Source organism: Gigantopelta aegis, chromosome 6 (assembly GCF_016097555.1).
Source record: "Gigantopelta aegis isolate Gae_Host chromosome 6, Gae_host_genome, whole genome shotgun sequence".
Lineage (NCBI taxonomy): Eukaryota > Metazoa > Mollusca > Gastropoda > Neomphalida > Peltospiridae > Gigantopelta > Gigantopelta aegis.
In genome coordinates this window covers 34,817,725-35,106,082 of record NC_054704.1, presented here as the reverse complement: position 1 = coordinate 35,106,082, position 288,358 = coordinate 34,817,725, and the positions used below count along the sequence as shown (strand labels likewise).

Sequence of the window (288,358 nt, the reverse complement as noted above, 5' to 3'; positions counted from 1 at the left end):
TGTAATTCCTTTATTAATTAAGTTCCCCTGGCAGCGTTTCTCAATTATCACACGTTACTGAACGAGTAGTAAGGGTTAATTAAAAATTAACCAGTTAGGAATGGAGTTGTAATTCCTTTATTAATTAAGTTCTCCTGGAAGCGTTTCTCCATTATCACACGTGTGTGTGTTAGCGTTTCTCAATTATCACACGTGTGGGTGTTGTGTCACGGTGAAGTGATTAGCATATTGTGTAAACTAGACACCTAGAGATTAACTAATTAAGTGATCAGTTCTGGGTTGTTATTATTGTTGTTATTAATTAACTACTGCGGCAGTACATTTGTCAGCGTAGGTTAATACAGATTCCAAAGTGTATTGTGTTTTTGTTGTGTTTTCTAGAGAACTAAACGTGCTATAATAATATATACTTTATATAAGATCTTATCTCTGATCATACCTAGACGAGCCACATTAGGGTATAACCGCCCGTTACAGAGAGATCTAATAGATATACAGTTAGGAGAGATATTTGGACAATCCTGTTTCATTCAGTTACGGGTATTATAGAATCCCCGTGACAGGAGTGGAAAATTGGGGCGCTCGTCCCGGATCTGAAACGGGACATGCATATTTAAAAAAGTATTGTTTGTAAATGGGGGCTTTATAAATTATTTTTACAAATTTACTAGAAGTAGCAACGTTGTTCACTAGAAAATTAATTAATAATAAGTGCGTCATATCTAAACATGGATAAGAATTTGCTGGATAGGCCTACGCTCAGTGTAGTGGAGATTAAACGAGCACGTAAGGCCGAGTTAGTTGAAATCGCGGGTGAGCGAGAAATTGATTTAACATCAGCTAAAACCTTAGGAGATATAAGGACAATTATTATCCAGGAAGTTTTTGGTGATAGTCCTGTTATGGAAGACAGTGAGATGGTTCCAGAGATAGAGATAAATGAGTTAAGTGTGGAACAACAATTAGCTTTTAAAAAGCTTGAGTACGAAAGAGAAGAACGTGCATTAGATAGAGAGAGAGAAGAGAGAGATAGAGAGGGGGATAGAGAGAGAGAGATAGAGAAAAAAAAGAAGAAGACAGAGATAGAGAGAGAGAGAAAGAGAAGAAAGAGATAGGGAAGATGTCGGAGGCTTATAGATTAGTGCCTGTATTTGATGACCAGGAGGTAGATATGTTCTTCCAACTTTTTGAACGGGCCGCTAAGCAGCTAAATTGGCAGCAGTCTAAGTGGACATTGTTAGCCGTGTCTAAGTTTAAGGGGAAGGCTAGTGTAGCTTATAATTCAATGAGTGATGAGCGAGCAAGTCAGTACGACCTAGTTAAGGCGGCAGTGTTGAGGGCGTATGAATTACGACCTGAGGATTATCGTTTACGGTATAGCGAGTTGAGGGTCAGTCTTATAGTGAGTTTGTGGCTAAGAAGGCAGTGATGTTTGATAAATGGGTGGTGTCTCATCAGGTAGAGTCATATACCGAGTTACGGGAGTTGTTGATCTTACAGGACATTAAAAATGGATTACCAGTTAGGTTACGTATTCATTTAGAGGATCGTGATGTCAAAAAGATAGAGGAGGCAGGCATAGTGTCAGATGATTACGTGTTAATACACAAAGCTCAGGGAGTACAGGGTAGCTCTATACAACAGGGTGATAAGAAGAAATTTCAGCCAGGTTTTTCCCGGGAAGGTAACTATCGGGGAGAGTCATCTAGTTGGTCAGCTAGTCAGACAAGGAATGCACCTGGTGGGCAAAGTAAGGATAGGCCTGCATTATCAGCCAATGCACGAACTTTTCGTCCACATTGCAGTTACTGTAAAAAGGATAACCATCTTGTCGGGGACTGTTTTAAAAGGAAACGCGATAATGCGCAAGTGGTCGGTTTAGTGAGGTCAGCTCCACTAGCGACAGAGTTAATGGTTAGTCCCATGGCAGAGAAGGTAAAGCCGTATGTGTCCACTGGTATGGTTTGTGATGTGAAACAAGAATTGAGTCCTAAGGCAATATCAATCTATCGAGATACCGGCTGTAGTCAGTCGCTGATAACGTCAGAGTGTTTAGCTGGTATAGAGAATTCAGATACAGGACGTAGTTTGGCTTTAACCTCAGTTACTGAAGAAAAAAATGGTTGTCCGGTTACATAACGTTTTCTTGTGTTCGAAGTTTGTGACGGGACCAGTCATTATGGGTGTTGTAAAGGACTTGCCTGTTGAAAACATAGGAGTTTTGTTGGGAAATGATTTGACTAGTCAGTGTTGTCAGCCGAAATGTGACCAATTGTTAATTAAAGACAACCCTTTACCAATAGAAGAGAGTGAGGTTGATGAGAATAGATATCCTGCGTGTGTAAGGACTAGGGCTACGGCCAGAAGGGTGACACGAGACTCAGAGGATATTTGTGTTTTGTCTGATACGTGTGTGAGCCATGAAATTGGAGTGGATGAGGTTATCAATAAAATAGTAGATAAGTCAAATGAGGAATTAAATGTGGTGGTACCTGTTGATCTCCCGCAGAGGGGAATTGAACCAGTTGTGTTTGATAGAGGGTATTTACCTTGTAACAGACAAGAGTTAATTCTAGAGCAGGGGGCTGATCCAAAATTGTTGGCAGCTCGCACTACATTGTTAACAGAGGGTGAGATGGAGGATCAGATGTCAGGTTATGATATGGACAAGGGAGTATTAATGAATAAGAGAGTTAGAGATAGGAAGGCTAGGAAGCAACTGAGCCATGCTCAGAGCAAAATAAAATCAGTGTTTGATAGGAAGACTTGGAGTCGGGAATTTAAACCAGGGGATAAGGTGCTGCTGTACCTTCCCATTAAACGGGGTTCATTGCAGAACAGGTATTTCGTGCTCTATGTTGTGCACAAACGGGTTAATGAGACCGGGTATGTGATAAACACTCCTGATAGGGTTAGGAAAAGTAGGTATTGTGACATCAATTTGCTAAAAGGTTATTTTGACAGACTGCCGATAGTTCCAGAGTTACCAGTCCAAATTGAGAGTCACTCAATTTCCTGTGATGACGTCAAGACTGCAGAGATCAAATTAACCAACAGCCAGATTCTAGCAGACTTGAACCCCCAGCGAGAAAAGTTGACTACGCTGATACAAGACAATGTTTCCATTTGTCAGGACCTTCCAACGGTTACCAATACCTTAAGCCAGGATGTGCGCTTGGAACCCAAAGCTACACCGATTCGACAGCATGCCTATCAGAGAAAACCTGGAAAACGTGCGACACTGAAAAAGAAAGAAACGAAGTTCCAGTGGTCAGGTGAATGCGAGAAGTCATTCAACCGTCTCAAGCTGATGCGCTACTCGTCTCCCGTGATGGCAGCATGAGAGTACCGAAGGCTTTTCAAGCTAGCTGTCGATGCCAGTGACGGGGGAGCTGGAGCTGTGCTGTTCCAGGAAGACGAAAATGGACTGGACCATCCTGTAAGTTTCTTCTCCAAAAAGTTTGACAAACACCAGGTGAACTATTCCACTATAGAGAACGAAGCTTTGGCCATGGTACAAGCCTGAAGCATTTTCAGATCTACGTGAAATCGGCAGTGCATCAAGTGGTGGTCTTTACTGACCATAATCCGCTCACCTTCATTCACAGAATGAAAGCCACCAACCAGAGAGTTTTGAGATGGAGCCTTCTTCTGCAGGAATTCCTAATTACCATTGAACATATCATGGGGACATCCAATGTAATCGCTGATGCCCTGTCCCGAAGTTGAACGTTATGATAATGTGTTGACATTCTTGAATCTGTTTTGTTTTTATATATTTTATTTGTATACTCAGAGACTCAGTGTGATTACTGGTAGTCACCTTATTATTACATGTGTTATAAATGCCCGTATGCGTCGGTTAACGCACCTTTTGTTTTAATGTAGTATATTTCCCTATTCCTAGAGTAGAGGAAATATCCTTTTTGAGGTGGGGGTGTGTGACGGTACATGCTCTTAATTTCTTTTCGCCTGTGGCGATATTAATTGTTTTAGAAGGCCGTGTGCAGTTCCAAATGCACTTAGTCCAGATGGGCACTTTGTTACGTAATACATTCGCGCGACCGTGCATCCTAATACACACCTAGCGCAGGTATGGAGGCCATATGGCCAGTAGTTACGTAATAACTCCGCTAGTGCTGTTTATGACCAGGGGATTGCTCGCGGAATGGCGACAGCCAGTCTGACGATCAGAGAAAAATATACCGACTCTGGGAGAGGTGGAAATATCCGATGATACGTGAGGTACCGCGTTGGGCCCCCAGGCGATATTCGCTGTCTCTGAGAGTTTTGAATAAATAGCTAGGATTTAGATATATCGAGGAGAAACATTTGGAAGTATCCAGGGGAACGGTCGTCGTCCACTGAACGATCTATATTAGTTCAGACGGGACTTTGGTAAATATATATTTCTGCTCTGTGTATAACCTTGATGTGATTGATGTGACTTTAAATATTTTAATACTGTATTATACCAATATTATTTAGACGGTGCTGCCGGTCATCTGACGCAGTAATCTGTAGGCTCACTGTCCTAAATAATTATAAAAAGCTTAACCAGTCATCCTAGAGGACCTAGGTAAACTGTAGGTTATTGTCTTTATTGTGATAGGTATCAGTATTAAGTCTGTATTACAAGGTTATTGAATGAGTAGTTAACCAGTTAGGAATAGAGTTGTAATTCCTTTATTAATTAAGTTCCCCTGGCAGCGTTTCTCAATTATCACACGTTACTGAACGAGTAGTAAGGGTTAATTAAAAATTAACCAGTTAGGAATGGAGTTGTAATTCCTTTATTAATTAAGTTCTCCAGGAAGCGTTTCTCCATTATCACACGTGTGTGTTAGCGTTTCTCAATTATCACACGTGTGGGTGTTGTGTCACGGTGAAGTGATTAGCATATTGTGTAAACTAGACACCTAGAGATTAACTAATTAAGTGATCAGTTCTGGGTTGTTATTATTGTTGTTATTAATTAACTACTGCGGCAGTACATTTGTCAGCGTAGGTTAATACAGATTCCAAAGTGTATTGTGTTTTTGTTGTGTTTTCTAGTGAACTAAACGTGCTATAATAATATATACTTTATATAAGATTTTATCTCTGATCATACCTAGACGAGCCACATTAGGGTATAACCGCCCGTTATGTAGAGATCTAATAGATATACAGTTAGGAGAGATATTTGGACAATCCTGTTTCATTCAGTTACGGGTATTATAGAATCCCCGTGACAATAAGTTTGACCAGTATATCATTAGCGCTTTGCTTTTTTTCTTTCTTTCTATGCAGCCCCGATTGCTCCCGATTTTTCCACAAAATTTGCATGATTCGGCTTCTTTCCCGAACTGCGTACGTATATATTTCTTTTCCTTGATACGTTTTGACGTCATAATCAGTGCTTCACTATATGCTTTGACGTCACAACTGTTAAGCAACTTCAAACAATCGTAACTAGTATCCATTCAATCGGCTAACCATGGTGGCAGTCATGTCGACAACTAACTTACGTCATCAGCGATAACTACGTCACAGCTATGATGTAACGTTGCCTCTTCTTCTCAAATTGCAAACTTGTTTTCAATAACAGTATCGTTTGAAAATCTTCCATAAAATAATAAAGATTGATAATGGGTAATACATAGAATACCCAACTCGCTACTCGGCAATACCGTTTAACTTTCACTTGTGAACTGATGTCCAGCAATCTAATTAAAATGAGCTCCACTGATTAATAACTACTGGCAGACCAGCAGAGCTGATTTCAATCAGACTGGGATACCAGCTGCCGCTACCCCAAGGGCTCATCGTTTTGACTAGTAGTAGTCAGGCGCGGTTGCAGGGGGGAGAGGGTTTGGGGGTCTGCTCTACTCAAGCTAATTTTAGTTTTTTCACATTTATTTTCCGAACTAGCATGTCTGGCAACGGATATTTGATATGCACTATACCACAGACAGGAGAGCACATACCATGGCTTTTGTTACATCAGTTGTGGAACACTGACTTTCAGAACGATAAATAACCCAGTGGGTCCACCGACGAGAATCGATCCCAGGCCGGTGACGCATCAAGCGAGCGCTTTATTTACGTCTCGTCCGTACCGAGTATGAAGTGTTTGCATAATATATGATGATATAACAACATTATGATATGCTGTACCGAGTTCCTTTAAAACCAGCTGGTACATAAATTAACTTGGCACCTTCATAGAATCATATCTGCATTAGATCAACATTTAAAATTAGGGAAATATCTGTCTTTATTAATAGAGGTAACAAATAAGTAATCGTCTTATTGCATGGCTTTTTAAGGAAATAAGAAATCTTCTTATTGCATGGGGTTTTTTTAAAGAAAGATCTGTTTTGATTAATAGGACTGCCAAATCCTGAACCAACAATAATAAAAAGCCTCATAATCGTGTTGCAATCACAGAATCGATGACCTACCAAGGTCATATGTTATCATTTATACTTTACCACACGACAAACGGCGCAAACATTTTGCTCGTATAATAATAATAATAATAATAATAATAATAATAATAATAATAATCATCATCATCATCATCATCATCATAATAATAATAATAATTAATTATTATTATTAATCAATTAACCGTAATACGTTGCAAACGACTCGCATTATACACGTAAACCGGGGCAGTAAGTCTAATTTCCGCCTGGACTCGTACACAAATTTGTAATTAAAAAAAAAAAAATGTTCATGTACTGATACGAAAATATTTGTGTGAATACTTTTCAGTACAACTGGCGTCAGTAGAAAACAACACGTACTTTTATAGCTACAAGAATAACATCTTTTTCTAGATGTGTATCGGAAGACAGGGATAGAGGATTAGAGGGGGGCATTAATCCTATATATTCTATAGAGAATGTTGAATGTTGTTCTGTCAGAGCAATATTCAATATTGAATGCTGAACGTTGAATATCGAACCAACTTCCGGTTCCCTGTAATTTGATAGTTTAGATGTCTGTTTTTAAAATTAATCTGGTTGTTATAGTGAAAAATTATTTATGTGGATCAAAATTAGGTCAAATTTTAAAAACATTTTTTTATTTCAAATGATCAAATATCGCTTTAACCTGCCATCGTTCTAAAGGCACACTGGTTTACGTTTAGGTGAAAAAAACAGAAAAAAAAAAGTCTAATTTATTTAACAACAGCACTTATATATATTTTCTGCAGCATATTAATGTGTTCATCAAAGCCTACTGGATGTCAAATATGTTGTTATTCTCACATATAATCTTAGAGAAAACACGCCACATTTTCCCATTATTTCATTCATTCATTGATACTTACTGTAGTGCTTATATCCAATTAAGGTTCAAGCACGCTGTCCTGGGCACACGCCTCAGCTATCTGGTTAGTTATTAGTGGCTAGTGAGAAAAAGGTCGGTTTAGTGACCGTACGCCTACTCATTTAGTCATTAAATTCGCTCATGAGCCAGACCCTGACATGTAACTAATTGGTATCACCTGGGCGGGCAAATTATCATGGATGGTAGCCAGTACTGGGATGCGATCCTAGTATCTGCCAGCCTTAAATCCAACGACGCCCGGCTCTACAAATGACCCGTCTGCCCTCACCATTTCAACATTGTCTGAGAGATAAAAATTAAAACAACACACAGATGCATGTATCCTGTTTGTGCACTTGACACTCGTATAACATTTAGGAGTATCACATGTTGATTTCATTTAGATAAACAATGCGAGTACACCGTAAACCATAATCTGCATAACGCCGACTGTTAATAGAAACTGGCACTTCTGAGCAACAACAACATACGTTTAGAAAGCGACAAAGTGTTTATTCTGACGTAACAGCTGGCTGACAAACCTTACTCTGCATTACCCGTCTCGGTGTCCTCGGACTTGTGTCAAGGGCACGTGTTAAAGGGACAGACCCTAATTTGCAAACACCACAGCATATTTTTCACTTATTAGAGCCGTTTATGATCACTGAAATCAAACATTACTTACATTTTAATGTTTAGGTTATCCATTTCCGTACAACCGAAGTTTTTCTGGTCATCCTGGTGCTTCTAATACCAATTTGTTGTTTGCATTTTTCATATTTTTAAAAACTCACGTGCGTCTGAGAAGTAGCGGTTTATTGATTCGAGTTATATAGTATTTTTAAGAATATTTCCCGGTCACAGACTCTTCTTTCACTCTATTGTAACTTTATCCAAATAAGTTACAAGTTTGTAAATTAACTAAACTTAGTGTCCATTTTGTACGAGTTAAAACTAGGATCTGCGCCTTTAAATAGACTTTATTATGACTTCCGTGACTTTTAGAAAGCAGTTTCCATGTCTTTTAAAATATGTTCTTTTTTCATTCAGTTGTTTTACTATCACCAACATAACCTAACGATATTAAAACGCATTCATGCAAATCTGTTATTTCTTTATTTTGCATGCATGGGAATAAATTACTTATCAGACAGTTGTCATTTTTCATAACTTTCCATGACCAAACTCTCAAGTTCCATAACGTTTCAGAATTGCCATCATCTGGGGCGTAGCCAGAGAGGAAAAAACGCCGATGCAAACCCAGACCTGTAAAATAAATATCAGTGTCATGGGGAAAATAAACTAAATCTGGGGGAATTCCTCATCTGCCTCATGCTGGCTACGCCATTGATCACACGTAATATGAATCCTGGGCTACAGAACATCGGTACAAACTGAAAACTGTCACAATAATACGTCTTTCTGTCTGATATAAATTTGCATTCTCGCGCTGATTACTTATTTGTTACATATATTAATGATAATAAAAAAAAAATTGTTTGACGACACCACTAGAGCACATTGATTAATTAATCATCGGCTATTGGATGTCAAACATTTGGTAATTTTGACATATAGTCTTAAAGAGGAAACCCGCTAAATTTTTCCATTAGTATCAAGGTATCTTTTACATGCACCATCCCAGACAGGATAGCACATACCACAGCCTTTGATATACCAGTCGTGGTGCGCCGGCTGGAACGAGAAATAGCCCAATGGGCCCACTGACGGGGATCAATCCCAACCCGACCGCGCATCAGGCGAGCACTTTACCACTGGGCTCCGTCCATCACCCTTATATTAATCAAGACAGATCTTTCGTTAAAAAAGATTTCTTATTTCCTTAAAAAGCCATGCAATAAGACGATTACTTATTTGTTACCTCTATTAATAAAGACAGATATTTCCCTAAAATTCCATGCAATAAGATAGAAAAGAAAAAGAACGACCATAAAATAAACTTTTTCATCTATTCTGCATGGGTATGTAGTACATGTACATAATTGATTTTTGGGATATTCCACGACTAAGCAAACCCCCACAACAACAAGCAGCAACAGTAGCAATAGCAGACAAATATCATTTATATTCATTTACCATAAACAAGACATTACTTACCACGGCCTTTTGTGTACCAATCGCGGCGCACTAGTTTGGATGGCGGAAATCCCGACGAATCTTCCGAGGACAATCTCTCCTACGACATAACGCATTTCAGGCGAGCGCTCTACCACTGAGCTACATTCTGACGTTACTTAGTCTGTGTATTCGAAATTGGGTTCGCGATCGGCTGAGAACCCGTTCTCGTAACACTACTGTTCGAGGTAACAAGTGCAGATCCAGGATTTTGTAAAGGGGTTCTAAAACGAGCAATTTGACTTTCTCAAAAGCAAATGAGCCTAGCTCCCAAGGGAGGAAGTTTTGTAAAGGGTTTTGGGAGGCGGGGAGGAGGGGGGGGGGGGGGATATTTCCCCAAAACATTTGATATAAAGATGCTTAGAGACGCGTTTTCAGGTCAATTTAGCTTTGTATATTGTGGATGATAAATAAAACAAAACAAAATAGTAATTAAAGGGGACACATCAAATGGGTGGGGGTGGGGTGAGGTTATCACGGGATCCATGTGACCCCGCCACCTCTGGATGCATCTGACCCCCTCTGGATCCACCAATAGGTAATGTGGAATTTGAGAATGCCTTTTCGAAACGTTTAGGAACATGTTCCCTGCGCCAGAACAGAGTTTCGAATACACGGAGTATTTTTAAAAAAATCGATGAATGGCATGTCATGTGGTAAAAAAGACTTGATGAACTATTCTAAATATTCAAAAATAAAGTATATATTTTACAATACTAAAATATTAACCATATATAAGATAGCAGTTTTAACCGTTGTAAATTATCTTAACCTTACTACATTCATGACCAGTGTTTAGGTGTGCACCATCATCTCGTGAACTCCCATATAAAACATTAATCAGGGGCGTGTGCAGGAATTTGTGTAGGGTTGTAAATTGTGGCGATCAGAATTTATGTATATAGGGATTAAAAATAGGAAATAGCTTTAAAATATAGACTAGATATCGTCTCCATAACCGTTATTTCTCGGAGGTGTGTGCGTTTTTAAAAATAAGAAAAATGGAATGCGTGGTATTAGAGACACCAGGATGACCAAAAACATTTGGGATATACAAAAATGGATATTCTAAAGAATAAAATTATAAGTAATGTCTTGTTTCAATGATAAAAAAAGAGTATCTAATAGTGAAAAATACACGGTAGTTTAAAAACTAGAGTGTGTCACTTTAAGGCTGGTCGGTGCTGGGTTCATATCACAGTAGTGACTCCAAGAAGAAGAATACGAAGTTTGTTTTGTTTGACGACACCACTAGAGCACATTGATTTATTAATCATCGGCAATTGGATGTCAAACATTTGATAATTGTGACATATAGTCATAAAGAGAAAACCCGCTACATTTTTCCATTAGTAGCAAAGGATCTTTTATATGCACCATCAATTAGGCAGGATAACACATACTACGGCCTTTGATATACCAGTCGCTATGCGCTAGGTGGAACGAGAAATAGCCCAATGGGTCACCGACGGGGATCGATCTCAGACCGACCGCGCATCAAGCGAGCAGTTTAGCACTGGACTACGTCCCGCCCTGACTCTTAGTAAAATACAGAGTTCATATCTCCGTGATAGGACGCAGTTAACACTTCCATAAAACCAGCTGCTACATTAATTAACGCGGCACCCTCACTTGCGATAGTTCAACACTTGAAAGTACCAGTGTGCAAATTTCAATTAACTGCCGTGAACTTCGCGCAAATCGAGATCGCTAAATCCGGAAACGATAACAATAAAAAGTCCCATACTTGTCTAGCAGTCACAGAATCGTCCAGTTTTGTTGACACAACAAGGTAAGAATATTTTTGTTTTATATTTGCATAGTTACATGGTTTGTCGTTCTTTTGTTTGTTTCTTTTCTGTTCTCCCTTCTTTTAAGACTACAAATAAAATAATGTTCTAGAACACGTGTACAAATTAAAACATACCTGCACTGCTGAACCATTGAAAATCTGTGCATTATCTTTCAATAAATTATTCCAGTTTGGGAGTTAAAATCCACTTTGGACTATAGAGGAACCGCTTTAAAATTAACTACATGAAATATAGATTAAAGAGTCTATCCTGAGTTTGCAACCATTGCAAGATGTTTTTGACTAGCTGAGTCTTTTTGGCGATTAAAAGTACACCACTAGAGCACATTGATTTATTAATCATCGGCTATTGGATGTCAAACATTTGGTCATTTGACGTATAGAGATGACACCCGCTACATTTTTCCATTAGTAGCAATGGATCATCCCACAGACAGGATAGCACATACCACGGACTATGATATCCAAATCGTGGTGCACCAGCTGAAACGAGAAATAGCCTGATGGGCCCACCGACGGAGATCGATCCCAGACCGACCGCGCATCAAGCTACCACCCGCCCCAAAATTACATATTAAATATATTTTCTTGTCTAGACAACAAGTTGTATATATCCAGTGCGTTTACAGTTCTGTGCTAATTTTTTTATGGCAGTTATTTTTCATTTTTTTAAACTTTAAAACATATATATACTCAGCGTCACTACTGAAGGGGACCGGCCTCGGTGGCGTCGTGGCAGGTCATCGGTCTACAGGCTGATAGGTACTGGGTTTGGATCCCAGTCGAGGCATGGGATTTTTAATCCAGATACCGACTCCAAACCCTGAGTGAGTGCTCCGCAAGGCTCAATGGGTAGGTGTAAACCACTTGCACCGACCAGTGATCCATAACTGGTTCAACAAAGGCCATGGTTTGTGCTATCCTGTCTGTGGGAAGCGCAAATAAAAGATCCCTTGCTGGTAATCGGAAGGGTAGCCCATGTAGTGGCGACAGCGGGTTTCCTCTCAAAATCTGTGTGGTCCTTAACCATATGTCTGACGCCATATAACCGTAAATAAAATGTGTTGAGTGCGTCGTTAAATAAAACATTTCTTTCTTTCTATTGAAGGGTCACTCATATTGTTAGTACTACACATGTTAACGATACCCGTCCAACACACTAATTATGAAAAAAAGGAATGTATGGTCTTCGTGGATTAGGCTCAGAGTGAGGTTTCCTAAGTAGCATTTGGATTTCAGTATGAGTAATGGTACTTCCAGTTAGAGGCCACAATACAATGGTAAAAGTTATGCAAACACATGTATCACCCCAACAAATGGGTTGTCTCGACGCACCCATGTCTGAAATTCTGTATGTTGTGCCCGTGCAATGCGTTCTCACCATGGGTATAAAAGTGTGCATGATTGCCATCCACATTTACACGCACACGTTTTGTACATTGCTGGTAAAGATTATAGACAACATATTTCACATTTTTGCAAAGATTTCTTCATAAACGTTCGAACATGTCCTGGGCCCCGCTTTGCAAAACGGTCTTAGCGCTAAGATCACCTTAAGTGCGTAATGTATAAAGGTAATCTTAGCGCTAAGAACACCTTAAGTGTGTAATGTGAAAAGGTCATCTTAGCGCTAAGATTGCTTCGTAAAACGGGGGCCTGCAATATTATTATGAACTGCCACATGTGTTACACCTCAGAGTTTTATATGCGACACACGCACTGTCACGGGGATTCTATAATACCCGTAACTGAATAAAACACGATTGTCCAAATATCTCTCCTAACTGTATATCTATTAGATCTCTCTGTAACGGGCGGTTATACCCTAATGTGGCTCGTCTAGGTATGATCAGAGATAAGATCTTATATAAAGTATATATTATTATAGCACGTTTAGTTCACTAGAAAACACAACAAAAACACAATACACTTTGGAATCTGTATTAACCTACGCTGACAAATGTACTGCCGCAGTAGTTAATTAATAACAACAATAATAACAACCCAGAACTGATCACTTAATTAGTTAATCTCTAGGTGTCTAGTTTACACAATATGCTAATCACTTCACGGTGACACAACACCCACACGTGTGATAATTGAGAAACGCTAACACACACACGTGCGATAATGGAGAAACGCTTCCAGGGTAACTTAATTAATAAAGGAATTACAATTCTATTCCTATCTGGTTAATTTTTAATTAACCCTAACTACTCATTCAATAACCTTGTAATACAGAATTAATACTGGTACCTATCACAATAAAGACAATAACCTACAGTTTACCTAGGTCCTCTAGGATGACTGGCTAAGCTTTATATAATTATTTAGGACACATCAAGGTTATACAACAGAGCAGAAAAATATATTTACTACGTCCGGACTGAACTTATATAGATCGTTCAGTGGACGACGTCCGTTTCCCCTGGATACTTCCAATCGTTTCTCCTCGATATATCTAAATCCTAGCTATTTATTCAAAACTCTCAGAGACAGCGAATATCGCCTGGGGGTACATCGCGGCACCGAATCCCTACAAGTGCTATTTCCACCGCGACCAAGCAGTATTTTTTTTCTCAGATCGTCAGACTTAATGTCGCCAGTTCCCTAAAGATTCCATGGTCGCGCGGAGGTATTACGTAACTACTGGCCACATGGCCTCCACATCTGGCTGGGTGTGTATTAGAAACTGCACACGGCCGTCGCGCAGGTATCACGTAACAAGTTGCCCACCTGGGCTAAGTGCATTTGGAACTGCACACGGTCTTCTAAAACAATTAATATCGCCACAGGCGAAAAGAAATTAAGAGCATGTACCGTCACACACACACACACACACACACACACACACACACACACGCACACACACACTTAACTGTTATGTGTATTTTCACATAATACTGTGTTTCAGATGAGGATTGCTCTAGTTCTAGCGCTCGTTCTTCTGATATCAGTAAGCAGCAGCGACGCCTGGGGACGTCGTGCATGGCGCAGATTCAAACGCATCGCTGTTCGAGCAGTCAAAAGTTACGTCATCAAAAAAGTCGTCGGAGCTGCTATAGTTGCAGTCGGCAAAAGAAGTAATAAATAAGCGTGAATGTTTAACGATGAAACCTAAATGTAAAGAATTAATATAAGATTAGCTATTAAAACCTGCCCCAGCACTGGCCACTTTGGGTGGGGCGAGTAGGGGCGGACCTTAGAAAATATTTCAGGATGAGGGATAATGGAAAAAAAGCACATGGACCAACCCAATGAAAATTTGCAGAAAAAGACAAAGAAAGAAGGCACTTGGATATATTAAGGGAGTACGGGTCCCGTGAAATCCCTCATTGGGTCCACCTCTGGGAAGGGCAGGGAAAGGGCCGCAATTATTATATTATTTTCGGTGAGACTGGAGCAGTATTTAACTCTGACATAGTTTTAGAGAAAAATTCCCCTTCATATTTCCATCAATAGCAAGGGATATTTTATATGCACCATTCCACAGACAGGATAGCATATACCACGGCCTTTGATATACCAGTCGTGGTGCACTGGCCGGGCTGTGTTCCAAGAGGAACATTGACCTATAATGCGTCAATACAAAAACAAATATTGATTATGATTGTTTTTCTTTTAGTGTTATGTATTTATTTACAGTTAAGAAAATGCAAAAGGTTTAACAACAGTATTAATAAACAAAAATATTTTATTTGATCAGTTGTCCAAATTCAATATTCCTGTCTCCAACACATCCACTGAGGAATCTCGGAGGATATGCCCAAGACAATACTAGTCGTGCTTGAACCTTCAGTGGATGGAAGCACGAATCAAATGGCTGATTGATTGATTCAATGTTTTTAAGGTGCGAGCGACTTGGATACAAATATGGATGGTGTGTTGGACAAAGCGGAGATCGAGTCGATACTTAACACCAGAGATGCCCAGGAATTTATCCGTGTCGCTGATGAAGATGGTAAAAAAAAAAGTTTAATGATAAAACCTCGGGTTCAGGAATATAAGATTAGTCACTAAAGCTGATGAAGTCAAGACGTTAATTATCTCACACTCCGACTCTTACAAACCCAAATCCAACAAACCACACCCACACCCACACTCACACCCACGCCCACGCCAACGCCCACACCCATACTCACACCCACACCCACACCCATACTCACACCCACACCCACACCCACACCCACACCCATACCCATACTCACACCCACACTCAACGAGTGAAGACCAAGAAGAAAAAGAAAGGGGAAAAAAGAAAGAAAACGAAACGAGAAGATTCTTTTTTTTTTTTTACAAAAAATGACATTAGTCATGTCTAATAGACACTATAGATATATATATAGGAAATCCAAAATGGTAGCCATTTTTGTTTAAATATTACGTCTTCATATATAGGGGAACTCTAATAAGAATTTACAATTGCCAAGATGGTAAGGTATATTAGCTGGGGGGAATGGCTATATGATAATAGGGAATTAACAGGCCAAACATTGCAACCGGTAGTTCAGTATTACAGTAGGTTTTATGACCACCAAAGATCTTGAAGGACGATTGGGGTCAGAAGTGAAATTTGAAAGTTGACGGGTGTTTTTTATCAGTAAATCGTAAACAGTAAAAATGACTAAAAACAAAACAATAACAACTGTATGTATGATCAACAGAATGAAAGAGACTGACAGAAATAATGTTCCACAGTGATTAATCGACCTTCCTGGAAATTGTCAAAATCGAGAATGACGCACGGGGCAACTGTGTGATGCACGTGCAAATTATGGAATGTGTTTCGGTGTACTGAATGTTCTTTACTAGGATGTCTGTGGTCAAAACTTATGTTCGGTCTATTAGTTGATATTAACATTAATATTTTAGGTTCCCATACTTTGCTTGTCGAAATAAATGTTTAATTACCATTGAGACAATTTGTGTATATATGTTCTGGGGTGTCGTTAAACTTTCTTCATTTATGAACATTTTGTTATTCTATTTTTATTGCTAGGCGACGATGAGATCAGCATTGACGAATTTGAAAAGGCAGTGAAGCAAATAGAAAACCTTTAAAAAAAAGTAGGTATTATAAGTACAGTAAGTACTGTAAATTGCGACAGTCCGTTTATTTAAAATAACTAAAATAACATCATAGGATTTTATACTTTTGGGGGGGGGGGGGGGGGGGGGGGGGGGGGGGCACCACACTAGATGGAGGAAGAAGCACTTCCTACGAGTCTTGTTGTAGGGCGACAGGTATATATCAACTGTGAAGATAAAATATTCCCCTCCTCAGATGAAAATCAGATATATAGCTGCCCGTTTCCTCCCTCCAGTACTAGTAATAGTATAATAATAATAATAATAATAATAATAATAATAATAATAATAATAATAATAATAATAATAATAATAATAATAATAATAAGTAAGTAGTAGTAGTAGTAGTAAAAGTAATAGTAGTATCATAGTAATGGTAGTAATTAGTAGTAATAGTAGTATTATAGTAGTAGTTATTATTATTAATAGTAGTATTATAGTAGTAGTAGTAGTAGTAAAAGTAGTAGTAGTATCATAATAATAGTAGTAATTAGTAGTAGTAGTTGTAAAAGTAGTAGTAGTATCATTTTAATTGTAGTAAGTAGTAGTAATAGTAGTAGTAGTAAATAGTGGTGGTGGTAGTAGTAGTAGTAGTAGTAGTAGTAGTAGTAGTACTAGTAAAAAGTAGTAGTATTAGTAGTAGTAATAGTAGGAGTTGCAGCAGCAGCAGCAGTAAACCTATAGTACTGTCGGAAATAGAATAAAAATGATTTTCGTCGATTATTTCTTACATACTAAACTGACAAGTAAATATTGTGTAAATACCCATTCAATGATACTTTACCTAATTTAGCATTTACTTGTTTGGGCTCTCACTGATGTACAAGGTGGTGTTTACTCTTGAAATTAAACAGTAAACAGGTGATTTGTGACCTTTATTGGAACAGACTATAACACATTTTGATCGATATGTGTCAATTTCATTTACCGGGTACCCTTAAACAAACTTTTAATTTAAAACTGCAAGTTAACTGATTATTTTGAATTGCAGCATATATTATTAATTATGACTAGCATATTTACTGAATATAAATTCAATATAAGTACATTAGACATTTACACAATCTTGCAACAATTTAAAGGTGCTATATAATGCGAGCTGTGATAAAGATTCTCCAATAAAAGCAGTATTTTCAACCAGTAGATAAAATTATTTCCTATAATCATTTATGGGCATATTGTTAAAGGCGTCTTCTTTAAATGTTAAATCAAACGTTTATTCAAAAAAAGAAAAAAAGATTTGCAATAGCTGTCATTGGGTAACATTGAGATAGCACCTTTAATGCCGGTATAATGGATCGTTATAATGGCTCTTGACAGTTTTGCTCAAAAGTTACTTAAATAGGACTACAAATATTTTGTTTTGGAGAGGGACAGGGGCAAACCATCATTAGAAACAGTCCCTTACATATTGTAACAGCAATGAAATTGACACATGTTGACCAAATTTTTTTATAGTCTGTTCCAATTAAGTGCACAAATGACCTGTTCACCGACATTTTTCTTTTAATTTCAAGAGTAAACACCACCTTGAACATCAACGAGCGCCCAGACAAGTAAATGCTAAATTAGGTAGACTATCATTAAATAGATATTTACAAAATATTTACTTGTCACTTTAATATGTAAGAAATAATCGACGAAAATCATTTTTATTCTATTTCCGACAGTACTTTAGTCGTGATAATTATTTTATGATTACTTTCAGGTCTGGTGAACCGCAAACGAGTCATCATCATCCAGTAACTCATGCTTAAATTATACTTGTGCTGGGGTGAATATAAATACACTCCATTTTTGTTTTGAATTATTGTAATAAAGTGCAGTTCAACAAATTACTAGTTTTAGTCTTTAATGAAGCATAAACGGATTGACGATTAAGCGGCGTTCTCATTATTACAGGTGGGGGGGGGGGGGGGGGGGGACGTAGCCCAGTAGTAAAGTGCACGCCTGATGCGCGGTCGGTCTAGGATCTATCTCCGTCAGTGGACCCATTGAGCTATTTCTTGTGCCAGCCAGTGCACCACGACTGGTATATCAAAAGCCGTGGTATCTGCTATCCTGCCTGTGGGATGGTGCATATAAAAGATCCTTTGCTACCAATGGAAAAATGTAGCGGGTTTCCTCTCTATGACTGTGTCAAAATGACCAGCCGATGATTAATAAATCAATGTGCTCTAGTGGTGTCGTTAAACAAAACAAACATTATTACAGGAAAAAAATTGAAACAAGATTTATTAATCATCGGCTATTGAATGCCGAACATTTCATAAGTTTTAGTCTTAGAGAGAAAACCCGCTACATTTTTCCATTAGTACCAAGCAATCTTTTATATGTACTATCCAACAGACAGGACAGCGCATACCATAACCTTTGATATACGAGTGCATGTTACGAGAAATGGCCCAATGGGCCCACTGACGGGGACCAGACCAACGTCTTTACCGCTGGGCTACGTCCTGCTTCTCCATAAGGACGATGTTCTACATTAAAACACGGTGACCCTCTATGAACTATACTTATTGTTTGTTATGGAAAGTTCTTTGCACAAATCTGTAAAACCACCAACTGTAATCGCCAGTTCTTTGCTGTACATAATAAAATGTTCTCATGTAAGGTCGCTTAATGAGGTCTGGGCTGAAGCGACATACCCTTGCCCAGATGTACATGCATATTAATCAGGCCCGTACGAACCGGGGAAGGGGGCACGTGTCACCCCCCCCTCCCCCCTCCCCACCCACTCCACTTGTGAGCCTTTTTTTTTTTTTTAGCATATTAATGTTTGCCATTGTAACCAAAACCCGATCCGTCAGTGCCCCCCCCTCCCCCCCCAAAGTCGTCCCTACGGGCCTGTTAATGACACTCAACCTTTTTTTCAAAACATACCTTTTCATGATTAAACATAATACAGCATTACCCCTCGTGTGGCATTATTTCTTAAAACATCAAATAGCCCATGATTAATAAATCAATGTGCTCTAGTGGTGTCATTAAACAAAACAAACTTATTTCTTAAACAACTAAGACAGAAAAAAACGTGCCAAAAGATTCAGACCCCATTTTCAAATTTTACTTTCATTTTTGTTGTTCTTTCCTGAGATTGATACCAAACTGACTTAAAATACAGTAGGGGCGGGACATAGCCCAGGGGTAAAGTGCTAACTGGTGTGTGGTCGATCCCTTGGGCTATTTCTGGTTCCAGCCAGTGCACAATGGTATATCAAAGGCCATGGTATGTACTATCCTGTCTGGGATGGTGCATTTAAAAGATCCCTTGCTACTATTAAACAAATCTAGGAGTTTCCTAAGACTGTCAGACATAGCAAACGTTTGACGTCAAATAGCCAATGATTAATAAATCAATGTGCTCTAGTGGTGTCGTAAAACAAAACAAAATACTTTTTTCATACAGTGTGATTTAGCAGTTCGTAGAGGGCTCTAGTGGTGTTAAACCCAACACACTTTAGAATACAGAAAACCTGCGTAAAGACAATACTTTATACATTACTACAAAACGAGTTTCTGATTTTCATTACTTTATTAAGGTGCAATGAATAATGATATTTACAAGAGCAATGCAATTCAACAACTATTTCTGTAACCTCTTGATGTGCGCATTGACCTATGCAACTTGTGAGGGTACACAGTCAACCAGTCTGCATACCTGTGCTTTAACGAATGTAAATCTATAACGAATACTACATAGTGGCATTGGCGGATCCAGGGTTAAGTACCCTTCTTAATGACTTTTTATTTTATTTTTTTTCGGGGGTGAGAGAAAAAATTCATCATCCACAATACATATACACAACACTAAATTGCTCTGGAACTGCCTCTGAGCATCTTTATTGCAATTTGTTATAGGAAGCATGTCATCAAACCCCCTACAGATCTTGCTTCCTTTGCACTTTTTAAAATTTTGGGACCCCATTTTACAAAATCCTGGATCTGCCCCTGAGTGGTCATTAGATGCCATTTATCGTACGAGTTGTTTCAAAATCTAGTTGGAAATATATCAAAATGAGTTACAAGACAAATGACATCCAACAGACACTATGTAGTATTCTATTTTTACGTAACCTCAAAAAATCATGTTTAAAATAAATTTAAACATCTTTTCTGGGTAAAATTAATTATGGCGCTTGCACTTACAGTTCACTTATGGGTCACAGAGCAATTAGTTTCAGCTTAAGTTACATCTCACAGAGCAATTAATTTTATTTCATTGGATGGTGTGGCTGTTGCAATGGAGTCCTCTCCTAGGAGCAGCCAGTTATAAGTCTTTAAATTGATCGACACATGAGTTATTGCCATGTGATGTAAATAGCGAATGATATTCTCACCAACACTGTAAGTAATGTATTTTCAAAACACACTCTGATAATCAATGCTGATAATGGTATATACAAAACTGCTAAACCGTAACAGGATTTTCCACCCAGCTTTCACAAATGACAAAAGGTTATTGGTGTAACAAGATGATTCCGAAAGATGGAAAAATCAAAGGAAAGATTCTAATGTAAAATATTTACATAATAACAAAAATAGGAAGGAATAAATGTACAATGAGAAACAGTCTACTTCGCTAAATACAAAATTCAGAAGCTATATAATATTCATTTGATGATGTAGACAGATTGAATAAAGTAGTTGATCATTTCACAAACTGAGAAAGAAAACATTTACAAATCTCATTAGAAAAGAATAACATGGCAAATATTATTCCCCAGCTAGTTAAGAACTGAAAATAGCTGTGTTAACAGATGATGTACAAACCGGGAGCTTTATTCATAAAACCTCTTGCAGTTTTGCCATCTCACAGTGCAGTGCAAAAACGATTTGCAAAGATGTGATGTTGCTTTAGAAAGTTTTATGATTTAGACCGCTGCTCATAGCTTTATTAAGATGTTATTACTGTATTCTCTTAAATCATCTCATATAGCACTAACCAATGTTTCAATTGGCATGGTCTGTATTCAAATTGGCCTGGCCCATGTTCAAATTGACCTGTTATAAGTAGACAGCAGAGACATTTTAACGTTGCCTTTCATGGCTACTTAATACTGGCTTAACCGTGCAATGAAAATATACAAGTAAGATGCTGTTTTAACTGATGTTACCAGCGAGAAAAACCCACACATACCCAGTTTACATATCATCAAAAGTAAATAATAATTCCGATATTTAACATGCTAGATTTGATGTAAAAGTTTGAACCAAAAATATACGATGTCCCCATTTGTTACCTCTAATGGAAAAAGGACCAGATCATCTGTTAACAAGCATTTTGAGAATACTGCTAAATTAACACGTCCTCTACTAGACCCAAAATATTTTCACATCTCATAAGATCAATGCCATAACTGTGAAAAATAGGTAAATCATCATGAAAGTCACAACATTTCAGCTCAATATCTGTAAAACAAATTTTCATATCTCCCAAGCTCAAAGGCCATAACTCTGTAAAAATAATAATAGGTAAATCACCATAAAGGAAGGAAATGTTATTTAACGACGCACTCAACACATTTTATTTACGGTTATATGACGTCAGACATATGGTTAAGGACCACACAGATATTGAGAGAGGAAACCCGCTGTCGCCACTTCATGGGCTACTCTTTTCGATTAGCAGCAAGGGATCTTTTATATGCACCATCCCACAGACAGGGTAGTACATACCACATCCTTTGATATGCCAGTCGTGGTGCACTGGATGGAATGAGAAATAGCCCAATGGGTCCACTGACAGGGATCGATCCCAGACCGACGGCGCATCAAGCAAATGCTTTAATAACTTGGCTAAAATCACCATAAAAGTTGAACACGATTTGTAACAGTACAAGTTGTACAACAAAATACACAAAAAAAGGTCCAGAAAAGTATATATGTGGGACAGACAGACAGAGGGAAGGATGGAGACAAAACTTAGTTTCCTCCAGTTGGACCAGTAGGGGACTAATAAATACCATCCCCGTATCTCTCAGTAATAAAACATCATGATTAGCTCGGCTTATTCCGTTAGTTTCAAAGTCTGAAGATAGCCACAGAATTAAAGTACCAAATAAAAGTTTCATGTATATTGTTCCTTTGTAAAAGTTTGTTTTTGTTTAACACCACCACTAGAGCACATTGATTTTTTAATCATCGGCTACTGGATGTCAAACATTTGATAATCTGAAAAATAATCTTAAAAGAGGAAATGCATCATCCAACAGACAGGATAGCACATACCACGGCCTTTGATATACCAGTCATGGTGCATGGCTGGAACAAGAAATAGGCCGATGGGCCCACCGACGGGGATCGATCTTAGATTTGAATGTGCATCATGTGAGCAATTTACCACTGAGCTATGCCCAGGCCTACACATTCTCGTGTAATTACCCCCAACATGTATTAAGCATAACACAGACATACAACCTGATTTATAGTTCATACTCGTGTAATTACCCCAACATGTATTAAGCATAACACAGACATACAACCTGCTTTATAGTTCATACTCGTGTAATTACCCCAACATGTATTAAGCATAACACAGACATACAACCTGATTTATAGTTCATACAAATGTACATAGCTATATTCTGAATAAAACATAATAATGTTTCTTCTTTTTTTCACTCCAAAATATGCAAACAACAAAGTCAGTGTTTATAAAACAGACTTTCAAAAAAGAAGGAAAGATAGAAAAACATTAATATGCTTGAATGTCAAGTTCAGTTTTACAAGCATAGGCAACACATGTATTGTAATTCCAAACATGAAACAATTCCTAATATAACATACAGTAAATTAGTAATGAAAGATTTTTTTTTTAAACGAGTCGTGAATGACACTCTATATTTCAAATGTAGACCATTTCATTACTAAATGTACTTCTGTAGAATATGACCACATTTCATAACGTATTACACAATAATTATTGAAATCTTTATTGGCATGAAATCAAGACATATAATGATACCTATAAATATTATGCAGCCACATGCATGTTGAATAAGATGCATGTGTTTGTAACTATTATAACTGTATAGCCAATCTAGGTTTATGGTATACAAAATGATAATGTATAACAAAAATTTATATAAAAAAAAACCCCAGAAAACCTCAGTTTTGTTTCTCAATGAGTGAATGAAAAAAAAATTTGTCTTAACAATACATGCAGACACCAATGTCAATAAAATCCATTCTGCTTGAATCATTCATATACGTTTAATCACACACACTCAAAGTTCTCCAACTTATCTGAAACCATGTTCATACAACAGCTTAACAGAACATGCAGGTCAATAACTTTTAAATTGCATATGTATACACGTAGATCCAATTTTGTTGCATTTTGTGCGAGACAATCTGGGCGTAATGTATGTGAGAGAAGTTTTAGATTTAAAAGGAAGCAGCAGATTTCGCAAGCATGGGACACAATCACTTTTGAAATTCATGAGGATGACACCATGTCACAGCAGCATGTTTATGGAGATGGAAAACACTGCACAGTGACAAACATATCATTAATCCAGATTCAGTCCAAAAATATATGATCACTCTGTCTCGACCACTTCATAACGTTGCACCACCAAACCCCAGCTCTTTGATGACTCTACAGTTACAAGTATTGTCTAGTTTATGATCTAGACTATTTGATGACTTAACTACTTGAAAATTTCATCACACAAAGCAGTTTCAGTTTGATGATTTTGCAGCTCTCAATCATTTTGTCTTGCAGCCTCCTAAACAAGTTGTTAACTTCATAACAAAAAGTATTATTACCTCACAACATTCAGTCTTTAGTTAATGGCATTACAGTTCCAAGTCTTAACCTCGTAACTTTGTGCTTTACATCTTAACTACTTGATGACATCACAGCTCAAAGTCATAACTACCTGATGACATCACAGCTCAGTGTCTCAACTACCTGATGACATCACAAGTCTTAACTCCTATATGCCACTAAGATGATAAGTCCTAACTTGATGGCCTCACAGCTACAAGTCTTAACTTGACGACCTCACAACTCCAAGTCTAAACAACTTGCATCTGGGTGTTTACAGCTTTCTTCTGAACTATTTAATTGTGGCCTTTTAGCATGTTTTAAATACTGAATGATATTGCTCCTTGCAGCTTAAAATCTGTTCAAATATAAAAATAATAGAATAGAAATTTGTAAAACTTTACATTGTCTTCAAACGTAGATCTTTATATCAAAGAACATTGTTTAGATGGAACTGTGAAAATATTCTATCTGATGACCTCACAATTCTATTCTACGTGATAAACTTCCTGGTCAACCATTTTACATAAGACTCATTAATATAAAACAAAATTATGTGGTTTTGGATTGCATATTTTCTAGTCCTATAATATCAACATGAGAAACAGCAGGCTTAAAACAACTAATTTAACTCTCTTTAATAAGATCATGGTTTAATGATAAACCAAATATTTGATTCAAGTCAGTTAATTGGCAATCATGACAATTACACATAGTACCTACATTATAAGAACCTAATGCCTCTGCAAAACATTATCTTCATATGACAGTAACTTGTACTCTTCCGAATCCATAACATAACTCACATAATAAGAAACGTTAATTTAATAGCCAATCTGTCTGCACTGAAAGGATAACAATGTACAATTGCCTTCACATTTTACAAAATAACAGGATGAATACCCACTGCATTTACCCCCAAGATCTTCACTCCAAAAAAAAAAAAAGGCCCAAAGAAACCAAATCAAGACAAAGATGGTACTTGCACTCTGTTACTAAAGGTGGAGCACTTGGATATAACAAGTCTGAGAGGGTTTAGTACATTAAACAATTTGCAAGGGCAGATGTATGCAAATACCCTCTCTAGCTTTGGTGCTCCATCCACCCAAAGACTCCAGAATTTATATTATGGAGGGAAACAATAATTTGACAAACATAAACGCAAAACATTACTTCCAATGTTTCTCAAGATGTAATTTAACATTCATGCCATTCTGTCTTGCAAAAAAACAAAACAAAAAAAACCCCAATTCTAACCAAAATGATGCATCTGTTTCAGAACATTTATGCATAAAGGTTCACAAGTCCCAACACCAACATTTTCAAATTTTCCTGATTCGACTAGTACACTGGTTTAAAGTTTGGTTCAATTTCAAAATGTTGGTACTCTCAGTAACTGCCTTTGTTTGCATAAATAAACACTAATCAGTGTTAAACAGCGTCATCCATGCAGCTGGTTGAAGAGTCCGATTCAAGTTTGGTCCGTTTTTCAGCTACTCCCTCCTCGGTACTACTGCAAGAGTCCATTTCTGCGGCACAGCGTTTATTGGGCTCTGCTGTGCTCGGTTTCAGTACAATAATAATGCAAGTCATATTATCACAGCCAGTTCCATCACCAAACGTGTTAGGAGCTAAGCAGTGGTTAAACATCTGAAAGAAAAAGATAAAAAATTGATTACATTATTTGGCTTAAACAGGAAATCCACTGCCACCAGAAGAAAACAGGTGTCCTTTGGTTTACTTGCTCTACAAAATTCAGAATTAATTTTTTTCTAATTATAAAAAAGAAAAACAATAATAATTAAAACAAAAACGTACAAACAGATGGAACATCCACATGTGCATTTAAAATGTGTTGCATTTAGGCCCTCCCCAAAAAAATAGGTGTGTTTCCGGTCGACCGACCATCCCTAGTTTTACCCCCCCCCCCCGACCCTAATTTTTTTTCTCTCTTAAACTGAAAAAAAAAAAAATAGTAAAAAAAATAAAATAATAATAATAAAAAAAAGAAGTAAAAATAAAAGAGGACAACATCACCAAACAAGAGTATTTCCTTCCTTGCACATTGTTTACGTACTATTATACGATACATTTTGCACATGTAATTCCCTTCCGAAAAACATCGAGAAATTATGGAAAAGCTTTTGTAATAGAGTTCCTTCCCCTGATTAGCTACCACCGAACAGCTTGGTCGGTCACGGAAGTAACCGAATGTACGAACATAGCCTTGGTACAGGTTATTTCGATTAAATATAATCGCATCAATTCAGCTTAATTCTCGTCTTCACTTAAATCAACAGGTCTTATTATTAATGCATCTCAAATGTTTGCATAAAGTATTTAAATTAAGAACAACGAAATTAATACAAATGTCGCATTAATTTAAGGAAAGAAAGAAAGAAAGAAATGTTTTATTTAACGACGCACTCAAAAATTTTTATTTTACGGTTATATGGCGTCAGACACATGGTTAAGGATCACACAGATTTTGAGAGGAAACCCGCTGTCGCCACTACATGGGCTACTCTTCCGATTAGCAGCAAGGGATCTTTTATTTGCGCTTCCCACAGGCAGGATAGCACAAACCATGGCCTTTGTTGAACCAGTTAATGATCACTGGTCGGTGCAAGTGGTTTACACCTACCCATTGAGCCTTGCGGAGCACTCACTCAGGGTTTGGAGTCGGTATCTCGATTAAAAATCCCATGCCTCGACTGGGATCCGAACCCAGTACCTACCAGCCTGTAGACCGATGGCATGCCACGACGCCACCGAGGCCGGTTAATTTAAGGAAATACCAATACTACTACTACAACAATAACAATAATGATAATGATGATAAATAATAATATTATTATTATTATTATTATTATAGTATTCAATTTTTAAAATACCCCCCCCCAAAAAAAAACCCTTACCTACCTACCCTAAGATGCAATTGGAAACACACCTATTTTTTTTTTTGGCCTTATCAAAGCCTTGTATTTTCGAAGAAAGTGAGCTGAACACACACAAACAAATATATGAAAATCAAAAGAAAAACCAAATGTGGTCACTGTTGTCAAAAAAATAATACCTCGATCTTGCCTTCCAACAATTTAGACAAAAATAATGGACTCAATACCTTTTCACATATTAAAGATGGCTTTTTTAGTTTTTCAGGATCTTTCAGTTCTTGTCTAACCATGGAAATAACATCATCACTTGACATGTAATTCCTGAAAAATGAAATATAAATAACCGGTTAACATTCTGGCACCACCATGCAATCTTTGTGGACACCACCATGAAAAAACAATCCTTGCAACACAAACTCCTAAAAATGTAATCACAAATGCAGGAGTCCAAAATACCCCCAAAACAAAAAGCCTATTTTGGTTTGCATGCATTTAAAAAAAAAATTAAACGATATAAAAAGGCATTGTCCGAAGAAAGTGAGCTGAACACAAACAACAAACAATTATTATAAAATGCAAAATCAAACAAGATGGTCGTTTATGCAATTTTATAACCAAATGTGGTCACCATGTTGTCAAAATGAATAATATGTTCCTCGATCACTAAGTGTTACATGTTCTATCCAACAAGTGTTATTGACAAACTCGTCCTCAATAATGGACATGTTCTAATAAGCAACCAGTGTTATTGCAACTCACCATATCACAGGCAATGACGAGAAACTCGTTCATTAGTGTTACATGTTCTATGCCATAAGCAACCAGTTATTGTCTCAATGTCCCATCACAGGCAAATAAAACTCGTCCTCATCACTAAGTGTTACATGTTCTATGCCATAAGCAACCAGTGTTATTGTAACTCAATGTCCCATCACAAATGAACCTCGTCCTCATCACTAAGTGTTACATGTTCTATGCCATAAGCAACCAGTGTTATTGTAACTCACCAACCCATCAAGGCTTGACGACAAACTCGTCCTCATCACTAAGTGTTACATGTTCTATGCCATAAGCAACCATGTTATTGTAACTCACCATGTCCAATCTTTGGCAAACGACAAACGTCCTCATCACTAAGTGTTACATCTATGCCATAAGCAACCAGTGTTATTGTAACTCACCATGTCCCATCCAGGCAATGACAAACTCGCCTCATCACTAGTTTTGTTCTATGCCATAAGCAACCAGTGTTATTGTAACTCACCATGTCCCATCACAAATGACGACAAACGTCCTCATCACTAAGTGATACATGTTCTATGGGAAAGCAATCAGTGTTAGTAAAATGTCCCATCAACAATGACGACAAACTCGTCCTCATCACTAAGTGTCACATGTTCTATGCCATAAGCAAAAGTGTTATAACTCACCATGTCCCATCACAGGATGACGACAAACTCGTCCTCATCACAAGTGTTACATATTATGCCATAAGCAACCAGTGTAACTCACCATGTCCCATCACAGGCAATGACGACAAACTCGTCCTCATCACTAAGTGTTACATGTTCTATGCCATAAGCAACCAGTGTTATTGTAACTCACCATGTCCCATCACAACTGACGACAAACGTCCTCATCACCATCACAGTTCTATGCCATAAGCAACCAGTGACAAACTCCATGTCCCATCACAGGCAATGACGACAAACTCATCACTAAGTGTTACATGTTCTATGCCATAAGCAACCAGTGTTATTGTAACTCACCATGTCCCATCACAGGCAATGACGACAAACTCGTCCTCATCACTAAGTGTTACATGTTCTATGCCATAAGCAACCAGTGTTATTGTAACTCACCATGTCCCATCACAGGCAATGACGACAAACTCGTCCTCATCACTAAGTGTTACATGTTCTATGCCATAAGCAACCAGTGTTATTGTAACTCACCATGTCCCATCACAGGCAATGACGACAAACTCGTCCTCATCACTAAGTGTTACATGTTCTATGCCATAAGCAACCAGTGTTATTGTAACTCACCATGTCCCATCACAGGCAATGACGACAAACTCGTCCTCATCACTAAGTGTTACATGTTCTATGCCATAAGCAACCAGTGTTATTGTAACTCACCATGTCCCATCACAGGCAATGACGACAAACTCGTCCTCATCACTAAGTGTTACATGTGTTACATGTTCTATGCCATAAGCAACCATGCCATCCCAAGGCAATGACCAAACTCGTCCTCATCACTAAGTGTTACATGTTCTATGCCATAAGCAACCAGTGTTATTGTAACTCACCATGTCCCATCACAGGCAATGACGACAAACTCGTCCTCATCACTAAGTGTTACATGTTCTATGCCATAAGCAACCAGTGTTATTGTAACTCACCATGTCCCATCACAGGCAATGACGACAAACTCGTCCTCATCACTAAGTGTTACATGTTCTATGCCATAAGCAACCAGTGTTATTGTAACTCACCATGTCCCATCACAGGCAATGACGACAAACTCGTCCTCATCACTAAGTGTTACATGTTCTATGCCATAAGCAACCAGTGTTATTGTAACTCACCATGTCCCATCACAGGCAATGACGACAAACTCGTCCTCATCACTAAGTGTTACATGTTCTATGCCATAAGCAACCAGTGTTATTGTAACTCACCATGTCCCATCACAGGCAATGACGACAAACTCGTCCTCATCACTAAGTGTTACATGTTCTATGCCATAAGCAACCAGTGTTATTGTAACTCACCATGTCCCATCACAGGCAATGACGACAAACTCGTCCTCATCACTAAGTGTTACATGTTCTATGCCATAAGCAACCAGTGTTATTGTAACTCACCATGTCCCATCACAGGCAATGACGACAAACTCGTCCTCATCACTAAGTGTTACATGTTCTATGCCATAAGCAACCAGTGTTATTGTAACTCACCATGTCCCATCACAGGCAATGACGACAAACTCGTCCTCATCACTAAGTGTTACATGTTCTATGCCATAAGCAACCAGTGTTATTGTAACTCACCATGTCCCATCACAGGCAATGACGACAAACTCGTCCTCATCACTAAGTGTTACATGTTCTATGCCATAAGCAACCAGTGTTATTGTAACTCACCATGTCCCATCACAGGCAATGACGACAAACTCGTCCTCATCACTAAGTGTTACATGTTCTATGCCATAAGCAACCAGTGTTATTGTAACTCACCATGTCCCATCACAGGCAATGACGACAAACTCGTCCTCATCACTAAGTGTTACATGTTCTATGCCATAAGCAACCAGTGTTATTGTAACTCACCATGTCCCATCACAGGCAATGACGACAAACTCGTCCTCATCACTAAGTGTTACATGTTCTATGCCATAAGCAACCAGTGTTATTGTAACTCACCATGTCCCATCACAGGCAATGACGACAAACTCGTCCTCATCACTAAGTGTTACATGTTCTATGCCATAAGCAACCAGTGTTATTGTAACTCACCATGTCCCATCACAGGCAATGACGACAAACTCGTCCTCATCACTAAGTGTTACATGTTCTATATCATAAGCAACCAGTGTTATTGTAACTCACCATGTCCCATCACAGGCAATGACGACAAACTCGTCCTCATCACTAAGTGTTACATGTTCTATGCCATAAGCAACCAGTGTTATTGTAACTCACCATGTCCCATCACAGGCAATGACGACAAACTCGTCCTCATCACTAAGTGTTACATGTTCTATGCCATAAGCAACCAGTGTTATTGTAACTCACCATGTCCCATCACAGGCAATGACGACAAACTCGTCCTCATCACTAAGTGTTACATGTTCTATATCATAAGCAACCAGTGTTATTGTAACTCACCATGTCCCATCACAGGCAATGACAACAAACTCGTCCTCATCACTAAGTGTTACATGTTCTATATCATAAGCAACCAGTGTTATTGTAACTCACCATATCCCATCACAGGCAATGACAACAAACTCATCCTCATCACTAAGTGTTACATGTTCTATATCATAAGCAACCAGTGTTATTGTAACTCACCATATCCCATCACAGGCAATGACAACAAACTCATCCTCATCACTAAGTGTTACATGTTCTATATCTGGCAATGCTGTTATCATCTGCTCCTCAGCTGGCAGCTCTTCATTGCGTTTGTAATAATGGTCTCCTGAAAGTTAAAGTTAAAATTAGGGGTTTTTTTTTAGAGACACCACTAGAACAGATTGATTTATTAATCATCGGCTATTGGATGTCAAACATTTGATAATTTTAAATTAGTCTTAAAGAGGAAACCCAATACATATTTCCTTTAGTAGCATGGGATCTTTTATATACACCATCCCACAGACAGGATAGCACATACCACAGCCTTTGGTATACCAGTCATGGTGCACTGGCTGGAACGAGAAATTACCCAATGGGTCCAACGATAGGGATCGATTGTTGATCGACCGTGCATCAAGAAAGCACTTTACCACAGGACTACATTGCTCACCGCTAATGGTCTCCTGAAAGTACTGTAGTATTAAACAAATTATATTCTTATAAACATACAATACAAAGATATCTGAGGAACAAATCACACATATCTACCAACAGATACAGAAGTGAGAGAGAGGAATAATAATATCCCCACCCAGTAATGTTCCCCTAAGCCTACCATCCGTCCTGATTTAAACATGAACATCTACAAGGGTCATTACGGAATTTTGTTTTAGTTTTAGCCAAGTTTCACATATGTTGAGTATTTCCTTAAAATGTGTTTTATTCAAATGTGGCTTATTTAAAGAACACTTTATTAGCCAAATACTAAATGTTGTAGCCCTGAAGTGGTCAGACTACGCCCACAGCTAAAAGCTCATGGGGAATGGCAGGTGTGTGGCACAGATGGCCACAAGAGACAAGCACCTGTCGCGATTGGAGAGACAATGATTGGGATGTGGAGGTAGGCAGTCTTGAAATGAGATGGAATTCAAAGGAGAGAAAGGAAAGGGGGCAGTGGGATATAAAAGAATAATAATAAATAAAATGTTGTAGTCCAGGGTGTGCACTTTAAGGTCGCCCGATCGCCCATGGTGAGTCAGAATAGCGTTGGGCAAGTCAAACAGCGTATGACAAATATTTTGAAAAGTCACTAGCCAAAGGGCTAGTGGGTTTGTGAAAACCACTAGCCCACCAAGATAAAGCACTAGCCCAAATTCCAGATCAATTATAACTTAATTTTTATATAATTTTTGTAACATTACACATTTACGAGTATAACAGTAAAATAAAACATTCCGCATATTGTATTATGTATCAAAATGCAAATAACTAATGTTTGTAAAAGATCAGAAAGTTTATTTCTCTAGTGGATGTGATTATTGTTTGTATAGATTGCTGTCAGCTTAGTAAAAAAAAAAAAAAATTCTCGTCATACAGCCATAAAAGCAATTCAAGTAAGTTAAAAAAAAAAAAACGAAATTCTGTTGCGGGCCATTCAAAAGTTGTAAGGGCGAGTCAAAATGTTGCTGTGAGTGGCCCGATTAGCCAGTCAAAAAAAAATCCCAAGTACATACCCTGGAAGTCACTTTATTTTTAAAACAAATTAGCAAATGGCTTATTTGGCAATGAATAGGGTGAGCCCTGCATATAGTAAGATGACTAGATTGCCTCCAATATTATATCTATTGTTGTTACTCCTCATGAAGAGAACTTTACATCTAGTGCCACGTACCTAATGCTCTAGAAAGATTCAATCCACCATTGACTCTTCCATCTGAGGTGATTTTTCCACCAGCCTTTTCAATGCGTGTACGTTCAATATCGTCTTCTGGTTTATGGTCGAAAGACATTTCGACAGCTTTTCCAGCTCGGGACAAGACACAACGGGAGTCTCCTGCATTCGCCACCCAGAGATCTTTACCCAACAACAGCGCCAGACAGGCCGTACAGCCACTATCAGACCCTGGCTGGGAAAAAACACAAATAAAAGCAAAGTTAGTAACAACATAAATGACAGAAAGAAATGTTTTATTTAAAACAACAGGGTCAATTCATAAATAGTCTTACCAGATGAAGTAACAAAATATTGCCTGAAAATACACTTAGAACATACAGTCCAAAGCAAAAAGGAAAGGATAATTCAACCACACCTCAGCACATTTAAAACCAAGTCTAAGACAGGTCTTCAGATTTCACAGAAATGATTGTTTCCGGTACCGTGTCACTAAAATCACAGAACCGAAATTTTGTCTCCAATGATTATTATATCAAGTACGACTCCTCAATGGAACCTAAAAACAGTTTCCGATCAGTTCCCATGATCACAAGGCATGGAACCAAAAAGGTGTTTCCCATAAAATTTGAAATCCTATGGCCTGTAGGAGTATTTCATTGGGTAACAATTGGTTATTTCAACACTTGGTCACCAGAAAAAACCTGCTGCAACCACATAATCAGGGGTCACCCTGGAAAGAAATTTGTTGTAGCCAATTTTTAGATAAGTACATTTAAGATATTTATTTACAAATTATTAAAAAGTTACTTAAACAACTTTTTATTGACTAAATACAAAAATGTTGTAGCCACTTTGTATAAAAATTAGCAGTTAGCTAATATTGCAATGGGCAGGGCAAGTCCTGCATAAGCTACTCCTGAAAAGCAGCAAGCTATCTTTCATATGCTCTCTTTCATAGATAAAACACTGCATACCACAGCCGTTGATATCTAAACTATTCAAAGAAGCAACAGGAAAAATAATTTCTAGCTCCTGACATAACAATATGAGTTGTCACTCACTGGCCAGACTGATAAATAAAGCAGGATGTTTTGAATGTGAATACCTCTTCATTTGTCATGTCGACACACGGGTGGAATCCCGAACCTTCCAGTTCCCCATCCTCTTCCTCTTCTTCCTCCTCGTCCTCATCTTCGTAATCGTCCTCACTAGGAATGGACAACACATGTTACAACCAGCAATATTATAACAGGGAACATTTTGTTTTCAAAATCTTGATATTTCTAGTCAGTGGAAAGCTGATTAGAAACTACTGTTTAATGTTTTAAAATTGTGTAGTGATGTTTGTAACTTGCGTAGCAAATTGTGATGCGATACTAAACAAAATGTTCCTTATATTATGTCATAAAAAAGTGTAAATATGAGTTTTAGAATAATTAAGATTCTTTGGCATATTTCCGATCCCCACACAAATTTGTATATATCAATATACATTTAAAGACAACGGCAACATACTAGATTGGATATCACAAGCTACAAAACAGACACCGATGACATCATTACAAGAAGAAATAATTGTATCAAATATAATGGATATAGATTGATTTAACTAAATATTTAACGACACCTCTTTGTGAAAAACACATTGGCCATTGGGTATCAAACAATCAAACCAAAGATTCTCAAATTAAGAGATATGACTAAGTTAAATTTATGAAAGACACAATGATACATGTACATGTCAGAAACTATATCTTTAAAAAGACTATAACGATTTTATGGAGCTGTGGTAAATATAAAACCAATAATGCACTGATCAATCACTACAAAAACAAAATACATTATCAAAGATGCTCACTTCAAAAAGACAAAAAACATACACTAAGTTAGACCATGGTTTGTTTTGTTTAACGACACCACTGGAGTACATTGATTAATTAATCATCGGCTATTGGATCTCAAACATTTAGTAATTCTGACGGAGTCATCAGAGGAAACCCGCTACATTTTTCTCAATGCAGCAAGGGATCTTTTATATGTACTTTCCCAGAGATAGGAACACACATACCACAGTCTTTGTCCAGTTGTGGTGCACTGGTTGGAATGAGAAAAACCCAATCAGCTGAATGGATCCACCAAGGTGGTTCGATTCTGCAACGCAAGCACTCAACCAACTGAGCTAAATCCTGCTCCCAAGTCAGATCATGGAAAAGGTGTATGGAGATGTGGTAAACAAACTAATATTGCACCAAACACAGAATTCTCTGTATTTTTAACACACAGAAGATTGTGCTGTATTCACTACTCTCAGGGAAACTTTGTAGAATGCTGCCTTGCCTGCACCACAACGAGGAACAGGACACGCAGTGGCAGACAGATTGAATGCATTCCATTTCAAAACACCTCCAGAGACACATACCACTTACATACAGTTACTGTCTGAACTTCAAAAATATTATAAAAAATTAATTTTGTTTCAACTAACCTGTCTTCTTGATACTCATCATCATCTTCATCATCATTATCATCACTGTCATCACTATCATCCCCGGTCATCAGATCTGGCCGGTCAGTAAGGGTCTTAACACTTCCTCCAGCTCCACTCCCTGATCCTCCAGGTTCCTCATCCTCAATGCTGCTGCTTCCAGGCCCATCCATGCTGCACCCGCTACCTCCTGGCTGGTCTGCTGAACTACCTCCACTGCCGCCTGGCTGATCACCACTTCCACCTAGTGCTTCTGGCTTAGCTGTACCACTGCCTTGTCCACTGCAATCCGGTTGATCACCACTTCCTCCTGCTAGTTCTTGTTGAGCTTCACTACTACTAGGTCCACTTCCTCCTCCACTACCAGTAGCTGGTTCATCTCCCCTACCTCTACTACCAGACGGTTCATCTGCCTTCTCTGTGCTGCTCTCGGCATCCATTTCTCTTCCGGCCTTGCTTTTATTTCCCGAAGAGTCTGCTTTCACATGACTGTTCTTGGGAATGTCACTACTGCTGCTGGGGCAGTCACTGCTGCCTGGGGGTTCACCGCTCTCCTCCATTCTGTCGGTTCCAGCAGCTCCAGATTTCGCTTTACTGCTGCCACTCTGAGAACAACTGTTGTTCTGGACACTGTTATTTGCACTGGGAACATCACCTGAAGACTGACAGTGTGCTTCACGCGAGGACGAAGATCCCTGTTCTATGGTGCTGCTGACGAAGTCTTTGACCGAGGATGAAGAACTGGAGGAGGAACTGGATACTGATGGTCCCTTTGAGCTGTGTTTCTGTGTAAGACAGAAAGACAATGTTAATTACATTATATACTGGCAAGACTCATCAAAGATGGGATTTAGCAACTTATACATGGAAAGGATATTCACTTGCTTGAACAATTCTTGGAAAACAGAAGCACATTATGTAGAGAAAAAATGGATTGCCACTGTAGACATCTAGCAACTCTTGGTGATTGGTTTGAATGAACCTTTTTTAAACAAATAAATATTGTAAAAAAAAACATATTACATTTTTAAATTTTTTATATTGTAACAATTTAGTCAATATTGCTTGAAAAAGAACATTCAAACATATTTTTGTTTCCTAAAGCAAAATACAATGCAATCATGGCTTATTAAATATCTATAAACATTTCGGCATATGGCTTATTATTCAAGTTACATTAATTATTAATAATTATGTATTTGGAAAAAAAACCCCAGCTTAAACCCAACTGACTATAACCTGTTACAGAGTCCCAATCTATGTCAGATTTATAGATTTACGCTCAATACGCCTACCCAATGAAAACATACTCATATCAGAATTATATTTAAAATCATGTATCATTTTGTTAAACAAATTCACATTCTGTATTATTATTTTCATGTATCTTTCATCTATTTTTATGTATCTTTCATCTATTAAACTGAACTGCCATATAACAAATATACCTGGTCCATCTGTGAAGTGGAACTATCTGCTACATTAGAATCAGGTAATTCACCCTCCAGTCTACTCTCATCCTTCACACTTGAGCTCTCAGCAATATTCGAACTGCTGGTTTCTGCCTTCTCCGCGTCCCAGTTTGGATTTTGATTGTTCTGCATTTCTTTTTCAGTGTTCAAATTGTTCTCATTTTCTGCATGTCCGTTGCTGAGCTTGCCTAGCAAACTGGTGACTATAGAACCAGAAAAATTCACAACATTGCTGTTGTTGCGGTTGCCACCCGACGAATCGGGAGTGCAGTCGTCTCCTTTGAAGAAGGTACCAGTATGCTTATTGGGGACTACAGGGGAGAGGACATTTTCCTTCTTGCGAACGTCTCGTACGGAAAATGGTACACCCGGCGATGGCTCATACTTGGCCAGAAGTTCATCAAGTGGCATATTAGCCTCAGCACACAACATGTCTGCTTCCCGTCTCCCAACAGCTTCCGGAGCACCTGTTAAATATGTACAAGTATGTTTTATTTTCTGTCATGCTAAAAGTAAATCATTTCATTCAATGGTATTTACTAATATTAAATGACAGTCCTCTACATTGCGACCGTTTTGGTTGCATATGCGACTATCGTTTATTCAAACGGTGACTAAAACATTTTGAACTATCTATCTAAAAAAACAGAGTAGACCCATCTGGTTCCTATATGGAAACGTTAACATAGAGGGCTAAATAATATTGATTAATCTTTCATGTAAAAATTGTAGCAATTACTTTTTAGGGACTAGCTTTGGATGTGCAGAAAATTTCACTAAATTATTTATTAAACTTCAAACAAATTGCAGAAACCCACTATTATTTTCTAACAAAATATCAATCATGTATGTGAAATTATTCTGCTACATTGAAATAAAATGTGCTAGATGTACAATCGGTGAATTTGATAAGTGGCAAAGCTAGCCCTGCTTTTCCAGCACCAAAACACTGAAGCATGTCCCTCGAATTTAAAAATTGTTAGTTACCTGAGGAAAATTACACAAAACAAACCCTTATTTTTTTACTTAGAGGTTAAGTTAATTTACTTGAATTATATTTGCATAAAGTAATTAAATATATCAAAATTGTTTTGAAAATCAGGGGTTCAAAAATCCCATCGCCCGACGCCCGTGCCAAGTGGAATTTTCATGCCGGGCAAGTAATTATGTTAACTGCATATGCCCGATGACAAGTGACTATATAATTAACACCTAAAACTTTTTTTTTTTTTTTTTTTTTTTTGTTACAAATCTCGGTAAAACCTTTGGAAAGAGTTCCGATCGTTCGAGCATTTACATAGCTCTAAGGAGAACTAACTCTAAATGCTGGAACGATCGGAACTCTTGCCAACGCGTTAACATCAAAACGGAAAACAATGTGTTGAAAAGTTCAATAACAACTTTAGACTTTACTATTAACTAAGATCGGTAATTTCCGCCACTGAACGTTTGACTGAATTCGTACAAGTAATCAGTTCGATGATCTTCAAACTTGGAAATAACGTCCAATACGCTTTACAGCTTATGTATAGCGGAATGTCCGAGTAACTCTCCATTCCTAAAAAATAATGGAGACGAGTCCCATTATTTTTCAGGAATGGAGAGTTACGAGGATATTCCCCTACTTAAAACTGAGTAATAATTTTATGTGAATATATGTTAGTATGGAAATTAACACTAATGATTTTAGTGGGTTAATCAAGTAGGGTTTCATCTCTCCATTACTGAAAAATAATGGAGCGTTGAGACAATACTGTGACTTTTAAAATATACATGCCTTGTGAATGCAATCAAAATGTTTAATTCTTACAAAAATTGTCATATTCAATTTCAAATTATATTAGACGTTAACGCGGTGGACTCTGGAATCTACTCTTTGCAAATGAACGGGGGTGTAAAGCATGTTTATAATTTCTGAGTTCACTTGAACAAAGCATAAATATTATGAACTGTGTTCTTATAAACGTTGCAAGATATTTTAATTTAGATATCATAAACCTTGTAGCAAAAACATACTTAAAGTTTTTCAGTACTCAATGTAAATCTACGTCCATGTAAAATGAACGGGTACGGTGAAGTTAGATTTCATTAGTCCTACGCCATAATCACGATGGTACGATTCTCTCTAAGCATACATGAATATATTAATGTTTTCTGCTTTATTAAAGGGACACGTCCTAGTTGTTAACCATTACGCCGTTGTTTTTCGCTATTAAACCCATTTTTTCACAAATAAATTTGCACTTTACTTACCGTTTATTATTTAGAATATACATTTCCATTCACCTGAAGTGTTTTTTGGTAATCCTGGTAATCTTGGTTTTGTAATACCACAAAATGCATTTTTCGTATTTCATAAAATGCCACGGGCCTCTGAGAAAAAAACGTTGAGCAGACAAGGTTTAATCTATTTTTAGAGGGGATATTCCCATTTCAATGTCACAGACGTTGGTATACCACATCACCGTTATAATTTTTGTTCGGTTTGTTTTCTCATGCACGGTTCGCGCAATCAACATCCGATTTGTTGTCGTTTGCTTGTTGTTCATTTGTGAGATTTTTCTTCATAGTTCGTGAACATTTTCAGTAACAATAAAGTTCAGACAAGTAAGTATCTCAATACAAAACGTTACAAACCCTTAAAACCAATAATTTTGCTAAGTCATACGATATCTGGAGAGGGAATACAACCAGGACAGAACAGTTGGAACATGTCCAGGAGAGGTGAAACGAACACACCCCAAGTCTGAGAAATTTGTCGTGACGTAGGCATTGTTGTGCTTCAAGCGACATCTACCGGTGACATCAGAATACTAACTTTCAAAATTATTTCAAGCAATTGGGACATGGGGATTCCCATGGTATTTATCGATATAAAACCTGCTTTTTCACTCCATTTGATAAAAACATGATCTAAGGTTTGTAGATTAACCAAATTATAATTTATTTTCGCTGGATGGAACTAGGGCGTGCGGCTTTAAAAGTTTTTAACAAATAAATTATGCTCAATAAATTAAAAATACAAGGCTGCAATCGATGTACACCCCGTCCCCTTCTGTTGTTTACCAAACATGCAGTTTTTAAAAACATAAACAGAGCTCATGTTTACTTTGAGCCCAGCCACGGCTGTTTGCGAGACTTTTCTCAGCTATAAACAGGGTAAAAACATCCCAGAGAAGTGTTTTGGGGCAGAGAATGTTAAATAATATACTCACAATAATGACACATGGGCCAAAATCCATAAACATTTTTCAACCAATGCCAGCCATAAAAGAATGGCTCACAAATGGAAAGGGTTCTTGCCACATCCACGGCCACTAATACATACATCGACAATAATTATGTTGAGATGAACAAGTGGACACTACCAAACAAATAAAGTTTAAATCAACAAATGGACACTATTTAAAAAATAAAGTTTAAATCAACAAATAGAGAAGACAGTGAGTACTACTGGACAGACATATACATTTAGTACTTCCTGGGTAAGTGTTGTAACCTATTGGCAAAATTCTTTATTTGTGCAATCAAACCAATTACTTTCAATATTATTACATTATTAAGCACTGTATTAAATTAAATAAGAGTAACACAATTGGTTACCGTAAGAAATATGGGCAAGTGGAAAAAATATGGGGCAAGTGAATATCTGATTGACACTTGCCCTGTGGCAAGTAATTTTTTTGAAAATTTTTGAACCCCTGAAAATACAGAGTAAGTACATGGATCCTAAAACGTTTGCAGCTATTAATTTCAGATTGTGTATTGGTTCCGCACGTAAATGGTCATCAGTTCACATTAAATATTGTGCTCTGTAAAATGTGATTATCTATCAACTTGCCCTCATCTTCTTCCCCGGGGTCCTCTCCAGCTAATGCCTTGAGCTCCTCGATCACTTTGTCCTCCACGAGAGTTGCATCAAAGCGGAGGAAGGCCTCCTCCAGTGCCTGTCTGTAGTCACCATCCTGGTACGACTTCAGGCTTTTAATGAAGTTGGGAAGATGCAGGGCGGCATACAGGGCTACCTCGGCACCTGGTACAATTTAAAACAAAGAACTCAACATGAACCATAGTTATGTCACGACATTGAGAAAGCATATATACATATTAGTGATTTCCCTAGAAATTAGGCAAGGCATAGTAGACCACACACTTTTGGGGCATTTTCACCATTTTCGGGGCACTTGTTTTTCATTAAAAATGCACAAAAATTTATTGAAATAAACATTAATGTAATTTATGTACCGTACTTGCTTTAATAAATGAATGGCAAAAGATATAAACTGCATATTTTATTCATTAATAATACCTTTTTGGGTGTTTTTTAAAGGCAATTTTAGTATTAATTACTGAAAAAGGCTTGTTTAATCTCAGGGCAGCATGGTGCTGATTAAGGCAAGATGGTGCTCGACTATTGAGGCATGGTGCTGCACCATGCTAAAACAAGCTAGAAAAACACTACATATATATATATATATATATATATATATATACACAGGGGTAGAATTAAAAACATTTCAGGGCAAGGCCATTTTGGCTTTGGGTTTGAGGAAATTTTTGGGGCACCAAGGCCAGTGGGCAGGGCACCAAGGGCAAAATTTCTTTCAAGGGTAGGGCACCAAGGCCACTTTCTGTAAAGTTTTCACTGATGCGAGTGAGAGATGAGGTTCCCTGCACAGAACAGTCTTTATAGAGCGACTGCGCAGTTACTTCTCGGCGACCACGTGGTTTTCGGATCTGTGGCTTGTAAACAATAACAATATGGCTGCGCCCATCGAAATTGCGTGTCTGAGAGTCGGCAATAATTTCTTTGGATTTCTGTTCTTATGGACGAATACACGGCAAGTGACAAATGCTGCAAAGTTCAATTTAGTTGGTACCAGGCATGAGAAGGGCACTAGGGCATACAAGGAAGGCAACCACGGCTACTTATGGCCGTGGACACAGTCCAATTTATCGGGGCACCGCGTCCAGTAACAAGAGCACCTACAGCAATAGCCGTAGTGCCGTGGGCCAAAATCGATCCCTGTATATATATATATATATATATATATATATATATATATATATATATATATATATATACCTTTATCATAAGAATGTATTTACAACAGATTATAACAGGCAAATATAGGATATATATACATATTATTATTAAGAGTACATAGTACCAGGCTGTTTGAGAGATGTAGGTGGCTACCTCAACTGAACACAGTGAAGTGTATGAAACTTTGCCTACTGACAAATTCTTTGCAAACAGTGACTATATTATGTTACAGGGCTTGAAATACACATAGGCATGATAGGAAGTAAACTGTGACTTGCTATAGTATTGTTTTTTTTAAATAACGGGCCAAACAAAATATGTCCTACTAAGATACAAAATAAATATGGCCTACTACAAATAGAACACAGGATGAGGTACGGGTTTGGGATGGTGTGTGAAACATGAGGACCTGTAAGATGTCTTTTACTTTTAGAGCATTAAGGAATTAAAATATAGCAAAATCACAAGTTAAATAGCAGATGAGATTATTGTAATAATTAAATTGAATTTCTACTTAAAGGAACAGTTTCCTCAAACAAGAGCCTGATGTGCTGGAAAGATGCATACCCGGACCACAAACATATACTGACACTTTTAACAAATGAAAAATGTGTAATTTTAGAGTTACTAAAAAAACATGATTATTCCTGCTAACTGTGGGGCAGCCATTTTGTTTTGTTTTTGTGATGTCTGGTGGTATAGCTGGGGGGGGGGGGGGGGGGGGGAAGTGATGTCAGCTGTCCAACTCCTCTATGCACAGTGTAAACAAATGATCTAATTTACGACAAGGCGCTTCGCTTACATCAACCTGACTTGTACAACAACATAAATGACTTGATAATATAAAATAAACTATTTAACTAAATATATTTGTATCAATAAACGAAATGGAGTTATAGTATTTTTCTCTCTTAAAAAATTCAAAGGAAAAATGCATATTAGGGTAAATTCGTGCAAAAACTACCACTCATGATACCTAAGTGATAAATTTCTTTTCTGTGGGACTACGTAATTGGTCAGTTTTGTGATTTTAGATGGGAAAGTCTACTTAATCAAGGGTTTTACAAAATTAGTTATCGTAATAAAGCAGGACGGCTGAAAATGTCCATTATGATTTGAGGGGTGTCCACGCCGTTATCACACAATACCCTATGATTTTAATAAAAGAGGCACGTCTTTTTAGTGTGTCTAGACAGTGTCTGGGGACTGTCTAAATATACACCTGCCAATCAGGAACCACAGGTGCAGGCCACGGAAAGAAAAGACCACTTAACCAAGAAAACACTAATTATTATTTCAGCAAGTGGGTTAATTTATGTACAAAACATAATAGTTATTTCAACACTTCGACAATGGTGGTTTATTTTGTATTGAAAAATAATATATACTTGTTGCTGGCTTACTTGTATGGATATTATTACAGAACATTGCGATGCATCCGCAAAAAACAGGTATGTTCTGTTTCTTCAGTTAGAAGACTAATTCCTGATGTGACACGTTTGGTATTACGTAACCACCAGCTCCCCAGAGGGCATATTTACTGGGATGGTACAAAATGGCTGCGACCCGTTATATATAATAGCCGTCACATTTAACTGTTTTATTAATTAACTATACGATTATACTTGTTGATACATGTATTAAGCAATAATGTGCATTATATATCATCGACTATGCATACCAGGCCAAATGCCTTAATTGTTCCTTCCTTTAAACAAAAATGGACTGCTATTTCGATCCCTGATACTACTACTGCTAGAAATAGTAGTATGCGTTTGTTCCATTCTTGTAAAGCTAACTCACCTCCATGTCCATCATAAACAGCAAACAAGGAACCATTTTTTTCTGGATCAAAATCTGGACAACAGTTGTGAGCATCCTAAAAAATACAATAATAGTTAATACTGTTACATGTAAGTGACAAAGTTGGTGATTTCCAGTACCGTTGAATTTATGGAATTCATCTTTGTACGCAATATAGAGCATCTGTGTAAAGTGGTCGACTGGTTCTAAACAATAACGCTCAATATTATAAGACAAAGTACAAAATTATATAAAATGACGTCATCAGATATGATGTTTCCTCACATTATTTCTATATTCATTAAAAAATTAACAAACTCACTTGACCAATGGGTTGACGTTAAAATGTAATGATTGTAACAGAACTATATTTAGTCAGTATTTAACAAAACTGGTTTCGATAGCAGGAACTTGAACATGAACACAGAAAGCCAAAATGATTTTATAAATTACCTTAAAAATTTAAACAGTGGCATATAAAAAACAGGTTACTATTTCTTGTTTTACATTTAATGTTCATTGTTGGTATTACAAAGCTGTAATTTTAATTGTTTTAGTCAATAATTGCACTTTGGCTTGATGTAAAAACAAAAAAAAGAAAACAGAAAAGGAAAACCATTTTGGAAATAACAAAAATGTTCTTTGTTATGCAAAAATTAGTCAGGATATAAATTTTACAAAACAACAATTCTCACCAATAGTGAAAAACGTCTGTTCATTGAGTTTTAAATGATTATTTTTCTATTCTACAAACATACAATACGGAGGTTTTGTGCAAGCCTAATTTTGTCTAACACAATTTCATTTCCGCATTAATTTTAGGACGATCATTTACATGGTTATGAAGGTTATGCAAAAACAAAATGGGTTACTTCAACTTGTTAATGTGTAAACCCTAAATGGATTATGAAAATTCTCAATGGTGATAAAAAAAATGTGGGGTTTTTTTTTTCAAATAAAGATGACGTAAATATTATTTTGCGTAAAGTAGAACACTCTGGCTTCTTTTGATTTTATAAGCAACGATAACATCCCTAACAAAATTAATTTTAAAAAATCTTTTATTAGGTTTTGCAGAATAAACAAATGACAATAATAAGCTCCAACCAACCAACCCATGCTTGTAATTAAGAAAATGACCATAGCAAATAATTTGCCATGGAAAAACAGTGTCCACAGCAATTTTACTGGATTGTAAGTAAATTTCAATGATGAGTTTGTTATTTGTTTTGTTTGCCAATATGCTGTAAGATTTATTTACAGATGATGATGTAAATATTATTTAGCACCCAAGATAGATAAGCGTAAAGTAGAACACTCTGGCTTCTTTTGATTTTATAAGCAGCGATAATATCCCTAACAAAATTAATTTAAAAAAATCATTTATTAGGTTTTGCAGAATAAACAAATGACAATAACAGGGATTTATCCAGGCATTCTGTGAGTCCCAACATAGGCCCCTTCATAAAAGTGGCACTGAAAATTTCCAGTATATATATAATTTAATTTTATGTCTGTTGTAAGTTGTAATATATTAATTTAATATCAAGTTGGTGTACTGCATCATTCAGTGGCCTGAATAAATATCCCAAATATGGTTTAATTACTTCCACTAATGGTCACAATCCCATTTGACATGGGATCATGGCAATGAATTCTGGATAAATCCTTGCAGTAAGTAAAAAACCCAAAACATCACCAATACTGACCAATTAAATCTGAAATTAAGGACAGGCATTGGTCTTAACGACTGTCTGTTCAAATGACAGATAGATATCCAACATGAAAAAAATAGCTTCAATTAGAGATTGCCTACACCATAAAAATTAAACAAACTTTTATGGTTTTTATTCATCAAATAAAATTTTACTTTTATTGTGTGCATCATCCAAACAAATGTACCCTGGCACCCGACTTATTAGGGGATCCTCAAAATAATTCGTAAATTATTTAACATTTGTTAAGCTTTTGAAGCCTGGAATGACCAACAGGTTTCTGTCAGTGTTGCTATGATGACATGTATAATGTATGTATCTTATATTTTTCATAGAAATGTTTTGTTGACTACTGTGAATCAGGAAATGCTAGAGAGCATAAAACATTTACGAATTTGGCGATGCCTCACAAAATGCTAATATTTCACGACACTAAATTTAAGACATTAAAAGAAAAGAAAAAAAACGCCACGAAAAGGAATCGCGTAAACAGAATCAATAACACTTCACTACTGTCAAAGCCTGTGTACAGCAGCATACAAAAGAGAACGACATCTATAACATTTAGGAACACATATATATACATAACCTGTTTTTCACAATATTTATTTTAAAATTAAAAGTTTATTTTATAGTCAAACTGTCTGTCTCAATTATTCACTGTACGGGGCCCCGTCACTGTTGATCAATAATAAGCTCCAACCAACCCATGCTTGTAATTAAGAAAATGACCATGGCAAATAATATGCCATGGAAAAATAGTGTCCACGGCAATTTTACTGGATTGTAAGTAAATTTGAATGATGAGTTTGTTATTTGTTTTGTCTGCCAATATGCTGTAAGATTTATTTATACCAGTGGCGGTTTTCGGTGACTAAAAGTGACGTAACAGCAGGGGACAATATTTCGAAATCTGAGGTAACCGGAAGTCGGTTCACGTGGTTTTTACCTAGGTAACCAATTGTTCGGTTACATGAATTATATTTGCTTAACCCGTGGGTTACCTGATTGGTTACTCCAAATTTACGTTGAAATTATATTTTAAATACATTGTTTTTAGCTCAAACTTAAAGTAAAAACAAATACAAAATGAAACATGTTACCAAAAAAAATTCCTTTAATGCTTGCTAAAGTTAACAATATTATAAAAGAACTGAATATCAGCCCCAGTATTGAAACAAATTACAGCGGCGTAACCAGACATTTTTGTTTAGCATTACGCACACCAAAGGCGTGCTCGAGCCGGGGGATTCAGGAGGCCTCCCCCTGTGAAAATTTTGAAACTTGCTGTAGATGCATTCTGAGCCTTTTCGGAGGCATTTTTTTCTATCTTTTTTCCAGTCAATTTTAAGAGGATATTTTATAGAACAATTACAGACAGCCTCGACCTATTCCCAGATTATGTTTTTGCATTACGCACATGTGTACTCTGTGTAATGGGCGCTATGCATTTGAAATAGATCATTTGGAGGGATTCTTTTTTTTTTTCATTTTGCAGTGGCTATGCTACTTTCACTTTATCGATGGTACTTCTATACTACAGTGACGTTCTAAATGTTTGTTTTTTAAAGCTCATTATGCAATATTTGAAACTACATGAGGACAACATCTTGCACACGTACAGACAAATTTGGATTTCTGTTTAAGTTAAAACTGTTTTTAACATATGCAAAATTATAGCCAATCCAATATTATGTCTACATATATTCCTTTAGCGATAAAATCGCAGCAGATAATTTAGCCGTCCCAAGCAGTCCGAGCACATTTCTTTAGAACTTTTTTAAAAGTTTAGACCGGTCGCAAGTTATAATATAACTGTTGCAATACAACGTTGTTACTGGTTTGCTCTGCATCAAGTATTTAAAAATCAGTCTAAAACATTTGTCGGAATACTAGAAGTATGTCTGCGTGAATAAACGTCCTGTAATCGTGAAGTTTGCAAGTTTTAATTTCTGAACGTTTACAGGTCATGACGTAACCAATTTGCGGTTTGCGTAAATTTAATTTTGCATAATCGACACGCGAACAGAACAGCGGTTCGCGTGAAATATTGTGCCCTGTAACAGTAACACGCAAATGACATGTGCACGATCAAAAACAATGGTGTTGCAAGGAGATGACAATTTATCATATATACAGTGTAGTCTGTCTGCAGTGACGTGCCAGTTCAATCTTTATATTTTAATTATATTACATGAAAGTGTCAGAATATATTTTATGTGATATAGAATTAAAATAATTTTCTTTAATAACTGCATAATTTCTGTTAGGAAATCTGTCACCAAGACCAACTGTCACCCTTTCAAGCCCGAGTAAATCGGAAAAAGTTTGTTTTGGGTTTTTAGGATTATGCCACTCAGCACCAGAAAATGGTACATATTTTCCCAATATAATTGACAGAGAAATTTTTATTAAACTATCGGAACAATCTCTCTCTCTCTCTCTATATATATGTATGTCTACAACATATCTCATCATCAGGCTGACCGTAACACTTCAAGTAATTTTCAGTGTATCTAGATGTATGTATTATCTGACCATCCTCCAAAGATGGCATTTAAAGACTTAACTTGGCTTACACAGTGACACTTGGAACTGGTTTTATTACTTTTAAGACACAGATGGGAGGAGAAAATACAGACCTCAGAGGGTGTTTAAACCTGTAAACAATTGCACCATACAAAGTTACAGGGGTGGCGCAGGCGGTATGGCCATAGCACTTTCCATATATAGTATAGAATGGCCATACCACTTTCTTTTTTTAATTGTTGATTATATTTGTTGTATCAGTAAAAATTTCCTTCACAGGTGAACTTGAAAGACGAGTCTGGCAACCTCGAGCAGTAGCACTGTTTGTTACACTGTGCCGCCCAATTAGCTACACCCTGCAGCTAAGCTGCTTCTACTAAGTGTAAGCTATCTCATTATATGTATTCCAGATTTATTACTAGCCACAGTAGACTGCCATTCGAGAGCTATCTAGACAAACATTTGGACAGTTATAATAGCTCTCGGGCAGAGACAACTCTATAATGAAACTTAGACATTTCTGCCTAACACCAGGTATAGGCAAAGATTTTCAGTGTAATACAACAATTCTGTTTGGAATTGTTGAAACAGGAGTTCTGTTGGGTTTCTTCCTGTAATGTATTAGTGGTTAACATGTAAAATATTTGTTATAGATCCGCAAACACTAAAATTATCAATATATTATATTCATAACAATTTGGTATTAAAAGTCAAACATACGAATGCCAGACAACTCGGCCCGGAGGACAACTCGGCCCACGTCGAGACAGCTCGGCCCAGAGTTCTGAGACAACTCGGCCCAGTTCGAGACAGCTCGGCCCAGAGTTCTGAGACAACCCGGCCCACCGCGAGACAACTCGGCCCGGAGTCCAGCGACAACTGGAATCTGCAGGGGAAAATTCTGCAGGAATCTGCAGGGGAAAATTTTCGAACTGTGGGGACGCTACACAGATGGTGAAGTGTCCACTTCTAGATTCCTGTCTGCCTGTGGAAAGCTGTACGCCCCTGTTGCACACTGACTTTTATTTTTTGTTGGACGTTTTATTTCTATGTTCTTTTGGTGATTGGTGTTTTATTTCTTTATTATAACTATTTATGTATATGTGTTCTGTTGGGTTTTTTGCGTACATATGTGCGTATGTATTTAATGTAATAAATGTGGGAATTTGGCAAATGATGTCTTTTGCGTTATTTCTATAGTACAATACTTCAAAAAACCCATCCGACACTACGATATGCGCCTACGACATACACAATTGTCATTCTTAATGGTGACCATATAGTTAGCGGTATCTATCAGTATAATGCATTATTATTACTATAGTACAATACTTCGACACTACGACATGGCCAACTATCATACTTAACACGCATATAATGTGTCACAGCATGCCCCGTCTATCAGTCTAATAACTCGGCCACGGACAACTCGCCCCTGTGGCCGAGATGTCTGGGCCGAGTTGTCCCCCGGTCCGAGTTGTCTGGTCCCCAAACATACTACATAGGATTATTGTACATTGTATACGAGCGCAAATCTGTTTTCTGTGGTAGACTTAAATTCTGTATTTTCATTAGTTATCTCGGGCTCAGACAGGGATCATAACTGCCAAAATGTCTGTACTTGGGCTACAAATAATATATAAGAAAGCAACTTTTAATTTTCATTATTTTCATAATTTTGTGTGGGCGTGGTTAATACAAGTCACCACATTGTACTTTATTTGTATTGCTAATAGTTAACAGCAGAAATATAAATTTGATTGTATTCCATTGCTATGTTTCTTTGTTAACATTGTAAACAGTTCAGCTAAATTGCCTGCATTACAGCACTCCACCATTTACCTCTTGTGTCTTACGCCATCCTTGCATAGAAGAAGCACCGTATACAAAGTTTTTACATGTTTTATCATCAGAAACTTTTTCTGTAATCGGTGCAGAAAGGTAGACACCCATTATATGAATCTTATAACATAATAATTAAAACAACATAAACAAGGTGTACTGTGTAATAAACATAAACTTTCGCACGTGTAGAAACCTTTCGCGGTCAACACTACCCTTCGAAAGTGATAGACTGTTTCCTATCGTGTCTGTTGAGAAACTTTTTTTACATTATGGATGCGAACTACACGGGAGAAACGGTATACAGAAAGCGTAACAAGCAAGCGAACCAGTTTACAGAAATATTGTCATACTTCAAAAATTAGATCTTACGCAAAGTTCCGGCAAAAGTGCGGCAAAACTGATGACGTCATATTAAAATTAAGAAGATTATTTTTAATTTAACACCACCACTACCCCCCCCCCCAAAAAAAAAAAGAAGAAGTATTTTTCTTCTTTTCGTTCCTTCTTATAATGATATCACATAGAGATGTTTGCTGCCAGGATCCGAGGATGAATCTCACAGTGAGTGACACGAAGGGAATCCAGTCTCCATAAAGCTTTTCTTCTGTTTTTCGGTGGTGGCCAAGAAGTAATACCGGTAACTTATAACCGCGTTCACACCCAACAAATACAACCCCAAAATAGCAACAAATATCCCACTAAATCTTGTAATTTTGTCTTGAACTTCATCCTTGCTTTAAAAAACAAAACAATTTTTTTTTTTTTTTTTTTTTAAATCAACAACAACCACAAAAATATGCAACAACATACCAAAAAAACAAATCAAACAAACAAACCCCCCAAACCCAACAATCACACTCCTAAAAACGCGGCTCATTATCGGAAGCCTGAACTCAATGTTTATTTAACGACGCACACTGAATTCAATCTATGATTACTAGCTCAAAGACCGAGTACTCTGACTGTAGGCCTACATACATTGCAGGAAGCAGTGGCGTAGGAAGGTGCCAAAAGGTGTGTGTGTGTGGGGGGGGGGGGGGGGGCATACTTTTATATTTATACACTTTTACACTATTATAAAGCAAAATATCTAAAAAGTGGGAGGAACATGCCCCCCCACCCCACCATCACCACCCCACCCCACCATCACACCCCCCCCCCCCCGCCAGCAACTACGTAGCCTGTACATAGTTTGTGTATTTTTGTGATTGAAATGTCAAAATTTTATTATCAAGGAATTCGAAAATGATCGATGCAAAGGTATTTAAAGTCAAACATAGGATTGTTGTTGTATTAGAGCGGGGATCTTTTACTATAGCTTTGGTAGGCAGATATTGCGCAAAATTTATATAGATTGGTCTCTGACGGTTAGAGAGCTCAGTCAGTATCTATATACTAGAGCGCTCGCCTAGCAACAAGCTTACATTGTAAGACCCATTCTCTGATTTCACCCACCCCAACCAGTGCCCCACGACTGGTATATCAAAGGTCATGGCATGTGCTGTCCTGTCTGTCTGTTTCAAATGGAAAAATGCCGAATGCCCCATATGCACAAGCTTGCAATGTGCTCTAGTGGTTTTATTAAACGAAACAAACTGGGGGGGGGGGGGAGAGGAATCGCACCCCTAAACATATAAATGGGGAGGGTGGTCACAAACCACATTTTTATCTTTATATATTATTGTCATATAAATCATATTCAATATATAGAGGATTCGTCACGAGTATTTTTTAATATGGAAAATATCAACCGAGTCTATGTTAACTAGACGAGGTTGATATTTTATATATTAAAACACACGAGTAGCGAATTCTGTTTATCCTATAACACTTCTAAAATAACATTCTAATTAATTATTTTAGTAAATCACAGTACTAAAGTCGCCACCATCGACAATATGACGTCATCACGATTAGCACAGATTAGTTTGACGTCACGCATTTTAAACAAATCTTTGAAAACGTTACGCTCAGGTACACGGATCTTGTTGGATTGTAAGCAAATGACCCATCCACAGCAACACATTACCATGGCGTGAGACCTTGTAACTTTGCATACAATACAATACAATACAATAACTTTATTTCCATGTTCATATATGTATAATAAAAACATAGTCTGGTTGACCAGCAAAAATAAAGTACATAAAATTAAACGCTAACATAAAAAAAACACAACTAAACTACAACTCTTGTTTAATAAAGTACATGTAGTGTAACAGGTTCTATTGTCTTTTGTCTGTTCTTCAATATTTGGTTAATTAAAATGAATAAATATTATTAAGTGGCAGGGGGTCTAGTTAGAAGGCTAGTTCGTGCTGTGTCCAAATCGGAGCAGAGTTGTGCGACTGTAATGAGTTGTGTTTTAGGGCAGTTGATGATATAATAACATTTTTCGTATTTATTTAGTGTTTGGAATATTGGGAATTCTTGTGTGAGTGTAATAAAATATTTTCTCCTGTTCGTTTCTAGCTGTTTGCATTCCACGAGAAAATGTGTCTCATCTTCCACTGCCTCTTTGCAAAGCTTGCAGAGTCGGTCTTTTCTGAGAATATTGTGATACCTGCCTCTTTCGATTTCGAGGCGGTGTGCACATATTCTAATTTTAGTTACATGTCTTCTTAGGTTACAATTATTTAATGTTTCGAGGTATAGGGCAAGTTGATATGGTCGTACTATGTGTTTATAATATAACAGTTTTTCGGAGTCTTTTAATTTTTGTTTATTAAAGTATTGCCTGTAGTTGTGTTGTAGTTTTTCGGTTACTAGTTTGTTGAGAGTTTTCTTGTTTTTTGGTGTAGTGTCAATAGCTGTTATGTCGATGCAGTTTTTCTTAAGCATGTTTGTTGTGTAGTTGTGAAAGCTGTTTTTGTTATTGTTATCAAGTAGCTTGCTGTATTGAGCTGCATCAAGTAGAAGTGTGCGTTCTTGAGGTAGATTTTGTAGATGTGCCCAGTAGCTTATAATTTTCTGATTTATTTCATTTATTAGTGGGTATCTGCCTAGTTCACTTTTACATGCAATATTGGTTGTGTTTCTTCCTACCTGTAAGTTGAATTTGCAAAATTTTATATGTACTTTTTCGAATGGTTCCGATTCTAAAATGTCTAGTAGTTTATTAGGGTCATGTATTTTCATCTTATTATTTAGTTCAATGCCCCAGATTTCACAGTTATAGAGAAGGATCGGTTTGATTTGAGGTGTCGAATAGTTTGTTATATATCTGGGGAGGTGGAGGTGATCCAGAAAAGGATTTTTGGAGTCTGAATAGGGTTTTACGTCCTTTAGTAGCAAGATCTGTTTTGGTTGTACTCAAGTTTCCATTGGTGTTAATGGCACAGCCCAAATAGATATATGTGTGTGTCTGTTCGATTTGCTCCATGCCGTACTGAAATGCTACATGTTTTGGTTTTCCTTTCTGTATAACCATGGAGTTTGTCTTTTTTAAGTTGACTGATAAGTGCCATTGTTGGCTATAAGTGTGGAGTTCGTCTAACGCTTTTTGTAGACCTTGTTGAGTTTCTGATAAAAGTACTAGGTCATCTGCCCATAATAAATGCGACACTCTTTCATTTAGTAGGTGGGGCGAGTGGCAGTCGCTGGAGAATGTCATATCGGCTAAATATATGTTAAACATAGTGGGATTTAAATTATCTCCCTGTTTCACTCCTACTGTAGATGGGAACATGTCAGTTATTTGATTGTTAATTTTGACGGCTAGTTTGGTTTTGTTGTACATAGCTTTTAAGATCTGAAAGAATTTCCCGCCAATACCCAGTCTAAGTAATTTAAGGAGTAAGCCGGTTCTCCAAACAGTGTCGAATGCTTTGTGGAAATCAATGAAACAGAGATAAAGCTTGCTTTTTTTCTGTTCAATGTATTTGTTAATCAGCGTTTTTATGATAAAAATGTTATCTGTAGTTCTTCTATTCTCTCTAAAGCCAGCTTGGTTGTCTGCTATTAGGTTTTCTGATTCAATGTGACGTGTTAATCGTTTATTTAATATGGAGGAGAATATTTTCCCTAGACAGCTTGTAATGGTAATTCCCCTATAGTTGTTTGGGTCTTGTTTAGATCCCTTTTTGTGTATTGGTGTGATATAACCAACTGTCCAAGAGGAAGGTAGTATCCCATACTGGAATACTGTGTTGAATAATTTTGCTATGGGTGATATGATGATTTCATTTCCATATTTTAACATTTCGTTTGTAACTTGGTCTAAGCCACATGCCTTATTGTTTTTCAGTGATTGTAGGGCTGTTTTAATCTCGTTGATCGTGATACTTTGGTCTAGTACATTGTTATTATTTTGGGTGGATTCCGTTATCAAAAGTTCATCGAGCAATCTAGCATCAGATTCTATATTCACGGTTGTGTGTTGGGTAGGTTCAGCATTTATATCTCTAAAATGTTCGTGTATTTTCTTTGCCATATTTTCTGGCAGATTGATACATTTGCTGGTTCTTTCTGTTAGGTTATTTATTATTTTCCAATAGGCCTGTGGGTTACTGTTGTGTAGGTTTTGGAGTTTGTCATACAACATGTTTTTTTCCGATTGTTTGTGTGCTTTCTTTGCTTTCTTTAGTTGTTTTTTATATTGGATGTATTTTCCCCTAATTCTAGTGTTATTAGGTTCCTTAGATAGTGATTTAACAACTTCGGTAAATTTACTCTTGAGTTTTTGGATGTCTATTGGCATTTTTTTAATTTTTAGCTTTTTTGTTTTGTTATTGCAGATGCGAGTTTTGGGACATGATCTAGATGCTGCTCCAATGAGTATGTTGTTGAACTTGTTTACTGCTGTTTCTATATTTGTGTAGGAGTTATTGATGGGGTCATTCATAAAAGTTTGTATTTTGTATTGTGCTTCATCTCCTAGGAGACTGTTTATATATGCCATCTTGTTTTTTTCAGACAGTTGATATTTTGTATGTATTGGATGAAGTGGAATAGTGTCACTACTGGTATGGGTTATGTTACATTTCAGTATGACAGATAAGGAGCAGTGGATAGATTCTTCTGTTAAGTAAGAGATGTAAAGACCGACTTCATGTTTCATAGTTCTGTCATCGGTTAGAACATAGTCAACTGCGCTGTTTCCCTGGTAGTTGAAGCATGTGAGTTTTCCTAGATAATCCCCAGGTGTTCGTCCGTTGAGTATTCTGACACCACTTGTTTTACATAGTTCAATTAACTTTTTGCCGTGATTATTGTAAGTTATGTCCTGCGAGTGTCGTTGTCGGTATATGCTATCGGAAATGTAATCAGATGGAAAAGGTATGTGATTTGTGGGATCATGTTCTATGTAGTCTACTATAGGTAGACGAGTATCCCCAGTCCTAGCGTTAAAATCACCCATTATCAAGACCGAGCCCTTTTCGCTGAATGTTGACAGTTCATTTTCGAGTGTTTGGAATTGGTCCTGAAAATATGGGGAGTCTGCTGGTGGTATATATAGACAACATATATACAGATCACGTGACCACCCAAAGTATGTTTTTGAAAGTCTGAGCCAAAGGCTGTATGCGCTGCTTGTTTGGACTGTGTGTACCTGTTTATGGTATTTTGTTTTGTAGTAGATGGCTATGCCACCCGATCCCCTGCCACTTTGAGTTCTTGAGTCCTTTATGGCAAGCTTTGTTGTGTTCGAGTAACCTTCAATATTGCTTTCTGCATATTCCTTATCTCGTATATGGGTTTCTTGAACTGCAATAAAATCATGTCAGGTATATCTAGTTTTTTTTTTAAGTCCATCTATATTCCATGACATAAATGATAGCATGCTGTTTTGGTTCATACTTAAAATAAGAAATATTGATTTAGTTGTCCCGGGAATCATACCATTATTAACCGGGTTAATAAAGTAAATTATCACATGTGTTAATGACATGGATATCATGGGTAAGTTATAGGATAAATATATATATATATATATATATATACATGTGTATATATATATATATATATATATATACATGTGTATATATAATTATATTGAGGACACAAAATGTACATTTTTATCTAGCTCGAGTGTCCTCTTGCCCTCCAGTTCACTGGATTTTATATTTGGGGTAGGGTAGGCAACCTAGCTATTGTCCGAACCAAATTGTTAACAACTACAAACAATTACTCTCCTACCTTTAATTGCCGTTAGATTTCCTCCAACGTTTGTCCAGACACAAATCGCAAAAAAACCACTACAAATATACAGATACCACACATGAGACTGCAACGATGTCGCCGATATGGTCTTTGCTGAGATTGCATAGGGAAAAATACATGCAGTTTTCTGCCGTCTGCCATGTTGCTTGTTTATGGAATACTCTTCAAGAGGGGTGAAAGCCTCCAAAGTATGTGACACAATTAATATGAAATCAATGATCTCTAGTGGTATCATTAAAATAATAATAATAATAAATAATAATAATAATAAATAATATGACGTCATCACGTTTGCTTTTATATCATAACATGTTATGACGTTGTTAGATTAAGTCCTATCCTTTCACCCCTCTTGAAGAATATTCCATAAAAAGTCAAAATGGCAGCTGACTCAAAATTACATGCATTTTGCCCTATGCGCTCTCAGCGAAGTCAATATAGGTAACATAGTTATCATCTGGTATGTGGAATCTGTGTCATTGTAATGGTTTTTTCAAGATTTGTGTCTGGACAAACTTTGGAGGAAATCTAACGGCAATTAGGTAGGAGAGTAATTTTTCGTTGTTGTTAACAATTTGGTTCGGACAATAGGCCTTTCTCCCAGAAGTTGTCACTTTGCATAGTAGTAACAATAATGTCTTTAAAATATGTTTTATGGTCATGTCTTATCTCTGGGGTCAGATGAATGTATTTCACAAATCGTGCAGCGATCTTTACATAGGATTTTATTATTTTTATCAACGTTTTTTTCCGGAACATGGTGTGATAGCAATGGCTGCCACGTTACAGTGTTGACATACTTTGTTTTCTTGTAATAACAAATCGAAATATTTTATACGCGATGAACTTTACTGATTCATATTTTTGAATTGACCCTGAAAGAGCAAAATAGCATGAACATATTTCATTTCTTTTACAAGGAAAACTCAGAAAGCGGCTACTTGCTGTGAAAATAAAATGTTGGACACAATTATTGCATGTTTACACAAGTAATTGGCCAATACCATAGGGGTGCAAATGAATATTTGTTTAGCGGCACCTCGGTACATTTTAAAGCTAGTTCATGTTGAACATGTGGTTATTCAGACACTTGGTCAAAATCGCAACGTCGTAATGTTACAGTGTTAACCGTTACGGTGTTGACAACATTTTATAAAAACACAAATTTTCATCTCATTATTGTTGTTTAGCTATGTTGAATTGCCAAGCTATCTTTGTAACATCCATTTATGATGATCTCTGAATTAATCATATTCATTTAATACATCAATATATTAATTATGCCCATTACGGTGTTGATAGAGAATAAACATACGCTGTGAACGATCCCTTTTTTGCATGGTCATTTCTAAAAAGAAATATCATTTGAAAAGAGTGTGGTTTCCTCTACTTGGAAGGAATCATGTAACATGTCTTGATGTGTTTTTGTCATTATACATCATAGGCTGTGTTTGCTGACCGGCGTTATGGTGTTGACGTGTTATTTGCAAAATGAGTAACAGAGAAGGATAATCTTGTAAAATAAACCATAAATGTAAATTCAGCCTGAGAATACATGTTTTCCATCTTCAAGTCCTTATTAATTGACTGATTGTTAAAATACTGAATGAAATCAGTGTTCGGTTCTTTTAATTCTGGTTCAATTCCTTGCACAAAAGGACATATAACGGCCTTTGTCCAGTTGTGGTGCACTGGTTGGAATAAGAAAGAGAGAAAAAAAAATCAGCTGATCTGAATGGATCAACCGGGGTGGTTCGATCCTGCCACGCAAGCTCTCAGCCGACAGAGCTAAATCCCACCCTTCTGGGGAAGAGGTGCACCTAGGTGGACCCACATTGAATTGGGAAAAAAAATTAAGACCCCCCCCCCCCCCACACACACACACACACACACACACACAACAACAACAACAACAACAACAACAACAACAACAACAACCACACAAACATTGTATACGTCCGATTCGCACGTTTATGAAGGACAATTCAGTATTCTGAAAGGTGAGTAACGTATTTACGGAAACGAAACAGGGAGCAACTGCACCCCCACCTTCACCCACCCCGTGGCAGTGCTGGAGCAAATCATCAAATTCGGACAAAAATAAGAGAAATTCGGGCAAATGAGCTGGTCTGAACCCTTTTCACTAGATATATTTCCATCATTCTACCCACAATATTGGTTGTAATCCGTATAAAAATGCATACTTATTCGTTTGCAACCCTATACATTTATCTGTTTGGCAGGATGTTATACAGATTCGGACAGTTTCGCTGAATTCAATCAAATTGGAATTGGAAAACTGATTAACGTGCATATTCAGAGCAAGCTGTTGTAGCGCACGCCTGTCCTGGGCATACGAAAGGGCTGGGGTGGGTGAAGGAGGGGCTGCCTGCACTGGCAGGTACAGTTGAGCACCAGCAGTCCAACCGTAGTCGGTAATAGCCGTGAGGTGGTATGATGCTAAATTTCAGCCTGCCACATTCAGCCTACCCCTTCACGTTTTTCTGTTCAGCGGACGGCCTAATTTACAAATATGGGACTCCGTACGCCTATGCAGTTACCCATAAACAAAACAATTTAAAAAAAATAAAAACAACAACAAACAAAAACAGAAATACATGTTGCTATATTCTGTGTACTATTTTATGTTACATGTAAATGCATTAGAGAAACAATTAAATACGTGGGAAAATAGCATTGCAGACGTATAGGAGAAGCCACGGTGACGTCACATGTTTTGATCACGTGGTACCGCATGAGGCTGGTAGGCAAGAAACCAGTTGACAATACTGGCATTAGTAGTAATGAACAATCGAATGTTTTTCCGTCAATTAAATCAGTGTAGACTAGTTTTGATGAATGGTATTTTGTCATGGTAATTTCATACGTTGTTGTTAGATGCACAAGTCACTGTAGTAAGGATTATGAAATTAGTTTCATCAAATACAGTGAAAGCGAAACGTTGAACAGTTAAAGCTGACAACAATCAACTTAGCCCGAGTACTCTGACTGTAAGAGAGCTAGACGGACATTTCGACATAAACACGCTCTCATTACAGTCAGAGACCAACCTATGTCTTTTTTTGGCAATTCCTGACTACCAGACGGTAGGCAACGAGTCCCGCTCTAATACCACAACAATCCTATGTTTGACGTCAAATACCTTTACATCAATCATTTTCGAGTTAAGTGATACAAAAAAATCCACATATTAATCACTAATACACTTACTACAGAAAGAAACCCGACAGCACCCACATTCAGCTACGCTTCGTGACACTCCGTCGCAACAATTGCAAAGCTCGGCGATCTATTTCGAGACGTAGACCACGTGATCGCGCACTGGGCGATTCCGCCTTGTGCAGCAGTTACAGGGGCCGTCTCATATCAAGCGAAGTTACAACATGGAAGAGTTGGCTAATGCCGTTTTGGATGAATTTGGATTTCATTACGTCATTAAACCAAAACAATTACACATTATTGATTCCATTTTGAATTTGAAGGATACATTTGGGTGTTATCGACAGGATACGGCAAAAGTATGTGCTACGTACTGCCTCCTCTTATGAAAGATAAAGTAAGTAGTAATTTAATTTGATTATTTTATGTTTTATGAATTAGTCATTAGTACAGTAGTAGAGTGTGTGTGTGTGGGGTTTTTTTTTTTCAACAATTACGTAACGCTCTTGAGGGGATGGGGTATCATAAGATGTATTCCGAGGCGTTAAGGGGAAGGATGGCAATGCTTGTTACTGCAAAATCAAAATTGAATCGGTGCATAGCTCATTCGATCTTTAAAACTTATCTTATAGTTGTTTTGCTATTCAGATCTAACTAAAAAATATTGAAATTTGTTTTGTTCAACGACACCACTAGAGCACATTGATTAATTAATCACTAGCTATTGGATGTCAAACATTTGGTAACTCTGATATGAGTATTGGAGAAGAAACCCGCTACATTAGCAATGGATCTTTTATATGTACTTTCCCACAGGCCACTGACCAGTTCTGGTGCATTAGTTGGAACGACAAAGAAATCAATTGGTTGAATGGATCCATCGAGGTTGTTCGATCCTGCGACGCGAACACTCAAACGACTGAGCTGAAACCCACTCCCTAAGAAATATGCGGAAATGACTCAAATGTGAAACTGTGGTGTAATATCTCATTAAAAAGCAAAAAGAAAAAGAAAAAAGAAAAAGGCGGTAGGATACTAGTAAATTAAGTAATAAAAATAGTTCAAATTTTGTTTTGGGTTGGTTGTAAGTATTCTGTTTGCTTAATAACTAATTTCATATGAACGATCGTTTTATCCAAGCAAATGTAAATCACATATATATATGGTAGTTAATAATTATTGACAATGAATTAACCTACGTAGAACACAGCCCAATTGTTTTCAACAACTGAACAAAGACCGATTCTGTAACACAATACTCAATGATCAGTTGTAGACGGGAGTTCCGTCATAGTAGACAAGCTGACGCCTATGGACCGATGGCGATGAGTTTCGCCGTATGCATGTATGGCCACAAATGACTGCCAGGTCCGATGTCGGGAATTAACCTGCTTATATCAGTTTGATGTTCAAGTACGCTACCACGATTTCTGATCAGGGCCACAAACTGTACTCAGAACGAGAGGGTGTGTGGGAGTTTTAAAAAAAGGTTTAGAACTTTTTTCAGCGTAGAATGTAGCCACAATTAATGAGATTACCCATCGATACGCATTGGCAGTTAACAGTACGACAATGATATTTGTCGCTGATTTACAAGTTCTTTTTTGACTGACGATTTGTTTATGAAAATAATAACCGCTTGATATGAGACGGCCCCTGTAACTGCTGCACAAGGCGGAATCGCCCAGTGCGCGATCACGTGGTCTACGTCTCGAAATAGATCGCCGAGCTTTGCAATTGTTGCGACGGAGTGTCACGAAGCGTAGCTGAATGTGGGTGCTGTCGGGTTTCTTTCTGTAGTAAGTGTATTAGTGATTAATATGTGGATTTTTTTGTATCACTTAACTCGAAAATGATTGATGTAAAGGTATTTGACGTCAAACATAGGATTGTTGTGGTATTAGAGCGGGACTCGTTGCCTACCGTTTGGTAGTCAGGAATTGCCAAAAAAAGACATAGGTTGGTCTCTGACTGTAATGAGAGCGTGTTTATGTCCAAATGTCCGTCTAGCTCTCTTACAGTCAGAGTACTCGGGCTACAATCAACTTTGCCCATCCCCCAACGGAGATCGTCATTTTATACAAGGTTTGTTGTATGTTATTCATTCGTAATACTAATACACGTCAGTATTTATTGAAATGAAAAATTGAAAAGATAATAAAATAAAATAATAATAAAAGCCCCCACCAAACTGACATGGAAACAAAGATACCCTGTGAACAGTAGGCCTACCCAGTCAATCGACAAACAACGTTTTATGTAACTATTTGTTTGTATTGACAGATCCATTATAGTGGGTAAAACAAAAATCTGAATATATTTTATATTGTATTATGCCATAAATTATGTAGGTGGCTGGAGTATGTATTTTTTAATTAAATAACAGGGAGCTGTGTGTGTGTGTGTGTGTGTGTGTGTGTGTGTGTGTGTGTGCAATCAAGCATATATATATTGTTTCATTTAAGAATTGAACGTGAAATTTTTTGAGTTTCATGCTAGTATGAAACGCAAAACCGCTTTACACACTGTATGAATGGCGTAGCGCGTTAGCGCGAAGCCATTCATACTAAAGTGTGTAAAGCGGTTTTGCGTTTCATACTAGCATGAAACTCAAAAATATTCACGTTCAATTCTTATAATTCCAAACACATAACCATGTCATTAATGTAAACCTCTTTAAAATAAAAAGTGAACTCTATTTTCCAACTATTTACTATTTTATTAACACGAAATTCATACTCAACATTAGCGGAATGCCTATGGTAGTTTCGGCTTTTTCCGTCAATAGCCGAATGAGAGAATGACAATGTTACAATCATTAATACAATTCATATTAATTTTTTGCATTAAATATCAATACCAAGTAGAAACATTTTGAATTCACTAGAAACATATAACGTAAGTAATTTTAATAACTTTTAACCTGTAATAAAAATGTCTGAAGCGATCTATTTTGTATGGTATAATTTATATGTGAAGCGGTTGGTGTATGAATATTTAACTACGAACTGTGGATGGGCGCCATTTTTTTGATTACTGTCCAGATTTACCAATTACGACGTTGAAATTACAGTTATAAAATATTTGAGTGCATGAAAATTCCATGTGTTGATAGATTTGACATGGAGAAAGTGGTTTCAATGTTTCCGGAAATGGATGAAACAGGTGTGTCGCGAGTTTCTGTGTTTACTGGCCTTGTAATTGTGGAAGTGGCAACACAGGATGGTTTTGGCATGTGTGACTTCAAGTGGCGCGACACAAGTATTCGAGACATTTGACAGTGCCATGCTGATGTTTCGTTTTTGTAAAGTGGAACATTCTCTGTTGTAGCTTCGAATTGAAGCTTCGTTCCTGTGTCCCGACATGTACATGATATGCCTAGTTTCAAAACCCGAGTCGTTTAAAGATTGGATCGCAGTGGCTAGGTGTTGTGTACCGTGTACGTCATAGTACAATGCCGTTGAATGCGCGTTACTGCTAATGGTTGGCATGAACTGACTGGATTTTGTTTTTGAAATCGCTTTTGTAAAAGACCAAATTCCATTGGAATTATACACTTTTTTTGGATCGACAAAATAGATTTTTAGCTGTGGGATTTTGAATTCACTATAAACATGTAACGTAAGTAATTTCAATAACTTTTAACCTTTAATAAAAAATGTCTGAAGCGACCTATTTTGTATGGTATAATTTATATGTGAAGATTTTTAGATGTTTACAAGTTTGACGGCAGACGATTACTGTTTGATGTCTAAAAATAGAATCTCAACGAAATTCCTCGGGGATTCCTTTGTTGACATAATTCATAAAGTAGTTCCGGCTATATAGCCAAAAATAGTGCTAAACTGAGATTCATGGTGCTATGAATGCCAGTTTTTATCATCACGTGATACGAATTTAACCAATCCAAGGGTTTATAATAAAGGGATTTTTAGAGATTGGAATTATATGAAAATGGTTCTGAAATATTTCCATTTATTAATTATATTATATGTTAATTATAATGTTTTACTTTTTTTTTTATTGAAGAAGTAATCCACAGGTGTATTTGTAATGTGTAAGTTGATTTTTTAATAATAAAATAAAAGGTATAAACATTTCAGGGTGGGATATCAGATGTATTAAATCATTTGTTTGGGATTAAAAATAAATAAATAATCACATCATATCTGTTTATGGACAAAAAGAGAACCAGCAACTCTTGGATGAAAAATGGGCCTTTCACGATGAGGGCGTTTAAGTTTTAGATTGAATTAAGGGATGCTAAGGAGAACACTGGTATCAGATTCAGTGATTCTTTTCTACAGTATCTCATGTTTCTGTGCATAAGAAAGATACCAGAACTGTTTTCACTGACTTTCCAAACTACCATATGCAATATTATTGGGGCTATTCAGTATGTGATGATGACATTGGTAACACTTGAATTTAATCTTTTTTTACCAGGATCTCTATTTTCTAATAAAAACAGACTTTACAAAATCAATAAAATTATATCGAGAAACAATAGACAACACATATTTATTATTTTCTTTTTCTATTATCATTATAAACCAATGATCAAATGATATTTGCATTGTGTTAATGTGTGTCTTAAATTAAAACATTGTATTGTTACCATTTACAGTAATTTGTTGTTTTAACTGGTTTATTAATCAGGTTGAAAGTGATAGCCTTTGAAATTGTGCTTCTTGTCAAAGGTAACTGACACTGTTTTAGATTTGAAAGGAAGGAATCTTTTATTTAAATTATTTAACAATGCACTCAAGTCATTTTAATTATGGATATATGGAGTCGGACATGTTTAGGGATCACACAGATAATATTAGGGAGGAAACCTGCTGCTGTCACACAATGGATTACTCTTCCGATTAACAATAAGGGATCTTTTATATGCATCAGCCCACAGACAGGATATGCCCCTGCGTGTGCTGTAACCTCACTGTGGTGCAGGGGTGTAACATTCTCTTTGAGAATGGCCAATACAGCACGAAATTTAAGTTTTGAGTAAAATTCAGTATCTGTGATATTTGTGTTTTTGCACAGTTCTTTACACTGTTTTTGTTTACGTCTTGAATTTTTATATTGATGTTGATCATCACGTTATTTATTTGCATTACCATAGTTTGACACCCAATAGCCGATGTATTTTTCATGCTGGGGTGTCGTTAAACATTCATTCATTCATTACAGACAGGATAATAAATAGTGTAGCCTTTGTTACACCAGTTGTAGAGCACTGGCTGGAATGAGAAATAGCCCTATTGGACCACCAACAGGAATCAATCCTAGATCGACTGCGTATTAAACTATGTCCTGGCCTGCATGGAATTAGGCGATTAAAATATTAATGGCAATTTTTATGTATATATATATATAAAATAATGCTACAAAATGTTCTGAAGATGGAACCGCAAAGGTGAGGGACCAAGTAAATTTGATATGTATCCTGTTTAAAAGGCTAAGTTCTGTACTAATATTTAAAAAGGGACGCTCTAGCTAGAGGGAGCAATGTATGTGTGGTCATGGAACATGTATGGAAACTAAATTTAGGTTCCTCCATTTTAATACAATGTGTTAATATGTATCCGATATCAGCAAGTTTAAGGAATAAAAAAGGACTTGATAAAATTAATAGTTTTAAAGTTTTTGTAAAGTTTTCTAATTTATATGATACTTGCTTAAATTTGTTGATGAAAAGCCTTACAAATGAACCAGTAGACAAGTCTGATGTGTTATATATATATTGTCTACTGGTTGTTAATTTGTAACAAATGTTCATATATATGTATATATATATATATGGGTTGTTTAAAGAAATAATTTCCTTTAATTTCCTCCTGCTGACATGCAGATAACGGTAAACTAGTAGGCCAATTATTTCTTTTAAACAGTTTTAAATAAAAAAATATAGGCCTACTTGTTTTATTTTATTAGTTTTATTTGTGTGTGCGCGCGCTCGTTTGTAATGCTTTACTTGAAATATGGACCAGACGCTTTAAAAATACATGGACTAAAAATATTTATTCAGGTAAAAAGAAAAAAAAGGAAGTTTGCTATAGTTTTGAACTCGGTCAATCGTCAAATTTTATGGGTGGAAAGAGTACATGTATCTCCTCCATACAGGAGCTATGTAGAATAGCGTTCCCGTGCTACAAGCGGTAATTTAAGCACGTGTTGGCCATTCTTTGCTATTCACGCTACGCTAGTTCGCTTTATTACTAATGGCCATTATGATAAGACTTCTGCCTACCAGATGCGCGCGCATGCTGATACGTGACGTCACTTCCCTAAATACATGGCTTCTCCTATTGGTTGAACCTAACAATTCGGAATTGACTGGCGCCAGGTTGGTTTCAGTGTTGCGGAACGTTTAAAATTAAACTTGGATTATGAAAGGCGGCACGTGTGGTGTAAATAAACCGTAACAGCTGACATGCAGATAACGGTAAACTAGTATAATGTTAGCAGCGGTGAAACTGGTGACCAAGAGACTGTTTACAAAACATTTATTAGCGACAAACATTGCCACTAGCGGCGTCTTTTTAGCTATTGGTGATATTGTTTGTCAAAAAATTGAAAAAATATATAAATCTGACCACAAGAAGCATGACTGGAGAAGAACAGGTAGGATTCTATGAATGATTGCATGATGCAATAGCCAATAGTACGTGTTTTACCAATTAAGTTAATTCTATCATGAATAGCATTTCTAATCAAAGGTCCAACTGTACAATGTATTCACCGTTTAAAGTAATCCCCCCCCCCCCCCCCCGCCCCCTCCACCCCTCTCCCGGTTATGTAACGATAGTGATAATGTAACCCATATTTCTAATGACATACATGCTGTAGTCTGAGCTTAGTTCACCAAGATAAACGTTTCAGTTGGTTATTTATTGTGAGATTTATTATCGTAAGGATCACTGAATGTCAAAGTGTAAAAAAAGACCTGGACTGAAGATATTTTTCTTGATAAACTAAGTCTAGTCTAGCAGGAGTGACCTCTAGCTTGATTCAGTTTATGATTGTCTAGCTCAGTGACCTCTACAGTAACTGGCTCTAACTCTTTTCATTTCATTTCAACTCATTTTCGCCCTCATATCCAATTAAGGTTCAAGCACGCTGTCCTGGGCACACACCTCAGCTATCTAGATTCTGGGCTGTCTGTTCAGGACAGTGGGTTAGATGTTGGTTAGTGGTTAGTGAGAGAGAAGAGGGTGTAGTGGCCTTACACCTACTCTTTGAGCCCTTAAGTACTCGCTCTGGGTTGGAGCCGTACAGGGCTGCGAACCCTGTACCTACCAGCCTGTAGTCTGATGGCTTAACAACTGTGCCACTGAGGCTGGTCGCTCTAACTCTGTTTAGTTTATGCATTATATGAGAATATTTCAAGTAACCCTATTTGGTTAGTTTAGGGCTATAAAGTTGCAGACCCTAGTTTCAACCCATAAAAAGGGACACGTTGGTTAATTTGGATAATGTTATAACAGAGTGAAACAAGAGTCTTTTACGTTGAAACAGTGAAATACCCTTAAATATAGACTACAACTCAACTCCATAACCGTTACTTTTCAGACACACATGCATTTTTCTAAATATGAAAATGCATTTTGTGGTATTAAAAACACCAGGATAACCACACACACATTGGTTGTTCGGAAATGGATAAACTAAACAATAAGTAATATTTGATTTCAATGATCATAAACCGACATACTAGTGAAAAATATGCCTTAGTGTTTAAAGGGACATTCCCAAGTTTGCTGCATTGTAAGATCTTTCTGACTACTATTTTTACTAATATTTCTACGATTAAACTTACATATTAAATATATTTTCTTGTTTAGAATATCAATGTCTGTATATTCAATGTGTTTCTGGTCATCTTAATATTTGTAAGAAGCCCAAACTGGATTTAAGTACCCAAGTACAAATATTAGATAGATCAGAAACACATTTAATATACAGCCACTAATATTTTATGCAGATAAATATATTTGATATGTAATTATAGTCGTCAAAAAGTCTCTGTTAGTCGATGACATCTTAAAAATTGCAGCAAACTCAGGAATGTCCCTTTAAAACCACACCTGATACATCACAATATTGTTCTAACTGTAGATTATTGTTCAAGAATCCAGAGCTGAAAATACTTTGATGTTGTGTGTTTGTGTTCAGGTCGGGGATTCGAACCTACAGTTGACTGAACTTACACAATGTAAATAAGTACAGCTCTTTAGCTCACAAGGCCACTTAGGGGGTGCAACAGTATTACAATATCAACACAGTATTACAATATCAACACAGTATTACAATATCAACACAGTATTGCAACATCAACACAGTATTACAATATCAACACAGTATTACAATATCAACACAGTATTACAATATCAACACAGTATTGCAATATCAACACAGTATTACAATATCAACACAGTATTACAATATCAACACAGTATTGCAATATATTGCGATACAGCAAACCTGTATTTTAATATATGTACATATGTGTATGTATTGTGATATAGTTGATATCCAACATTTAATATTTGTTTCTTTTTCAAATGAAGGGCAGGACGTAGCCCTGAGGTAAAACACTTGCCTTATACACATTGGGTCTAGGATTGATTTCCGTTGTGGGAGAGGAGAATTAGGCTTTTTTTTTTTTTTTTCAGCCAGTGCACCATGACTAGTATATATCAAAGGCTGTGTAATGTGCTATCCTGTCTGAGGCATGGTGCATATATAACAGATCCCTTGTTACTAATGGAAAAAAAGTAGCAGGCTTTCTCTCTTAGATTACATGTATGTCAAAATTACCAAATGTTTTACATCAAATAGCCGGTGATTAGTAAATCAGTGTCAAAATCAAGTGGTGTCATTAAACAAAACACATTTTAACTTTTTGCCAGTAGATAAAAATTATTGCTGTTGGTTGAAGGGACAGTTTCTTGGTTTTTATATAAATTTGTTGCCAAATTTACTTGTTTAGAATTTTAGTAGGCAGGCTTTAAATTGCCTTAATGGCATAAGTAAGAAATTCTTAAGTTTGAGCCCTGATGGTAATACGACAGTGTCTGCACTTAACTTTTTTTTTGAGTTGCCATCCGGGCAAGTGGTGACAGCACTTTCACTTGCCCAGATCTATTTTCACTTGCTGAATAATATTTTCTAAAAAAACAACAATATTGCAACAGATTATAAGAGAAAACATTTATTTTGAGTATTTTCCTGCACTCAACGAACCCACTCTTTAAATAAATAACAGACATGCCACTGTGACTCCCCACTGTCACTGTCAATACATTTGTGGTATTTCCAACAAACAAAGATGCTTGCGTTCACCAAACGTTGAGCACTGGTATAACCTACACAACCCCTTCCTCCCCCCACCCCATCTCAATGAAATAATAATTGAAAAAAACGGGCAATTCCACGCTAAAGTGGACATGGAGTGAAAAAATCAAATCATGTTATTCCTTATATATTAAGATTGTTTTTAATGTAAAAATGTCTGGAGAATCCAAATCTGATAAGTAAAATATTGTAAAATAAATGAATGTGTTTGACTTTAGCTATTTTATGAGGATACCGTCACACAAAAAATATGACACTTCCATAATACACACTATGAATTTACGGGTATGTACAGCAGCCATGTAATTGAAGGTAATATTCTTTTTATTAGTGTTTTTGTTTTACCACTAACAAAGTACTACACTTCATAATCCACTTTAATGAAAAATTTTTTTTTTTTTACATTTAGGAGAAATTAGAAAACAGAATCAGTTTGTAATTCCGTTACCGAAAACAAACAAAAAGTTAGATTGTATTATTCATTTATATGTAATCAAGGAATCGACTCATATTCTCTGAGTATATGTTAATTAACATAATCAGACACATTTACTTTCAAATTCATACATTATTAGTAAAATTATATAGCTCTAAACATATGTAATTCCGTTACCATAGGTTTGTAATTCCGTTACCGTCTTTGGTATATATTGTTAAGAAACACTTTAATATAACCTACACAGTACTAAAATGCTACACTCTTATCCATATATACCAGTACATCAAGTGATGTAACAATAGGAAGATGTACAAAATCTTTTTTAAAAATCCATATGGTAATAGTACTAGTAGTGGCTCCAAATGCATTTGCGGAACACCCATAGCAAATATAAATGTCATCCATTAACAATATAGAAATTAAGGAAATCTGATACAATTTAACCAAACAGTACTACTTAAAAGCTTCATTATGATGACTAAACTTCTGCAAATCCATGACAAAATTCAAGTTATAATCGAAACCTACTAGAATTATATCGGGGCTTGAAACATGAAGTAAAATATGGCCTGCCATTATTATTTTTTTAAATAGCAGGCTAAAAGAAATATGGCCTGCTGTAAAACAAAAATGGCCTGCTGGAAATAAGACAACACAACATGAATGTAGGGTTTGGGACAATGTGTGGAAAATTAAGACCTCTTAAACTACTTAGAGCATTATAAAATTAAAATGTTTACAACAGAATTATGAGCTCGACCTCAGCTAAATATAGAAGATGAGATGATCATATGTACATCTGTTTTTTGAAAAATGACGCAATTTTTAGTTAATTTTAGCAGGTGAATGTTTATTTCACTTGCAAGATTTAAAAATTGACTTCTTTTCACTTTTTACAGGCCACTATTTCAAGCTCTATACATATCTTTAAACATATATAGGGTCCAGAAAGTGGAAATGTAACATAACATATTTACTTGAAGCAAACTTTAATTTTACTTTATCCAAAGGCAATTATTGACTGTATTTAATAATTTATATTTAAATGACAGGATATCCAGAACATGGAAAGTATCATTCTAATTACCAACATTATGCTTTTAAATGTATAAAATGAACAAAAAGAAAGCAACCGTTTTATAGTATTAATGCTGTTTCACAAGGAAATCTAATCTGAGTAAAATTCTTAAAATGGAAAGATGGCATGTTTGGTTGGCTAAAAAAGAAAATACTGGTGTTTTGAATGTTGTCATGTATGTTACCATAACCTCAGATAGATGAGGAATTTTATTATTAGGCATAATATCTTTCACTTACCATAACACAATCTAGATGTTTGTCGGTCAGTTCATATAATTTTAATTGGCCTGTGTTCCTCTGACCTGGTGTCATTCTCTTTGTTATTAACAATGTCAATGTTCAAGAATTTTTTTCATTTGTTGTCAAACATTTTAAACATTTACTATGTAATACTAGTATGTACACAGTTTAGTGCTAGTTTAAATCTCCACTCATATACATGTACGTGTACATGTTACTGATATTGAAACTAGTTATCATTTGAAATATTAATATGAATGCTTAAAACAAGTATACTGAATTATTATTTAACTCATAAAATTATGTAACATATTTACAAAACAAATTTAAAGTAAATAAATATTGTTTTTCAAAAGTAAATTCAGAGCGGTAATTCCGTTACCGAACTGTGTAATTCCGTTACCGGAATTCAATGTTGTACAACAAAATTATGAGAAGATAATATGTAATATAATTTCTATTTTGTTAATCACAAGTCATTAGGTCATCATTCCATCATGAAGATAAATAATTATTTCATCATACTTCACAGAGTTTGTTGATGTTTTGCGGTGCCCGTAAAAATGGTGTCCGTTTTTACGTAATTCCGTTACCAAACTTTAATTAAGTACTCATGCACTACACCTTGCAGTAGAGAGTCTCAGTTCTGTCCATAAACAAGCACTAATGCAGTACTAGTGTATTACATAGTTACACCATTATGCTAATTTTTCTTATGTGGACTAGCTGAGTTTAATGCCTGAAATATCTCTCCAAATCGTAATTCCGTTACCGTGGAATTGCCCAAACCCTAAAATATAATGTTCAGTGGATACGATCTATGACGTGTACACATAACCAGGGCTGAATCTTGTCGACATGAATTTGTGCCCAATTTTACATGCCACTTAACTTACCTTACACCTATTCTTATATTGGGCATATGTTTATATGTAAAAGCAGACCTACACTTTTTCATGGTGCAAAGTAGGCTACATAGCTGTACTTTTATTTATTTATTAATTATTGATTTAAAAAAAAAAAAAAAAAATCGGTTGCCAGGTGCGCAACCTTACTGTGGATTTTCAGTCACCTGTTGTCGTTTTCAGTCGCCAGGGTGATCGGGCGACCATTAAGTTCGAACCCTGATATGATGAGGTAAACGTTTAAATTTATTTAAACCTGGTTTTCGGAGGTGGGTAAGAAAAAGAATACCACATCTGTGGCCATGAATGAATGTATAGTATTCTTCATGTATGTCATACTGTAAGTGCAAATTGAAAAACCAGACTGAGCTGCTACTGATAAAGTGAATAATGGCTATGTGTCTATTTTAATACATATTATGTGAATACACAGTGTTTCAGCAGATCAGAATCTGTTGCTAGCATATATGACAGATATGTTTGGAAAATACTTAGCAATAAACTAGGATTCGCCTACATGTGAACAAATAAAATATTATTACGCAAATTGAGAATTATCAGTGACTGATTTAAGATGTATGTACATGTTATATTGTACATAATTCAAGGGATGATAGCCAGAACTACATGTAGATACACTGTCAAATCTGAATTTGCATATTTTTTCTTTTTTAATATATTTTTGGAGGGTCATTGCATATATATATTGTTCATGTATATATAATACAAGTGATGTAAAGAGCTCTTTATAATTTAAAAAACAAACAAACAAAAAATTGCTTTGTTTTCATATTTTTCAGAACCATGAGTTTGGACATAGCCAATTCTGGTTGTAACACTACATAATGTATACATGAATATAAATTTATATAAATACGTCTAGCACTTTGTTTTTCATTAACCCGACAGGACGTATGTTTGCTGTTGGCCTGGTACTGGGTCCGGCCAACCACTACTGGTATTCAATGCTGGACAGGTTTCTCTCTGGAACAGCCAGGCGGACCATTATGAAGAAGATAGCGGCTGACCAGCTAGTTGCAGCACCCTTCATGGGAACCACATTTCTTTTTGGTATGATTTTTAAAATATTTGATACACACAAAAAAAAAAAAAAAGGTATTGGTGTGAAAGTTATCAAACGCTAACAATGTAATATTTATTGGTGACAGACCATACCGTATTCTAGCAACGCTTTAGATCTCACTAATTTGGGCACAGCAGGTTTCTTGTCGGTTCTGTGCACACCAAAGTCGTTTTAGTGCAGTATAATGTTTATGCATTTCAAGTTATTTTAATGTAATTACAGCTTAAGCAGGGTTCGAAACTCGCCAAAAATATGGTGGCCCAAAAAATAATATATGCATGTTGACAAATTATGGTAAGCGAACCACAAGCAAGATTTTAATGTAGAATACAAATATTAATAGTGTCTCATATGTTATAGCTCTAAAGAAGATATTATTTGGGCGACTAACACCATTATTTTTTAATATTTAAGTCACCCAAACAGGACATAGGTCGCATTTGCGACCTGGCCACAGGCCGTTTCGATGCCCTGCTTAAGCCTTAACATTCTGTTGATTTTTCTTCTGGGGGAATTTACCGATTAGTGTAAAAAGTCACAAGTTCAGTTGTACCAAATTATGTAGTGTAGGCCTAGCGAAACAGTTTTTATACTAAATTTGTGATTGTTATACAGTGTATAAATTTTTAAAAAGTATAATCATCAGTTTATATTATTACATTTATTTATATAGCTATGGGACTTTTGGAAGGTTCATCTTTTGAGAAAAGCGCAGCTGAATGGAAGGAGAAGTTCCCACTGATATATTTAGTAAGTACTGTAGATGTACTGGCCCACTACAATGCTTTAGAAGTGTTATACTGTTTGCTCATCTTCATATTGCATCCATTGCTTTTTTTATTGGTTCACTTTTATTAAGTAAATCGTAGTACAGGATTGCAGAGTGTGCATTTTACGGTTGCCTGGTCGCCACATGCGAGTGAAAACACTATCGGTCAAGTCAAAACCTTATCATGAGTTACTAGCCTGGTGACTGAAATTTCACATTTTCAGTACAGCAAATTGTTTTGGAATGTCCAAAATGTAATGTTTGTAATTAACAACTAAAAAGTTAGTTTTGATAATAATTCAATTGACTGGTTCTCCGGTATGTATAATATGCAGCAAACCAATACATGTTTTCTGGGGAAATTTGGGGACCAACCTGTCTATTAAAATAAAAAGTATTTGGCACACTTCGGCTGATTTCGTTCACCAGCATGCAGCTACATTTGGAGTGCTCGATTGAACGATCGGAATTCAGTGGGAACTATTATTAAAATCAAACAAATTGAGTAAAAACTAAACAAAAGCCCTTTGTGATTGTTGAAAATATCTCTATCGTTGTTTTTAGAGCATTGGATAAATTGAGTTTGTACATGCATATACACTACTATTGGCTGTCTTTGATTCTGCCAATGCCACCTCCAGGTGTCCGAATATTTACATCGGGTGAACATGTTTTGTTGTAATTGTAAAATAAAAAAATATTTTTTTTTTTTTTTTTTTTTTAAAAAGGTGATAACAGAGGTTTTTATTGTGCAGTTCGCTGGGTTCTTGGGGAGCCTGTTTCGGTGTATGCGACAACTGCACAACAGTAGGCCTATGTACATTTAGCAATTGCAGATTTCCGACATCATTGAAAGTTCCATGGGGAAAGTAAATATGCATCTATCAGATTCACTGGAACGACAGTAAGTCCATCACAGGTCCGTATGATCGATATCTGGAGTCTCTGTGTGTGTGTGTGGGGGGGGGGGGGGGGGGGTGGCACAGTCTCTAGTGTGGGGCACAAGCTAGTTTTTTTATCTTCAGTTTTAGGGAGTAGGATGAAACAAATGTGGGACAGCTCTCTTCCACCCCATGTACAATAATAATAAAAAAAATGGCAAGTATAATCAAAATCCCAAGTGCACACCCTGGGGTTGATTATGTAGTGGAGTATATATGAGGAAGTGTAGATTTCGTGAAAAAATAATTTGGGAGCCTTATAGATTGATAAAGTCAGATAAACAATTGTAAAATGTTAAATAGTAGTTGCTAATTATTTTTCAATTGATCAGCAACTGTTAAGGCCTCCAGATGGCATAGAAATAATTGGTTCCAGTGGCATGTCCATTACCTATTATTATGTTGTATAATCCACCAATACCATATTTACTGAAAAACTATTTTGATTGAAACATATTTTATTGCATATAGTGTGTGTGTGTGTGTGTGTGTGTGTGTGTGTGTGTGTGTGTGTGTTTGTTTGATTTTGTTTTGTTTGTTGGTTGGGGGGTTTTGGGGTTGTTTTTTCAATTCAATTTGTGTCCGCCTAGGTGCACCCGTTCCCCAGAAGGGTGGGATTTAGTTCTGTCGGCTGAGTGCTCTCTTGAAGGTGAGGTGCTTGCGTTGCAGGATCGAACCACCCCAGTTGATCCATTCAGATCAGCTGATTGTTTTTTGTGTGTGTTTTTTCCCTCTTTCTTATTCCAACCAGTGTACCACAAGTGGACAAAGGCTGTGGTATGTGCTTTTGTGCAAGGAATTGTGTGTGTGATTTGCCTCCACTGACGATCACTTTTTTAAAACTGAGTCACAACTGATTCATAGTATTTTTAACTTTCTACCAGAAAACATTGCTAATATTTCCTAAATTAATGGAAATTTATCAACATTGAAAATACAGTTTATTTGTGCTTTCACTATCAAAACTGAACATTTCAGAAATATTTATTTTAACTTCTTATCTTCCATCATTATTTGCCCACGTGAAATTAAAACATCTGTTCTGGTATTCTTCATTTGTTCAATATGCAGTTGCTCATTAGGTTTTTGTATGTAGGGCTGTCACATGACTGCTGTCCTATATGGAAGAGACATTGAAAACATCCTGTAGGTGCTTATGATTTGTCTGTTATGTTGTGTTTGTCAGAGATTGGTCTGTGCTGTCAGGTAAAGATTGGTCTGTGCTGTCTGGTAAAGATTGGTCTGTGCTGTCTGATAAAGATTGGCCTGTTCTCTGTCTGGTAAAGATTGGTCTGTTCTATATCTGGTAAAGATTGGTCTGTGCTGTCTGGTAAAGATTGGTATGTGCTGTCTGGTAAAGATTGGCCTGTTCTCTATCTGGTAAAGATTGGTCTTTGCTGTCTGGTAAAGATTGGCCTGTTCTATATCTGGTAAAGATTGGTCTGTCCTGTCTGGCAAAGATTGGCCTGTTCTATATCTGGTAAAGATTGGCCTGTTCTATATCTGGTAAAGATTGGCCTGTTCTATATCTGGTAAAGATTGATCTGTGTTGTCTTGTAAAGATTGGTCTGCCCTGTCTGGCAAAGAGTGGCCTGTTCTGTATATCTGGTAAAGATTGGTCTGTGCTGTCTGGTAAAGATTGGTCACCAGGCCACACTATGAAGACCATTAAGGGGAATGATTACTTGCATATTTTTATTTTCTTTACTTTCAGTTTGACTGGGTGTTGTGGCCTCCTGCCCAGTTCATCAACTTCACCTACTTGCCAACAAAGTACCGTGTGCTGTATGTTTCTTTTATAACACTGCTGTGGGACATCATGTTGTCGTTCATCAAACACCGGGTAAGACACCAACAGCTATATTGGGTGTTTTTTGGTACACCCAATATAGCTGTTGGGTGTACCAAAAAACATAAAAAATTGTGTGTTTCTGGGAACATGTAAAAAAGAAGAGGTACAAATGTACATGAAGCGTAGTTAATGACTTTTTAATTTCTTCTTCCTTTCTTTTTTCAGATAAAATTATACATGTACTTCTTTCACATACATATTAATAAAACAAACTGCATTGAATTATTTTTTATTATTGGTCCTATTTTTGTTTAGGCCATAGCCAGTTATTTATATGTTGTTGGGTGGATTTTTTTAAGGTGTGCAGATTTGATTGGGTCTTTTTTTTTCTTTGTTTCTTTTTTCTTTTTAAATTTGTTTTTTTAGGTTCATTGGCTACCAAATATCATGTGTACTGTAGCTAAATAAGAATAATATACATTAGACACTTAGGAATCTTTTTCCATGAAAGTGCTTCACATTGGTTAAAATTTATGGTGAGAGAGAGCAGGGGTTGAAATATACGCTATTCTGCTATTCCGAAATTAGTAATCTTCCAAATGGAGTAGTAAAACAAATCTTGCACTATTCTGTTTAAAATAGTTACAGTATAAAATGGAACAGCGAAATACACGTGACTATTCCGTCTTCACGTTTTCAGTCCCAACAATATTCTGGCTCAACAAAACCGCGAAGCATTTGGCATGATACAGTAACTTTAAGAAGGCTTGTTGATCAAAACTAATTCCGCGTTTGAGTATCTCCGAGTTGTACACTCGTCACTATGACTGTGTTTGCGTTCAGTATGTTCGTAAAAATGTTACTTCTGGTGCAGCAAAAATGCATTCTCTTCGCAAATAATTTTACAAAAACAAATGAATTTGATAAAAAAAATAAAAAAAATGTTTTTTTTTTTTTTTTTAAATACTATTTATGGCCATATTCCGGCAATTAAATTGTATTACTTTAGCAACTCAACTTTGTACTTACTAGTATAATGTAATTTTTTCATTGGATTGACGTAAAGAGGTTTTCAAAATACTGTCAACCCCAAATACCAACCCCTTTCAATCATTTTCGATGGTGCCCGATTTGTACGAGTTATTTTTATAAGTAGATAGAATATTTTTTATTGTTGTATATAATCTTCTATAAAGGTTAATCAGGCACCTTTTTCTAATTCGAGTTGATAACTCCGGTACCACTCAGCAGCTATATTCGAGTCAAAAGTTTGTCGAGTCACAGTACTTACGAACACGCTTAAACACATTATAATGTAATGGGGCGAGTTCGATTCTAGTTCCTAATATTATTTAGACTGGTAGATATGTGTTTGCTGATTGCATTATTTTGCAATTAGGGTTAGGGTTCACTTGTTAACAAGTACCGTTAATAATGGGATAGTACATTCTCAGAAGGAATAGTGCTTTTTGAAATGTACTGTTCCTTTGGGATAGTGATAACAAATTTAAATTTCAACCCCTGTACAGTAGTTTTGATCATGTTATTAATGAGTCATTTGAATGAATGAACGAATGAATGAATGTTTAACGACACCCCAGCACAAAAATACACATCAGCTATTGGGTGTCACAAATGGTAAGTATATGAAAATATTTATATATATTTATGTAAAACCACAGTGTAAGGAGCTGTGGGGAAAAGTATAATACAGTACAATACATAAAATCGAGGTAAGTAAACCTTAAAACTTTGTATATTAGTCAAAATGTTTCAAAAACTTTACAATTAATTCTGGATGGAATTTAAAGGATTCCAAAACATTTCTGTTGCCAAATATATCACTTCTCGTCAGCTTGAGATGATCACACTCCACCAAACTGTGGTGCACAGTCAGCATACACTGACAATGTTCACACTGAGGAGTCATTTGAAGGGCATAGTATCCTTTTAATATTACCGCATGTTAACCTATCCGTTTTTAATGGTTACCGGTATATGCTCATAGGCTTTGTTTAATTTACTAACAAATTTGTTTGATTATTTTCAGGAACCTACACATGAAGTCACAGAAGTGCATGTATCTGAAGTGAGATGATCCTAAATTACACTATATTTATGTAGATAAGAATGCAACTTTTAACACAATGGAACTACTTTAGCAGCTCCCTGTATTTGTTTCTGTGTGAATGTGTGAACAGTGTTGATGAACTAGATTGGCCGATTTTGGCTGTTGTTCATTTTATGTTAAATTTTATATATACTCATGAAGCCACTTGATGTGATGATATGTATGTTATTAACACACCATTAACAGCACAATATATTACTCATCTGGGTATAATATACAGGTACATATGAGCCAGACCTTGACAGGAAAAACAATTTAAAGGAGTAATTAAATGATCACCTAACTTAGATTATGAAGAGCCATTTAAACTATTACCTTATTGGAGCATTGACATTTATTTGTTTTGTAGTACTATTTTTGTGTGTATTAAAAGTCACATGCTAAGGGGAGGTAAAAATGACTCTTCTTGTGTTAATCTCAGGTAGTGATGGGCAGAGAGAAGGAAGGAATGAAATGTTTTATTTAAGGACGCATCAACACATTTTATTTATGGTTATATGGTGTCAGATATATGGTTAAGGACCACACAGATATCAAGATAGAAAACCTGCTGTTGCCACGTCTTTGGCTACTCTTTTCAATTAGCAGCAAGGGATCTTTTATACATGAATGTTTATTAAATTAATGTACTATCATCTGTGAGTAAGACAATACATGATAGTTTAGTCAGTTCTTAAAGTCATATACCCTAGTTTTAGAAAATGTGTTTGAAGCTTCTACAAAACATTAGAATGTAGGGAAACATTAGATTTGCCCAAAATTGTTCATTTAAGCAAGACGTTACAAGGAATATGTAATTATAAAGCTGTAGAAATACTTTACACAATGTAGCCCAGTATGTATTAATTGCTAACAATGGCCAGTACTGTAACAGGAAAATCAAATGCATCAAAGAAAGAAAGAAAAAAAGTTTGTACTGTTCAACAACACCACTCTAGTATATTGATTTAATCATCAGCTATTGGATGTCAAACATTTGGTAATTTTGACATATAGTCTTAGAGAGGAAACCCGCTTCATTTTTCCATTAGTAGCAATAGATCTTTTATATGCACCATCCCACAGACAGGATAGTACATACCACAGCCTTTGAAATACCAGTCATGGGCACTGACTGGAACGAGAAATAGCCCAATGGGCCTGCCGACGGGGATCGACCCCAGACCGACTGCAGCACATCAAGCAAGTGCTTTACCACTGGGCTACGTACCACCCCTGAAATGCATCAAATGCTGTAAAATCACTTATTTAAAAACACCTGTAACTGTAACCTATTTGTAATTGTATTTTGTTATCTGATTTGTTTTAACCATCTAGATCTATTAATATTTTTATTTTTAGACAATTTGTTTTGTTTTAAAACAGTATTTCACCTTCATTTGTTGCCCACTGTCATGCTGGTATCAATAATATTTATTCATTGAAGATTACACTTCAGTGTTGTTGATAATGATCATGTAAATTTGTGTATATTCAATAAGGGCTCAAACATGCTGTCATGGGCATACATTTTGGCAGTCTTTGTTTGACAGATGTTAATACTCATAGTGTTCTAGAAAACCCATTGCAGTGACATTCATTATAATATATATCAAATGATCAACAGCATAAGATCCAAACTGCCAAATTTTATTTAAGGGCAATTTTATGTAAGTGTCTCCAATTTATCCTATCCAAAACACAGTTTTTTGCAAGTACAAGTAATTCAAACTGGTGTAATTAAGTAATTATTGCTAGGCCCAGTGCTGTACATATGTACAGCTTTTTGCCACTACAATCTTTAAACATTATCTGCAATAAATAGTGTGTTCCAAGTAGGACAGAAACTAGACTGTTATATATGAAATGGCCCTTAAAGTTGAATTTGACTAATATATCTTAAAACAAATTTGCCAGACAGCTAATTGTTAGGCATATGTCCATGGATACAAGATGTATGTTTAGCACGTCTTATGGTGAACTCCCTCTGACATGGTCTTTGAGATGGAATTAGGAAACAAACTGAGGGCACAATATTTCAAAATCTTATGTATGAAATACATGTAGGTTCACATGATTTTTACCTAGAAAACGATTGTTTGGTTAATATGTGAGCTATATTTGCATAACTGGTGAGTTGAGCTGGAATTAGGATTCAAATGGAGGGCACAATATTTCAAAGTCTTAGGTAGTCTGTGAGTTGACATGATTTTTACCTAGATACATGAATTATCTATGGGTAACTGGTGTGTTGCCTAACCCTACTACACAAGCTTGTACTATGATTCTGTACTACAAAGACAATCAAAATGTATTTTAAACAAACTGATTTTGCCATGAATTAGTACTTTTCAATTTGAATATTTTTTTTGGAATATGTGAATAACATTTCCTGTGATCCTAAGTTTCCAACTTTTAATTTTTGAATATACATGTAGCAGTTTGTATGATTTTAAATTTGTGTAACTGATATGCAAAGGGAATGATTGTGCCTAGAATTGATATCATATAACCACTGTGCTGTTGAGGCTATTGTTTCTGTCTTCAGTGAATGAGTGTCATGATGTACGTGCTTCACAACTACTTCTTCCATTTAGTTTGTAAAATGAGAGGTCTTTAACAGACTGTCTTAGACAGTAGGCAGCTTGCAAGAACACCAGTTTAGTTTCATCAGCCCAATAGATATATATGTAATCCAAGAATGTGAAAATGATATAGTATTGGTAATTAAAAGATAGTGTAAACACTCACAGTCAAAATCAAACTGCCTAACATTTATTGGAGACTCAAAATATTACCGGTATACTGATATACTTAATGATTGACAAGGTAAATAATACGCATTACAATACACTCAGTAATTTCGGTTCAGAAATTCCAATCTTTTGACAAGTTCTTTCAACTGCATAATTGTCATAAAAGACAGGACTGGCATAATGGCATTACTAAATAAACTTTAGTATTTATAGGTGATCCATATTTGTAGAGCGTTTAATACCAGACTGAGTTTTTTTAAAATTATTAAATTGTTTAGAAAGAGTATTTTTACATGCCCCTATGCCATTAAGGTTTCGGGCATTATTGTTTAGAAGCCTTCTACAAAATATTGTGGACGCTTCTGTAATTACTACATTATGATATGTATCATGATGCAGGGTACACGTATAGAATACTAAACGATCTTGGCTGTCATATAATTTTTATGAAATAAGTGAACAGGTTTTGTATCTTGACCAGCGAAAGTGAGCCAGATACCAACACTGTTCATGAGTTTCATGAGTTTATGTCAGGCAAGCTAGTTCAGTATTTTATTTATTACAAGCCACAACGCAGAAGTAAGCAGATGTCGGGACCTACTACACATTATTTTTCTATGAATTGAGTCAGCTAGTGATCTACGTTACGCTCACCTCACGCCAATATTACACTAGTTAGATACAGATTGATTGTTATGACATGAGCAGTATCTTACACTGGTGTGAAATAAATCAAAATATATCACAACACAAAAATGCTCATAATACCCAAACGTAACATTTATGCTGGGGTTGGTGTTGTTAAACTGAAACTAAATGTACTTTTTTAGGGTATGTATATGTCATTTTACTAAATGTTTATGCAAATAATTCAATATATGTGTAACATACTATATATTGTGTGTTCTTAACAAGTGTTATTACATAACTGATTTGATAGTGTCACCAACATGTGGCTATAAAGCTGTCATAATATACCATAGATACATAATATATAATTTTGGTTTATTGTTCTTTTGGTTGGTTTTATGTTAAATAGGCAGACAACAACAGCACTTGAAAGAAAGAAATCTTGTATTTAACGATGCACTCAAAACATTTTATTTACGGTTATATGGCATCAGACATATGGTTAAGGACCACACAGATTTTTAGAGGAAACCCGCTGTCGCCACTACATGGCCTACTCTTCCAATTAGCAGCAAGGGATCTTTTATTTGCGCTTCCCACAGGCAGGATAGTGCATACCACGGCCTTTGATATATGTCGTGATGCACTGGCTGGAACGAGAAATAACCATGTCCTTTGTTGAACCAGTTATGGATCACTGGTCGGTGCAAGTGGTTTACACCTACCCATTGAGCCTTGCGGAGCACTCGCTCAGGGTTTGGAGTCGGTATCTGGATTAAAAACCCCATGCCTCAACTGGGATCCGGACCCAGTACCTACCAGCCTGTAGACCGATGACCTGCTACGACGCCACCGAGGCCGGTATAACAGCACTTGAAGTTCAAAAGTTGGTATGGCTTTAGAACTTAATATGTGTTTTTATATTAATTTTAACATTCATCGTTGTAAAGTTACATGCCAATTCGTCTGTTCCTTTTTGATGCAAACGGACTGTAACAGCTGGTTCTTTCTCACACATCACACAAATGTTACCGTTGCCAGATGTTGGTCATTTAATAAACAAAGCAAAACTCCCCAAAACAATAAAACAACTTCCATCATAATAAACACACGTTACTTATTTAAAAAGTTTGTTTTGTTTAACGACTCCACTAGAGCACATTGATTTATTAATCATCAGCTATTGGATGGTTGGTCATTTTGACATAGTCTTAGAGAGGAAACCCGCTACATTTTCACATTAGTAGCAAGGGATCTTATTATAAAGCACCATCCCACAGACAGGATAGCACATATCACGGCCTTTGATATACTATACTGAAATAACCCATTGGGCCAACCGACGGGATCGATCCTAAACCGCGCATCAAGCGGACACTTTGCCATTGGGATACACTTATTTAAATGTGTTTTAATCATGAGGAGGAAATGATACGCAACCTTCATAATACTTCATTGTCTGTAGAGTTGTAGAAAAGCTCAATTTTGTAATTAAAATATTCAGGCCGAAAACGACACATGTATTTAAAATCCTTAATTAATGCTTAAATCGCCCATCCACCTAAAACGTACGCGAAGAATTCATCAAAGATTTGTCTGTGTTGAAATGAAGGTTAACTCTGTGATGAATGATATTGAAACGTGTTGAAATCTTTTATGTCTGCAATAAAACCTGTCTTGATCACATTTCCGGGGAAACTGATGATGTTTCCATAACAGGCATACCCGAACCTTCAGAGGATGTAAGCACCAGTTAAATGATCGATTACAATAAAAGCATGATTCGTCCTAATTTGAAAGAAGGATATAGCATTGTTATAGTAGAATGGTTCTTTTTGGAAGAGCCCACTATGATGTTAATGGTTCAGCACCCCACCTCCACACTTCTATCTGGCCTTGTGTTCTGGCCCCAATTTCACTAAACATCGTAAGCCTTGTTTCTACGACTAAACATCAGTTCTTTTTACTATTATAGTACAGCAATTATAGTTTGAGGTACACATATTTCATTTCATTTCATTTCGTCCTTAAAATTATCCATTTTCTGTAATGATGTAATTTTCTGCGTAATATAGACGCCAAACACGTAAACGTAAGCCCGGTATAACTGCTAGTTGCAGACGTAAACTTGCGATGTTTTGTGAAATTGGCCCCTGTAGGGTGTATACTACCAAATCAAATCCCATAGACGACAATAGTAACATATGTGGCTAAAACTCCTACCTGCAACGTATCAACCGACATAAACGCCACGGATATAAATACTACCACCCCTTACACTTAAAGTGAATCAGAAAAAAATGGGGGTCAAGCTGCTCGTTTGTGAGATAACGGGTAGCGTCTATGACTACCCTAGTTTCGCACAAAATTCTTTACAGGTACCCCATACATGTTTCAAGCACAAGGCTACTTGACACATTGGTACTAGATGAAATAAAATTGCACTTTTTTTTTTTTTACCCAGATGAAACTATTATTTTTTACAACCAACACACTCAAATTTATAACCAATCACAGGACTTGTGGTGTTCACTTCTCTATCAAAAGTTGGGTGCACCTCAAACTTTGACCCAGCCGGAAGTTATTTGGTTTAGTACTACCTGTAGAGTAGGATACATTGTTTACTTTGTACAGTGCATTGGAATTAATCTTATTAATGTTATCTTTTTGTGACGTGACCATGTCCATGCTAAGATCAAAGTTAAAGTTAAATTTTATTTTGTTTAACGACACCGCTAGATCACATTGATTTTTTAATCATAGGCTATTGGATGTTAAGCATTTGGTAACTTTGACATACAGTCTTACAGTGGAAACCCGCTAAATAGTTCCACTAGTAGCAAATGCTGAGACCAATCTACTATTTAGATGATTAGCCGTATTTATTATCAGATATCGTATTATTATATCGTATAGATTAATATCTGTTTTTCGAGCTAAATTTCGTCAGTTTTTTGCAAGCATTGTCTCTGTTAAAGGATAGCTCGGGTGGAGGATGGGGTTACGGCGGTGTGTAGCTTAGTGGTAGAGTGCACGCAAAGTTGCGAGTGGTGAAACGCTCGCTCGATGCGCGGTCGGTCTGGGATCGATCTCCGTCGGTGGGCCCATTGGGCTATTTCTCGTTCCAGCCAGTGCATCACGACTGATATATCAAAGGCCGTGGTATGCACTACCCTGTCTGTGGGATGATGCATATAAAAGATCCCTTGCTGCTAATCGAAAAGAATAGCCCATGAAGTGGCGACAGCGGGTTTCATCTCTCAATATCTCTGTGGTCCTTAACCATATGTCTGACGCCATAGTACCGTAAATAAAGTGTGTTGAGTGTGTCGTTAAATAAAACATTTCATTTTTTCTGCAAAGGTGCGATATGTCGTTTATTTGTGTTTCGTGTTTGCAAACTGCACTGAACCTACCACACGCAAGGTATGAATTATAATTCGACCGCCTGTTCACCATTCGAGAACACTGGGAAATAGTCGTGAAATAGTTGATTTACTCAGTTGAACTTGACTGAAGATAATACTTTAAAAGGCGGTATGAAGCTTTGTGGTAGAGTGCTCGCAAAGGTGCGACCTGTTCTTTATTTGTGTTTGTGTTTGATTTGTTTGTTTTTAAACTGCAGCAAACCTACCGCACGCAAGGTATGAACTATAATTCGCCCGCCTGTTCACCATTCGAGAACACTTGAGGAAATCGTCTTGAAATGGTTGATTTACTCAGTTGAAACTCGAGTGTAGGTATTACTCTAAAATACCTGAAAGTGCGTCTCTAATCCAAATGAAGTCGACATCGAAGGTATGAATATTTGATTGAGTGGGGAAACGGATCACGTATAAACACTATTAAGGCTATCTGAGATATCTCGACAAACATCATGTCACCCCTGTTACTGGGTTTATCGACGACAATCGACCATCGGCGAGTTTACATTTTCCCAACAACGCTAAACACTGGATGCGGTGCGTGCGTGCGGTCCGACTGTTGTGTTTGATGCGTCTGCGACTTACGTTTTGGGCATACACGCCATATACAATAATGCCATTGCGGCTGGCAGACTGCGTTTGGTAGACGCACGCATTGCACCCATCCTGTCAATGTTCTCATTGAATCTAATTGTATTTCGATTAAAAAAAAAAAAAAAAAAAAAAAAATCCGGATCCTCAGTTTATTTGAGCCCTAAGACTATGTTTAGCCAACAAGGCAATTACTGTATTAAAAATACCCAAAAATTCAGGGCCGAATGCTTCCATAATCAAGTCTGATTTGAATACAAGAAGTATCCCAAACGTATCCATGAGATCAAGACAAACATTCCCTTGATCTACTTGATTTATAGAACAACGTTCAGTTATGTTCTGGGTTGTAATCCGATGTACACAGATGCCATGCATGTACGTTTGGCTTTATTATTAGTAACTTCAAAGGCTTTATAATTACTCTTGACTAGGGTGGGAACACTAAGACAATATTAACATCGGTGATAGGTAAACACATAAATTGTTTCGAAGCCAATAATCAAAATTGTGTACATAATGTTACACTGCTTCTAATAACCACACCGGTAAATGTTTGACTTTGATCTAGTTAAAGTTATTTAACGTGCACATTCAGAGCAAACTGCTATAGTGCACGCTTGTCATGGGCGCACGTTCTGACTACTGCCAGGACTTCCGTCTAAGGACAGGAAAGTTGGGGAGAGAGAATGCGGAACCTGGTACCCAGTATCACTGGCAACCTTGATATTTGCATTATTGTGTTTTTATTCGGCTTTTGGCTTACACTTTTATCTTTTTCGTTGTCCCATGTTGCTTGCCAAGAACATAGAGCTTTAATTAAACTTTTGGTATTACCACATGCTTAAATATATATATTGATAAAAGAAGTTTGTTTTGTTTAACGACACCACTAGAGCACATTGATTTATTAATCATCGGCTACTGGATGTCAAACATATGGTCATTTTGACAGACAGACCCGCTACATTTTTTCCATTAGTAGCCAGGGTTCTTTTATATGCGCCATCCATCAGACAGTACAGCACATACCACGGCCTTTGATATACCAGTCGTGGTGCACTGGCTGGAATGAGAAATAGCCCAATGGGCCCACCGACGGGATCGATCCCAGACCGACCGTGCATAAAGTGGGCGCTTTACCACTGGGCTACGTCCCGCCCCCAGATATTGATAGATTTAAAGGTGCATATTCTGTGTGCAGAAATGACACTACTGTATTGCCAAAATCTTCTTCATCATGCAAATGTGAATTAATCTACTAATTTGTAATCAGCCATAATACTATTCAAAACGTGAAATGTTCAACGACTGTGAAATAGCGTGAACTATTATAGACATGTCTAAAAGCTGTTTACCCCCCACCCCCTCTAAAAAAATAAATAAAATAACAACTAAAAACAAAGAGAAAACAAAACAAAACAAAAACTCACAGAAAAACAATTAACCCCTTCAACACCCCAAAAAACAAACACCCCCCAAACAAACACAAACACCCCCCCCCAAAAAACACCCCCCCCCCCCCTCAAAAAAACACAAAAACAACCCCACCCAAACAAACAAAACAAAACAACACCATTCACCACATCAGCTGTGCAGAAATAAATAGTTTTAGCTAGCAGGAAAGTAACTTACTCCAATTACTAAGGTCCATAAAAGTCGCCATTATGTGGTCGCAGCGCGTTTCTTGTATCAAGTATACCACTTTATTATATTATTTTTTTATATTTAATAAATACATATTCCTTTCTTGTTGAATTTCTCTTTGTTTGTCTTGTTTGTTATTTTAGTATCCAAGTACGTGCATTTACTTGTCAAGTTATTTTTAAGGCCATCGTACTGTCAACAACCCACATTCAATTAACTGAAAGTTGTTCGGTAACAACACAATCCACTTTCATATGTAAGACGTTTTCAATGCATTCCATGTGATATATGACGCAGAGTAAACACGTTTATTAAATATACGGGTATATCGGTTTCGAGTGACTGCATATTATAAATGAGGTACAGGCTGGTACACGGCTGTTGTCGGGTAACAGGCGGTGCCTAAAACTAATTAAAACATACTTATGAAACAGGTGTTGTTTGTAATGCATGTGAACAAGGCAAACTCGGTATTTGTGTAGTAATCAAACAAAAGATCCCTGAGTTGGGGGGTTGGGTAGAGGTGAACTTTTCAATACCAAAACTCCGCGGTGTGTGTATGTGTGTGCGTGTGTGTTTATTCACACGTTCTTCATACAGTCAAAACTGCCTTTAAAATGGAATTTTCTGTCGTTAACGACACCACTAGAGAACATTGATTTATTAATTATCCGCTAATGTATGTTGATAATTGGGTAATTTTGACAGATTTGAAGAGGAAACCCGCTAAATTTTTCCATTAGTAGCAAGGGGTGTTTTTTATATACCATCTCACAGACAGAATAGCATATACCAATCGTGGTGCACTAGCTGGAACGAGGAACGAGAAATTACCTAATTAGCCACCGACGGGGATCGATCCTAGACCGACCACGCATCAGGCGAGCGCTTTACCACAGGGCTATGCCCCGCCCTTGAAAATTAGTAAAGTACTCTTAGAATGGAAAACGTTGACGACTTTCGATACTCCCTGTCAGATTTGGTACTCCTCTGCCCCGTCCCCATCGTCACGAAACTTTCAGAACAATCTTTGATCATATAATATACCGATTGATAGTTCACAACGTGAATGAATATAAATTGCAAGTACAACGGTTTAACAGAAAAACACGTATATAATAGTTTTAATAATCGACGTAAATAACACACATCCATGTACACAATAGCAATGCCCTATTAAACATGCAAATTCGTTTATGTCTAATAATTGTTATGTATAGCAAAATAGTAAAAAAAATTCTTCTAAAAATAAAATACTAATACTCTATAAAATTATCACAGAACGAGAACACTATATCCACTAAAGGTTTAAGCATGTCCAGAATACAGGGCCGTAGTTTTAGGAGTTTTAGACTATTAACTACTCAGTTGCCCCCCCCCCCCCCCCCCCCCCCCAACAAAAAATCCTAGCTACGGCTCTGGGGTACTCTGCCGTTCGAGAACTGGACGGATATTTGGACGGTATGATCGCTCTCTGATCATAACCGTACAAAAGTCCGTATATATATTAAGAATTAAAAATTTCTTCCCCGTTATATAAGCTTTCCAAGTAAATTCAAACATTGAAACCAAATTTAATAAATGTTTTTTTTAAAGAAAGAAACATTGCGATAAAAACGTTAACTTTTGGAAGATATATATATTAAAAACGTATTTTTTTAGAATTACGTTTTCCAAGTAAATTTGGTGTTTCGAAATATAACGCAAAAGTATACAAATAAAGAAATCTGTTAACATCCAAAAATGTCTAACCCACGTCTTTGTGACTATCTATAGTGTTCATTGTATTGTACAAGCTGTATACATGGAATTTAGTTGTACTGTCAGAAGACTGCTTAATTCAATTATTAACGAAATATTGAGAAAAATCAGATGTTTGGGCAGACGTTTTAACGTGTCGAAACAAATATTGCAACATTCGTGATGATTGGGAAAACGAAGATTTTTTCATAAAGGTAGTAGAATCTTTATGGGAGATATTCAAGTTCGAAGTTTGTTTTGTTTAACGATACCATTAGAGCACACTGATTTATTAATCATCGGCTATTGGATGTCAAACATTTGGTAATTCTGACTCGCAGTCATGGGCGATATTCAAAGGTCAGTTTAGGATTCGTTTCTCAAAAGAATGAATAACAATGTTCACACTATATAGCAAGAACATACTTTAGAGCCTGTTTGATTGTTACAAATAGAATGAAAACAAGAAACTTGTACAATCAGGTGTGGGGGAGAAGAAGATTTTAAATTTTAATTTGTCCATTTTATTTTTAAACTGTTTAGCTTTCGGCTGAAATATAGACACGTTTTATTTGTTTTTGAGAATGTTAATACAGCACCATTCTGCTCAGAAAAAATAATATCTACGTTACAGATTTATTCACCTTAACTTTAAGAAAATGTACTCTAGGATTATCCGAACTGCCCAAAGACCCAGCCGTGCCAGCTTTGCGATATTTCTTATGTTCATAATCAAAATACACATCTTTATCTAATGCTTTTAGAATTTTATATGTTTCTTCCTGAACATTGCCGTTTTCACCATTCACTAAATGAAACTGGCTTCCGGCCTCATCCTCAGAAATTCTCGAGGTAGTTCCCTGGTACTTTCCAATGTCAAGCGGTTGCCGCGTCAGTTCGTCACCAAAACGAATCGAACTCAACCTGTCTTCTTCGTCTGAGTCCGAGTCCGTCAAGTCATCTCCGTCGGAATCTACATCCACGATTTCATCATCGCGAAGCTCCGTAAGTCTGAATGTTCCATGAAGATCGTCATCTTTAACATTTTCACCCGCAGGATGTCCACAATGTGAATTAATGTCGTACTTAATCCCCCTACTAGGCGATGATGAATTATTATGATGCATGTTACTGTAGGTAGGCGACTTGTTTCGAGTATACACCAACGTTTGTGCGTGTAGTGTTTCATTGTACGGGGGCAGTTTTGTTGGAATCTTTCGCGGAGCTCTGAAGCCAGTAGAAACAGTTCGAGCGTCTTCTGTTTCGCTCATCGCTTCAGGAATCGTCCAGAATGTGTCCGTGTGAGACATACTCTGTACACGCTGCTGCAAACTGTCAAAGTTATGGAACTCTTGAGGAAGGTGTTCATTTTGTTTTTTCTTTTGTAACAATCTGAGATTTTCTGTGTACGAGTTTTGTTTTGGTAGACGAGGTAGAGATTTGCCCTGAAGTTTGAACAGATCATCTCTATTGCCTTTTGCTGATCGGGCTTGCAGTGAGTATCCAGACAACGCGTTCACTTCTCTTTGTTTCGAACTCGGGCGATCCTTCGGCGGCTGAACTCTGTCTTGATACGACACATGCCTCCTCCACAAGCGAGACGACCCACCGGCTCTGCCCGTGTACAATATGTCCTCACCCATGCAGCTATCTGGCGCTAAACCAAACCCGCTGTCAATATTCCTACCAATAATACCATCTGGGAGTTGCCCGGTTTGTTGCTGACCGTTTTGTATCTTCGTGGAACGACTGAAAACCCCCGTGTCACGAACTGTGGTTCTAGACCTCTTGCGACTGGCACTGAAAACCAAAGGCGTTCGTCTGGAACGCTGGAGAAGGGCATCGGCCGCAGCATTGAGAATCTCATTTTCCTCGTCCCGCTGGCTCTGGGACATGATTATCATTGGAGACGAATACTGGGACAGAGACCCCTGGACTGGGTCCATGATGTCCACGGCTTCGCACTTTGATAATTGTGACAGCTTTCTCGTCAGTTCTTTCTTTTTAGCCGTGGACAGCTGCCGCCGATATTCTCCCCAGTTAGAAGTGTGTCTGGGTGAATTTTTCTGATTCCATTCAGAAGTCTGATGATGTCCATATGTAACATCTCCTTGTGAATCAAACACTTCGACGCCATCCATGTCAGACGCTGCGTTTGGTGCGGTGTTGATTCTCAGGTCGTACGCTAGGAAATCTCGTTGTTTTGGTATAGAAATAGTCCTGGATCTCGGTGACACTAACGTTGACACTAAATGCATCGCCGAGAAGTTCGGTCCCAAGGAATTGCTCTGTACATTGCCGCCCTTTCTGTGTGTCTGCTCCGCGTTAGAATTAGCAGACGACACGTCTGCTATAAGTGCTGTGGTTATTAAATTTTCATGAAGCCTGTTCATAATAAGCTGATGTCTGTCGATATCGCACGCCGATTCAAACGTCCGAGTTATTAAAGGATTATTACTGCCTAGAAAGTCAAAACAAGCAGATTCCGCTTTTACCTCACCAAGTGGGCGTGGTTTCGCGTTGCTATGCTTGCCGAAGTCACTCATTTTGGGGGCTGTTGACGACATTGTTTGATACTCGGTAACAGGTCGTACAGGGTCAATTTCTGCAGTAAGACTTTTTTTACAATCTTATCATCTCCCCAACTGTGCACACGCCGCATGGTCACCACACGCAACCTAGAGAGAGAATATAAAAAGAAAAGTAAAATAAAATAAATAAATAAATGTTTACTCCCCCATTATACATTTCATTTCTTCGACTCTGTGTGATATTCATGCTCTGAAACATACCTTAGTGTACAAATACAAACTCCTTAGCGATTAATAGCTTTAATTGTGAACCCACAAAAAGACGTCATATTTCTTTTTGTTAACTGTCTTGACGAAAGGCTTACACCGATGTATCACTGTATGGAATCGTCACTATTCCTCTTATAATGTAAACTGAAAGGCTTTATTAACGCTTTGTTATTTTTGTCAGATATATTTTGTATTTCGTTGTGGTTCGAAGTAAACAAGCAGGTGGTTTGGTTGGAAAGGAAACTCACAGACGTGTGACAATACGCAGATGGCTTTCGTGGCATAGAAACGCCCATGCTTAGATACGTTTGGGATAAGTATCTCTTGGACTATCATGTACAGAGTTACAACTCTGAAACAGTGCGGTTACTTCCGTAAAAAAGGAGTGGTTGAAGGTGTTGTAGCTCAACCCCCCCCCCCCCCACCTCCTCACCCACCCGAAAATAAAAATCAACACAAGCGTACGGGCTCCCATTTTTGTAGGGGGCAGGCTATGTTTGACGGAATTAAACGAAAATGGCCGAATCTGGTAACAAAAAATCATTTAATCATATTAGCATTACTACCAAACAGCTATATAGGGTTGTAAACAAAACAATACGCATTTTTACATTGATTATAACTAATTTTGAGGGTAGAATGATGGAAATACATGGTAAAAAGGTCTCAGGATAGCACATTTTGCCCGAATATCTGTTTAAGTTTTGCCCGAATTTGAAGTTTTGCTTCAGCACTGTCTCGTACGCTTATGAAAATAAATAAACATAAATAACATTATATTAAAGGTCACCGTGTGTGCTGTCCTGTCTGTGGAAATTAGATTCCTTACGGATCCCTTTCGGTAAGAGAAACATACATGGGCGTACATAGGATTTTGAAAAGGGGGGTTCCAAAATAGATTGCAGAGATATTGGGCATATATTTCTATGTTGAGTAAATATAATAATGTCAGATATATTAAATTATAAAAAAGCTATTTCGGGGGGGGGGGGGGATTCGGTCGAACCCATCGAAACCCCCCCCCCCCCCCCCCCCCCCCTATTTACGCCCATGACATATGTAGTAACCTCCCCTTGTCTTTCGTTAAATATTTTGGTAGTTTGCGAATAATACGTGTAACTTCCAAGAAGTTATTAGTCGATGGGCTACCTTATGTGACTCGCTGTATTCCCCTCGCGGGTCGAGTTAAGAGTCTGTGACGACACTGTCTAAAACAGTTGCTACTATCAAAGGCTCTTATCTGTGCATTTGTCATCGATAATAGGAAACACATTTGTAACACGGCTAGTTTAGTCTGTTATTTGATACGCATGGTATAAATTAGAAGCTTTTAATAACGAACTACTTACCAATAGCAATATGTCAAGAGATAGGGGACTGGAAAGGAACTAGCTATGACCGATTTTGTCTTCCGATTAATAGAACATGTATATGCCTATTGCAAAATAACTAATCGTACGTGAGTCACAATTTTGTAACCAATGTAAAATTAGGCCAATAGAAACCGAAGGTGTGTATATGTTCTGTGCCCACCACTTGAGGACGAAAATGTAAAAACATTTTGTCCTACTCTATATAAATAAGGATAAAAAATATGGCTTGTGCCCCCCCCCCCCCCCCCCCCACCCCCCACCCCCACACACTAGATAATGCGTCCCCAGCGGTTGTGCCAATCTCTCCAGATATCGATCCTAAGGGTCTGGAAATAATTACCTTTGCTGTTCCCACAGGCAATATAATGAATAATAAACGCTATTTTCGCCATTAAAATACTCTTTTCAATGACGAGTCGGTACTAAGAAAATTAATGTTTGATTAACGATATATCAGCACATTTTAAACTATGGCTGTTAATATCTAAGATGACAGTTTCGAACTAGAGAAGAAACCGGCTGCCGTCACATATACTGAACAAAATAAGAAACTTCCGCTAACTTTGCTTGAACATAACTTGATGAAAACAAACCGGGGGAATAATTGTTATATATGCGTTTAAAGAGTGTTCCGTGATGCATCGTTTGGTGCAAAAATCATGGCCATAGGTTAACCGAAACTGGGAGAAATTTTGACCAAGTGTGGTAGGGGTTAAAAATAAAAACACTCACTTAATAACGGGTATGACCACCTCTTGAATTGACCACTGCAGTGCATCGCAGGCGCATAGAATTGACTAAAGTGTTGATTTCTGCCTGTGGAATATTGTTCCATTCCTGAATGAGCGCTTGACGAAGTTCGTTGACGTTAGCGGGTAGGTTGGGACGACGCCTCAATCGTCTGTCCAGACTATCCCAGACATGCTCGATGGGGTTGGGATCAGGACTTTTAGCGGGCCAGTCATCAATGAAATCAATGTTATTTGTCCTAAGAAAATTTACAGTGTCTCTAGCTGTATGAGAGGTGGCATTATCATGCTGAAAAATCGAGATGTTGGCGTTGTTATGGAACAGAGGAATGACGTGATGAGCGAGAATGTCATCGCGGTAACGTTGAGCATTTAAATTGCCATCAATGACGACTAGTGGTGAACGATAACCATAGGCAATGGCTGCCCAGACGATGACAGAACCCCCACCCCCGAAACGATCTCGTTCAAGAACACAACAGTCAGCATAGCGTTCATTTTTCCTACGGTAGACGCGCACCCTGCCATCACCACGTTGTAAAGAAAATCTGGATTCATCCGAAAAAAGAACGGTATTCCAGCGTCGCCGTATCCAACGAGTGTGTACACGTGCCCAATTAAGACGATGGCGTTGCGTTAAAACGCATCCGACATAAGGACGTCGTGCATGTAAACTGTTCTCCCGCAGACGATTACGAACAGTTTGCCCACTGATTCAGTTATTATGAAGCCCAGGTGTGTTAGCAGCAGTAGCAGTGGCAGTGGAATCGATTGCGCAAATGCGTGTTCATGATATAGCGGTCTTGACCACGCGTTGTAACACGCGGACGTCCACGACGTGGCAAGTCGTTGGTGCTTCCTGTCGTTCGAAATCTTACGCGAAGATTTCGTATCGCTCGACTAGAACTCCCAACATGCCTTGCAACGTCTTCTGTCGACATGCCAGCATCAAGCATGCCAATCGCCCGTTCGCGTAAATTATTGGGTATTCTTGGCATACCAAAAATGCTACAATGTAAAAAACGTTAATTTCGTTCACTTGACAACAATGTCAGTAAGACAAGTAAAACAAATTGACCGAATACTACACGGGACATGTCGAACCATGCATGCACGTGCAAATTGTATTTCACGTTGTCGACGATTAACAGTGCAAAAATAATCGATAAAATTCATGAATCCTGATAATACAGCTCAAGGCTAATACTACCTATATAATTTCATTACACAATGAATTCTTTAACACAACAAATACTATATGTACAAATCGGAAGTTTCTTTTTTTTGTTCAGTATATGATACCCTGAATAACAGCGACTGAACTTGTATGTGAACTTTCCCAAATGACTATATCCACTAGGGTAGATCATTTGCCGATGCATTTTTCGTGCTTGGGAGTCGTTAAACATTTATTCATTCATTCATTCATTCATACATACATTCATTCATTCATTCATTCATTCATTCATTCCCACAGGGTAGATGGTCGTCACTGCGACCCACTGCATATCAAGTGGACACTCTACCACTTCGGTACTAAGTCCACAATGAATTCATATTGAAACTAAATGTCTTAAAACTGCATATTTGTTTCACAACACCCCAGCAAATATTCAGCTGCAACTCTGGGACGTCCTACATGATCATCATGACATTTGGTATAGTTAGTAAAATAACAAAGCTACTACCGCATGTACACTATTTCTGCTGAATAGCAGTAAATATATTTTATATTCTACTTTTTCCCCAAAGAAAGAGTTTGTTTTCTTTAACGACACCACTAGAGCACACTGATTTATAAATAATCGGCTACTGGATGTCACACATTTAGTAAATTTGACCAGTAGTCTTAGAGAGGAAACTCGCTACAGCTTTCATTAGTAGCAAGGGATCTTTTATATGCATCATCCCACAGACAGAATAGCACATACCACGGCCTTTGATATATCAGTTGTGGTGCACTGGCTGGAACGAGATAGCCAAATGGGCCAACGGGGATCGATCCCAGACCGACCACGCATCAAGCGAGCGCTTTACCACTGGGTTATGTCCCGCCCCTCCCCAAAGAAGGAAGGCAGGAAGAAAGTAACGTTTAATTTAACAATGCACTCAATCATAAGCGTACGAGACGGGGGTGGGGCAGTTCTGGAGCAAATCCTCAAATTCGGGCAAAAACGATAGAGATAATCGGGCAAAATGTGCTAACCTGAAGCCTTTTTACCACGTATTTCCATCATTCTACCTGAACAATTAGTTGTAATACACATAAAAATGCGTAGTGATTTATTCGCAACCCTATATATAGCTCTTTAGCTGTAATGATGATGTGAATAAATGTTGTTATCCAGATTCGGGCAATTTCGTTTAAAAAAAGTAAAGTTTGTTTTATTTAACGACGCCACTAGAGCACATTGATTTTTTTATCTTATCATCGGCTATTGGACGTCAAACATATAGTCATTCTGACACTGTTGTTTAGAGGAAACCCGCTGTCGCCACATAGGCTACTCTTTTACGACAGACAGCAAGGGATCTTTTATTTGCGCTTCCCACAGGCAGGATAGCACAAACCATGGCCTTTGTTGAACCAGTTATGGATCACTGGTCGGTGCAAGTGGTTTTACACCTACCCATTGAGCCTTGCGGAGCACTCACTCAGGGTTTGGAATCAGTATCTGGAATAAAAATCCTATGCCTCGACTGGGATCCGAACCCAGTACCTACCAGCCTGTAGACCGATGGCCTAACCACGACGCCATCGAGGCCGGTCAATTTCGTTTAAGTTGGTCAATAACCAGACTGCCCATTCTCACCCCTCTTACAAAAATGGGAGCCCGTTCGCCTATGTATTCAACACATTTTAAGGAAGTTTATTCCATAGTCTTTGGGGTAACAGTTTAAGTATGTAATGTTGCTGGTTATGTCCACTCATTACAAAAACGACACTAGTCCACCATTCTTTTACATTTAATTTTTTTTTATATTAATTTTGAGGGACACATGTACAGTAGGGGAGATGGGCAGCTATATAATTAAAATAAATAAATAGCATTCTTTTCGAATTTTCAATAATATTTTAAACCTTAGAACTTGTTAATCTGAAACCCTTAGCCCAGTTGTTTAAAGCATAATTAAATTACTCTGGGTTAGTGTAATATTTCCTTAATTATATTTACACAACTACAAAATAAATTTTAGATTTGACCAAATAGGGATACTCTTGATTGAACTAAATCATGTTTCCCCTGCGCGTGCTGTAACCTCACCGTGGTGCAGGGGTGTAACATTCTCTTTGAAAATGGCCAATACAGCACAAGTTTGGAGTAAAAGTCAGTATATATCTGTGATATTTGTATTTGTATTTTTGTACAGTTCTTTACACTGTTTTTATTTATATCTTGAATTTTTATATTGATGTTGATCATCACCTTATTTGTTTGCATTACCATAGTTTGACATCCAATGGCCGATGTATTTTTCGTGCTGGGGTGTCGTTAAACATTCATTCATTCATTCTTTCATTAAATCAAGTTTCAACATTATGTTTTCAATCTTTTATTTGTATTGATTCAGCCAGTGCTTGGTTTTGACAATCTCCGTTAACCACTGGCTAAGCTAGCTAACGCTTGCACGATTGGCCCCACAAAATGACTTCGGACATAATAAAACCAGCTATGGTTGTTAGCTCTTGATATATGCGTGCGGATAGTCCCTTTTGGTAGATATAAAAGTGGCCTTTGTACTTTTACACTGTATTTTATTACTATTGTAGACATAAGGTGAGATAAAATATCTGTCCGAAAAATGTTGTTAGTTTTGATTAACTTTAAGCATGTCCATGTCCTATCACCCGTGACTTGGAAACGAACGATTCAGAGGCCGATCCAAGGGGTGGAACCAGGGGACCCGTCCCCCTAAAATATTCAAGTGTCCCCACTCTTTTAAATGTTTTGTTTTCATTGGCAAGCCGAGTTGGTTCATGTGCCCTTTAATCTCCCACCCCCATCCGTTAAATATTCCCTGGATCCGCCATTGGCATTTTGTTTTTAGGATGTAAAACAAATTTAAAGACAGATCCTTCGGATACGTTATAATTTTGAAACTTAATAACATTTATTCTTCATATCTCATACAATACTTATGCGGAAATTAGGGCATCTTTAAATGTTCAGGGCGTATTTCCTCCTACCACCCCCTCTTCCCCCAAACCACAATGTGCCATCAGATACGCCCATGCCACCCAGAACCATCCCATAATCAGACACTATATCTGACAACTATCAACGAGTTCCTGTCACAGTGTTCGTCGAATATACTCAATATGTCACACTGTGACCTCAAGCCTTGGTAAAACTTTGATCCGTTACATTGTGAAGCAGTTATTAAGGTTAATACGAACTCCACCGGTTTATAATCCCGTGTACCTCTCTTTATTGCACAAGACGACATAATGCGATATTCTTCCACTAGGTCGGAGCTATTCTGTGTTGCCAACAATAAATGAAGAAACTGTATATGCCAGCTAAACATGACTACTTATATGGGCCCCCTTAGAATAAATGAGTATTTATTTGAATGTATGCCAATTTGAGGACATTGTTTACAATACAGTGAATGGATTCTGTCATATTACAGAAAAAACATGAGAGAGACTGTGACCGTTATAGTGATTTTATAGGCCAAGAGATCATTCAAATAAACGGCAGTCTCTCTCTCTCTCTCTCTCTCTCTCTCTCTCTCTCTCTCTCTCTCTGTCTCCCCCCCTCTCTCTCTCTCTCTCTCTCTCTCTCTCTCTCTCTCTCTCTCTCTCTCTCTCTCTCTCTCTCTCTCTCTCTCTCTCTCTCTCATGGAAACATACAAGTCAAATTTGTTCGAACTTGGAACAATAACTGAAAGAGCATTTTTAACATAGACAGCAATTCCTCCTGAAACTAAGGGCTTGTATCTACGTTATAGAGCATTCATCCCAAGTGTGTTGGGTCTATAGATCAATCCTTCTCAGTAGACAGTTATATTCTTTGCAACCAGTGCTCTACGTCTTGTATGTGCTATCCTGCCTATAAAAAAACTCCACACTCGTGATTGCAATAATAAAGCATAGCCATGTAGCGGCAACGGGGTTTTTCTTCTCCTATTATATAATGTTAGACATTACTCGTTGATTGGTTAAACTCTCCTTTTGTCAGCAGTCTATAACTTCCACTGGGTAGCTGTTCTAGGTTTTCTAACTTTAAACAGCTTAACTCAACTGAATAGCCGATTGAGAAAATAGTTTGTAATATATATATATATATATATATATATATATATATATATATATATATATATATATATATATAATACTTGCGTCCATATATTTATCAAACTCATTGTTTTGATGAATAAAGTATACAATGCATTTTAAATTACAATGTGGATTATTTTTAAGTGTGTTAACGAGCGTTTGGTTGTCCGAGAAGTATTATTTGCATCGCTATTTGTTTTCACATATTCTTTTTTGTACATAATGTTTCTTTCCTCTAGCTACCCATGGTTGTTTAAAGATAATGTAAATATACCGTTATGTCATTATAGTCGTCACGTATATTATATGTATGTAAATATACCGTTATGTCATTATAGTCGCCACGTATATTATATGTATATGGGAGAAGGCCTCGTAAGGTAATAAAATTGTGTTCAATCTTTTTCTTTTTCAAACAAACGCCACAAACATTTAACACAAAGACAAATACTTTTTTTGACATTACAAACATGGATGATGATGAGATGAATGATGAAGCCGCGCCAGTATTTTCATTTCGGTATAGGACTACTTGACAGGTCCGTGCTCCACGCTTGCTGTCAGTTGAGCTATCTCGGTATCACCCGAGCCCGGGATACACGGAACCTACAGTGCATGTCGGGTAATCATCCCCCATGTGGGGTCTTACACTCGGGAGACACACCCATAATCGCACCCGTGAAGTGGGAGAAACTCGGTGTATGTGGCCTTACACGTATGTGGCATTACACCTACTCATTGAGTCTAGTGGTGCACGTAAAACCCTATGACCTGACCTGGTGCACTCACTCTGGGTTGGAGTCGGTACTGGCATGAAAAATTCCCAATTGCCTCAGGTGGGAAGGAAGGAAATGTTTTATTTAACGACTCGCTCAACACATTTTATTTACGGTTATATGGCGTCGGACATATGGTTAAGGACCACACTGATATTGAGAGAGGAAACCCGCTGTCGCCACTTCATGGACTACTCTTTTCGATTAGCAACAAGGGATCTTTTTATATGCACCATCCCAGAGACAGGATAGCATATACCACGGTCTTTCATATACCAGTCGTGGTGCACTGGCTGGTGCAAGAAATAGCCCATTGGGTTGCCTAAGGTGGGATACGAACCCAGTACATACTAGCCTGAAGTCCGATCGCATAACCACGACACCACCGATGCTTGAGTCTTAACATTGAGCCACTCTGTGAACCTTTTAAACTTTTATTTCACATCCCAACCAGTGCTCCACGACTGGTAGCCTTTATCAAAGCCGTGGAATGTGTCCATGTTGTCCTGTTTGTGAAGAAATGCATATAAATTCTAAATGGAAAAATAATGTTTCAGAATTACCAGTGGCCAAATTTACAAAGTCTGCTTCTGTCAATGTACTCTAGAGGCATCGTTAAAGAAAACAAAACACATTATGGTTCCACGACGAAAATATGCACCTAGGCTATTTCAGATAAATGTTCTGGAGTTTAGACTAAACTAGCATGTTTAGATGGGAAAACCAACCATACCTAAAATGGCCACATTAGTCTTGTGAACAATACCACGCAATTGCCCGCAGATTTTTAATTATGTGAGAAAGGTGATTTTAGAGAAAATTATATATCTTTTTTAAATAATGTAATAATGCACGTTGTCTGCTGTACACAAACTCATACTTAACGATCAACTTTTAAGTACCATATATGCATTTATGTTCAATACAAAGTTCACTACTTTACCAAAATAAAATTTATGGCCAGTATTTATATAAAAAGGTAATATATGAAATATATTAAATCTATTAAAACAATTAAATGAAGAGCATTATTCCTTAAATTTTTTTAAAAAACCCACCCAAAAACAACAATTTGTACCAATTCTACTCACGGTGCAGCTGCGTACGCCTGCACTACACACATCGATGAATGAAAACGTCAACAGTTTTCAACACAAAACTCACGTCCACGCCGATACTATCAGAAGTAAAAATCTCCAGTAATAATTTCATGCATGTTTTACCCTATCACCTTACGGTCGAGTAAATATACAAAAACCGTTGGCCGATTCTTATCTGTCCATTCTAGTGACAATTACGAACAGCTGACTGTTGTGTGTCCGCTCGCTGGCATATGTTAAGAAGTTATTGTGAACCTTTAATTCCACACGCGAGAACGTTTTGTCGACATTTTGTTCGTATCAACACGCAATTAGTACATAAACCGTTCAGATTCAAGGGTTGAGCTCGCCGTTGATATGCCTTATTTACACACTTCTCACTGATAAAATGTTTTAATATGTGTTGATCTTTGTGATTAAACACAAAAGATTTGACCTGCTTGAAGAACACGAAAGCGTCAATGTGTATTAAGTTTATCGCGTTAAGATTGTTCTGTTGACCAAACATAAAATAAGTACTTATGAATAAAGTGTGTGTGTAATTGTAGGCGTAAACTAAAATAAACAGAGATATTTGCAACATTTAAGTTCTTTTTTCTTCTTCTTTAAAATTGGAGATCTAAAAAATAATTAATTAGTTGGTTTAGTTAATAATACCAATAAATAATGTCTAAAGTACTTTTAATAGTAAATAAATAAATATTAAGCAGTTATTTGCCTTTGTCTAAATTAATAATATTCATGAACTTGCCTTTGTTTGACATCCAATAGCTGATGTGTATTTTTATGCTGGGGTGTCATTAAATATTCATTCATTCAAATAGATCGGACTTTAAACTTTTAGACCTTCGTTCAAAATTTTATGTCGAAATTACTTTCAAATTTTATTTTTTTAATAGTCCTCTCTTCTTTCTCTTATTTATTTTTGGACTGTCCTAAAATGCTCCAAATTATATAAATATTCGGCAGAGCAGTCTGTTCCTTTTATTTTTGGATTGTTAACTTTAAAAAAAAAAATATATTAACATTTTTACTAATTGCTATTTTCAAAGCTCTGCCCATTTCCAACTCTACCCCCACCCCCTTCTGTCCCGGACTCGGTCACGGGCAAAATCAGAGATTGTGCCTGGGAGAGACGTGCTTGAACCTTAACTGGATATAGGCACGTTAATATACATTGTATTTTCCAATCCAATCCTGGCCATTCGTTTATTCATTCATTCATTCATTCATTCATTCATTCATGCATTTATCTACATTATTGTTTTTACATTATTTTTTATTTTATTAGTAATAACTTACTTTTCTAAATGTACATCGAATACACTGGCGTAGGAAGCGGGGGTGGGGGGATGTGCCCCCCACTTTGTAGCAGCAGCGATGGTTTTTATATATTTATACATGTATTTATACGTATATATGTATGTGTCTCCCCTTCACACATACACACACACACACATACACACACACACACACACACACACTTACTTCTTTGCACCTTCTTAAAGGGACATTCCTGAGTTTGCTGCATTGTAAGATGTTTCCGACTAATAAAATATTTCTACGATTAAACTTACATATTAAATATATTTTCTTGTTTAGAATATCAGTGTCTGTATAGTCAATGTATTTCTGGTCATGTCAATATTTGTAAGAAGCCCAAACTGGATTTTGTCTTCAAATAATTTCGTACGTACGAAAAAATAGTTTTTAGGAAATAAAATGAAATTTAATCTAGTAGAAATATTAGAACGATCAGAAACACGTTTAATATACAGTCACTAATATGATATGCAGAAATGATATTTGATATGTAATTACAATCGTTAAAAAGTCTCGGTTAGTCGATAACATCTTAAAAATTGCAGCAAACTCAGGAATGTCCCTTTAAGCCCGTGGAATATATAATATAACATACGTTACAATGGTGTGTTCAGGAGACCGAGCGCTCGCGAACTCTTTGACTGGTATACCATCGTCTTCTAGCATATCACGTTCATTGTAAACTGATCGGATGGCGAGTGTTTTCTGTGTTGTGATTGGTTAATTATATTCTTTTTCCCACGGAATGAAAATAACACCCGGAAAGCTAATGACGTCATTAGAAAGTGACGTCATTAGCAATTGGAACAGGCCAAATTGACGGTTCAGGGGTCTACAGTTAGATTGTAGTCAGGTATTTTGTTTTAAGAAATACTACATATACAGTTAGGTCCGTAGAAAACTATTCAGTTTACAATGGGCATAACCATATGGAAATTTTATATTTGTGGGTGTTATTGTCTATTTCATGCCCGCAAATGTATCATTTTTAACTTCATGCTAACGCCTTCGGTCAAAAATTACATTTGCGGGAGATAACCACATGGAGTTTTTAGATTTGCGGGTGTTATTGTCTATTTTATCCCGCAAATGTCATTTTTGACCGAAGGCGTTTGCCTGAGGTCAAAAATGAAACATTTGCGTGAATCAAATATACAATAGCACCCGCAAATCTAAAAACTCAGTATGGTTATGTCCATTTTAAACTGGATCGTTTTTCAACGGAACTAACTGTATAGTTGGTATTTCTTGAAAAAAAATACCTGGCTACAATCTAACTATAGACCCATGAATCGTCAACTGTGTTCTGTGTTCTGTGATATGTAAAAAGACATTCGATAGAGTATGGCACAGAGGATTAATCCATAAACTTGAAAACTGTGGCATAACAGGAAATGCACTAAATTGGATTAAAGATTATATATCAAACATTAAGCAACGAGTCATCGTAAATGGTACTCTATCAAATTCAGGCATTTTAATGGCCGGAGTACCTCAAGGCTCAGTATTAGGACCTTTATTATTTTTAATTTATTGCTGACGATACCAACATAACATCTTCATCTAATGATATCTCTTCCATTGAAAACAACCTTAACTCAAACTGATTAAAGCTTCGCAAATGGTCCCAAAAATGGCTTGTATCTTTCAATCCAGATAAAACTAGCGTTGTACTTTTTACAAAACCAATCATACAGCCAACACCTAACCTTGTATTTGGTACCAAAACATTAAACACAACAAAAACTCGTAAACATTTAGGTTTAACCTTTTCAGCAAATGCCAAGTGGACAACATATATTAATAATATTTGTAAATCGGCTTCGGTAATGATTTCTGTACTCGGGAAATACAAATATTTATTAAATCGACAAACATCATTGACAATATATATAACTTTTATCCGCCCGATATTAGAATATGCATCGGAAGTGTGGGATGGGTGTTCCTCAGTAGAGGAAAACAATATTGAAAAAGTACAATTAGAAGCCGCCAGATTAATCACGGGTTTGCCCAAATTTACATCTAGAAAGTCTTTGTATTACGAAACTGGATTAGCAACACTTACTTCCAGGCGTAAATTCAAAAAGCTGTGCGCAATGTTTAAAATAATGAAAGGTATGGCTCCTGATTTTATGATACACAGTATACCACAAACAGTTGGACAAAGATCCCCTTACATGCTAAGAAATCGGAATGCTATTTCTTTACCCCCTGCTAGAACTAATTTGCTTCAATCTTCATTTATCCATTCGACAATAAAACTTTGGAACAACCTACGGGCTGAAATTCGAAATTGTCAAAACATATGTTCATTTAAAAAAGCAATAAAACACGATGTCCCATGCGTTGCGCCATACTATTCATTTGGTAATAGAAGAAAAAATGTATTACATACCAAGTTAAGACACAGGTGTAGTGATTTAAAAGCAGACTTATATCGAGTTGGTCTTAGCACCGATTCCTCGTGCAGTTGTGGGTATAATTTTGAAAACAATTATCATTTTTTCTGTGAATACATTTTATATGAAAGGCAAAGACGCACTCTCTGGAATTCATTGCAAAGATTTCAGCCAATAGATTTACAACTAGTTTTAAATGATAAAAATACTCTAAGTGAAGAAAACATAAAGAAATATTTTTTCATGTACGTAAGTATATAAATGAAACAAAACGTTTCCCTTAAGTAGTAAATAAAGTATGGATCTTTAAAATTATTACTATTTATTTATTTTATTGCTATTATTATTATTTGTGTATCCATTATGTAATCATTACGATGCCTTGTTTGTGTTTTGTGTTTTCTTTTATCAAACCTGCTGTCTAATTATCGAACACATAGAAAACTTTATTGCGTCTCTTTTTTTCTGTTTCCTTTATTCTTTCTTTTTTTCAATAATATTTATTTTTGTTCATATTTAAATTGCAAAAATATATTACTGTGTCGTAATATGTATGTATTTTGGAGAAGGCCTAGTAAGTTGTGTAACTTGTGCCTAATCCATTTGTTCTTTAAAAAGCAATAAAATATGTTTCAATCAGTCGTCAACTTCGCCTGTTCCAATTGCTTTCTAATGACGTCATTAGCTTTCCGGGTTTTATTTTCATTTGATCCCGGAAAAAGAATGTAATTAACCAATCACAATACAGAACACACTTGCAATCAGTTTACAAGAAACAATAACACTAGCAAATCTAAAATCCCCATATGGTATCTTCTAATTTAACGTTAGTTGCGAAAAACAGTGTAATGAGACCGGCCTCGGTGGCGTCGTGGTAGGCCATCAGTCTACAGGTTGGTAGGTATTGGGTTCGGATCCCAGTCGAGGCATGGGATTTTTAATCCAGATACCGACTCCAAACCCTGAGTGAGTGCTCCGCAAGGCTCAATGAGTAGGTGTAAACCACTTGCATCGACCAGTAATCCATAACTGGTTCAACTAAGGATATGGTTTGTGCTATCCTGCCTGTGGGAAGTGCAAATAAAAGATCCCTTGCTGCTAATTGGAAAGAGTAGCCCATGTAGTGGCGACAGCGGGTTTCCTCTCAAAATCTGTGTGGTCGTTAACCATATGTCTGACGCCATATAACCGTAAATAAAATGTGTTGAGTGCGTCGTCGTCCGGTCAACAAACGGTAGGAAGTATCTTATATATATAGAAGAGAGAACCTCTTTGTCTTGGTTGACCTTAATGAGCCTGATAAAGCTAATATTTTAGTTTGACAAAATAAGATATGGGGCATAATAAGATGATGACGACGACGAAGAAGACGAAACTTAACAACAAGGAAAACAAGGCGACTTAGGAGAAAGAACAAGAGGAAAAGAAGAACACGAAAACATAGGAGAACAGCTAACCTGATTAAGAATCTGCCAGACAAACCAAAAGCAGCTATCCGTATCTCATGAAAAATATATATGTTATTCCAGATAATCGAATGGCAGGACTAAGTATCCACTGCACCATACGTTAAGGACTCGATAAACCTCTGTGAAAATAACGGGAACATAATCACAGTTAATATGACGGGAACAAACAGACCAAAAAGAATTTTGACACTAAGCTTTGCAGTTGACATTGTTAGCTGCTTACATCCTGGTATGAATTCGTTAAGTAACAATTTCTTTATTGGACCTTTTCTTGTATATCAATGGTGATGACACGTCCTTGATTTAAACACTATCGATTTACACAGTGTTTATTTACCATCAAACAGGACGTTTGTCTAGTTGTTAAATAACAGTTACTTAGCCTTTTTCAGTTTACTACTATTGATTATATTTAGCATAACATTATGATCCTATCTTTTTCTCTCTGTTTTCAATTTTCTTTTTTTTATTAAGAACAATGGCGATTCTGCTATAATACAAATTTGTTTTGTTTAACGACACCACTAGAGCACATTGATTTATTGGTCATCGGCTATTGGATGTCAAACATTTGGTAATTTTGATATATAGTCTTAAAGAGGAAATCCGCTACATTTTCCCATTAGTACAAAGGTTCTTTTTTATATATACACCATCTTACAGACAGAGTAGCACATACCACGGCCTTTGATATACCAGTCGTGGTGCATTGGCTGGAAAGAGAAATAGCCCAATGGGCCCACCGATGGGGGTCGATCTCAGACCGACCGCGCATCAAGCGAGCGCTTTACCACTAGGCTACGTCCCGACCTTAATACAAGAGAGGGAATCTGCTGTCACAATTTGGATTTCTCCTATCGGTTACATTCACTTCCAGTCATGGTTCATGAATACAGTGATTAGGTTTCCGTTTCAGTCAGTTAGAGTAGCTTATGTGGCGGCTAAACCTTTCCTCTTTCGCCGTCTAGACCAAGTGTCAAAATAACTATTATATACATCGAATAATCGTAGTTTAAAATTATTTTGCCTTTCGATTTTCAATTTTCTATGTCAGTATTCTTAGTTAATTATTTATTTTGAAAATATTCATAAATTAAACTCCTCTTTTACACATCAACCTCAAAACTGCCGTGGAAATTGCCGTGGAGACTATTTTTCCAAGGCATATTTGTTTTGCCCGTGGTAATTTTATTCAATTGCCAGGGTTGCTGCAGCATACATCACGTTTGTGAAATATAACCTGAAATTGACTAACCCCTTTTCCTTCATAATTTGTGTTCATGACGAAAGTGGTTCATAACACATCATCGTGATTAAGGCACACATATTTTTTTTAACCTACCTTTACTCGAATCTTTACTATCGAAGCTTCTGTTCGACACCTGAAATACCAAACGCCGTGGTGTGTGCTATCCCGTGTGAGCATAATGAATGATGCATCATCGTACACTCTCGTCTGTTATACAAGTAACACATATATTATTAGGATAGTATATCTAATAGTTGTTGATAAGCAATATATCAGACTGTCATCAAACAAAACAGCTTTGCATTTAAAAAAACAGAAAGACAATAATAATGTGACCAGGCAAGAATGGTTTCACCATTTAGTTTTGACAGACATTCTAGACATTATTGTTTTGTTTTGACGACTGTAAATGAAGGTTATGATAAACGATCAGCTATCGATCACTTATAAGACAACTACTAAAACATTAACCCCACCCAAACAAACCCTAAAAAAAAACCTCTTGCAAATGTCATCTATAATATATTGAATACAAATGCTTGCCTATATGAGACCTTTTGACTATGGCATGTACGATCTGTATCATCTAACTCTGACCATGCACGTTTCAATAGTTTTTCAGGTTCTCTAAGTCTGGCAGGTTATTCTAGTGCGCGACATTGTGTGATTGGCACTCGTTAATCAATTAAGACCCTTTTTTTACCGACAAGAGTTACAAACTAAGAACACGAACCTTAAGGGGTGTGAATAGAACAGTAACAATAGTATGTCACAAACTTGTCCTGTACTTCTCATTATCATACAGTTCAATCTATCGTCAAACAAATTGAAATCGTCACCGGAGCGCCTCCTCTCCAATGAAGCGTTACGTTGATAATATTAAGATTACACAAACATGAGAAATCGCCTGAGCAATACGCATGCAGTTTATACCCACACACGAAAACAAGCTTTCTCACACGCCCATTGGCGTGAACAGTGTGTGTGATTTTTAAAAAATCACATAACGATATCACACATGTGGGAGACGGATTTAAAAACAGCTCAACGGCTATTCCACGGTGATAACCTTTCGTCAAAGCCACCATACAATGAAATTACTACTAAAACTGATTACTCTGTGACGTAAATAAGTTGTAGTTGGGAATGACATTTGCATTTGTTGTTAACATAGACGTACATGCTCCCATTTTTGGGGTAGGGGTGCAAGCTGTTTTTTTGCCCGAATAAAACGAAAATGCCAAACAGCTATAATATAGGATTGCAAACGAATCACTACACGTTATTACATGGATTATAACTGTTTCTGATAGAATAATGGAAATACATGGTAAATAAAAAGGACTCAGGTTAGCACATGTTATCGAATGGTTGTATACAGGAAAACGCAAACAACTCGGCAGGGGTTTAGGGTTTATTCTGGATCATCAATCGGGTGGGATATGAAGATCCCTGGTTCCAAGCATACGTTTAGACAAATACACACACAAACAAAGACCCTGAAATAACAAGATATATCTCTATCGTCTATGCCCGAATTTGAGGATTTGCACCAGCATTAGGAGGGCAGTTATCACGCCCGCTCCCTGTCTCGTTCGCTTATGGTTGTTAAATCTTAGGGTTTTTTTTAGGGTATATAAGAATAAGTCACATTGTGTCCATTTAAACTCGTTGTGTAAAACATACTCAACTCGCTTTCACTCGTTAGATGTGATTTGAAATCATGCAACATAAATGCTATCAAACGACAACTCATATAGGATTCTATGTACATTTTTCTGCATATGATTAAGACAGTCTAATACATGCATGCATTTGTAGAGGTGAAATCAGCCTCGGTGGCGTCGTGGTCAGGCCATCGGTCTACAGGCTGGTAGGTACTGGGTTCAGATCCCAGTCGAGGCATGGGATTTTTAATCCAGATACCGACTCCAAACCCTGAGTGAGTGCTCCGCAAGGCTCAATGGGTAGGTGTAAACCACTTGCACCGACCAGTGATCCATAACTGGTTCAACAAAGGCCATGGTTTGTGCTATCCTGCCTGTAGGAAGCGCAAATAAAAAATCCCTTGCTGCTAATCGGAAAGAGTAGCCCATGTAGTGGAGACAACGGGTTTCCTCTCAAAATCTGTGTGGTCCTTAACCATATGTCTGACGCTATATAACCGTAAATAAAATGTGTTGAGTGCGTCGTTAAAAAACCCATTTCTTTCTTTTTCTTTGTAGAGGTGAAAATGAAAAATAGTCCAGTGTTACAGCACATACATCAGGTTATTTCCTGTTATATATTAGCCTATAATCAATACTCCGCAGTTGGTATATTAAATGCCGTGGTATGTTCTATCCTAACTGCGAAAAACTGCGTATAAAATGCATTTTGGTACTAATCGTTAACAATAGGTTATTATACGATAGCGATCCGATCGAAATAATTTCTCATGCCTATATTTAATTAGGGTTCAGGCATGTCCACCCTTGGCACAACCTCTGATTGCGTGTCTGAGTCCAGGGCTGACGTGGAGGCATGGTTTTTCATTCCTTTTCAACCTGATCATATTAAACATCCAGTTATAGGTAACTATACAATTGCTGTGGTGGAGTTAAAGCGACAGACCCTAGTTTTAAACACTACGACGTATTTCCCCTCTCTGTTATAACCTTATAACATGTGTTGCACGTTTGCAGGAGCTGCGCCTTTAAAGCGTGTGGGTTTTTTGTTTTTTTTTTTTGGGGGGGGGGGGGGGGGGGGGTTCTGTTTTGGGGGGGGTGTTCTTTTTTGCCTTTCACCCTATTACATTTTGTATCTAAATTTTCCACTCCTTTCAGATCATTTAATAAGCTGCATAACGAACGAAGGAAGAAAATGTTTTATTTAACGACGCACTCAACACATTTCAGTTATGGTTATATGGCGTCGGACATATGGTTAAGGACCACACAGATATTGAGGGAGGAAACCCGCTGTCGTCACTTCATGGGCTACTATTTTCGATTAGCAGCAAGGGATCTTGTATATGCACCATCCCATAGACAGGATAACACATACCACGACCTCTGATATACCAGTCGTGGTGCACTGGCTGGAGTGAGAAATAGCCCAATGAGCCCACTGACGGGGATCGATCCCATACCAATCGCGCATCAAGCGAGCGCTTTACCACTGGGCTACGTCTCGATCCCTGCATAACGAATAATGAGGAATGCCTACCACAAATATACTGTCAAGAATAAGTCTAGATAACTCAAACCGCAAATTGATGGAAGGCGTTCTTTCCCTTGAACGTTCGTACAATAGGTTCCTCACACGAAATCATTTCCTGTTGTCGATAAAATTAACATTATTTTCGAATAAATGTGATGTAACTAGTGAATCAACCCACCTAAGTAATGCATGCATTATAAGTGTAGGAGTTTATATTAAATCTGCCTGCAAGAAAATATTAGTAGTCACTGGCCTTTTGAAATATGTTTTGTTTTGTTTTGGGGTTTTTACCAGCCCTTATAGTTTCCAAAAATCGGTCGCGACCCCCTCCAAAAAAAAAAAATAACTAGCTAGATTTTCACCTATTTTCTCTCTTCTGGGATTAGTATATTTATTTTTTTAACTGCCCGACTTAAAATTAGTAGTAACAAAAATAGTATTTAATAATATTTAAATTATAGTTTTAATTTTAATTAATTTGATAGCGCTTTCTAAAATATTTTTAATATTATTAAAGTCCCTCTCCCATTTTGTCCATTCGTATTCTGTCCCGGACCAGACCACTGGCTATCCAGAGGTAGGGCCCGGGATAGACATGCCCGAAACCGTAGTGGTATAGGGGCATGTTAAAAGAGTACTCACTCAATCACTCACTCTCTGTCTCTCTCTCTCTCTCTCTCTCTCTCTCTCTCTCTCCTCCTCTCTCTCTCTCTCTCTCTCTCTCTCTCTCTCTCTCTCTCTCTCTCTCTCTCTCTCTCTCTCTCTCTCTCTCTCTCTCTCACTGGCTCTAATTCGGTTCTACCGCGCGTGGTAGAGGGATCTACAGAAGCGAGCCGGATGAATGAAGATGAATTCAACTGGCTGGCTCCGGATCAGGGTTCGATAGGCTGTATATCTATCTATCTGTCTGTGTCTGTCCGTCCGTCCGTCCGTCCATCCGTCCGTCCGTCCGTCTGTCTGTCCATATACTTACACGTACACATACACATGCATACATACGCACAGAGAGAGAGAGAGAGAGAGAGAGAGAGAGAGAGAGAGAGAGAGAGAGAGAGAGAGAGAGAGAGAGAGAGAGAGAGAGAGAGAGAGAGAGAGAGAGAGAGAGAGAGAGAGAGAGAGATCCAACGTAAACCTCTCTTACGTCAAGTCTGTCGTCGTTGGCAGTGAACTCGGAATGTGACTGTACACCGTATACGGGTTTCAACCCCAATTTATATCGACACCATTGTCATATTGCTATATAAATATACCACATTACATGTTTTATTACGTCTTGGTACGTAGACATTGGCTCTCAGTATGCATACAAGTCTTACCATATCCCCTGTTTATCAATATCTATTTTTCAGTATATCAATATATATTCTCTCTTAAAATAAAATTAAAAAAGCAAACAAGTAGAAATCATAGGACTCATCCCACCCTATTTTTTTTACAACCGTAAAGGGTAAGACATTACTTGACACACGTGGAGATAACCGACGTCATACTACCATATATTATTAACACAGTGAATAACAACACGAGGTATAATTATTGTCAAGTGCCACACTTCAGGTGTATGTTTTACCTCCTTGATAGGGGGTTCCTGATGGCAGCTTTCAACACGTTATATTTACAATACAGATATCACATCAGATTATATACTGAACAAAAAAAGAAACTTCCGATTTGTACATATAGTATTTGTTGTGTTAAAGAATTCATTGTGTAATGAAATTATATAGGTAGTATTAGCCTTGGGCTGTATTATCAGGATTCATGAATTTTATCGATTATTTTTGCACTGTTAATCGTCGACAACGTGAAATTCAATTTGCACATGCATGCATGGTTCGACATGTCCCGTGTAGTATTCGGTCAATTTGTTTTACTTGTCTTACTGACATTGTTGTCAAGTGAACGTGTCACGGGGATCCTATAATACCCGTATCTGAATAAAACACGATTATCCAAATATCTCTCCTAACTGTATATCTATTAGATCTCTCTGTATCGGGCAGTCTACTACCCGAGTGGCTCGGCTCTAGGTATAATCAGAGATAAGATCTTATATAAATATATATATATATATATATATATATATATATATATATATATATATATATATATATATATAGCACGTTTAGTTCACTAGAAAACACAATAAAACACAATACACTTTGGAATCTGTATTAACACTACGCTGACAAATGTACTTGCCGCAGTAGTTAAATAACAACAACAATATAATAACCCAGAACTAATCACTTAATTGGTTAATCACTAGGTGTCTAGTTTACACAATATTCTAATCACTTCACCGTGATACAACACACACACGTGTGATAATTGAGAAACGCTGCCAGGGGAACTTAATTAATAAAGGAATTACAACTCTATTCCTAACTGGTTAATTTTTAATTAACCCTTAACTACTCATTCAGTAACCTTGTAATACAGAATTAATACTGGTACCTATCACAATAAAGACAATAACCTACAGTTTACCTAGGTCCTCTAGGATGACTGGCTAAGCTTTACTATTTTAGAACAGTGAAGCCTACAATTTACTTCGTCAGATTACCGGAGACACTGTCTAAATAATATTGGTATAATACAGTATTAAAATATTTAAAGTCACATCAATCACATCAAGGTTATACAACAGAGCAGAAAAATATATTTACCAGTCCAGTCGGACAAACGTTCCCCGGGAGCCTTCCAATGTTTCTCCCCGATATATCTAAAATCCTATCTATTTATTCAAAAATCTCAGAGACAGCGAATATCGCCTGGGGGCACAACGCGGTCCCTCAACTATCATGTGATATTTCCACAACTCCCAGAAACGGTATATTTTCTTAGATGGCCAGACCGACCGTCGCCAGGTCGCTAGAAATACCCCGGTCGTAAACCGAACTACCGGAGGTATTACGTAACCACTGTGCCCACCTGGTCTAAGTGCATATTGGGACGCAGGACTACCACCGTCGCGCGGGGGTATTACGTAACCAAGCTGCACACGGCCCTCTAAAACAATTACATCGCCACAGGCAAAAAGATAAGAGCATGTTCCGTCACAGAACGAAAACGCTTCAAAATTTGTAAAAAAATTAACGTTTTTTACATTGTAGCATTTTTAGTATGCCAAGAATACCCAATAATTTACGCGAACGGGCGATTGGCATGCTTGATGCTGGCATGTCGACAGAAGACGTTGCAAGGCATGTTGGGAGTTCTAGTCGAGCGATACGAAATCTTCGCGTAAGATTTCGAACGACAGGAAGCACCAACGACTTGCCACGTCGTGGACGTCCACGTGTTACAACGCGTGGTCAAGACCGCTATATCATGAACACGCATTTGCGCAATTGATTCCAAACTGCCACTGCTACTGCTGCTAACACACCTGGGCTTCATAATGACCGAATCAGTGGGCAAACTGTTCGTAATCGTCTGCGGGAGAATGGTTTACATGCACGACGTCCTTACGTCGGATGCGTTTTAACGCAACGTCATCGTCTAAATCGTCTTAATTGGGCACGTGTACACACTCGTTGGATACGGCGACGCTGGAATACCGTTCTTTTTTCGGATGAATCCAGATTTTCTTTACAACGTGGTGATGGTAGGGTGCGCGTCTACCGTAGGAGAAATGAACGCTATGCTGACTGTTGTGTTCTTGAACGAGATCGTTTCGGGGGGTGGGGGGTGGGGGGGGGGGGGGGGCTTCTGTCATGGTCTGGGCAGCCATTGCCCATGGTTATCGTTCACCACTAGTCGTCATTGATGGCAATTTAAATGCTCAACGTTACCGCGATGACATTCTCGCTCATCACGTCATTCCTCTGTTCCATAACAACGCCAACATCTCGATTTTTCAGCATGATAATGCCACCTCTCATACAGCTAGAGACACTGTAAATTTTCTTAGGACAAATAACATTGATTTCATTGATGACTGGCCCGCTAAAAGTCCTGATCTCAACCCCATCGAGCGTGTCTGGGATAGTCTGGACAGACGATTGAGGCGTCGTCCCAACCCACCCGCTAACGTCAACGAACTTCGTCAAGCGCTCATTCAGGAATGGAACAATATTCCACAGGCAGAAATCAACACTTTAGTCAATTCTATGCGCCTGCGATGCACTGCAGTGGTCGATTCAAGAGGTGATCATACCTGTTATTATGTGTGTGTGTGTGTTTTTTTGTAACCCATACCACACTTGGTCAAAATTTCTCCCAGTTTCTGTTAACATATGGCCATGATTTTTGCACCAAACGATGTATCATGGAACACTCTTTAAACGCATATTATAAGTTGTAGAAGAATCACGAGGGGTACCCTCTGTGTGTTCTTTTACCCCGAGCCGAAGGCGAGGGGGTAAAAGAGCACACAGAGGGTACATAAAAAGACATATACCCCTCGTGATGCTTCTACAACGAATTTATCTTGCCGACATGTTAAACCATATAGCCAAATAATCAAAATAACGCGACAATAATTGTTAACAATTTATTAACGGAGCCGTAGCACGCGGACGCGAACGAAACTACTTGCCAGTGACGAAAAATAGTTCAATCGATAAACGAGTTTTTAACTTCAAATGTTTGTAATACGAAATTGTCTGAAACAGATATTAATAACCAAAATAAAAAAAACCTTTTTTTTATCAGAAATGCATGTAGTAAAAAAATAAAAATATTAAAAATAAAAAACAAAAAAACAACTGTTGCTAATCGCGCATTAATACAATAACACCACGACCGTAATTAGGTGGCAGAGTTCAACATTGCAGCTTTTAAAAGTATTGAAATAGTGTATTTTATAGTAAAAATAAAATTAATTATGTATACTTGATTGATTATCAATGTTATTTATAATCTAATTATTGCTTTAGCATTAACTGGGGCGGCTGGAAACTGTTGGAAATTACAGACGGGGTATAAGAGAATTTGGCTCCACCCACAGGGGGATATGGGATTTGTCCAACGGCAAACAACCAATGAGATTAAAGAATTTTACATGAAGGCGAGATAAATAACAATTATTACCCCGGTTTGATTTCATCAAGTTATGTTCAAGCAAAGTTAGCGGAAGTTTCTTATTTTGTTCAGTATATATACCAAACAGGGTTTAAGCTGGACGCCAAACATTAATATTAATTTAGCAAAAATACAAGTGACATTTAGCTAAACTGAATTATTTTTTGAAACAACTATACAGTTACAAACCATACTCTGTTTTCGAATGAGCTTTTTGGCGAATTGCTGGTGACATATATTCGCCAAATGCAACTAGAAATCTCACTTGGCGATTTGGCGTACGACAGTTTGTACACAACACACTTCAGTTATTTTTATTTTCATAACAAATTTTAATCCATATTTTTTTAAGTTGAAAATAAAATGATATGAGGAATAGTTGATGTGTTAGTGGAGTGTTAGAGAAGTGTGGGTGTTAGTGGGATGTTAGACGAATCAGGGTGTTAATGGATGTTACGGGAGTTGGGTGTTAAAGGAGTGTGTTGAAGTCGACAATGAGGATTTACTCAATTATCTTTTTTTCCCCTCTAAATCACTGAGTTTGATGCATCAAATGGTTTGCTAAATATTTTATGTCTGTTTGTTTGTTTGTTGTTGTTTTTTTCTTGAAGTCGTCTTGACTATTTGTATTTATTGATATTTATGTTCGTCTGATATTACAGAATGGTGATATCAGAGAGTAAATAAAGTTCTGTTCTGTTCTGTTCTGTTCTGTTCTTCCTAGGCTCCGTCTGGGCCCGATCAGTCGGAGCGGTTTTGCCCCTCATTGGTAATCCAAGCTGTCCAGAGTACGATACGTAGCTTCATAGTTGAGCGCTCGCCTGAGGGATGCAAGATCGATCGCCCTGTGGATTCGTTCTTTTCCCATCCCTACCAATGTTTCACGACTGGTACATCAAAAAACGTAGTATGTATTGTCCTGTCTATGGAGAAGTGCTTGTAAAACATCACTTGCTGCTATATTGTTTAGAGTAGCTTATATGGCGGCGGTTGTTTTTCTCATTGTCTCTATGTATCAACATTGCAAATGTCAAAATAACTATATTATGTTAGACACTCAATTTAAAATGTACTGAGATGTCGTTAAACACATATGTCTTCTTTTTTTCTTCAAATTATGTAACCAATTTGCACAAACTATAGCCAATACTGTTTGGTACAAAACCTGTGGACGTTCATGGTAATTAATAATCCCTTTTCACTGCTTTAGATAAATGTTAGAATAATTTTGTTCTATAAGTGGAAACCGGCCTGGGTGATTTAGTGGGTAAACCAACTGACTTAAGGCTGGTAGCTATTGAGTTCGTATCCCGGTACCGGCTAGTAGCGACTACCACCCAGGGCCCCGTTCCACGAAGCGATCTTAGCACTAAGATCACCTTAAGTGCATTAGGTAGTTATGCAGTTAAGGTGATCTTAGCGCTAAGATCTCTTCGTGGAACGGGGCCCATAGCGAGTTTAACGACTCAGTGGGTAGGTGTAAGGCCACTACATCGATTTCTCTCTCACAAACCACTAATCCACTATCCTGGACAGACAGCCAATGTAGCTGAGGTGTGTGCCCAGGGAAGTGTGCTTGGATCTTACTTGGATATAAGTACGAAAATACATTAAAATGTATATGAAGGGGTGGCATGCATGACACATTGACTGTGTTTATTTTCTCGTCATGTCACGGCTTTATATAAATATCCCCGGCCTTTGAATATGCTAATTGTTTTCCTGTTTTAATCAAGTTCATAATATTTGCCAAATATATGGTTGACATACACAGCCAGTTTTCTGTACGAAACCCCTCCGATACTCAAAATGTGAATAATAAAACACGTTACAACGGTTACATATAAGTATATAGGCGTGGCATGAATACGTTTTTCACTGCTCCCGAATTACAATCTAACCATGTCAACTATTTTCGTTATGTTTGCTTGATACAAGTAGTGTTCGACCCCCACTAATCGAGAAATCTTGTGATCCGCCATTTGAAGTATGAGTAATTTTAAAATGGGTATAACGTAAATTACATAATAGTTTAAAATAATCTGGGTTGATTGAGGAACTCGATGTTTGTAATTACACCATGTCAGGTTATTTATATGCTATCGTCTTGCTTGTCTGGCTGTCTTTATGTATGTCTGTTTAAAAATATTTCTGGCTGTGTCAGTGGTTCTAAGGGTCCATCGGCGACGGTGGTCCTATTGGGATATACCCTGTTCGAGCCAGTGCACCGCGACTAGTATATCAAAGACCATGATATGTGCTATCCTATCTACGGAATGGTACATATAGAAGATCCCTTACTACTAATGGAAAAATGTTGCGGGTTTCCTCCCTATGAGGGATTGATTTAGCTCAGTCGGTTGAGTGCTCGCTTGAGGTGCTTCCGTCCCAGGATCGAACCACCTCGGTGGATCCATTCAGCTGATTGGGTTTTTTCTCGTTCCAACCAGTGCAGCACAACTGAACAAAGGCCGTGGTATGTGTTTTCCTGTCTGTGGGAAAGTGCATATAAAAGATCTCTTGCTGCATTAAAAAATGTAGCGGGTTTTCTCTGATGACTACGAGTCAGAATTACCAAATGTTTGACATCCAAAAAAACAAAAGAAAAAAAAGTCCTGTCTAAGACTATGTCAAAATTAAGAAATGTTTGACATCCAATATCCGAGGATTAATAAATCAATATGATCTATTGGTATCGTCAGTGGTTCCAAAATCGAACAATTTCGACACAATGTTTTGGACAGCATGTATATCCGATATGTCTGATTGTCTGTCTGTCTCTTTGCCTTATTTCTGCCAGTAATCCCGTTTGCTAGACCATCTGTCAGACTGTCCATGTTCATTTTACTGTTAGCTTTCTTCTTTTACGAAATCTATGAATGTATTCCAATATATTGTACATGTATTTTAAAAGACGATTTTATAACAGTTCAGTTTTTAATCAAGACTTTCAAAACAACATCTTTCATTACTCTGTATAAATAGTTTTACGGTATTTGTTTGTTTAATATCCTCTCCTCCAAAAACTAAAACAAAACAACCACCATGAAAACAACAAAACTCACCCAACCCTACCACCAAACCTAACCTAAAAAAGAAAAATGTATATAATCTACTGTATTATCATTAGCACTTGATTAAGTATTTTCATTTCGTTTCAACTTATATCCAATTAAGGTTCAAGTACGCTGTCCTGGGCACACACCTCAGCTATCTTAGTTGTATGTCCAATACCGTGGGTTAGTGGTTAGTTGTTAGTGATTAGTGTGGGAGAAGAGGGTTTAGTGGTCTTACACCTACCCACTGAGTCGTTAAAGGAAGGGACAATTAAAGAAAGAAAGAAAGAAAAAGAAAAGTTTTATTTAACGACGCACTCAACACATTTTTTTTTACGGTTATATGGCGTCAGACTTATGGTTAAGGACCACACAGATTTTGAGAGGAAACCCGCTGTCTCCACTACATGGGCTACTCTTCCGATTAGCAGCAAGGGATCTTTTATTTGCGCTTCCCACAGGCAGGATAGCACAAACCATGGCCTTTGTTGAACCAGTTATGGATCACTGGTCGGTGCAAGTGGTTTTCACCTACCATTGAGCCTTGCGGAGCATTCACTCAGGGTTTGGAGTCGGTATCTGGATTAAAAATCCCATGCCTCGACTGGGATCCGAACCCAGTATCTACCAGCCTGTAGACCGATGGCCTACCACGACGCCACCGAGGCCGGTGAAGGGACAATTAAGGCATTTGGCCTGGTATACATATTCAACGATATATAATGCACATTATTGCTTAATATCAACAAGTACAATCGTATAGTTAATTAATAAAACGGTTAAATGTGACGGCTATTATCTATAACGGGCGTGGCCATTTTGTACCATCTCAGTGAATACGCCCTCTGGCGAGCTGGTGGTTACGTAATACCTAACGTGTAACGTCAGGAATTAGTCTTCAAAATGAAGAAACAAAACATAACTGATTTTTGCGGATGCATCGCAATGTTCTGTAATAATATCCATCCCAGTAAACCAACAACAAGTATATATTATTTTTCAATACAAAATAAATCACCATTGTCAAAGTGTTGAAATAACTGTATTATGTTTTGTACATAAATTAACCCACGTACTGAAATAATAATCGGAGTGTTTTCTTGGTTATTTGTATTTTCTTCCCGTAGCATGTACCTGTGGTACCTAATTGGCAGGTGTATATTTTGACGGTCCCCAGACACTGTGTCTAGACACACTAAAAAGACGTGCCTCTTTTATTAAGATCGCAAAGTATTGTTTGATAGCCGCGCCGACACCCCTCAATTCGTAATGGACATTATCAGCTGTCCTGCTTTATTACTGTAAATAATTCTGTAAAACCCTTTATTAAGTAGACTTTCCCATCTAAAATCACAAAACTGACCAATTACGTAGTCTCAAAGAAAAGAAAATTATCACTTGGGTATCGTGAGTGGTCGTTTTTGCTCGAACGTACCAAAAAAGAAAATTCTTTGTATTTTTTTAAAGAGAAAAATACTATAACTCCATTTCGTTCTATTGATGCAAATTGAAATATATTTAGTTAAATAGTTTGTTATACTATCAAGTCATTTATGTTGTTTTACAAGTCAGGTTGATGAAAGCGAAGCGCCTTGTCGTAAATTAGAGCGTTTGTTTACACTGTGCTTAGAGGAGTTGGACGGAGATGACGTCACTTCGCCCCAAGCTATACCACCGGACGTCACAAAAACGAAACAAAATGGCTGCCCCCAGTTAGCAGGAATAATAGTGTTTTTTATTAACTCTAAAATTACGCGTTTTTCATTTGTTAAAGTGTCAGTATGTGTTAGTGGTTCGGGTATGCATCTTTCCAACACAAGGCTCTTATTTGAGTTTACCCTCCCTTTAAAAATGTTTTGTCCATGTATTTAATTTTTTCGTTTTTCATTTCAACTTTGTTTCGTGCATATATCCAATTAAGGTTCAAGTACGCGCTGTCCTGGGCACACACCTAAGCTATCTGAGCTGTCTGTCCAGAACAGTGAATTAGTGGTTAGATGTTAATGAGAGAGAAGTCGGTGCAGTGGTCTTACACCTACCTTCATGGTTCAGTACCCCACCTCCAAGGTTCAAGCACGCTGTCCTGGGCAGACACCTGAGCTATATGGGCTGTCTGTCCAGGACAGTGGGTTAGTTGTTAATTGTTAGTGGTTGGTGAGAGAGAAGAGGCTGTAGTGGCCTTACACCTACCCATTTAGTCGTTAAAACTCGCTCTGTGTGGGAGCCTGTACCGGGCTGCGAACCCTGTACCTACCAGCCTTATTTCCGAACGCTCAACCACGACACGACCGAGGCCGGTTGATTAAGTATTATGTGTTTCGTAGCAAACAAAATGTGATCTCATATTGTTTATATCGGTGTAAAATCAACCCCACATGGCCGCACTTGACTTTACCCGACATTTCTCTGGCGTTAATTGTTTGAACTCTGTATGTGGTACATACCATGTACTTAAAGCACTTTATTAGTCTATATAAATACTTTACTGTTAGCTCTTGTCAGCTAAATTTGAACAGACTACATGTAGACAGATAACAAGTAGACAGACAGATTTACGTACGTTAAGGGCTGGCCACATGGTTTGTAGGCCCTACGTACATCACCGGTTAACTGTACATTGTTTAACACGAAGGTCTCGGTGGCCGAGTGGATATCGTGGAGGTCTGGGAACTGCGGGAGATTCGGTGCCTTAGGTTCGAGTTTCAAAAACGGCGTGAGACAATTTCTGAGGCCAAAACGAATGTTATCGCCTGTGCGTTAAAAGCTATGTATGTACTAGTGAAACCCGACAAACGTACCATATATAGATATTCATACATCTATAAATACAGACAGACGGACAAACTGACAGACACACGTGCAGATAGGCAGACAGATCGACGCACATACACACGGACAATAGGTCGACAGACGGACACCCAGACATAGATATCGACACAGATGGACAATAACTATCAATTTTATTAATAATAGGTCTTCACTATCCAGGCCCCGCCTAATCATGATAAAATTATGCATAAAAACCAAAACTAACTGAAAACCGTTTTATTAATTCCCGATAAAATATTTCATCTTCAGTAGTAATAATATTAATTCGTATAGTCGTAGGGATCAAAGTAAGGTTATTAGATTGTGTTGATCACGTTGGCGGAACATTGCTTTGACATTTCTATGTATATGTCCGTTAGTCCACTGTGTTAATGACGGTCATTATCATTAATTTCGATACACGTGCTGGTATTATTCGATAAACTGATAACTCTCCCATAAACAAACAAATTCAAACGATTACGTTTACCCAAGGGAATCAGAACCGTCAAACAGTGTTGTTCTGATTGGTAATATTAAATTGATTTCCTTTCGTCCATCTGTTCAAATAAGTCTTACAATGGAGATAGTAATATCATAATTAACAAAATCATCGGATAGAAAGCAGGCAACTGAAATATTTGAGAGATTAATATCTAAGAATCCCTCTCTCTCTCTCTCTCTCTCTCTCTCTCTCTCTCTCTCTCTCGTATTTGTGTCTCGTTCTAGCCAGTGCTCCACGACTAGTATATCAAATGCTGTGATGAATGATATCACGTCTGCGGGATGGTACATATAAAAGACTCCTTTCTACTAATGGAAAACATGCTGCGGGTTTTCTAAGACTATATGTCAAAAATTACCAAATGTTTGACATCCAATAGCCGACGATTAATAAATCAATGTGCTCCTGTGGTGTCGTTAAACAAAACAAACTTGTATTTGTGTCTCTTTCTCTCCCACTTTTATTCTCTCTCTCTCCCTGTCCATCTCAATGAGACGGTGACATGGCATGTATGTTTGCTTTTATATAAACACACACACACACACACACACACACACACACACATTATCTATCTTTATTAACGCAATTAATACTAAAACCTGATTTGGCCTGTATTAACAAATTAACAAATTCAATACTGGCCTCCTGCGTCTATATCACAGCACACATACAAGATTACGTGATCCCCTGTGCAGAACATGATTTGTAGAAGTCATCCGCTGTTAAGTGGAATTGTGCTGTATATCAAATGTGCTGATGTGTTATAATTTCAAGCCTTGTTATGTCGAGAAGGGGCCGCTTTCTACTACATTGCGCCCAATGTGCTACCATGACAGTAGTGAAGAGTCGCGGTGATAAATAACTTTACTGAAGACAGGACTATTACCGTATTTTTATTGAGTGGATATTTTTTTCTCTCTTCAGATATTATCAAAGGTTGCACCAGCCACAGTGCGTGTGCATGCCAGGTTACGGAGATCTCAGATAGGTGAGTGTTTATAATAATATTTTATAAACTCTGTATTGTTTGAACCTTTCATTTCACACTTATAAGTTGTTTAAAAATAACAGTTTCAAGACTTTATTGATAATGTGTTAGTGACAAGTGATTGTATACACACGTATGTTGGCCTCTTGATTATAGTGTTTAGACTTCATACTCTACGCACGAACTTAAAATTGGGCTTTTACTGTATGTCGCTTGTTTGTGGTGTTCAGGTATAGATTTAACGTTTGAGCTATAAGTTTTTAAAACACTTTTAGTGGTTGGTGAAAGTAATTAAAAGCAAAATTTAATAGAAATATTTATTTAGGATGAATTACATCGAGAATATGAAGACTACTAAAACGAAAAAAAACATTTCGACGATTCCTCAGCACAATTTAAATTTGGGATATTAAATAAAGAAAGAAAGAAAGAAATGTTTTATTTAACGACGCTCTCAACACATTTTTATTAACTAAAGTGTCTTACATATGATTATTTTGGTCAAAAAGAGTAAACCCATACAGACACATATGCCTCTTCCACTGATATTGATTGGAGCCGGGAGGGGGGGGAGGGGGGGAGAGGACACGGACTCCATAGAAGGCGATCGATCCCGCGATCCATGGCACCTCAGACGAGTGTTCTAGCACCGAAGAAATGAAAGAATGAAACGAAGAGAACCAACCCAATGGACTAGAAAGTCAAACGGCCACCTATTATAATTATATGTTAAAATTGTTCAGACTATTAATGGGTTGAGTGGCGGATGCAGAAAATCCATTTAGGGGGACCCCAATGACATGCGGATACAAACATTCCCGAAGCGATTCCTCGGATTCTCAAATACAAATATGAATGAATGAATGAATGAATGTTTAACGACACCCCAGCACGAAAAATACATCGGCTATTGGGTGTCAAACTATGGTAATGCAAACAAATAAAGTGATGATCAACATCAATATAAAAATTCAAGATTTAAATAAAAACAGTGTAAAGAACTGTGCAAAAATACAAATATCACAGATAGATACTGACTTTTCAATTGTATGTCGAAGAAAACATGGGGATTTGTGCTGTATTGGCCATTCTGAAAGAGAATGTTACACCCCTGCAGCACGGTGAGGTTACAGCACGCGCAGGGGCAAATATAAATATATAATAAATAAAGACATAAGCAGTACAATTTAGTTTAATTGTGGATTGTGATTATCTTATTAAAGATAAATGTTTCTAATAGCTAGTTGTGTGGGATAACATTTCCTAAAACCTAAAACTGCCGATTTGAGTTTCTTTACAATTGTGCGGTATTTTTTCTGATGCAGTTATTTATAGTTAAACCGACGTTTGACGTACATGTACATTATTGGGTTTACATTTCGCATTTTGATGTTTAAATTTTTTTTTTTAAACGACCAGTGAACGCAAAGCAACCAAGTTCCGTTTCTGTTTTTTTAATTATTATTTATCTATTTATTTTACTGCCTTCTATTATTTCTTCTTTCCTTTTCGTGGAAACGAATTTATTACTGTCATAACATATTATTTGTATTCTTATATAGTGTGTATACTATAACATTAATGTAAGGTAGTGATACCAGGGCCCCCAAACCTGGCGTTACCGTATTTCTTTTCCGGGGATAATAAACTTTTAAAAAAGAAACAAGTTCTGTTTCAAGAGAAGCGTCGTATGGCTCAGCCACAAGACTAGTTGACTGCTTCACCTTCCAGTAATCACCCCAACCCATGTAATGATGTAATGGAACTATAGACAAAGGAAGGAAAGAAATGGTTTGTTTAACGACGTACTCAACACATTTTATTTACGGTTATATAGCGTCGGACATATGGTTAAGGACCACACAGATATTGAGGGAGGAAACCCGCTGTCGCCACTTCATGGGCTACTCTATTCGATTAATAGTAAGGGATCTTTTACATGCACCATTCCATAGACAGGATAGCACATACCACGGCCTTTGATGTACCAGTCGTGGTGCACTGGCTGGAGCGAGAAACTATAGACAAAGAGCCCAGATAGCCACGTGTACCCGGAGCAGCGTGGTCGAAACTTAATTGGATATAATATAGCTACGTTAACCAATTTAAAAATTGGATTCTGTATTTTTAAAACAATATTCCTCTTCAGGTTGTATAAATCAGGGCTCACACTGAAACAAAGTTTGGTTTAGCCAAGTTTCAAAAGGAATATTTTATTAGCCACAGACTACACTTTGTAGCCATTTTGTATAAAAATTAGCAGCTGGCTAATTTGGCAATATACTGGTTGAGGCCTGATAAATGTATATATTCAACACAATTCTATTTATTTTCTCTATACTTAATGATTTTCAGTATCCCACAATGCCGCATACAACGAAAGACACCAGGGCCATGGAGAGTGCTAGGTTCAAGAACAAAAGCCAGGATACGTACCTCAATAAGAAGATGGAAAGTCTGGAACTAGAACATAAGATACAGGCTCTGAAAATCCACTCAACAGTAGGCGAATTAAATGAGCTACTTACAGACATCAACCCATATTCCTCCAAGAGCATGATATATCCCAAGGGGTTGACGGATGACCAGAAACGGACATACCGCGAGCTGAGAAGAGGAAGCGCCCCAAGCATGAGTCTCGAAGAGTTCGATTTCAAGATGGCGACACTGAAGAAAGCAAAAGAAGTATCTGTGTCAGAAGATGACGTCATAGAACCTATTCATCCAATCATCAACATAAAATCGCACGTGTTCTGCGCGCCCATTCCAAAAACCAAGCACAGAATGCGAGAAGCCTTCAAACGATTAAATTCCAGCGATATTAGGTACTGCAGCAGTGGTCGACAGGGGGCGCCACACACTACTGGATCGATCGGCCCCTTCACGTCTCCCAGATCAGGAACAAGAGGCAGACTTACGTCCCTTAGTTCTAGCTCTTCGGTGCAATCGAGCAGTAGCAGCTCCACGGAAAGTTCACTGGAAACTCGGAGCTCAGACCGAACCAGCGAGTTTGTCAGTCACACACAAAGACCCGTGGCATGTGGTAGGAGCAGATCTCTTGGCGGAGATGTGCACCACTGGACTGTGAAAGGAACAGCCGTGCAAAGAGAAGCAAGAAACAAATATCCTAATCCCGATGTTGATCGACATGTCTCTGGTAAAGATGATGTGTTTCGTGTTAATCATGTCTAGCTAACTGAAATACGGGTGTCAATACTTTATGATGCATAATAGCAACCTGAAAATGAAGGACCTTCCAGTGTGTATACTGAACACCAGCATAAACACAAATAAGTATTAATTAGATTAATTTGTATTATAACATGTTTCAATATTTTGTTTGACAGAAAACGCACAATGGACCTATTTCACATTCTCACTGGAATGGTAAACAGTTCCAAACAGCAACCCGTGATACCTCCACTTATTACAGCGCGTTAACCAAAATGGTTTCCTTCATCGTCCGTCTGCTACTGGTGCCAGCTTGTCATTGTAAAACACCCATTGTACAATCATTCCTCATATGTGTCGTTTGACGACCCGAGTCTACGGAACTAAATTTTCAAAGTTTCAAAGAATGTCACAATGGTGTCTGCTCTCTAGCTCATGTTCCACTAAATGGATTTCATCGACACTTCACACACATACTTTATCTGGACCAAGAGAGGTTCCTATTAATTTTGAGGTCAATGAAACCACGCGTTCGTGGTCGCTCAGTGGGAAAGCACCCATACAAGACTTTATTGCAGGTACAGTTGATGCTCAGGAGGGAATTCTAGGTGTGTACACTCCTTTCTGAGCGCAGCATATTGCACACTACAACAATCCCAGCATACAGAGAGGTGCTGAATAATGTACTATTTATAGTGTTTTTTGAGTTGCACCCTCGTGCCCTTAGACTAGATCGAATACTTCTGTCATTCTATATAATTATATAATATCGAATACTTCTATCATTCTGTATAATTATATAATATCGAAAATAAGGCAATGCAGGTTTTTCCATTAAGTAATTGTTGAACGACCCACAATGCAATAAATTTCGAGGACGACGTCAACGATAACAACAACCACAGCAACAACTGTATTTACTGTCCTTAGTTCTTTAAGTTAATTTACAGAACTATACACTTCAAGAATAGTTCTTTATTGCATAAAATGTTGTATAATATATATAGCAAATAATAAAAAAGAAAATACAATAAACAAAATAACTACAAGTTATAAAACAGTTGAATCATGAGTAATGCCAATAAAGTGTTTAAAGAACGACGATGATTCAATTAATTTTTAGTAACCATAAATTGCAGATGTAACTACTATTCATCGTATATTAGTGTGTGTCAAAACTGTACACTGTCAAATGTTCTTATTCCCCAATGGTACTACTTTGTGGTTGCCTAAGAGGCGGGATTTAGCTCAGTCGGTAGAATTCTAGCTTGAGGTGCTTGCGTCGCAGGATCAAACCACTTCGCTGGATCCATTCACCTGATTCTTCTCTTTTTTTTGTCGTTCCAACCAGTGAACCACAACTGGACAAAGGCCGTGGCATATGTTTTCCTGTCTGTGGATGGGTGTTTTTTTTAGTCGTCGAAGACAATAGCGAAAAGTACTATTAAAACAGCTAGATTGATCACTGGTTTGATTAAATTTGCATCTAGAATGTCTTTGTACTACGAAACTGGGTTAGCAACTCTTACGTGGAGCTGTAAATTAAAAAAGCTGTGCACAGTGTTTAAAATAATAAAAAGTATGGCTCCTAATTTTATGATACACAGTATTCCACAAATAGTTAAAGAAAGAGTCCCTTCCATGCATAGGCGTACGGGCTCCCATTTTTGTAGGGGGCAGCCGATTTTTGTCCGAATTAAACTAAATTACTCGAATCTGGATAACAACGTATATTCATATTAGCCTTACTGCCAAACCGCTATATAGAGTTGCAAACGAATCACTACGCATTTTTACATGGATTACAACTAATTTTGCGGCTAGAATGATGGAAATACATGGTAAAAAGGTCTCAGGTTAGCATATTTTGGCCGAATATCTCTATCGTTTTTGGTCGAATTTAAGGATTTGCTCCTGCTCTCGTGGGGCAGTTGCCCACACACCCACCCCACCCCCGTCTCGTACGCTTATGCTTACATGCAAAGAAATCTTAATGATAATCCTTTAACTTCTGCTAAAACCAGTTTACTTCAATCATCATAATATATCCATGAGAAAATAAAACATTGGAACAACCTACGACTTAAAATCTAAAATTGTCCAAACAGTTATCTTCATTTTAAAAAAAAGCAATAAAATCCGATGTCCTTTTCATTACACCATATTATTCATTTGGCAACAGACGAGAAAATGTATTGCATATAAGTTAAAGACATGGGTGTAGTGAATTAAAAGGAGTTTTATATGAGTTTGTATTATCACCAATTCCCCGTGTAGTTTTCTTTTCTTTTCTTTCTTTTTTCTGTGAAATAACCCCACACATTCTCTGGAATTCATTGCAAAAGATCGGTCTATACATTTACAATTGATTTCAAATGGTAAAAGTGTTCTAAGTGAAAAAGACAATAAAGGAATGTTTTTCAATGTATATATATATATACATACATACATACATACATGCATACATGTGCCACAGGTTCGAGTCCCAGCAACGGCATGGGACAGTTTGTGAGGCCAGAAAGGATTTAATTATCTCCTGCGCCAGTGCGTTAATATCTATGTGTGTAACGGTCAACCTCGACATACATACAGTATATAGATATTCATACATCAATACATACTAGCCAGTGCCAGGTCTGTCCACTGTTTCGTGCATGTAAGCGGGATCGACCGCGTAGATTGTAGGCCCCATGCATGTGGTTGAGTTAAAGAGCATCCTTTCTATGGAGCGCATCGTGGTTAGTCTCGCAATTTGCGGGCGATTCGGTGCCACAGGTTCGAGTCCCAGCAACGGCATGGGACAATTTGTGAGCCCAGAAAGGATTTAATTATCCCCTGCGCCAGCGCGTTAATATCTATGTATGTAACAGTCAACCTCGACATACATACAATATATAGATATTCATACATCAATACATACATCAATACATACATACATATAAATCGTTTCCCTTAATGTATGGGCGTTTTTGTATAGTTTCCACATAATCAGATTGCGATTCCTTGTTTGTGTTTTGTGTTTTGATTGTATACTGAATGATTATCCAACGCATATATAAACAAAATTTCCCTTCTTTCTTTCTTTCTTTCTTTCTTTCTCTCGTTCAGTAATATTTATTTCTGTTCATATTTAAATTGCCTAAATATATTATTGTCGTGACAAGTATGTATTATGGAGAAGGCCTAATCCATTTTTTGAAACGCAATAAAATATATTTCAAGCAATCTATATAATTTGATGGTAATTTATTAAGAAACGTTTTAATTTACACTGAACTTTAAAAAAAAAAAGTTATTTGAGTTGGTATAGGTTTAAAATCTAACATGTTTTTATATGAATTTTAACATACAAAATAATAGTTGTGGTTCTGATTACCCGACCGCCCCTATAAACACCGTGTGCATGTCAAATACACACGTCGAGTACGGCGGAAGTAAATAGGCTTCATAACAGCGCGGCGGAAGTAAATGTTCATAAAAACTGTGCGACCATGACACTTTTAAAGAAAATAACACACACACACACACACACACACACACACACACACACAGAGAGAGAGAGAGAGAGAGAGAGAGAGAGAGAGAGAGAGAGAGAGAGAGAGAGAGAGAGAGAGAGAGAGAGAGAGAGAGAGAGAGGGAGACACACGTACAGACAGACACACACGCACACACACTTTGGCGTCCGACCGAGTCTAAATTGATATCACAAACAAGCGGATTAGTTTGTTTGTGTTTAACTTTGCACAATATTCATTTGAGAATTAAACTGCGTTCAGTTGGACTTTTATTTAAGCCGTCTTTTGAAATTCTAGAAAATATCAGAACAGAATGTATAAATTTCTACGAAGAATATATTGGTAGACTAGTAGTGCTGAAAAGTTTTGGCTAAGGGCGACTAAGAATTTTATAAAGGTAGTCCGTTGGGCGACCATTGATTTTAGGGTCTGGCGAGTATAGTACTGGTCAGTTACAAAAGAAACACACTGAAACTGAATCAAACGCGACAAAACACACCGCGTCTGCGCTGGCGTGAACTACAGCAGCAGGAGACATAGAACATGCTCTATATTTTGACAGTGCAAGACTCAGCTTCTGTGGTCTTGGGCCGGGTCTTTCTAAAAATAGAGCTAACAACGTATTGCAGACATTGCATGTATTTTTAAAATCTGGAAGTCGTCAACTTATTGGAATGGACTGGATACGCCATAATTATCTAGTAGACCTACTTTTTGACAATTGCCATTCAATGAACTATGGCAAAAAATAATCATATTTAATTAGCTTATATTATTCTGGGACAAAATAAAAAATCTATCTTGTAGTTTGAACTTACACCAACATGAGCGCATGGGCGTATATAAAAATAACAATGTAATTTTCCGGTACCACAGGGATTATTTCAAAGGTCAGTTAATTGATTGTTGTCGGCATTGTTTTACGTTTAAGCGAATTGCATGACACCAAGCCTTACATGATGACATAACCGTCAAAATATTACTGTAATAAGAAACACGTATGTTCCTCATGTGCCGTTGTGTAACGGCCTGTGCGTAATGTTCTGTTCTGTTATTTTGTTTTCAGATTTATTTGTCTTTCGATATTTATTTTATTACAAGTCTATTACTGTTGCATTTACAATATCCAACTTAAACGTACACGTGTGCGTGTACAAACACACACACACACACACACACACACAAACACGCGCGCATTATTACATTTTAATGATGCAAAAAAAATATTTTTGGCTATTGTCCGTTTGCATCAAAAGGGAACCGATCATTTGGCATGTAACTTCATAATAAATAAAGAAAAATTCATATAAAAACATTAATTTATTAACTTTAAAACCAATGCCATCTCAAGTAACATTTGTTTTTGGAGAAAACGTTCAGGGTAAATTAAAAACAAAATCTTTATAAATTACCATCAAAATGCATAGGTTAAATCTTCTTTTCTAATATAGGTTTTAAGGTAATTGATAGAACATTCAACGTAATATGAACGACAAAATTGTAATACATATTGATGTTGATCATCACCTTATTTGTTTGCATTACCATAGTTTGACACCCAATAGCCGATGTATTTTTCGTGCTGGGGTGTCGTTAAACATTCATTCATTCATTGATTTATTTATTCATTTGTAATACATAATCAGATCCATATCTGTGTACAATGCAGAGTGGAATGGGTATTTGGCAAAGTAGTGGATGATTTCGTGGATCTCTATCTAGTGTCTCGTCTATAGAAGGACAGCAACTCTCGAGGAAATCCTTTACTGGATATTTCACCCCTCTTGCATCGCCACAAAGAGGACTGCCACTCCCAGACTAGTTTTACTTCAGAGACAATACAAATCAAGATGCATACCTTGCCTGTTCTAGCGTTTTATCGTCAACCCTGTATTAAAAATGAGATTTAATCTGTATAATTTAAATGGTCATTTGTAAAGAAACCTTTTTCTATTTATATTGGATTTCTTTTTCAAATAATGTTATTTGAGTTTGTATGAGTTTAAAACTGAATAACATGTTTTTATATGAATTTTAACTCTTCATTATGAAGTTACATGCCAATTTATCGGTTTCCCGTTGAAGACAACGGATTATATACGGTGAGCACATTGTTATTATTCAATAAAGAATATTCTAGTTTTTATTTTGGCTGTGCATTTAAATTTCAGTGTGATCATTGAAGGGCTAATTTTAATTTGAGAAGGGCCAGTAAGAATTTTCGTCAATTGGCCCTGATGGCGACCATGGTTTTTATGTTACTTTTCAACCCTGAACTAGTACCGTTACGTACTATTGAAAGTCAATTAAACGCCAAGGAGCGTAATACAGTGGGAAATGGGTGTGAGAAGTTGCAAAAGAAATGTAATATGCTTTTTCATGTGACAATCTGTTTTGTTGTTTATCTTGTGTATTGTAATAATAATTTGTTTAAACTGTGTTTAATTATTGGATATCAAATTAAACACACACACACACACACACACACACACACACACACACACTATATATATATATATATATATATATATATATATATATATATATATATATATATATAACTTTTCCATTTTTTCATGGTGTTTAACTATTTGGCTTTATATGACACACCGTGGTGCAGGGGAATGGCCAATACAACACAAATTGAAATTTTGAATAAAAGCAGTATCTATCTGTGATATTTGTATTTTTGCACAGTTCTTTACACTGTTTTTATTTAAATCTTGCATTTTTATATTGATGTTGATCATCACCTTACTGTACTGATATTTACTCGACGTATAAAATTTCGCGAGATGATCTAGATAACTGAAGTCATTTGTTTTTGTATTCTGATCAGCTGAGTCATCCAGATATAACAGCGTATAATAATATACGATTACGTAATCTCGATTGCCACACAATGCGTAAATATTAATAAGTTTACTTTCGTTTTCGTAGAAACGAGCTTGTGTAAAATACTTGGAAAAGTCAGTTTTTATTTCGGCGTAACATGATTACATAACTCTATATTGAAACTGGTAACTAGTCGATACATTAACAGCCGCTTCAAACCGCTTTATATTCCATTCTACAGGACGAGTAAATACAGCATCAAAGTAAGAACCAAAATGTCCATGAGATGCTATGGATTTTTTCGTTGTTCAAGCTGCAACAAGCTCTGGGAGAGCTCACACGCATACTGTGACAAAATTGGAGGCGTTCTCAAAGTAAGTGAAGCTTTACAATTTAAAGATAGGCCTTCTTGCTTCAGTGTTTTAACATTAAACTGACATGTCTGGAAATCTCATATATTATCAGAAATACATTTATGTGGATTCATCTTCCCACCAAAGTCGAGTGTCTACTACCCCCGTCAATTAATTAATAACAATGAACTAAAGGACGCTCGAAGTACCATCATTATGTAACATATTCCCATGTTATATCTAACTGACCCCTCCGTATAACGAATTAACCACGCCCCCCCCCCCCCTCCCCCGTCACACGTGATGCAAGATTAGACAAACTTTCAATAATGGCTGCCAATTTATTTAGAAATATCGTTGTTTAATTAAAAAGCCGACAAGAGGAGACATTCAAGTATTTCACTACAGGGTACATTTACGATGACAATGTGATTTAAATCGACGAAACCATTTTTACTTCAGTAAATCGAAGCACAAGAACATGGAAGTGACGAACGTCGAATGCAACCAAAACAACATTTAGAACATCCTATGCTAATTTTTCTTGTCAGGACTGATAAATTAAAATGTCTTGTTTGTTTCTTTTTTCTTCTTCTTTTTCATCTTAATTTTTGTTGTTGTTCAACTTTTATAATGGAATCCCGATATGCCGAGTAACAAGAGAATAGAAGGCGCGGCGACGACCCGGCCTCGACTTGTTTAAAACCGTGGCATCTTTATGCTTTGGTCGGATTGTGTTAAATATTTTGTTTAAAAAAAAAAAAGGGGGGGGGGGGGGGGGGGCGTGAACAGTAATATTAAAATACAAGGCGTGGGGGAATGCTAAAAGTGTACCATAATTTTATGCACGAAATGTTACAAAACTATAACAGGATACAGTCGCCTGTGCAAAATTATGCAGGCAGTGGTTTAGTTTGTGGGATTGCAAAGTTTATAGGGGTGTATTCTTACATAGCTACACTGCTTGAACAAACCGATATACAGCACTTGCCCTATTTATGAAACCAAAACCATACACGAAATTAAAATAATAATAATAATAATAATCATAAATCACAACTGGGGACCACATCTTCGGCCCATCAGTTATGTATACTAACATTGGCCCGTCTTCGTTCTGACAAGACCTATTAGGGCTCTGTACGTTTGGATGTTCCATCCTTTATAAAATCAGGCTGTCCAGCACACCATCCTCTATAAAATCAGGCTGTCCAGCACACCATCCTCTATAAAATCAGGCTGTCCAGCACACCATCCTCTATAAAATCAGGCTGTCCAGCACACCTTCCTCTATAAAATCAGGCTGTCCAGCACACCATCCTCTATAAATTCAGGCTGTCCAGCACACCATCCTCTATAAAATCAGGCTGTCCAGCACACCATCCTCTATAAAATCAGGCTGTCCAGCACACCATCCTCTATAAAATCAGGCTGTCCAGCACACCATCCTCTATAAAATCAGGCTGTCCAGCGCACCATCCTCTATAAAATCAGGCTGTCCAGCACACCATCCTCTATAAAATCAGGCTGTCCAGCACACCATCCTCTATAAAATCAGGCTGTCCAGCGCACCATCCTCTATAAAATCAGGCTGTCCAGCACACCATCCTCTATAAAATCAGGCTGTCCAGCACACCATCCTCTATAAAATCAGGCTGTCCAGCACACCATCCTCTATAAAATCAGGCTGTCCAGCACACCTTCCTCTATAAAATCAGGCTGTCCAGCGCACCATCCTCTATAAAATCAGGCTGTCCAGCACACCTTCCTCTATAAAATCAGGCTGTCCAGCACACCATCCTCTATAAAATCAGGCTGTCCAGCGCACCATCCTCTATAAAATCAGGCTGTCCAGCACACCATCCTCTATAAAATCAGGCTGTCCAGCACACCATCCTCTATAAAATCAGGCTGTCCAGCACACCATCCTCTATAAAATCAGGCTGTCCAGCACACCATCCTCTATAAAATCAGGCTGTCCAGCACACCTTCCTCTATAAAATCAGGCTGTCCAGCACACCTTCCTCTATAAAATCAGGCTGTCCAGCACACCATCCTCTATAAATTCAGGCTGTCCAGCACACCATCCTCTATAAAATCAGGCTGTCCAGCACACCATCCTCTATAAAATCAGGCTGTCCAGCACACCTTCCTCTATAAAATCAGGCTGTCCAGCACACCTTCCTCTATAAAATCAGGCTGTCCAGCACACCATCCTCTATAAAATCAGGCTGTCCAGCACACCATCCTCTATAAAATCAGGCTGTCCAGCACACCTTCCTCTATAAAATCAGGCTGTCCAGCACACCATCCTCTATAAAATCAGGCTGTCCAGCACACCATCCTCTATAAAATCAGGCTGTCCAGCACACCTTCCTCTATAAAATCAGGCTGTCCAGCACACCTTCCTCTATAAAATCAGGCTGTCCAGCACACCTTCCTCTATAAAATCAGGCTGTCCAGCACACCTTCCTCTATAAAATCAGGCTGTCCAGCACACCTTCCTCTATAAAATCAGGCTGTCCAGCACACCATCCTCTATAAAATCAGGCTGTCCAGCACACCATCCTCTATAAAATCAGGCTGTCCAGCACACCTTCCTCTATAAAATCAGGCTGTCCAGCACACCATCCTCTATAAAATCAGGCTGTCCAGCACACCTTCCTCTATAAAATCAGGCTGTCCAGCACACCTTCCTCTATAAAATCAGGCTGTCCAGCACACCCTTATGAAAAAGTAGCACACAATTAGGAATGAAAATATAGAAAATGTAGGACAGAAGTAGGAAAACGTAGGACAAAAGTAGGACTGAAACAGTACGTAGCGACATTATTCATGCTCATATTGAGGAAACACTTGTTTATGTGGTGCTCAGTTTGTACATGTATTTTGTGTTCTATCAAAAATAATATGAATCAAATTACTGTATACTATATTAATCAATATACATATTTACATGCACAGCAATCAGGGTTGAAAATTAACATGAAAACCATGGTTGCCAGCAGGGCCAGTTGAAGAAAAATCTTACTGGCCCTTCTCAAATTCAACTAGTCCTTCAATGATCACATTGAAATTTAAATGCACAGCCAAAATAAAAACTAGAACGTTCTTTATTGAATAATGTGCTCACCGTATATAGTCCGTTTCCTTCAACGGGAAACCGATAAATTGGCATGCAACTTCATAATGAAGAGTTAAAATTCATATAAAAACATGTTATTCAGTTTTAAACCCATACCAACTCAAGTAACATATTTTTGAAAAAGAAATCCAATCTAAATAAAAAAGTTTCTTTACAAATTACCATTAAATTATACAGATTAAATCTCATTTTTAATACAGGGTTGAAGACAAACCAGTCTGGGAGTGGCAATCCTCTTTGTGGCGATGCAAGAGGGGTGAAATATCCACTAAAGGATTTCCTCAGGAGTGGCTATAGACGAGATACTAGATAGAGTTATCCTACTCTCAGCACAAAATGTACTCACAAAGATTTGTCTGTTCTAGAGGCATAGGCAGATAAGAAATAGTACTAAATATTATAAGACAACCCATGCCTACAGAACAATAATAATTATACAAAACAAAAATTTAATTAAAAAAATGTATGTAAAAAAAAAAAGAAAAAAAAAAGAGAGGCAAAATTATATATTACACTAGTTTAACATAAAACAAAACCACAGATTGCAGTTCGCACAATTTGTTTAATATTTATTATGAGAATACTTCCTAACATTTTCTTTTTTCTCAAAGAGAGGGTCTTTACATATTAATCGCCATGCAGTCTAGTACCGGTAAATATATTTATTCAAAAATGTATCTTTCTGTGGCATCTATTTTCAAATCCTCGAAACTTGTACAGTCAAATGAGCAATTAAAGATTACCATTTGATGGGAGGTGTCGAACTGAATCCCAAGTCTTGCAAGTCTGACTTACTCCTTAGCAGCAATATGTCAAACACAAAAACCAATGAATATTGTATTAAATGAACTTGTTGAAAGTGTTTCATTTTCAACAGCAATTTCACGACTGCCCCAGTTTTTCTTTCACATATCAGTTGAAACTGTTCTATTATTTTTATCATTCTGTTCTCAATATCAAGAAGCAATGTAATTTATTTAATAGTTTGTCTTCAGAATCTCATTTTCGACATATAATCATTGACTTCACATCCGTTCGTTCAGTTGCTGAAATATATATCTACTCAAAAGAATTTAAGGGTCAGACGATATTTTCGACATTATTTTCTGAATGTCAATTATATTAGCTAGACCATAATGTCACGCATGGTATTGTTCCATTTTGACGAAAGTGGGTCTAAGCAACCCATAAATGAATTAAAATCCACTGTCATTGACACTGTCGACTAGTTCTAATGGCGAAAACATGCTTACATTTTCACGTAAATTAGGACGAAAGCGAAAGGTCTGCTAAGTGCCCATAACTTGCTTTTTCACAAAGCGCTTCATTTGCACGCTTTGCATGTGTATTCCATGTTCCCAATGCTGAATTTCCGTATAATTGGAGCTTGCGTTCGTGTACGGTGCACACTCCAAATTCGACAATGGTACGACGTCAACTGACTATCGAAGATCGAGGAAGGGCTATTGCTTGGCTTCAGGATGGCAATACGCAAAGAAATGTTGCTCTGAGACTTGGTGTCAGTCAGTGTCGTTGGCCGACTGTGGCAACGGTACCAAGCAACGAATTCTGTTCGAAATCGTCCACGTTCGGGAAGTCCCCGAAGCACTACAAATAGAGAGGACCGCTACATCACCAATATGGCTCTACGTCAACGCACAACCACTGCACGCCGATTACGTGACAATCTGCGGACTGCGGCTGGAACTCGAGTGTCTGATCAAACCATACGCAATCGTCTGAGAGCCAATAATCTACGCTGCCGTCGCCAGGCTGTTCGACCACCACTCCTACCACGTCACAGAACGGCCAGACGTCACTGGTGCACACTTCATTTGCGGTGGCAACGTGTTCAATGGGGTCGAGTGATGTTCACTGATGAGTCCAGGTTTAGTCTCCAGTTCAACGACGGTCGGGTTCGTGTCTACAGACGTCCTGGGGAGCGCTTCGCTGACGTTAACGTTAGACAACGTCACCGGTTCGGTGGTGGCAGCGTCATGGTGTGGGGCGGCATCTCTATCCACCACAGGACCCCCCTCTATGTGGTGGATGGCAATCTGAATGGAATCCGCTATCTGAATGAGATTATCCGGCCGTTGGTTCTCCCAGGCCTTCAGCAGATTGACGGCGGGGCAGTTCTGCAGGATGACAATGCCAGACCCCACCGCGCCAGGGTGGTAACGGACTTTCTCAGAGAACAAGGTATCGCCAGGATGGATTGGCCAGCATATTCGCCTGACTTGGCCCCAATAGAGTCGCCTAGGACGAATTAGGCAGGAGAGTTCGGGATAACCATGCCCCTCCGGCCAACCTTCATGATCTGGGTCAACTTCTTATGGCAGAGTGGCAGGCCATTCCCCAAGAGTTCTTCAGACGTCTGATCAACAGCATGAGGCAACGATGTGTCGAGTGTATACGCGCCAGGGGTGGATTCACACACTATTAAACGAATGTTCTAATGTGTAAAATCCATGTTTGACAACCTTCAACTTTGACAGCATGTCATGTGACTTTCTTGTATACAGTGACGTTTATTTGTGTTTTTTTTGTAAATATGGAACAATAAATTAAATTTTTGGTGTAGTTTACATCATCAATCTAATACACTCTGAAACTTATTTGGTTATAAATTTTTGACCCTTAAATTCTTTTGAGTAGTATATATATATAAAAACAAACATGTTAAGTATTTCACATCCATTTGAAGTAGTATATTAGTCTGCAACTTAATTACATATCTTTGTATTAATTTAAAGTTTAATTTAATTTCAGAAAAACATTTTTTAACAGTTGGGTTGTTTTGGGGTTTTTTTTTTAAATATTTATTTTCCCCATCCATTCTGACCATGTTAAAGTTGGAGAGCCTTGAATTCATGGCCTTACATCAAAGTGATATAATTTATATACAAGTACATATATCTAATTTGTGGTATAATAATGTTATATAGTCATATATAACAATTTGATACATAAATGCATTTGTAATGTTTCACCGGCCTCGGTGGCGTAGTGGTTAGGCCATCGGTTTACAGGCTGGTAGGTACTGGGTTCAGATCCCAGTCAAGGCATGGGATTTTTAATCCTGATAGCGACTCCAAACCCTGAGTGAGAGCTCCACAAGGTTCAATGGGTAGGTGTAAACCACTTGCACCGACCAGTGATCCATAACTGGTTCAACAAAGGCCATGGTTTGTGCTATCCTGCCTGTGGGAAGCGCAAATAAAAGATGCCTTGCTGCTAATCGAAAAGAGTAACCCATGTAGTGGCGACAGCGGGTTTCCTCTTAAAATCTGTGTGGTCCTTAACCATGTCTGACGCCATATAACCGTAAATAAAATGTGTTTAGTGCGTCGTTAAATAAAACATTTCTTTCTTTCTTTTTTTTTGGTAATGTTTCTGTATAAATTAACGATTGGCAAAAAACTAAACAAATTGCTATGACGCATATAATGGAAAGGACTGGGAAATATAGAAGAAGAAAGAAGATAAAATGGTTAAAACACATAATAATAAATTGATAAATAAATAAATAAGCAAACAAACAAACAAAACAAAACAAATAAATAAACAAATAAAATAAATAAATGCATGGTGTGTGTGTGTGTGTTAAATCTATACTAGCGCGAAACGAAAAAGACCTGGAATTCGAAACAAGCTATTGTTAGGAAATATATTTCAGTCTAGGGGTTCAAAAAATTTCAAAAACATTACTTGCCACAGGGCAAGTGTCAATCAGATATTCACTTGCCCCATATTTTTTCCACTTGCCCATATTTCTTAAGGTAACCAATTGTGTTACTCTTATTTAATTTAATACAGTGCTTAATAATGTAATAATATTGAAAGTAATTGGTTTGATTGCACAAATAAAGAATTTTGCCAATAGGTTACAACACTTACTCAGGAAGTACTAAGTGTATATGTCTGTCCAGTGGTATCTACTGTCTTCTCTATTTGTTGATTTAAACTTTATTTTTTAACTAGTGTCCATTTGTTGATTTAAACTTTATTTGTTTGGTAGTGTCCACTTGTTCATCTCAACATAATTATTGTGTCGATGTATGTATTAGTGACCGTGGATGTGGCGAGAAACCTTTCCACTTGTAAGCCATTCTTTTATGGCTGGCATTGGTTGAAACATGTTTATGGATTTTGGCCCATGTGTCATTATTGTGAGTATATTATTTAACATTCTCTGCCCCAAAACACTTTTCTGGGATGTTTTTACCCTGTTTATAGCCGAGAAAAGTCTCGCAAACAGCCGTGGCTGGGCTCAAAGTAAACATGAGCTCTGTTTATGTTTTTAAAAACTGCATGTTTGGTAAACAACAGAAGGGGACGGAGTGTACATCGATTGCAGCCTTGTATTTTTAATTTATTGAGCATAATTTATTTGTTAAAAACTATTTATAAAGCAGAACAAAATAATATATTCATGTATGCTTAGAGAGAATCGCACCATCATGATTATGGCGTAGGGCTAATGAAATCTAACTTCACCTTACCTGTTCATTTTACATGGACGTAGATTTACATTTGCAAAGTACTGAAAAACATTAAGTATGTTTTTGCTACAAGGTTTATTTATATTTCAAGTATGTTCAAGTGAACTCAGAAATTATAAACGTGCTTTACACCCCCGTTCATTTGCAAAGAGTAGATTCCAGAGTCCACCGCGTTAACGTCTAATATAATTTGAATATGACAATTTTTGTAAGGATTAAACATTTTGATTGCATTCACAAGGCATGTATATTTTATTTTTATTTAAAATACACCTGCGAAGTCACAGTATTGTCTCAACGCTCCATTATTTTTCAGTAATGGAGAGATGAAACCCTACTTAATTAACCCACTAAAATCATTAGTGTTAATTTCCATACTAACATATATTCACATAAAATTATTACTCAGTTGTGTATTTTAAGTAGGGGAATATCCTCGTAACTCTCCATTCCTGAAAAATAATGGGACTCGTCTCCATTATTTTTCAGAAATGGAGAGTTACTCGGACATTCCGCTATACATAAGCTGTAAAGCGTATTGGACGCTATTTCCAAGTTTGAAAATCATCGAACTGATTACTTGTACGAATTCAGTCAAACGTTCAGTGGCGGAAATTACCGATCTTAGTCGATAGTAAAAGGGGAATAACTCTAAAGTTGTTACTGAACTTTTCAACACATTGTTTTCCGTTTTGGTGTTAACGCGTTAGCAAGAGTTCCGATCGTTCCAGCATTTAGAGTTAGTTCTCCTTAGAGCTATGTAAATGCTCGAACGATCGGAACTCTTTCCAAAGGTTTTACCGAGATTTGTAACAAAACAAAACAAAAAAAAGTTTTAGGTGTTAATTATATAGTCACTTGTCATCGGGCATATGCAGTTAACATAATTACTTGCCCGGCATGAAAATTCCACTTGGCACGGGCGTCGGGTGATGAGAATTTTCAACCCCTGCAGTCAGTGTTTCTGCCAGAACTTTTTTTTGGGTATGGCGCTATGGAATTAAATGCAAACAGTCAACAGGGACCTCCCCCAGAAAGAAAATGAGTTACATTTAGGGTTAGGATTAAGAAATCATACAATAATGATAAGTGTAATTAATTATGTCAAAAAGTTAATTTAAAAAAATAAAATCCACCAAAGAAAATCATATGTAGGGTAGGTAATAAAAACAAAACAGACGTAAGTGCTTCATCTAGGTGGTTATGGGTTTGAAATGTTTTGAAATTAGGGTCAGGACATTACATTTCAAGCACATGACCAATTGTAAACAGCAGTTCTTTTACTATCATTCATTTAAAAAATATAATATCCATTAATTTCCAAGATTTTAGGGTACATAATTTTACCCTCGGTACCCTCTGGCAGAAACCACTAAGTGGAAAATTCTAAGAATATCAGAGGGCTAGTCAAAGATCACAAACACTTGAACATAATGCGTTAACAGAGGAGCATAAAACAAGTCTTACCCATGAATGTCCAAATTTACTTTTGTTCTTTTGGTTCCTTGCAAATGTTAACATAATACGTGTGGGACTCCCTTGGTGACAATACACTGAAACGAAAAAAAAACCCCACACCAATACATGTAGTACCTGTTTAATTACCATAGAAAACAAAATGTCATTAAGGTTAATAGTATACAATAAACAGAAGGTGCATGTAAATATTTTAGAATTTGTTCAAAATAAAATCCATTCTGTACAAATACAAACAATAAAGGAATAATAAAATGTCTTGCCAGTATTTATTATAAATTACCTAAGATTGGCAATTGATCTGCTGTTAGGTGAGGAATTGTTTTAATATATATTATGGTAAAATTGTGTTGTTTTAATTGGGGGGGGGGGGGGGGGGGGGGGGGGGGGGGGGGGGCACTAGTGGATGCAAAACCAGCTAAAGTTAAAGTTTGGCCAGGACAGTGGGCTAATGGTTAGTGGTAGAAACTTCAGCGTGCAGTAGCCTTCACCTCGCCATTGCGTCATTAATTCACACTGTGGGTGTGAGTTGATAACAGGATTCGAACCCAGTACCTACCAGCCTTAACAGCATGATTAAATTACTACATCACCGAGGCCCATATTCGAGCTACTTTTGATCTTTGATACTATTGAATAAAATATACCGAAGAAAGCATAATATTCAGGGCCGTGGCTAGTGGGGCGGGGCAAAAAAAAAACAATCTGGTAAAAATAATACCGGTTATTGACATTGACGTTTTAAGTATATAACCCAGTCTTCTACGGAGAACGGGACGTAGCCCAGTGGTAAAGAACTCGATTGATGCGCGGTTGGTTTGAGATCGATCCCCGTAGGGCACACTGGGCTATTTCTCTTTCCAGCCAGTGCACCACAACTGGTATATCAAAGGCTGTGGTATGTGCTATCCTTTCTGTGGGATGGAGCATGTAAAAGATCCCTTTCTACTAATGGAAAAAGACTATATATATATATATATATATAAACAACAAAGAAAACAATCCTTGGGCTTGCCATTGTTTGCCAAGACAAAGGCCATGGTATGTACTATCCTGTCTGTGGGATATTGCATATAAAAAAAATATCTTGTTACTAATGGAAAAAATGTAGTGGGTTTCCTCTCTAAGACATGTCCGAATTACCAAATGTTTGATATCCAATAGCCGATGATTAATAAATCAATGTGCTCTAGTTGTGTCGTTAAACAAAACAAAAACTTTTTCTTTGCCAAGAATGACGGAAGGAGCTATCGTTCCAATGATACTCCGTTTTTTTTTTCTTGTAGCCGATGTACAAGCAGGACTGCAAAGATTGCCAAGTGAGCTGTCTGCCGTACAAGGTGGAGCGTCTCACCTGCTCCATTTGTGACCAGCAAGACTGCACGTGCACCCGGGAAGAGAAAGAAGAAAGACACACGGATCTGAACAAGCCACACCTGTCGCACCTGTGTGAACGGTGCAAGAAAGGCCTGTCTTGTGTGTCCAGGCGATACTGAACGTGCGAAAATCACCTGGAAATCAAAATTAACAAAATGACTGAACATTTATTGTACAATGTAACATCTGCTGTTCGACTAGTTGTTAAGTGAAGCTTTTGATGTCATCTAATGGCGTTATGCTGTACTGTGACCTCGGTTTATTTACATCTAATTTGCAAGGTTATCAAAGTCTGAAATTATGTGATCTGAAAAATATAACATATTTTAATTACACTGAATATATTAGCTATTACTTGATAAACATGTATATTGGGTGATTCATTAAAAAATAAAAAATAAAACACCCCAAAACAATAAATAAAAATAATTTTTTAAATTGTTTTAATTAAAACGAAGTAGGTAACACAGAACATTTAAAATGTGTATGAAACAAGTTTCGTATTTTATTTAGAGATGGTTAAATTGCCAATTTTTTAAATGGAGCATTATACAAAAGCCCCCCCCCCCCCCCAAAAAAAAAAAAAAATAAAATAAAATAATAATAATAATAATAATAATAAAAAAAAAAAAAAATGTAATAATAATAATGCTGTTACTGAGTCGCTACTCCGTATCTACTGTCCTTTCTGAAAACGATAGTCGATTGTCCTACCACCTTTTACCACAGCTCGTAATTATTATTATTATTATTATTAGTAGTAGTATTATTTTTTTTTTGGGGGGGGAGGGGGGTTAGGGGTCAATTCAATTCAATTCAATTTATTGCAAATTACCAAACAAGCTGGTGTCAGCAAACAGATAAAACACAAACAAACATGCAACATCTATAACAACAACAATTAATAATAATAACAATATTAACGTACATGCCAGACGGAGAAACAGTTTGTATTATAGTTGTAGAAATAAAGTATATTATAAAAATAAATGGTTAAAGTACTGGGAAATAATTAAATTAAATTACTGCACCACTGATAGATGGAACAAGAACTTTACGTTTAGAAATACAGCCGTCAATAAATGTTAATACATGGTGGGGGATTAAATGCATACCTTTACTTTATCGAGAGTTATTTCCCCTCAACATGTCGATATTTTGAAAGGTATTTTATCGTAAACACGTCGGCACGACCGCTGTCGACTTTCGAGGATGGAGATAAGTTAATAGGATTAGAGTCGGGGACTTTCAAAAAGCCAAAAAAAAACATAAGGGAATGCATTTCAACGTAAGATAAAAAAGATAACGGGCTGTGGTAGATGATGATATTTATATGGAGCAACATACCATTGTTAGGTGAGTGGTGTCTCAGTTGTATAATATTTTTTTGAAATTACGTTTTGTACCATGCACCATTTCAGAAGTAAACTATACATCGCAGTGAACATCCAATAGACAATGTAATACACTGCTTTTATGTCTTTGTTTGGATGTGTTTTCCGCTATTTAATTATGTGTGTGTGTGTGTGTGTGTGTGTAGCACACACCCCCCCCCCCCCCCCCCCCAGCAAAAATCGATATATTGTAACCACTATCGTAACGTACAATATTTGTGCAGTGCTAAAATATGCATGTATAATTCATGGTTTTCCACAGATTTGATGGTCATTAGAATACGATTTCCAAATGATTTAAATCACGCGAAGTGAAGTTATTTGGTCATCAGTTTTGGTAATTAGTTTCAACTAACTGACAAATATCTGAACAATAATGATTAATAATTTTTTTAAACTATTTTTTATTGATTAATCTTACCCATGACCCTATCTAGCTGAGTTAGGGGCTGTAGCCTTCCCCTCCCCGAAATGTACGAAAACGAGCCTAGTTAGTATAAAAGTTTTCTTTTACTCTAGCTAGAAATGTCCCTATATTGCTGTGTGCCGATTTCATTGTGTTACTCTCCCCTAGTTATTTAGGTTTAATTAAAGCCCTTGTACCTACACTTTGTTTTTATGGAAAATTAAGTATTGACCAAAACATCAACAAAACCCCACAAAAAACCCCACCTACATTAATACCACGTTCGTGGAATTTTTTATTTTTTTTCAATTACCTTTACTAGTATTTGACACTTTGTTCTTTTTGTTACCATAGTAACTATATAATGCAAGAAACGTTTGACGTATAAACATAAATTTATAAAGCATTTAAAGGGCACTGTATTTTATTTACAATGTATGTTTGCAATGTCTAAACTATGTATTGTTGAAAATATTATTCACTGCTCCCGAACATTATTCAGTATTAGAATTGCTCTGTTGTGTGATCTCATATGATGAAAATTATTATCCATTTGGAATAAATATATTTAATAAATATTAAATTCCAAACAATGGTGTTTTGGTGTGGCTGTTCTAAATATAATCACATGGAATAAGAGCGGAGGGTGTGGGTGTGAGTGTGTGTGGGTGTGGGTGTGAGTGTGGGTGTGGGTGTGAGTGTGGGTGTGTGAGATAACGGAATCAGTTTGTTTTAATCCTAAAAGAAGATAAGCATGATCATTTGGGATTATTTATTCAGAACATTTTGCCACAGATCCACAAACAATAACATAATAAACCGAAGGTCTCAATACCACTACTTGTTATTTTCTTGATATGTTGTGCTATATTATGGTTAAAGGTCCACAATCATGGCACATTATTAATACACAGTATATAAAACAAATACATAAACATTACAGTATTAAACATAAAAAACAAAAATACTATCCCAGTTAGTAATAAAGTGACTTTTTGTAAAACGCTTGGGGAAAACCCCCACTGCTCAGTCGATTTGACCCACATCAGACCTGTGACGTAGCATCAGGCGTTCAGTTAGTAGGTCAACATGCCGACAGCAGATAACGATTGTTCGAAAAACAGCTGATTCTTAACAGACGCTAGTTTGGACATTTTGGTCTTAACATATTTGTACATCTACTCTAATGGTACCTCGATTGGTGAGGAAGTGGTATATAAGCACGTTAACCTAGTTACCTACCTACCTGTGAAAAGCAGGACACAAGTTCAGTCCCTACTTTTAAAAGTGGGATATTAACATTTGACTGTAATAAAACTAATATTGTACTGACAGTAAATAGCAACGTAAACGTGTTTTGACGGGACAGACTGTACCTGTCGACCTGGCAGAAGTGTGCAGGGAGTCTCAAATGCCAAATCAATTAGTACAAACTTATATTTCTATACAAGCCAGCCATAAATCTATTTTTAAATTTGCCTTGAACAGATCTCTCCGGAGAAGTCAAAGGTTGTATTCACAACAGGCGTTCTGGAACAATTGTCTGATGGAAGGAAGGAAGGAAGGAAGGAAGGAAGGAAGGAAGACATTTGACTTAATGACGCACAACACATTTTATATGGCGTCGGAATTTTCTACTAGAAACACGCCAAAATTTACACACATCCCTACTTGATTCAAGTTGATCTTGGGCAGAATTCTTTTAAAAAGTTGGAACTACCCACCTCAAGCGCTTGATGGGATCATGCCAAAACTTGATTAAACCCATATAGATTCAAATAAACCTTTCAACTCCAATGAAGAGAAATTATAGGATATTGCTGTAGAAAAATGAATGGCTTTGTCTTTTGTGAATCTGATAAATTCCACATTAATTCATATGTACTCCAGCCTGTTCATACAACTAAACCAACAAATTGACGTATTTGATACTTATTGGCAAGGCGGATCTATACTAGTCACAAGAAATTAAGGGTCACAATGACATTGCGTCTGAGTAGGGTAGCCATTTTGTTGTGCCATTGGTATTGAAACGATCTTGCAGTTAATGAATGATGGAATGGCTCACTTACAAGCATCTTGCTATTTGTCTCATGGATAATATGTTATCGTTCAGACATGACAGGGCTCGACCATAGTACAGAATGCTCAGTTTACGTTTTGGTGACGTGGTAATCCGAAGCCCGATGGCAAAGAAATTTATAGCCTCCCAACCCTAATCAAACATGAAATGTGTTAACATAGAAAAGCAGTTTCACGTGCACCATGCAGTTTTCAGGCAGGTGCCCTGCTTAGTCAGAAAACAAAATGTTAAAAAGTCCAAAAAAATTGGATTTTTTTAATGCATTTGCCACACGCTTTCTACCGGCAACCAAACACGCTGCGGTAAACGGCTCATGTACATGCAATCTGAAATGCTTTATTCAAGTCTGTAGCCTACTCTTCATTATCTATCACAGCACCGGATTTTTTCTTAATTTTTGAAAAAGGTAAAGGTAAAATTTTATACTGGCCCTTAACTTGTTGTGACTAGTATATGAATACGCATCATAAAAGGTCAAGTCATTCACTTAGTAGGAGGGATCATTTTAGCATTTCAAAAGATGTCTCGCTGACATGTTTTCCCTACAGACGTTTCACCGACAAACACTTCTAACTCTATCCTAGATACGATAACGTAGCGCTGATATCGACACGGTCGTCTGTTCACGACGTAGGCGAAAGTTACAATACCGTAACTAACTCTATCCCAAACCTTAATTCTAACCCTATGCCTATTCATAACCTTATGCCTAACCTTAAACCTAACTGTAATAGTAACTATCTTTTGCCGAAAAGTGTTGGCGAAACGTTCTGCCAAACATACCAAGATTACGGCCTGCAACGTAGAATTCTAACAATAGTTAATGTTTCTTCTTCTTGGGCCGCCACCCATACCCACATACCTACATCAAACAAATCATGTCCAAGCTGGTCGTATGTCGACTCAAACACACACACACACACACACACACACACACACACACACACACACACACACACACATTAAATAAAATTAAAAACAAACAAGAAAACGTGTTATCGATAGTAACACTAATTTAGGAAATTATTTTACTTCGAATACTAGTCAAACGGTTACCATAAATCCTTGTATAGAAGCCTAGACTTCTATTTATTTCGTGACACTCTGAGACCCGGCCTCTATTCAAGGCAGGCTTCTATTTTTGCATGAATAATTTTCTGACATACATGTAGCGTTGTTGTAAAGTCATCTGCTGATGTAGGCTTTCGAGCTTTTTTGTGCATGTGGAAACCGCTTATCTCAAATCCTTCTCCATTCCTGTTATTCTCGCCATGTAGTTGCTAGTTTGCGCGCTCTTACAACTCGATTCTCGTCATATAACCCACTAGTTGTTAACCTGAGCATTCGTCTGAGTCGGGAGTTAGAGAAATTACCAAGCAACCGCTGAGTTGGCCAACTTCGTCGTAACAGATGACAGTCTGATCCTAACATAAGAGAACTTATTGTGATCACACCATAACCTTACTTCTAATTTGGCAGTCTCAAACAATAATGCTTTAATGCATGAAATAATGCTTTAAACAGGTTTCAAAATGCATCATGTTATAAACATTACGAGTGAAATTATGTTAATTTTGACGAAATATTTTAACAATAATTCTATTTATAAATTCAAAATTTAGGGATGGAAACAGATTGAAGAATAAAAACATATATAAATGATTCAAATTAACATTGGAATGACACTGGCTTGGAAACAGGAAGTTTTGCAGAGATACGTCGTAATCTTACTGTCAGTGAAGACATTTCTTCATGGTCTAGATGATGAATTATTTTAATGTCGGATGGAAAATATTTCCTTTAATCCACTTACCAGCCACAAATCAACAACGGTGTATTGTGTTTGTAATGCACACATTCTGACTGATAGATGACATGGTTATTTTATTTTTATTTGTTATTTTTATCATGTGGAATTTTAGCAAACTTTATTTCATTGAAAATGAAGAACTGACATTATTTGCATAACTTATGCAAATTGCCTGCTATGAAATAGTACGCACGCACGCACGCGTGCGAGAGAGAGAGAGAGAGAGAGAAGAGAGAGAGAGAGAGAGAGAGAGAGAGAGAGAGAGAGAGAAGAGAGAGAGAGAGAGAGAGAGAGAGAGAGAAGAGAGAGAGAGAGAGAGAGAAGAGAGAGAGAGAGAGAGAGAGAAGAGAGAGAGAGAGAGAGAGAGAGAGAGAGAGAGAGAGAAGAGCTGAGAGAGAGAGAGAAGAGAGAGAGAGAGAGAAAGAGAGAGAGAGAGAGAGGAGAGACAGAGACAGAGAGAGAGACAGAGAAGAGAGAGAGCGAGCGAGAGAGAGAGAGAGAGAGAGAGAGAGAGCGAGCGAGCGAGAGAGAGAGAGAGAGAGAGAGAGAGAGAGAGAGAGCGAGCGAGCGAGAGAGAGAGAGAGAGAGAGAGAGCGAGCGAGAGAGAGAGAGAGAGAGAGAGAGAGAGAGAGAGAGAGAGAGAGAGGGAGAGAGAGACTTACTTGACTTTGTTCGTCAGCTGAACTGTAAATTTTATGTGTACTAATTAGCAACTTCGTAGGCGCCGGAAGATGTCCATCAACTCTGAGGGTGGTGGTGGTGGTAGTAGGTGGGAAGGGACGCAGTCATATATTAATTTTTCTTTAAACTGAGAAATGCATAATCTTTAGAACTGGGGGTGGTGATAATGCATGTAATCTTCAGAGCTGTGAGGGGCGGGGGTAGTGTAGTTGCGCAACCCAGATTGAAACAAATATGAATTTCACACAAATATTCTTCCACACATCCTGAGAGAAATTCCCATAAATTTATCATTATGAGGAAGATTCTATAAGACCCCCCCCCCCCCAAAAAAAAAAAAAAAAAAAAGAAAAAAGAAAAAGAAAAAAAAAGAAAAAAAGAAACAGAAAACCAATAACACCGAAAATCCCCGCCCCATCCAAAAAACAACAAAACAACCCCAAACAACAACGATTTAAAAAAGGAACAATTGTATGCTTAGGACATATTATTATTATTATTATTATTATTATTATTATAGAATGTTTATTGTGCGTAGGTGAAACAAGTACATTCATAACATTGTATTTAGACTCGTAGGGGAGAATGTAGTAAAAAAAAGAGTTGTCTGACCTACCCTACATAATATTTACGACACATTCCTTTGAATACAATGTGTTTGGCCTAACATTTAACACATATATAATACTTATACAAGTATTCAGGTTTCCTTTAATATCATGTCAATTTCCATCTTTTGAAATATGCACACGCTGGTACTGGATTACTGGTTATGCTCAGGGTAGAGATATTCTGGTGTTATTTGGGTCCGGTTTTTACAGGGTTCACTGTAAATTAAAATTGAAACATTTCATTTCTCAAAATAAGTAACCTCGTGATGAGTAACTTAATGAGCTGGATATATATTTATACGACAACACATTGGCTGACTGCGATTACATAAGGCGCATCTGTCACTGTAACGTCGCCTATACTCGTCGCAAACTGCGATTAGCTGTATCATTTGAGTAATATCACATCACTGTATTTCATATCTCTAATTATATATACAGACGGCGTGTACCATGAACCCCGATCTGTGTAAATGTTATGGATATTTTCAATGTGAAATCTGTGGCCATCATTGGGAAAGCGCACACGTTTATTGTGATATCGACACTGAAGAGGTAAATATGGACAGTCCTAGAGTACTTCTATATTGTGTTGTATATCTAAGGCTGTAATATGTGCTGTCCTCTCTGTGGGGAAGTGCATATAAAAGATCTATTGCTGCAATGGAAAGAATGTAGCGGGTTTCCTCTAAAACTAGGCTATATCTCAGAAGTATCAAATGTTTGATATTCAATAGCCGATGATTTATAAATCAATGTGTTCTAGTGGTGTAAAACAAAACAAACTTTAACTTTAATTTATCCTGTTAATAAAAAACTTTTAAAAATAAACTGAAAAAAGAATAAATAATTGAGCCCCTAAAAATTAATCTAGGTGTTTTCAAAACATCAGCCATGTTACAATATCTTTATTTAATGAAACATTATTGTCTCTCATTCATGATACGCATATTGCAGTTGCTAGAATATTCCATAAAAACGTACCTTTATAGGCAGGGCAAATGGCATAACCTTTGGTTTAAAACTTGTTTTAATATCGGTAGGATATGAATTAAATAACCGCCGTGGGTGATTAAAACAATTCCTTTTGGTCATGGGGGTTGAGGCAGTTTAAAAAAGGGGAGAGGTGGTAATCCGTAATATATAGATAGACCCATAAGGTAATAACTATCAGCAGTCTTGTTGATAAATAGTGTCCTATTTTGCATTTAAGTTAAAGGCTAATTGCCAGAATACTATTGTCTTGCATTTTAAAATGTTGTTGAGAAGTCGTAGAGTGGGATGCCATCATATACCCTCATAATTGTTGTTTCGTTATATACAAATATCGGAAAGAGTATTGTAAGGTAGCAAGTATCGAACCTTTGTTTTTAAACTTCTTTTTTTTCAGTATCAATAGACCTGCTAGACCATATGCATCAAATAGCCACCATGAGTTATTTTCAGAACACCCGGGATCACTGAGGAGGAGCTAATTTAAGAAGAAAAGGGGGGGGGGGGGGGGGGGGGGGGGGGGGGTAATCAGTATTATTGAAAGCTATAAATTTAATAAATATCAGCACGTTTGTTGATAATGTCTTATTTTGAATTTACCATAATTTATGGCATAATGACCAAGTGCCAGAATACATTTGTTTTGTATGTTGTCTTTATTGATGAGTCGCAGGGATGTGATGACGACATTGTTATATTGTTGTATACTGTATGTTATGTGTGTAGGATCATAGGTCACGTTTTATCACCTTTTTGCCCCCCCCCCCCCAAAAAAAAAAAATAAAATAAAAAATATATATATAATAAAATAAAATAAATAAATAAATGACACTGAGACCAGTTTGGTTTTGTGGAAATAAGCTGTTGCCGTCATTCATCTCAAAGCAATGAAGGAATCTTAAATGGGATATTTAGAATATGATCATTTAGACACGGATAGTGAATCAGAAACGCTGATAAAAGAACGAGAACGAAGTAAAAGAAGGCAGAGGCATGACAAGGAGCTGCATACGGAGCTAATCAAACACAAGTTGGAAGCTGACAATTGTAAAGCGATAGTTGGTTTGTAGTACAAAGCTTATTGTGAATAAGGTGATATAAGACCTGCAGATGTGGATGGACGCACTGTGGAAGAGCCAACAGCCTCAACTGATGGAAGAATAGTGTGATGAATCAGGAAATGAATCGAAGATTTGAATATTACGTTAGATAAATATATTTTTCAACTTAAGGAATTTTACTGGTTCTGACATTATGCCTTTCCATGCTTGTATCCAGGATTTGTTTTTAAACTGCAGTAGTTCTTGGAGTAAAGTAGCCCAGTGATGCATGATTAAATACTGTTTTGCCAAAAAGAGGATGTACATAATTTATACTGGGTTTTTTTCGAAACGTCTGCCTATTGGAATGTGGTGTTCATTCGGTCATTTCTCCTATATGGGAGTTCAGAGTATAGTGGCTGTTTAGAGATAAAGTTACCACAGAATTTAGACATAAATGCGATTTTTCAAAAGGTTTGCCCATGGTGCTGCTGCCTACGCACCCATTAGTCCCTTATTTTAACACACAACAGTGTACTTAGGTTGATTACCACTCATATGCTCTTTATTTTGCAACACACTTCAAATAAAATCAGTTGTGGAGTTGTAGCTACACAAATGTCACCGAAGAATTATTATGTTCATAGATCATTGACATCCCGTCCCTTTTGACATTATTTGTACCATAAATGTTTGTGTTCGTTTTAAATGCAAGACAAATTTATTCTGGTACTTGGTCTTTATGGCAAATCAACCGGCCTCGGTGGCGTCGTGGTTAAGCCATCGGTCAACAGGCTGGTAGGTACTGGGTTCGGATCCCAGTCGAGGCATGGGATTTTTAATCCAGATACCGACTCCAAACCCTGAGTGAGTGCTCCGCAAGGCTCAATGGGTAGGTGTAAACCACTTGTACCGACCAGTGATCCATAACTGGTTCAACAAAGGCCATGGTTTGTGCTATCCTGCCTGTGGGAAGCGCAAATAAAAGATCCCTTGCTGCTAAACGGAAAGAGTAGCCCATGAAGTGGCGACAGCGGATTTCCTCTCAAAATCTGTGTGGTCCTTACCATATGTCTGACGTCATATAACCGTAAATAAAATGTGTTGAGTGCGTCGTTAAATAAAACATTTCTTTCTTTTTATGGCAAATCAATATTAAGACATTATTTATCAACAACACTGCTGATGTATAAGCTTATAAGTGTCACTATTATCAATTACCTCCTCTTTCTTGAAATTAGCTCCTCTTCCTTGGATGTTTTTAAAATGACCCACGGCGGTTACGTGATGCATATAGCCTACTGATACTAAAACAAGTTTACAAACAATGGTTCGATACTTTGCCAGGAATATGTATACAATAAAATAACAATGTATATATGACTCCTCGATAACATTTTAAAATACAAGACAAATGTATTCTGGCACCTAAATGCAAAATAGGACGTTAATTATCGATAAAAATGCTGATATTTTTCATCTTATGAGTTTCGCTTCTACGGATTACCTCCATTTCTTTTTTTCATATTTGTACCTCCATTTTTTTTTTCAAGTGACCCCAACGATAATTTGATATAGCCTGCTGATACTGAAACAAGTTTAAAAAAAATAATAATAAAGGTTAGGCACTTTGATAGATTGCTATTATATTTCCCCGTCAATTATTGATAACTGGAATATTGCCGTATTTATAAACGGCATTGCAACACGAAGGGTTGTTAAAAACATATAAACACATGTCACAGCTGCAGCTGAATATCATACCTATGTGAAACGGAGGACATTAATCATTCATTGTTTTGCAATGCGATCTGGATATATTGGTTTGTGTGTACGCGCGCACGTGTGTGTATGTGCGTGTGCGCACATGCATAATTTAGTTCATATCCACCGTAAGCACTAATGTTCCACCCATTTTGCATCACAATAATATAATAATTTCGATTCCATCCTGAATTAGTCTTAAAATTATTAAAAGATACTTAATTTTATCTCAAATTTTAAATTTACATACATATGATATTTACATTAAATTGCATAGCTCTTTACATTGTTTTAATTTAATTTATATACTGATGCATTGATGTTGGTCATCACTTCGTTTTTGCATTTACCTTGGTTTGACACCCTGTAGCCGATGTATTTTTCGTACTTGGGCGTCGTTAAAAGTTCATATTTTCATTAATTCATTCATCCATCTATCCATCCATTCATCCATTCATTCATTCATTCACAATAATAATATAATTTATATCACTTAGAATTATAACTTTAAAAAATAATTATTGATTTCAGGTACCGTTCGGACAGGCATGTAAATATTGCCAGAGTGAAATATACTGGCTTCCGTACAGGGTTGAAGAGCTTCAGTGCAGTCAGTGTAGACTGGTAACCAGCGAATGCGACTGTTCCGTCTATGGAGAGCGACATATAAATGTTCGGAAGCGCCATCTTTCTGAATTTTGCGAGAAGTGTAAGTCTGATCTTCCTTGTGCCGAAGATGACAGTGAAGTGTGTCACGTCTGTGGTGAACATGTCAATGACTGCCGGTGTGGAAGACGTATTCGTCGCCGACAGAGACGCAGGAATAGGAGGGAGTAGCCCACAACATCAGATTTGGCACACACACTCCAAAGCCCAAGAACCCCCCCCCCCCCCCAAAAGGAAACAAAAAACAAACCAAAAACAACCCAAATAACAAGAAACACAAAACGTGACTTTTCAGAATTATTCGAACCAAAATCGCTGCAAATCACATTCTAAACAGTATCTACCTAATAGTTTTATACATGTACTAATGATAAACTAATTTCTAATTCATATCTTTTTGTTTCGCATTGTTTGATTGTAATCGTAATGCTACAAAACTACAACTGAATTACCAAAAATCCTAAATTGTTTCATCAGACTTTTAATTGCATGAACAATAGATGCAATTTTGACAATCAAATACAAATGTACAAATTCTTTATTTTATCGAATGTAAACTTTATTTTCTTCTTACAAGATGTATGTTGCAAAAGATGTTTATGTACTTTTTTCCTCTATAGAATGGACGTTAGCTGTAATTGTTTTTATTGTTAAGAAATGTGATGACAATGGTGTTAATAGTTATATTGTTAACTAAAAACAGGCACACTTGCAGAGAGTGGGAGTTCAGAAGTCCACACCCTGCTCCAAGCGTACGTATTTTGGGTTGTTGTTTTTTAAAAATATTTTTCGGCTGAGCTGAACACCCTAGAAACATGACTCGCCACAGTCTAGAACCACCACCCCACAACACTTTTCTGCACACGCGAATGAAAAAAAAGGTAAATTGTACGCTAGTAATATATTTTAAATGTAAGGCAGATTTCGTGGTCTTCAATTTATTTTTTGTCCGATACCAAATTTGAATTCCATCTAAAGGCAAAGCCACACGATATGAGTGCCTCGTACGAGAATAGCTATGAGAATAGCCGACTGACAAGGCAAACTTTGCAATTTCACCGGTTGCTACAGATGCAATCGGTTATTCTCGTGGCTATTTTCGTACGATACACTCGCATCCTGTGACACCACCTTAAGACGAATAATTTTAAAACTTCATATATCATTACATGTATAGAGAATATTACACGACTTTCAGTTTAGGCCTAATACAGACCTTGCTTTTTAAGGTGCGCGGGTGCGATCGCGCTCGTACAGCGCACGTAATTTAAATTGACGAGTGTGATAAACAGCGCACGTTACACTCAACAAACGGCGCACGTAAACTAGATGAGTGTATTTATCTCCAATGTTTACAAAAATCAACAGTTTTCATAGCTCATTTAGCTGATAGGAATGTCTTTTTATTAAAACAATAAAAATTAAAAACATGACAGTGGCTTCTATGCTTTCGTTAAATTGGTATTTCTCTTTATTGAACAAATCGGGAAATACTGGTTTAATAGACAGATTTTGTAGACGTACACTGCCTATTTTATTTATTTTGGAGAGTGATTTTTCACTCGCCTCAGCATATTTACGTGTGCGATTTTCCACTCGCCTATAATTTTCAAAAACCAAGGACTGCTAATACCATTTTATGAACGAGTACATTATAAAATGGTATTAAACTGAAAGGAGTGTAGTATTTTATTTATTACCTACCTATAATTATTGCTTAGAATTCATCAAAAAGTAACAAAAGTAGACCAGCAGAGCAGCCGGTGTTCGAGTGTCAGCATAGACCCCGCCCACAATCGAGGTTAATGACCCAGCTTTAGATTTTATAAATAGTTTATTCGACGGCGGTTGTAAAACTACTTTGTATAAAACTACTGAGAGTAAAATCAGCCCTAAGTTTTTTTGCTAACGTTTGTGAACTATTTTGACTGGTTTCCGAAGTGGTCATTATGTTTAACATGATAAATGAAACTTACATTCCTTTGGAATACCAAACCTAGTTATTGCATAATCCAAAACATTTTAATTGAACTACGATCGAGGGAATTACATGATACATTTAAAATTAGGAACTCTTCATGGGATGAGACAAAAAAAACAACAACGGAAAAACAGACTCGTAGTGATGAGGCTATATATACGACAAACGTATAATGTCCCTGCACGTTGAATCCAGTTCTTCGTGCAGGGACAAGTTCAGCCTGCCGTGTGTGCGTGTGTGCAGTGACATGAGGCGGAATGTCGAGGGAACTTTGGGGGAGGTTTGGAGGGGGATTGTAAAAAAAATGAAAATTAATATATAATAAAATTATAACTATCGCAAAATTTAGGGGAGAGGGGCGGGGCGGGCCCCCTCCCCCCCCTAGATCCGCCTCTAAAACTGAATTGTCTGTTATTGAAACTTAACATGGAATTTCGTTCGATCTGCACTTTTTGGATAATGGTGATAAAAAACGGAACCCAAATTTCACGTTGCTACGTGTGTTTCAGGGAAGTGAGGAATGACAGAGTAGAAAAATCCGCCAAAATCTTTGTACTTATTAATAATTCATGGAGGATAATATATGAACATATTTCATTTAAGGACATTTAATAAAAAACATTATTACGTGTGTCAACGTTTAATACTTATTGTGCTTAATTCTTAGTGTGCGTTATAGAAGAAAATATATTGATTTTTGTTTCTGTTTTTAAAATTTAAGTTTTGATAGAAAATCCATCATTTTGTAAAACATATTCTTTGTTGTTTGTTGTCATTTCCCTATAAACATAGCACGAAGCTCTAATCCCCCACCCTATATAGTGAAAACAGTGCAAGTTAACCTAGCCATGGTGTTATACCATAGTTCACGTCCACGCCTCCCGCTATATTCATGTCTCAAAATGGTATCACAGTTAAAGCACTTGCGACATCAAATGGTTTGGGGGCTTTCAAGAAGAAGAAAAGAAAAAGAGAAAACCCCAAACAAACAAACAAACAACTTTCTATTAAAACGACAGTATACTGTGCATTAGTTGATTTCATGAGGGATGCCGATTTATTGAGAGGTAAAACTTTTAGAACAACCGCTAGTGGTTAGTTAAATTTTAGAAATAATATGGGATTTAAAATTTGTTTTAACAAAACCACAAGAGCACATTGATTTATTAATCATCGGCTAGGTCTTAGGGGAAATCCGTTACATTAGTAGCAACGGACCTTTTACATGCACTTTCCCAACAGACAGGACTGCACATACCACATTGCACTGGTTATGACCGGGGGGGGGGGGGGGAATCAGAGAATGGGTCCACTGAGTTGACCATACCCTAAGTTGTTGTATATATTGACAATACACGGTGTGCAGGCCCGTAGGAATGACTTTGGGAGTGGGGTGGGGTGGGGCACTAACGGATCGGATACAAGCTCTGTATCAGATTTTGGTTACAATGGAAAACATTAATGTGATAAAAAAAAAAGGGCTCACAAGTGTGTGTGTGTGGAGGGGGGGGGGGGGGGGGTCACGTGTCCCCCAGTTCTTACGGGCCTGGTATGACTCGTTCCATCGAGTGGTACTAACTAAACACCCATAAATTCTAACCAGGACCCGAACGCTCGTAATTCTAAACACAGCTATTTTGTATGATAAACCAGCGCTTTATCAACTGAGCTAACATGGAAATTCCCACTGACTAGTACTGCCAATAAGAGCACTTTGAATACCACGACTACGATACAACTGCTCACTGGTGATACGGCTGAGTTATTTATGTAACTTAGTCAGCCGGGAATTACCACACAAACAAATTTAAAGCGGGCTGACGTGGAAGTCATCCGGGCAACTAGAGGAATTTTCTACTTTCGGTTCGATTATAAATATTATAGGACAAGTCCAAATTTTATAGCACCAGGTTTGGGTGGTGTTGGCTATGGGACATTTAAAAAAAATAATTGAGTCTTGCCATACGTCACGTTGCGATAAATCACGCCACATTGTATTAGGCCCACATTATATCAGAAGTACATTACATTACATTTTATTATTAATGTATGTTCGAAACAATTGCCTTCTACTCTCGCGTGGTAATTTTGTAATATCCTAAACATTTTTACGAACCAATAATATTAGAGCACGTCTGGCTATTAGCTGGTTCTTATTTTAGTAACAAAAAACCCACAATTAATATTAAATGCGTCTGTAGCCTGTGCGCCGAAGAGAATACGACGTAAATCACAATGGCTCCAAGACTGTGTAGATGCTACGGATATTTCCACTGCAAGAACTGCGATCACGGGTGGGAAAGCTCCCAAGTGTACTGTGTTGCTGGTACTTTTAAAGTGAGTATAAAAGAGGGGGGAGGGTGAAGAAGAACAAGAAAAAAAACCCCACCTAGATTTTGTTTAACGTCATCTCAGCACCTTGTTTTAACCAGCGCCAAAAGAAGTCATACATACTAACTGTATTACTGATCATTTAAAAAGGCAGCAACGATTCCTTTATGATTATGTACTTTCCAACATAGTTTTTTTTAAATATACCAGTTGTAGAGTATTTATTGCAAAGGAAAATGACACGATGTGTTAACTGAGGTGTTTCGATCCTACGCTCTACGGATTAGCAAATATTTAATCTTTCAACTGATCAAACTGTTGGATAGTAAAGTAAATGAAAACCCCCAACATCTTGAACGATAAGGAAATGCGAATAAGGAGTGTACAGCTCAGTAGATCGGAGGTGGGGAGTGGAAGATCAATGCAAGGCACTTCACCACCTTATTTCATAATTGTATCATTCCTTTCAGAGCTGTATTGAGAACATAAATAGCTGTAGCGTGTGTCCAGGACAACCAGTTAATGTTATTAATAAAGTAAATCCATCGAATATATATCCTTAAACCGGGAGGTGGGGGGAGGGGGGGGGGGGGGGGGTAGGTGGGGGTGATGGAGATGATGCCTATAATAATAGTATTATCAACTATTAGACCGAACATACGTTTTGACCACAGGCATCCTAGTAAAGAGACCGGCCTTGGTGGCGTCGTGATTAGGCCATCGGTCAATAGGCTGGTAGGTACTGGGTTCGGATCCCAGTCGAGGCATGGGATTTTTAATCCAGATGCCGACTCCAAACCCTGAGTGAGTGTTCCGCAAGGCTCAATGGGTAGGTGTAAACCACTTGCACCGACCAGTGATCCATAACTGGTTCAACAAAGGCCATGGTTTGTGCTATCCTGCCTGTGGTAAGCGCTAATAAAAGACCTCTTGCTGCTAATCGGAAAGACTAGCCCATGAAGTGGCGACAGCGGGTTTCCTCTCAAAATCTATGTGGTCCTTAACCATATGTCTGACGCCATATAACCGTAAATAAAATGTGTTGAGTGCGTCGTTAAATAAAACATTTCTTTCTTTTCCTAGTAAAGAACGTTCAGGTCTGTTTATCAACACACCGAAACACTTCCATAGTTTGCACATGCATCACGCAGTTGCCCCGTACACGTGCATGTGGTGTCATTCTCGATTTTGACAATTTATGGAACATTATTTCTGTCAATCGTTTTTCATTCTGTTGATCATACAGTTGTTATTGTTTTGTTTTTAGTTAATTTTATTGTTTGAATTTGCGATTTACTGATAGAAAAACGTCAACTTTCAAATTTCACTTCTGACCCCAATCGTCCTTCAAGATCTTTGGTGGTCATAAAACCTACTGTAATACTGAACTACCGGTTGTAATGTTTGCAAAATTAATTGTCTATTATCATATACGCATTCCCCACAGCTAATATACCTTACAATTTTGACAATTGTAAATTCTTATTAGAGTTCCCCTACTTTTTTTGAAGAGTATATATATAAATCTGAAACTGGGGGCAGGCCGGGGTTGTTTGTTTTTTTAGGGGGGGGGGGGGGCGGTTATAATTATATATAATGATTGACTGCAAGATAATCCGAGTGTCCTAGGGCGCATTTTTTACATTACATCTGATATTTTAAGAACATTTCAAATTGGCATTTTCATTAGTTTGAAAATGGGACGGGACACAGGTTTTATAAAAACATCAATTCCAGACCATGCTTATTTGACCGATCTGTGAATAAGTTGTTAATCTGATAGACAGTTGAAACTTCAAAATAGTTTTCACAAACTTAGCTATATTCATGATGAATTGTACATGCACCCTAATAATTAATGACTAGAGCTCATTGGCGTAGCCAGGGTTTTATATTGGAGGGGGGAGGAGGAGGACCACACTATGTAAGTAAGTATGTATGTTTGTATGTATGTATGTATGTATGTATGTATGTATGTATGTATGATTTTATAAAATTTGATAGAGTAAAAAAAAAAAGGTTTGATTAGGGAGCACTTTCCCCGCGCCCTGCCTCGCTACGCCACTGCTAGAGCTGGTTGTACGTGTGCATTCTGTTCATTCCAGGTGTACTACAAACAGGCCTGTAAATACTGCAGACCAAAACAATACATTTTCCCGTACAGAGTCGAAGATCTGGAGTGTCCTCGTTGCAACATGGTCACCGGAGAATGCGAATGCTGCTACGACGATGACGACGACGATCGACACATCGACACACAAAAGCGCCACCTGGCGGAATTGTGTGGGAAGTGCCGAGCTGGATTCCCGTGTGGAAGAAACAACGACGTCGAGAGTTGCAACTTCTGTGGCTTGGGCATGACACACTGCCATTGCCGAGGAGGAGGAAACAGACGACGACGACGACGGCGATATTGAAATCTCGAATGAAGGCCGAGAATGAAAATTAAAAATGCTGGAGTGTATCACACGATCTACAAGATTTAATAATAATAATATTAATAAAACATCATAGAAATGTCAAGAACAGAAAAGAAAAAAAAGAAATATGAAATTTATTATTAAAGTTGAAACTTCCAGACAGAAGAATCAGTGAATACAATATTCACAAAAACGTTTTGATGTCAGCAGATAAAGTTGAACTCTGCAGTTTGATCTGTTTGGTGCTAGCTGCAGTTAGTGCACACAATATTTTGAAATCGGAATTCGTTTGGAAGCATTAAACATTAATTGCATGATGCTATTTGCACAACATGACCGTCTGACGGTAACAGTTATATAAAATACGACAAAGCAAAGAGTATTTAAAAACCCCCACCGAAACTTGTCATAATGGAAGACGATCTAAGTCAACATTCTCATTTTGTACTGTATTTTACTTGATACAAAGTCTTTGTACAAAAAAAACCCCTACCACCACCAGTGCGCCACCCCTACCAACAGTAAATTGTTTTCTGCATTGAAATCTTGACTGCTAGAAATGATCCATATTTCCTTACACAATTTTAGATTCAAATAAACCGTCACACGAACGAGTAAATCATAGTACAAAGGAAATATGATGGCAGTGTGTTTTATGGAATAGCTATAACTTGAACTGTGTATATATTTTGTATATTTATAACATTTATTCTCATACGCGTCGGGTGTGAGAGGGAGGCACCCGTCCCCCAACTCTCAAGATATTGCAAAGCAACCTGTTGCAAATCAAATTAATATAATATATATTATATATCTCTAGCTTCAAGTATATACAGATGAATTATTTTAGTACAGTACAAATACTTTTTAATATTAATAATAGATTAAAGAGACATTCCTGAGTTTGCTGCATTGTAAGATGTTTCCAAAAAAATTAAATATTTCTACGATTAAACTTGTATATTAAATATATTTTCTTGTTTAGAATATCAGTGTCTGTATGTTCAATGTGTTTCTGGTTGTCTTAATATTACAAGCCCAAACTGGATTTTGTCTTCAAGTAATTTCGTACGTACGAAAAAATATATTTTAGGAAATAAAATGAAATTTAACCTAATACAAATAGTAGAGCGATCAGAAACACATTTAATATACAGTCACTAATATTGTATGCAGAAAAATATGTTTGATGTGTAATTACAATCGTTAAAAAGTCTGTTTGTCGATACCATCTTAAAAATTGCAGCAAACTCAGGAATGTCCCTTTAATGAAAACCTACCGTTAATTAATTAATTATTGTTTGATGATTAGCAGTTTATGCCACACAAAATACATATAATGTCATTTACAAAATACAGATGGGAAAATTCGATTTAGTTTCTTAATATGTTATTAAATGTAATATATTTTTCAGTTCTTACTTTCTTTATAAGCACCTTATATATACTGGTAAACTGTGTTGGATTTACGAGACAACCCACTTATTCTAGTATTTGGTCATCTCGTTTGTTTAGGGTTTTTGGTTGATTTTGGGGGTGGGTTAATACATATATATATAGGCCTACACACGCACACGTGTGTGGACGTTTTCTAAGACATATTGTATTTAACACACTCCTATTTTCAGCAAGTTGTTAAACTGTTACAATTTACTTGTTATAAATAAACGTTGATGAAGTAGAACACTTGTTGGTGACCTTTTGCTTTTATTAGTAAAACTCACCATTTACGAGACGTTTTTCTGTGTCACAATATATATATATATATATATATATATATACACACATACATACATATACATACATCAATACATCAATACATACATAAATCCATCCATCAATCCATACATACAAAACACAAACTCTTTCTCTCTCTGTCTCTGTCTCTGTGTGTGTGTGTCTCTCTCTCTCTCTCTCTCTCTCTCTCTCTCTCTCTCTCTCTCTCTCTCTCTCTCTCTCTCACACACACACACACACGTACAAACAAAATGAGTAAATGGGTACTGGAGAGAGAGAGAGAGAGAGAGAGAGAGAGAGAGAGAGAGAGAGAGAGAGAGAGAGAGAGAGAGAGAGAGGGGAGGGACTCACACATATATAATATACTAACGGGAAAAAGTAACTGTGCATGATATAAAGTTTTATAAAATTACAGATTTTCTGAAATTACAGAAGAAAACAAAATTCAATACATATTTATGAAGACATTCTCTTATACGATTTGGTCATGATTTACCCGTCGCACGTGCATTTTATGCATGGTGCACATTTTTGTGTTATGCGTGTTTTTGGGCCGCATTATACACATGTTGTTTTTGAAAGTGAAAAACATACAATGGTTGTTTAACCATTTACTACTCAGAAAGGTTTAAACCACTTTCCAACGTTTTCGCGCCGTAGGTATGCTGCAAACGAAGTTGCCCAACGTTTTGATATACACCGAAACACGAGAATCTCTTTACGGAGATGTTATCAACAACAGGGCAACATTCAGGACTTGCCACGGGCCGGTCGTCCACGTGTGCCGTTAAGTTAACAAGATAACCACATTATACTGTTCACAGACGAGTCCAGGTTTCATCTGGACAGCTCTGATAGGCGTGCAAGGGTCCAATCTAATTAAAATTAGCTCCACTATTACATGTGGATCTAACACCAGCCAGTTGGAGCTCATGTCCACCAATCAAAACCTTACTTGCAGAATCCTGCCAGTGATTTAAAAATAATTTGAAAACATTCCGAATTATCCTGAGGGTATACGATATGTTTCATGTGAATTACGAATGCCTTATTTAGACCAGTAGAACTAATTTTAATCGGATTGCTAACAACACTGCGTAGTCCCCAATGTCCAGGTAACATTTCGTCTGTAAATAATAATTTAAATATTGACCAATCACACTTCGCCTTTTATAACGTTATTTGGGAGCATACAAATTCTAAAAATATCGGGCGAGTCTATTTTAGTGGCCGCAGTACAGCGAACCATACCAATACGTACGGGGTGGGTTATCAGTCTTCAATTTTACATTAAAAATTATTTATTTTATAAAATAAAACATGTTTTAAGGCATTCGTAATTCACACGAAACATATCGTATACCCTCAGGATAATTCGGAATGTTTTCAAATTATTTTTAAATCACTGGCAGGATTCTGCAAGTAAGGTTTTGTTTGGTGGACACGAGCTCCAACTGGCTAGTGTTAGATCCACATGTAATAGTGGAGCTAATTTTAATTAGATTGGCAAGGGTCTACAAATGTCAAGGGGAACGATTTGTCGACGCCTGCGTTATTTAACGTCAGCAGTTTGGAAACGGAAGTGTGATGGTTTAGGGTGGCATCACATCTCATGGACAAACACAACATGTCATTGTTAATGGCAATTTGACTGGTATGCGCTACCGGGGTGACATAATTCGACCTGAAGTTCTACCCTTTGTTGCAGCAGGACAATGCCCGCCCACACATCGCACGTGTTGTAACAGACTTTTTAAGACAACAGGACATTGCTGTACTACCCTGGCCGCCTGTTTCTCCAGACCTGTCACCAACTGAACATGGGATGAAACATGGCGAACAATATCCCACACGCCTTTTCAACCGTCTGGTATTGTCTATGCGTCGCCGTTGCCAAACCTCTATCAACACTAATGATGGTCACACACGATACTGACTCTGTGAATTAACGTTTCATAGCACCCCTCTTTTAGGCCGTGCCACACTGCCTAGCGTCAACATGTATGGGTTTTGAAGTTGAATTCTCAATAAGTAAACATTTATAACACGGATTACCAAACATCATGTGTTATTTTCTAAACTTAAAACCCCCCAATAACCACTGTTAATGATGCACATTTACTTTTTTGTGTTTATATACATATGCATATGCACATACATATACACATACACATACACATACATATACATATTATATATCGATCTTATTTGATATGGGGTTTTATAACGAAAGCAAAAATGTCAAGAAAGATGACAATGAAATCGAATATGGTGACACGCCACGCGTATGCTTGTTTTCCGGTCATTTGTGGAAACAAGCCACACAAAACAGCAATCAAACTAGTATCATAACGTTTTGTTACTTGTTATCATTGAAAAATCAGCCTTTGTTAAATATTTCACCATTAAAACAATTATATACACGTACGTACCAGTAATACATCTTTCTATTTCAAGCTTTTGTTTCAATACACTTTTAACAGGGTTGATGTCGAAGTTATTTTTCTAGATGTTTGTTCCATAAACAAAATATTTTATGTTGATAACCAGTTAAGAAAGTTAAATTAACAACAACAAAAAATAAACATATACCAAACGTGACATATTTCTTTATGAAATTAATTACAATAGGCTACCAGTTTCAATCAAGATCAGTTCTGTACTGCAAACAATAACATTTGAATCATATTTTTATATATATAGAATAGAAATTAACAATTCAATTTTAAGTTTAATCATTAATAATTTAATGCTGGTGTGCAACCTGCAATGTGGTACCAACAAAGGGAAATAACTCTAACATCTCATGGTCTATTATTGTTATTATTATTTTTAGCGATCCAACTGAAACTTAAACTAAATCTTATCGTTTAGTAACTGCCACATTTTGCAGGTAATACTATTAGCACAATGTCCGGACACGGGGACGGCCACGGCCACGGTCACAGCCACGACTGTGGCGGACACGGACACAACGGAACCGAGGACGTCCCCGATTCGGAAAGAATCGCTCAGTACAGTCTTTACGCGAAAATCGATTTGGAGAGAGTACAGTGTTTAAACGAAGTCGTTGATGGGTCCGGTAAAACAGTCTTTAAACCATGGGATCAGCGACTGCAGAAAGAAGAGGTGATTATTTTTTTATGTTTTCAACTGGCATGCACACCCTCGCCCCCAACCCAAACAAAGACAACAAACCCCCCACCCCCCAACCTGTCTGAGGTGGTGGATAAGGAATTTCCATGTTTTATTTGTTTATTTTAAAATAAATTTAAATGTCTTTTCCAACTAAAACTTATTTACAGCACAAACCCTTGCAGTTAACTTGAGCTAAGATCTAAGACTAAGGTTTGTTTTGTTTTGTTTAACACCACTAGGGCACATTGATTACACAAGGTCGCCTATATTGACAGCACATTATCGGCTATTGGATGTCAAACATATGGTAATTTTGACACAGTCATAGAGGAAACCCACTACATTTTTCTATTCTTTTATATGCACCATCCTACAGACAGGATAGCACATACCACAGCCTTTGATATACCAGTGACTCGTGGTGCACTGGCTGGAACGAGAAATAGCCCAATGAGCCCACCGATGGGGGTCGCTCCCAAACCGACTGCGCATCAAGCGAGTGCTTTACCACTCACATCTAAGATTGACAAGTACCTCCTGCTTTCTTTTGACTAAAGGTTGACAGGTCTGCTTGTACATCACAGAGCAATCGGTTTCAGGTTATCTTATACCGGTATGTCGCAAAGCAATTAATTTCGGTCCTGCATAGTTTATTGTATTGATTGGATATGGTGACCAGTTTATCACTGAACCAACCAATCACATGTCTCAAACATGATCTCAGACATATGTTGTTTTCTTATGGTTTATTCTAATAAACTTTAAATTTATTATTATATTTCATTTGTCTACTAATTAGAGATCAGAACCATATATTTTTCGAAGCTATCTTAGCACTACATGGTTTACAATATTACTGTTCTAAGATAGCTTTGAAAAATTAATGTCTAGGCTGTTTTATATACTAGTACGAAGAGTCTATAGGAATAACCAGTGATGTCACATTTTTTGTAAGGTGATATTTTAAAATTTTAACGTTTACAACTCTGCAATCATTGAATATTTATGCCTAAGAAAGCACAAGTTTTGAATTTAGTGTGTCATATTTACCCTGACATACACAACCGTTAATAATACTGACTATCTGTAACTGTTTGGACATCATACGTTATTCCTGTGGAGTATGACGTAGTAGTATTAGAAAAAAGAAAGAAAATGAGCAAATTTTAATCCGGTTGTGTTAAAAATGCACATGTACATTGTATAATGATAAATTCTATTAACTTTAATGTATTTTATTTGTCATTTCAGTTTGTTGAAAGTGATGCTGATGAAGAATTGCTGTTCAACATTCCGTAAGCTCTCCCAGTTGTACCTAAAGGGTTTAGGCTGTCATTCGACAAATTGCCAAATGTGAATTATAGATTGCATTTGGCATATTCATGTATGTTTCATTATTAATTTGCCAAAAAAGCTCATTCAAAAATAATGTGACTTTTATAGACCTATTGCATTTTAGCATAAACTAAAAATGAAACTTGACTTTGACTTTGACTACCTATTTTCTGACAAATTTGCAATCAAATTTCAAGTCTCAACAGCTTAACTCCTGTACACATATACAATTTTGGACGTATTTCCAATGTATTAATGTTAAATACTGGCAGATAATGTACACCAGGTATATAATCTTTGCCATCGATGACAAGCTTTGCTGACAGCAGTAATTTTCATCCAGCAGCACTAACGTGCCATTGGTGATGTTCCTGACCTATGACAATTTATAGCTCAACAACAGCAATTACTGTCAAAGAAGAAGAAGAAGGAAATGTTTTATGTAACGACGCGCTCAACACATTTCATTTACAGTTATATGGCGTCGGACATATGGTTAAGAATCACATATATTGAGGGAGGAAACCCGCTGTTGCCACTTCATGGGCTACTCTTTTTGATTAGCAGCAAGGGATCTTTTATATGCACTCTCGCATAGACAGGATAGCACATGCCACGGCCTGTGATGTACCAGTCATGGTGCACTGGTTGGAGCGAGAAATCAATTGCTATCGGTGCCGTCTTATAGTTCAGTGATCAGTCTAAAATTGAGTAACAACTATTATTTAACATTTTAGAATTGTGTAGCAATCTCTGAAACTTGCGTAGCAAATGATGATGCAATACTTAGCAGAATGTTCCCAGTGAATATCTTTGAACCATCTGGAATGATTTTAATTTCAGATTTACGGGGGTTGTCAAGTTGAAGGGGGTGATTATAATTGGAGGACAAGATGACAGTCACCCATCACGTATGAAACTGTGAGTTGATTTAAATACTAAATAAATGTTTTTTATCATTATCACGTCATAATGAGTTTTTATTTATTTATTAATAAATTGAGGGATAACTACACTCACCATTGCAATAGAATGAATGAATAAACGAATAAAGAAACAAATAAATGAATGAATGTTTGACATCATCTTAGCACAAACAGCTATTGGGTGTGAAAGAAAGGTAGCTATATGAATAGGAGTACATTTGAGAATTGTAAAAGTTGAGTAATGTTAATGGATTGATACCCCCACAAAAAAGAAGAAAAAATGAAATGCCAATAAAGAGTTTATACATTAATAAAACAGTGTAATAACTAATACAGAGTACAGACCTTTCTTTTTCCTTTCTTAAAATTTGTGATTAATTCTGAATGTCAGATTTTGTATTTTAGGGATATTCCACAATTGATCACACGTGGAGAGTGAAAGGCAATTTTTTTAATATACCAATAAAATAAAATGTATTTAAATCATGTATACATAGAAAAAAATGGTGGCATACCTGCCTGACAGTGACATAAAATAATAATAATGCCATTGTTATAGTGCCACCCATCCTCATGTGGCCAGTTCTCAAACATCCCTTAACAAAAGAAACCATTTACAGCATCAAGTATAGATGTTATGGAACCACGTATAGATAATGATGCACATGTAGAATAAATATTTTTTTTACATTTTCTTTTTCAGATTCAAAAACAAGCCGAACATGTCATTCGATGATGTTGGAATGGATGCAGAACAAGAGTTTGAGCTGTTTCCTGATCCTCAGGGAATGCTAGAATATTCTACTAAGTATGTCACAAACATTAAATATCTTTTTATACTCACTTTGTCAAAGAATGTACATTCATTTATGCATAAAGCATATTGAATCCTTTTTGTTTTGTTCTTTTTTTGCAAATACTTTTGCCAGTAAATCTACAAATAAAAATGGACTAGGTTTAACTAACTCTCGACTTGTTATATAACAGTAAGATTTTTGCAATTTCTAAACTCTTTAATACATATTTATTGATTGCTATAATGTGTAACTGTATTTGTGAATCAAGTCATACATTTTGTTTTTAATTCTTTTTTAAAGAGTTGCAAGATTCAACAATGTTGAACACCTCTCCATCTATTTCCCAGCAAACTTTGGCAATGACAGCACATTAGTCTACTACATTGGTCTAAGAGGTGACTTCATGGAGGTGAGTTGGGTTTAACTGGCAATGACAGCACGTTAGTCTACTACATTGGTCTAAGAGGTGACTTCATGGAGGTGAGTTGGGTTTAACTGGCAATGACAGCACGTTAGTCTACTACATTGGTCTAAGAGGTGACTTCATGGAGGTGAGTTTGGTTCAACTGGCAATGACAGCACGTTAGTCTACTACATTGGTCTAAGAGGTGACTTCATGGAGGTGAGATGGGTTCAATTGGCAATGACAGCACGTTAGTCTACTACATTGGTCTAAGAGGTGACTTCATGGAGGTGAGTTTGGTTCAACTGGCAATGACAGCATGTTAGTCTACTACATTGGTCTAAGAGGTGACTTCATGGAGGTGAGTTTGGTTCAACTGGCAATGACAGCACGTTAGTCTACTACATTGGTCTAAGAGGTGACTTCATGGAGGTGAGATGGGTTCAATTGGGTATGACAGCACGTTAGTCTACTACATTGGTCTAAGAGGTGACTTCATGGAGGTGAGTTGGGTTCAATTGGGTATGACAGCACGTTAGTCTACTACATTGGTCTGGGAGGTGACTTCATGGAGGTGAGATGGGTTCAGTTGGCAATGACAGCATGTTAGTCTACTACATTGGTATGGGAGGTGACTTCATGGAGGTGAGTTGGGTTCAACTGGCAATGACAGCCCATTAGTCTACTACATTGGTCTAAGAGGTGACTTCATGGAGGTGAGATTGGTTCAGTTGGCAATGACAGCATGTTAGTCTACTACATTGGTCTGGGAGGTGACTTCATGGAGGTGAGTTGGGTTCAATTGGCAATGACAGCATGTTAGTCTACTACATTGGTCTGGGAGGTGACTTCATGGAGGTGAGTTGGTTTCAATTGGCAATGACAGCACGTTAGTCTACTACATTGGTCTGGGAGGTGACTTCATGGAGGTGAGTTGGTTTCAATTGGCAATGACAGCACGTTAGTCTACTACATTGGTCTGGGAGGTGACTTCATGGAGGTGAGTTGGGTTAAACTGGCAATGACAGCACTTTAGTCTACTACATTGGTCTGGGAGGTGACTTCATGGAGGTGAGATTGGTTCAGTTGGCAATGACAGCATGTTAGTCTACTACATTGGTATGGGAGGTGACTTCATGGAGGTGAGTTGGGTTCAACTGGCAATGACAGCCCATTAGTCTACTACATTGGTCTAAGAGGTGACTTCATGGAGGTGAGATGGGTTCAATTGGCAATGACAGCACGTTAGTCTACTACATTGGTCTAAGAGGTGACTTCATGGAGGTGAGTTTGGTTCAACTGGCAATGACAGCATGTTAGTCTACTACATTGGTCTGGGAGGTGACTTCATGGAGGTGAGTTGGGTTCAATTGGCAATGACAGCATGTTAGTCTACTACATTAGTCTGGGAGGTGACTTCATGGAGGTGAGTTGGTTTCAATTGGCAATGACAGCACGTTAGTCTACTACATTGGTCTGGGAGGTGACTTCATGGAGGTGAGTTGGTTTCAATTGGCAATGACAGCACGTTAGTCTACTACATTGGTCTGGGAGGTGACTTCATGGAGGTGAGTTGGATTAAACTGGCAATGACAGCACTTTAGTCTACTACATTGGTCTGGGAGGTGACTTCATGGAGGTGAGATTGGTTCAACTGGCAATGACAGAGGTGACTTCATGGAGGTGTTAGTCTAATTGGCAATGACAGCACGTTAGTCTACTACATTGGTGTGGGAGGTGACTTCATGGAGGTGAGTTGGGTTCAACTGGCAATGACAGCACATTAGTCTACTACATTGGTCTGGGAGGTGACTTCATGGAGGTGAGTTGGGTTCAATTGGCAATGACAGCACGTTAGTCTACTACATTGGTCTAAGAGGTGACTTCATGGGGGTGAGTTGGGTTCAACTGGCAATGACAGCACGTTAGTCTACTACATTGGTCTGGGAGGTGACTTCATGGAGGTGAGTTGGGTTCAATTGGCAATGACAGCACGTTAGTCTACTACATTGGTCTGGGAGGTGACTTCATGGAGGTGAGTTGGTTTCAATTGGCAATGACAGCACGTTAGTCTACTACATTGGTCTGGGAGGTGACTTCATGGAGGTGAGTTGGGTTCAATTGGCAATGACAGCATGTTAGTCTACTACATTGGTCTGGGAGGTGACTTCATGGAGGTGAGTTGGGTTCAATTGGCAATGACAGCATGTTACTCTACTACATTGGTCTGGGAGGTGATTTCATGGAGGTGAGTTGGGTTCAATTGCTAATATCCTGGGCCCTGTTTTACGAAGCGATCTTAGCGTTAAGATGACCTGAAGTGCATAACTCTCTAATGCACTTACGATGATCTTGGTGCTATGATTGCTTCATAAAACAGGGCTCTGAACTCTTGGCCAAATTATGTTTACTGGCCTTTTAAAACATTAACTGTCTTTACATCAATGTGGTTTTAAACACCATGATTGTCTGGAGCTACAAAGTCAGTATTAGTACACCTTTTGGCAAGTCATTCATAAGCATACAAGACGGGAGCCTGAAGAAAATCCTCAAATTCTGGCAAAAACAATAGAAAAATTCAGGTAAAATGTGTTGGCCTGAATGCTTTTCACTATCTATTTTCATCATGCATTCTACCCACAATATTAGTTGTAATCAATGTAAACATGCTTGGCGATTTGTTTGCAACTGTATATAGCTGTTTGGCAGTAATGCTAATATGAATCAACATTGTAATCTACATTTGGGGACTTTTTGTTTAATTCGGGCAAAAATCAGCCTGTCCTCCCTTACAAAAAATGGGAGCCCATGCGCCTATGAGGTCATTTGAAGTTAAAGATGGCGAATCAGATCGCACCTGCAACAGTTAATTCCAGTGGTTGAAACACTGCTGTCCCAACTGTGTTTTTGCTGGTCAACATCACCACAGGCTGGAAAATCGTTTTGTCTGCCGTTCCTTTGGACAGGCAATTATTTAGTTTTTGTACTTTATGATAATGTTTGGTCTGGAAGGTTTTGATTCAGTCGAGCGAAGTATGTAGTTTGCCGGTCTGAATGTTTGGCAGGAATTTCAGTCAGTTTTGACCACTGCTAACTAAATATACACATAGAAATTTATTAAGCACTTCTTAAAATAATGAAGGACACAAATTTACCGTTTTATAAAAATGCAAGTTTTGTGTGATATATCCGTAGAAACGAATTCTATCTAGAAGACATTCTGGCATCATTAGAGGCTGGAAGTGGAAGTAGTAAAAACTGTTACCTCTTGATCATATATTATACTGGGGGAATGAAAGAAGGGTAGGGGCAGTCATCTGGGTATGTGGCAGTTCCACTGGCTACCGACGTTTTGGACTGGGGTTGTCTTTATGAGATTACAATTCATGATTTTTTGTGCTGGGTTGTCATTAAACATTCATTTATGTTCAGGATATCCCGTTATCTGTTTAGTCATAACTAGGTATATTGTACACATACATGTAGGTACTTCCTACCATATGACAAACTGTTAAAAACCCACCATACAGTTTCCTATTTTAAATACTCCTTCTCATACATCAACCTAACCTCCCACACTGATTGCAGTCCCCCCCCCTCCTAACTAAAATGGACTGATCCTTCCCACAACAAAGAATGGAATGTTCCACTTTGACAAGAGCATTTACTGTATTTTAGTCACATGACCTGTACCACTTTTCTCCCCTGCCTGTTAACGATTCTGGTTGGGCTGCTGGTGCTCTTTTGCGTCTGCCAGTGCAGGCGGTCCCGTCTTCCACCCACCCCGATTCTTTCCTGTCCTTAACGGAGGAGCCAGCTGAGGCTGGCACCTGCACTCATGACAGCTTGCTCTGATCTGACCCGACCACTTTTCTTGTCCACCACTAAACTATGGAAGGAGAGAGCCAGGGATGTAACTGGAAATAATGGTTTCCCTTATTTTGTTTTATTGAGTACCAGTACTCTAGACTATGCCACCACCCCCCAACTCCCCCGCAAAAAAACCTTCCTGGCTACATAAGAGAATAATACATGAGTGGCTGTTAAATACCATTTATCTCACAAGTTGTTTTAAAATGAGCGAAAGAGAGTTTGATACCTTTTTAAATGAGTTGTGAGATAAATGGCGTCTAACGGACACAAATGTAGTATTCTGTTTCTTACATATCCTCAAAAACCAAGTTTTAAGCAAATTTTAACATCTTTTTCGACTAAAAATTATTTATAGCCACTGCACTTGTAGCTAACTTACGCATCACAGACCCATGATTGTCAGGTTAACTATATGACACAATGTAATCGATTTCCATCATGTAGTTTTTCACTGGATGTATGGCAGTGGTGACCTGTTCATCACCTAGGAGCAGCCAGTCATATATCCTGAAATTGGTAACACAAGTACATGTGTAAACAACCAATATGTTATCAAAAATAATGCATGGTGTTCTCACCAACGGGTGATGAGGCGGGTTGTAGCCCAGTGGTAAAGCATTTGCTTGATACGCGGTCGGTCTAGGATCAATTCCCGTTGGTGGACCCATTGGGCTGTTTTTCGTTCCATCCAGTGCACCACGACTGGTATATCAAAGGCCGTGGTATGCACTATCCTGTCTGTGAGATGGTGCATATAAAAGATCCTTTGCTGCTAATCGAAAATAGCCCATGAAGTGGCGACAGTGGGTTTCCTCTCTCAATACCTGTGTGGTTTTTAACTATTATAACCGTAACCATGTGTTGAGTGTGTCGTTACATAAAACATTTCCTTTCCTTTCCTCATCAACAGGTGTGTAAGAAACCAGTGTACTTCACCGCACACACCTAATATACTGGTACTCATCTTGCCCTATTCCAGATTTTGCTGAACTGAATGTACACATTTATTTTTTATTTTTTTCAAGTTGCTATCAATGTACATGTACTTCATTTTTGTTGTTGCAGGCTCGCAGACATGAAGTTACAATCTGTGCATATGAAACGCGTGCTAACATTGCTGACCACAAAACAAACATTATGGATGGTGTGGGGCACATTGTAAAATGAGATTTCACGATTCCTAATACATGTGCCAGGTGATGTGATATATTACCTGACAACAATATAAAAGCATTGTACCGGTGTCTGCAGTTTTTTAATCTACCATGCTGTGCAGATTCATTGTTCGCTGAACCATAATTTAAATGTTACCGATTTGGTGGCCCAAACTGTGTTAATTTAAGTTAATTTTTCAATAAATTTTAAAATAAAATTGAACTTCTATCTGTTGCTTTGTGATTCATGCCGGTAACATATATAGTAAACATGCATGTCTGGATTAAATCTTAATGACTATGCCAAAAAGACATGGCATGGATATTGGCTGCTTGAAAATGATGGGTTAATCGGCCAGGAAATCTGCTTCAAGATGGGTTTTGTTTTAGATTATTTGCTTCCACAACAGACATGATTATCACATACTGTGGCCCTCGATATACCAGGCACTGCATGAACGTCAATGAATATTGCGAACACTCATCTCTTTAGTCCAGCAAAGTACTAGTAGGTGCACCACGACTGGTATATCAAAGGCCGTGGTATGCACTATCCTGTCTGTGAGATGGTGCATATAAAAGATCCTTTGCTGCTAATCGAAAATAGCCCATGAAGTGGCGACAGTGGGTTTCCTCTCTCAATACCTGTGTGGTTTTTAACTATTATAACCGTAACCATGTGTTGAGTGTGTCGTTACATAAAACATTTCCTTTCCTTTCCTCATCAACAGGTGTGTAAGAAACCAGTGTACTTCACCGCACACACCTAATATACTGGTACTCATCTTGCCCTATTCCAGATTTTGCTGAACTGAATGTACACATTTATTTATTTATTTTTTCAAGTTGCTATCAATGTACATGTACTTCATTTTTGTTGTTGCAGGCTCGCAGACATGAAGTTACAATCTGTGCATATGAAACGCGTGCTAACATTGCTGACCACAAAACAAACATTATGGATGGTGTGGGGCACATTGTAAAATGAGATTTCACGATTCCTAATACATGTGCCAGGTGATGTGATATATTACCTGACAACAATATAAAAGCATTGTACCAGTGTCTTCAGTTTTTTAATCTACCAAGCTGTGCAGATTCATTGTTCGCTGAACCATAATTTAAATGTTACCGATTTGGTGGCCCAAACTGTGTTAATTTAAGTTAATTTTTCAATAAATTTTAAAATAAAATTGAACTTCTATCTGTTGCTTTGTGATTCATGCCGGTAACATATATAGTACACATGCATGTCTGGATTAAATCTTAATGACTATGCCAAAAAGACTGGCATGGATATTGGCTGCTTGAAAATGATGGGCTAATCGGCCAGGAAATCTGCTTCAAGATGGGTTTTGTTTTAGATTATTTGCTTCCACAACAGACATGATTATCACATACTGTGGCCCTTGATATACCAAGCACTGCATGAACGTCAATGAATATTGCGAACACTCATCTCTTTAGTCCAGCAAAGTACTAGTACTAGCTTTGGGGTGGAGCACAGTACTGGGGCACAAACTCCAACCTATCAGCACTAGTGGCACAATAATACTGAACAATGCAAATAACGATGCATGCTGCAGTTCAAGTGGTTCTTGATCGCCTTCATTTTGAAGGGTTGATGTTACAGATTTAATTTGAAAGATGAACAACCTAAATTGAATTGATTCCTATCATTGTTTAATGAATTCTTACTCAAGGTTTAAACATTACAGCATATTTCTCACAGAGTCGTGTTTATTATTGAAATCAAATATTACTTAGATTTTATTGTTTAAATTATCCTTGTCTGTACATCCGAAGTGTTTCTGGTCATCTTCAGTGGTGTTTGTAATACCATGAAATGCATTTTTCATATTCATAAAGTGCACATACAGGGTTTCTGCCAGAGGATAAAATGGGTATGGCGTCGTACCCAAAATGTTTGGATTTCTTTCTTTTTTTAAGTTCACCTTTTGACCAAATTAATGACTCTTTTTTACATTTATGTATAATTTTCTTAACCATAACCCTAAACCTAACCCATTTTCTTTCTGGGGGAGACCCCCATACCCCCTGTCACACATTGTAAATATTCAATTCCATGGCGCCATACCGTAAAATTTCTTTCTGGCAGAAACAATGACATACCTCTAAGATGTAATGATTATGGAGACTAGTTGTAGTCCGTTTTTAAGGATATTTCCCATTTCAACATCAGACTCTTTAGTTTACTCTATTTTAAGTTTATCCAGATGTGTTACAGATCTGTAGATTAAACAAACTTTGGGTGTATTTTCCCAGATTAAAACTAGGGTCTGCAACTATAATTCAATGTTAATTTTGTGTAGGACTACCGATAGTAAAATCTTTAAAAAAGAAGAAGAAGTAAAATCTTTAAAAAAGAAGAAGAAGTCAGATGTTAAGTAATATGCAACTTTAATGTCATGACTTCATAAGCTGGTGGATGTTTTGCAGATTCTCTATTAGATCCTGGTAGTTGAACTTGTCTGGTGTATGGTTGAACTGCCACACCAGGTTGAACTTGGCAGTGCCGGGTCCATAGTACAAGGCCATCTGGTTTACTAGGCTTAACGCCTCTTGTAGATTCTGCAACAAATTCATATTGATTAAAATAATGTGATTTCTATCTTCACATCAACAAAACAGATAATTATCAGCTGTCTTAAACATTTCAAACGAATTGGTACTGAAATATTAATTTTTATCTGGCAGAGTTCTATTACTATAGAATTTTAATCTCATTGATGTTGCACTGCTTCAACTATTGACTGGATAGAACAAACATTCTGAGAGTATTGCTTCAGCAATATACACTAAAGCATACATGTCCCTATCGTATCGCACTTTTCCCCTAAGTTCATGGACCATAACTCTTTCAAAGTGAAAATTCCAAATCGAACGGAGTTATGTCCCTTGGATAAACTTCCATGACAAAAATCAGTAAATACCTATGAAAGGCAAACTTGATCAAGGTATGTATAAAATTACAGCTCCATATTATGTTATGCAAAAAAAGAGAAGAAAACTATATGTGGGACAGAAAGACTGAGATGGAACGAATAGTTCCATTTGATTGGACTGGTAGGGAATTAATGAAGGAAATAGGAAAAAACTAATATGCATGCATGCACAAACACAATACTTCTGATATACATGCATTATTTGATTACTTACTAGTTGGCTGCTGTCATATTGTCCATTCATCAAAACAATACCTGTCAATGATAACACAAATTAATATAATTGGAATACGAGACACATTTTTTGCTGAAATATAGTTATGTTTATAATATAGATTAGCACAGAATACATGTGTTAAACATTATGACTAATTAAAGTTAAAACGTTACAAAATCATAAAGTTAGTCGTACAGTCTAATGATATACTAAATGCAGGGCTCGAACTTAAGAATTTATTTCCCACGGCAATTTTTAAAAGAATTGCCATGAATGAAACAGTCCACCGACGGCAATTTTGAGCCTGCCTATGGCAATTTTTTTTAAAGTGACATTTGCAGCAAATAAACCTGACTGAAAGGCTATCTTGTTATATGTAGACATCATTTAAATGTGTAAATGTTAAATATTGGCAGATAATGTACACCAGGTGTATACATTTCGCCATTGTCGAGGAAGCTTTATCGATGGCACAAAAATGCCATCAGTGATGCTCTCTACCTACAGCAATTTATATCTCAAGGACGGCAATTGTCATCGGTGCCGTCGTTAGTTCAAGCCTTGAAATGTACATAAGTTAATAGTAGAAATATCTGATGTACTCATGATAAGTTAGTACAGTAATGGCATTAGGGCCATATCTCCCATTTAATTTGTGCATTTATTTATAGGCTGCTATGATAAATATATTTACTGATTAAAAAAGAAAAAGCTTGTAGATCTGAAAAAAAGTTCCAATAGAAAGACATAACTTAACCTATTTAGTGTGTGTGTGTGTGTGTGTTAGTGAATGTCCAATACAGACACGTTTAATGGCTAATGTAAGATTGTGTAACATAAGACTAGTTTACCTTTCTCTTTCTGAAATTCAGTGTAGTGTATCAGCGTCAGACATGGCGGTGCATTTTCCTTCAGTTTCTAAAAAAAAAAATAATAATAATAATACTGTAGAGAATAACTGAGTACTGTCTTAAGATATCGACGTTATCCTGTGATGGTTAGAATGGCAAATGCCACGAAGCTCTGCTGAGGTTGAAGGGGATTTTAAGTTTCTAAAATACATTTGCCTACATCACTTTTAAAAATATTAAAACAAATACCATAAAAAACATCCAGACAATGTGCTTGTGGGTACTGAAGATAGTTTACATACAATCAAACCTGTGTAGAGTATTCACCAAAGAGGTGGCCACAGGCACACATTCAACTATTTAATATATATTTAGAGATCAATGCATTATTGACAGAATAACCTGTATTTAGTTTACACTTGAACAGTATGCATGAGGCAAGAGGTTAGTCTAAACCTTCAAATAAAACCAAGCCACTAATACTTGTGTACTATCAAATATATTTTTGAATGAGGAGCAAAGATAAAAACCCTCTTTATTTTTCTTACCTGATACATTGCCAATGGTGTAAAATAAACCTCATTTCCAGATATTTGTGACAGCAAAAATTCATAACCATCCTCTCTGGGCAATGGATAAATAAACTAAAAATAAATAAATAAAACCAAATTCCTGTGTAAAATAAACCTCATATCAAGATATTTGTGACAGCAAAAATTCATAACCATCCTCTCTAAGTAATGGATAAATAAACTAAAAATAAACAAGCATTATGTGTCTCCTAAGTTCAAGAGCCATAACTGCCAAATATGTGTATATTGCCAAGAAATTCAAACTTGATATGATACAGTACACGATAAAGCTATACACAAAATGTCAGCTCAGATAATAAATAAATAAAAACAAATTCCACAGAAATACACTGGTTAACAGCATGAACTAATCAGTTACATAAATTGTGTTAAATATAATGTACAGGTTTTAGTATGTTACTACAAAGACAGCATCACAATGGACACAATAACCAGTACTACAGTAAGCATGTCAAAAAGAACAGCTACAATGTATATTCTTATGAGTATGGTCAGGTGTGTGTGTGGGTCAGGGGTCAGACCCCCTTGCCCACTTCAAGCAAAGTTTCTTCTTCTTTTGTTTTCAATATATTTTCCAGGGGAGTATAATTCAACAATGGTCTCAATAAACTCTGCTCGCCACAGTCAAGACACCCCCTGCAAAAATTCCTACACATCTGCCTGATAATTTGATTTTATGAGTACTCAAAATGGTTATAATGATATAAGTACAGTGAACTCTGTTCCAACCAACATCTGTGTAAACTGAATTTCTTTGTACATTAAACATATTCTTGTTCAATGAGAATAGTTTGAATGAAATCTATCTAATCGAACACTGTGTGTATGCTGGTGCATTTTGGAAGTCTACTATAAGGAGCACCATGTATGGCAACCACCTGTCTTAAAAAAGACACTTCATAGTTTTGCTCCCATTTTACCTCTGTTTAGAAAATACCTTTCTATAAAGATCATTTTAGGTACAGACTAGACCCACACCCAAATCTCGGTTTGGTTATGTACCCTCTGAGCCCTGCTGCTGGTTTGGATGAACCATGTACGGTAAGTTTCAAGAATGACATTTGTAGTTAGGTTTGACTGTACACTATCACTAAAATATAAAAGATTCTTACCACTGGAGCAATCTGAGACTTGGTAATAAGATTCACATAATCTTCTTCCTGTAATGAAAAACAACAACATTGTATTGTAAATATAGCCCTTTTGAGAATACAATAGAATAGAATAGAACAGAACAGAATATATGTTTAACGACACCCCAGCACGAAAAATACATCAGCTGTTGCGTGTTAAACTATGGTAAATGCAAAAATAATCCCTTTTGAGAAAGCAAACCTTTCAAAAATCCTTTGTTTATTATCCAGGATGTGCACAGCATCAGTGGCCTATCTTGGACAAAACTGGTGAAGTCAGAGGTTGTGTCCATAACAGGAAGCATGCCAAATATTACAACAACAAAAAAAACAAAAAAAATATTACCCACACCCACAGAACCTCTGTGATTTTTAAAGTCTAGACTCAATCTCTAATGACGTCACATGCATACAATTTGTATGGTGCTGTCATGAGTGCATAAATCATTGGACATAAGGCAGGTTGGTACTGAGTTTGCATCCCAGTACGGGGGGTGGGGGTGGTGGGTGTGGGTGTGTGTGTGGGGGTGTGTGGTGGTGTCCATTGGGCTATTTCTCGTTCCAGCCAATGCACCACGACTTGTATTTCAAAGGCTGTGGTATGTACTACCCTGTCTGTGAGATGGTGCATATAAAAGATCCCTTGCTGCTAATCGAAAAGAGTAGCCCATGAAGTGGCGATAGCGGGTTTACTCCCTCAATACCTGTGTGGTCATTAACCATATGTCCACAAATAAAATGTGTTGTGTCGTTAAATAAAATATTTCCTTCCTTCCTTCCCAGTACTGGGTCCCATCCAGAACATGTTTAACGACTCAATAGGTAAGTGTAAGGCCACTGCACTAACTTCTTTTTCACTAACCACTAAATAATGGACTGTCCTGGACAGACAACCCAGATAGCTGAGGTGTGGCCAGGACAGTGTGCTTGAACCTTAATTCGATAGAAGCACAAAAATAAATATAAATGAATGAAAATTAATGGACACATGGAGAGGTGTTAGACCATTGCACTGACTTCTCCCTCCCTAACAACTAACCATAGCTCATGTTACAAGAACACACTACTGTGAAAACTGTCCTGTTGAGAAATCAAACATATGTACATGCAGCGGGTATGTACATACTGGGATTTATTTCTAAAATTTGACTCGATGCCCATGGCGTTGACTGTGGTAATTTTTGTGTCGTTTTACAAAACGGAAGAGGGAATTTTAATCTTATTAAACCAAGTTAGATTTTAAAATAGTAATACTATACATATACATATATGCATGTACTAGTTTATTCAAATGAATATATCTATTTTGCATTATGAAATGTTATGGGTGAGGGAAGAGGTGCTGTCAAGTGTTACATATCGATATCAAAATATATCTGTATATAATAATAAATAAAATGAATATCTACATTCAGATTGGGAATGTTTTAGTCCAAAATTGGGAATAAAAAAACGATGTAGCCTTTTGTGAATGGTGGGGAATGATGCCGATTATCAGTCTACAAATATGGGTGATAAACCCCTGATATATCTTTGTTAGAACAAGTAACTAGTAATAAAAATATAGCTCTTTGGTAATATAAATAATAGGTAAAAACATGTCTTAGTAAAATTAACTTGACTAATTAAGGTATTCCAAAATTGCAATGCTATGCTTAAAAAAAAGCTATAATTTATTACACTAGTACTGTATTGTTTAATGACCATATATAGCAACCTATTCAATAAGATCCTATTAACTTTTACACATCTCTACATATATATAATTATATATATGCTATTTATCAACACCTGGTTTATGCAAATTTTCGATTCTCATAAGCCAGTCCTTGTTTCCAGTATTCCAATTAATAATTTTAGTACAGTACTAGGTTAAATAAATGCAAACGGTATAAACACAATACAATATCTTATAGCCAAGAAAAAAGCTTGTGGTGATGCATTTTTGAATTGGTTGCATATTTCAAGAAACAATTTTTAACATGTTGTCTTAACCAATAGTAATGAAGATGTACATGTACCTTGACTACAGAGTAAATGCAGTCTTTCTTACTGTGATATTCTTTCCACAACTGAAACAAAGAAAACAAGGTTATCACAGATGCCTGTATTAAATGGGATGTGAGCAGGAAAACATTGATTGCTGGCTAGCACTAAGAGGTGGACATCAACAATTATAATTATGCAAAAGTTTTACTACAAAAAGGTACAGTACTAATTTAATAATTTACATGTATACACAATGCAGCAGGGAATACCTTGAACAACTGCAAACAATAGCACATTTCTGTAAATAAACATAACCATTACAATAAGTGTATGAGACAGAGAGGCCCAACCAATGCTGGAGCAAATCCTCAAATTCAGACAACAACGATAGTGATATTTGGGTAAAGTTAGCTGCACTGAAACCATTTTACCATGTATTTCCATCATTCTACCCACAATATTAGTTATAATCCATGTAATCACACAGTGATTCAATTACAGCCCCATATAGCTGTTTGGTAGTAATGCTAATTTATATGAATAAGTGTTGTTATCCAGATTCTGGCATTGTTGTTTAATTCAGGCAAAATAATTCAGGTAAAAAAAGCTTACCCCACTCCCCCCCTCCTTTCAAACATGGGAGCCCATACCCCTAGGATCATTTTTAATTTTAAGTATCATTTTAAATTAATATTCTAATCTTGGCAATTACCTACTTTAGATGGTTGTACATGCAGATCCGATGCCATATAACCTTAATAAAAATGTGTTGAGTGCATCGTTAATTAAAACATTTCCTTCATGCATACTTCTTAAGTAAATAATATATAGCAGTAAAATGATCACTTTACCTGTTCTAGTTCTGCAGGTGACTTGTCTTTTACAAGATCTATCTTCAAAATGCTATCTAGAGTCTACAACCAATCAAAAAATAAAATAAATAATAATACTAATATGAAGAAGAAGTATATTGTACATGATTAGGCAATACATAAAATATCAGCTCAATATCTTGAGGCATTGTCAAACAAATCTGGTAAACTATATGAAAGACAGACAGAAGGATGGAGACAAAACCTATAGTCTCCTCCCCTTGGATTGTAGAAGACTAATAATAATAATAATAATTCTTAATTGTACCAAGCTTTGGTTATTTTCCCATTAAAGGCTCAGATCCTAGTTTCAGCCCGTAAAAATGGACACTAAGTTTAGTTAATCTACAAACCTGCAACACACATTTGGATATGGTTTTAACAGAGAGAAAGTAGACTGTGATGTTTAAACAGGGAAATATCATCAAAAATAACTAGAGCATGTCTCATTAACCATTACTTCTTAGATGAACGTGTGTTTTTAAAAACTAGGGTATGTCGCTTTAATAACAAAAGTTCACTGCATACTTTTTAAACCCAACTTCTCACCAAGCCAAACTTTCTTATCGCATCACGCAATGTCAATTAGGGGCATGTTACTTGTCACTTACTACATAAACTTACCTGTGGCATGACTATTTTTAACACGTTTGATGTTTTGACTGACAGCAGATAGACCCCTTAGGGGTCTATCAATAATTTTCTACATTTTCATGAGCGTACAAACCGTACACTTTTGACCACCCCCCCCCCTCCCTCCCTAAAAGTGTACATCCCCAAATGAAAAATGTTGATTGACATTTTTCATTAAAAAAAAAAAGCGTACGCGGGCCCCTTAACCCCCTCCTCCCCGCGTACAGTTTGTACGCTCGTGAAAATTTTGAAAATTATGGACGGCCCCTTAGGACTATTTACTGTTGATCAAAACATTGAAAGTGTACATTCATTTCAACTTATTTTTGTGCTTATATCCAATTACGGTTCAAGCACACTGTCCTGGGAACACACCTACGCTATCTGGGCTGTCTGTCCAGGACAGTGGGTTAGTGGTTATTGGTTAGTGGGACAGAAGAGGGTGTAGTGATCTTACACCTGCCAATTAAGTGGTTAAAAAGTTGCACTGGGGTGCGAACCCAGCACCTACCAGCCTTATGTCTGATCGCTTAACCACAACACCACCAAGGCAGGTGAAAATGTGCAAATAACCATGCATGCATGTACTATGAATATGTTTATGTGGTAACTTTAAAAAATGCATAAATAAAATATTAATGTTAACAAATTTTAAATAAAATCAAAAAGATTACTTCACTAAATAATTTTTCAGAAACTGGGTCCAAACATGACATTGAGTAAAACAATTTAACAAATTTACTTCGTATTTGTTTATATTTCTACCTTAATTAATCAGGGCCCACTGAACAATTGTTTGGTTTAGCAAATTTTTAGATTTATAGAGTGTTTCCTTGAAAATTGTAAAAATGTGGTTATCATAAGGAATATTTGATTAGCCAAAAGACTAAATATTGTAGCCACTTTGTATAAAAATTAGCTATTGGCTAATTTGCAATGGACTGGGTGAGCCCTCATTAATTATTAATAATATTAATAATGAGCAAAACCTTTGGCTTGACACTTGTAGCTCTAGTCCTCATAGTAGCAGTATCTGTTTCCTTCTTCTTAGGATCTGTTTCATTTACATGTTTAGGTCTCAATCGTTCTTTTAACTGCTCAAGTTTCTCTTCATACAATTCAGGAGATGTACTGCAAAATAACAGCAAAAACATGATGATAACAACAACAATAATACATTAGTGATAATTATTTTTTAAAGTATCATCACTATGAAAAAGAAAGAAAAAAGAAAGAGCGTAATTATTACTACAAAAGTATTTGAATAATTTACAAAACTTGCTATGTATGGCTTATTAAGTAGTCTATGATTAAATTGTAAGTATGAATCAAATAATTCATAGTTCCATTAGTGAACATGTCTTGAATACACCATGTCATATATATCTGAATTACAATTTTGTTAGTTCTATTATTAGTATCTGATGATCACGTCTCAAATTTCTTGTCATAATCACACTGACTTTCAATCTTTGGTAAAGTTTTAACAATATAACCAAAACATTTCTCCATCCATTAAAATGATACTTGTACCTTTTTAGCTGTTGTAGCTGCTTTTCGTATTTTATAAAGTGAGGATTATTTTCAACACTGATCTTGGTATCCTCTGATGGAGTTGATGCTTGTTCTTGCCACAAACAGTGATTAAAAGAAAACTTTCGTTCATTTTGGATGTCAGTTGAACTTTGGTTTCGATGGTATTTCAGTAATCTTTGTTGATAGGTGGCTTGAAAAGAACAACTGGGAAGAATTCTTTTCCAGCACTGGGCACAAACTGGTAGACTGGCTCTCAATCTCGGGAACATTGTTGAGTGCCTGCATTATAAAACCATAATATTCATGTATCATCTCAGTGTTAACTACTTTTGTTTCACCCATTTTAAATTAGTATGATGGGACTATCACTATAAAGTGAACAAAAGTGCAATTTAATATAGTAATAAAAAATATTTAAACATCTTTAGTTTTAACTAATGATAATTTGAAATGTTAATTCAGAGCTGTCAACCCCTAAATCTTCCAATTAAGGCATGGGATTCTGGTGCTGATGGGTCCTGGTTATATCCAGAGAAATGCCCTGGTAAGGGATCACATGGGTAAAAGCAACCCCCCACCCTAAATTTTTCCTTTTTGCTAGATATATTTGTTAATTCTATTATGTTAATATTCATGCCAGCTTTTGTTGTGAAACGATTAAGAGCATGTTGTAATCTAATGTTGACATTCTTTAGCTACTCCCATAAACTGGGCTATTGTTATGATGCATATCATGTGACGTCAGCAAAACTCTTATGCAATGCAGGGCTAGCTCTGCCACTCACCAAATTCGCCAACTGCAAATTTTAAGAACAGTTGGCAAATTTTATTTTAATTTGGCAAAACTATTTTTGTGATAATTCATTTTTTGTTGGAAATAGCATTTTGCATTTTTTTTTAATAATTTGGCAAAATTTTCTGATCACACAGTGCAAGCCCTGCAATGAATCATCTAAGTAGATGTTCCTTTGACAATAACAGTGGTGTAAAACTGTTGTTTATTTAGGTTTGTTTAATATTATACACCATTTAATTTAGTGCGTACAGTGCAAAATGGAAGACGTGTATATACATTTCCCTATGTATATAATGTTAAAGTTTTAAAGTCTACTTCAAGTACAAGTTTGTCTTTTCCTCATTTAATTGTGCACTTTGATTTTGGGAAGGTTTTCTTAATCCAGCAAAGTATTTCGATGTCAGGGTTCAATCTAGACACGATAACTGAGACGTAGGCGAAAGTTTCCGTTAACATATCGGAACTACTAGGTTCAATCGTAAGCAGTTTGCAAATACTGAAATAGACCAGTTTATTGGGTAGCCCAGTTCTGGGTTTTCACATACATTTAAAAAAAAAAAAAAATTAACCAAGGATTCTCAAAGAAACCACAGTTAACACCAAATAGCAACATATTACATGTGAGGACCATTGCACTTAATTAGGCCCCTATTTATCACGAATAATGCAAAGTTGTAATATGGCACTTGTAAATATGAGAATGCACCTTTAAAATTAAACTTTAAAACAAAAATTAATCAGTGTAATCAGTCTCATGCATCTGCAAAATCAAATGGAACAATGACGATACACGAGAGAAGAAGAAGAGTTTAAAGACATGTCTTTTTTAACAATGATTAATTTAACCTCTTGTACCTGTCAACCAAGCAAAAAATCCCTTATTGAAACTCTTCTGCGTAATAAAATCAAGGATTTTCCACATCCGGTTTGCATTCTTTTTTAAAGAACTTCATTAATTTTATGCAACTTTTATTCTAAATCAGATGCTTTTTTTCATATTTGTATTTAAGTTTAATCGGGCTACTGGTAATTGCATTATTATTTAGTTCCCAAATAGGCGCAAAATTATTTATGACAAATTTGTATTAGATCATGTTACTAATGTATGTTTGGTGAGAAAGTTGTGACTCACAGAACCGGAAGCGCCAGTAAATTTAAGAACACAATTCGCAAATTAATTTATAGCAATAGCTTTCCATTTGGCTTTCGTGAAATGAAAAATAAACAGGATATTAAAAAGGGAAATAAAGTGATACAGTTGAAGAAAAATTAGGCTACAAATAGATAAAACCTGAATTATATATATTTTTAAACTTTTAATTTGCCATTTTGGTTACCTTGGCAACAGTGTATACCCAGGGATTTATCTGCACGTTTTCAACAAGGTCCCATATTTGTATACATTAATTCATTCATTTCAACTTATTTTTGTGCTTGTATCCAATTAAGGTTCAATCAGGCTGTCCTAGGCACACACCTCAGCTACCAGTTGATAGTGGTTAGTGAGAGAGTAGTCCGGAGGGACGTAGAATGTGTGGTTCTTCTACGTCCGAACCTTGTTACATAGCTTATAAGTAGCTGGTATTCAAAACTTGTGCCATGTACCATGTTTCTCAACCGAAATAGTGCAACAAATGGACACAGAAACCAAAAATGTATAACCTACCATACTAACTAAATCCTGATTGAAGTACTTGTGTCATTATTAACAAAATAAATCTTCCAACGACAACCATCAAAAGTCTCCCGCCATTTTAAATATGCTACATAGAGGGAAGCAACTCGCCGTGTTCGTTAACAAAAGTATTGACATAATGTGCCCCATGTACTAGTGAGAGAGAAGTCAGTGTAGTGGTCTTACACCTAGACATTGAGTTGTTGAAACTCGCTCTGGGTGGGAACTGGTACCGAGCTGCAAATTACCCAGTACCTACCAGCCTTATGTCCAATGGCTTAACCACTACACCACTGAGACTGGTCATTTGTATATACAGTATGATTTCGCTTAAAGTTCTGTAAAATTATAATAAAATGGTGTGAAGGTCCTTGTCTGAAGTTATGTGCTATAGAGCAATGTTTAAGCTGTTGTTTGCCAAATCGCCATATGTGATTTAAAGTTGATTTTTTTTTTTAGCTAAATGTTACTTAAATTTGGCTAGACAGTTTTTGCTTAAATTCGCCAAAGTGCTATTAATTTTGGGGGCATGAGTTCCTTATTTTCCCCATAACGATTTTAAAGAAATATTTGTTAGAATTAGTTTAAGGTTAGGGTTAGCGATAGTTATATACAGTATCCTTTAAAACAATTTGTTCTATAAAACCAACATAATGTTTATATTTCGTAATCCAGTAATTCAATACCCAATAGTGGGGAAAATAAGGAACTCTTTCCGAATATGTAACTAAACATTTTTTTTTTTTAGGAATCTGAATGAAGTACTCTGGAGGCTATGGCATCTTGGCTGATTGCATTGTTTACATTTGGAACATTTGTGTTTGGACAAACACCAAAACGTAAGCTAGCATTCTAAAATTGTATCTTCATTTTTCTAATGTTTTATTATGAGTATTAATTTATTGTCAGCTTTACACATGTATGTAATGAATATCAGTGTTTGTAAGACATTTGATGCATAAATAATACATTTTCAATTGTTTCAAGTTCAAGTCGTAGCTATACTGACTCATGTAAAATGTGTTGAGTTCTGTATTAAATAGGGTAACTTTACAAGTTGTTATGAGTTACAAAGTAAAATTATCAAATACATTTATGCTTGCAGTTGCTGATTTCAAGTTTATTTTTTTAATTTAAATATTTTTGTTCATAACCATACACTAATGCAGTACAATATATATATACTGAACAAAAAAAGAAACTTCCAATTTGTACATATAGTATTTGTTGTGTTAAAGAATTCATTGTGTAATGAAATTATATAGGTACATGTAGTATTAGCCTTGAGCTGTATTATCAGGATTCATGAATTTTATCGATTATTTTTGCACTGTTAATCGTCGACAACGTGAAATTCAATTTGCATGTGCATGCATGGTTCGACATGTCCTGTGTAGCATTCGGTCAATTTGTTTTACTTGTCTTACTGACATTGTTGTCAAGTGAATGAAAACGCTTCAAATGAAATTTTTTTTTTAATGTTTTTTACATTGTAGCATTTTTAGTATGCCAAGAATACCCAATAATTTACGCGAACGGTCGATTGGCATGCTTGATGGGGGCATATCGACAGACGACATTGCAAGGCATGTTGGGAGTTCTAGTTGAGCGATATGAAATCTTCGCGTAAGATTTCGAACAACAGAAGGACCAACGACTTGCCACGTCGTGGATATCCGTGTGTTACAACGTGTGGTCAAGACCGCTATATCATGAACACGCATTTGCGCAATCCATTCCAAACTGCCACTGCTACTGCTGCTAACACACCTGGGCTTCATAATAACCGAATCAGTGGGCAAACTGTTCGTAATCGTCTGCGGGAAAACGGTTTACATGCACAGCGTCCTTACGTCGGATTCGTTTTAACGCAACGTCATCGTCTTAATTGGGCACGTGTACACACTCGTTGGATATGGCGATGCTGGAATACCGTTCTTTTTTCGGATGCATCCAGATTTACTTTACAACGTGGTGATGGCAGGGTGCGTGTCTACCATAGGAGAAATGAACGCTATGCTGACTGTTGTGTTCTTGAACGAGATCGTTTCGGGGGTGGGGGTTCTGTCATGGTCTGGGCAGCCATTGCCCATGGTTATCATTCACCACTAGTCGTCATTGATGGCAATTTAAATGCTCAGCGTTACCGCGATGACATTCTCGCTCATCACATCATTCCTCTTTTCCATAACAACGCCAACATCTCGATTTTTCAGCATGATAATGCCACCTCTCATACAGCTAGAGACACTGTAAATTTTCTTAGGACAAATAACATTGATTTCATTGATGACTGGCTCGCTAAAAGTCCTGATCTCAACCCCATCGAGCATGTCTGGGATAGTCTGGACAGACAATTGAGGCGTCGTCCCAACCCACCTGCTAACGTCAACGAACTTCGTCAAGCGCTCATTCAGGAATGGAACAATATTCCACAGGCAGAAATCAACACTTTAGTCAATTCTATGCGCCTGCGATGCACTGCAGTGGTCAATTCAAGAGGTGGTCATACCCGTTATTAAGTTTTTTTTTTTTTTTTAACCCCTACCACACTTGGTCAAAATTTCTCCCAGTTTCTGTTAACCTATGGCCATGATTTTTGCACCAAACGATGCATCATGGAACACTCTTTAAATGCATATATAACAATTATTCCCCCGGTTTGTTTTCATCAAGTTATGTTCAAGTTATGTTTTAGTGGAAGTTTCTTATTTTGTTCAGTATATATTTTGTAACAAAAACACATCCAACAATAGAAAAATAAATATACAAACAAGAAATGAGATATTGTATAAAGAGTTAAAGGCAATTCTCGAAATTTACAAGTAGCAACCAGCAATTGACACTTGAAATACATCTGAAAGATTTTAACATTATTTGATGAATCAGTTATTTCTTCACTTATGTTGGGTCTCATTTTAAAGTTTTTTTAACATACATGTGTGTATCATATTATTTGTGATTTACCAGTCAACCCTACTTTAGTTCTTGATGAGTTCCACTTTACAAATTTGGTATTTGATTACCAAATATCACAATTTCATGCTAGGGTATTTACATTCTGAGATTTAAAAAAAACAAAATGGGCAGGGTTTCTAAAAATGTTATAAAATCAACTAGCCATGGGATCAGTGATTAAATTTTTTTACTAGCCATGATTAAACATTCACTAGCCCTACTTTACTCAGTAAGTTAATACAAATTTCCTAAATAATAGTAATAATCAGATATGTCACCTAAAGAGGGAGATAGAGCTTGAAAATACTAACATTTGGGGCTTGGGGTGGGGGCAGGATATTCATAAATTTACAAAATAGACTTAATTGCAACATTTGACTTTTTTCACTAGCCATCGGGCATGGCAATAGTAGTTATTTACTAGCCCAACATTGAATATCACTAGCCATGGGAGTGGGGCTACCATAATCTAAAAGCCTTGTTTAACTTATTCACTGATAACACTGCAGTTTTGTGTTAGAAGACCAGTTGAAAAATTGAAATGATGCTTTTTACACAAATATAGCAATTTGTTTTTTTTATACTGAAATAGTTGCTGAGCACTCCCAAAATAGATGTAAACATTAATAACCACGCCATGCATTTGATGGCTGATGAACTGAATAAAAATGTATGCATTTTCAAACAATTTCAGCTATTATAGACCGGTGTCCTGACTTTGTGGATCCATTCTACTTGACGTTCTGTGGCACGCCCGACAACCCTGACAAGTGTATTCTAGCCAGCTGGGTGTGTGACGGGGAACCGGACTGTCCTGATGGGAAGGACGAGACACCGGCCACGTGTAACAATGGTAGCTATTGGATACGTACATGGATATACACATAAAACCTGTAGTTCTTTGTTTAATTATTGACAACCTTTAGTTATGCATGTAGACAATGTTCAGTTTATCAGTGACGTTAAACTCAGTCAGAATTGAATAAAGTGTATAACATCAGAAAGTGTGTGTGTGTTGACTGAGTGTAATTTTGATTGTGCTGGTCTTTAAACTATTTTTATTTGTTCACTGACTTGCCGATTTTCCATTTTGTAGTTTTTTCATTTTGTAGTTAAATTTGAAAAGTATGAAATTATAGTTGAAAACAGGAACAGAGTAATTTAAAAATCTGGAGATCAAAACAGATGATTGTGATATAGGCAAATTCCTGTACACATGCATTAGTGGTAATCATCAATATTGAACTGTGTTGAGTGTTTCCTGATGATTTCAAAGTCCTACACCAATGTTGAATCTGAAGGTGCTTTAGTAATGAATGCCATTTTTTGTTTTACAACATTGCTTTGTCATAGCTGTATAAAGTGTATACTTCATTACTTGCATCTTAATTAAAATATTTGCTTTCATCACTGGACACCATCAATGTTTGTCACATATTTACACACCTGCATGCATAGTTTGTTACACGCACTCATTTGTTTCAGCTGACCCATGTGACACACAGCCATGCCTGAACAATGGGACGTGTTACGGCATACCGGCCAAAGCCAATGTTACTGTGGCTTACACGATCTGCATGTGTATGCCTGGTTTTACTGGCTTGAAGTGTGAGAACACCATACCAGAGTCTATCACTGTGTTGTCTACACTTCATCCTCTCATCACCACACCATCTCTTGGTATGTTTATACGCATTTCACATAATATTTATGTTTATATTATCTGAGTCACTACCACACTGTTGTATTCAGATTTCACACGTGTTTATGTAATAGTATTCAATATGTTAGTATCTGAGTCTCTTCCTCCTGCCATTACATGTATATAAGTGGTTATATTCTTTCAGGCATAAAATATTTTGGCATGGCAGCCTAAATACTAGATCTAAAAATGTCTATACTAACTAGTGGCAGTGCTTCGTAACTGATACATAAAGGCCATAATACATGATTGTGCTCTCCTGGCCGTGGGAAAGGCGTCTTTCTGCTGTTTAGTATTATAAATACCATAGTTTAGAATATGTTGATGTGTTGTTATACCATTATTCCTTTCCTTCACTACTTGCTTTCGTGTACAGTGTCACTTTATATTAATATTAGCATTTTCTTAACATTTTAATATATTAATTTTCTTGTCTGTACATTGTATTTGAGTCACGTCTCAACTTCTTTTAGTGGGACAAACATATTTGCAAATGAACAGGCTTATAATCACTCAAAATCACTTGAATTTATTTTAACACAGTTGATGCAGTGACTGTATGTTCTATATTTTTGTGTAGTGGTTGACCCGTCCGTCTGTGAACCGAGCCCGTGTATGTATGGTGTGTGTACTCCTCTGAGAGCAGGACAATTCTACTGCAACTGTGTTCCAGGTCAGTGGTTTTATGACAGAGTTTTTAATGTGAAATCTTTCTTGATACCCCTACAACTAGACATCATTTAGATATTATATGGTTGTAAATTGTAACTGAAAAGTGCCAAAACACATTGAAAAAGTTTCTTTTCTTTCCATGATGTTTAATTTAAAAATCTATTTATTTTAAATTCATACCATGCTACTAGGTATATTCAGAAAGAAAATTCCATTTGTGTATATTGTACAGCATTGACTTTTTAAAACATATATACTTTATATTTTAGGTTACGGTGGCAAACGATGCGAAGCCCCGTTGAATCCCTGCATCTCTTTACCTTGTTTAAATAGTGGAATGTGTCAGGTGTGTAGCCTTTGAGGCAGTAGCATGTTTCCTCACACTCTCAGAGTCTGTCTCTACCAAGTGTTGAAAATATTTCCATCAATGTTTAAAATGTGTTGAGATGTTGTAAAACAAATATTCATTTCCTTTACTTTATTCTTAGTAACTTAGTCTTAGTTTGTTTTTAAATATGATTCAGAAAAAAAGTTTCAAATAATATATTAAATCTAGAATGATATGTTATGATTATTCTTTCTTTCTGTTGTCAATTATATTTTTTCTCCTTATATAAAGGTGTACCAAGAATCCTTCATCTGCCATTGTTCAGCTGGCTACAGTGGAAGACAGTGCCAACTAAACATCGATGAATGCGCCAACAGTCCATGTCTTAACAATGGTACATGTGTTGACAGTGTCAACAGATTTATCTGCCAGTGCCAAGAAGGATTTACAGGTAATATAAGACACTCTCAAGCTAGTTATTAGCTTTTTAATAGTAGGGTGTGATGTTAGCTGATTGAAAGAGTCTCTTTTTGGGCTGATTGATATTGTTTATTTGATCCTAACAGAAAATATTGTAGTCTTGTCCTTTCCTTTCAGTTCGTGTTATTTGAAAATAATGTAATTTAAAAAGTCATTTAGGTCACATTAATTTTATGTGAAAAATGTCTCTAAAAGGCAAAATACAAAAATGTGTATAAATTTAAAGTAATATCATTTTATGTTTTATTTATTTTTAAGATAACAACAGAACTGTAATTGAGAACTGTGTATTTTCACCCAGATGTGTAATATATGTTTTTCTCATCCATAGGAAAGCAGTGTGAAACCAACGTGGATGACTGTAGCCCCAATCGCTGTTTGTCTGGCGGTACTTGTCAAGATGGTGTCAACTCATACACCTGTCACTGCCCAGAGGGTCGAGCTGGGCGCCTGTGTGAGCGAGAACAATTCTGTAGACAGGGTATGCATGTGGTTCTTTTAAAGACACTTGAGCATATTTAAATCAGTTTAGTAATATAATGTCAGAAGTGAATTGAATTACAATTGTTAAGATCATAAGGTATCTGCATCACTGTTTATTTTTAGTTTTAAATATCTCAAACAAAAGTGGTAAGCAAATTGTTTTTGTACAATCTGTGTGTCCATATAATACAATTTACTGAAAATTGTTAAATTGATTTAATATTGGCATTTTACATTCATTTGATAATTGTATAACTGTTGGTGATATAGCTTCCCATTTCCTAGGGTATTGATTTACTAGACCTGATAATATTGGAAATGGTGAATTGTTATAATATTATAAGGATTGGATTGGCATTTTGATATTATACTGATGGAAAGAAATAAAGGATCACACAGATAGCAACAAGAAATAATGACTGCATCTAAAAATCAATTCATATTGTCAGAAGTTGACTGGGAACATATAGGCAGCACATTCAGCACTACAGACATTCAATCCCACATTACAACTTGGTATGAAATACAGACATTACTATGCTACTAGTGAATTAAATTTGGTCTACAATTTGATGTGTTCCCTTATTTCTTTCCATCTGTATATTTTTATTGTAGTATCTTTAACCTCATAATTATGTGTCTTTGTTCAATTAGAATCCTGTGTATTGATGATATCATTCTATGGTGTGTTTAATGAAATGTCATTTGTTTACATTTGTGACCTGTATATAACTTACTAATTTCAGTAGATCCGTGTCTGAACCACGGAGTGTGTTTTCCATCCACTACTCAAAGTGCTGCGCCACACTGCAGTTGTCTCCCTGGATTTACAGGACCACTGTGTGAGGTTAATGTGGATGACTGTCAAGGAAACCCATGTGTTCATGGTATATATCTGTTAACCTTTTGTAGTCAGTATAATAATCATATTTATATTAAATCATGCTTATTATTGCTATATCCCTGTACAGAATTGTTTTAGGAAAATACTTATAATAGATTTTATGTAGGTCTTTCTCTGTCCTCATCTCTGTATGTCTGTCTCTGTCTCTCTCTGTGTTTCTCTGTCTCTCTGTCTGTCTGTCTGTCTCTCTCACTCTCTCTCTCTCTCTCTCTCTCTCTCTCTCTCTCTCTCTCTCACTCACTCTCTCACTCTCTCACTCTCTCTCTCTCTCACTCTCACTCACTCTCTCACTCTCTCACTCTCTCTCTCACTCTCACTCTCACTCTCACTCTCACTCTCACTCTCACTCTCTCTCTCTCTCTCACTCTCACTCTCACTCTCACTCTCTCACTCTCTCACTCTCACTCTCACTCTCACTCTCACTCTCACTCCCATTTTTTATCAAGTGTCCAAAGTGCTAGACACTACTTTCAAGTATTAAGATATATTTTAATTACAGATTATTATAGATTTTTAAAAGATTAATGAATAAATCACTAACCAGTATATTGTACTTATGTCTCATGTGTTAACACATTTTGTTGCTATTTTAAGTTAATGTGTGTTGATTGTTGTTGTTATTTCCCACTAGGTACGTGTTCTGATGGAGTGAACCGTTTCCAGTGTACCTGTGACCGGGGATACCAGGGAACGAGGTGTGAGGAAGAGCACGACCTGTGTGTTAAAAACCCGTGTCAAAACAACGCCTACTGCTGCAGCCATGCCAGACAGTGGTGTTCACGCAACCTCCTGCCAGGCTACTACGAGTGTTACTGTTCCGACGGATTCACAGGTGCTCTATATTTGGGGATTTCAAATATTTAAACTTTGAGGGTTTTTTTTTAGCTTATGGGCTTTTAAAACAGGTTTTATGTTTCATTTTTAAACCCAAGGCCTTAAATTTATGTACATTGTTCACAGTGGTGTCATCATATAATTTGCAGTACATGATATGCAAAAGATGGCAGTTTGCAGATACATTTGTCAAACTATTATAATTAGTTTATTAATTTATTATTTACAAGAACAAAATTAATTTAAGTAATAAATGTAATAAATGGAATTATGGATAATAATCTATATTTAATTTAATTGAGTTTAGTTATTATTACCTTTTTTTTTTGTAGTAAAAATGTTACTTTTCATTTTGTAGTAAAAATGTTACTTTTCATTTTTAAGTCAAGGGCTTAAATTTGTATAAACTCTTTATTCTCCAGGGACAAATTGTGAGCGGGAAATAAACCCATGTGCAAATGGTCCATGCAAAAATAATGCAATGTGCACAGTGATTAATGGCAACTATCAGTGTACTTGCCCACTAGTGTACAGTGGAAAGACCTGTGAGGTTCCGCAGCCGTGCAACAGTAATCCGTGTTTCAACAGCGGTCTTTGCCAGCCATCTGGAACGTCCTACTCCTGCAACTGTACAAAAGGTCATACTGGAGAGTTCTGTCAGATAACCCAGGCGTGCACGACAGACTCCTGTCTCAACAATGGCACATGTCAGTCGGAGAAATCCGAATCGTTCTGCATATGTTCATCAGGTTTTACTGGGTCTTCTTGCGAAACAAAACTCTCCTGTGCCACCCAGGTCTGTCAGAATGGTGGAACCTGTGAAGACGTGTCTTCCACTGAATTCCGATGTCTTTGCCCACCACAGTTCACTGGCCAGCTTTGTGAGAGATTCATTCCATGCGCCAGTATGCCATGCAGAAATGGAGGGACATGCGCGAATCAAGGTCAAAACTACAGATGTACCTGTGCTGCAAATTTTACAGGTGCTTCGTGCGAAACTACAATCTACTGTAACAGCTCACCTTGCTTGAATTTCGGGAAATGTTTAGAAAGTGAAAACGGCTTCAAGTGTAGTTGTCTTCCACAGTGGACTGGGGCACGTTGTGAGACCTATCTTCCGTGCATTAACCATCCATGTAAGTTTGGTGCAGCCTGCATAAACATTGACAGTAACAACTACCGGTGTATCTGTCCATCCTCCAGGACTGGTAAAAACTGTGAGACTTACTTAGCATGCTCCAGCAGTCCTTGTCTCAATGCAGCTCCGTGCGAAAATACGGGCAACACCTACAGATGTATATGTCAACCAAGGTACACTGGAAAGAATTGTGAGAGTTACGTCCCTTGTTCCGAATCCCCTTGCATGAACGGAGGAACTTGCACCGATCTACAAACGTCATACAGCTGTGCATGCACAGATGTGTTTTCGGGCCCTAGGTGTGAGATCTATTACCCATGTGGCAGCAGTCCCTGTAGAAATGAAGCCGTCTGTGTGAACACTCCACAATCATATTCGTGTCGGTGTCGGTCCCATTTCACAGGCCGGAACTGTGAGACGAAAATCAGTGCATGTTTACCAAATCCTTGCCTCAACAAAGGAAACTGCTCTGAGTTCGGTTTGACATACACGTGCTCCTGCCCAGCAACCCACACGGGGCCGACATGTGAGAGATACATACCTTGTAGTAGCCAGCCGTGCATGAATGCTGGCAGATGTGTCAACATCGACAGCTCTTATCGGTGTGAATGTCCAGAAAACTTCAGTGGTGTTAATTGTGAAATTCAGCTTCCATGCGCTAGCCGGCCGTGTGTTCATGGGATGTGTGAGAATAACAATAACAGTTATGTCTGTCACTGTGCAGCGTCGTACACTGGCAAAAACTGTGATTCTCAGATCCGGACATGTGACTCGAATAACTGTATCCACGGAAGATGTCAGTTGAACAATAGTGTGCTCACATGTGTATGTGATGAAGGGTTTACTGGTAAGTGCATAGGCAGCTATACAAGTGTTTTTGATAAAAAAAATTATGTTTGTTGTATCTTTTTGATCAGAATCTTTTTACCAAATAAAGGTAATCTCTTGACATGTTATTAATAGAAATACTGCAATTTTAAAACATACATAACACTTAAAATAATTGTCGAAGAAATGGACAAGCTCAAAAGTATTAAGACTGTTGACACTATGTGTATAAATTTTATATGATTTGCATTCATTAAATACAATATGTCTATCTGATATGGTAATGCTCATTATTTGTTTTATTAATTAATATAATAAAAGTGTTAGCTCTAGTCTAATTTAAAGATTTAAAAACATTTAACTAAAATTTTATAAAAGAAATCCAGGAATCCATGAAATGTTTTATTAATAATAAACATTTTATATGTCGTTCCTGCATGGTTACTTTGATACTGATTCAACAAAGAGAAATACAAATACTTTACATACATTTTTGATTGCCACTTGTGCTAGTTTTAAATTTAGTTTAAAACTGTACTAATGTTATCAAATAATAAAATATCCATTATCTAACAGGGCCTGATTGTGCAACTGAAGAGTTATGTCGACGGATAACCTGTCAAAATGGAGGAACGTGCATTAACCGTGGCACGTCATTTGTCTGTCAGTGTCCACCAGGCTATGGTGGTGTCATTTGTGAAACTCAGCAGTCACCGTGTGCATCCAATCCTTGTCAAAACAACGCCACCTGTCTCAGCAACAAGGAAAACAACATGTTTCACTGTTTCTGTCAGCCAGGATTTACTGGTAAATTTTATTCTTATTTCAGTGTGTGTTAGTTAATTCTTGTAACATACATATTGCTGGTTTTCTAAGGCAGGTTGATACTAGTTTTAGGCAGAAAGTTACATGCCCATGCAGTTTGAGTCTGTAGAATGAAGGTTTGATCCTAAATTCATGATTTCCAAAAAAAGAAAGAAGTAATTGGCGAATTTTTCTTCTTTAACCTCCATAATTTAAAACAAATAATACAGTAACTGTAATCCTGAAATATATTTTTATAGTTTATAACTTTTTAATATGAATACTATTAAAATAATGTCTTTTAGAGTGAAACCTCTCAAAACCGAATCCTCTGTAAACTAGAATTCCCTCAAAACAGTCCCTTTTTAATTTACAGTACAACATAACCTCTCTAAACTGAATCCTTTGTAAACCAGAATTCCCTCAAAACAGTCCCTTTTTAATTTACAGTACAACATAACCTCTCAAAACCGAATCCTCTGTTAACCAGAATTCCCTCAAAACAGTCCCTTTTTAATTTACAGTACAACTTTACCTCTCTAAACTGAATCCTCAAACTAGAATTCCCTCAAAACAGTCCCTTTTTAATTTACAGTACAGCATAACCTCTCAAAACCGAATCCTCTGTTAACCAGAATTCCCTCAAAACAGTCCCTTTTTAATTTACAGTACAACATAACCTCTCAAAACCGAATGCTCTGTAAACCAGAATTCCCTCAAAACAGTCCCTTTTTAATTTACAGTACAACATAACCTCTCAAAACCGAATGCTCTGTAAACCAGAATTCCCTCAAAACAGTCCCTTTTTAATTTACAGTACAACATAACCTCTCTAAACCAAACCCTCAATAAACCAGAATTCCCTCAAAACAGTCCCTTTTTAATTTACAGTACAACATAACCTCTCTAAACTGAATCCTCAATAAACTAGAATTCCCTCAAAACAGTCCCTTTTTAATTTACAGTACAACATAACCTCTCTAAACCGAATCCTCTGTAAACCAGAATTCCCTCAAAACAGTCCCTTTTTTAATTTACAGTACAACATAACCTCTAAACTGAATCCTCAATAAACCAGAATTCCCTCCAAAGTCCCTTTTTAATTTACAGTACAACATAACCTCTCTAAACTGAATCCTCAATAAACTAGAATTCCCTCAAAACAGTCCCTTTTTAATTTACAGTACAACATAACCTCTCTAAACCGAATCCTCTGTAAACAAGAATTCCCTCAAAACAGTCCCTTTTTAATTTACAGTACAACATAACCTCTCTAAACCGAATCCTTTGTAAACCAGAATTCCCTCAAAACAGTCCCTTTTTAATTTACAGTACAACATAACCTCTAAACTGAATCCTCAATAAACTAGAATTCCCTCAAAACAGTCCCTTTTTAATTTACAGTACAACATAACCTCTCTAAACCAAATCCTCTGTAAACCAGAATTCCCTCAAAACAGTCCCTTTTTAATTTACTGTACAACATAACCTCTCTAAACTGAATCCTCTGTAACCAGAATTCCCTGAAAACAGTCCCTTTTTAATTTACAGTACAACATAACCTCTCTAAACTGAATCCTCAATAAACTAGAATTCCCTCAAAACAGTCCCTTTTTAATTTTCAGTACAACATAACCTCTCTAAACTAAATCCTCAATAAACTAGAATTCCTTCAAAACAGTCCCTTTTTAATTTACAGTACAACATAACCTCTCTAAACCGGATACCCCTTACTTGGTTCTATATATGGGTGACTGGTTTAGAAGGTTTTCACTCGGATTCACTATGATTGAGATTTTAGAATTAAATATTGTATTCTATTGTTATTTATAGGCACTCTTTGTGATAAGGTTCTTAATCCGTGTGATCTTCTCCCGTGTAAGAATAATGCCACGTGTCTCAATGTTGGAAACTCCTATGTGTGTCAGTGTCTTCCCACCTACACAGGTTTGTCTTTTATGTGCAAAGTAGTTAGAAGGGACTACTATTTACAATGTTATTTACTGAATTTCAAGTGTTATTCAAAACAAACTTTCAAGGAATTCAGGTGTTGCCTGGAAATCCTAAAACATTAAGAATAATTTTCCAAGCCTCAAAAAGTCTTAAAATTTGTCTCTGCTTGAAAAAGCCTGGAATTTCACCTTTTTCATGATCAATGGTCATGAGCTCTTTCACATTTTTCTATACAAAACAAAAGGTTGTCACATATCTTGCTAAACATCACTCATCACTACCTAATTTCAAATTCATGCCAGTCTTATGAGAACAAAATTGAAATACCAAATGCCCCCCCCCCCCCACAAAAAAAAAAAGAAAAGGAAAAGAAGCCAGGAATAGCCTAGAATGTTGTGGGCTCTAGGGTATTAGGAACCATACTTCACTTTCCCATTAAAGAACAGTCTCATTTGTTGTTATTGCTCATATTGTTTCAGTGAGTTAAAATAGCACTAATCAAGGCTAATTTGGGTGTACAGTGTACCCTCCATTTATTATCTCCCTCCCTCCTGATTTAACGCCAGCCCCGCCTACCGCCAACTTCTTTTCAAGTACCATTTGTATCTGTTTAATTCCCTCGATTTACTACCACCGTCACCATCCGTCATTCACCAAAGTCCTTTTTGAACCGAACTCCATTTAGTCATTATAATCCCCTCGATAAATCACCAACAGTGTGGTCAGAAGTCAATCAAAGTGCTTGCATTAACCTGTTGATTGGTGAAAATCTAACACTGATGACCACCGGTGGTCAACAGTAAATGTGCTTTGTGTTATTGGGTGGCAATTAGCAACAAGTGCTTGGGGTAGCCGTGGTATTCATGCCCAATTAGCGCTCGTGGTACAGGAACAAACGACAGGCTAATGATCTCATAGCAGATAGGTGCATCTGATTACATATTTCATTCATGGTTCAAAACATTCTGTTGACATTTAGCAACTTCAAACAAAATATGTTTGGCAGTAAACCCAAGGCACCCTCACTATACCGCCAACTCAATATGATGCCAAAATGGCATTGGTACATTAGTGGGCGTTAAATCGAGGTTATACTGTACTTATCTCACAAACTGTCAATAGTTATTAGTTACACCTTTACATGATCAAAATGTATTAAGAAAACTTGCCAGGCCAATTGAACAGATTTGATATTCTCAGCTGTAACAATGCTTCTTTAATCAGATCATCAAAGGCATCAAAAAATTGCTAAATTTATTTAAGCATGAATGTCAGTTTTTTATTTATTAACATCCACTTGATGTATGAAGCACTAAAACATGTTCTGGATTTTAGCTGATTTTACAAATTGAATTGTTTGATAAAAGGTTTTAAAATGTTGAATGTATCTAACACAGATGTAAGTGAACATATTTCTCTCTGTGACAGGTAACACATGCGAGAGACTGCTGGATCCCTGTTTGTCTAAGCCATGTCGTAACTATGGTGACTGCACCTCATCAGATGGACTGTCAGTTTCATGCACCTGTCGTCCACCATACACAGGTATTAATGTTAGATTCACTTGAACAACATTCACATTACTATCACGGTTGTTTTTTTTGTTTTTTAGAAAAGTAAAGTTTGTTTTATTTAACGACGCCGCTAGAGCACATTGATTTTTTATCTTATCGGCTATTGGACGTCAAACATATGGTCATTCTGACACTGTTTTTAGAGGAAACCCGCTGTCGCCACATAGGCTACTCTTTTTACGACAGGCAGCAAGGGATCTTTTATTTGCGCTTCCCACAGGCAGGATAGCACAAACCATGGCCTTTGTTGAACCAGTTATGGATCACTGGTCGGTGCAAGTGGTTTACACCTACCCATTGAGCCTTGCGGAGCACTCACTCAGGGTTTGGAGTCGGTATCTGGATTAAAAATCCCATGCTTCGACTGGGATCCGAACCCAGTACCTACCAGCCTGAAGACCGATGGCCTGCCACGACGCCACCGAGGCCGGTTTTTTTTAGAAAAAGGAAATATTTTGGTATAGCTGTCTTTTTGATGATAAATGTTTTCTAGTATTAATATGTTATGTTTTGCATTCTGTTATTGATATATTTTGCATACGGATACACAGAACAAAATTGAATGGATTTTAATGTGATATCAGATGTTTTTCTAGGGTGTTTTTTTTTTTTTTTTTTTTTTTTTTTTGTGTGTGTGTGTGTCGGGGGTGTTCAATACAGTATAATACTAATTTTACTGTTCTGTAGTTAATTTATTAACTACTTATATGTCATACAAAATTCAAAATTGGTACAAGGAAAGAAATGTTTTATTTAATGATGCACTCAACACATTTTATTTACGGTTATATGGCATCTGATAAATTGGGACAAGTTCAAAATTATTCATTAGTCATGTTAAAATTAGTGTTGGGCTGCCAAAATGTATAACTGATTGTAGTAGAATAATATCATACCATCATGTATTTTCCTGAGGAAGGCAGGTAATAATGAGAATAGTGAACACATTAAGACATTTTAATTTTTTTGTTTACCCCAGGTTCATTCTGTGAGACTGTGGTGACCAGCTGTAATCCGTCTCCGTGTGAAAACTCTGGTAACTGTTCTGTTGATGAGTTTGGAGTCTTCTGTGACTGCACTGCTGAGGATCAGGGCTTATTCTGTCAGCTTTCAGGTACAGTTAGTAGTAGTTCTAGGTAGAGGAGCCTTTTTATGAAATTAGGTTTTTCTTACATGTCACAGATCTATACTGAAAGTGAATGGCATAGTTTATCAGATTTATTAATTTTGGTATTTTTATAAATATATTTAAATAGGATAATTGCTTTCAATGATAATAATACAAATTATTATAATTGTCAGTTGATGCCTTCTGCTATCATTTATGCCTAAAATTTTACCCAATTTTGATATTCCTTTTCAAGATCTCTAACTCTAGGCTTAACCTCTAGGAACATTTTGAAACATGCGACTGTTAGCATAGAATGCCTTTTGGTCCTGTGTTCATCTGTAAAATATGTTTTTGAAATTATTGCTTATTGCCAGTTATGACATTAACACCACACTACCTGAGACATTTTTGTTTTGAAAATGACTATGGAGAAATAGGTTATCGTAAGTACAAAATGTTCCATCTGTGTTTATAGAGAATGGGTGTACAGAAGACTTCTGTTCAAACAGAGGAGAATGCTGGAACACTCAGTCAGGTCCAGTCTGTGAATGTCCTAATGGCTATGTGGTAAGTTACACAAGTAACTATTCTAGATTAGCTAGACACGAATGTAATACTTCAAACCACAAGTCCGTGAATTTAAATACATGGTGTTAGCAAATTTGTTCTTATCACTCATAAAACAACTGATTGTTTTGTTTGCTTATTTGTTGTGTTATTTGCTTAGTTTGTTTTAGTGGGGTGGGGATGACTGCTTTTGTATATAATTTTTACTGACCATTTTTGTCAGCATATAATATAAGACAATTATTGTGCTTTTAGGCATTATTAAAAAAATCCTGATGGTTAAGTTGGCCATGTCATGAATTATAATACAGATTTTGATGAATCATGCCACAGGTATACATGTATGCCTAAAAACATGAGCAAACATGTTAATTTTCTTTAGCCATAATGCAGATAGAGTGGATTTCAGGAGAAAACAGTAACTGTTATTGTTGAGTTTATAGAGTGGATTTTGGGAGAAAACAGTAACTGTTATTGTTGAGTTTATAGAGTGGATTTTGGGAGAAAACAGTAACTGTTATTGTTGAGTTTATAGAGTGGATTTTGGGAGAAAACAGTAACTGTTATAGTTGAGTTTATAGAGTGGATTTTGGGAGAAAACAGTAACTGAGTTTATAGAGTGGATTTTGGGAGAAAACAGTAACTGTTATTGTTGAGTTTATAGAGTGGATTTTGGGAGAAAACAGAAACTGTTATAGTTGAGTTTATAGAGTGGATTTTGGGAGAAAACCATAACTGTTATAGTTGAGTGCATACACTGACATTACATTTTGTTTGTGTTGTGTATTTCAGGGTCAGCGTTGTGAAACGAAAGTCATGGGCTGTAGTTCTAATCCGTGTAATGAAGGATTCTGCTTTGAAGACAGTCAGGGGCAGGTTGTGTGTTCCTGTATGCCTGGTGTCACCGGTAGAAGCTGTGATGTGCTAGTTACAAATGTGAGTGTATGTGATGTTTGTGTGTTTGAGGACAGTCAGGGGCAGGTTGTGTGTTCCTGTATGCCTGGTGTCACCGGTAGAAGCTGTGATGTGCTAGTTACAAATGTGAGTGTATGTGATGTTTGTGTGTTTGAGGACAGTCAGGGGCAGGTTGTGTGTTCCTGTATGCCTGGTGTCACCGGTAGAAGCTGTGATGTGCTAGTTACAAATGTGAGTGTATGTGATGTTTGTGTGTTTGAGGACAGTCAGGGGCAGGTTGTGTGTTCCTGTATGCCTGGTGTCACCGGTAGAAGCTGTGATGTGCTAGTTACAAATGTGAGTGTATGTGATGTTTGTGTGTTTGAGGACAGTCAGGGGCAGGTTGTGTGTTCCTGTATGCCTGGTGTCACCGGTAGAAGCTGTGATGTGCTAGTTACAAATGTGAGTGTATGTGATGTTTGTGTGTTTGAGGACAGTCAGGGGCAGGTTGTGTGTTCCTGTATGCCTGGTGTCACCAGTAGAAGCTGTGATGTGCTAGTTACAAATGTGAGTGTATGTGATGTTTGTGTGTTTGAGGACAGTCAGGGGCAGGTTGTGTGTTCCTGTATGCCTGGTGTCACCGGTAGAAGCTGTGATGTGCTAGTTACAAATGTGAGTGTATGTGATGTTTGTGTGTTTGAGGACAGTCAGGGGCAGGTTGTGTGTTCCTGTATGCCTGGTGTCACCGGTAGAAGCTGTGATGTGCTAGTTACAAATGTGAGTGTATGTGATGTTTGTGTGTTTGAGGACAGTCAGGGGCAGGTTGTGTGTTCCTGTATGCCTGGTGTCACCGGTAGAAGCTGTGATGTGCTAGTTACAAATGTGAGTGTATGTGATGTTTGTGTGTTTGAGGACAGTCAGGGGCAGGTTGTGTGTTCCTGTATGCCTGGTGTCACCGGTAGAAGCTGTGATGTGCTAGTTACAAATGTGAGTGTATGTGATGTTTGTGTGTTTGAGGACAGTCAGGGGAAAGTTGTGTGTTCGTGTATGCCTGGTATCACAGGTGGAAGCTGTGATGTGCTTGTTACAAACGTGAGTGTATGTGATATTTGTGCATTTGCGTGTTTGAGAATCACAGTGTTGTCAGCATCATCATAATGATAACTTCACAGGCTTATTACTGTTTCCAAATTGTGATCTTGGAAAGCAATTCTTGACAAGGTTTTTTTTTAAAATAATTTTTATCAAACATGATTTAATCATAAAAGCTTGCATAAAATCTTCATACTGTTCATATGGTGATAAAATATTTGTTTCTGTGCAATAATTTGGTGTAAAGTTAAAGTTTGTTTTGTTTAATGATCATCGGCTACTGGATGTCAAACATTTGGTGTTGTTAACATATAGTCTTAGGGAGGAAACCCGCTACATTTCTGCATTAGTAGCAAGGGATCTCTTATATGCACCATCCCACAGACAGGATAGTACATACCACTGCCTTTGTTACACCAGTGGTGGTGCACTGACTGGAATAAAAATAGCCTAATGGGCTCATCAACAGGGATCATTCCTAGACTGACTGCATGTGTTTGTCATTCTATGTAGAAAAATTCCATTTCAAAATGAGGTATATATTTAGTTATAGTAGAGTTCCTGTGTTTTGTATGCCTGGGACAGTTTGTGTGTTGGTTTGATTTTTCAAAGATGATGTTTGTTTTCTAAAGAAATAATCTTGACATTTATTTTTTTCAGGGATGAAATTAACTTACATCCGATAAAGTGACGTAAAGACCAAGCTTTAATCCTGCAGGTGTAAGTGTTTTGAGAAAAGCACTTGTTACACCTAGGATGGAAAAGCAATGTGGAACTAGGTCTTAACCAAAGTGTGTTCAGCCCACAGTATTTAATTAGAGGTGTTTGTTGTAGGATGGAAAATGTCTCTCCCCCCTTCAAATTACATTCTGCTATATGTAAAATGAAACATATTTTAGCTGAAAACAAACTAGAAAACTTGCCAAGAAGTCACAATATTATTTTTTAAACATCAACATAGATGTATTGGGATTAAAGGGGGCTCTGCTTGTCACTATGCAGACCTCGATGTGAAAAACACTGAGGGGAATAATTAATTGGTCCCCTAAATTAGACTATGGGGAGCCATTTAAGATACATTGTATTATCAGTATTGATTCCAACTAAATTTACATGCTTAGGTGAGCTAAAAATTACTCTCCTTGAACCAGTCTCAGAGGAGCGATGGTGAGTGAGAGTGATAGCTCCCCTTAAACGACGAGGTCTGTTACTAGGATCTCACTGTGTAATTTTTTGTAATGAGAATATAGAACACTTATAGTATTTAATATTTACACAACACAAACATCATCTCAACCTTTGTTATTTCACAAGACCAAGAAATCTTGAGGTCAAGACAGTGGCCCATTTTGGCTACTATGTTTATTAGTGTGCTTATTAGTAGACGGCAGGTGGTGATTTTAGACGACTATTGCAGTTACTATCCTTGCTTATGAATACTCAACGAGCTACAAGGCAATACCGTTTATCTTGCACAAGTGAATAGATTTTACCAAAGACCGAGTAGCGAGTTGGGTATTCTATGTATTACCCATTTTCAATATTTATCATTTTATGGAAGATTTTCAAACGAAAATAAGTTTGCCAGTTGAGAACAACAGGCAGTGTTGTGTCATAGCTGTGACGTATGTATCGCTGATGACGTAAATGAGTTGTTGGTTGACATTACTTCCACCATGGAAACTATTCTTACACACAATTAACCGCCAATAGTGAAGTACTTTTATGACGTCAAAATGTATCTAGGGAAATGGGGTTTTTTCTTTCCCCACTTCTCTCTGCCCATGTGGGTAATAATTACAGTTATAAACCTTTCTGCATTCAGAAAATATAGCTGCCTACTTTTCACTTTCTCAAACAGCTTCCTATCTTCAAAGATAATCATCCAGTTTATCTTACCATCCTTATCCCAAGCTACATTTATTTGTTTGAGATCCTTCAACATTGAAATAACAAATTTGACTGTATGTTACGTTTTCAATATATATTCATATCATATAGACACAACATAAGAACACATGGTAAGCACAATATCATTCATCCAAGTCACTTAAAATACCATGGTTCATAATATTGTGATGCACTATTTACCAAAAGTAATGCACATTGAAGAATTATAATGAAAAATATATATAAATTTAATCTTTATAGGTGAACTAAAACTAATAGAAATCTTAAGTAGAATAAGGCAGAAGCTTTGGTGTTCAGTTCCCAGGATAGCGACTCTGACATAATATCCAATAGCTTTTTATACATCTGCTCTTCATAGATAGCATTGCTGCAATAAACTTTATGACCATATAAGATAAAATTTCTGACCTTTTGAAAGTTGTTTTAGCATTTTTGTAGCAAACTGCATGTTTACGTCACCAGAATTTCTATATTGTCTTTCACCATTTCTGGAAAATTACAAGTTCTGGAACATCAAATCAGACAATGTGTCTCTTGGGCTGGAGATTGTTAGTGGGTGAATCAGAAACTCCAGTTGAAGAATTGAGTGATTCAGATGGGATGAATATCTTAGCATCATCTTCTGGCAATCATTACAATATAGATTACATGAAAACCATTATAGCAGACAGTCCCATTTCAATGTGGAATTGTTATCATTTCCATCTAATTTTTTTTGGTCAAATTACGATTTACTAGCATGATCTAGAACATGTTCCCTATAAGTATTGTTTGTTGTTTGGTAGGTATTAAAGTGCTTATATGCCAAGGGATCAAACATGCCTATTGTGGGCACTAAATAATATACACTAAATTAAAATTTGGGCACAAATTTAGATGGATTCATCAAAAATAAAATGCAAGCTAATAATTTTTATACATTTTGTCTGACTGCTTCAAGTCACTTCTCAAACTTTTTGTTGAAAACATGTTTGTCGTTGTTTTGTAGTGGCTATGGTAACTGACCATTGCAGCTAACTGCTTCTGCTATTTCATTTAATGCTACGATTGTGATAACACCTTCCAAACAACTTGTTGTTGCTATGTTATCACCTGTAATCTCTTTGAGAAGCTCTTGCTTTCACTATTTGATATCTGGTACCCAGCACACTTGCATTATTTATACCAGGTGTTAGCAGTGTTGTGTCTGTCAGAATGGAGCATACATGGAGCTTCAGCAAACGTAGTACATGTCAGACACAATTATTGCAATAGAGTTGTGCATAGTTTCTTTAGTAGTCCTTGGTAATTCCTCATGGGTTTCTCTCACATCACTGAAATGTGCTTTGTTATGTGGTCCCCATTCATATTACTATGGCAAGTCACATTTGCCATAGATATAAAAAGGAAGGAAATGTTTTATTTAACGATGCACTCAACACATTTTATTTACGGTTGTATGGCATCAGACATACAATGTATGGTTAAGGACCACACATATTGAGAGAGGAAACCTGCTGTTGCCACTTCAAGGGTCTATAGATGTAAATGTTATAAACAAATGATTTTAATTCTCCATTAATATTATACTGGTAAGTCAGATAAATTTTCCAAAGATAATTATAAAATTATTTTATTTTATTTCTTTTACATTTTTACATTTTTATTTTGTTTTAATAAGGTCTTTTTTATATTTCATTTACAGATTCCCACCACCCCCATTAAAATACTGGGTAGGTGGTATTAAAAAACCAAAAAAACCCCAAACAACTACCGGCCTCGATTGCGTCGTGGTAAAGCCATCGGACACAAGGCTCGTAGGTACAGAGTTCGCAGCCCAGTACCGATTCCCACCCAGAGCGAGTTTGAACGACTTACTGAGTAGATGTAAGGCCACTACACCCTCTTCTCTCTCACTAACCAACTAACAACTAACCCACTGTCCTGGACAGACAGCCCAGATAGCTGAGGTGTGTGCCCAGGACAGCATGCTTGAACCTTAATTGGAAATAAGCACGAACATAAATTGAAATGAAAAAAAATTTATATTGGTGATGGAATGAGGAATAACAAGCCCATTGATTGTACACTCACTCTGGCTTATTCAGGGCTCCGCCAAATCAACTTTAAACCTTTTAAAAAAAAAAAAATTCTTCTAAATCTATGCCCCAACTCACTACCAACCACACCACATGTCCCAACCTACAAGGCATTCCATTTGTGCACACAACTTCTTGATGTCATGTATAGAGGAATCAAGTTTTTTTGTATATGGCATCCAATTTGTCATTGGTGTGCTTCTGAGAAAAAAATCTTCTTCTTTTCACTATTCATAACCATACAGATTATCAGCTATGCCAATTATTATTCTCTATTATATTTCAATTAAAATACCCTACTGTTTATGGTTTGTTGTTTGTTGAAAATGTATAATCTGATCAGGATGTAAAGGGCATAGCACTTTAAATGTGCCTTTCCTGTGACTCTTCTAATCACATCAAGAGAAGTAACATGCCTGAAGCAAGTTCACATAAAGCTAGATGCCAGAATCCTCTCGGTGATTCCAGAGTAAGCTTGCTAAAAGTTAATTGTTTTAAACCCAGCTAATTGTTGCTTTGTGTTCATTATTCAATTAGACAGTCTCAGATCCAAACTCATGTCTCAAACGAAGGGCTATTGTAGTTCATTATAACTAGTTATTTTCTCTCTCTGGGAACTCAACGTACAAGTAATTAATTACATGTATGTTGATTTTTCAAAACAAAAATGTTAATGTAGGCAAATGTGTACGTCATTGTATTTTATTTGAAATAATTCCAATGCTTAATTCCACAGCAGTTTGTTATGGTACCATGTGTATTTGCAAACATTATTTGATATCATTATGTAACCTAAATGATATATCACTTATATATATAATCTATATATATATATATATATATATATATATATATATATATATATATATATTCATAAGAATCTCATGTCTGTTTTTGCACATTTTTGAAAGAAAATTTGTTTTTATTTTCAGAATGTATGCTTTTTATATTCACATGTATATACATAGAATAATGTGTTATCTATTATCAACACTATGCAATGTTTTTAAAGATCTACAGAAGCTTACATTCCTTCTATTACTTCATCTTCAAACTATGCATATTGTATCTATGCAATATTTTTACATTAAATTAATTATCAGTGTTATTTAAACAAAATTCCTACAGATTTATTTTGTAGCTTACATATTTTGTAGCTTACATAGACATGTATATCATTTTAAATTTTGATGTTAAGTACTTTTATTAGGCTGATTAATTTAGATAAATATATTTAGTAAATTTAATATTTGCATATTTATTTTAATGAGTGGTTCTTATTCCAGGTATTTTCTGTAATGAATGTAGAAGTACCCAACATTCACTTTCATTTAGTAACCATGTTTATAACATTGATTTTAAATTAACTGTCAAACGTTTACAGGAACAAAATGGCCATGAAAGTACAAATCAGATATAAATGCATCTTAACTACTGGTAACTGAACCTACATACATGTACATGACGACCTGTAAAACAACCACTGATAGTAACATGTTTTACTTAAGGTACATTGTATCTCCCCTCTTCAAACCAATGCTTGTTATGCAACTCTACATATATGGTCATTATGACATATAACTCCATATATCATACCTGTGGCAGACTTTCTGCCAGAAAGACAAATCAAACCATACATGTAAGTGCCCCTACTAGGTGGTTATGGATTTGAATGTTTTAAAATTTGAAATTGCATTTCATGCGGTTTGACAAATTTCAAACTGCAGTTCCCTTACTGTCTATCTAAAATCGTAAAAATATATCCATTAATTTCAGAGATTTTAGGATACGTAATATTACCCTCTGTACCTCTGGCAGAAACCTTGTATGGGTCATATCACCCCATATACCCATAGGTCCTATTCTTCTTCAATTACCTCCCATCCCCCCAAAAATTACAAAAAGAAGAAAAACAACAAACAATGCATCAAAACAAAAATGACAGCACATAATTATACAATTGAATTTACTTCAGAAAAAAATTAAGTGCACATTGAAAACTTAAAAAATAAAAATAAAATAAGAGAATTCCCCAAAACAAGCCCTATCTAGTATTCAGTTTCTGGAATTATAATCCAGTGATATCACTGTCTAATGCTTTATTCTGATTTCATTTTGTATTATGAATTTTTTTACTTATGTTATTAATTGTTAACCTGTGTCTTGTATATTATCATTAATGTTGTGTTATTTTGGTTTGGTTTTTTACTTTATTTGTTTAGAAAAGTAAGATACACATTCCAGTATTTTTAAGGTGTATTCATTGTTGTTATTCAGTATCAGAAATGTTTATTATTATTATTATTTATTTTGTTATGTTGAAAATTGTTTTAGAGAATTTGTTGAAACTGGTTTTACATTTTGTTATTGTTTATTATGATTATTATTTAAAAAAAAATAGAATCACATTTTTATTTTTGTGCATAAAGTTCCCTATTATTAATTTTGCATAGTATTTTGTTAAATATTTAACATGTAAAAGGACTAATTCATACAGCCCTTGAAATAACCTGGAGACAGATACATGTAACCTACATGCATTAATAGATAATGTCACATTTCCCAGTCATGACCTATGAGAGTATGACTCAAACTAAACGTGTTACCATAAAACCAAATGCACTATACAGTTTGCTGGTTGTGGTTTTGAATGGAAGTGCCCATACCTTGATGATAATATTTAAAGCATGTTTCATTTAACATCACCACAAGAGCACAGTGATTAATTAATCATCAGCTATATATTGGATGTCAAGCATTTGGTAATTCAGACATGTCTTCAGGAAAAACCTGCTACATTTTCCCATTTAACAGCAAGGGATCATTTATATGCACTTTCAGGACAGCACATGTACACTGCCTTTAATATACCAGTCGTGTGGCAGTGGTTGGGATGTGAAAAAACCTAATGGGTCCACTGAGGATGTTTGGTCCTATGACCCAAGATCTCTACTGACTTAGCTAAATCAGCTCCATGATAGCACTATTTAGTCTCATTGACAATACTGCCAAACAAAAAGCTTGTTAGACGGGATGGTAAATGCATGTCTCATCCATAGAGTCACATGGAGACTTCTTGGTAAGATGTGCGTTTCAACCACTGGTGAGAACATCCGTATTCTCTTGGAAGAATCTTCTTTGGTTACTGGAAGAATCTGCTTTGGTTACTTGATGTTCAACAGCGACAACTGAAGAAGAAGAAACAGACCAATCATGGAGTTGAGGTCATAAACAGCATTCGGTGTCAGAAGCGTATTGATATCAGAATATGACTTAGCGCCCTTGTCTTTGCTAATGTCAGCAGAGCCTTAATGCCTTTTGCCATTTAAGTCATGATGTCTTCTGCAGTTCCCCATCTGCACAGACATCTCTTTATACTGACAATAATGGAACAATGTACCGGGTTTCCTCTCTAAGACTAAATGTCAAAATTACCAACTGGTTGACATCCAATAATTAATGAATCAATGTGTTCTAGTGGTGTCGTTAAGCAAAACAAACGTTTTTTTATACTAAGAAATGTCGTGTCAGAACTATTTGATCTTCATCAATATGAACAAGCTTCTGAGAATTTGTGCAGAATGTATTGTTTCGCGTGTCAAAATTCTCAAGAAGTCAGAGAGGTTTACAGACATCATCATCGATATAAAAAGGTAAATGAAACAGTATTTTTTCATTAAAATAAAAAAATAAAAAATCATTGGTTCAAGCCCACCCAACGCGCTATTATTTATTTTGATTTTTAGCTTACCAGTATTTTCTTGGTTTGGCGCACAACCTAAAAATCGAAGCGAGATGACTCTAGCTCAGTACCGATTCTATGTATCAAAGATCTGTAAGTATCCTATATGCCTTTGATAACAAAGTTTATGAATAGTCATAAATCGTATTATTTCGCTGGAATGTAAAGCTCTTTCTTGCGGTAAACGCGCCAGAGACAATTAACACCATTGGTCTTCCGTGAACTCGTTGCCATCGAAAAGCTTTATCACCAATGCTGTTGCGGTTACGTGAAAACACGAGGTCGTAACCGATCCGAGACTTGATCGATCGTTCATGACTTATTCCAGAGCTGTACGTACATGCAATACAGAATAGAAGTATATTTATTTTCAACACGTTTTGGTTTTTAATATTGTTTAGGTTTGTTTATTGTTTTTATTTTATTTTTTTTTTTTTTTGGGGGGGGGGGGGGGGGGCATAATATGAATCTACAGTATTTATGTTAAAAAGAATTAGATATTTATTTTGTTGTTACACATCATAATCATATATTAAAACATCTCCAACTCAGTGTAACCAACTGCCTGTGTACATACGAATTTAGTTAATAGTAAATTCTGTTTTTTCACGCCTACGGGTTACACTTTTCGCGGTTAATAAGCTTCATGTCACGCATAAAATAATGAATCTACAGTATTAATATGTTAAAAAGAAATGTAGATATTTATCCAATTTTGTGACTGTTACACATCCGAAATTAACATCTCAAACAACTCAACTCAACCAACTGCCTGTGTTAATTTAGTTAAATATTTTTTTCCTACTTAACATCTAATTAAGCTTCATGAACGCTATCCTAGACAGACATACCATCTATTTGGGCGCCCTGTTTTAGTCGTTGTTGGTAAGAGAAAAGCGGCCTTAAATATGTCCATTGAGCCACAGAAACTCTGGGTTAGAGCCGGTACTAGGATGCGAACCCAGCTCCCACCAGCTATAAGACCTATGCGGTATCCACTATGCCACCGAATCCTTTTATAGATGGCTTCATTGTCATTCTAGTTGTATCAGTTCGAACTTGCCGAGGGTTACGGCCTGAGAGAAATAAATGTTCAGTTCAGTTCAGTTCAGTTGATATTGGCACTGGGATCCGGAAGTTTACAGATACTGAGAGAACGGGCTTGGAGGGGATACGGCTATAGTTAAGATTTGAAGTTTCCTTTATGTCATGAATTATTTTCCCATGTATATTAGTAACTATACATATGTTACTTTATTGTTCTCCTTCGTCATCTTGTTAACATGCTTTAATTTTTATATTGTTGCTTTTAGATTTTAGGTATGTAACTTGCAATAGTTTAGTTATACAATTTACTGACGATTTACACAAATAAAGATTTTTAACACACTTTGTTATTTTAAATCTTTTATCGTCCTCGCACTCTCAACTCGTTTATCTTTAATCTGACTTTATGGGATTTAATTTTTAAAATTAACACTGTCGCCGAAAGATGTCAGTAACTGGAGGGGTCAATTAAATGTATTTGTCTTTCGTGGTGTGTGTGTGGTGGGCGGGGGGGGGGGGGGGGGGGGGGGGGGGTTGAATGCATGCGTAGAGACCAAGTTCACTACAATTTGGAACGAAAGTAGTCCTGCTGGGGTGGGGGGGGGGGGGGGGGGGCTGCGAATATGTGCTCACCACTGGAAGCTCAAAACGTTTCATCATACTATGTATATTCACTAGACATGTTTCACCAAACAATAACCAACATCGGCTAAATATTTAATTTCAGCTTATTTTCGTGTTTTTTTTTAAAAATCCAATTAAGGTTCAAACACGCTGTCCTGGACACACAACTCAACTATCTGGGCTGTCTGTCCAGGACAGTGGTTAATGAGAGAGAAGAGGATGTAGAGGTTTTACACCTAGCCATTGAGTCGTTAAAACTCGCTCTGGGTGGGAGCCGGTACCTACCAGCCTTGTGTCCACGATACCATCGAGGCTGGTTATCGGCTAAATAAATCATTCTGGTATTTAAACAATCGAAATTTTCAGTGGTTGAATATCTCATAAACTGTCGCCTGTAATCTAGGTAATTCAGTTAATACATATAACAAATGTGAAATGTTTATTATTTTTATTGTTCCAAATACTCCAATAATCTACATACATGTGTGTAACCTGACGAATATACAATATATAACGGCAGAAAACGTCCAGTGGTTTTATTGCACAGTTGCCCTCTAAACAACAGTATCAACAACATCAACAACAAACAAATCATCAACAACAAACAAATCATCAACAATATACAGCAGCGGATCCAGGGCTAGAAAAGAGAGCCAAAGATCGAAATCGGATTTGCAGGAAATGCGGCGTAGACGGATGAATTGTGGCTTCAGAAATAATATTTCGAGATCTTAAAATGTGTACGTTAAATTAATAAACACGTTTAAATAATACGAGTCTCCGTTTTAACCGCTCTGGATCCGCCACTGGGGTGAGTTTGAATAACAGATATCGCATGAAAAATAACATAAACAATACAACCTTCATAAATAATATATAATAATCATTATTTGGTAGGAGAACAAATACATTGTATTTTTTTCTCCCGTTACATACGACTACTGTTGAAACAAAATCTGTACCCACCACGGGCATGGTTTGTAACGTATTATCCTGAATATCCACAAACAATATTTGCCAGTTCCAGAACTTCGTATCCTGTAATTAGTAGTGCATGGTCCAGAAGTAATCGTATGCTGGAAGTGGGAGGCACAGTAATTAGCATATGCTCAATGGCTTTACTGAATACAATATTTCTCTATGCATACATGGTTTAAATAAAATGCTATTTTGTGGTTGATAAGCAGGCTCGTGCGCACGAATTTTTGCAGTGGTCTAAACTGTTGAGGGAAGTTTGTAGGGATGGGGAGAGGTCGAGTCATGTTGCACCGGAAAATGTCTTGGTGTGTGTTGGGGGGGGGGGGGGGGGGGTTAGAAAATTGCTTGAGCAGGGGGTGGGACTCGACCTCCGGCCCCCTCCCCATGCCTGCACACGCGCCTGATGAGTACTGTAAATCAGAATTCTTAGCGAGAGCATAAAATTTAGAATTTTGCGAGGTCATACAAGCCGCTAATACTTAAAAAAAAAACCACCATTATAAATTTATACTTCAGCTCATCCTACAACCAATCTGATTAAAATTAGCTCTACTGATCCACATGTAATAGTGGAGCTAATTTTAATTAGATTGTCCTACAACTTAAGCTTATTCTTTTATTTTCAGTTTCTGATATGCTGACCTCGCTAAAGTTCTATGTCGCTAATATGTCACTTATTTTGATTTCGTTAAATTGTAAGATCACTAATATTTTATGATTTACAGTATATAAAAACATTGCCTCCCAGGAGCGTCGGAAAGCAATGTATATGATGAGATCTGTCGTATGCTAGCGCCATTGGAAGAGGAGAAAAAAAACCCGTTCCTGGCCTTGCCACTTCCGAAGCCCCTGCCTCCAGCATCCCCCGTACGACCAGACCTGGATCGCACTTCACTTTCATTGTTATCAGCAACGCGCACCAACGTGTTTCCGAGACCTGTTCAGGAGGGCGAGCGATCATCTTTCCAGCTAGACTGGTTTTTGTGTCTAACGTTCGATGAATGTGATATCATGAAAACGATGGTATCAGTCAAAATGTGTTCGCAAGTGCTTGGCCTCCTTAACACACCAACGGTTTACTCTTTTCAAGCCAATATGGCAGACATTTGTAAACTTCTCAATTATGGGACCAGATCAGTCAAATCTGACGCTTACTGGTGTAGTTAGAAACAATAAGTATTGACGGTACTGGAACCAAAACAATTATTCATTAGTCTTTGCTTGTGATCTTGAGTATCTTCCATTAAATTTTAAATTTTGAATAGAAGCAACACAAATGTGTTACACAAAAAGACATTGACAGTGAATTGATGACGCATCCATCGCCCGCTATTTCGGATCATAATGCGGCGATGTCATTAAACATTTATTCATTATTGTTGGCAAATTCAAAATACAAACAATCAACGACATTGTAATAGAATCAAACAAATTTGAATTAAGCCGCGATCAGATTTATCTTCTTTTTTTTTCATCCGCACCCGCTTCTGCACAAATTATCCGTCGTCCATTGCCGGTGGACGTATTAAACATACTTTTTTGTTTAAATGTCCCTGTCCTTGACGGAGGAGCGCTACAACAGCTTGCTCTGAATGTGCATGTTAAACACTGACCTGACCTGACCTAATGTTTAAATTTATGCAACTCAGATAGAACAATAATAATGATTGCGACATATTTTCACCACTGACATTTAGAAGATGGTGGATATATTAGCATGGAATCAGTGAAGAAGTATACTATCACAGACTTTGAAACCAATTAAAACCAGATGGAGATTTATTCCACCAGTATGTTTGAATGCCAAGAGAACACTGCGCAGAATTTATAAATACTTGGTACAGTCCCAAACCACCACGTCCCCCAAAACGTCCCGCCCCTGCTATTAATAAGCTGAATGAGGTAATTCATTTCATAACGAAAATGTTTTATACACAAATGTCATAAAGGCATTTATTTAATGCACAACTAACAACATATAGCTATTAACCTATACATTACTTTTTTCACCAGTAAAAGACCCTGCATACAATCATACAATTATGTTTTTGTGTTTATATATCACATTTTTAACAATAGCTTATAGGCCCTTCTCAACTCTGAAGATAATGACTGCCCACCCACCTCCCAATGAAAATCAAATTAATATATAACTGTCCCAGTTGATATCTATGGAAACCAATTTGACTGATGACGAGTGCGGAAGCGGGTTCATATGCCCCCACCCCTCCACACACACATACCAAAAAACAAACATTAAAAAAAAAAACCCGGATAAATTTTATTGCACCTTACACGATACAGGACTTCCACAAGAAGCCTAGATATCCATGTATAAGAAGACATGTGTCTAAATATGTTTACTTTGTTGTTATTGATGCGGATACGTGAATTATTGCAATGTTTCCACCAGTCATTTAGAAAACATTCTAAACTACAAATGAAAATCTGATGATTCCATAGGAATGACAGATACCACATAGACGAAGGACAATTCTATGGCAAGTTTTAGCGGCAATGACAACATTAAATGACAACACAGGGTTATTTAATTTTATCTGTAATGCTAGACTCTCATTACCAACTACCACGACAAAGTTGGCCAACTTCTTCTGCTGTCACGACATCTCGACTGTCCAGATGCTAGTCTGAGCGCTTTTACAACCTGATTCTCGTCGTAAACAACTCCTACGACCGATTAGTTGTTAATCTGAGCGCACCCATCGTAAGTCGGGACTTAGGGAAATTACAACGCAACCGTCGAGTTGGCCAACTTTGTTGTGGCAGTTGATAGTCTGAGCCTAGTATAACAAGAGGTAAAGCCCATTCGCGTTTCCGTCTGAGGCTTACTGGTTAACCTGGCAATCCTGACTACAGAGTTGATCCCATGCTCATAAAATTAACAACCTGGACACTGACTCAAACTTGATCTAATGTGTATTGTCATGCATGTGCACATCAATTCCACACTCTTAAACCAATATAACCATTGAATCAAGCTGTGTGTACATATAGTATTGCTAGATGATCTTATGGTACCACTTGACGATGAAATTAAACCGGACAAATTGTGGTTTTCAAGAATGTTTTTTTTTTCTTCTGGTGGATATCATATGAACAAGTGTCCAGTAGTTGTCACTGCCTCAGAATTATTCCTCCTGATGTCGTATTCATTAACCTGAGATTTTTTTTTATAATGTCACTGCTCATCGATAATTAAGAATACCGCCTTCTGAAACTTCTTCTTCTCTCGTTGACAGTGATACTACTGTCAAATCACTTTGTTCTTGGTGGTCTAATTATCATGGACAAACTGCAGTCAACGAATTTAAGAACACAACGAAAATATAATACATGTATATACAAAATACGAATTTATTATACCACCTTTTCGATCCACGAATTTAAGCACTCCACGAAATGTGTGAGCTTTTTAGGGTTTTTAGCAAAACCACGAACATTTAAGTCCACAAAAATAAAGGATTTCGCAGTAACTGAACTACGTACCATTTTTATTCTCCGTAAAATGAATATGTCTGGAAATATTGCACATACTGACGAAAGACTTAAATTGTCATTATAGTCTATATGTTCCTGCTGCTTCTGATTACTGCTGGTGCTGCTGCTACTACTACTACTACTGATGATGATGATGATGATGATTATGATGATGGTACTGGTGATAAACAGAACAATGGTACTGATGATACCTAGGATGACACTGATGATGATTGTCATGGATATGATGCAGATACGTTTTGGGTCCTCACACCAATGTAGGATCGATTCCTGGACGAATCTTTCTGTAGATGATATTTTTCTGACTCAAATCTGAAGAAAACATTTGGGTTAGTTTTTAAACAACAACGCGGATTAATTTATATGAGATGATACTACGAAACAAGGAGTTCCCAAAATATTTCTATTGTAATCTTATTCTTTTCATCGTGAAATACAATAATAATACTATACTACTACTACTACTACTACTACTACTACTACTACTACTACTACTACTACTACTACTAATAATAATAATAATAAAACAACAATGCAGGTTTTCTACTAAATGCTTATGTTCTTTGAGCTGATTATTGTGTCGCCCTTATTGTACGACCTAATACTATATATATGTAGATATCATTTAGATGGGAAACTGTTAACAAGGTCATACCTATCAGGAAGAGCGGAGGGTGAGGGTAAGGTGGTATTTGCACCCTCTCCAAAAAACAAAAAACAAATGAAAAAGTGCCGGTTTTTTAGTTTAAAATGGCTCGTCTGTCCTCTAACCGTATGTAAACAGAATGCGGCTAGAGGTTACTCAAGCTAAGTTCAAAAGCGCAACTTTTTTTCTTAGAAACAACCACATATTACTGTGCCCTGATTAAATTGGCCAGTGCACCACAACTGGTATGTCAAAGGTTGTGGTATGTACTATCATATCTCTGGGATGGTGCATATAAGAACCCTTGCTACTAATGGAAAAATGTAGCGGGTTTCCTCTCTAAAACTAAATGTAAAAATTACCAAATGTTTGACATCCAATAGCCTATGATTAACAAATCAATGTGCTCTAGTGGTGTCATTAAACAAAACAAATTTCTTCTTCTTCTTTCTATTAAATTGTATTTCATCCCATAGTTATTTTAGACACGGTTCTGTATTGACCACTGAACTGGGTATACGACAGTCCACCATTACACATGATGATGACACGTGTTGTGTAGACTGCTCGTCTTGACCGTTGGTCTGAGATCCGCGTACCAGTGGACTACCCTGAGACTTGGACGACGCCTTTCTCAGTCCCGGAAGCTGGTCATGGTGACGTCCTCGGTGTGGCAGTTGCTGTAGTTGCTATTGGAGAAGGTCATCGTAAACGTCCCGTTTCGTCGTCTGGGTGCTGTTTTGTAGAAAGGACGCAGACAGCAAAAACATGCCATTTTGAATTCCTTCCTAAATTTAGCTGCACACACACAAAACAAAAATAAATAATTAAATAAATAGTTAAATGAATGAAATAATGGATGAATGGATGAATGAATGAACGAACGAGTCAGGTAGACATACGGGGAGATAGTTAATATCTAGAATGATGGATGGAGCAAGACAGAAATATAGAGAAATATATAGATAGGTGAATGAATTAATTTCACATATATCATTTAGTATGGAAATAAATAAACTAAGATTAAAAATGTTCAAAAAGTAAATTAATGCAGACCTGAAATTGAAAATTAGGCTAGTTTACGTTTACGAATATAACAGGTCAAACTAAAAAAACCCATTAATATAACAATATCATAAATATTAATTTTAGCACTATTACAATAATAAAACGTAGTGAGACATATTTTACTAAATGATGACTTACCACTCATAAAATTATAAATAACTGGGTTTATAGAGCTGTTAAAATATGGAAGCAGGTGCGATATCAAAGACTGCGTTGTCGTTGTAACACCATCTCCCAATTTCAGCACTTTGAAATACCTGTCGAAATTAAAATAATAATTAAAACCATCCACTTTTAAAAACAATATTATAAAATTAAAATTAAAATGAAGTAAACGTTTAATTATAACAAAATACGAGTCATATTTGACTTACATACACGTAAATAAAAAATACAAGCAGTTTTCAGTTTAAGAATATGATCTACTTTCTAAAGATTATTTTGTCGAGACAGCTGACCATGAAATACGTTATACAAATCCTGCCACCCCAAGTGTCATTCCCAGTCTGGAACTCCACGCGGTAAGACGTGTTTGTTTCGCTTGTGCACACTGCACGTGCTTTCGTGTGCTCGACTTGGGGGTTCTGCATTTCGTTGTTTTTGTCAGCGAAATGAAGTTTTCTACCGGGATGTATGCGGCCATTGGAACTAATTGAACGCTGGAACGCTTCTCGTTTCGACAGCCTGCACCACCAGGTTAGATTCTTTTTTAGCGATATTCCTTGCCTCCACGTCATTTCTCCGTCTGACTGTCGACTTGTTTTTTTCGTGACTCGTATGACGGCCATTCTGCAGAACGCCACGGTTGTTCGCGTTTAGTCTCTACATGTCCGAGCCTGTCCTAGCAGCACTGGAAGATTGACCGCCCCACTCTAAGAAGAAATAGGAAGCGGGTTCGGCCCCTACTACTCTTTTTCTAGACTTTACCTTGCTTTATAGTGATACCATCTCGTATCCTCAGGGCCCGTCCGCACCACTATACCAACCCATGACGACTGGACTATACCCTAGTCTGATACTCTCTCTCGTTTGGACGGATTCGGCTTCTCAAGATCTGTATTTCAGCACAGCACTACACCTTCAACGTCTATCGACTGTCAATCTTGGGGTTTTCTTGACGGGATGCAACCAATCTCATCCCTTTAAGCTGTGCACCCAAACGGCCTTAACGTGGCCACTCGCGTGGAACATATCGATCGGACTTTAAACTTTTAGATCTGCGTTCAAAATATTATGTCGAAATTACTTCTTTTTTTTAAAAAATATTATTAAATAGTCCGATCCTCTCTTCTTTCTCTTATTTAATTTTGGACTGTCCTTCTAAAATGCTCCAAATTATATAAATATTCGGCCGAGCAGTCAATTCTTTTTTATTTTTGGCTTGTAACCTTTTTATTTTATTTTATTTAATCTATTAACTTCTTTACTAATTGCTATTTTCAAAATTCTGCCCATTTTCAACCCCCCCTCCCCCCCCCCTCCATCCCGAGTCAGACCACCGATGGGCGTGTTCGAAACCCTAGTGGTATATGGGCACGTTAAACTAGTTATCATCATCACCCCAGGTGATACATGTTTATGTGTCGAACAGACCTGTAATGATCATATTTGTGATGATTTCGTTTTCACAAATAATAACAAAAATGTAATATATAAGAGCTTTATACAAAATGTAATTGTCATTGTTTTGTTTTAAAAAAAAATAATATAGCACGTGTAGTTTGTAGACCAATAACCTTTGACTATTGTGAATGAATGAATGTTTAACGACACCCCAGCACATTCACACATTCATTCATTCAGACCTAAGGCTGGCAGGTGCTGGGTTTGCACCTAGAAATTAAATTGCTGAATGGGGAGAGTTAAGGCCACTACACCAACTACCCTCTCACTAATACATCCATTAACAACTTACTATACCGATCTCGGCCCCTACCCAGAGCGAATTTAACCACTCAGTAAGTAGATGTAAGGCCACTACAGCGACTACTCTTTCACCTTTATAACAACTAACCATTAATTCACTGTCCTGGACAGATAGTTCAGATGTGTGCCCAAGGTCAGCAATTTTGAAAATCAATTTGATATACAGTAAATGAATGAATGAACTATCTCACCTCAGCATATTTAACAAGTGGACTGGGAAGTAACAGAGCGCGAACACGATCACTATGGTTATAAGCATCTTGGCGGCCTTTCTCCTAGACACAACCTTGTCTTCCTGTGTGTTACCCTTGCCATCAATCATGGGTTTCTTCCCTGTAAATTGTCAGATGAAAGAGCATTCAAGCCGTTCTTGGCTAATGATTGAGTTTTGTTTTTGTCTGTTATAAGTTTTAAAAACAAAATAAACGAAAGCAAAAAACAACAAAAACTCCACCCAGAATACAAAAGAAAGAAAGAAAAAAGCATGTTCTGATACTAAGATAAGTTTGTTTTCATTAACGATACCACTAGAGCACATTAATTTATTAATATTCAGCTACTGGATATGTAAAACATTCAGTAATGTTGACTCGTAGTCTTTGGAGGAAACCCGCTACATTTGTCCGCTAACAGCAACGGATCTTTTATATGTACTTTCCCACAGACAGGACAACACATACCAAGCCCTTTGCTATACCAGTCATGGCACACTGGATGGGATGGAAAAGGCCTAGTCAGACATCGAGTACACCGAGGAGATTAAAGCCTGAGAGCGTTCTACCGGCTAAGCTAGATCCTGCCCTTGGTCTAATGGTGCACCAGATGGAAGTGTTTTTGTTCGGACTGAGCCTCCGAAAATACCTACCAAAAACTGGCATAGGCCAACTGAGTCAAATGCATGAAAGGCATTTATACCTTGGTCACGCTACAGAAAGAAATTAATTGAGCAAACTTAATAATAAAGGACACTGATTTACACTTTGGTAAAAAAATGTTTTAGTTGAGTTATCCCTAACAAGGCCTCTTGTCTAGAGGATGTTCTGGCAACAATTCTGGTAAATTTATGTACTGGTGTTTTGTTTTTTTATGAGATTACTATTAACGTTTTCTGACAGCAATTGTCAGTTATATCTGATCGTAGAATTTTCCAGATCCATAGTTATTGTGGATCCCATTTTCCCTCAAATACAGTACTGTCAAGTCTGCGCTATTAACGCAATTAAAATATTGAACATTTCCATGATTACTTGTGTTTTTGTTAGTCAGTAAATATTAATTTTCCCGTCATATTTCAGACTGGACACGAGCAAATAAAATGTGTTAGTCATGGTACAACACATTAGAGGGTTTCTTAATTAAGTTGTGCAAGTATAATAGAAACCTTGGGTGTTAATCTATGCGCATATGTCTTGTTTTGTCTGATTTTAAGAAACAACGCGGATAAAAAAGAAAGAAAACAATGTATCTAAAATAAAGGCAAACTAATCACGTTTTGTAAATGCAGCTGGTTGTATTACATTAAGTATATGTACCTGCTTCTTTCATAACCTCTCCTGGTATATCCTTTTTCCAAAGAACTATCGCGATGTTGATATAGGTCAAGGTCATCAATACCAGAGGGCACAGGTACATTCCCGCCGCCAGGAAGAACTGGTAGATGACCTGTTTCCACTGCTCCCAAGTTGGCGCGCACGAGGTTAGCAAAACAGACTTGAACGGTTCGGGGAATTTGAATGGCATGGCCTGGGAGACCACAATTTCCGGTATTGCGACAAGCGCTGCAACCACCCATATGATGATGATGATATTGCGAGCTCTGGACAGGGTACTCTTGAAAGCCAGGGGATGGCAGATCGCATACCATCGCTCGACGGATATGGCTCCCAGGGTTAGAACCGAGACAGAGACAGACAGGTTCTGCATAAAAATAAATAAATATATTAGTACAAAAATACCTTGTAACGCATATAGACTGAGAGAGAGAGAGAGAGAGAGAGAGAGAGAGAGAGAGAGAGAGAGAGAGAGAGAGAGAGAGAGAGAGAGAGAGAGAGAGAGAGAGAGAGAGAGAGAGAGAGAAGAGAGAGAGAGAGAGAGAGAGAGAGAGAGGCTGGGAGTGAGATGGAAAGAGAGCTAATCAGAAAGATATAGAAGAAAGGAGAGTTGGAGTAACATAGCGTGAACGAAAGATAGAAAGAAAGCAAGAAACAGGAATATGTTTAATGCCCCCCACCCTCACCCATCAGTCATTAAGTATTATAGACAAAGTAATAGAAATTCATTATCTACATTTATATACAATAAACTTACTTCGTTATCTTTAAACTCACCTCGGTGATAGACCGGCCTCGGTGGCGTCGTGGCAGGCCATCGGTCTACAGGCTGGTAGGTACTGGGTTCGGATCCCAGTCGAGGCATGGGATTTTTAATCCAGATACCGACTCCAAACCCTGAGTGAGTGCTCCGCAAGGCTCAGTGGGTAGGTGTAAACCACTTGCACCGACCAGTGATCCATAACTGGTTCAACAAAGGCCATGGTTTGTGCTATCCTGCCTGTGGGAAGCGCAAATAAAAGATCCCTTGCTGCCTGTCGTAAAAAGAGTAGCCTATGTGGCGACAGCGGGTTTCCTCTAAAAACAGTGTCAGAATGACCATATGTTTGACGTCCAATAGCCGATGATAAGATAAAAAATCAATGTGCTCTAGCGGCGTCGTTAAATAAAACAAACTTTACTTTACTTTTAATAATGATAGATATTGGGTTCGCACCCAGGCTGCCACCCCGATTGACATTTAAAGGCTCAATGGATAGGTGTAAGACCACTGTAGCGACCTTCTCACTCACAAACCACTGACAACGAATCACTAACCCACTTCCCTGGACAGACAGCCCAGGTAGCTGAGGTGTGTGCTCGGGATAACATGATTGGCCATAATTAAATGTAAGCACGGAAATACTAGTAGGTAAATTGAAACAATTAATGAATGTCCTTTTCGACCAGGACACGACTGCATAATACCACGACCATTGTAAAGGGTTAGGGTTGTGTGGGGGGTGGGGGGGGGGGGGGTGGGGGCTCAGGCCGATACGCAGGGTGGGGGGGTGCGGCGGGTGTGTACGCACCCCCCCCCAAATCACTAAAGGTCCACTTTTCTCTATTAAATTTAAATAACGTTACGTAATCGTTGTTGTTTTGAGGTGTTATTTTTATGTTGATTGGTCCCATCACGAGCAATTCGCACCCACCCATTAAAAATCCTGCGTACGGGCCTGGACCTACAGCTCTAGATCTGTGAATAAATCGAATTTATTGCTTCTCTTTTCTCTCTCCATACATCAATTTTTTTTTAAGTGGCCCACTGATGTCTTTCATTTCAAGTTGATCAGTTGCACACACCATCCAAATTTCCATTCAGTCACAGGTTTCTTTTCCTAAGTTGACGTTTATTAAGATAAAAAATCAAGTGATCGCTTTACAGTAAATTAATTATTTTGTACAGATGTCATGGACAATAGATGCGACTTTTGTTGTTTCAGTCATAATTTCTAATAATCGTGGAATCTGCCAGACGTTACCATTACGACAAGCCAACATCAATAATAATCGAATGTAGATTAACCGAATTTACACAATAGTGCGTTCCTGGGTCTTGTTTGACACGTCTTAATGAAAACAAATTATCGGTATGGTTCTGTACGTATTTTATTAACATCAGAGCTGTAAAAAATAATCTACTTTCATACCGTGCTTACCATGACATATGAAAGAAGGCAGAGAGAGAGAGAGAGAGAGAGAGAGAGAGAGAGAGAGAGAGAGAGAGAGAGAGAGAGAGAGAGAGAGAGAGAGAGAGAGAGAGAGAGAGAGAAAATGTGTGAGAAATTTAAAGACAAAGAGAGACCGGCCTCGGTGGCGTCGTGGTTAGGCCATCGGTCTACAGGCTGGTAGGTACTGGGTTCGGATCCCAGTCGAGGCATGGGATTTTTAATCCAGATACCGACTCCAAACCCTGGGGTGAGTGCTCCGCAAGGCTCAGTGGGTAGATGTAAACCACTTGCACCGACCAGTGATCCATAACTGGTTCACCAAAGGCCACGGTTTGTGCTATCCTGCCTGTGGGAAGCGCAAATAAAAGATCCCTTGCTACTAATCGGAAAGAGTAGCCCATGAAGTGGCGACAGCGGGTTTCCTCTCAAAATCTGTGTGGTCCTTAACCATATGTCTGACGCCATATAACCGTAACTAAATGTGTTGAGTGCGTCGTTAAATAAAACATTTCTTTCTTTCTTTCGTAAAGACAAAGAGAGAAAGACAAAATGATAGAAAGAGCACAGGAGAAATAGAGTGAGAGAGAAAGATACTTTTTTCAACGACACCCCAGCGACAGTGTCAAGGTCATGGCAATCGCATAGAATGTTTAGAGACTTAAAAAAAACCGACAGCTAACACAGCTTCTCTTTCCGGTGCATAGGAAACAATTACTACCAGATCGTGGTTATCTGACCCAGTGGTATTAACCTACCAAGCATTTCACATCTTTCCACAGAACCGCTGAAAGTACAATCACATCTGTCTTGGGTACATCCTCGGAATGGCTGTAGAAAGGTGTCCAAGATGGTTCAGTAGTAATTATAAGCATGCACGTATTAAAAAAACTCATTGGGCGTTTTCTCCTCTAAACCAATTCTCAACGACAGGTATATCAAAGGGCGTGGTATGTGCTTCTCTGTCTGAAAAATGCACATAGAAGGTATCTTGCCGCTAATCGTAAAATGCAGCGATTTTCAAATTCTAGTACGTGACTTCTCGCATTCAACTGACCACTGGAACTTCGTTTCCTTCTTTAGCAGCGATGTGATGGGGGCCGCTACCGTCGCAAATCTAGCGCAGAAACGACGATAATAACCGGCCATGCCAAGGAACCGGCGAACTTCACGACGGTTGGTCGGTGCAGGGTACTGGCTGATGCTTAGTGTCTTGGCCTGCAGTGGGGCGACGCAACCATGTCCGACAGTATGACCTAAGTAGGTCACTGAAGCTCTCACGAATTCACATTTGCCCAGGTTCACAGTCAAGTTAGCTTTCTGTAGGCGACTGAATATTAGTTGTAACCCGGTTAAATGTTCATCCCAAGTGTCGGTGGCTAACACCACATCGTCCAGATACACACTGACGTTTTCTAAATCAGATAACACCTGGTTCATCATCCTTTGAAAGGCAGCAGGGGCAGTCTTCAACCCAAACGGCATTACTCGGAATTGGAAGAGGCCGTCAGGTGTGATGATCGCCAGAATGTCCTTAGCTTCCTCCGTTAACGGAATGGCATAAAAACCCTTCAGTAGGTCCAATTTGGTGATGTATTGCGCGTGTCCAACTCGGTCGATGCAATCGTCAAGACGGGGTAGAGGGTAGGCATCTGCCTTGATGAGTTGATTCACGCGACGTAGGTCAGCGCACACCCGGAAACTGTTATCTCCCTTTTGAATCAGAATAACAGGTGATGCCCACTGACTGTTTGATGGTTCCAGAATGTCGTGTTCCAACATGTAATCTATCTCTTTTTTTAGTGCCGCACGTTTTACAGGATTTATCCGATAGGCATGCTGTCGAATCGGTGTAGCGTTGGGTTCCAAGCGCACATCCTGCATTAAGGTATTGGTAACCGTTGGAAAGTCCTGACAAATGGAAACATTGTCTTGTATCAACGTAGTCAGCTTTGCTCGCTGGGGGTTCAAGTCTGCTAGAATCTGGCTGTTGGCCAATTTCCTCTCTGCAATCTTGACGTCATCACAGGAAATTGAGTGTCTCTCAATTTGGACCGGTCTCTCTGGAACTATCGGCAGTCTGTCAAAATAACCTTTTAGCAAATTGATGTGACAATACCTACGTTTCCTAACCCTATCAGGAGTGTTTATCACATACCCTGTCTCATTAACCCGTTTGTGCACAACATAGGGCCCGAAATACCTGTTCTGCACAGAACCCCGTTTAACGGGAAGGTACAGCAGCACTTTATCGCCTGGTTTAAATTCCCGACTCTTAGTCTTCCTATCAAACACTGATTTTATTTTGCTCTGAGCATGGCTCAGTTGCTTCCTAGCCTTCCTATCCCTAACTCTCTTATTCATTAATACTCCCTTGTCCACAGTTAACAAGGTAGTGCGAGCTGCCAACAAATTTGGATCAGCCCCCTGCTCTAGTACTAACTCTTGTCTATTACAAGGTAAATCCCCTCTATCAAAGACAACTGGTTCAATTCCCCTCTGCGGGAGATCAACAGGTTCCACCACATTTAATTTGTCAGTTGACTTATCTACCATTTTACTGATAACCTCATCCACTCCAATTTCATGGCTCACACACGTATCAGACAAATCACAAATATCCTCTAGATCCCGTGCTAACCTACTGGCCATAGCCCTAGTCTTTACACACGCAGGATATCTAATCTCATCAACCTCACTCTCTTCTACTGGTAAAGGGCTGTCTTTAATTAACAATTGGTCACATGTCGGCTGACAACACTGACTAGTCAAATCATTACCCAACAAAACTCCTATGTTTTCAACAGGCAAGTCCTTCACAACACCCATAACGACTGGTCCCGTCACAAACTTCGAACACAAGAAAACCTTATGTAACCTGACAACCATATTTTCTCCAGTAACCGAGGTTAAGGCCAAACTACGTCCTATGTGTGAATTTTCAATACCAGCTAAACTCTCTTGCGTGATCAAACTCTGACTACACCCGGTATCTCTATAGATTGATATAGCCTTAGGACTCAATTCTTGTTTCACACCACAAACCATACCAGTGGACACATACGGGTTTACTTTCTCTGCCATGGGACTAACCATGAACTCACTCGCTAACGGAGCTGACCTCACTAAACCGACCACTTGCGCATTATCGCGTTTCCTTTCCGATAAGATGGTTATCCTTTTTACAGTAACTGCAATGTGGACGAAAAGTTCGTGCATTGGCTGATAATGCAGGCCTATCCTTACTTTGCCCACCAGGTGCATTCCTTGCCTGACTAGCTGACCAACTAGATGACTCTCCCCGATAGTTACTTTCCCGGGAAAAACCTGGCTGAAATTTCTTCTTATCACCCTGTTGTAAAGAACTACCCGGTACTGCCTGAGCTTTGTGTATTAACACGTAATCATCTGCCACTATGCCTGCCTCCTCTATCTTTTTGACATCACGATCCTCTAAATGAATACGTAAGCTAACTGGTAATCCATTTTTAATGTCCTGTAAGATCAACAACTCCCGTAACTCGGTATATGACTCTACCTGATGAGACACCACCCATTTATCAAACATCCCTGCTTTCTTAGCCACAAACTCACTATAAGACTGACCCTGCGTTTTTCTTAACTCGCTATACCGTAAACGATAATCCTCAGGTCGTAATTCATAAGCCCTCAACACTGCAGCCTTAACTAAGTCGTACTGACTTGCTCGCTCATCACTCATTGAATTATAAGCTATACTAGCCTTCCCCTTAAACTTAGACACGGCTAACAATGTCCACTTAGACTCCGGCCAATTTAGCTGCTTAGCGGCCCGTTCAAAAAGTTGGAAGAACATGTCTACCTCCTGATCGTCAAATACAGGCACTGATCTATAAGCCTCCGACATGTTAAAACCATTTCCTGCCTCACGTCTAACTTCTTCAGTATTCAACTTTAACTCATGTTCCACTTTTAATTTTTCTAACTGAATTCTCTATTCCTTTCTTCTTTCTCTCTATCCCTATCTTCTCTTTCTCTCTCTCTCTCTCTCTCTCTCTCTCTCTCTCTCTCTATCCTCTCTCTCTCTCTTTCTCTATCTCTCTCTCTCTCTCTCTCCCTCTCTCTATCTCTCTCTCCCTTCTCTCTCTTCTCTCTCTCTCCCTCTTCTATCCCTCTCTATCTTCTCTATCCTCTCTTCTCTCTCTCTCTCTCTCTATCTAATGCACGTTCTTCTCTTTCTCTCTCTTTCTCTTCTCTATCGTACTCAAGCTTTTTAAAAGCTAATTGTTGTTCCACACTTAACTCATTTATCTCTATCTCTGGAACAATCTCACTGTCTTCCATAACAGGCCTATCACCAAAAACTTCCTGGATAATAATTGTCTTTATATCACCTAAGGTTTTAGCTGATGTTAAATCAATTTCTCGCTCACCCGCGATTTTAACTAACTCGGCCTTACGTGCTCGCTTAATCTCCACTACACTGAGCGTAGGCCTATCCAGCAAATTCTTATCCATGTTTAGATATGACGCACTTATTATTAATTTTCTAGTGAACAACGTGCTACTTCGAGTAAATTTGTAAAAATTAATTTATAAAGCCCCCATTTACAAACAATACTTTTTTAAATATGCATGTCCCGTTTCAGATCCGGGACGAGCGCCCCAATTTTCTACTCCTGTCACGGGGATTCTATAATTCCCGTAACTGAATAAAACACGATTATCAAAATATCTCTCCTAACTGTATATCTATTAGATCTCTCTGTAACAGGCTGTTAAACCCTAGTATGGCTCGTCTCTAGGTATGATCAGAGATACGATCTTATATAAGGTATATATTATTATAGCACGTTAGTTCTCTAGAAAACACAACAAAAACACAATACACTTTGGAATCTGTATTAATCTACGCTGACAAATGTACAGCCGTAGTGGTTAATTAATAACAACAATAATAACAACCCAGAACTGATCACTTAATTAGTTAATCTCTAGGTGTCTAGTTACACAATATGCGAATCACTTCACCGTTACACCACACCCACACGTGTGATAATTGAGAAACGCTTCCAGGAGAAGTTAATTAATAAAGGAATTACAACACCATTCCTAACTGGTTAATTTTTAATTAACCCTTACTACTCGTTCAGTAACGTGTGATAATGTAGGAACGCTTCCAGGGGAACTTAATTAATAAAGGAATTACAGCTCTATTCCTAACGGGTTAATTTTTAATTAACCCTAACTACTCATTCAGTAACCTTGTAACACAGAATTAATACTGTACCTATCACAATAAAGACAATAACCTACAGTTTACCTAGGTCGTCTAGGATGACTGGCTAAGCTTTATATTACCAAATACTCGTATAATGTTAGAACAAAAAGTCTACGATTTACTTCGTCAGATGACCGAAGACACTGTCTAAAGAATATTGGTATAATACAGTATTAAAATATTTAAAGTCACATCAATCACATCAAGGTTATACACAGAGCAGAAATGATATTTACCAAAGTCCAAACTGACTAACGTTCCCAGGAAGCTTCCTTTTCCGTTCTCCTCGATATCTCTAAAACACTAGCTATTTATTATAAATCAGGATTTTGCCTGGGGGTACAAGGCGGTACCTCACGTATCATCTCATATTCTACCTCTACTAGAGTCGGTATATTCTCTCTGATCGTCAGTCTGGCTGTCGCCAACCGCGAGCAATCTCCTGGCCATAAACAGCACTACCGGAGATATTACGTAACTACTAGCCACATGGCCTCCGCACCTGGCTGGGTGTGTATTAGGCGTACCGATCGAGGACCGTCGCGCAGAAGTATTACGTAACAAGTTGCCCATCTGGGCTTAAGTGCAATGAAACTGCACATGGCCCTCTAACACAATTAAAATCGCCACAGGCGAAACAAATTTAAGAGCATGTACCGTCAGAGTGACATCCAATAGCCGATGATTAATTAACCAATGTGCTTTAGTGGTGTCGCTGAACAAATCTTCTTCTTTTTTATTAGGCAATGCGTTCTTTACAGCTCTAGCTATACATTTTAATCTATCGGACAATTTCCTGCCCACTAATCTTCATCAATAAGTTTCCGTTTAGTGGTTATGGAACCTGATCCGGAGAGCGAACAATTTGACTGGTTTTTATCATAACCTGTCTTGTTATATCCATTTAACGTTAAGAACAAAAACCAGTCTAGCAAACGACCACGCTAGCTGGCCTTCTTGAATATCTCTGTGTATTTTTTTGTCAGCGCTTTCGCGTGTTTCCCGTCATTTATACTAAACGGCACTTCAATCACCGGTAAAATCTCAATTGCGTAATATCCTTTAAGACAACGTGTATTGATGTTAATGTTTAAAGTGTTTGCGTGTGCATCAGTGTTAGAAAGAGGTTAATATTTTTATAGGATATTTTCGTTTCAATTGAAAATATATCATCGAAATTGCACATTTATTACTTCCTGCATGCATTGAGTTTTATTCTGCCTTCATTCAAAAGTTTAATATATTTTGGATTTAAGATTAAGTTTCGAAACATATCTAAACCTGATATATTTTCAAAGCAGTTTTACTATTACCATAATATGCATTATTTTATTTTGTATTAATATAACAATGTGTTGTAATCCTAGTTTTTAAATACTACGACATATTTTACACGATTATGGAGCTGTTTTTGATAACCGAGATAAAATATTATTTAGGTTTTATTGTTTAAGTTATCCACGTCTGTACAAGCACAAAATGCATATTTCATGTTCTAAAAAACACACAAATATTATATACTTCTGAGACAATCTCTAGTTCATTTTAAAGGATATTTCAATGTTACTCTGTTGTAACTTTATCCAAATGTGTCACAGGTTTGCAGATTAATCAAACTGATAACGTCCATGTCCACAGGTTGAAACTAGGGTCCTCTTAACTGGATCATTCAGGATGTATTTATGTTTACCGTTATTTAACACCAAATAATATGACGACCAAGCATAGGAGTAGTTATGAATTACTAATAAACGCTAAAAAAATAAAAGACAAACACCATTGTAAATAAAGGCACCAGTCGGATTTGTTGTAGCAAACATAATATGAGATTAAACTGATCTTGTATAACTGGGTGTATTCTTGTAGACAATAAATAACCCCGACAAGGGTTAGGGTTACTGTATGTTTTATGGCAATTTCACACATGCATTAGCAATAATAATTGAAAATTGAGTGGTGCGTTTTCAATGGATTACAGTAAAACTATAAAAGGCAAAGATGACACAAGTTTGTAAAGTTCAGTAATTTAAACATACAAACTAATTTGCGAGTTTTTCGATAAATAATTTTCGCACTTCAGCGTGTATAATATCTATATTGATGGAGGAAAATAAATATGTCAAAACAGAAAACGGCAACCCACTCATTTCTATATATCTTTGTAAAAGCAATCGGTGGACATTGCACGATTCTAACAAATATTTCAGCTGAAATATGCCACTAGATTGAGCTGCCATGTCAAAAGGAAAGATTACCTCGAGCCCTGACCAGATGGGTAGTGATGGAGAAAATGTATAGTTATTCACAGTGATGATTGCGAAGTTACATAAATAACCTGACTTGACTAATAAACAATATGGGAATACAAACGAAGGTTTCGACAAAACAACGAAATACCAACCCTTCAATGATTGTAAGATTAACCCCAGACATTGATAACGGGATGTCGTTTATGATTAAATCGGAGTGTGTAGTAAATATGTATCTAGAGAGAGAGAGAGAGAGAGAGAGAGAGAGAGAGAGAGAGAGAGAGAGAGAGAGAGAGAGAGAGAGAGAGAGAGAGAGAGAGAGAGAGAGAGAGGGAGAGAGAGAGAGGGAGAGAGAGAGAGATAGAGAGAGAGAGAGAGAGATAGAGGGGAGAGATAGAGAGAGGAGAGAAGAGAGAGAGGAGAGAGAGAGAGAGAGAGAGAGAGAGAGAGAGAGAGAGAGGAGAGAGAGAGAGAGAGAGAGAGAGAGAGAGAGAGAGAGAGAGGGGGGGGGGGGGGGCAGAGACCTAGAGAAAGGGACAGAAATAGAGAGATATACCAAGAGAGATGGAAATGGATTGAGGGGGGTGGGTGATAGAGAATCAGAGAGAGGGAGGGAGAGACAGAGCCGGTTTATCCTAGTAGCACGCGGTGATGTGTATATTTATTTTCCCCAGGTAATTTTCCCCCTCTCCCCGAGGGGGTTGCAAATTATATATCCTGGGAGAGAGAAAGAGAGAGAGATAGTGTGTGTGTGTGTAAGGGGGGGGGGGGTGGGGGGGGGGGGGGGGGGGATACAGGCAGACAAACAGGCATACAGGCAAGCAAGAATCTATACATTTATAAGTTTTGGCTATTCACTTGCGTTCGAACCAGACACATACACACAAAAAACCTCTGTTTCGAGCCCAACTGGAAAACTCATACGAAACGCTCCATCAAAGAAGTGTGCTTTTCCTGGTAATTAGCCATGCTCACCCAAACACACATAACTTAATTCGATCACTTGGGTGTCTGTTAGACTGCTTTGGTGATTTTCTGCTTGGGCTGAGGACAATGCCTGTTGAAAAGGGAAACAGACGAAAGCCGTGGCTCTAGGAGAAGAAGACTACGTCATCGAGTAAAGATCTGAAGGGGAACTCAGCATGACTTCCACGCCGTTTTGTCTTGTGAATGTATAATTAATTATAACTGATTTTGCGGTTCACCATCTTACTTTTGGTTCACCTCAACAATCAAAGGAAGTGGAACGATAGAGAAGATGCTTAACGGAGTACAATTGCGATGTAAGGCAGCGGTTATTACGAGGAACATATAGGAACAGACCGGCCTCGATGGCATATGGTTAAATACTTAAGGCTTGTCGATGCTGGGTTCGTACCTCGAGACCGGCTCCCACCCAGATTGAATTTTAACGGTTCAGCAAGGGAGTTGTTAGGTCACTACACTGACGTCTCTCTCACTAATAACCATGACCTCCTCCCCCTCCTCCCACCACGCCTTTTTGAGGTTCCTTTTTAAAGACTTTACTAAAAATAGTAATATGATCCACAATATACAACAGTTAATTACCATAAAAACGCATTTCCGATCATCTTCATTTCAAAAATGCCCTTGAAACCACCTACAGATCGCCCTCCCTTTTTGGAGCTCAGCTCATTTGCCTTCGACAAACTCAAAGTGCCCTTTTTAGAATGTTGTGACACCCTCCCCCCTTTTTCAATATTCGCTTATATATCTATTAACCCACTGTTCTGGACAGACAGTCCAAATAGCTGAAATGCGTTCCCACGCTGCCTGTGCCTTGATTAGTTCAAAGGAAAAATAAATAAAGAGTATTCAACAAGGAAAATTATAGAAAAGGGGCAGTACTATTTGTTTGAAAGTAAGAAGACATACTTTTGAGAATATCGTTTGGGCCACGTATATTACAATGATAAAATTTGCGATGATACCATAGGTAGCTGACCACAGTTATTTGTGAATCTTCATCTGAGAGTTATGCATACCAGCCCAGTGCATCCTAAATGCCTACCTATGGTTTAAAAATAAAGAAAGATACAGGTATTTTTAGTCTCAAGGAAATTACAAAAAAAAGATCATATTTATAAAGAGGACTTATTTTAAATACTCTTAGTTAAATATTTGTGTTACTTTCATCATAATGTGTCCAAATTGCATGATTTTGGGTGCATTTAAAATAATTTGCACACCTATACAAACCACACCCAAGCGGGAGTTGGCGGATATCACACATATATTTATGCTCATCAAACCTCACAAATAGAGGTTTAGCTATTCACTTTTTCACAAAATCAGCTGGTTTGAAAATTACCCTTAACGATCACGCCTCACGTTTGTCACAAGGAAAGCCATGTGTATGAATACCAAGCCTCATTACAGCTACACTGTTTGAACTGCTGGTGACAAACCAATTGTCATTTTAAAAAATAAAAACCTTGGCTATCACTAAGCTTAAGAATTTACTTCCTATTCCAAATAATTAGCCTTCAAACATGGATCTGTGCAAAACCAAAAAGCGAACTCGTACATAACAGTGAAGTATAAAACACTGTGCCGCCATGACATTTTGTCGTATATGTAACGCCACACTATTCTGGCATGGAACGTATAACGTCATAACACTGTGCCGCCATGACATTTTGGCGTATATGTAATGCCACACTATTCTGGCATGGAACGTATAACGTCATAACATTCTGGCATAACATTTTGGTAACGCTATATTCACTTTACAAAACGAAACGTGGTAACGCTTCATTTATTGTGGTATGCAAGACATAATGGACTCTGGCAGAAAGAACGCGATATCATATGACAGGAACGCCAAATCGTTCTCGTATGGACGATGTCACGCCATATCATTCCGTCATACAGGATACTAGTCAACATCAGTTCGGTCTGACACACAGGCCGCAACACCATAATGAATATGTAGCAGTGTGGTAACATGAAGAAGAAAACGTTAAAAGTTAAAGTTTATTTTGTTTAACACCACCACTAGAGCACAATTATTTATTAATCATCGGCGATTGGATATCAAACATTTGATAATTGTTTAATTAACAACAAACGATTTTGTATATGCGCTTTCCCACACACAGGACAGCATATACCACGACCTTTGATATACCAGTCGTGGGGCACTGGCTGGGAAGGGAACCAAACTTTATTTTGAACGCATTGTATATGTATATAGTTACACATGTCTAAGACAAAATATCACACACAAAAACACAAAAAACACACCAAACATTCCCACCCAAACCCCCACCCCCACCTATCCCCCACTAACAAAACAAAACAAAAAACCCAACGAAAAAACCCCAAACAAACCAAAGAAACAAATAAACAAACAAACAAAACAAAAAAACAAAACAAAAAAAGGCTTTGTGAATTCGGTCGCCTATCTTTCTGGTTTTAACCGTTTATCTTTAACAGCATTGTTGTAAAGCAATGTTAAGGATTATATATATATTCTTGGAAAGCCAATGTGTGTGTGTGTGTGTGTGTGTGTGTGTGAGTGTGTGTGTGTGAGAGAGAGAGAGAGAGAGAGAGAGAGAGAGAGAGAGAGAGAGAGAGAGAGAGAGAGAGAGAGAGATGACTAAGGACCACACAGATATTGAGAGAGAAAACCCGCTGTTGCCACGTCATGGGCTACTCTTTTCGATTAGCAAAAACCCCCAAAACAAAACAAAAAACAAACAAAAACCCACCACAAATAACACATTGCGGAAAATGCATGTAGTCTTACTGCTGATCAGCACGTGCACATAATTACAAGCACGCCTAATGTTTGGAGAATAAATAGATTCTAGCTCGTAACACTGCCAAGTGAAGCCTGTATTACGCAGTGAGGACGTGTCAGAAATGTGGCACATAACACAGATGGTCGCTTAGTACAGGTCAGGTAAACTGCTTATAGTGTCAAGTGATTTGGAAAATTTTGAAATGTAGTAAAATACTGTTTAGTTAGGTACCTGCTTGACAAAGGCTAAAAAATAATTAAAGTTTGTTTTGTTTAACGACATCACTAGAGCACACTGATTTATTCTTCATCGGCCATTGGATGTCCAGCTTGACAAAAGTGACCGTTCGATTATTATGTTCATAACTGATCAAACTACTGTGGGCTACGTCTGTTGAAATTGTACCTCGCATACATCTTTTCCATTAGCTATTCATATTTCCCATATTACAATTTAAAAAATATTGTATTTTAAAATAGAGATCCATAAAGGCCTTTTACGCGTAAATGCAAATAATACTTTGGTAGTTTTGAGATAACTCTACGAACACTCGCGGCTTTTGTCGGTCGAAAACCACTTCCACCTCTTCAGTTCACACTGCCGGCTTTTTGTTTACCAAGTTCTTAACATATTGTTAAACTATCTCCACAAGACGCTCTTGAACAATGATTTGCATCTCTTTCCCTGGACCCAATTCTGCCAGATATTTCGCGATTGCAACATGGGTGCTCTTCACTTGCCCTCGCTTTGTAGAACATCAGAAAAGGATTCCTTTACCTTAACACTAACCCACTTCTTCGAGTGACGGGAGATCGAAACACTCATTGTCAAATGAAGCAAGGAAATCAGATAAACTGCCCAATTTCTTTGAGAGCAATGACGCGGCTAATGATTTGAAAGATACCCCCGTAGTTCAGAGATCCAGTAACTGTCTGCTGCTGAAAGACCGGTGTCTTTGAATGGTTGTTGTTTAAGTGCTAACTCAATCGAGTTTCCTTTCTTTATGGGTTGAGATGATCCAGAGCGAACGCTCAAGAAACGCAACTCTTGTAGACAGATATTGCGCGCGTCATTTACAGCAGGATATGAACACTCGAGGCAGGATATAGCTCAGCGGTTTGGCGTCCGTCTCCCAAGGTGCGGAACATCGTAGGACATAACACCTTCAGGGTGTTGAGTGAGTTATATCCAGTTCCACCACATGCTTTGCGCTTCAGAAGTGTCCTCTCTGAAACTGCAAACAGAAGATCCTTTGCCGAATAAACGTGGGTGTGGGTAATTTCGGCATGCTTCAATCAGAGAACTGTTCAAGCACGCCTGTCGTGGACATAACCTCTAACCTCGCCAGATAGTTCTGTCCATGACAGGCGAACAAACGGGAATGCTCTTCTATATATAGCGGCAGTGGGTTCGCTCTCTGTATGAGTGAATAGGCCACATTTCGCGTCCAGAGTGGACAGCAGCGTACTTGATCTTTACTTTGATATTAACATAAGAAATAGTTGCTAGCTATAGGTTATCATCATCAATATATTATTGTTAAGAAATACGTTACGTTATTGTTTGTTAAACTCGAGTAAACTCGACCAAATTCAATAAACTAGTTTCAAACCGCTCTTTCTTCCCGTTCTTACCATGTAGATCAAAGACAGTGATATGTACTGCCCTGTCTATTGGAAAGTGAATACATATAAAATACCTCCTGCTGTTTTTTTCCGTAAGAGAATCCTATGTGGCGGTAACCGATCCACCCGCTCTCTTTCTCTTAACCAATTGTCAAAATATCCATACCGGTATGTTAAAAACCAAATTATTGTAGTTTAAAAATGTGTTCAGGTGTCGTTAAACACACATTCCTTCCTTTTCCTTCTTTTTGGTATATAAAACAATTTTATGTGCTGTCATGCTTATCAGTTCGTACATATTAAATACCTGTTTACTCAATAAAAGAAAGCCTATAGGGCTCAACAAAATTGCTTTGTTGTTATTATTATTATTGTTGTTGTTATTGTTGTTGCTGTTGTTATTACTGCTGCTGCTGTTATTGTTGTATTTAGTGTTGGATGTTTTTAACTCTAGGCAGTGTTGACACCTAACAGGTAATGAAGAAGAAGAAGTGTTTTATTTAACGACGCACTCAACACATTTTATTTAAGGTTATATGGCGTCAGACATATGGTTAAGGACCACACAGATTTTTTTTAGAGGAAACCCGCTGTCGCCACATAGGCTACTCTTTTACGACAGGCAGCAAGGGATCTTTTATTTGCGCTTCCCACAGGCAGGATAGCACAAACCATGGCCTTTGTTGAACCAGTTATGGATCACTGGTCGGTGCAAGTGGTTTACACCTACCCATTGAGCCTTGCGGAGCACTCACTCAGGGTTTGGAGTCGGTATCTGGATTAAAAATTCCATGCCTCGACTGGGATCCGAACCCAGTACCTACCAGCCTGTAGACCGATAGCCTGCCACGACGCCACCGAGGCCGGTAACAGGTAATGATTACAAAGTGTGTGAAGTTAAACAAACCTCTCTCTCTCTAGCTGTATTCAACAGTCTTAGTATTTTCTTAAGAGACCAATAAACCACTCTGTCACGTCTGACTTATTGCTTTATTCATTATTTAAATTTGTCTGAAGAAAGATTAACAATCGATAACACCCCCCCCCCCCCAACTTTCCTTCCATTTAAACGTTATTCGCATAATGAACTAAATCATATGCAAAATCTTCTACGTTGATGGTCTTTTATAAATGGTTCAATACTTAAAATATCCACGATGTATTGATTTCAAAGCGAGGAAACAATAAACGGGGAGGCTGTAAAACTATCGTCGGCTCTTCCGAGTCTTCGAGATATTCAAAACAACTAGTGCATAAAATTGAAGTTGTTTCTGGTTTAAGCCATGCATTGCAATGCATTTCATACGGCAAGACAGACATAAAAAAACTCTAATTCTAAGTAGTTTTGCAATACTGATAGATAGACCTTCAGGAAAAAATCCATTCTTTAAAGGAACATACCCTAGTTTCAACCCGTTAAAATTAACACTAAGTTTTGTTAATCTACAAAGCTGAAACACATTTGGATAAAGTTGCAATTGAGTGAGACATGATCTGTGACTTTGAAATGGTGAAATACCCTCTAAAAACGGACTAAAACTCACTCCATAACTGTTTCTTCTCAGACGCACGTGCGTTTTAAAAAATACGAGAAATGTATTTTGTGATATTAAAAACACCAGGATGACCAACAACACTTCGAATGTACGGAAATTGATAATCTAAACAATAAAATCTAAGTACAGTATGCTTTCAGTTATCAAAAAACGGCTTTAATAGTAAAAAATATACCTTAGTGTTTAAAAACTAGGGTATGTCCCTTTAAAGCGGCAAACTCGAGAGAATATTTAAATATACATATATTTAAGCATTAACAATAGGTAATCTGGTTTACGTTCATACCACTTCACGCCATTCTTCGATTTAAAATGGCTTTTATTCGGCCATCTAGATTTCATACAGATACATTCATACGTTATAAAGCTGTTCAATGGTCCAGCTTCTGAGCTCTTTTGCGATACACTGTATGGAAAAGATGTCGACGAGGTTTGTATGTTTTGGGGTTTTATATGTTGTCTATTACGGGCGTATTCCCACAAGAACGAGTTACCTAACTAAACTTTGAGACCGCAGTCGGTCTTTAATAAAGGTCAACAACAACAATGTACTTAGGTTTGTATGTTTTGGGGTTTTATATGTTGTCTATTACGGGCGTATTCCCACAAGAACGAGTTACCTAACTAAACTTTGAGACCGCAGTCAGTCTTTAATAAAGGTCAACACCAACAATGTACTTTCAGCAGATTGAAAACAAACAATCCAACACACATACTGACAAATAGTATTAGTGTCAGACTACCAACTGTCATGACGGATTTTGCCAGCTTTCTGCTCTCTCGACTTCTATGGCTGTCAGGTTGATAGTCTGAGCGCTCTTACAATTCGATTCTCGTCGTATACAACTTCTAAGTCCTATTAGTTGTTAAAATAATTGCACCAGTCGTACGTGAGAGTGGGGGGAACTACAACGCAACTGTCGAGTTGGTCAACTCCGTCGTGACAGTTGATACTCTGAGTCTAGCATAACAGTGGCATCAAGGCAGGTGACCATATCAGCTGGTTACGAACGCATATATATGCCTTAAATTAGTTGTCATGTCATGTCATAGGGTTTTACGTGCACTTTCAGAACAAGCTGTTGTAGCGCACGCCTGTCGTGGGCACAAGAGCCGGCCTTGGCCGGCTCCTCCGTCCATGACAGGAAAGGTGGGGGGAGGGGAGAGGAGGGACCGCCTGCACTGGCAGGTGCAAGGGAGTACCAGAAGCCCGATCAAATCGGTAGCAGGCGGGTGGGGGTGGTGCTATGGAATTTGAATGGAGCAGTTAAATGCCAAAGAGAAAAGGGTGCACAATTTTGATTGAGGGAAAATTTAGTTGTGTTTATCGTTAGTATACAATGATATATGATGACGAGGTGAGATGGTAGCTTTAAAAGCAAGACAATTGCATTTGAGGAAAACTGTAAATCTTTTAACGATACGGTTCGGCTATAATACTTGACGTGGAGCGCCATTTTGGCCTACGTTGTGTAAATAATTGTTCAATAAATGACAGTGATATGTACCAGAAGACCACTATTAGCGATGGAAACAGTTGTCTTAACTTTAGTAATAGCTATTAATTGCATTAAGTATTACAGATACCTTGTAAAATTTAGTTAATAGAGGCATATACAGAACAGAACAGAAAAACTGGACATTGCACTTAATAAATACAAAATATGAGTTGTTATTGATTATAATTCCAAGCAGTAATAATAATAATATCAACAACAACAACAATCATAATAATAATAATAATAATAATAATAATAATAATAATAAAACCAACTAATTTTAAACATTTAAAATTAATGAATTTAAATTTAAATGTGGTATTCTATACATTATCACCAAAATTTTAATAAGTTTATGAGTGTTTAATGATAAACCACACATAAAATATATAGAAATAAAGAGACATCATCTCGCCTTAGCATGTTTACAAGGCACTGTCTAACATACAAAATAAAACAAGTAAGATGTTTACAAAAACAGTATCCTTCCTAGAAGTGAAAATACTTCAATAGTTTCATATACGCATTAAAGGTGCAATCTTAAAGATATTGGCGGCTTCCCATTAATGATATTTATTTGCTTTTGTTTTGAAATGTAAATAGTATTGCTTTGACTAAATAATTTAATTTACTAGTAGAATGTTTCGTTATTGGAAAATCTTCTGAGGACGAGTGATGAATCTTGGCGTTCAAGACGAACATTCCGTAATGTTATGCCGCGCGGATGATGCCGACAAGTTTACTGTTTTTGTGCAATTCGTCTGTTCCTAATGCTAGGCTCAGACTGGCGCTTCGAATGATAACAAAATTCATCCTTGTGTGGTACGGATAGCCACAAAAGACAATCACATGTCTCGGCTGGAGATACAAGGACTGGGATGTCGAGGTGGACAGCGAAAGAAGTTGAAACTTGAAAGATAGAAGGGGCTGCTAGATCGGGAAGAAATGAGATGAAATTCAGAGGAGTGAAAGGAAAGGGTGGCAGTGGGATAAACAAAAATAGCTATCCTTGTATTCAGCATCTTAATTAAAGCATTTCTGCTTGATTAAATATGTATGAATATTTCAGTATTTCATGATTAATTTATCTTCTGAAAGATATTACTAATTAAACACAAATATAAATATTGTAAAAACTTATGAATATAGACAGCCGATATAACTGAGATATGTCTCCAGGATATAAGCACGTTAAAACGAAAGAATGAATCTGATGAAACACGTCGGGCTAAATTAAGAAAATGTAGCCTATTTATTCTTGAGGCACGTGCAAGTGTCCAAAACACGTGTGTATATTGAATAATTTACGGTAAACGCGGTTGTTTAGCCATGTGCATCCATGTTATACCCCGTGTTTAAGACTTACACGCCTTTAAAATAAACACGCGGTGAAACCTTTTGTAGATTCCACCTATCATGTGTCAGAAGTAGTGCGGCGATCAAAGTAGAGAGCTAAAGTTAAAGTTTGTTTTGTAACTTAACGACATCACTAGAGCACATTTGGTTATTCTGATACACATTTTCAGAGGACACCTGCTTTATCTCCCCATTATATTAGAATCAACTGATCTCATATAGCAAACAAAACTGCCGATGCCACAGCCTGTAACATATCAGTCGTTGGGAAATGGTTGCCTGGGATGGGAATAGCGTTGGAGAGTTAGTCGTTATTAGTTAAATAATAGTCCATATACCTATAGGTACACATATATGTATACCTATACTTATACATATACCTATACCTATACTATACCTATACATATATGAGATAATATAACTGAAGTGTTTGTGACACCGACAACTCCACCACCCCACCCCCACCCCCCATTTGTCCAACGGTAATACTATTTCTATTTCACTATTGATACTTCGAGTTAAGCATAGGCGTACGGGCTCCCATTTTTGTAGGGGGTGGGGGAAGGGCAAACGAATCACTACACAATTTTACCTGGATTACAACTACAATTGTGGGCAGAATGATTGAAATACATGGTGAAATTGCTTCATGCAAGCTCATTTTGCCCGAACATTTCTAGTCCCCCGAAATTTGAGGATTTGTTCCAGCACTGCCCCCCCCCCCCCCCCCCCCCCCCCCCGTGTCTCGTACGCTTATGGACTTATGCAATATACTATGTGGTATTCAAACTCTTAAGTCCTCAGATAAAGCAAGAGACAAAGTCCTGTCACGGTTGAGGAGAAAATGACTGAGGTGTGGAAATGGCAAGCAAAAGAAGTTGAAAGACAGGAGCTGTAAAATCGAGAAGAAATAAGATGGAATTCAAATTCTAAGAGAAAACAAAGGGGGCATTGGGAATGAAAACAGCCACATCAAATAAATTCGTATTAATTAACCTGTATTGAAATTATCTGAAATATAAGTATAATCACCTGTATGAAGAGTAGGACCTTGCAGGTGGGCGTGCCCAGGTACCACGTCTGCGCGATGTCCAGAACGAGGGTGGGCGGAAGACACACGAGGATGACGAGAAAATCCCCGATGGCCAGGTTGACAATGAACACGTTGGTCACAGTGCGCATGGTGCGGTTCCGCCAGACGGCGTATACGACGAGGAAATTGCCCACGAGTCCCAGGATGAAGATCACTGTGTAGAGGAACACGAAGAACCATTCGTAGGGGTGGGGGAATACGTGCGCCTCCAGCATCGTCTGGTACTCTTCTTCCGTCCAGCAGTACTCGTTCCAACACTCGGAAGAGTTAGAAGCAGAGTCATTAGTCATGTTGGTCGATTCCATGCCTGTCGTTGTTAAATCCATTGTGAAAATGTACAATTTTATTATTATTTCAAAATTTTAATTTTTTTCTTCTGTTTTTTAAGAATTGAAATATAGATAATTCTTAATTATCAAGAGTTTTTCTTTCTAAAACATCTTTCCTGAGATAAGTAGCCAATCATCATATTCACACTGAAGACAAGACTCTCACATGTTTTGAGAGATGACAGTTGTAGTATGTTTCGTTTGCTTAGAATGGGTCGTCAAAACAATTGGCGGAAAGCTCACAAACAAATCCTTAGAAGAGTTATATACCAAGGGAGACAAATACACTTCGATTCATAACACAATCCCACAACTGGTGTCACATGTCCGACAGATTACAAGTAACAATTCATTGGAAGATATCCGTCGGCCTCTGAGGGTTTCCGCTCATGCACAGGCACAATGTTTGCTTCCGCCGAAGTGAGCTTTTTGTCCGTGGTGTGTACTTCGCGCGGCAGCCACGCGAACTGAGATAGTTTTGAGCAGACGATTTTCAGGAACGATGAGCGTAAAATGAACCAATCGGTTTAGTCCTTCACTTGACAGCAGCAGCAGCGCCGCCGGTAAATATGGAAATGGCGACTGCGTGAAAACCTTATCAACTCTACCCAGTCACTCCTGAAAAGATAATTGATAATCAGCAATATTAATTATGTACCATCTAATGCGATTGTGATAGGAAAATGATCAATATGACTTAAAGGGAAGGTACTTTCTTCTGGTCCTACCCAGGGTCGTATCACGATTAAAGAGATTGGTAATAAATTTCTAGGGTTTTGTCCAGCTAGACAAAAGCAAAGGGAATCTTTTAAAAGAAAATAGTACTTTTTATTTTTGGAGGCATAGGCGTACGGGCTCCCATTTTTGTAGGGGGTGGGGGCAGGCTGGTTTTTGCCCGTATTAAATGAAAATGCTCGAATCCGAATAACAACATGTATTCAAACTAGCGTTAGGTGCGGGACGTTCCCCAGTGGTAAAACATTTACTTCCTTTCCTTCATACTAGCATTAGGTGCGGGACGTTCCCCAGTGGTAAAACATTTACTTCCTTTCCTTCACACTAGCATTACTACAAAACAGCTTTAATATAGGTTTGCAAATGAATGACTACGCATTTTTACATTCATTCATTCATTCATTCATTTATTCATCCATTCATTGTAAAAAGGTCTTAGATTAGCACATTTTGTCAAAATATCTTTTATCATTTTAGCCCCTATTTGAGGCTTTACTTCAGCACTAGGTGGGCAGTTGTACCACCCCCCCCCCCCCCCCCCCCCCCCCCCCCCCCCCCCCCGCCTGCTCCCCTGTCTCGTACGCTTATGTTTGGAAGGGAACTGCTCATTGTCTCTCCGTTCGGTACAAATCTGCTACCCTGGTTTTATCCATGGTAAGGGCAAAACGTTCAACTTTAAAACCACACGATTTTGAAACATATTTATGAGTATGCCTAAACAACATATACATAAAACGTTTCTTAAAGTTGACGTCACGATAGATGATTTTGGACTTGGTTAATTACATTTAGCATGTATGCTAGAGCCTATGGTCGTGATCACTAGCATAGAAATTAGTAAATTTTAATTTAAATGTTCATTCATTATTACTTTTCTTCATATATACATGAATAGAAACCTAGTTTCCAGGATAATGAGTAAAAATATCTGAAGTAGATCTTTTTTCCGAAATTGGGCAACATTTTATGGCACGAATGAACATGCGTTATGCGTGTCGGGATCAATAAAATACACTCGGCAAAATTAATTAAGGGAAAGTATATATATATTGTGGGAATTCCTTTGCTAGTTGGGGCGGGACGTAGCTCAGTGGTACAGCGCTCGCCTGATGCGCGATCGATCTAGGATCGGTCCCTGTTGATGGACTCTTTGGGCTATTTCTCGTTCTAGCCAGTGCTCCACAACTGGTATAACAAAGGCCGTTATATGTACTATGGTATCTTTGGGATGGCGCATATAAAAGATCCCTTGCTGCTAATCGAAAAGAGTAGCCCATGAATGAAGTGGCGACAGTGGGTTTCCTCTCTCAATATCTGTGTGGTCCTTAACCATATGTCCGATGCCATATAACCGTAAATAAAATCTGTTTCCTCTTTCCTTCCTTCCTTCCTTCTTTGCTAGTTATTATTTTAAAAGCTTTGACATATATATTAAATATTTCATTGCATTTATGAAAATTAACTAAATTCGGAATTAGCTGAGATTCGTTACATGTTGGTTCGTAACGATACTATGTCATTTTATTCGCTCCTAATTTGACGTCCAATAGCCGACGATTAATTAATCGATGTGCTCTAGTGGTGTCGTTAAACAAAACAAACTTCTTCTTCGCTCCTAATTGTTGTTTAAATCAATTAAGTGTAAGAATATGTCACAACATCGACACCGTACAAAGGAACGGGTTTTTGTGGGGTTTTTTTTTTTTCGTTGAGTATATTCTACTAAGAGCTCGTCTACTAAATCAAATGTCTGGTGCACTGCACAATGTTCTTATTCTGGGACTTAATGAAATGAGCTATAACTAGCCAAAGATTTACACGCTATAATAAGCCTCGAATTACACTACTGCATAATCTTTTGTTACGCAATTAATATTCCCTATATTATCTACAGCCAAAATGTAAAAATAAAACCCATAAAGAAACTCGTTTGTTAGATAATGAATCATATATAAAATATGCTGTGGTTTGGGCTGGTTTTAGTACGTATGTAAACTTTTTCATTTTCATTTCAACTTATTTTTGTGCTTATATCCAATTAAGGTTCAAGCACGCTGTCCTGGGCACAGTGGATTAGTTGTTAATTGTTAGTGGTTAGTGAGAGAAAAGAGGGTATAGTGGCCTTACAACTACCCATTGTGTTAGGATGTAAACTAAACATTCCCTTCGTTTCATTGCATTAGTGGTTAGTGAGAGAGAAGTTGGTATGGTGGCCATACACCCACTCGGGATGCGAATCTGTATACCTACCAGCCTTAAGCTTACGCCCGAGGGCTTAACAACTACACCACCATAGCTGATGAAAAAAAGTAACTAGATAGCGAATGGATATTAGAGATAAAATTAGGTTACTGTTGAAGGTTTCTAGTGACAACACATGCACTGGTTACTAAATATAAATGCCACCCGAACATTATTAGATGAAAGGATGATGTGAAATATAGATATATATATATATATACAAATTATATGTTAGACATAGCTTGTCGAAAGTTGCGTGTTTTTGTTTTTCACTATTAAAGCTGCAGTCTGACCTTCCTTTCATAAGAGAACATCTTCCAAAGTGAAACATAACCGGCCATTGTGTTGTAGTGGTTAAGCCATCGGGGTTAATGCTGGTAGGTACTAGGTTCGCATCTCGGTACCGACTTTTATTTCACTAATCACTAACCCACTATCCTGGACAGGCAGCCCAAATAGCTGAGGTGTGTGCCCAGGAAAGCGAGCATGAACTTCAGTTGTATATAAGCATGTGAATAAGTATGAGCAAGCAAACAAGACATAATAAAGAGTAATTAGTTCTAATAAAATCCGGTTTTTTAATTATTATTATTATTATTATTATTATTATTTTTTTTTGGGGGGGTGCTTCTTGTGTGTGTGTGTGTGTGTGTGTGTGTGTGTGTGTGTGTGTGTGTGTGTGTGTGTGTGTTTGGTATTGGTGACCTGCCTGGATGCTAAGTCTAAAGGAAACTCAGACCACACATTCTTCTGTTTGTTTCACTGTATAATATTTTCGTCTGGCAGAGCAATCCATGGCACAGAAATGTAATGTCACTTACCATAACTAGTTTCTACACACGTCGTATTTTGCAGCCTTTTTAATGCTTATATAGTACTAGTAGCTCGTAAAAGGTTTTTACATTTCTCAAAGAGAGCCGTGCATTTAAAGTGTCTTAATGTATGACTTTTAGTGCTCTGCGGGAAAACGCACAACACAAGCTAGGTCTGGTTTTAATAGAGACGTCACAAGGTTCGCTTATTTGGCATGCTACATCAGCCGATAACATAAAGCTGAACGTTTCAGTCTCGAGCGAATTGGTCGACCCTCAAATGTCAAAGTGGCGGATGCTCAAACTAAGTTCTATGTCGTTAACTTGATCAGAATGCTTTAGGTCATAAACAATATCTCGCTTTGGCCCAGCCTTATAATCAGCCTTATAATCAGCGTAACAAAAATGGGTTTTCTGACGACAAAAGAAAAGACGGTTGCAATTTGGCACTGCGTACAGTTTGAAAAGATGATGTTTGGAAGTATTTGTATGAATCGAATGACTGTGGTTTGCTAAAGTATATTAAGTTTTACACGCTATAATTATTCTTCGTAATATCAATAAATAAAACGTTTAGCAGTTTTCATGTCAAAGGAGCTAACAGATTGCTTAGAAATATGAATAGAACATGATTATGTCGCCATTCCTGCACTGTAATTGAAGGGGAATATTCCCATCAGAATTCCCGATTGCAATGTTGTACCTAAATGCAATCTTGATGTTAATTATTTTCGAAATGCATGTTTAATGAAGTTAAGATGCTTAAATTATTGGAATAAGTATGAAAGGTAACCATGCGTGGGAATTTAAACATACTCTTTTCATTCTAAACAGTACAATATATCAAATCGGACTCAGCTTTATTATCAACGGGAATAAAAAGAGAAAAAAAAGAAAGAAGTATACACGAAAATAATGAAACAGTTAAACTTCACATCCATAATGTTAAAATACCTTACTATTCCTGGATCTTGTCATTTCATCAAGTTTATCAAGGACTAAGTAACCGTTATAAAACAATATTAGATAACTTTCACAACTATATTACTCAAACACATCAGCGTTATCGTACAGCTTTGCAACTAGAATATATCGTTTAAATATTGCTTTGAAAAATTATGATAAAATGATGTTCTATAAATTACTGTGGCCAAGGATTCTACGATATCAAATTCATCACTTCACACGGGTTTTTTTTTTTTGGTTTTAAATTATACCCTCAGAATCCAAAGTATCAGGAGAATTGTAAAGATTCGAGCTAATCGTGCTGAAACACAACTGATGGCGCCAATAATACCATGAGGTCTTGCAATAAAAATTACAGGTTGATGGACAAAGATATAAAGCACTGTATTTGCAGGGTATTGATACTTCAAGATGAATGGCAAGATAAAACAGTTTTCTACGATTTATTTAATATATTTGTTTCCCTGATGACGATGATGATATTATGGTGGTGATGATGATGATGATGATGATGATGACGGCGATTATGATGATGATGTTGGTAGTGATAATGTTGTGTGAATGATCATATTCATTTAGGGTTCAAACATAGACCTTGACGTAAAAAAATTGAGGAGAGTGATTAATTATTGCCCCGCTAACTTAGATTACAGGGTGCTATTTAATACATTACCATATTGATACCATATAAATTCACATGCGAAGGAGAGCTAAACGTAACTCTCCTTGAACTAGTATTAGGGGAGTGATGGGGAGCGAGAGTGACAGCTCGCCTTAAACGGCGAGATCTGAAACATGCAGTCTTGGTATCATCACTCGGCTGCATGAGCCGTTTGTTACTGTGACGGTACATGCTCTTAAATTTGTTTCGCCTGTGGCGATTTTAATTGTGTTAGAGGGCCGTGTGCAGTTTCATTGCACTTTAGCCCAGATGGGCAACTTGTTACGTAATACTTCTGCGCGACGGTCCTCGATCGGTACGCCTAATACACACCCAGCCAGGTGCGGAGGCCATGTGGCTAGTAGTTACGTAATATCTCCGGTAGTGCTGTTTATGGCCAGGAGATTGCTCGCGGTTGGCGACAGCCAGACTGACGATCAGAGAGAAATATACCGACTCTAGTAGAGGTAGAATATGAGATGATACGTGAGGTACCGCCTTGTACCCCCAGGCGTAATCTGATTTATAATAAATAGCTAGAATTTAGAGATATCTAGGAGAACGAAAAGGACGGCTCCCAGGGAACGTAGTCCGTTGGACTTTGGTAAATATTTTTATTTCTGCTCTGTGTATAACCTTGATGTGATTGATGTGACTTTAAATATTTTGATACTGTAATATAGCAATATTCTTTAGACAGTGTCTTCGGTCATCTGACGAAGTAAATCGTAGACTTTTTGTTCTAACATTATACGAGTATTTGGTAATATAAAGCTTAGCCAGTCATCCTAGACGACCTAGGTAAACTGTAGGTTATTGTCTTTATTGTGATAGGTACCAATATTAATTCTGTGTCACAAGGTTACTGAATGAGTAGTTAGGGTTAATTAAAAATTAACCCGTTAGGAATAGAGCTGTAATTCCTTTATTAATTAAGTTCCCCTGGAAGCGTTTCTAAATTATCACACGTTACTGAACGAGTAGTAAGGGTTAATTAAAAATTAACCAGTTAGGAATGGTGTTGTAATTCCTTTATTAATTAACTTCTCCTGGAAGCGTTTCTCAATTATCACACGTGTGGGTGTGGTGTAACGGTGAAGTGATTCGCATATTGTGTAACTAGACACCTAGAGATTAACTAATTAAGTGATCAGTTCTGGGTTGTTATTATTGCTGTTATTAATTAACTACTACGGCTGTACATTTGTCAGCGTAGATTAATACAGATTCCAAAGTATTGTGTTTTTGTTGTGTTTCTAGAGAACTAACGTGCTATAATAATATATACTTTATATAAGATCGTATCTCTGATCATACCTAGAGACGAGCCATACTAGGGTTTAACCGCCTGTTACAGAGAGATCTAATAGATATACAGTTAGGAGAGATATTTTCATAATCGTGTTCTATTCAGTTACGGGAATTATAGAATCCCCGTGACAGGAGTAGAAAATTGGGGCGCTCGTCCCGGATCTGAAACGGGACATGCATATTTAAAAAAGTATTGTTTGTAAATGGGGGCTTTATAAATTAATTTTTACAAATTTACTCGAAGTAGCACGTTGTTCACTAGAAAATTAATTAATAATAAGTGCGTCATATCTAAACATGGATAAGAATTTGCTGGATAGGCCTACGCTCAGTGTAGTGGAGATTAAGCGAGCACGTAAGGCCGAGTTAGTTGAAATCGCGGGTGAGCGAGAAATTGATTTAACATCAGCTAAAACCTGAGGTGATATAAAGACAATTATTATCCAGGAAGTTTTTGGTGATAGGCCTGTTATGGAAGACAGTGAGATTGTTCCAGAGATAGAGATAAATGAGTTAAGTGTGGAACAACAATTAGCTTTTAAAAAGCTTGAGTACGATAGAGAAGAGAAAGAGATAGAAAGAGAAGAACGTGCATTAGATAGAGAGAGAGCGGGAGAAAGAGAAGAGAGGGATAGGGAAGATAGAGAGAGGGATAGAGAAAGGGAGAGAGAGAGAGAAGAGAGGGAGAGAGAGAGAGAGAGAGAGAGAGAGAGAGAGAGAGAGAGAGAGAGAGAGAGAGAGAGAGAAAGAGAAGATAGGGATAGAGAGAAAGAAGAAAGGAATAGAGAATTCCAGTTAGAAAAATTAAAAGAGGAACATGAGTTAAAGTTGAATACTGAAGAAGTTAGACGTGAGGCAGGAAATGGTTTTAACATGTCGGAGGCTTATAGATCAGTGCCTGTATTTGACGATCAGGAGGTAGACATGTTCTTTCAACTTTTTGAACGGGCCGCTAAGCAGCTAAATTGGCCGGAGTCTAAGTGGACATTGTTAGCCGTGTCTAAGTTTAAGGGGAAGGCTAGTATAGCTTATAATTCAATGAGTGATGAGCGAGCAAGTCAGTACGACTTAGTTAAGGCTGCAGTGTTGAGGGCTTATGAATTACGACCTGAGGATTATCGTTTACGGTATAGCGAGTTGAGAAAAACGCAGGGTCAGTCTTATAGTGAGTTTGTGGCTAAGAAGGCAGGGATGTTTGATAAATGGGTTGTTTCTCATCAGGTAGAGTCATATACCGAGTTACGGGAGTTGTTGATCTTACAGGACATTAAAAATGGATTACCAGTTAGCTTACGTATTCATTTAGAGGATCGTGATGTCAAAAAGATAGAGGAGGCAGGCATAGTGGCAGATGATTACGTGTTAATACACAAAGCTCAGGCAGTACCGGGTAGCTCTTTACAACAGGGTGATAAGAAGAAATTTCAGCCAGGTTTTTCCCGGGAAAGTAACTATCGTGGAGAGTCATCTAGTTGGTCAGCTAGTCAGGCAAGGAATGCACCTGGTGGGCAAAGTAAGGATAGGCCTGCATTATCAGCCAATGCACGAACTTTTCGTCCACACTGCAGTTACTGTAAAAAGGATAACCATCTTATCGGAGACTGTTTTAAAAGGAAACGCGATAATGCGCAAGTGGTCGGTTTAGTGAGGTCAGCTCCGTTAGCGAGAGAGTTAATGGTTAGTCCCATGGCAGAGAAAGTAAACCCGTATGTGTCCACTGGTATGGTTTGTGATGTCAAACAAGAGTTGTGTCCTAAGGCAATATCAATCTGTAGAGATACCGGGTGTAGTCAGAGTCTGATAACGCAAAAGTGTTTAGCTGGTATTGAAAACTCAGATTTAGGAAGTAGTTTGGCTTTAACCTCGGTTACTGGAGAAAATTTGGTTGTCAGGTTACATAAGGTTTTTTTGTGTTCGAAGTTTGTGACGGGACCAGTCATCATGGGTGTTGTGAAGGACTTGCCTGTTGAAAACATAGGAGTTTTGTTGGGCAATGATTTGACTAGTCAGTGTTGTCAGCCGAAGTGTGACCAGTTGTTAATTAAAGACAGCCCTTTACCCATAAAAGAGTGTGAGGGTGATGAGATTAGATATCCTGCGTGTGTAAAAACTAGGGCTATGGCCAGTAGGTTATCACGGGATCTAGAGGATATTTGTGATTTGTCTGATACGTGTGTGAGCCATGAAATTGGAGTGGATGAGGTTATCAGTAAAATGGTAGATAAGTCAACTGAGGAATTAAATGTGGTGGAACATGTTGATCTCCCGCAGAGGGGAATTGAACCAGTTGTGTTTGATAGAGGGGATTTACCTTGTAATAGACAAGAGTTAGTACTAGAGCAGGGGGCTGATCCAAAATTGTTGGCAGTTCGCACTACATTGTTAACTGAGAGAGTATTGATGAATAAAAGAGTTAGGGATAGGAGGTTGCCGGCGACCGAACTAGCTAGGAAGCAACTGAGCCATGCTCAGAGCAAAATAAAATCAGTGTTTGATAGGAAGGCTAAGAGTCGGGAATTTAAACCAGGGGATAAGGTGCTGCTGTACCTTCCCATTAAACGGGGTTCATTACAGAACAGGTATTTCGGTCCCTATGTTGTGCACAAACGAGTTAATGAGACAGGGTATGTGATAAACACTCCTGATAGGGTTAGGAAACGTAGGTATTGTCACATCAATTTGCTAAAAGGTTATTTTGACAGACTGCCGATAGTTCCAGAGAGACCGGTCCAAATTGAGAGACACTCAATTTCCTGTGATGACGTCAAGACTGCGGAGATTAAGTTGGCCAACAGCCAGATTCTAGCAGACTTGAACCCCCAGCGAGCAAAGCTGACTACATTGATACAAGACAATGTTTCCATTTGTCGGGACCTTCCAACGGTTACCAATACCTTAAGCCAAGATGTGCGCTTGGAACCCAACGCTACACCGCGTCGACAGCATGCCTATCGGAGAAAACCTGGAAAACGTGCGACGCTGAAAAAGAGGGAAACGCAGTTCCATTGGTCAGGTGAAGGCGAGAAGTCATTCAACCGTCTCAAGCAGAGGCGCTACTCGTCTCCCGTGATGGCAGCACCAGGCTACCGAATGCCGTTCAAGCTAGCTGTGGGTGCCAGTGACGTGGGTGCTGGAGCTTTGCTGTTCCACGAAGACGAAGACGGACTGAACCATCCTAATGAAAGCCTCCAACCAGAGAGTTTTGAGATGGAGTCTTCTTCTGCAAGAATACCCAATTACCATTGAACATATCAAGGGCACATCCAATGTAATCGCTGATGCCCTGTCCCGAAGTTGAACGTTATGATAATGTGTTGACATTCTTTATTTCTGTTTTGTTTATATATATTTTATTTGTATACCAGGGACTCAGAGACTCAGTGTGATTACTGGTAGTCACCTTATTATTACATGTGTTATAAATGCCCGTATGCGTCGGTTAACGCACCTTTTTGTTTTAATGTAGTATATTTCCCTATTCCTAGAGTAGAGGAAATATCCTTTTTGAGGTGGGGGTGTGTGACGGTACATGCTCTTAAATTTGTTTCGCCTGTGGCGATTTTAATTGTGTTAGAGGGCCGTGTGCAGTTTCATTGCACTTTAGCCCAGATGGGCAACTTGTTACGTAATACTTCTGCGCGACGGTCCTCGATCGGTACGCCTAATACACACCCAGCCAGGTGCGGAGGCCATGTGGCTAGTAGTTACGTAATATCTCCGGTAGTGCTGTTTATGGCCAGGAGATTGCTCGCGGTTGGCGACAGCCAGACTGACGATCAGAGAGAAATATACCGACTCTAGTAGAGGTAGAATATGAGATGATACGTGAGGTACCGCCTTGTACCCCCAGGCGTATTCTGATTTATAATAAATAGCTAGAAGTTAGAGATATCTAGGAGAACGAAAAGGACGGCTCCCAGGGAACGTAGTCCGTTGGACTTTGGTAAATATTTTTATTTCTGCTCTGTGTATAACCTTGATGTGATTGATGTGACTTTAAATATTTTGATACTGTATTATACCAATATTCTTTAGACAGTGTCTTCGGTCATCTGACGAAGTAAATCGTAGACTTTTTGTTCTAACATTATACGAGTATTTGGTAATATAAAGCTTAGCCAGTCATCCTAGACGACCTAGGTAAACTGTAGGTTATTGTCTTTATTGTGATAGGTACCAATATTAATTCTGTGTCACAAGGTTACTGAATGAGTAGTTAGGGTTAATTAAAAATTAACCCGTTAGGAATAGAGCTGTAATTCCTTTATTAATTAAGTTCCCCTGGAAGCGTTCCTAAATTATCACACGTTACTGAACGAGTAGTAAGGGTTAATTAAAAATTAACCAGTTAGGAATGGTGTTGTAATTCCTTTATTAATTAACTTCTCCTGGAAGCGTTTCTCAATTATCACACGTGTGGGTGTGGTGTAACGGTGAAGTGATTCGCATATTGTGTAACTAGACACCTAGAGATTAACTAATTAAGTGATCAGTTCTGGGTTGTTATTATTGCTGCTATTAATTAACTACTACGGCTGTACATTTGTCAGCGTAGATTAATACAGATTCCAAAGTGTATTGTGTTTTTGTTGTGTTTCTAGAGAACTAACGTGCTATAATAATATATACTTTATATAAGATCGTATCTCTGATCATACCTAGAGACGAGCCATACTAGGGTTTAACCGCCTGTTACAGAGAGATCTAATAGATATACAGTTAGGAGAGATATTTTCATAATCGTGTTCTATTCAGTTACGGGAATTATAGAATCCCCGTGACAGTTACATACTAGTTCGAGAGAAGAAACATGAAGGGTATCATCTACCGAAACTAAGATATTATTGTTACTAAATAAATGACAATACCGAGACGTTACATGTGTGGTGGTCTAATAGGCACACTACTTGGCTACTATAATTGTTTTGTCACTATAATTCGATAGTACCGTGCTGCAGGTTCCTGTTTTTGTTCACGTTTCTGACATTGTCATCCATGTGTACATTCACAAGGCAGTGTCGTATGAAGGTGCCAAAAAGGTGTGGGTGGGGGACACACACACACGCACACGCACACACACACACACACAGAGAGAGAGAGAGAGAGAGAGAGAGAGAGAGAGAGAGAGAGAGAGAGAGAGAGAGAGAGACCCCCCACAGAGAGAGAGAGAGAGAGAGAGAGAGAGAGAGAGAGAGAGAGAGAGAGAGAGAGAGACACACACACACACACACACACACACACACCCACCAAAATATAAATATATATAAACCATCGCTGCTGCTACTGGATCAAGAAAAGTGGGAGGCACATCCCCCCCCCCCCCCCCTCCGCTTTGTACATCAGTTTAAGGGTTTTATTTTTGAACTTTGACTTGACGCTCATGGCTTTGTCTTGGGAAATTTTCACGTAGTTTTACAAAGGAAATGGCAATTTTCAGTTTTATTTCAAAAACATCTTATTAAGCTAAGTTAAAAATTTAAAAGAATAATACCAAACAAGGTATAATTGTATTTATTCAAATTAATATATCTATTTTGCGTTATGTAATGTTATGGGTAAGGGAAGGGGTGTTTGTGTCAAGTGTTATATATCGTTTTTAATATATATCTGTATATAATAATCAACAAAAGGAATATTTACATTCAGATTGGGAATTTGATAGTTCACAAATTGGGAATAAAAAACGACATAGCCGTTGGGGAATAGTGGGGAATGATGCCGATTAACCGTGTCTAGAATCACAGGCGATAAGGTGATAAAACCCTGTTCACACCCTCTATAATTAAGGACGGCCTGGGACCTAATTCACTAAACTCTCGCAACTTTGCGATCTCGCAGTGCAATGCTAAAATACTTGCAAAGAGGATGCTTTGTTGTCTAGTAAAAACTAAGAGAGCTTTGTGAATTAGGCCCCTGAACAATTACATGTTGGTTTATTGGCGGATGATTGTGTTCCATTATTACACGAGGCATCTAACTTTTCCCCATGTGTATGCATGCTATGCTGATCCATACGATAATACACATATAAAGTATCGCGCCTACAAACAATTCGCGAACGTTTGAAGATAAACATATCCAACCTCCTTTTAAAACTGACATGGATATACACATAAACCCTTGGTATTATTGAGCCGTAAGTGTACCCAGATGTTTTGCATATATGAAGATTTCCCTTGGAAGATTTGTTTATTCCCAATACGTAAAACATGACAGTGTATGCTTAGCTTTTGTAAACACCAGGTGTCATACTTATACAGCATTAAGAAGAAGGAAGACGGAAATATTTTATTTAAAGACGCACTCAACACATTTTATTTACGGTTATATGGCATCATACATATGGTTAAGGGCCACACAGATATTGAGAGAGAAAACCCACTGTCGCCACTTCATGTGCTACTCTTTTCGATTAGCAGCAAGGGATCTTTTATATGCACCATCCCACAGACAGGGCAGTACATACCATGGCCTTTAATATACCAGTCGTGGTGCACTGACTGGAACGAGAAATAACCCAATGGGCCCACCGACGCGGATCGATCCTAGACCGACCGCGCATCGAGCGAGCGCTTTACCCACTGGGCTACGTCCCGCCCCTATACAACATTAAAGTCTAGACTCGAAGTGTTTGTGAAGTTTGGAGCCGTTGATTAATTAACCAATATGCTTTGCTGATGTCATTAAACAAAACAAACGTTGACATCAATACACCTTTAGAAGAATGACATGGCGACCTCTTACAAATTGTATGTAGTTAAAGTTTGAAAAAACGGGACATGACCCAGTGGTAAAGCGCTCGCCTGATGCGCGGTAGGACTAGGATCGATCCCCGTTGGTGGACCCATTAGGCTAGCCTATTTTTCGTTCCAGCCGGTGCACCACGACTGGTATATCAAAGGCCATCGTATGTGCTATCCTGTCGGTGGATGGTGCATAAAAAGATCCTTGGCTACTAATGGAAAAATGTAGCGGGTTTCCTCTCTAAGACAAAATATCAAAATTACCAAATGTTTGACATCCAACAACCGACGATTAATAAATCAATGTGTTCTAGTGATGTCGCTAAACAAAACCAACTTTAAGGGTTTTTTGGGTTTTTTAAAGTCTGCACGTCTTCAGTATGTACTCCAAAATGCTATAAGCACGGACTTTGACGTTATTACCATTTTCAAAAGGTGTTTAATACCCCTTTCAGACTCGAGGATGTATAATAATCACGAAAATAAATGACAAAGTCCACTAAAATCACTGATCGTTGATACCACGGCGGTGTTAACAGGATATAGCTTTCCCTGACTTCTATATCTTTTGGCAGTTTATGCGGTGCTGGACGAATGAAACACTCCCACACCCATCCATCATCACTTAGCGATGTCGAAGAGCAATGGTCTGAACTGATTATGACTGATGCTGTTTGTCCAGACGGCGATCGGCGGCTGACCAGTACTTCATAACGGCATTATCGGGATACCAGCAACATTGAACAGGTCCACGAGATTGTGTACAACGATGACAGGATATTTGTCTTCCAATAAGTCAAGTCATATAACTTTAAACTGTCTAGAAAGAGCAAATTAAAGTTGATCTTGGTCAAATACTTTTGTATAAGAGTTGAAATCTCATTTAGCTGGGGCTGTACCTAACTAGTCTAGATTTACAAGTGGTCAGTAAAAGAAAAGTCGACGGTTTTCTGCAGTCACAGGGACGTCGGAAGCGCTACCACGTTTTGAATTATTATGGTTTATAAAACATCTAGAGGCGGATGCAGGAGTTTTCTTCGGAAAAGTTGCAACGTTTAGAAAGACAACTTCAAATTTCAGTAAGTGGGTGCACATTTAACAAGAGAAAAAAAGAAAGTTGTTTTGCTTAACGACACCACTAGAGCACATTGATTTATTAATCATCGGCTATTGGATGTCAAACATATGGTCATTTTGATAGTCATAGAGAGCAAACCCGCTATATTTTTTTCCATTAGTAGCAAGGGATCTTTTATTTGCACCATTCCACAGACAGGATAGCACAGACCGCTGGGGGTGGGGGGTGGGGGGGGGACGTAGCCCAGTGGCAAAAGCGCTTGCTCGATGTGCGGTCGGTCTGGAATCGATCCCCGTCGGTGGGCCCATTGGGCTATTTCTCGTTTCAGCCAGTGCACCACGACTGGTATATCAAAGGCTGTGGTATGTACTACCCTGTCTGTGGGATGGTGCATATAAAAGATCCCTTGCTGCTAATGAAGGGCGACAGCGAGTTTCCTCTCTCAATATGTGTATAGTCCTTGACCATATGTTTGACGCCATATAGCCGTAAGTGAAATGTGTTGGGTGCGTCGTTAAATAAAACATTATCTCTTTCTCATACCGCGGTCTTTGATATACCAGTCGTGGTGCACTGACTGGAACGAGAAATAGCCCAATGGGCCCACCGACGGGGATCGATCCCAAAACGACCGCGCATCAAGCGAACGCTTTACCACTGGGCTACGTCCCGCACCTCATTTAACAAGAATTCCACAGAATTAAATATCTCACCTACCACAAACTTGTTCGGTGTCACTGATAGTTGCACCCATAAGATGTGTATCGCAATGTTGCAAAATAATAATAATAATAAAAATAAAAATAAATTTAAAATAAAATAATTGTGATGAAAACCCACGGGTGCAACTACAAACCAAGTTTCATAGATCTAGTAATTATAGTTTGTGACAAATGGATCTAAATGCAAAACGTCAATGTTAAGCTTAACGTAAAAGTATTTTAATTAAAAATGTTCGATTAATTAATGTTTAATTATTTTCACATGCAAAATATAATGAAAATTCATAGGTGCAACTATAAACCAAGTTTCATTGACCCAGGACTGATAGTTTGTGAGAAACTGATATAAACGCAAAACGTTAACGTAAAGGTAATACATGTGTACCTATATATGTCGCCTTTTTACTTCGTCAAGACAATGTGCTCTAGTGGTGTCGTTAAATAAAACAAACTTTAACGTTTACTTCGTCAAGACGGGACAAAACGGACACCACGCCATCTCAAGCACGGCTGAAGCAAACAGACATTGAGCGGGCTGACTGAGATTGGAGGGGCTGATTGAGATCAAGGGTGCAAAGCAATGTTTCTAGGGGGTTCGGGGGTATGCTCCCCCGTAAAATTTTGAAAACTAGATGTCCTGAAATGCAATTTCTTGCATTCTACAAATAAAATTCATCTCTGCCTTAAGATTTACTACTCATGATATTTTTTATTCAGAATTATTGGAGGGACTAAAGCACCTCCCAGCCCCCTGCTCCGCTGTGCCTGTATCTACAATGCGACTACCGTTACTGTGTGTCTACTATTATATATCAAAAGAATTTAAGGGTCAAAAATATATAACCAAATAAGTTTCAGAGTGTATTAGATTGATGATGTAAACTAAACCAAATTTTTATTTATTGTTCCATATTTACAAAAAACCCACAAATAAACGTCACTGTATACAAAAAAGTCACATGACATGCTGTCAAAGTTGAAGGTTGTCAAACATGGATTTTACACATTAGAACATTCGTTTAATAGTGTGTGAATCCACCCCTGGCGCGAATACACTCGACACATCGTTGCCTCATGCTGTTGATCAGATGTCTGAAGAACTCTTGGGGAATGGCCTGCCACTCTGCCATAAGAAGTTGATCCAGATCATGAAGGTTGGCCGGAGGGGCATGGTTATCCCGAACTCTCCTGCCTAATTCGTCCCAGGCGTTCTCTATTGGGGCCAAGTCAGGCGAATATGCTGGCCAATCCATCCTGGCGATACCTTGTTGTCTGAGAAAGTCCGTTACCACCCTGGCGCGGTGGGGTCTGGCATTGTCATCCTGCAGAACTGCCTCGCCGCCAATCTGCTGAAGGCCTGGGAGAACCAACGGCCGGATAATCTCATTCAGATAGCGGATTCCATTCAGATTGCCATCCACCACATAGAGGGGGGGGGGGGGGGGGTCCTGTGGTGGATAGAGATGCCGCCCCACACCATGACGCTGCCACCACCGAACCGGTGACGTTGTCTAACGTTAACGTCAGCGAAGCGCTCCCCAGGACGTCTGTAGACACGAACCCGACCGTCGTTGAACTGGAGACTAAACCTGGACTCATCAGTGAACATCACTCGACCCCACTGAACACGTTGCCACCGCAGATGAAGCGTGCACCAGTGACGTCTGGCCGTTCTGTGACGTGGTAGGGGTGGTGGTTGAACAGCCTGGCGACGGCAGCGTAGATTATTGGCTCTCAGACGATTGCGTATGGTTTGATTAGACACTCGAGTACCAGTCGCAGTCCGCAGATTGGTACGTAATCGGCGTGCAGTGGTTGTGCGTTGACGTAGAGCCATATTGGTGATGTAGCGGTCCTCTCTATTTGTAGTGCTTCGGGGTCTTCCCGAACGTGAACAATTTCAAACAGAATTCGTTGCTTGGTACCGTTGCCACAGTCGGCCAACGACACTCTGACTGACACCAAGTCTCAGAGCAACATTTCTTTGCGTATTGCCATCCTGAAGCCAAGCAATAGCCCTTCCTCGATCTTCGATAGTCAGTGAAGTCGTACCATTATCGAATTTGGAGTGTGCACCGTACACGAACGCAAGCTCCAATTATACGGAAATTCAGCATTGGGAACATGGAATACACGTGCAAAGTGTGCAAATGAAGCGTTTTGTGAAAAAGCAAGTTATGGGCACTTAGCAGACCTTTCGCTTTCGCCCTAATTTACGTGCAAATGAAAGCATGTTTTCGCCATTAGAACTAGTCGACAGTGTCAATGACAGTGGATTTTAATTCATTTATGGGTTGCTTAGACCCACTTTCGTCAAAATGGAACAATACCATGCGTGACATTATGGTCTAGCTAATATAATTGACATTCAGAAAATAATCTCGAAAATATCGTCTGACCCTTAAATTCATTTGAGTAGTATATTATCCCCATACTGCATGTCTTTATGGTGTTAGATATGCGAATTACAATTCCCGTTGGGACAAAATACGGTACTGTTACACAAGAAACAGATGAATAATTTGCTGTTCATTCAATAAAGTACAATTGTGCAAATGTTGATGTTTCGTTACCATTGGATTGTATCAAAATATACCAAAACAAAAGCAGACTTCATTTACACCCTCCTCACTACCCTGAAATGACCACATTTTTATCATTAGATGTATGTAGGCTATTAATGTTTAAGCTATTTAATCTGATAATTTTAACATCTTCTTTGTGAAGATTGACGCAAAAAGAAGAGTTTTTAAAATTCATTTTATAATAAATCCAATCTCTAAAAATGCCTTTGTTCTAAACCCTTGGATTGGTCAAATTCGTATCACGTGATGATAAAAACTGACATTCATAGCACCATGAATCTCAGTTTAGTGCTATTTTTGGCTTATAGCCGGAACTACTTTATGAATTATGTCAACAAAAGGAATCCCCGAGGAATTTCCTTGAGATTCTAATTTTAGACATCAAACAGTAATGTCTGCTGTCAAACTTCCAAGTGTCAGCGTTAGACATCGTAACATGTCAGATGTTCCTATACAATTTTTTGGAGATTTTAATTTAAACACGTTAAATCTCACGAATACTTGTGTCGCACCACTTGAAGTCACACACACGCCAAACCATCCTGTGTTTCCCCACTTCCTCAATTACAAGGCCAGTAAACACAGAAACTCGCGACACACCTGTTTCATCCATTTCCGGAAACATTGAAACCACTTTCTCCATATTAAATCTATCAACACATGGAATTTTCACGCACTCAAAATTTGATAACTGTAATTTCAACGTCGTAATTGGTAAATCTGGACAGTAATAAAAAAAATGGCGCCCATGCACTGTTCGTAGTTAAATATTCATACACCAACCGCTTCACATATAAATTATACCATACAAAATACGTCGCTTCAGACATTTTTATTACAGGTTAAAAGTTATTGAAATTACTTACGTTATATGTTTATAGTGAATTCAAAATGTTTCTAGTTGGTATTGACATTTAATGCAAAAAATTAATATGTATTGTATTAATGATTGTAACATTGTCATTCTCTCATTCGGCTATTGACGGAAAAAGCCGAACCACCATAGGGATTCCGCTAATGTTGAGTATGAATTTCGTGTTAATAAAATAGTAAATAGTTGCAAAATAGAGTTCAATTTTTATTTGAAAGAGCTTTACATTAATGACATGGTTATGTGTTTGGAATTAGTAACGCGCTACGCCATTCATATAGTGTGTAAAGTTGTTTTGCGTTTCATACTAGCATGAAACTCAAAAAATTTCACGTTCAATTCTTAATTATCAAGGAATGAAAAAATGGACGCCATCTTTGATGACGTCATTATGACGCCTTGCGAAAAAAAAAATCCAAAAAAATTAAATGGCACTAACAATTTTGTTTATTTGTGAGGTATAATAAACTGATTTATGATGGTCGTCTGCTTTCTGCAAACAATTCCCCCGAGAGAACACAAGGCAGTAGACTTCAGTAGTATTCAAAAGTACATTAACATATACTATCTATCTGGTAATCTTCCACAGAAATATTAAGCTGACCAAGAAATGACATGTTCCCCACTAAAAGCCATTAAATGCATTGTAGTAATGACATGTTTTCGCACATCCCTCTTGTAGCTTGAGAAAGGTAATATAGATAGCAAAACAAATCAGTTCAATGTACATTAACGCCCTTAAAGGTGATGTTACACATTTTAACAGACTAGTAACGTCGGAGCTGGGTGCTAATATTTCGTCAATTTAATTATTTTTTAAAAAGTCTTTATTGTCCTTAAAACAAATAAAAATTCTCACTATAGCTAACTGTGGAAGTTTAGTGGACAATGTGTTCGCTAGCTGAAAACACTAGTATAATACAATACAATATGTCACGGGGATCCTACAATACTCGTAACTGGATGAAACACGATTATCCAAATATCTCTCCTAACTGTATACCTATTAGATCTCTCTGTATCGAGCAGTTATACCCGCTGTGGCTCGTCTAGGTATGATCAGAGATACGATCTTATATAAAGTATATATTATTATAGCACGTTTAGTTCACTAGAAAACACAACAAAAACACAATACACTTTGGAATCTGTATTAACCTACGCTGACAAATGTACTGCCGCAGTAGTTAATTAACAACAACAAATATAACAACCCAGAACTGATCACTTAATTAGTTAATCTCTAGGTGTCTAGTTTACACAATATGCTAATCACTTCACCGTGACACAACACCCACACGTGTGATAATTGAGAAACGCTTCCAGGGGAACTTAATTAATAAAGGAATTACAACACTATTCCTAACTGGTTAATTTTTAATTAACCCTAACTACTCATTCAATAACCTTGTAATACAAACTTAATACTGGTACCTATCACAATAAAGACAAAACCTACAGTTTACCTAGGTCCTCTAGGATTGACTGGATAAGCTTTATATATGTATATATCAGAACGGTGAGGCCTACAGTACACTGCGTCAGATGACCGGCAGCACCGTCTAATAATATTGATATAATACACGGCGTACAAACCCACAAATAAATCTTCACTGTAACAAAAAAGTCACATGACATGCTGTCCAAGTTGAAGGTTGTCCAACATGGATTACACATTAGAACATTCGTTTAATATGTGTAATCCACCCTGGCCGAATACCCGCGACACCTCGTTTGCTCATGCTGCTGTTGATCAGATGTCTGAAAACTCCTTGGGGCATGGCACTCGCACACTCTGCCATAAGACAGTTGATTCCCGATCATGGAAGGTTTTGGCGCGAGGGGCATGGTTATCCCGAACTCTCCTGCCTAATTCGTCCTCAGGCGTTCTCTATTGGGGCCAAGTCATGCGAATATGCTTGCCAATCCATCCGTCGATACTCTTGTTGTCTGAGAACGTCCGGTTACCACCCGTGGCGCGGTGGGGTCTGGCATTGTCATCCGCAGAACTGCCTCGCCGCCAATTCTGCTGAAGGCCTGGGAGAACCAACGGCCGGATAATCTCATTCAGATAGCGGATTCCATTCAGATTGCCATCCACACCATAGAGAGGGGGGGGGGGGGGTCCTCTGTGGTAGATAGAGAGCCGATGCCGCCCACACCATGACGCTGCCCACCTTCCCGAACCGGTGCCGTTGTCTAACGTTAACGTCACGAAGCGCTCCCCCAGGACGTCTGTAACACGAACCCGACCGTCGTTGACTGGAGACTAACCTGGACCCCTCATCATGAACATCACTCGAACCCCCCTGAACACGTTGCCACCGCAGATGAAGCGTGCACCAGTGAACGTCCTGGCCGTTCTGTGACGTTGGTATGGGTGGTGGTTTAACAGCCTGGCGACGGCAGCGTAGATTATTGGCTCTCAGACGATTGCGTATGGGTTTGATTAGACACTCGAGTACCAGTCGCAGGTCCGCAGATTGGTACGTAATCGGCGTGCATTGGGTTGTGCGTTGACGTAGAGCCATATTGGTGATGTAGCGGTCCTCTCTATTTGTAGTGTGCTTCGGGGTCTTCCCGAACGTGACAAGATTTCAAACAGAATTCGTTGCTTGGTACCGTTGCCACAGTCGGCCAACGACACTCTGACTGACACCAAGTCTCAGAGCAACATTTCTTTGCGTATTGCCATCCTGAAGCCAAGCAATAGCCCTTCCTCGATCTTCGATAGTCAGTGAAGTCGTACCATTAGTCGAATTTGGAGTGTGCACCGTCGGACACGAACGCAAGCTCCAATTATACGGAAAATTCAGCATTGGGAACATGGAATACACGTGCAAAAGTGTGCAAATGAAGCGTTTTGTGGAAAAAGCAAGTTATGGGCACTTAGCAGACCTTTCGCTTCGCCCTAATTTACGTGCAAATGTAAGCATGTTTTTCGCCATTAGAACTAGTCGACAGTGTCAATGGACAGTGGATTTTAATTTTTCATTTATGGGTTGCTTAGACCCACTTTCGTCAAAATGGAACAATACCATGCGTGACATTATGGTCTAGCTAATATAATTGACATTCAGAAAAAATAATCTCGAAAATATCGTCTGACCCTTAAATCATTTGAGTAGTATATTATCCCCATACTGCATGTCTTTATGGTGTTAGATATGCGAATAATACCAATTCCCGTTGTTGGGACAAAATACGGTGTACTGTTACACAAGACGAACAGATGAATAATTTGCTGTTCATTCAATAAAGTACAATTGTGCAAATGTTGATGTTTCGTTACCATTGGATTGTGTCATCCAAAATATACCGGAAAACCAAAGCAGGACTTCATTTACACCCTCCTCACTACCCTGAAATGACGCACATTTTTATCATTAGATGTATGTAGGCTATTAATGTTTAAGCTATTTAATCTGATAATTTTAATGTCTCTGTCTTCTCTTTGTGAAGATTGACGCAAAAAGAAGGGTTTTTAAAATTCATTTTATAATAAATCCAATCTCTAAAAATGCCTTTGTTTATAAACCCTTGGATTGGTCAAATTCGTATCACGTGATTGATAAAAACTGACATTCCATAGCACCATGAATCTCAGTTTAGTGCTATTTTTGGCTTATAGCCGGAACTACTTTATGAATTATGTCAACAAAAGGAATCCCCGAGGAATTTCCTTGAGATTCTAATTTTAGACATCAAACAGTAATGTCTGCTGTCAAACTTCCAAGTGTCAGCGTTTATAGACATCGTAACATGGTCAGATGTTCCTATACAATTTTTTGGAGATTTTAATTTAAACACGTTAAATCTCACGAATACTTGTGTCGCACCACTTGAAGTCACACACACGCCAAAACCATCCTGTGTTTTCCCCACTTCCTCAATTACAAGGCCAGTAAACACAGAAACTCGCGACACACCTGTTTCATCCATTTCCCGGAAACATTGGGGAAACCACTTTCTCCATATTAAATCTATCAACATATGGAATTTTCAACGCACTCAAAATTTGATACCTGTAATTTCAACGTCGTAATTGGTAAAATCTGGACAGTAGTAAAAAAAAATGGCGCCCATGCACTGTTCGTAGTTTAAATATTCATACACCAACCGCTTCACATATAAATTATACCATACAAAATACGTCGCTTCAGACATTTTTATTACAGGTTAAAAGTTATTGAAATTACTTACGTTTATATGTTTATAGTGAATTCAAAATGTTTCTAGTTGGTAATTGACATTTAATGCAAAAAATTAATATGTATTGTAATTAATGATTGTAACATTGTCATTCTCCCTCATTCGGCTAGTTGACGGAAAAGCCGAACCACCATAGGATTCCGCTAATGTTGAGTATGATTTTCGTGTTAATAAAATAGTAAATAGTTGCAAAATAGAGTTCAATTTTTATTTGAAAGAGCTTTACATTAATGACATGGTTATGTGTTTTGGAATTAGTAACGCGCTACGCCGCCATTCATATAGTGTGGTAAGTTGTTTTGCGTTTCATACTAGCATGCCCCCTGCAAACTAGCAAAAAACTCAAAAAATTTCACGTTCAATTCTTAATTATCAAGGAATGAAAAATGGACGCCATCTTTGATGACGTCATTATGACGCCTTGCGAAAAAAAAAATCCAAAAAAATTAAATGGCACACTAACAATTTTGTTTATTTTGTGAGGTATAATAAACTGATTTATGGATGGTCGTCTGCTTTCTGCAAACAATCCCTCCGAGAGAACACAAGGCAGTAGACTTCAGTAGTATTCACAAAAAAGTACATTAACATTAACAATACTATCATTATCTGGGTAATCTTCTCACAGAAATATTAAGCTGACCAAGAAATGACATGTTCCCCACTAAAAGCCACTTATAATGCATTGTACGGGTAATGACATGTTTGTCGCACATCCCTCTTGTAGGCTTGAGAAAGGTAATATAGATAGCCAAAAAACAAATCAGATTTCATGTACATTAACGCCCTTAAAGGTGATGTTACACACATTTAACAGACTAGTAACGTCGGAGCTGGGTGCTAATATTTTCGTCAATTTAATTATTTTTTAAAAAGTCTTTATTGTCCTTAAAACAAATAAAAATTCATCACTATAGCTAACTGTGGAAGTTTAGTGGACAATGTGTTCGCTAGCTGAAAAACTAGTATAATACAATACAATATGTCACGGCGGGATCCTACAATACTCGTAACTGGATGAAACACGATTATCCAAATATCTCTCCTAACTGTCCGACACCTCACCAAGCTAATTACCTATTAATCTCTCTGTATCGAGCAGCTTTATACCCGCTGTGGCTCGTCTAGGTATGATCAGAGATACGATACATTATATAAAGTATATATTATTATAAGCACCAGTTTAGTTCACTAGAAAACAACAACAAAACACACATACACTTTGGAATCTGTATTAACCTACGCTGACAAATGTACTGCCGCAGTAGTTAATTAACAACAACAAATATAACAACCCAGAAACTGATCAACTTAATTAGTTAATCTCTAGGTGTCTAGTTTACCACATATGCTAATCACTTCACCGTGACACAACACCCCACGACGTGTGATAATTGAGAAACGCTTCCAGGGGAAAACTTAATTAATAAAGGAATTACAACACTATTCCAACTGGTTAATTTTTAATTAACCCTAACTACTCATTCAATAACCTTGTAATACAAACTTAATACTGGTACCTATCACAATAAAGACAAATAACCTACAGTTTACCTAGGTCCTCTAGGATGAGCTGGGATAAGCTTTATTAATGTATATATCAGAACGGTGAGCCTACAGTTACACTGCGTCAGATGACCGGCAGCACCGTCTAAAAATATTGCTATAATACAGTATAAAATATTTAAAGTCACATCAATTCAATCACATCAAGGTTATACAACAGAGCAGAAATGATATTACCAAAGTCCCGTCTGAACTAATATAGATCGTTTTCAGTGGACGACGTCCGTCCGCCCTGGATACTTCTAACTGTTTTCTCCTCGATATATCTAAAATCCTAGCTATTTATTCAAAAAACTCTCAGAGACCGCGAATATCGCCTGGGGTTACAAGGCGGTACCTCACGTATCATGTGGATTTTCCACAACCACCACGCCGGCATATTTTTCTCTGATCGTCAGACTGGCTGTCGCCATTCTGCGAGCAATCCCCTGGCCATAAACAGCACTACCGGAGATATTACGTAACTACTAGCCACATGGCCTCCACACCTGCTCTAAGTGTGTATTAGGTGTACAGCTCGACGACCGTCGCGCAAAGGTATTACGTAACAAGTTGCCCATCTGGGCTAAGTGCATTTGGAACTGCACACGGTCCTCTAAAACAATTAATATCGCCACAGGCGAAAAGAACTTAAGAGCATGTACCGTCACACACACCCACCTCAAAAAAGATATTTCCTCTACTCTAGGAATAGGGAAATATACTACATTAAAACAAAAGGTGCGTTAACCGACGCATCCGGGCATTTATAACACATGTAATAATAAGGTGATTCACTGAGTCTCTGAGTCTCTGGTATACAAATAAAATATATAAAAACAAAACAGAAATCAAGAATGTCAACACATTATCATAACGTTCAACTTCGGGACAGGGCATCAGCGATTACATTGGATGTGCCCTTGATATGTTCAATGGTAATTGGGTATTCTTGCAGAAGAAGACTCCATCTCAAAACTCTCTGGTTGGTGGCTTTCATTCTGTGAATGATAGTAAGCGGATTATGATCAGTAAAGACCACCACTTGATGCAATGCCGACTTCACGTAGATCTGAACATGCTTCAGAGCTTGTACCATGGCCAAAGCTTCCTTCTCTATAGTGGAATAGTTCACCTGGTGTTTGTCAAACTTTTTGGAGAAGAAACTTACAGGATGGTCCAGTCCATTTTCGTCTTCCTGGAACAGCACAGCTCCAGCTCCCACGTCACTGGCATCCACAGCTAGCTTGAAAGGCATTCGGTAGTCTGGTGCTGCCATAACGGGAGACGAGGAGAGCATCTGCTTGAGACGGTTGAATGACTTCTCGCATTCATCTGACCACTGAAACTTCGTTTCCTTCTTTAGCAGCGATGTGATGGGGGCCGCTACCGTCGCAAAATTTGGCAAAGAACGACGATAATAACCGGCCATACCAAGGAACCGGCGAACTTCACGACAGTTGGTCGGTGTAGGGTACTGGCTGATGCTTAGTGTCTTGGCCTGCAGTGGGGCGACGCAACCATGTCCGACAGTATGACCTAAGTAGGTCACTGAAGCTGTCACGAATTCACATTTGCCCAGGTTCACAGTCAAGTTAGCTTTCTGTAGGCGACTGAATATTTGTTGTAATCCGGTTAAATGTTCATCCCAAGTGTCGGTGGCTAACACCACATCGTCCAGATATACACTGACGTTTTCTAGGTCTGATAACACCTGGTTCATCATCCTTTGAAAGGCAGCAGGGGCAGTCTTCAAACCAAACGGCATCACTCGGAATTGGAAGAGGCCGTCAGGTGTGATGATCGCCAGAATGTCCTTAGCTTCCTCCGTTAACGGAATGGCATAAAAACCCTTCAGTAGGTCCAATTTGGTGATGTATTGCGCGTGTCCAACTCGGTCGATGCAATTGTCAAGGCGGGGTAGAGGGTAGGCATCTGCCTTGATGAGTTGATTCACGCGACGTAGGTCAGCGCACACCCGGAAACTGTTATCTCCCTTTTGAATCAGAATAACAGGTGATGCCCACTGACTGTTTGATGGCTCCAGAATGTCGTGTTCCAACATGTAATCTATCTCCTTTTTTAGTGCCGCACGTTTTACAGGATTTATCCGATAGGCATGCTGTCGAATCGGTGTAGCGTTGGGTTCGAAGCGCACATCCAGGATTAAGGTATTGGTAACCGTTGGAAAGTCCTGACAAATGGAAACATTGTCTTGTATCAACGTGGTCAACTTTGCTCGCTGGGTGCTGTCAAGGTGCTGTAGATAAGAACTCAAGGCTGCTAGAATCTGGCTGTTGGTTAACTTGATCTCTGCAGATTTGACGTCATCACAGGAAGTTGAGTGACTCAATTTGGACAGGCAACACTGGAACTATCGGCAGTCTGTCAAAATAACCTTTTAGCAAATTGATGTGACAATGCCTACTTTTTCTAACCCTATCAGGAGTGTTTATCACATACCCTGTCTCATTAACCCGTTTGTGCACAACATAGGGACCGAAATACCTGTTCTGTAATGAACCCCGTTTAATGGGAAGGTACAGCAGCACCTTATCCCCTGGTTTAAATTCCCGACTCTTAGCCTTCCTATCAAACACTGATTTTATTTTGCTCTGAGCATAGCTCAGATGCTTCCTAGCCAGTTCGGTCGCCTGCCACAACCTATCTCTAACTCTCCCTACATAAATCAGCAGGTTTTCGGCATTATCCTTGTCTAACCAACTATCTTTTACCAATTTGAGAGGGCCTCGGGCTGAATGCCCATAGACCAACTCAAATGGGGTGAATCCTAAGGATTCTTGCTTAGCATCCCGTGCTGCGAACAACACGAAAGGAATTGACTGGTCCCAGTCAGTACCATTGTCGAAACAATGGCAGTGGAGCATACTTTTCATGCTCTGGTGGAAACGCTCTATGGCGCCCTGGCTCTCAGGGTGGAATGCAACAGAACGAATCTGTCGTATATCTAACATAGACAGTACTTGCTGGATTAACTTGCTCATAAAGTTCGTACCCCGGTCGCTTTGAATTTCACCTGGTAAACCCGTGTACGTGAAGTACTTAAGCAGCGCACTAGCTACAACTGACGCAGTAACCTTCCTTAAGGGAATCGCCTCTGGAAAACGCGTAGTTAAGCACATAATTGTTAACAAGAATTGGTTGCCTGAACGCGTTTTCGGTAATGGCCCCGCGACATCTATCAAAACTTTTGAAAAAGCTTCCCCAACTATGGGAAACTACTGCAGGGGATAGGGAGGAATTAGCTGATTTGGTTTGCCCACAATCTGACATATATGACATGACATACAATGCTTACTGACATCTGCAAACATTCCCTTCCAATAAAACTCTGAGGCAAGTTTACTATGAGTTTTATTCCGCCCTAAGTGGCCAGCAAACACGTCCTCGTGTGCTAACAATAACAATGACGGACGGTACTTAGAGGGCACCACAATTCTACATCTTGTCGCACATTCCTCACTATCAGGCACAACCTTTTACACTCTCTTATTCATTAATACTCCCTTGTCCATATAATACCCTGACATCTGATCCTCCATCTCACCCTCAGTTAACAATGTAGTGCGAGCTGCCAACAAACTTGGATCAGCCCCCTGCTCTAGGATTAACTCTTGTCTATTACAAGGTAAGTCCCCCCTATCAAACACAACTGGTTCATTTCCCCTCTGCCGGAGATCAACCGGTTCCACCACATTTAATTCCTCAGTTGACTTATCTACCATTTTACTGATAACCTCATCCACTCCAATTTCATGGCTCACACACGTATCAGACAAATCACAAATATTCTCTGGGTCTCGTGCTAACCTACTGGCCATAGCCCTAGTCATTACACACGCAGGATGTCTAGTCTCATCAACCTCACACTCTTCTATGGGTAACGGGCTGTCTTCAATTAACAATTGATCACATTGCGGCTGACAACATTGACTAGTCAAATCATTACCCAACAAAACTCCTATGTTTTCAAAAGACAAGTCCTTCACAACACCCATAATGACTTGTCCCGTCACAAACTTCGAACACAAAAAAACGTTATGTAACCGCACAACCATATTTTCTCCAGTAACTGAGGTTAAAGCCAAACTACGCCCTGTATCTGAATTTTCAATACCAGCTAAACACTCTTGCGTTATCAGCGACTAACTACAGCCGGTGTCTCGATAGATTGATATTGCCTTAGGACTCAATTCTTGTTTCACATCACAAACCATACCAGTGGACACATACGGGTTTACTTTCTCTGCCATGGGACTAACCATTAACTCTCTGTCTAACGGAGCTGACCTCACTAAACCGACCACTTGCGCATTATCGCGTTTCTTTTTAAAACAGTCCCCGACAAGATGGTTATCCTTTTTACAGTAACTGCAATGTGGACGAAAAGTTCGTGCATTGGCTGATAATGCAGACCTATCCTTACTTTGCCCACCAGGTGCATTCCTTGCCTGACTAGCTGACCAACTAGATGACTCTCCCCGATAGTTACTTTCCCGGGAAAAACCTGGCTGAAATTTCTTCTTATCACCCTGTTGTATAGAGCTACCCTGTACTGCCTGAGCTTTGTGTATTAACACGTAGTCATCTGCCACTATGCCTGCCTCCACTATCTTTTTGACATCACGATCCTCTAAATGAATACGTAATCTAACTGGTAATCCATTTTTAATGTCCTGTAAGATCAACAACTCCCGTAACTCGGTATATGACTCTACCTGATGAGAAACCACCCATTTATCAAACATCCCTGCCTTCTTAGCCTCAAACTCACTACAAGACTGACCCTGCGTTTTTCTCAACTCGCTATACCGTAAACGATAATCCTCAGGTCGTAATTCATACGCCCTCAACACTGCCGCCTTAACTATGTCGTACTGACTTGCTCGCTCATCACTCATTGAATTATAAGGTACACTAGCCTTCCCCTTAAACTTAGACACGGCTAATAATGTCCACTTAGACTGCGGCCAATTTAGCTGCTTAGCGGCCCGTTCAAAAAGTTGGAAGAACATGTCTACCTCCTGGTCATCAAATACAGGCACTGATCTATAAGCTTCCGACATGTTAAACCCGTTTCCGGCTTCTCGTCTGACTTCTTCAGTATTCAACTTTAACTCATGTTCCACCTTTAATTTTGCTAACTGGAATTCTCTATCTCTATCTTCTCTATCCTCTCTTCTCTCTCTCTCTCTCTCTCTCTCTCTCTCTCTCTCTCTCTCTCTCTCTCTCTCTCTCTCTCTCTCTCTCTCTATCTTCGTTCTCTCTATCCTTCTCTTCTCTCTCTCTCTCTATCTTCTCTATCCCTATCTTCGTTCTCTCTATCCCTCTCTTTTTCTCTCTCTCTCTCTCTCTCTCTCTCTCTCTCTCTCTCTCTCTCTCTCTCTCTCTCTCTCTCTCCGTTTTCTTTCTCTATCTCTATCTACCGGCCTCGGTGGCGTCGTGGTAAGCCATCGGTCTACAGGCTGGTAGGTACTGGGTTCGGATCCCAGTCGAGGCATGGGATTTTTATTCCAGATACCGACTCCAAACCCTGAGTGAGTGCTCCGCAAGGCTCAATGGGTAGGTGTAAACCACTTGCACCGACCAGTGATCCATAACTGGTTCAACAAAGGCCATGGTTTGTGCTATCCTGCCTGTGGGAAGTGCAAATAAAAGATCCCTTGCTGCTAATCGGAAGAGTAGCCCATGTAGTGGCGACAGCGGGTTTCCTCTCAAAATCTGTGTGGTCCTTAACCATATGTCTGACGCCATATAACCGTATATAAAATGTGTTGAGTGCGTCGTTAAATAAAACATTTCTTTCTTTCTTTCTATCTCTATCTTCTCTATCTCTATCTTCTTTCTCTCTATCCCTCTCTTCTCTTGCTCTCTCTCTCTCTCTCTCTCTCTCTCTCTCTCTCTCTCTCTCTCTCTTCTCTTTCTTTATCCCTCTCTTCTCTTTCTCTCTCTCTCTCTATCTAATGCACGTTCTTCTTTTTCGTACTCAAGCTTTTTAAAAGCTAACTGTTGTTCCATACTCAAGTCACTTATCTCTATCTCTGGAACAATCTTACTTTCTTCCATAACAGGCCTATCACCAAAAACTTCCTGGATAATAATTGTCTTTATATCACCTAAGGTTCTAGCTGATGTTAAATCAATTTCCCGCTCACTTGCGATTTCAACTAACTCGGCCTTACGTGCTCGCTTAATCTCCACTACACTGAGCGTAGGCCTATCCAGCAAATTCTTATCCATGTTTAGATATGACGCACTTATTATTAATTAATTTTCTAGTGAACAACGTTGCTACTTCTAGTAAATTTGTAAAAATAATTTATAAAGCCCCCATTTACAAACAATACTTTTTTAAATATGCATGTCCCGTTTCAGATCCGGGACGAGCGCCCCAATTTTGTACTCCTGTCACGGGGATCCTATAATACCCGTAACTGAATGAAACACGATTGTCCAAACATCTCTCCTAACTGTTTATCTATTAGATCTCTGTGTATCGAGCAGTTATACCCGCTGTGGCTCGTCTAGGTATGATCAGAGATACGATCTTATATAAGGTATATATTATTATAGCACGTTTAGTTCACTAGAAAACACAACAAAAACACAATACACTTTGGAATCTGTATTAACCTACGCTGACAAATGTACTGCCGCAGTAGTTAATTAACAACAACAAATATAACAACCCAGAACTGATCACTTAATTAGTTAATCTCTAGGTGTCTAGTTTACACAATATGCTAATCACTTCACCGTGACACAACACCCACACGTGTGATAATTGAGAAACGCTTCCAGGGGAACTTAATTAATAAAGGAATTACAACACTATTCCTAACTGGTTAATTTTTAATTAACCCTAACTACTCATTCAATAACCTTGTAATACAGACTTAATACTGGTACCTATCACAATAAAGACAATAACCTACAGTTTACCTAGGTCCTCTAGGATGACTGGATAAGCTTTATATATGTTTATATCAGAACGGTGAGCCTACAGTATACTGCGTCAGATGACCGGCAACACCGTCTAAATAATATTGATATAATACAGTATTAAAATATTTAAAGTCACATCAATCACATCAAGGTTATACAACAGAGCAGAAATGATATTTACCAAAGTCCCGTCTGAACTAATATAGATCGTTCAGTGGACGACGTCCGTGCCCCTGGATACTTCTAAATGTATTCTCCTCGATATATCTAAAATCCTAGCTATTTATTCAAAACTCTCAGAGACCGCGAATATCGCCTGGGGGTACAAGGCGGTACCTCACGTATCATGTGGATTTTCCACAACCACCACGCCGGCATATTATTCTCTGATCGTCAGACTGGCTGTCGCCATTCCGCGAGCAATCCCCTGGCCATAAACAGCACTACCGGAGATATTACGTAACTACTAGCCACATGGCCTCCACACCTGCTCTGGGTGTGTATTAGGCGTACAGCTCGACGACCGTCGCGCAAAGGTATTACGTAACAAGTTGCCCATCTGGGCTAAGTGCATTTGGAACTGCACACGGTCCTCTAAAACAATTAATATCGCCACAGGCGAAAAGAAATTAAGAGCATGTACCGTCACACAATACAATACAATACAATACAATACAAAATGCTTGATTACCGTGTTTACACATGATGTATACGGTACATTTCTGTGGTATGTTTTCTAGATGTGTCCAGCATCTTAAGATTTTTGTTTTTATTTCAGTGTCGGCCTAGTTCACTTTTACATGCGATATTTGTTGCATTTTTTCCTACTTGCAAGTTGTATTGACAGAATTTTGTATGCACTTTTTCAAAAGGTTACGTAACCAATGTGTCTAAGAGCTTGTCTAGGTCGTGTACCTTTGTTTTGTTGTTTAGTCCTGTATCCCAGACTTCACAGTTATAGAGCAAGATCGGTTTGATTAGTGAATCGAATAGTTTATTATATATTTGGGGTGGTGGCGGTAAACCAGAGAAGGATTTCTGAAGACTAAACAGAGTTTTAAGTCCTTTGGTTGGAAGGTCTGTTTTGGTTGTACCCAAGTTTCCATTAGTCTTAATTATGCAGCCCAGGTAGACATATGATTTTGTGTTCTGGATTTCTTCCATTTCATACTGGAATGTAATTTGCTTTGCTTTTTCTTTTGCAGGTTTGCAAGTTATAATGAATCACAACTAGCAAATTTCGGATAATTTTAGGTGTGCTAGGTGTCACGTGAACAGTACACACTCGTACATATTTTAGTGTTCTTTCTGTTTAATATTCTGACATTATTGCCTAAAGAAGATATCTTTCTGCAACGCTGTCTGAAAGGAGACACCCATCCCCCCTCTCCGCCCCCACCCCATGTAAAATGTCTTCTGACGCCAATGCAGACGCTTACAAAATGTATGTGCAGGTTCCTGAACCTAGCCGAACTCTTTTTTTTGTGTGTGTGGAAAGCATTTTATTTAATTTCATCTAATATACAATATTGGTTCAAACACGCTGCACTGGGCACATTCCTCAGCTATCTGGGCTGTCTGTCTAGAGCAGAGGATTAGTGGTTAGTGAGAAAAACATCGGTATAGTGGCCTTACACCGACCTATTGTGTATTTAAACTCGCTCTGTGTGGGAGCCAATACCGGGATACGAACACAGTACTTAAAAGCTTTAATCCTGATGGCTTAACGACTACACCATCGATGCCGGTTGTGAAAAGCGTTCTTCTTCTTCTTCTTCTCTTACACTTTTGTTTATTATTATTATAATGATAATAATAATAATAATAATTTAATAATAAACATTTGAATGGCAGTCCAATAGGTTTCGTATATTACGGTCGTTGCCGGAGTTATAACTATTACGTCAACAATACGATGACGTTTCAATATGGTTATGGACGTCAAACTTGCTGTGCCTACATTCATCTGAATTTAGCTTAAATTCAGAAATATGCATGCGCTATCGCTATTTGATACCCACGAGCATATTTAACGTATACAACAAAGTACTTTATAATATATTAAAGATGAACGGCGAAGCTGTAACTGCTGTTAACTGCTATTCAATAACTTTCTTCTTTGTGGATATTACCAAGACATGTCAGTGTATTTATTTTATATCTTAGTTAAATAAGTTTAATCTGTTTATTAGTGAAATCGTAGTGTTATCAATTACTAGTGAAGATATGTAGCACTGGCTGGAACGAGAAATACCCCAATGGGCCCACCGAGCCAGCGCTTTACCACTGGGCTACGTCCCTCTCCCCACGTTTATTAAGGGAAGCTACCAGTGTCGTAGGGAGGGTTGGGGTAGGGGGCACGGGAGCCATGTTCCCTAATCAAATCTTTAATTTTTTTAATTAAATTTTATAAAATCATACATATATATATACATATACATACATACATACATATTGTGGGTTGCCCCCCCCCCCCCCCTCCCCTCCAATATAAAATCCTGAATATGCCAGTGACAGCTACATCATTCAAAAGTGCACCAAAATGCATTTATTATTTATAATGGTAATCGTGCCCAGAAACCCCAATCCGACCAAGATATTACATGTCTACAACTAAACACAAATGAATTCCTTGTATAGTTTTGCATTTGTGGGGCACTTCAAGGGGAGGGGAGGTGGTGGGCACCCCTAATATATTCCTCTGTACCTGCGCCTGAACATCCTTTATAACAACCACTGAAACAGGCACATGAACAGGGAATTGTATGTCTAGAATCAGAAAACAATCCAACCCCCGCACCCCCCCCCCCCCCCCCCCCCCCACACACACACACACCAAAACCAACACAACAAAGCGAACCCCCAACTTCCCCCTAAAAATACAAAACAAGCCAAAAATAAGACTCCCACCAAAAAACCCATCCCATAAATTTGAAAATATGAAAAGGCAAAAAAAGACCAAAAAAAGTATGGACAGAGGAATTAATATCATTATCAGTAAAACGATATACAAAATACGAAAACAAATTTTAGTAATTTTACGACTTTTCTTTGAAATCCAGTCATGAAGCGTTGTTGGCAGTTTATCAGTGAGAACGTTCCCTCAGATTTACGATTAACAAGTGGCAAGACAATTGTTACGATTCCCTTCGTGTTTTATTTTCGGCCGAACAGTTAGACTGGTTTATTGCAGTCGTTACGCTATAAACTGCGTAAAACTTTCAATTTCGTAATAGGCAATATACTGAACTTTTATTTATGAGTCTTCTTTTTTGTGTATTTCAAATAACCACAATTCCACTGGACAGCAGTAAGCCTGTAATAAAAGTAAAACCATTTCCGAGAAAACGTGTCCCCAAAATGGCTTATATAAATCAAAATTTATATTTCATAAACATAACCAAAAAATATTTAATCAAGTTTGTGATAGATGAACCGTCTTGTAATTTAAATTGACGCGGCGCTTAATCTTACAAAGAAAATAATACGTTTTCAATCATAATTATAGAAGACCAATTTGAATAAACACACACTTATGGCAACAAGTGTTACGACCAGGCATTTTCAACTCATAAGCGTACGAGACATGGAGGTGCGGGGAGGGGGGGTGTACAACTCCCCCACCCCCTCCCCCAGTACTGGCGCAAATCCTCAAATTCGGTCAAAAATTATACACATATTCGGGCAAAATGTGCTAACCTGAGGCCATTTTACAATGTGTTTCCATCATTCTACCCGCAAAGGTAGTTGTGATGCGTAGTTATACGTTCGCAACTCTATAGCTGTTTGCCAGTAATGGTAATATGAACATTTTTTATTATCCCGATTTGGGCATTTTTTGCTTAATTCGGGCAAACACCAGCCTGTCACCCCCCACCCCCCCCCCCACCCCCCGAAAAAAACAAAAAATGCAAATGCAATCCTGTTATGTTTAATGACGCCATCACAGAAATGTATTTATTCTACATTCTCTATTTACAATGTTCGATTCAACTAAGGTTCAGTCACAGTGTCCTGGCTGAGCACGTTAGTTGCACGAGTTGGCCTATCTGACAGATGCTCACTGAATAGTGTTATTGGAAGGAAGGAAATGTTTTATTTAATGACGCACTCAACTAATTTTATTTACGGTTATATGGCGTCAGACATATGGATATGGACCACACATATATTGAGAGAGTAAACCCGCTGTTGCCACTTCATGGGCTACTCTTTTCGATTAGCAGCAAAGGATCTTTTACATGCACCATCCCACAGACAGGATAGTACATACCACGACCATTGTTACACCAGTTGTGGAGCACTGGCTGGAACAAGAAATAGCCCAATGGGCCCACCGACGGGGATCGATCCTAGACCAACCGCGCATCAAGCGAACACTTTGCCACTGAGCTACGTTCCGCCCCTTGAATCGTGTTATACAGAAAATACACTGTCGCAATATCAGTCTTACGATTCTACACCGGTTCAGCATGTTTGGTCACACTTCCGATCATGTAAACACGTCTAGACACCGATGTCGATGATGGATATGGAAAGACGAAACTATTCGGTTTTCAGGAAATTGCTCCTATTCCACATGTCAGTATGTCAGTCATTATGTTCCATATGAGCTGCTGTACGTAACTGGAACTTGATACTTTGATGAACTTGATACATTGATGAACTTGATACATTGATGAACTTGATACATTGATGAACTTTGAAAAGGAGGATTACCAATACAATTACCGTATTTTTACACGTAATTCTAATGTATGACATTTAGTAAACCTTATCATTACTATAACCACTATGATTAGTATTCGCTTTCTTTGAGAAAATTTCATCTTTAATCTTTAGAATGCAGTTTTGATGGCAACGTTTGGTATAATCTGTAGAATTTAAGTGTAAGTTAATAAGCAGCATGTGAAAACTCAAGTCAACGGGTTTGTCCAATAACCTAAAATAGTTAAACTAATTCAAGGTTTACCTTTTCTATGTATTCATTTCATTTCAAACATAATATTCAATGTTTTCTTGGGTTTTTTCTTTCTTTTTAATAGCCGATGATTTTTATTAAAAATTATTAATGGTGTTTATTTGTAAAATCAAAGTTGACTTTTGACAGTGCTGTCAACATATAATAAACCACTTACAAAATGTGTTACAAATCAGCAGTGAATTAAAGATAAGCAATGGGAAACGTAGTTAACGGACACACAAATTTACAATAATTCCAAAACATTTACAAGAAAAGAATAAATTACACAACAAACGATTCCTAATATCAAAATGATATAACAAAATAACCAGTGCAATATGATTAATTAATATTAAAGGTGCTATATCATAGTTACAACTGTCATATTTCGCTATTTTTTAAACATTTATTTGTAATAAATAACTGCAAATGAACTGATCCCATGCACAATGTTTGTGTAAATAACTCAGGGATATCGAAGTAGTAATGTGTTTATACCGTGTAAAGAAAGTCGCCTCCAGTACGACTAGATTTATTGTCTTGGGAAATCGGCAAATCCACCACATCTGACAAGTGGACTGGCTTGGGTCGTCAGAGACAGATCTGCCGGTGCGCAAGGTTGGATGTAAATAAAGAAGATGTCTTTCAGGCATAACGTTGTGGTGTGTTCGCCTCACATAAACACGCTAAATTCTGTTCAGTCGTCCACTACATATTTTTTGCACATTTTTTTCCCACTAATAAAAGAAATTATTTAGAGATTTATGCATACCAGCCCATGGCATCCTAAATGCCTACCTATGGTTTAAAAATAAAGAAAGATGCAGGTAGCTTTAGTCTCAATACAAGGAAATTACAAAAAGAGTTATAATTATATAATGAGGACTTATTTTAAATATTTTTAGTTAAATATTTGTGTTACTTTCATCATAATGTGTCGAAACTGCATGATTGTTAATGCATTTTTGACAGTGTTCACACCCATACAACCACACCCAAGCGGGAGTTGACGTATATCACACATATATTTATGAAAACTTTGCTCATCAAACCTTATAAAAACACTTATTTGAATAAAGGTTTAGCCATTCAATTTTTCACAAAATCAGCTTCTTTGAAAATTACCCAAAATGATCGCGCCCCACTTTTGCCACAAGGAAAACCCGGTGTATGAATACCAAGCTTCATTACAGCTAAACCATTTACACTGTTGGTTAACAACCAATTGTCATTTTTAAAAATAACTCCTTGGCTATCGCTAAGCTTAAGAATTTACTTCCTATTCCATATCATTAGCATTCAAACATGGATCTGTGCAAAACCAACAAGCGAACTCTTTGCGCGACCGGGTGTTCAAGGGAGTTAGCTGTATACTGCTACCAAATGAAAACGGTGTTTGGTTGGGGGGGGGGGGGGGGTAATTTGTTTTTCGTTGATTCTGATCGTTTAGTAAATTTGATTCATTGTCGACATTCTGCCCACATACTGGTGACACTTTCCTGTAGCGTTTACGGCAAGGAACTGAGATTTACCCATTGTTGGTCCCATCACGAGGAATCCCCCTCTCCCCCATTAAAAATCCTGCGTACGCGCCTGTGTAATACTTACATTTCAAAGCAGAAGTTAATACATAATGTTGACAGGAAGCTGCAATAACACAAATTCGAGATAGCACCTTTAAGAAATTAATTTTTGATTTCAACAAATTAATTCTCAGGTCCGTAGGAACCGGGGGTGGGGGAGGGCCTACTCGAGACGAAAATGTATGGGTGGTTTTTTTTCTACTCATCATCGATCATCGGTTATAATCAAATAACACCATCCGATCTACTTTCGATTGCACAATCGGTTAGAATTATATGTACCATGCGCCTATTGATGTGTTCACTGGGATCTAGATCACACAAATGGATTATAGCTAATTTTACCTTTAATAACTGTTAATTCCAAAACAGATCTTATGAGGATCGTTTGGGTACAGGTTACATACATTTTATTAAGTACCGTAATTTCTCGCCGTTTTCTTTTCGGCCATTTTGAACCATAAAACCTTATTTCTCAGATGCCCGACATACATATTTGGATTCAGCATCCCCAAATTAGGATAAAAGCTATGTTGGACCAAATTCTAAAAAATAAATACCGGTACATGTCACATTTCTGGGAAATGGTACCTGACAATAAACCACTTTTTTTTTTATGTACACACAAAAACTAAAAAGTACAGTTTATTTTATTTAACGACGCCGCTAGAGCACATTGATTTTTTATCTTATCATCGGCTATTGGACGTCAAACATATGGTCATTCTGACACTGTTTTTAGAGGAAACCCGCTGTCGCCACATATGCTACTCTTTTTACGACAGGCAGCAAGGGATCTTTTATTTGCGCTTCCCACAGGCAGGATAGCACAAACCATGGCCTTTGTTGAACCAGTTATGGATCACTGGTCGGTGCAAGTGGTTTACACCTACCCATTGAGCCTTGCGGAGCACTCACTCAGGGTTTGGAGTCGGTATCTCGATTAAAAATCCCATGCCTCGACTGGGATCCGAACCCAGTACCTACCAGCCTGAAGACCGATGGCCTGCCACGACGCCACCGAGGCCGGTTTATGTACACACAAAGGAACAAAAACAACCCCAACATATTTACATCAATTCCATAATCTAAACTGAAGGAACAATTACAATTACAGTTGATATTTTCTGTGATAGTCGATTGTGGATTTTTATTATCGATCATCACATCGGTACTGCCCAACCGATCAACTTTCGATTAAAATCGATCATCGGAGCATCACTACCATATGGTGGTACTTTAACTTACCTCCATCAATATTATCAAGAACGATTGTATAGCGAACACAATTACGCTTGATGTTTGTTAGACAAATGCGGTACGTGGATAAGAAATAGTGACACGCGCCTGTGTACCACCTGGAAAGTTAATAAAGTACTTTCCAAAGACATTCCTTAAATTTCGTTATGGCATTCACGCTCATGTAATATGTTTTTCGAATATATAAAGACAGTGACGTCATAAACACCTTGGTCATAAACAGTGTTTACGTCGCATACACGTAGTTTGCAAGCTTCAACGGGAAACGGAACGTTATTGTGATGAATGAACAAAAAACCCAGACCCATTTCTATCAGTAAACAACAACCAAAAAAAAAAAAAAGTAGAAGAAAGATAAAAGAACATTGTGTCTTGGCACTGGGTTTCCTCTCTTATCCTGTTAGCTTGCGATTACGAACTTGCATTTTTGTAAGGTGTTTTATTTTACCAAAAAAAGTAAACCTACATTACTGTTGTTACGCTAAGCATCTTCAGTGAGTGCACTGGTTTACCAAAATACGACATACGCGATGTAAAATTAACTTTCTAAACATTCATTCCAGACTTCAGGCACCTAATTCACTAAACTATCGCAACTTTGCGATCTCGCAGTGCAATGCAAAAATACTTGCAAAGAGGATAATTTGTTGTCTAGCAGAGCCCAAGAGACCTTTGTGAATAAGGCCCCAGAATCGCTATACACATGTATCTCGTATTTTCTTTAATATGGAGAAGGGTTTGACACCTCACAATAAGAGCTGGTGGTAAGCTAAATGCAAATGTTACAGAATTACTGCTCAAAACATAGGTGTAGGAATCGGCGGAGAAGTTGGGGTAGGGGCAGGAGGCAGTTTTCTCCGATCTCTGTAAAAACACACAGCACCTCCACCCTACCCCGCCTATTGGAAAGCGAATTGGTCATTTTCCGGCCGTTCCAGTTTCAAACATCTTCCGACGCGTATTATAAACACTGTATTGCAATTAAAAGTTTTGTTTAACGTCACCACTGGAGGACATTGATTTATTCATCATGGGCTATTGGATGTCAAACATTTAGTAATTTTGACGTATAGTCTTAGAGAGAAAACCCGCTACATGTTTTCCATTAGAAGCAAGGGATCTTTTAAATGCACCATCCCACAGACAAGATGGCACACACCACAGCCTCTGATATACCAGTTGTAGTGCACTGGTTGGGACGAGAAATAGCTCAATGGATCCACTTACGTGGACCGATCCTAAAGTGACCGCGCATCAAGCGAGCGCTTCACCACTGGGCTACGTCCCACACTTGGTTTACCTAATACGACAAACGCGATGAAAAAAAAAAAAAAAAAATTGTTTAGCGTTCAAGGTCTCAATAAAAACTTCGGAACTGACGGGGATCGATCCTAGACTGACCGCGCATAAGGCGAGCGCTATACCACTGGGCTACACGCCGCCCTTTGTATTGCAATTTGGCGCCACTGTTGGGTGTATTGTGAAACTGTTTAATTACTTTATTTCATCATTGTTGGTGCAAACCTTGCCTGGTGGTGAATGATAACGATCTCAGGTGTGGTGTATTTCCGGCTAACAGCACTTTATGACTCTTAAACTATAGCGTTCATAACTTTACTCAGACTTTCTTACATGGAACATTAATTTCTACACCAGCCATGAGCGTTTACTGACGTAATGGTTTTATTAGCTGCATGTTAATAGAAAGTGTTGTGTTGTGTTGTGTTTGTGTTAGTGTGCGTATCTATCTATCTATATATATAATTTTTTTTAATGAGTGGAGCGGAGTCATAACGTATTTGTTGATTGCAATTCAGGTTATTCACTCATTTTTTTCAAACACAAATACCCCCCTCCCATAAAAAGGGGGAAAAAGAAAAGAAAAAGAGAACAACAACAAAACGTCACCACCACCACCAACAACAACAACAAGAAGAAATAAACAATAAATAGTAATTTTGAAGAAAAAAAATTCATAAAAATAGGGGAAAACCTAGTCCGGGTTTTGGATAAAACCCAGGTGGAAAAACCCGCATGAAAAGACCATCACCACAACAGCTATAAAAGCTCGAAACAAAACTAAAGTCTTGCGCAGAAGTCTGCCTTGTGACTTTTCTGTGAAAGAGGTCTGGAGCCAATTTCACTAAACATCGTAAGCTAAGTTTTGCACGTAAACGTAAATCTACGACTGAAGAGCATTTCACAAAGAAGTGTAAACGTAAGTTACGAGTAAAGTTAGACGTAAATCTAAGAGTGCCCTCGACCACAACTAGTCGCACACGTAAATTGCTACATCCACTTCGATAATCATAAAATGGTAACACTTTTGGTTTTTGTAAAGTGTTTAACAAATTAACTCCCCTTATTAATCCAGTGATAGTCAGTTTTGTTACCTGTGTCATTTGATCCACATAGGGCGGCGTTTAACTCAGTCGGTTGAGTGCTTGCTTCCGGTACCAGCGTCACAGGATCGAACCACCTTGGTGGATCCATTCAATTGATTTATTTTTTCTGGTTCCAACCAGTGCATCACAGCTGGTCAAAGGCCGTGGTATGTGCTTTCCTGTCTGTGGGAAAGCGGATATAAAAGATCCCTTGCTGCATTAGGAAACAAATGTAGCGGGTTTCTTCTAACAACTACTTGTCAGGATTACCAAATGTTTGACATCGAATAGCCGATGAATAATAAATCAATGTGTTTTAGTGGTGTCGTTAAACAATTTTTTTTTATTTTTTTTTAATCCACTCATTTAAAAAAAAAAAAAATTCAAATAGGCTGATAGCGTTCTATTAAGACGAGTCTGCATATTTGTTTTATATATGCAAATGTATGCAGCAAAAAAACAGACGATATTTTCCCCCAGTACCTATTGCCTGCACCAGCACCCATTAAACGCAGGGCCGTACCGTGGT

General features: G+C 37.7%; 10 protein-coding genes across 12 annotated transcripts; 6 read left to right on the top strand and 4 right to left on the bottom strand.

Annotated features, from left to right (window-relative positions):
• Window positions 1-11,095: 11,095 nt before the first annotated feature.
• LOC121376201 lies at window positions 11,096-18,195 on the top strand. The gene is made up of 5 exons (XM_041504020.1): window positions 11,096-11,251; window positions 14,187-14,355; window positions 15,123-15,233; window positions 16,272-16,338; window positions 18,069-18,195. Exons 2-4 carry the CDS (start codon window positions 14,187-14,189, stop codon window positions 16,331-16,333), a joined length of 342 nt encoding a protein of 113 aa, XP_041359954.1. The 5' UTR covers window positions 11,096-11,251; the 3' UTR covers window positions 16,334-16,338; window positions 18,069-18,195.
• A 6,752-nt stretch (window positions 18,196-24,947) lies between these two features.
• LOC121375165 (protein phosphatase 1G-like) lies at window positions 24,948-49,888 on the bottom strand. Its single transcript, XM_041502439.1, has 10 exons — window positions 49,690-49,888; window positions 43,604-43,679; window positions 40,595-40,786; window positions 36,730-37,220; window positions 35,282-36,066; window positions 33,902-34,004; window positions 32,794-33,028; window positions 31,116-31,245; window positions 27,262-27,355; window positions 24,948-25,787 (listed from the first exon to the last, which is right to left on the bottom strand). Exons 1-10 carry the CDS (start codon window positions 49,798-49,800, stop codon window positions 25,569-25,571), a joined length of 2,436 nt encoding a protein of 811 aa, XP_041358373.1. The 5' UTR covers window positions 49,801-49,888; the 3' UTR covers window positions 24,948-25,568.
• Window positions 49,889-65,413: 15,525 nt separating this feature from the next.
• On the top strand, window positions 65,414-78,784 carry LOC121376422 (mpv17-like protein 2). Its single transcript, XM_041504285.1, has 5 exons — window positions 65,414-65,661; window positions 71,968-72,129; window positions 72,816-72,892; window positions 75,567-75,695; window positions 77,695-78,784. Exons 1-5 carry the CDS (start codon window positions 65,496-65,498, stop codon window positions 77,740-77,742), a joined length of 582 nt encoding a protein of 193 aa, XP_041360219.1. The 5' UTR covers window positions 65,414-65,495; the 3' UTR covers window positions 77,743-78,784.
• Window positions 78,785-88,183: 9,399 nt separating this feature from the next.
• LOC121373864 lies at window positions 88,184-102,664 on the bottom strand. Its single transcript, XM_041500640.1, has 2 exons — window positions 102,545-102,664; window positions 88,184-91,221 (listed from the first exon to the last, which is right to left on the bottom strand). Exon 2 carries the CDS (start codon window positions 91,108-91,110, stop codon window positions 89,167-89,169), a length of 1,944 nt encoding a protein of 647 aa, XP_041356574.1. The 5' UTR covers window positions 91,111-91,221; window positions 102,545-102,664; the 3' UTR covers window positions 88,184-89,166.
• Window positions 102,665-132,290: 29,626 nt separating this feature from the next.
• Window positions 132,291-143,335, top strand: LOC121375486 (zygote arrest protein 1-like). Its single transcript, XM_041502961.1, has 2 exons — window positions 132,291-132,550; window positions 142,942-143,335. Exons 1-2 carry the CDS (start codon window positions 132,452-132,454, stop codon window positions 143,149-143,151), a joined length of 309 nt encoding a protein of 102 aa, XP_041358895.1. The 5' UTR covers window positions 132,291-132,451; the 3' UTR covers window positions 143,152-143,335.
• Window positions 143,336-158,382: 15,047 nt separating this feature from the next.
• On the top strand, window positions 158,383-162,198 carry LOC121375406 (ZAR1-like protein). The gene is made up of 2 exons (XM_041502841.1): window positions 158,383-158,798; window positions 160,898-162,198. Exons 1-2 carry the CDS (start codon window positions 158,697-158,699, stop codon window positions 161,207-161,209), a joined length of 414 nt encoding a protein of 137 aa, XP_041358775.1. The 5' UTR covers window positions 158,383-158,696; the 3' UTR covers window positions 161,210-162,198.
• A 3,544-nt stretch (window positions 162,199-165,742) lies between these two features.
• On the top strand, window positions 165,743-175,779 carry LOC121376163 (PITH domain-containing protein GA19395-like). The gene is made up of 6 exons (XM_041503972.1): window positions 165,743-166,078; window positions 167,339-167,382; window positions 168,266-168,343; window positions 169,052-169,156; window positions 169,446-169,554; window positions 174,487-175,779. Exons 1-6 carry the CDS (start codon window positions 165,860-165,862, stop codon window positions 174,586-174,588), a joined length of 657 nt encoding a protein of 218 aa, XP_041359906.1. The 5' UTR covers window positions 165,743-165,859; the 3' UTR covers window positions 174,589-175,779.
• A 1,200-nt stretch (window positions 175,780-176,979) lies between these two features.
• On the bottom strand, window positions 176,980-187,108 carry LOC121375389 (ATP synthase mitochondrial F1 complex assembly factor 1-like). The gene is made up of 10 exons (XM_041502812.1): window positions 187,017-187,108; window positions 185,363-185,644; window positions 184,819-184,960; window positions 183,176-183,238; window positions 182,357-182,407; window positions 180,315-180,362; window positions 179,158-179,253; window positions 178,610-178,676; window positions 177,756-177,796; window positions 176,980-177,167 (listed from the first exon to the last, which is right to left on the bottom strand). The coding sequence occupies exons 2-10, from the start codon at window positions 185,632-185,634 to the stop codon at window positions 177,003-177,005; spliced, it is 945 nt and encodes a 314-aa protein (XP_041358746.1). The 5' UTR covers window positions 185,635-185,644; window positions 187,017-187,108; the 3' UTR covers window positions 176,980-177,002.
• Window positions 187,086-209,965, top strand: LOC121375388 (neurogenic locus notch homolog protein 1-like). Of its 3 annotated transcripts, none has more exons than XM_041502808.1 (18): window positions 187,086-187,187; window positions 188,585-188,675; window positions 191,489-191,647; window positions 192,280-192,474; window positions 193,077-193,169; window positions 193,438-193,514; window positions 193,788-193,947; window positions 194,308-194,457; window positions 195,206-195,346; window positions 195,995-196,195; window positions 196,620-198,182; window positions 198,740-198,970; window positions 200,801-200,914; window positions 202,349-202,465; window positions 203,474-203,608; window positions 204,081-204,172; window positions 204,965-206,053; window positions 206,819-209,965. In XM_041502808.1, the coding sequence occupies exons 2-18, from the start codon at window positions 188,612-188,614 to the stop codon at window positions 206,822-206,824; spliced, it is 4,587 nt and encodes a 1,528-aa protein (XP_041358742.1). In that variant the 5' UTR covers window positions 187,086-187,187; window positions 188,585-188,611; the 3' UTR covers window positions 206,825-209,965. The 3 variants fall into 3 exon arrangements, with proteins under 3 accessions (XP_041358742.1, XP_041358743.1, XP_041358744.1); XM_041502810.1 differs by having other exon boundaries at window positions 187,088-187,187; window positions 204,965-205,108; XM_041502809.1 differs by lacking the exon at window positions 200,801-200,914.
• An 11,187-nt stretch (window positions 209,966-221,152) lies between these two features.
• On the bottom strand, window positions 221,153-246,152 carry LOC121374502 (orexin receptor type 2-like). The gene is made up of 5 exons (XM_041501604.1): window positions 245,802-246,152; window positions 225,230-225,614; window positions 223,889-224,030; window positions 221,910-222,028; window positions 221,153-221,501 (listed from the first exon to the last, which is right to left on the bottom strand). The coding sequence occupies exons 1-5, from the start codon at window positions 246,150-246,152 to the stop codon at window positions 221,338-221,340; spliced, it is 1,161 nt and encodes a 386-aa protein (XP_041357538.1). The 3' UTR covers window positions 221,153-221,337.
• Between the last annotated feature and the right edge of the window lie 42,206 nt (window positions 246,153-288,358).

Coding starts and splice junctions, on each gene's coding strand:
- LOC121376201 (XM_041504020.1), top strand. CDS start 14,187: ATGAGGATTGCTCTAGTTCTAGCGCTCGTTCTTCTGATATCAGTAAGC. Junction 14,356..15,122: donor AGTTGCAGTCGGCAAAAGAA/GTAATAAATAAG, acceptor AATGTTTTTAAG/GTGCGAGCGACTTGGATACA. Junction 15,234..16,271: donor CCGTGTCGCTGATGAAGATG/GTAAAAAAAAAA, acceptor TTTTATTGCTAG/GCGACGATGAGATCAGCATT.
- LOC121375165 (XM_041502439.1), bottom strand. CDS start 49,800: ATGGGTGTCTACCTTTCTGCACCGATTACAGAAAAAGTTTCTGATGAT. Junction 43,680..49,689: donor GATGGCGTAAGACACAAGAG/GTAAATGGTGGA, acceptor TGTATTTTTTAG/GATGCTCACAACTGTTGTCC. Junction 34,005..35,281: donor GATGAGTATCAAGAAGACAG/GTTAGTTGAAAC, acceptor GTCCATTCCTAG/TGAGGACGATTACGAAGATG.
- LOC121376422 (XM_041504285.1), top strand. CDS start 65,496: ATGTTAGCAGCGGTGAAACTGGTGACCAAGAGACTGTTTACAAAACAT. Junction 65,662..71,967: donor GCATGACTGGAGAAGAACAG/GTAGGATTCTAT, acceptor TTAACCCGACAG/GACGTATGTTTGCTGTTGGC. Junction 72,130..72,815: donor GGGAACCACATTTCTTTTTG/GTATGATTTTTA, acceptor TTATTTATATAG/CTATGGGACTTTTGGAAGGT.
- LOC121373864 (XM_041500640.1), bottom strand. CDS start 91,110: ATGTCGTCAACAGCCCCCAAAATGAGTGACTTCGGCAAGCATAGCAAC.
- LOC121375486 (XM_041502961.1), top strand. CDS start 132,452: ATGTCCATGAGATGCTATGGATTTTTTCGTTGTTCAAGCTGCAACAAG. Junction 132,551..142,941: donor AAATTGGAGGCGTTCTCAAA/GTAAGTGAAGCT, acceptor TTTTTCTTGTAG/CCGATGTACAAGCAGGACTG.
- LOC121375406 (XM_041502841.1), top strand. CDS start 158,697: ATGGCTCCAAGACTGTGTAGATGCTACGGATATTTCCACTGCAAGAAC. Junction 158,799..160,897: donor GTGTTGCTGGTACTTTTAAA/GTGAGTATAAAA, acceptor TGTTCATTCCAG/GTGTACTACAAACAGGCCTG.
- LOC121376163 (XM_041503972.1), top strand. CDS start 165,860: ATGTCCGGACACGGGGACGGCCACGGCCACGGTCACAGCCACGACTGT. Junction 167,383..168,265: donor GAATTGCTGTTCAACATTCC/GTAAGCTCTCCC, acceptor TTTTAATTTCAG/ATTTACGGGGGTTGTCAAGT. Junction 169,157..169,445: donor ATGCTAGAATATTCTACTAA/GTATGTCACAAA, acceptor TCTTTTTTAAAG/AGTTGCAAGATTCAACAATG.
- LOC121375389 (XM_041502812.1), bottom strand. CDS start 185,634: ATGTTCCCGAGATTGAGAGCCAGTCTACCAGTTTGTGCCCAGTGCTGG. Junction 183,239..184,818: donor CTACAAGTGTCAAGCCAAAG/GTTTTGCTCATT, acceptor GATTGGTTGTAG/ACTCTAGATAGCATTTTGAA. Junction 177,168..177,755: donor AATATGACAGCAGCCAACTA/GTAAGTAATCAA, acceptor AATTTGTTGCAG/AATCTACAAGAGGCGTTAAG.
- LOC121375388 (XM_041502808.1), top strand. CDS start 188,612: ATGGCATCTTGGCTGATTGCATTGTTTACATTTGGAACATTTGTGTTT. Junction 192,475..193,076: donor CATCACCACACCATCTCTTG/GTATGTTTATAC, acceptor ATTTTTGTGTAG/TGGTTGACCCGTCCGTCTGT. Junction 200,915..202,348: donor GTGTCTTCCCACCTACACAG/GTTTGTCTTTTA, acceptor TCTCTGTGACAG/GTAACACATGCGAGAGACTG.
- LOC121374502 (XM_041501604.1), bottom strand. CDS start 246,152: ATGACTAATGACTCTGCTTCTAACTCTTCCGAGTGTTGGAACGAGTAC. Junction 224,031..225,229: donor AGAGGTTATGAAAGAAGCAG/GTACATATACTT, acceptor GACAATTTACAG/GGAAGAAACCCATGATTGAT. Junction 222,029..223,888: donor CACTTGTTAAATATGCTGAG/GTGAGATAGTTC, acceptor TAATTTCGACAG/GTATTTCAAAGTGCTGAAAT.